At 38.7% G+C, this 288,358-nt stretch overlaps 3 protein-coding genes across 5 annotated transcripts; 1 reads left to right on the top strand and 2 right to left on the bottom strand.

The window, feature by feature from the left end:
• Nucleotides 1-17,305: 17,305 nt before the first annotated feature.
• Nucleotides 17,306-153,326, bottom strand: LOC137264876 (vitamin D3 receptor-like). 2 transcript variants are annotated; one of them, XM_067800223.1, is made up of 6 exons: nt 153,245-153,326; nt 123,646-123,757; nt 24,968-25,141; nt 23,696-23,813; nt 22,385-22,866; nt 17,306-18,956 (listed from the first exon to the last, which is right to left on the bottom strand). In XM_067800223.1, exons 2-6 carry the CDS (start codon nt 123,715-123,717, stop codon nt 18,474-18,476), a joined length of 1,329 nt encoding a protein of 442 aa, XP_067656324.1. In that variant the 5' UTR covers nt 123,718-123,757; nt 153,245-153,326; the 3' UTR covers nt 17,306-18,473. The 2 variants fall into 2 exon arrangements, with proteins under 2 accessions (XP_067656324.1, XP_067656325.1); XM_067800224.1 differs by lacking the exons at nt 123,646-123,757; nt 153,245-153,326 and adding an exon at nt 52,602-52,670.
• Nucleotides 153,327-196,957: 43,631 nt separating this feature from the next.
• LOC137264943 (post-GPI attachment to proteins factor 4-like) lies at nt 196,958-199,871 on the top strand. Its single transcript, XM_067800293.1, has 2 exons — nt 196,958-197,016; nt 198,662-199,871. The coding sequence occupies exons 1-2, from the start codon at nt 196,958-196,960 to the stop codon at nt 199,869-199,871; spliced, it is 1,269 nt and encodes a 422-aa protein (XP_067656394.1).
• An 11,947-nt stretch (nt 199,872-211,818) lies between these two features.
• LOC137264877 (post-GPI attachment to proteins factor 4-like) lies at nt 211,819-233,126 on the bottom strand. Of its 2 annotated transcripts, none has more exons than XM_067800226.1 (2): nt 232,862-233,126; nt 211,819-213,070 (listed from the first exon to the last, which is right to left on the bottom strand). In XM_067800226.1, exon 2 carries the CDS (start codon nt 213,055-213,057, stop codon nt 211,825-211,827), a length of 1,233 nt encoding a protein of 410 aa, XP_067656327.1. In that variant the 5' UTR covers nt 213,058-213,070; nt 232,862-233,126; the 3' UTR covers nt 211,819-211,824. The 2 variants fall into 2 exon arrangements, with proteins under 2 accessions (XP_067656327.1, XP_067656326.1); XM_067800225.1 differs by lacking the exon at nt 232,862-233,126 and adding an exon at nt 224,065-224,090.
• Nucleotides 233,127-288,358: the final 55,232 nt, after the last annotated feature.

Raw genomic sequence — 288,358 nt, forward strand, 5'->3', positions numbered from 1 at the left:
ATGTCCGACAAGGGGCTAGAGTGGGACCCCATGCACACCTCTGGGGCTAGGTAATTATGATCATCAACATGAGGTCGAGAACACTCGAACTGAAGCCCTTGTCTGTAGGTAGCCATTCCCACGTCAATGTATCTGACTTCAGGCAGTCCAGACGCTAAGTCCACAAGTACGTTGTCACTCTTGATGTCGTTAAGGAGGACATGTTTTGCATGGATTACCTGGAGTCCTTCTGCAAGCTGGCAACAGATGCTGATCCAGGTCTCCTTGCTCACCTCATCCTGGCTTTGTAACAGTTTCAGGATGGTCAAACCATTGCCAAAGTACTCCTGTACCAGTGAGTGTCCACCTTCAGATGCAGAGGACGTTATCAATCCAACAAACTCAGGGACAAAGTTGGTGTCTGTGAGGTACTTCAGGAGCCTGGCCTCGTGTTGGATCACTTCCCATGTGACACCTTCATTGATATAGTCCTTCACCACAAGCTTTCCCTCTCGTCCAGACATCTCCGCAAGGTATACACAGCCGTATGCACCTTGACCAACACACACAAACATGCCATCGTCTTTCCTAGCAAACCGCACATCCCGCTTCTCGAGAAGTGGCAGGTCAATGTGGTCTAGATCCTCCCTCATGGAAGGTAAAAGTGGGTAGCCGTTGACTGTGAAAGGTGAGACTCTTGGATCAAAGCCGAAGACTCGGAGCATGACATCATCAGTGACTTTGCTTGACGATTCCTTGGCAACGTTAATTTCACTGACTACGTTGACAGCTGACAGAGTGTTCGAAATCTGCTTCTCACTGCTTGCAGATAGTAGTTTACCTACAACAGCTTTGTGGGACAAAAGTTTCGCTGTTCCAAAGTACATCACCTGCCTACTCATCAGCTCCTGTTGTTCCTGGGAGGAAAGATCAGAGCTTGTATGTCGAGACACTTTGAGAGATGGGATGGATTTCCTTGGTGAAATCTCCTTTGCCTGGGCTAGTTCCATTGCAAGACTCATTGTATTCCTTGTATATTCATGCTGGGTTTGCAGGTTTGTGATCTGTAGTTCATTAGCAAATGACATCATGTTTCTGGGAGACGATTCTTCATCACAGAAGGACCTGCTGATGAGGTTTTCAATAAAATGAGGATCTGTGTACTCAATAGGGAAGTCCTCGACTAGACTGACGAGGTTCGTTGTGTTGGTAATCATATCATTCACGACATCATTTCTGTGAGAAATCTCATGTCTCATTTCTTGGGTTATATGCCGACCCTGTTGAGCGAGTTCATCAGCCAGGCTAAGCTCATTTCTGTCCTCAGAAGATTTGGTAAGTTCCTGGGCAGTGGCTTTAAACCGGGTTGTCTCCCCGGCAGCAAAAACATCATACCCATGCACATCATCATCAACGTCACCAGTAATAGATAATTCCTTCAAAGCTGACTTTGGCTCTCTCACGGCATTCAGTTCTCTCTGATGGGAGCCTCCAATGCATTGGTTCACTGGAGATCCTTCAGTGTGCCTGCCATTTGTACAATCACTGTTGTCCACAAACAGCTCAGCAACTGCAGATTTATGTTTTGGAAACACATGGGATGATTGTCTGTGAACAAATACATCAAATGATTTGATCGCCCTTTGTTCATAGAAGCATGGTGGAATGAGTTCATACTTCTTCGTCACAGTTGGTTCAAGGACGCCCTTCTGTGCTGTGGATGGTGACTTGGTGAAGAAGTCTGGAGTCAGCAGTAGAGGTGCTGTATCAGCTGAGGCTTTACCAAAGCGGTCTAGGTTACAGGTATCAGTTCCTGTGTTCACAGACTCCAGTGAGCCACCGACCTGGACATCACGACTTGGAGTTGCATCTGTCTGACAGGCGACGTCCACGTGTGCAGATGAAGCTTGGATCTCTACGTGGCGGGTACAGGGAGAGACGTGAATCCCGCTTGATAAGGTGGCAACAGAGGCTTGCGTAGCACACGAGGTAGTACTGGTGGATGTCTGACTACCACAGGAGGTGGTACTGGTGGATGTCTGACTACCACAGGAGGTGGTACTGGTGGATGTCTGACTACCACAGGAGGTGGCACTGGTGGATGTCTGACTGCCACAAGAAGTGCTGGGGGTTGCCTTGCTACAAAAGGTAGCGTCAGAGGTAGTTTTCTGCCCATGGACCCGTGTGAAAATCTGGAGACACGTGTCCTTGGTTTCAAGGTGCTTCAGGATGATCTCCTTCAGTTCATCTGCACTCACTACATGTCCTGAGGTGCCTCGGAACAGGTTACCTGTGCACATTTTGTTGGAAGACAGTGGCACGAAGACAACAGTGGATCGGCTTCCATCTTCCCTCACAGCGGAGAAGGTGGTTCCTTTGGGGGTCCTCAGCCAGGCTTCATCGCCACAGCCGCTTTGGTCAGAACGAGGTTGGTAGCCATTTGGGTAGACGTATGAGTAAGGAATAGCGTCCCAGCTTCGACAGGTGACGGTCATGTAAGTAGTCCCAAGCCTGACCTGCATCCTGGAAGTAAAAATCAGAAGAAGTCACTCCATGATACAGTCGGACAGCAATAAATCACTTCCAAGATCTCATTTAAGATTAATGGTTTTGGTAACATCATCCGGCCCTCGCATGTGTGTAAGCGTGCATGCGTGTGTGTCTGTGTGCCTCTATATACGAGAGAGTTCGTGCATATGTTAGTTTATTGTGTTACCATGCGTGTATGTTGGCAGTTGAATGTGGCAAATTTGAGCGTGTTCTTTTTAATGCAAATTTTCACAAGTGTGTTGATATGTGACATAATCTTCCAGTGAGCAAATCCAAAGAAATTTACACATGTAAATGGTACATGAACACTACATTATACGAGGTGTAACATGGAAAGGAGAAGGCGCTTGTTACCAAAAAGTGAACAACACTTAACACCGTACATAATGTATTCCAACAGTGAAATATCCACTAGAATCTTACCTTTCGCTCAGTGAGCGGGTGTCCTTTCTCGTCCAAAGTTTCTTGGTATTTGTTGCCATTTCAGAGCAAATGTGAATTTCTCTTTGCGTCACCTTTCAAGAAATTAAGAGTTCAACAGTCAAATGTACAGTTAATTCTTTGGAAATATGTTTGGTTTAGGCAATATATAGCATTATTTAATTCAGCTTCATTTCTATATATGTAAATTCGCATTTGCCATCCAGATATAAGACAAAGACACCAAACACTTGTCTTCAGAATCTCCCTTCAGAAACGAAAGTAAACTTGGAGAACAATAAACTGATTTCTAAATCGGTAAATTCTTTGAGTTAAGAATGGGTTACATGTTTGTTTTTAACTTGTTCAGGGTGTCAAAATGTTGGAAATCCAGGAATCGTACATTTATTCCATGAATAATCATACTAGAATCATATTAATTCCTTGATGTGTTCAGATAAGAAAAGAGGCCGAGGATTCTGTAGCAATAGGATTTCTACATTTCTGATGCTATTTACCTTGTAGACGGCGTTGATAGTTTTCAGTATCACAGACTGTTGTCTCCAAGGGGCGTCTCCTCCCGTCGCTGTACACGGGGGATACCTTCCACCCAAACCTTGTACTTGAAAAGCTTTCATTTTGAAGAGCTGGTGAATTGCATGTGATGTCGCAAAGACCAACACTGTTGCTAATGACCCTTCTGTCTGACTGGCCTCAGTAACCTCCTATGACGTCACTGCTCTGTGACGTCACGTTCGTCTGTGACGTCACATGTTTTAGAGGGAGCATGCAATAGCTCCCTACAGCGGGTCAACTTTGTATGGAGTTTGTACAGCCTTGTTTGATGTGGCTTTTGCATGGGAATTGTTGTCTGTACATTTAAACTTGTACAAGTTTATAATATGTCCGAATTCTGTATTTTTAGAAGTTGGGCTGTTCTATGAAATGTTTGACAAAGCCAGGTATAGTTAACTCACGGTGCTTGTCGTTGGAGGCGAATGGGGGTGTTTGAAAGGCTGGGTCTACTTGTGATTACGTGTGATTGTAGCTTTCCTCACATTATCGATCTCTGGGTTGTTTTGTCCAGGCACAATTATCTATGTACCATACAAAATCAAACGTTAATACTGAGATGTACCAAAGCATAACAGTCGATAATGTATCTGTTAGACTCGGCTGTTGCCAGTGTTGGTAGATCATCAGTTTGAAATATTGTACCCAACAATTGACTTTAGAGCCATTAGGACTTACATCCTAACACACAACGTCTTCCTGCATTGGCAAAGGTCGCTAGCCATCTACAGAGTCGCAATTCCACTTGACAGCGTTCAAATACCAGCCCCACCGACCGATGCTTTCCTTATGTTGTTCATCACTGGATTGTTTGGTCCACACTCGATATCTAGAGATCGCCTCCATATAGTTGGAATATTGATGTGTGCTAAGCAAATAAGCCATATTTCTACCATGCCTTGTTAGAATCACACAACTGTCACTTGATGTAATCCATATGGATGACATGAGATCCTCCATTTCATGTATTACATGTTGCATGGGAGCTGTGTTAACATAATCGGCAATACTTGTTGTCCAATCCCAATTCACTTTCATGAATACAGATATGTTTTTACCAAACAAACAAAACATGTTGTATTATGTCATCTCAAGAGTCACTTGGTTGACACATGTCATTGGTTCCCAACTGCGCAGATTGATGCTCATGTTGTTGATCACTGGGTTGTCTGGTCCAGACTTGATTATTTACGGGTATATAACTGTAATATTGCTAAAAAAACTAAAACTAATATAAAACTAACTCACTCCGACACTCCCAAAAGAGTGTCTGCTTTATGGATGAAAGGTGCTGCAAAACAAAACGGTGGATTGCATCTTGTTTTTCCGTTCTTATTAACTATCATCACTTGAAAGTACCCAAATGGATCATGTTATACATATCTGAAATAACAACCTTAACTGGAAAATCCAAACAATGATGCTAACCATTTCTTGTTAAATGACTGTATGTTGGTAATGAAGCAGTAATCAATTGAGAGAGATTTCATCTAATTCCTTACACTGGTTCCTTCTCTCTATCTCTCCCTTTCTTTTTTTCTCTCTCTCTATCTCACTTGCATATATATGTAGTCACTGTTATCTGTAAAATATATTCCAAAAAGTGATCCACCATCATTTGGTTTCAGTTGTGGTTCCTAAGTCAGGAATCTACCTCAATGCTCAGTATTGTCAATCATGCTCGTGTATATTCCTATCAGTGTCAATCATGTACGTCAGTATTGGATATATGACCATCGGTGTCAATTATGCCCATCAGTACTAAGTGCATACTCAGTAGAGTAAATGCCAATCTGTGTTAAGCATATATCCATGAGTGTCAATCATATGCCCATCAGGACCCGTGAAGGTCCCTTTCCATAAAAGGCGCCTCAACTTGTCGTAAGAGGCGACTAACGGGATCGGGTGGTCAGACTCGCTGGCTTGGTTGACACATGTCATCGGTTCCCAATTGCGCAGATCGATGCTCATGTTGTTGATCACTGGATTGTCTGGTCCAGACTTGATTATTTACAGACCGCCGCCATATAGCTGTAATATTGCTGAGTGCGGCGTAAAACTAAACTTACTCACTCACTCACTCACTATGCCCATCAGTATTATGTATATGCTCATCAGTGTCAATCATATTCCAAATCAGTATTGCATACATGCCCGTCAGTGTTACTCCATTCCATTCAGTGTCAATCTTATTCCTATCAGTATTGTGTATATGCCTATCAGTGTCAATCATATGCCCCTCGGTATCACATATATGCCTACCCGTGAAGGTCCCGGGGTAGAATAGGCCTTCACATCCCATGCTTATGCCCATCCATATCAGTGTAAATCACGAGCCCACCAGTACTGTATATATGCCCACCAGTGTCAATCATATGCCCACCAGTATCGCATATATGCTCATCAGAGCTAAGAATATACTAGTGAAGGATATCTGAATCAGTGTTAAGTGTATGCCCATTAGTGTCACAAACAAACAAACAAACAAACAAACAAACAAACAAACAAACAAACAAACAAACAAACTGTTTAGATGATGACTGCTTTTATTCTCCCATAAATTTATACACCATGACTTTTTACAAGAGCTAACAGAATAAATATCAGGATAAAGACATAGTAACAAGTCGATAAACAGAAACATATGGCACGAGTGAAAAACCAAATATATACCAAAACAATCTGCAGGAACAGTTAGCACTAATCAGCATGTCAACAAACGGAATGAGAGAAGCGGAACAGGGAGGTAACCAGTTATCTAAGACAGGAATGATGGATTGAGAAAGTTTTTGCTTTTACACAAAAACTTCTGTGACATATAAATTCCAATTTCATCATCAACCCAATCCTATGCATGACCTGAATGTATTCATATAACAAATCTGCTTTCATAAAATCTGTAAAACTCTTTGACTCTTAAGCAAGCATTTAATAAGTTCAATTACAAAGCATTTATAACATAAATTGTTTACTAGAAATATTGTCCTGTCTGAAGGAATCTGTGGACTGTCTCAAGCGAACACTTTAAGCACTTGGCTACCCTACCCTCTTGACTCTGTAAGGAAAAACATCATACTTCTGTATTTGAATAATTAGGTCAAACATCCAAGAGGGCTAAGTAGATCTGAAAAGCATGTTTTGTCTATAAGTAAACTATATAGTACAGGCAAAACCCAGAAACTGGTGTATAGTCAACTATATTCACTTGTTGTCATCTGACATGCAAGGGAGCTGACAGAATTAGTTTTTCTATAATTTATCCTTTAAGAGCACAGAACAAAATAACCGCTCTTGTAGAGCTGCAACGATTCAGCTGGACCTCTATTCATTTCCATTTTCGATATTGGACCCTCAATTCTATCATTTTTTTTTCAATTCTTCATACAAGAAAAAACATTAGATTTCCCAAATTCAGCCTTTTCAGCATAAAATCCTCTGTCAACTTAGCGATGTCTACTAGCAACAATTCTCAATGGATAATTAGCCCTGCATCAACCAATCTCGTTTCACCTTATTTCAGCTCTAGAAACAGCTCAACTTGGAGTCATATAAATATATGGAAATAAATTAAATAGGTATTCAAATATCAGATTGAAATAGTGATAATGTTTATCAGAAGTCAAAACTAAGATGTCAGATTCAATTTTCGATGAATTGAACCGAATTGTTGCAGCCCCATCTTCTTGATAGATACATAATTCTGATTAAGATTTTAGAGAATTGAGTAAAACATACAAAAATGAAAATAGATATATGTATCCTTTGATAAGATGTTTCAATAAAAAGGGACATGTTAAATTTTTTCTCCATGACTGCAAATATTGAAGAAGGCATGAATGTGAAACATCTTTATAGTATGACAGTAATTTGTGATCAGCATACAGTGTCTAGCTTTTCATTCTCAATTTGTTCGGAGAGCGCTTCTGATCAGTACTTTAGGACTGGAACTGGCGCTATATAAATGTGTTGATGATGATGATGATGATGATGATGATGATGATGATGATGACGATGATATGAAATTTGACATACAAAATAACAGGCAACCAAGTGTTACATATATAACGGTTGGGTTCCAGCTCTCAATGCTCAGTCATAACTGATGCTGTGACATACAAGACAGGTATAAATAAAACTCCTCTATGTTAAGTAATTATCAGCAGATCTTGCACTGCAGCTAGCATCACCTAAATAAGTGGGCCACTCATAGCTGCAGCAAAAGATTTCACACGTGTTATGTGCAACTTGTAGCTGGACTTTACATTTACAAGTAATTATGTAAATTAAATATGATTTAAATAGTTTGTGCTATGGCCATAAGGACAAATAGAACAATAAACACTCTCTCCAGATGTAAATAGATCTTACGAATTAAACAGTTCAACAGTAACACATCTCTATGGGAGACAGATGACAAAGACAAGCAGACAATGGTAGATACATGTATGAAAGTCGATATGACTTTCTGTATGACAAACTGTATGAGGTTGTATGACAGTCTGCATGAGGTCACTCTTGGTGAGAATATACACTCAAGGTAAGGCAGTGAAAATGCCATGCACTTAGTTTTCTGTGAAGTGAATAAAATAACTGATTAGAAATAATATGAACTAAGTTAAAAAATAACGAAATATATGCATCAGGATTTAAAATGTTTCAGATAAGACATATAACAAATTAGAGGTATTGAAAGATTGAATTACAAAACTCACTGACACATAGCTTTAAGGTCACAACATAACAACCACCATAACATTCCTTATAAATTTCCAAAAGTGGGGCAAAGAAGATAATCTTATATTGATCATAAATATTCATCTATTAAATGACAAGATGCTGAAATTCTGATTTTGATTTTTAAAATGTTGATAAAAAAAGCTTTTCACCATATGACAGAAAATGAAAAGCACTCAAGTATAAAAATTAATTCCTTACAATAGAAAAAACAGAAAGAAAAGAAACATTAAATCTCTTCTTACAAATGTCAAGTGGATACAAGATAAGTCTTACATGATGACAAAATGAGTGTTAGGAGTATTGGTGCCACTTTGATAATTTTCCCTGGCATATCACTTTCTGCTGCTTCTTATTACAGGAGGAAAACCAGAGGTGATGTTAGTCACAGATATTTACCACTTTTGTGAAACCCCTAAGGAACAGATAAGGTGCAGAAAGAACCAGAATCATAATCAAGGTGAACCTGGATTGGAACCCATGATCTTTGGGTTCTGGTGCACCCAAGGGAAGCAACTCCAAACAGCAAAATAAAATTTGATGACAGACCACTGTAGGAAACAACATTCCTAACAAACAAACCTTTGTTTACTGACACAAATGAGTTAACAAATTTCATAAATCTGCAGAAATATTTAATTTGTTAAGGCCTTCTAAATCATTTTAAAACAATCATTATTCACAAGAAGGTCTAAATAGACAACAGTCTGTAAACAAGACTTGCTATCAGAGCTAATAACAACAGCATCTCTAGAAGTATTTCAACAACAACTATAAAACTAACATGATTCACACCAAGTCTTCAAACGTAACAAGTACCAAGTCTTTCCCTAAGTGAACATGTCTGTTTTCAGGTGCGATTTGAGCAAATATTGATAGTATCACAGTTACGAATGTCTTACAGTCAACTGATATCAACATGTAGCAATGATACAAAGGCCAACAGTGCCAACAGCTCCAACACAAAATTGTTTGAGGTAATATCAACAAAAATCTACGCAAATGTGTCATAAAATGGATGACAGTTTCTTGGAGGGTAGACTTTTAACCATTTTTAACCATCTGTGCAATAACTGTCCAATCAAACGCACACTAATAAGAAGCACAGTATGAAAGATCACATTTGTTTGATGATATTTGCCTGAATACTACTATTGTTTAACGCACTTGTCTAACCTGCTTAATTATTACTGTAAACTACCACAATAATAAACTCAAAGGAAATACTAATTTTAGTTTGTATTTTCTTACATATATTTCGGCTGTTATATACAGCAAGTGTCTGAAACAGGTAAAATGCTACAGTTTGGTACATTTGTCAGAATGTTACAAGCATGTTTGTTGAAACGTTTAATGTTATTTTTGCATAGAGACAAAAAATGCATTTATCTCAAAACTGACTATATTCAAGGAGTGTGTCTTTAGTTTTATATTCAAGCAATCTCATGGTGGGAAACACTAGAAATTGGCTTCACACATTGTACCCATTTGAAGATTTGAACCCTGGACTTCAGCATGACAAGTGAACTCTATAACCACTAGGCTGCCCCATCGCCCCCCTCCATTCAAGGAACATTCACACAAGAGGCATTAATGTACCTTCAATATTAGTTCTGCTTAATATCTCACTGGGCAATCCATAGCCAGATAAAGGCTTCATTTGACAAAAAAAAATGATGTAATGTGTTTCTTTAAACTTTGTCACAAGTTCATACAAAAACATAAACCTTGTGGTGGTGCTCACGAAAGTAAGTAACAGACAGGTGAAAGATCAAGAAGCAATTTCCTGTAGATTCTTTAACCTTTACAAAATGTAAGGAAATCCTGTCACATCATGGTCATAAACAAATATGGGAATCATTGAACTATTTGAATGAAAGGCATTTAGAAGTTGGACACACATGAATACATGGCTTCCATGAACCATGTCACATATTCTCATTTATAGAAATGTGCCAACATTTCAAATTTAGTCGACAGGTGAAAAAAGTATATATTCCCAATGTCAGGTTAGAACTATCGAAGTATTGTTGACCCTTAGTAGTGTTTACAAGATGGGGCCAAATTCTGCAAGGCCAAGTGAGTGGATCTAGTTTGACACTGCTTGAAGTGTTTCTATGATAACACTGTAGCTCTGTTTAATGGGGGAGGAGAGCCTGAAGTAACACAGGTCTTATGTTTACCACTGATTTGTACATGTGGTCAAGCCCACTTCAAACAACATCCAATGAGATATGAACCCAGACAACAACACTGTTGGTTCATGCTTTATAAATACACAGAATAACTTCGTTAGATTTGTGTGGCCATGTTGCAAAAACACTACAAAAAAATTTAAAATGAGTGTTCACATTATATATGAGTTAAATATTCTAGACACCTCATCATACAGTTATGTTTAAGTGAATTATATTGATATCAACAAACAATTAAAATGCATCATAGTTACAAAAGAGAAAGGGGAAAGTAATGTCATTAGTCACAAAACCATGGTCTTTCATAAGACAGTGATCTCTGATGGTTTTACAGGGATCATGTGGTTTTACAGGAGTCATGAGGTTTAAAAACATGCTACTAACATGTCCAGATTTTACTAAACATCTATCACAAAACTTATGTTAATAAGCTAGAATAAAATTTCAAGACAACAATACCCTAACATGACTTTCTTACCAAATCACTGATTTTGAGATAAATCTGTAAATATTTCAGAAGTATCTTCCTTTTCACCATCTATGGTAGGATGCCTAACCCAGATCTAAAAGCAATTTAGTTATGTTGTTAAACGTCACACTAGCAATATTACAAGTATATGGTGGCAGTCTGGAAATAATCTAGTCTGGACCAGACAGTCCAGAGATCAAACATGACAGGGGTTAAAAATGTTTTTAAAAGCCACTTGCCACAGGGTAAAAGACTTTGTGACTTGCCCTGACCAATTTTCCACGTGCCCTGATTGTTATGACATAATCATGATGATGTATTTATGAAATATATCAACATAGTATTTGACATTACTGTTAAGTGGACCATATTCTAAGAAGTGATAAACAGCAAAGAAAGATGACTCTACTTTATCATCATTGTGAAATTTAATAGCTACATTTTGAGCAGATATGAAATGAAATCCAAGTTCACTTGTAGTTTGAACTGAATTTAAAACAAAACAAGAAGAACATAACAAATACCTGTGTTAAACCAAATAATATTTTTTTGTTTAATTTACCTGCCATTCACAGATTTAGAGACATATATGCCATATCCATTTCTAATCTCATAACAGTACAGCATAAGTGAGGGTACCTTCAAAAGCATCACCAAGTCACATTTTTGCCAGAATATCGGTATGCACTATTGATGCAGCAATTATCAGAGTTATGAGAGTTATCTCCCTTACACCCAGATAGTCCATGACTGTGAAATCATGCCATTCCTGAGGGACCATTCATAATTTATCACCAGAGGGGGCGATGAGGAATGGGGGTGGTGGTGTCAGCTGTTTTGTACAGATATTTTAGTGGGGTCAGCTATTTTGCTTTTAATTTATTATTTTAAATAGGTGGGGCTGGGGGGTGGTTTGTCATGTGTTTTGTACATAGAATGCGTTGGGGGGCTATTTGTTTTGTCTCAAGTATTGAAGTGGGGCTATCAGATTTGTACAGAAAAAATATAAAAATCCTCATCGCCCCCTCCCCCATAAATTATGAATGCTCCCTTAGGGTAAGGTATTGAATGTTGTTACACAATGCCTTGACATTCAACTATTGCTGACCCTTGCGATATTCACGAATAACATTGTTCTTGTATTTGTTGGTTTATGAATTTATATCACAGATACAAATGCCAAAATTGCATAACATATTTATCAGCTTTTTTTGCTGGTCTATTTTATCGTGATGGATTAGAAAAAATTACACTAAACTATTTGACAAGATGAATGGAAATTTTATCCTTCAAATAATAATGATCTGATGCATTGTCAAAATCTTTAAGAGATTAAAAGGTATGAAAATGTTATTGAATAGTTAACATATGAAAAGGTCTTCATTCTACACAGTATTAGTATTATCTGTTTTCTTGGCATTTAACAGGTAGATGAATAACAAATACTCTTGTCTGACAATGGTTCAAGAATCTATACCAAAACATTTCATCATAACATAATATTGAAGTTGTTATCCATAAAGTATCATACATTATCACTAGATTTTGTTTTCATAGTAACAGAATGGGAACAAGAACTAAATTTAAAAACAAAACAAATTTATCTTCAAGATTATTTTCATTTTTTTTAACCAACACAAACTCGTTAATTAGCTAACCTCAGTACACAATACAATTAAATTCCCTCACTGAAACATATGTTTTTAGAGTAGGGATATTTCAAAGGGCCATCTAAATGTGGTACCACTTCAAACCTTAGAACACATCGTCCCATGGACTCACAATCTTCTAAACATGCTTTCAGAAGTAGGTCTCTGACGTTTTTCCTTTCTTACATTCAAACAAAACTTCACAAAATGAGGTTAGCTATACAAATATCCTGTCAGAGAAAGTTTCAAGGGTGCCAGTATGGCATTTTCTTACACATACTGAAACTATTACATAGCAATGCTTTGAAACAGATTTAGCATGTATTTGAAATATGCATTTGACAAACAGACACAGAATATCCTTTGTACGCAAATCCATGTCTGTTCATTTCTTTTTTTGTGCAAAAATGCCAGTTACTTTTGAGTTGTTTTTGATGCAGAATGACAGAAAATTACTTAACACAAAATAAAATGACTTTCGTCCCCAACACATTGAAGATGGCACTGATTTACATTTAATAGTACAGACAAAAAAACCCATTGAAATATTTCAGCAGTTCAGTGAGTGAACCTAGGTATATGCTGATTATCAATATTGATAAGCTCAGAAATGGGCTTTACACATTGTACCCATGTGGGAATTTAACCCAGGACTTCAATGTGACTAGCTAATGCTTTACCACAAGGCTACCCCTCCATTCCATAAGAAATACAATGAATAAATCATTATTCCAAAAATAAATACTATTATCTTTCGGTATCATTGTACAATCTCACAATCATGATGTGCTGATTGAAAGTGGTTCATTCAGCAGCACTACCATTAGTTAAAACTTTCTTTTTGTTGTTTTCTAAGGAATATCTACACTGAATAATGGGCCAACAATGTAAATCAACTACAAATTAGGTCATATCTCCACATATACAATGCTTGAAATTTAGCAAGACCCTTAAGTGCTTTGATGCAGAAACTGCCTGAAGTTATAACATCTGAGAGGATTTCTGTGTTTCATTTCAACCACTGATGCAGTATACTCATTCAAAATGTTATTTTTAAGCCATAATTATTAACATTTTCACATGTGTGTTATTCATTTGATAGACATATCATGTTTTTTTGACAGAATCCTACAGACCAATATCAATTAAAAAAGAGCTTTGACCTCAGACACTTGGAGTATGTAGGACATGAGAAGTTCTGTGGAAAATACAATCAATTCCCTCTTCACTAATAAGGGAAAAAGGTTTGTGAGCATATTGTAAACATAAAAATATCATGAACTGATTCATCACCGGGTAGTTCAAAGGATTATTTTTTCTTAAGAACACAGCAAAAAAATTTGACAAAAACATTATGTCTGGGTGTGGTGTCATTACACAAATGCGACTACTCTTCAGGAAAACAGAATATCTTTCTAATATCCCGTTATGATATTTTTCATCTTAACAATGATGTGAGCACATTAAGTTATAGGACCATATTTGTTTGGTACCTGAAAACAGTATACACAAGAACAGAGCATTTGACAAGTTGTGAAAATAGTACAAGGCTATGTCAAACTAAAAACACAAAAACACATTTTTCACATTTACAAGAAAGAGTTGGCAAGTATAGAATGTGTGTATGAGCACTGCAATATGCATTTGCAAGAATTTTTTACCTCCATGAAAATATCTCACAGCTTTCAGCATTATAGTGTTTCTATACGAGTGAGTATGGCTCTATGTAGCCTCTAATCAATATTCCAGCAATATCATGGCGTGGGACATAAGAAATGGACTTCACACACTGTACCCTTGAATCGAACCCAGGTCTTCAGCATGACAAGCAAACGCTTTAACCACTAGGCTACCACACTGCCTCATGTTTCCATATCTAGCTATTTGTTTATTCCTGGAATATGTCATCAAGCAGATAGCAACAGAAAAATGCTTTTGAGCAGCATTAATAATACAAGTTCTTAAATCAACTGGAAACTGATTAAACAAAAGAATGTTAACACTGAAAGAAAAGTGCAATAAACATATTATTTACCATCTGCAGTAGTTTTGACTTGGTCAGTAAAAAAAGAAGATAAATACAATATCATTTTTACAAACCCAATAAATATGTTTGAAATGTGTCTTGTCGTTAATGTCTGTGGATACAGCTTTTCGAAAAAAGTGGGGTCCTCAGTTCATTCTCACCCATTTTCACAAGAATTTCAATGGTCACGTAATACACTTTCAAGACAACAAAGGGATGTGCAACCCTGCATACCTTCCCTGGATTTACCTATGTATGCATCTACTCTACTACAAGTAATACAATTACAGTACTTGCTGACAGAAGGCAGACAAATTATATACTACTTTCCACATGGCAATAGTGATAAGGCATGAACTGTATTTGATGAGGATGGATATAGAAGGGTATTAAGATGAAAGATTTCTACCTGATGACATGAAAGGAAACAAATAAAATGATTTCTAATCAAAAGAAACATGTTTCATCAAAGAGGTAGGGAAAAAAAAAAATGAAACTGCTACATGCACCATCAGGTTCCACACCATCATGAGAGATTGAGGTATTAAGGTGAGTGTGAGACTTACAATACTCCTGGCCAATATTGGACTTGTTTCCAGATGAGAAATGTTGGCTGTTAGAAATACAGGCTTGATCTTCAAACAAGATCTGATATTTAATTTAAAATCATGTTATCCTCAACCGTTTGTGAAGAGACAAAAAATGGTTTACGGAAATTGTATTTTTCAATGTTTCTTTGGTTTGAACATTCAAGTGACATAAGATTTATTTTTAACTTAGAACTGTATGTATACTCTGTAATACTTGTGTTGTCATGACTACCCAAAAACAAAACACGAACACATGAGGACATGCACCCTAGAAAACAATATAAGTCGTCTAAAGATGCATATGATCAAACCCTTCAAGACATCAGTAGCTTAAATTGTATCGTTCAATGAGCAATGTTTATCAAATACGCATTGGTGTTTCTTTCATACCAGAAATTGTAATTAGTGCTGGGGAAGACAGTTAGGGAAAGCAACTAGATCATTTAAGTTCAATTAAACTTTTAACAGTTCTCTGCAATGCTACTAATTGCTTTGCATGGCATTTAGACCTGATGTGCATAAATGGGAAAATTACGGATGCAAACTTCTGTATTATGAGAGACCCAATGTTTCAGAGTGAGTGAGTAGAGTTTTACACCGCTTTTAGCAATATTCCAACAATATCACGACAGGGGACACCAGAAATGGGATTCACACACTGGACCTGGCTCTTGTAGGGAACAGAACCCAGGTCTTTGGAGTGACGATTGAATGCTTTAACCACTAGGCTACCTTAATGCTTCAAGATGTTTTGAAGTATATTCATCAAGTCATGAAGGAGTAAGAACATACTCTGAAATGCTGTGTCCTTATATTACAGTGGTTGATACCCATAGATTTGACTCATGATGTTGTTAAGGAATGAATCACTGAGTGAGTGAGTGAGTTTGGTATAATGCTACTTCGAACAGTACGTCATTCACAATGGTGTCTCAACTTCATGTGGATAAAAACCAAACGATAACTTTAGTGAAACCAAAAAGCATATTATAGTGCAGACAAAGCTATAAGCATAATTATAGCACATCAGGGATTTCAAACCACATTCACAGTTTCCTGACACATCTAAGGGAGGCAACTCTGGACAGCAAATTGTGGTGCCTTTCACTACATGGACACATAACACCAACATTGTATTGACCTACAATGCAGTGAGATGAAAGCGGTTCCTGGTTGGGCTGTCGTGGCAACATAATCAGAATATTGGTCATTCCAGAAGCACAGGCAAGATGGGTCGTTTCATTTTCCTTCATCCCAGCTTTCTAGATGATATATGTCTACATTTTTAGTCAAAATAATTTATATCAGATCTTTAACTTCATCATGGTACCTCTCTGCATGAAAATCTCTAATCTCTATAGTAGGCTGCGACTTCTAGACTCCTCAATCAGTGACTCACTGTTAAGGCTTCTACATTCTCCAAAGTTATTGTACTAAGACAGTAGGTACATGTATTTTAAATGCTGTCACTTCTTTAAACTTGGCACCTACTCCCAAAAGGGTGAGTTTGGTTTTACCAATATATATAGTTTTCCTCGTGGATTTATAGTGAAATATATATTTCTGAACTAAGTGCTAAAAGAAATAACGCAAAAATGTGTTAGCAAACAGTCTGGTTAGCTCAAGACCTAGTTCAGAGTTCAGATAAAGGATGTCATACAGAGGTTCATCCAGGTAATGAGTCTCCTTCATGCAAAGAGGTATATTATCAAACTGAAACATCTGATTTCACTGCTACTGTCTCTCACTCAACATGAAATAAGTTACTGGTCCTAGATTTTCAAAGCCCTCTTAGCTCTAAGATAGTTGTAAGTTAATGTTAATGTATGGCACTTATTACTACCTTAACGCTAAGAGAGCTTTGAAAATCTAGGCCCAAGTCTATATGCTAAACATCGAGAACAACACTATATCTTCTGCCTTCAGATCAGTTACTGTAGACAGTTTTCATGTAATCAGGCACTGGACAGTGGACAGACAATTGGCCTCATACCAAAAATTGGACAGTATTCCAATTCTTCGTATTCGGAAATATACATAATGTTACCACATGAAATTTTCCAGCAATACACTTTAAGAAATAATTATATTGAGGTGACTCAATTTTGTATTGGGTTAAATAAAACTAGGGGTGAAACGGTATGATCTTGTGATACAAGGCCTTCGGTTCAGGATATTAGTATAAAGCAGAAAATTAACAAGAGTCAAACCTTACATTGTTTAATAACATGGAAATGAAATAACCATGATCCTTGTTATTTTGAATGAACAAAACTGTCAATTTATGACACGATTGAAATAATGGTACGGAAATCAAAAATACCCAATTTTTGGATTGCATTACAGTATACAGAACTGAAGGCCAAATAGGGCGATTCTATTAATACCATGGTATACTGTTTCACCATGAAATACAACCCTTGCAGTGTATCTTCACAATGGTGTATGTGACCTCCAGTTGATGATATGGTATCCCAGTCATAAGATAAACGAACCACATGGAATCATTATTTCAAAATCTGTTTTCATTTTCGTTGTGAAGCATCAGCCATAACAGGATGCCAACTCCATATTGTGCATCCAAAACACTAGTTTTGCTGGTCGCAAATCTAAACATGAAATCCTGGACCCAATATCTAAATGTTTTTGCACTTTCAGCAAACTAATTTTGTAAAAATCACACATTTCATTTAACTTATTGTAGCTTGTTCCATGAATGTTATTTCAAAAGCCACATTCCTTTCTTGGATTAACATTTTTTAGGGATGATCGGTGAGGCAGACATGTTTTGTGGTTCTCAGTCGAAGGCTGTAACGACGAAAACAACACTGTTGGCAAGAATCACAAATGAAATGAACAAACACATAAACATCAGTTTCTATTAGGAATGATTCTACACTGAAGCACGCAAAAACACAACCCAACAGTTGTTGATTTCAACAGTATCGAAATACACATCTTCCTTGGGAAATCAACAAACACAGAATGAAAGAAAGTGAATATGATAAATCCTTCCATTTATGAATTTCATTTCGGCAATTTTCCAAAGGAAATCTGGATTCCTGAAAATAAGACACAGTATGAGTATAAGTATGATGTATCTGGCGTTTAAAATAAACGTTGCCGTCGAAGTTACTGACCCATGAGGGATAACAGCTGTGCAACACAATCACACAAATCAAAATATATCCCTGCTAATAAGTCGTCAATAACAGTCATAACACGTCACTTTCAATCCTGAAAATAATTCTCCATGTACACCGATAAATTTCTTCTAAAATATAGATTTCATGTATTTAGATTAAACACCTCTACAAGCAAAGGTTCAAGCTTTGTCACATCAAGCTGAGATGCAAGCTGTGAGCTTGTTTCACCGAGATTTCGTACATCTAATAGTTTGAGAAGGAGCTTAGGATATAGAGATCGTGCTTCTGTGACTGAGTAAAGCGATTCCAAATACATTTGCAGCCATGTAGAGTATTTTTCCTGGCCCTTGGTGACCAACACTTTGTCTTTCAAGTTTGGACGATCCGAGGAAAAGAGTTCAATGATGAACAAAAGCATCATTACAATGCGATTGCTTCCTGTCAAAATGTGAAATGACTTGACGAACTTGATGTGTTCGGTGTACATTTCCTGTCCGAGGGTGTCCTTGATGACTGAGGGGCTGATCTTTGAAGACACTCCTCCTTGGACTTTGTATTTCCACATTTGTTGTTGTTTGTCGAAGCCCATTGCAGATCTCAGCACAAAGATCTCCATGATTCCACCCTGATTTCAAAGAATACAGAACAACAAATATAAGAAAATGGTGAAAAGACAACAGATCATTGCACATCTTAGTTCGGACATACAGTCTGTTTGCAGTAAAAACATCCTGATGAAATTCTTTTTCAACAAACAAGTATATTAAAAAAAAGTGAAATTAAGACTGTGAATCCTCATAATTTTACCTAGTAGGCTGAACATTTAAACATCAGAATATTATTCAACCTAGGACAAAAATTGCTTAACAAACAATCATAGCTTCCAATCACTATTACTGGTTTGTATTACAAGAGGGAATGCACAATAAATGAAACACGAGGAACAAGAAGGGTTGGTCTAAGTTAATGACCGTCATGTACCACATGTGCATTTGTTTCATCTTTCCAACTACTGCAATTACTCCCTTGTAAAACAAACCAAAAATAGTAAAATTCTGAGATTTAAACATTTAATTGGCAAGGTAAAATCATGACGATTCACAATCTTAATTTCACTCTATTCTTATTCTTTTTTTTTGTTGTACATACAAGGGGAATTGAAACTGGGTCTTTGGCATGATAAGCAAATGCTTTAACCAATACGTTTCCAACCAACCCTTTGACACATTGCACCCATGTGGGGAATCAAATCTAGGTTTAACCACTAGAAGTTGCCATCACCCTGATGTTCAACATGAGTCTGCACTTGTAAACTAAACCATACAGTCATTTTCTGCTTGTTCCTATGGTATCAGTTAGTGCAGAATCGATGACCTCTCCAAATCACAACAACCCAGAGAATTTTGAGTTGCATGCATTCAAATATGACAGGAAACCACTGCTACACAGTCCATATTTAGCCCCTGAAGCTTTTTCTTCTGTCTTCCCTGAGAATAACTTGTCTAATTTCCACTTACTGACCGAATTTTGAAATAGCCCACGCATAAACTCATGGCAGTGAATAATACACAAGTGCTTCCTCTTGCTAATTGCAATCAATGGATTCACCACTGTTGTGGGTTTGTACAGCTTCTGATTGTAAGAACGACACAAAACAGAGGATCAGATTAGTCAAAATTTAGTTCTAAAAGTGTTTTTCATTGGTTAGAAAATAATCAAAAATGGGTCAGGTCAAACGCAAAATGGATGCAAAGGAAAAAATATTGTTTAATACCAAAGGAAAACTAAGAAAACCAGCAAGCAAGTAAGAAAACATGTGTGTAATTACAAAACGGCGAGAAGTATCATCAGAGCAGAACTCTTTTAGGTTTGGTTAGGAATCCCAACAAGCGCAGTCAAAAAACATGCAAGTATTACTGCTGAAGTCGTCCGAGATGCTATGTGAATACAACAAAGAAATCGTGTCCGAATGATGAAGCAACCCTTAAGATTCAAAGCATAAAACGACATCTCCATCCTTTGATGATATCTATGATGTTAGATTCAGCCATAGATTAAGTGATGCATCAATATTGAGTGGTATTTGTGAAGTGTACCTCGGCGGTATTTGCGATGAAGGTCATTATGACCTCTGATTGATGGCATCCGTAAGCCTGTCATGTGCGAGTATTGACTTTGTCATGATACTGACAAATACAACAGTGTCTGTTAAACACTAAGTGTAAAAGCAGCAATTCCTCTTCAAATAAATAAGCCAAAGATTGACGGATTGTTAATCTAATGGAGGATGAATAAATTGGAAAGTGATAAAGGTTGAAGGAACCATGCAAGGAAAGGTTCAAAGAAGAAAGGCCTGAAGTAAAATGAGGTCCCAGAAACTGTCAGAATAATGAATGTTCTCCTTTTTACCCTATTACTACATCTCCAGCATCTCACAGTTCCAGAACTGTATTATTTCCCTTCTAACCAGATCAGTCTGCAAAGCTTAAGTCCCAAATGAAGCAAGTCTACGTTTCCTCTGAATCTCCAAACTCACTATCGTTCCTTTTTAATTGAAATTATTAGCTTCCATCAAAATTTTGCATGTGTGTGTGTGTGTGTGTGTGTGTGTGTGTGTGTGTGTGTGTGTGTGTGTGTGTGTGTGTTTGTGTGTGTGTGTGTGTTCATATGCAGACAGGGTTATATGTATGTATGTATGTATGTATGTGTGTGTGTGTATACATACACATGCACGCGCACACACACACACATGTATGTGTGTATGTGTGTGTAGACTGACAGACAGACAGACAGACAGACAGACAGACAGAGACAGGGTTTTCAAACAATGCTGTGACATCAGGATCAGGATCAGGGAAGATAATTCAGTAATTAATCACTCACACCACTAGGAAGATTTATGACTTAGCGTTTAACACACATGTATGTGTGTATGTGTGTGTAGACAGACAGACAGACACACAGATTGATAGAGACAGGGTTTTCAAACAATGCTGTGACATCAGGATTAGGATCAGGGAAGAAAATTCAGTAATTAATCACTCACACCACTAGGAAGATTTATGACTTAGCGTTTAACACACATGTATGTGTGTATGTGTGAGTAGACAGACAGACAGACAGACACACAGATTGATAGAGACAGGGTTTTCAAACAATGCTGTGACATCAGGATCAGGATCAGGGAAGAAAATTCAGTAATTAATCACTCACACCACTAGGAAGATTTATGACTTAGCGTTTAAAATTTCATTTTCATTTCTCTGAAACCACATGTCTCAAGGCAACCATAATCATTGGAAATGTCTAGCCCACCTAGTGCAGATCGGCTAATGTCCAGCGCTACTGTGGTTTCAACACTCTTACTCACCTTGTGTTGAAATTCACATCAAGTGTCTGATGTCATGACTGTACATATTAATGCTTAGTCTCTAAAGGTATATAATAGTATTATCATGATACAAAATGTAAGCTGAATCTGAAGATATCTAGATCTGATTTAGTTGAGGTTTAGCACCAGAGATGGAGCTGGTAGACAAAGGTTTACAGAATAATTGGGACATATTCACAACAAAGAAGAGGTGGAAGGAAGAGGGAATTGTGAGTTGGAGGGTTAGATTTGAAGTGGACTTGGAGTAGAGTTGGAGTAGAGAGTTTGGAAAAGAGTTGTAAGACCCATGGTTTTACATTAGAACAAGCATTTGCTACTAGTGTGGCAATGTCCCCCACGGCTAAAACAGAATGAAATATTTATAACATATTCACTACTTTCTACTTTTTGCTCACAGTCAAGATGGGTGAAATGACTAGTGTCTGAACCCAACCCTCCCGAAAGAAATATACAATATGACTATCATTACTCTATGTGTAATGGCAGTGACCAGGTCGCATTGTCTGTTTTAAGCCTAAGAGAGACAATACTAAGCTAGCTCTGTACATGTGAGCCTGCTCAAAGTGATAAAAGTCAAACAACCAGAACAATGTGGAAATCATGATAATCTGAGCACTAAGATCACTTTGTTGAAAGATGCACTTGTGTCATCATCATCTTACTTTTAATAGATGAATTTGATCTTCTTGAGCTAAGGCTCGGAACTCTGGGATGAGCTTAGCAAACTTGATCAGTCGCCGAATGAAGATATCAGTCATGTTGAACAGATCATTGGATGTCTGGGGTTGAGTCTCCAACTGTAAGGCCTGGCTCTCCTTATATGGAGCGTCAAAAATGGAGGTATAGAGTTGCTCGATTTCCGCAATACTTTGCCGTACATCCTCAGGGAGAGGCACCGGATATGAGTTGTCCTCTGGTTCTGACTTTGTGGTGACAGAGGTGGTTATAGGATGGGATGGAGGTGGTTGCACTGGGGAGTGTTCGCTGAAGGTGGGGCTGTAGATGCTGTCAGAGTTGTAGCTGGTGCTCACCTCGGCGGAACTCCCTGAAGGAGACTCTGATGATGACAAAGGTTCCTGTTCTGACCGATCAGGGGACTTTGTTTCCTTGAGCCTTCGCCGCCGTTTCGCAAGCTGGTCATCACCTGCAAGAAGCATATACAATGTATACTATCCAAGGTGTAGAGAATGGACTTGGATGAGCCACTGACCAGGGTTAATTATGATATAACTATTGTCATAATTTGGTGAAAATCTGAAAATGTGAGACAATTCTCGAACTGTTTGATGTTCTTTAGCTATGATGGTTACAAACAGACTTATCTGTAGGCCAAATTTACACACTTATTACAATAAGAATTAGAGCATCAAGATTTCACTTCAAATGAATAAATGAATTCTACAGTTCATACACCATGCAGGTCATGACTGACACCAACGCACTTTAGGTTAAATACAGATAATAACGGCAATTGCTTTACAATTTTTTAACAATATACTAGAACAGAGAAACTGCAATGCATACTGTTGAAAGAAATAATGCATACCAGACTGTTATGGATATGGATAATTCATACTCATTGATCCTAAAGTAAGGACTGATAAGACTGATAACTGGAAATATCATAGATGGGAGGAATTCTTAATGATGCCTATATACATCGAAACTGTACCATTGATTGTACCAATACACATGTAAATAAGGTTTTGCTATACCAAAACAGTCTTCAGTGGAAAATGAAAAAATACAATCAGACAACCATATTTCAGCTAGAAATTCATGCATACATGTGTTTCCACTCACCAGTGATGTGAATTTGTGAATTTCTGTTGTACAATTTGTAATTTATTTACTTCTCCAATACAATATCTATTCATAGTCAATCGATATTTATTGATTATTGATGTTTATAACGTACATTGATATCTTCCCATTAAACAGTTCATTTACAAAACTAAGATGGCTGCACTTACTGAGTATCCAATCCTTCTTCATCCCTATACTGAAACATTTCTTGAGACGACACCCTGAGCAGAATTTTCTGGTGTGAGGGTCGAGCTTACAGTTGCCATCGAAACTACAGGAGAATGTCTACAATACAAGGCACAAGATTACACAAATTGAAGACATTAGCCGTAAACATTTTGAGAGAGTGAGTTTAGTTTGACACTGCTTTCAGCAATATTACAACAATACCAAGGCAGGGGACACCAGAAATGGACTTCACACATTGTACCCATATAGGAAATCGAGCCTGTGTCGTTTAACAGCAAGGTCAGTCATGGAATCAGGCCTACCCTAAAGAAACCCTTCCCACAACACAGAAAAACACAGGTGAAGGTCTGGGGTAGAACAGGCCTTCAGCAACCCATTCTTGGCATAAAAGGCAACTTTGCTTGTTGTGAGTGGTGACTAATGGAATCCAGTGGTCTGGTTTACTGACATATAGCTGGAATATTGCTGAGTTCGGGGTAAAACTCAACTCACTCTCTCAGAAAAACACAGAACAGCAGTGTTCACGAATAGCGTCTGACCCTCTGACAAACATGGCAGATTCATCCAGTGGTCAGATAGAAATCACTTTCCTGCCAGCCCCAGTGTTTCGACTGAGTATTTCACAATGCCTTTGAGTGAAGTTGTTAATTGCGGCAAGTGACACGTGTTTGCTGTTTAGAAATCTTATGTTTGCTGTCATATAACGTTAATCCTAATTATAAGAAATGTCAAATCTGAAATGTTTGTTCAACTTTATTCTGTTGGTCCTGTAAATTTTCAGGGGGTCAGACAGACATCTGAAACTTACAGGATTGGGTCCTGTTACTTTGAAAAAACATTGTAAACACTGGAACAGCCTTCAGTAATTGAGAAGAAGCAAACATAAACATAACGCCTCATATTTGAAACATTTTGACAGCAACAAGCAACTCTAAATCGCTAAAACTGGATAAAAGGCCAAAACGGTTGCTCGGAAATCTTAAAGAAGCACAGATCAAAATGCACCTGCGCAGTAGAGTTTATAGCTAACTGACATAAAAATGTTACAGTTTCATAGTCTTTCATTGCCATTTTAACCGTTTCAGTAGCGAGGTAATGTGGTTATGTTGCTATTTCAATGATATCGTGGACTTTTCTGCATATTTCTGCAAAGTGAGAAAGCTTTCTTTGCAAGGACTAGGAATTAAATCATGTGGTTATCATGGAAAATATGACTTCCTTAATTAACAAAATATCCTCATCACCCTAACCTTGGCTTTTAGTGCATTTCTCCTGAAGAAAGCCTTGCATGACTCGCATGTGACTGCGTCAAAGTTGTAGCCGAGGGCCTTATCGCCACACACTCCGCACACCATCTGTGTCCCATCTTTCGGTTTGGGACGTCGCTTTTGTTCCTTCTTGATCTTTGGACGGGATTGGCCATACTGAAAAATGAAGAGGAAAAATTAGTTTTATTGTATAATACACATCTAATTCTTATGAAAAAGATACAATATGGGTGTTAACAAAGAAAGCTGTTCATTATTCAGTTCAATCGCAACCATCACATTTCTCCTGATTGTTAAAAACCCATAACTCATAAATCCCTAGTTCACTTTTCAGGATCAATCATCACTATTATCACCTACCATCAATGTCATCATGTAAGATCATTACCATCTATCATCAATATCACCATCTATTATCAATATCATCATCTTCAGTGATCATCAATACAATCATCTATCATCAATACCATCATCTAACATTAGTGCAATCATCTATCATCCGTACCTTGATCAATACCATCATCTATCATCAATACCATCATCTAACATCAGTGCAATCATCTATCATCCGTACCTTGATCAATACCATCATCTATCATCAATACCATCATCTAACATCAGTGAAATCATCTATCATCCGTACCTTGATCAATACCATCATCTATCATCCGTACCTTGATCAATACCATCATCTATCATCCGTACCTTGATCAATACCATCATCTATCATCAATACCATCATCTAACATCAGTGCAATCATCTATCATCCGTACCTTGATCAATACCATCATCTATCATCAATACCATCATCTAACATCAGTGCAATCATCTATCATCCGTACCTTGATCAATACCATCATCTATCATCAATACCATCATCTAACATCAGTGAAATCATCTATCATCCGTACCTTGATCAATACCATCATCTATCATCCGTACCTTGATCAATACCATCATCTATCATCAATACCATCATCTAACATCAGTGAAATCATCTATCATCCGTACCTTGATCAATACCATCATCTATCATCCGTACCTTGATCAATACCATCATCTATCATCAGTACCATCATCTATTATCAATACCAACATCTATCAACTGTACCTTGATCAATACCATCATCTATCATCAATACCATTATCATCATCAATACCATCATCTATCATCAATACCATCATCTATCATCAATACCATCATCAATAAGATCAATACTAACACAAATACTATTGTCTATCATCAATACCATCATCTATCATCAATACCATCATCTGTCATCAATACCATCATCTGTCATCAATACCATCATCTATCATCAATACCATCATCTATCATCAATACCATTATCATCATCAATACCATCATCTATCATCAATACCATCATCTATCATCAATACCATCATCAATAAGATCAATACTAACACAAATACTATTGGCTATCATCAATACCATCATCTATCATCAATACCATCATCTGTCATCAATACCATCATCTGTCATCAATACCATCATCTATCATCAATACCATCATCTATCATCAATACCATCATCAATAAGATCAATACTAACACAAATACTATTGTCTATCATCAATACCATCATCTGTCATCAATACCATCATCTATCATCAATATCATCATCATCAATACCATCATCTATCATCAATACCATCATCTATCATCAATACCATCATCATCATCAATACCATCATCTATCATCAATACCATCATCTATCATCAATACCATCATCAATAAGATCAATACTAACACAAATACTATATTGTCTATCATCAATACCATCATCTATCATCAATACCATCATCTATCATCAATACCATCATCTATCATCAATACCATCATCTGTCATCAATACCATCATCTATCATCAATATCATCATCATCATCAATACCATCATCTATCATCAATACCATCATCTATCATCAATACCATCATCAATAAGATCAATACTAACACAAATACTATATTGTCTATCATCAATACCATCATCTATCATCAATACCATCATCTATCATCAATACCATCATCTATCATCAATATCATCATCAATAAGATCAATACTAACACAAATACTATTGTCTATCATCAATACCATCATCTATCATCAATACCATCATCTATCATCAATACCATCATCTGTCATCAATACCATCATCTATCATCAATATCATCATCAATAAGATCAATACTAACACAAATACTATTGTCTATCATCAATACCACTATCTATCATCAGTACCATCATCTAAAATCAATACTATATTCTACCATCATCAATACCATCATCTAACGTCTTATTTAATAAAACCATCAACCAACAATTATCTCAACCCAACCCTGATGACACCAGCACCAGAAACAATTACATACAGCCTCCTTCTTGAAATGCTAAAGGTGATATACATCCGGGGACCCTCAGATGACATCCATCAGTAAGTAAACATAGTTTCTACGACTTCCGCCTATAGACGCTAAATGCTCACCCTCCAAAACCCATATCTTGTCTTAGAATAAACTGTGACAACTGCGACACAAGTCCTAAACAACGGATTTGTTCTCTGTGTGTGGGAAGAACTTGACAGATGCTACTGCATGCAATGCATTTATCTGTGTCAAGAATGAGACTGAAACGAGTAGCTCATTCAAACTATAACAGCACAATGAATCAAACTGAGCAGAAGAAAACAAACTCAAACGTCGGATAAACAGAAAACACTGCTAGTATAGGTTTGTCAGGAATACTGATAGACAGCTTCAATTATTTGTCATTTTAATCAGCTTCTTAAAATGCCAGTGTCCAGGAATAGTTCAAATGTCTATGAAATTAATACATATTTGCTATTGTTCAATAACAAAATGTCTTCTTTCCTGCTATTTTTTACCTCTATGCGGGCCTTTAGTGGCTATTCCTAATCTATGGCTAGGGGTAAGATGGTGATTTTTCTGGAGAATCCCACCCTGTACTGGACAAAGTAAGTGACCATCCCTGTACATCATGTACAAAGTTGCTGATAAAATCTCTTGTACACATGTACAAATTGATGACTCCCCCATCACCCTCAAACCCTACTTAAAATCATCATCACCCCCAGCCATAAATAAATAATGCATGGTCCCTTATTGGCCTTAAAGCTGGACAGGAGATGCATAACAAGGACAAATCCAGATCTAGCAGATTAAATCAGAAATTGGTCGAGGGTGCTTATAAGTGTAGAACACATATTAATTCAAGATACAGCAATTTGTCTCTTTAAGGAATATGATCTAGCCTGTCAGTCAAATGATTTTGGGATCCTAATTTTTTCCTTCCTCCCGAACCTTAATGTAATGCACAGTCTGAAAAGCAGCATGTGTAGACTTTCCCCAGGTTCTGAATCTCTTATCTCAAAGTGGCCGCATTTCAGTTTACCTAAGTGGAATTAACTGTTTTCATGGAATTACAATGTTTTCAGAAACTAAGCTTTGGTCCAGACAGGATTTTGGAGAGGTGGTAGAACATAACGATTCCTTAAATACTAGTCATCTGTTTGAATAATACAGAATTTTCCTTTCTGAATAAGTTCTGAGCTAATGGTTGCCATGAAATTCTTGTATTTCTAGTGTTTTAAAACATTTTACAAAACATTATACACTGGCATGTCAAGTCTTGAGGAAAATGAATGTGCTTGATCCAAACATAGCATACAACTTTCAGATTTTCTTTTCCAGAAAATGTTTCTCAGAAAGTTCCTTGGGAAAATGGAAGATGAGCATATATGCTGCTTTCCTCACACAAATATGGTAGAATTATCGCAGTTAAGCATTGCTTGTGATCTCAACACAAATTGCCCAATTTTTGAGATTACTGACGTTGCATCAGAAAGATGTGAAAAACAGCGCTATGCAGTTTTTAAATTACTAAGAAAGAACTATTTCATATGAAAGTCTGAAAATAGTGTTCGAACCTACACTGAAACATTGCTCTTTGTAATAATAAAGAAACTGTTATACCTAAAGTTGTGTGCTTGATCACTTTATTCATTCACAAACTCCAAAAAATGCTTTTAAACAATTAGATGTAAGAGAGTGAGTTTGGTTTTACGCCACTTTTAGTAATGTTCCAGCAATATCATGGCTTTAACCAGTAGCAGAGATGTCAACACTCATTTTGGACCAGGTGTAATAACTGGGGGTCAAAAAGTGTAATTTGGACCAAAAAAGAGTAATACTTGTCTGCCGGTCACTTCGACTTGGTGCATGTTTTCACAAAAAGAAGATTCTGGACAGAAATACACATGACCAATCGCTATGAAGCTCCACACGTCGAAAATTGTTGGTTATGTGACAAAATACTGTAATTCCTTACAAGTTTATTGGAATGAGCGTGATACTAAGAGTAAGCGATTCCTATCAGTGCAAGGCCATTTCTGAACCCCTGCTCCGGTGTTACAAAACACTTCCCTGTAAAATTGTATCCACTTTATTGATTTTTCGTAAACTGAGTAGACAAGAGTAACTTTAAGAGACTAAATGTAGTGGCATAATCTAATGGTCAAAATCATAACAATTAGGCCCAAAGCATGAAGGTTGGCATCTAGCCCTAAAAGAAGCATGACTAGCCTTTTTTTCAGGTTCAGGAATCTCGCTCTTACATCTTCAAGACCTGTACCAGTCTAGCCTATTCCTGGCAGTACCATTAGATGGTTCCTACTGTCTGTGTACTGAGTGAGGCCTCAAGTGCAGGAAGTGCATGGTTAAGTGCATCGTATTAACATCGGTCAACAGTTTCCCAACCCATCGTACTAAGCCATGGACAAATCCTTGAATGGAGGCAGGGAGGAAACAAGATTTCAGATGACACAGACAGTGATCCGAAATGAAATATTTCATCATTAATGCTTCGTCCTCTTATCAGAATAAAATCATCTTTCAAAAAATTTATAAAGCTAACTTTATTATGTTCCAATGTGCTTGTTACTACGGTAACGATCAATTCAGCGCTGTCAAAATAAAGCAATCATCCACTGATAAACATTTCAATGACATTTAATCATAGGCAGTTTGTTTTTCTAGCCCATCTGTGAATACATCGGTTTGTCACAAAATGTTAGCCAGGATATTTAGTAGGAAAACCTTTTGAACCATCTCCTATAATCTGTTCTTTCAATTTAAAAAAAACATTTCATCAGGATATTGTTTGTCAATGCTCTCATCACTGACTGACCGATTGGCATCCTGATGCAGATTTAATGAAAGCTATCTGTTTTAACAATATTAAAACAGTTTTGTTATAAAATAAAATCTCATTCTTATGAAAAGGTTACCTACTGTTACTGAAGAAAGTCATACCACCTTCAACAACCACACGTATCATCACACCTGACCTGATTGTTAAACACTCATAACTCATGTAATTCTAGTAATGCCATGACGACATATTGCAAATATTTCATCCTTACCATTTCAGTATTAACTGGCCTTAGAATGCAAATGAGTATGTGAGCTGAGTTTTAAGGCCAGCTATTCCAGTTATATCGCAGCCGTCTGTAAATACTTGTGTTTGGACCAGACAATCCAGAGAGCGTGAGCATCAATCTATGCAACTGGGATACGATGACATGTGCCAACAAAATTAGTGAGTCTGACCATCCCATCCCATTAGTTGACTCTTACAATAAGCATGGGTTGTAGATCAATTCTAACTTGGCTCTTCATGGGTCAGGATGTAAATGAAACACTCCACCTTGCCATTCATGGTTGGTGTATTGTTGTCAAGGCATCACCCATTTCACAGTCTTACATAATCATATTATATTGCATGTGCACCAAGGGCGATGGGTAGCCTGTTGGTTAAAGTATTCACTCGTCAAACACCCAGGTTTGACTCCCCACCTGGGTACAGCGTGTGAAGCCTGTCCTTTGCAGTGATATTGCTGGAATATTGTGAAAAGCAGAGTAAAACTAAACTCACTCATTCACACGCATCCTGGGATGTATAACATCACATTTCCGTTCCGATTTTAGTACCTACAAGGGCAAACATGTCGGGGTTCATATTTTTCATACGATGTCCTCGGGCAAAATATCCCTTTGTCATGTTGATGTGATGCCATTAACAATGCTATGACAAAACGTTCTACATGTGGTGATGGGGGTTAGCCAGACAATGTGTGAAAGCAGATTTGGGTTTATTTAAGTCAATCGGAAGGCTTTGATGATATTTGTGCCCATATCAAACTATGTTTACCACACACATGCCTGAATATATCGGTATATTCCTCACTCTTGCTCAGGAAATACCAACATTTTGGTACTCATGTCGTAAACATAGTATGGTATGGGCACTCATATAATATCAGTTTAATACTCTTCATTTATACACTGACCAGTGGAACACCGTTTTAAGTCTTTGACAATAAGCTATAAATATCATATCATTGCCCTAGTTGTTTGTTTAAACGTACTCTAGTAAATGTATAATGGCACGCACAGCACATACAAATATAAAACATACATGTTTTTCACCTTCTGCCCATTTACAGTGCGAGCAGAGAGATCACTTGTCACCAAATTACATTTTTTACCTTTACATATGTTTTGAACACTAACTGTGTCATATTCAAAATTATTATTGTATTAAATTCTAAATTTCAACCATGCCTTTCTGTAATTCAGCACATCATTAAATTGGATGCACAATTCAAAGTTAAGTTCTGAATTCATGTCTCAATGAAGTACAAGTGAATTTTCATCCAAGAGAGATGAATGCCCAATATGTTCAGCACAGTCATGAACAGGTTGCATTAACCACAGCTGCTTTGTCATCACCAGTGATGTACAGAAATGCCTGAAGTTGAAGCTAATCATCAAGTTATTAACTTTATACTATTACTTATCCATGGAAGATACTGCAGTGTAATGTTACACTAGTGTAATGTTACTAGACATATGACGTCATACTGGGCTACAGTTAAGATGTCACTAATACCTCTGTCACAATGGTCACAAATAGACCTTGCGTGACTCGCGGAAAGCTAAGAGTCATCACACTGTAGGCAGTTGTTATCAAATTATGTTGGAGTGAGATAAACAATATAGAAAACTCACTTCTGTGAAATACCATTGTTATTGAACTTGTGAAAGATTTAGCATTAAAGCTGCTATCAGTTGTTTGATACCAAATCATTAACTTCTTAATGAAAATGGTATTACATGGAAGGGCATTTTGTATCCTCTATGTATTGCACAGGGCTGGATAAAAACATTAATTGGAATAGCTTCCGAGTGAGTGAGTGTGTGAGTGAGTGAGTGAGTGAGTGAGAGAGGTTTTACGCTACTCTTAGCAATATCCTGGGGGCACACCAGGAAATGGGCTTTGTACACTGTACCCATGTGGGGAATTGAACCCAGGTCTTCCACATGACGAGTGAACTCTTCATCAACTAGGCTACAACACTGTCCCAATTCCAATTAGAAACATTATTAATGATTACAGATTTGAAAATTGGGTCATCGCTTAAGGCTTAATATATTCATGCACTGCTTTCAAATTATACTCAAAAGGTGTTCAGTTAATATCACTTGATTTGAAAATATACATTTTCAGCTGTCCTTCTGTTGGGAGTAACTTTAGAAGCTGTGAAGATGAACGAAAATCAAGTCCTATGTATAGTCAACTTACTTACTGCAATGAGTGTGACATTTTCTGCTAGGTACTAACACCGTGATACCAAGGTTGAAACAAGGAGAATATATAGATAGCTGCACACTAGGTGTATACAAATGACAAGGTTGATGTACATTCTGTTGAGCAACAGACTGCTCTAGTCACGATGAGACTGAGATTACTGTCACTGTTTTGTGAAATAAGCTTGAAATAGCTTTCCGGTCTGAGAACTAACCGACCTCTCATATGTTCACACCATACATCTGTTAAGTATATACCAAATATCATGACTGTGCTGTATCTGAAACCTAGATTTTTTATGACTTGCTGTTTCAGTCATGGAAAAAATATGTTGATACAGAACTTCTGTAAACAATATGCTGATACAAAATAATCAAACAACAAACAAGATGTTTTGCCAATGAATATTCACTGATGCAACTATACTCCCTAAAGTTACTGATTGTTCATGCTGAGACTGTCCATGGATGTAGAGTAATTCTGTCCTTTAAGAACCAAGTCTAGATAAGCAGACAGTACACTTAGTATAATGACATCTCAAAGCAGTGTGCAAAATAGCCAGTGGCCTGTTAGCCTGTGGGTAGTAAATAATCAGCTGGGCCAGTAAATTGCCTAAGTCACTGGCCCAGCTGGCATTAGTGAATTTTCACTAGGTCATTTAGTAAAGATATCACTCGCAGACTTGTTAAGTTATACTGCACTTTTGCACATACAAGATTATGGCCTGAGAATATTAATACCATTATGATGAAATCTGTATCAGTACAAGAACATATTATTCTCATGTATTTCCGTAATCTTTCGCATAGTTTCTACCTAAAAAAGTTTCAGCTTTTGAATTATTTTGTTGGTTAGAAACTTTCAGGCAAAACTAGCATGACTGTCTGATAAAAATTAGAAATTATTTCACACGCTGCCTCTAACTGCCAGCTGTTTACAGGGATGACTTGCTCTTTTCATTTACATAATCTAGAAATTATCATGTAAAGAAATCAGACACTTGTGCATTTCAAAGGATTGCTCTGTAAGTAACATTATTTTCAATACAAGTTTGAGTCATAAATCTACACAGACCTCCTTTGGTAAGAACTCTAATACAGACACTGCAACAGTCCGAAAGGCTTGACTTTAGGATCTAAGAATGTCTTAAATGACGTCTATTCACTGTGCCCTATTGAAATGTCTGACAAAGACGAATGTTCTTGATGAGTCCTTTCAGTGCCAGACGTGTTCAAGCAGGACTTACAATAGAGAAGTTACTAGGATCACAAGTTGACCCACAACATTACTTTACTTGCGCTTTCCATTGCTGGGTGCCAGTGGCAATGAGTCCAGTGAATGTTTTCAAAATCTAAGTGTGAGTGTGTCATCTCACTGGATACTGGTTAGTATCAACAAATCCAACAGGTAGCTGATCTCAACCAGTAACATTCCCATGTTGATAATTCACACCAACTCTCCAGTAGTTTTATATGTGAAAACTTTTACCACAGGGCTCATCCATCTCCCCAAAATGAATTATCCTTACCTTGTGTCACAGCCATCAAAAACATGAGCCCTATTTTGAACTTTGAACCACAGGCTTTGTGACCGAGGGTATATGACCATCAACAGCTAGTAGGGGTCAGTATAACCACACATGCCTTGCAGAGCACCAATGACACATGGATGAAGTACAAATCAAAACTTTTTACCATGGAAACGCAATAATAACTTTCAATTTTTATTCTTACTAAACACCTTAAAGTTCAGACTAAAAGGAGCTAATTCTTATTAACATGAGTTTACTTTTATGTTCCTTTCAATAATACTCCAGCAACATCAGAGTGGGGGATACCAGAAATGGGCTTCACACATTTTGCCCATGTGGAGAATCAAACCTGGGTCTCCAGCTTGATGAACATACTCGTTGACACAGAGACCCCATCATCTACTTGTGTATGTAACAAGAAAGCTAATTTCAATTCTTGAATTATCGGCAGTATGTGTATAGTTGTTTCAGTGTTTGTCCTTGTTCCAAACCAAAACCCTCAACCTTCTGGCGCCAGCATATAGATCTAGAAAATTAGTGAGATATTAGGAATACTATAAAGGACTGAAGTCCTCAATACAAGACTTCCTTAAGATACAAGGCATCAATAAACACCTTATTGCACAGAAAGTTGGTAGATATATCTATCTAGACATGTACATAACTTCATCCAAGAGTTCTGATCCATCTGATTATCTTTGCAGAGTCCCCAAGGTAAAGTCGATAAGCTCAAGCTAATTCTCCATAATTATAAAATGCCTGCAAGATAATCAATGGATACCATATTCCTCACTACAAGAAAAACTTCAAAGACTAGTGTGCTGAAGGCTGTCGTTTTGACGCCTTGAATACTGAACTGTGCTTCAGTTACTGATTGAAATCAGCTTAAAGATGCTGCTAGTCTGTATAAGGAATTCTACACTTAATTTTCAAAAGATATTTAAAGGTATTTAGAAAAATTATTGCAGTAATCTATAGTGATGACAAACTTAAAGGGAAGAGTAATTTCAGTCCTTTCATTTCAAACAAAACGTGGCACAAATGTTTTCTGTATTTAATACACTGTACACCGTATTTAAAAAATCACTTTTTTTCACTTCAAATCATGCAGGTATATTATTAATAGAACACAAACAAGAAAAGAGCATAATTTGTTTGGGACAGTTTTCAAGCCTCATTCCTAATAAAATCAGCAACAACTGTAGACAGAAGACATTGCTGATGGAGGTCAGACAATTCAGTGACAACTTTGGCTTTCCCATGATCGGCTAATGGTCTATTAGCAATATCAATACTTCCATCTAAATTGTAATATCAAACTGCAGTAATCTTAAGGTACTTATTTATGTCAAATGCAATAATGGGCTTCTGCAAAGGAATTTAAGTCAAATAAATGAGTGATCCCAAAGTGGTTAGTATCTATGGGAACAGAACTTCATGGCAATGTTCTTTCATTTATTCTGAGATTTCCTCCCAAGGAGCTATTCAAAGCTGGTGATGAAAACTGGAAAACATTGACTGAACGCTAATGAATTTTCCCATGTTCCTTTATTTAAGAAATAAGTTCATTCTACCACTATGTATAGTGTAATAAAGCACAGTTTCACCCTGAACTATTATAGATAAAGCATGAGGACGCTTTAACTATAATAGTTCATAAACGTAATGTTTCCACCAGTGATGTTAGCTGTGTGATGCAACTGCATACCAAGAAACGGGATGCGACTAAGCAGTTTACTGTGGAAGGCTGTACGAGGTGATGGCAACTGACATTCATCATGACGTCGGTTACACTGTGACGTAATGCAAAAATAGTTCGATTACAAGTGGGCAGACTGGAATGGCGCAGTGACATCAACACATTGTGACGTAATGCAAAAAGAGCACATTATCGTCTGATAAAGTATAGTCGGCGCCTTTGATCTTTCACCGAAGCATCTTAGAACTGTTCTTCTCAGCATATATTAAGCAGTGACACAATGCTATTGGTAATAAACAAAAGAATCAACTGAAGGGAACTACAGCCTATACAAATTTCCAACTGGCATAAATCCAAGAACTGTCAAATTCTGGGGATTTTTCCTACATAAATTTCCAAAAAGCATATGTAAAAGAATTGCGAACTCACCTCACTACTTCCTACATAAATGTTCCCATAGGTCATGAATACAGCATGACACTTTTAACACGCCAGACATTATGACTGTCTGTTGACGTAGAGAACGATTAAACACAGATGACTGTACCTTTGGTATATTTTTACTTACAAGATGCATGTTAACCAACAAATTTTCGTGAAGGATCCTGAAGTTATGCTCAATGTGACAGGTTTTGTTCATATTTCCCCACAGCTGTTATCGATAGGGGATGAATTTTCTATGGACATGGAAAATGGCGAGTGGAGGCAAATGGACGCCCAGAGACAAATGAATATTACCTTGTGTCACAGAATGGAGACTTCTTAAGTGAGTGAGTGAGTGAATGAGTATGGTTTTATGCTACTTCTGGCAATATTCCAGCACTATTCCAGTACTATTCCAGCAATATTACGATGGTAGACACCAGAAATGGGTTTCATACATTATGCCAGTGTGGGAAAAAGAACTCGGTTCTTCGGCGTGACAGGCAAACACTTTCCCCACCATGCTACCACATCACCCGAGTGAGTGAGTGAGTGAGTGAGTGAGTGAGTGAGTGAGTGAGTGAGCGAGTGAAATTTTTCCATACTGCTGCATCCAATCTTAGCAACACTGACGCGCTATCCCAACAAGTGACACCAACAGTTTACCCAGGATTCAGTATGACATGAACAAATCCTCAGACAAGCTACCACCTCGCTCTGCTGAGAATTAGGACTCCTAATTGAATAACCAAGAGGTTCCCAGTTCCTTGAACTGCCATAATTACACTGCTACATAATTGAAGACGCCAACCTTTGAAAGCTTGGTGTTTCTATAGAAAGGGCCATCAGTAGTTACGGGCCCACTGGTAATTTCAGAGTGCATGTAGGTTATATGTTCCATAATTGATTACCTTACTGCTACAGAGTCAGGCTTCAAGGGGCATGGAATGCCTGATGAAGGAGCGTTAGCAACTAATGTAATCATGCCCTGTCCAATACAGATGATTTTATTCTTTTTCTTGTTTAATGCTACACTCTGCATTAACAGCAGTCTCTATAATAATTCCAGTGTGGACCGGACAAGCGTGATTAATTTGGGATACAATGATATGTGTCTTCAAATAACTGAGTCTAGACTAGACAATCCAGTGATCAACAGTATGAGCACCAATCTACTGAACTGGGATACAATGACATGTGTCAATCAAGTCAACAACAGTAACCTCTTACACGATAAACATGGGTTGCAGAAGGTCAATTCTAAACAGTGGATCTTAGTGTGTCTGCAACCATCAAGAATATCTAACACTCATATCATACAAATCTAAAAGCACATCTGTTATGGGTGTTTTTTCAGGTGTATAAACCCATGAAGATCCAGGACAGAATTGGCCTTCAGCAACTCATGCTTGTTATAAGAGGCGACTAACAGGATCCGTAGTCTGACTCCTCACTTGCACTGTAGAATGATATATGTTTTTATGGACAGTGTGAACACTAGCCATTATACCCAAATAGTAGGGTTCTCCAGAACAGAAATCATTAAGTCATCTACCACTGTCTCATGAAATGTCAATAGCATCAAACCTGTATGTCAGACAAACTACAAGAGACTATTGTTTCAGTTACTCCTGTAAGTGAACAAATGAGTTATCTTCCTTGGTTATATATAGTCCTTGACCTAAGATGAGTTCATCTATACCCAGTCCATTCTTGAGCATGAAGCCATTTGGATCTCCAGTCAATCTGACAGTACTTATAAAGGTGATGGATTTTGAAAAGGTGCCACAATATTTAGTGACAAGCCACCAAGTGAAGAGGGAACACAATAAAGATGAAGCGTTGACATATCAAATGCCCAGAAAGATGAGGCACTATGCTTTCATGAATATGATCATCCAACTTGATACTGCTGACATTTGAAACTATACACCTTATATCGCCAAACACAAAGCAATTCCATGTAAGGTGACCCTTGTACAAACTTTACAAATCAATATTAGTTTATATACCTTATCAATAACACAACCCTAAACTAAGCATATCAGAAGATACATGATCCCTTATTCTTATTAATAAAATCGTGTGTGTGCCCCAGTATCTTTGATATGATGGACATGTAGAACTCAATCGCAAGTCACCATTTTGATTCCTTGTAGAATCAGTATGTTATGATAGAACTCAGATACAAATCTAAAAATAGCACATCAGCAGTTTGGCCTTCTGCAATTCTAGCCTGTACTAAATTTTGACTGAGGGAATAAGGTCGACTTTGTCTATGTGTCATCATGTTCCAGTTTCATAAATCGATGCTCATGATGTCAATCACTGGATAGTCTAGATTATTTACGGAGCTTGAATATTTCTGAGTCTGTGATCAAACAAACAAATCCCATTGTGTATTATCTCCACAGAGTATCACTGAAACTGACAACAATGGAAGTGATATAAATGATTTTTTTTCACTCATTCCTTGCTCAAATGAACACAGGAGAATGCTCTATATTAATCCATTATGGACCTTAACAAATGGTATTTCACCAACTTACAGATGTGGCCTTTTTCAATTTCAGTATGTGTTCCGTACCGGAATCAACACAGCTAAACTATCACAACTCAGATAATGATCACTGGACACCTCCATGATGACTGCGATTAGAAAGCTGGTTTGTTTGTATGTACGCATGTGTTTAATACAAAGTCCCTGTTAGATACAATTCTACCTCGACCTGTGGTCAAACATTGAGCAATTATATGATTATGTACTATTAAATTGCCTGTTACATGCAAGTCTATCTAGACCTACTAAAGGATGATGTGCTAGCATTAATCAGATATCATTAGTGTGATAATGGTCACTGCACATTTCCAATACAAAGTCCCTGTTAGATACAATTCTACCTCGACCTGTGGTCAAACATTGAGCAATTATATGATTATGTACTATTAAATTGCCTGTTACATGCAAGTCTATCTAGACCTATTAAAGGATGATGTGCTAGCATTAATCAGATATCATTAGTGTGATAATGGTCACTGCACATTTCCATGATGACAACGACGTGAAGTGTGTTAGTATATATACAGGCATTCAATACAAATGTAACTATGCCTGTGTTAGTATATCTACAGGCATTCAATACAAATGTAACTATGCCTGTGTTAGTATATCTACAGGCATTCAATACAAATGTAACTAAGCCTGTGTTAGTATATCTACAGGCACTCAATACAAATGTAACTATGCCTGTGTTAGTATATATACAGGCATTCAATACAAATGTAACTGTGCCTGTGTTAGTATACCTACAGGCATTCAATACAAATGTAACTATGCCTGTGTTAGTATATCTACAGGCATTCAATACAAATGTAACTATGCCTGTGTTAGTATATCTACAGGCATTCAATACAAATGTAACTATGCCTGTGTTAGTATATATACAGGCATTCAATACAAATGTAACTATGCCTGTGTTAGTATATCTACAGGCATTCAATACAAATGTAACTATGCCTGTGTTAGTATATCTACAGGCACTCAATACAAATGTAACTAAGCCTGTGTTAGTATATCTACAGGCACTCAATACAAATGTAACTATGCCTGTGTTAGTATATATACAGGCATTCAATACAAATGTAACTATGCCTGTGTTAGTATACCTACAGGCATTCAATACAAATGTAACTATGCCTGTGTTAGTATATCTACAGGCATTCAATACAAATGTAACTATGCCTGTGTTAGTATATCTACAGGCATTCAATACAAATGTAACTATGCCTGTGTTAGTATACCTACAGGCATTCAATACAAATGTAGCTATGCCTGTGTTAGTATATCTACAGGCATTCAATACAAATGTAACTATGCCGAGACCTAATATGCTCCCGCATGGAATAATTATAAGAAGATTATGAATCACATATTCTGACTACTGACACCTTCATTATGACAGCAACTAAAGAGTATGTATGTATGTATGTATGTATGTATGTATGTATGTATGTATGTATGTATGTATGTATGTATGTATGTATGTATGTATGTATGTATGTATGTATGTATGTATGTATGTATGTATGTATGTATGTATGTAAGTTTCAATTCATGTCTGTTTCGTATGTATGTAACATTAATCTCTTGGAAATAAACTTAAAATAAAATGAAAGACCAAATAAAAAAAATTAACCAAATAAAACAACTGTCTTACAACTGATAATTGTTGAAAAAAGGCCTGTAAACACTAATAGCATACTAAAGTGCTAAAAAGCCTCAAAATTATTGCTTTTTAGTAAGAGAAAACTAAAAGTCTTACACCTAAAAGTGAACAATCATTGTGTATTGTATTCCCTCATCTGAAATACTCTTAACTGTGTATTACATGAGCACTCATACCCATCTCTGGGTGTATTAAAGTGGCAAGACCTGAGTGTGTGGCACTGGGTGTGTTTGGGAAAGGAGTTTTAATGAAACAGAAAATAAAACCCCAACTGGTCAGGTATATTCTTGATACCGTTTGTGAATGGAGCTCTAATGAAACAGAAAAAAACCAACCAATTGGTCAGGTATATTTGTGAAACCGTTCATACCTTCCTTTCACTGATATTGAATTTCAAAACCTATAAACATTTCTTTTAAAAATTTATGTCTAAGTAAGCCCTGCAAAGTTCTGGGATTTACTTCAACCATGCTGTTTTGATTCTAACAGTGCCCCTGGCTCTCCATTGTTCTTTCTAAAATTATGGTGATTGATACAATACTTAGACAAAGCTCTAGGACCAGCTGATGTCAGGAGGACATATACAGGTGTATTAATTCTAGAGAATACCACTAGAGTAATGTTCCATAGAGAGATGAAGAACCAGAGCAAAGGCTGCTGAGGACATTGAAGACAACATGATTGTGTATGGCCTGTTGAGCTTTTTCTGGTACAGATATACCGGTAATTACTTTTACACATTTCTGCTGGTAGAAGCCATGAATCACTACGATTTACGTAGGCTAGTTATTTGTGAGATGGTGCAGACAACACTGCTACAAAATGTTGCATGAAAGAGTTGACTTTGATGTGTTGATGTACAAAACAGACAGGGTTAACAGAACAGAATGGTGTAGGGTCACAGGGGGAAAGCCAGTAGTTAAGCTGAGTTGAAGTTTTAAGTCATCTTGACACTGTTTCAGTCGTATAGCAATGGGATCAAGTTTGTACACATACGGTATTGAACAAAGTTTATGGATAGCAACTTTTGTTATTACGTGACTGATTGACTGATTGATTAAGAATAGGATGAGAAACAAGGAACAGAAACGGAAGCATAAAATTCTAATCACAGTCTACAAATTCTATGCACAGCCAAGGAGCACAACTCCACACAAACAGGAACAAGTCATCACATAGATAAATCTCTGAATGTGTGTTATAACAAAATCTAAAGTATGTTGTGCCTTCCGTCTATTTATTCTATTCTTTCATATGCAGGTCATGACAATTTATAAATAGAATCTAGGTCATATGCAGCATAGAGTGCTATGCTTGAGTTCCATCATGATATATATGTTTACTCATTCAGCTGGTATACATTACCAACACCTCAGAAGCAAAACACAGCCACAGTGACAAGTCTTGAACCACTTTCCGCTTGAGTGACTCCCGAACAGCGGAGCACCAACATGACATCCAGTGCATAGCATCTTAGAGCCCAAGAGTGAAAGGTCCTTTATATTATTAATATGTGCTCGATATAGAGCTGTGTGACATCAATGGGGTCGAAAATGTGTGATCTATATAAGTGGTAACTTCAAGCCAGTGCTTTCAATATGCCTCTACACAACGGTAGATTCATTGCATATGTGGCATGAGGAGGGGTGGGTGTATTGGTGTGTGTATATGTGAGAGAGACACAAAGAGAGACATAGAGAGAGAAAGAGAGAGTAACAAAATGAAGAGGGAACAAGAAAAAGGGGGAGGAAAGAAAGAAAAAAGACCAAGAAAGAGAGAAAAAGAAAGACAAGAAAAAAGATAGCAAGAGAACAAAAGAGAGAGAGAAAAAGAGACAGACACACACAGAGAGTGAATGTGAGCATGAGGGATATGAAGTTGCTGGGTGTGTGAGTTTGTATATAATCCAGCCTGGACCAGATTATCCAGTGATCAACATCATGACAGTCGATCTTTGCAATTAGGATACAATGACACAAAGTCAGCAAGTCTAACAACCAAATCCTGATAGTCACATTTCTTAACAAGAAGAATGGGTTGCTGAAGGCTAACTGAGTCTAGCTCGGATCTTCATGGGTTACTAGTGCATATGAGGGCAAGTATGTAACAGATTGGCAACAGGTGTTTGATATGCATATGACTACATGCCATTATTGTATTTTACTAATTCTAACCAGGATCTTCATGGGTAGTGCATAGGTGGGCAAGTAAAGGACAAATTGGCAACAGGTGTTCGATATGCATATGACTACATGCCATTACTGTATTTTACTAATTCTAACCAGGATCTTCATGGATAGTGCATAGATGGGCAAGTAAAGGACAAATTGGCAACAGGTGTTTGATATGCATATGACTACATGCCATTACTGTATTTTACCAATTCTAACCAGGATCTTCATGGGTAGTGCATAGGTGGGCAAGTAAAGGACAAATTGGCAACAGGTGTTCGATATGCATATGACTACATGCCATTACTGTATTTTACCAATTCTAACCAGGATCTTCATGGGTAGTGCATAGATGGGCAAGTAAAGGACAAATTGGCAACAGGTGTTTGATATGCATATGACTACATGCCATTACTGTATTTTACTAATTCTAACCAGGATCTTCATGGGTAGTGCATAGGTGGGCAAGTAAAGGACAAATTGGCAACAGGTGTTCGATATGCATATGACTACATGCCATTACTGTATTTTACCAATTCTAACCAGGATCTTCATGGGTAGTGCATAGGTGGGCAAGTAAAGGACAAATTGGCAACAGGTGTTCGATATGCATATGACTACATGCCATTACTGTATTTTACTAATTCTAACCAGGATCTTCATGGATAGTGCATAGATGGGCAAGTAAAGGACAAATTGGCAACAGGTATTCGATATGCATATGACTACATGCCATTACTGTATTTTACCAATTCTAACCAGGATCTTCATGGGTAGTGCATAGATGGGCAAGTAAAGGACAAATTGGCAACAGGTGTTTGATATGCATATGACTACATGCCATTACTGTATTTTACCAATTCTAACCAGGATCTTCATGGGTAGTGCATAGATGGGCAAGTAAAGGACAAATTGGCAACAGGTGTTTGATATGCATATGACTACATGCCATTACTGTATTTTACCAATTCTAACCAGGATCTTCATGGGTAGTGCATAGATGGGCAAGTAAAGGACAAATTGGCAACAGGTGTTTGATATGCATATGACTACATGCCATTACTGTATTTTACCAATTCTAACCAGGATCTTCATGGGTAGTGCATAGATGGGCAAGTAAAGGACAAATTGGCAACAGGTGTTTGATATGCATATGACTACATGCCATTATTGTATTTTACTAATTCTAACTAAGATCTTCATGAGTAGCATGTAGTTGGGTGAGGGACAGACTGCGAGGTGGTGTTTAATATGATTATATGTATTTCATATGGCAGATGGGTGAGTGAGTGGGTTGATACTAGATGGATTACTGACCATGTAAGGTGATGTGTAATAAACTGAGGGAATTACGTAAGTGGGTCTGTGAACGAGACAGTTGATAATCATTAGGTGAGTGAGTGAGTGAGTGAGTGAGTGAGTGTATGGGTGGATGAGTGAATGAGTGGTTGGGTGGGTGGATGAGTGAGTGAATGAGTGGGTGGGTGGACAAGTGAGTGGGTGGGTGGATGAGTGGGTGAGTGGATGAGTGAGTGAGTGGGTAGATGAGTGAGTGGGTGGGTGGATGAGTGAGTGGGTGGATGGGTGAGTGAGTGAGTGAGTTAGTCAGTCAGTGGGCGGGTGAGTATCAGTGAGTTTGATGAAATGTACTCGGCATGGATGCTAAATGTACAAGAACAGTACATGAAAGCTTGAGAAAGAGTAAGACATTTACCCAAAAGAGATATACTGTGATATATTGAAAAAAAAACCAGATTCAGTTTTTGTGTGACATTTGCAAAAATGTTAAAAAGAAAAACAAATGGAGAAGTTGTGGGTATTTAGCATGATGCTAACACAAAATGTAATCTGAAACTAAAGTGTCACGTTCAGAGATGAACATAAGCATGAATAATTTCTTCTCTGATTTTCCAGCGAGGTATATCATACATTTTCATCGAATTTCAATGTAAAACACATATATTCACCATTCAGAGTTTGACGAGATCGTGAGGCTGTATTCAAAGAAATTTAGAGAAATAAAAGACTACAGAATTAATGGTACTCATAAAAGAGGTTGAATGGAGTCGATGAACATAAAAGTTTCTATTTATCATGATATATCCTGAAATCCTTTATCTCAAATGATAGAGGAATATATATATTTTTAGAAATTATGATTTAAACCATGATTACTACCTTAGAGACTTGTGCCAGTCTCCCATCTTGCTGGGGTTAGTTTTGAGCTTAAATGGGTTTATTTGAAACAGCAAACGGACAGCTTCTAATGGTTGCTTCTCTCTTGGGCACTTGTGGGCAGTTCTGTTTGTTTGCTTGTTTAACAATATACTCAGTGATACTCAAGCTTTACAATGGTGGTCTGTGATTAATCAAGTCTGAACAAAGGTCCTGATTCACAAAGTATGCATAGCACTATGACATTTATTAGCTTGTGATAAACAATACAATTACAATAGGTTGTAATGTTACGAACACTTCGTGGATTGAGACCCACATTATCAAACATGCATCTACCATGTCATTGAGATCATCAAACACATACCTACCATGTCATCACATGTGACATCCTCATCCTCCCTAACGATGCGAGTCTGACTTACAGGAGCTCAGTTCCAGCTCCGCTATAAAAAGTGAGTGAGTGAGTGAGTTTTAGTTTTATGCCGCACTCAGCAATATTCCAGCTATATGGCGGCGGTCTGTAAATAATCGAGTCACCACCAGACAATCCAGTGATCAACAATATGAGCATCGATCTGCGTAACTGGGAACCGATGACATGTGTCAACCAAGTCAGCGAGTCTGACCACCCGATCCCATTAGTCGCCTCTTACGACAAGCTGAGTCGCCTTTTATGGCAAGCATATGGTTCCTGAAGGCCTTTTCTACCCCGGGACCTTCACGGGTCCTGCTATGAAAAGGTACATGAGGACTGTACCATGCAGTAGCATAAGAACTCTTTATCCTTCCAAGCAGAGCTACAGTAAACTTTCTGGGTCATTGCGAATATACTCGCTTGTGTTTGGCTTAATCGGGTATCCTAACTTTCCTTTGAGTAACCAAACAAATTGTACCCATCTCACTAAATATCAATTGGGTATTTTGCTATGGTCCATTGATTGCAAAAATATAATAAAGTTTAAAGGTTGGTTTATGTGCTTGTTAATTACATTTGATTTATAAAATGAGAAGTGATCAGAAAAACTGCATGTTGCAAAGTTTATGTGCTCAAATAAAAACTCTCAGTATACCTCAGTTGTTTAATCTATCTTATGTGAGCATGTGAGAACAAATTTATTGAGTATTTACCAAAAAAATCATGCTTACTTGTACGCAACAGACATTATAAGGATTTAGTTTTCACAAAAATATTTGTGTGATTTACACAGATGTGACCCAGCTTATCTGTGCCTCTGTTCCAAGTCACTTGGATTTTTGTGTGCAGGATAAATGACATGCTGGCATAAAACCCATCAATCAGCAACAACAGCAACTATTGTATGTAGTGTATGTAGTATGTAGTGTATGTAGTTTGTAGTGTATGTAGTTTGTCTCATAGTACTCAATCCATACTATTTCAAGGCACACTATCACGCCTCACCTCTCTAAAAATCAACATTGCATTTCTCTCTTTAACACTATCAACCCCAAGCGATGGAAATTATTCTGAAAAAATATGCATATTAAAATTAAAATATGAAATAAAAAAGTTCAAACTGAATGCAACATTGCTTTAAACTGACTATCGCTCCCTCTACTGACCGATCTTTATTTCAAGCGAACCCCATAGAGTTATTTCTCTTGAAACACTCTTTACAAATATTCTACAACCCAACTTGTAATTGAGGTCGGTTTGGCAAACACTGACAACACCATGTGGGATAGGTTTCGAAATGGACGTCACACATTTTACCCATGTGGGAATTGAACCCAGTCATCAACATGATGAGACATTAACCACTAGGCTACCCGACCACTTCACTGAAAGCAAGCAGACATAACTACTACAGATTTTAATACATAACAGATGCATATTTCTGGGGGGCACACTTTCTAGTCAGACCAGACATTTCGGTGCAGGCACTTGGCTCCAAGTGCATCACGTCAACAGCCATGAACAAACATGTCCCTTTCAAAATCACTTTTTAATCACCAATATCACAGTAAATATGATTAAGATTTTTAAATGCAGAGCAAACAAAATTAACAGAGAGCCATGTTGACCCAGCTTCTCAAATACAAGGTTCAAGTGTCCACAAACTTTCATGACATGAAAATGTGCTCAACATTGGTAAGATGTGTTGACGATCCACATAAAAAAAGCATATTCCTATTTCCTATACATACAAATGCATTTTTAATGTATGTATAGGAAATGTGGTGAATGTAAAAAGCAGCATTAAATACATGCATTTTACATTCACCACATTTGCAAATTTGTGAACAGTAGCGAATATAATTGCACTGAATCCTCAACAAAGATATATTTAAATTACTGAATAGCTCGTGTCAACCTTGAGCACAGTTTTTTTCCTCACAACAAACTCTTCAAACATCACATTGATCAAGCTTGAAGTCAATAATCTTGCTACATTCTGGCTAACAAAGCCATTCTCCAAAAGTAATTTTTTAAGTCTATCTATTGTTGCATCAGTTGGGAAAAAACAGTCATCGATCAAGCTTTAATGGCTCGGAATGCATACATGGGTCCAACAAGTGCAAGTGTAAATTCTCCAACAGTAATGTCAGGCAAATGGAATATTGATTAAGTGATCATGCATTCATCATGCATTTAACCAGTTATTATGCAGGCACACCTATGAAGGCTGGGTGCATTACTCATTTAAATCATGATCATGAACACTAATAGGACACCTTACATCCATTCAGGTCTTTAATGGGAGGAACAGTTCCTCCCCCCTGCAGGAGTTGGACTAGCCAAGGATCATGTGGCTGAGGGATCTGTCAGCACCCACTGCCAAGTGTTATGTGGGCGGAGGTTGTAACTAGCTGGCTGTGGTCATACAGACCTTGCTAACAGGGGTAGGGTGGCTTTCTGGGAAAGGTACTAGGGTGGGGTGGGAGGGGAAGGGAGGGAGGGTAGAGGTGGGAGTTGGGGGAGGATGATAGAATTGGTAACTGGGGGAATGCAGAATTGGTGGAAACAGCAGGTGAGGATTGATGCTGACTAGGTGGGGTGGTGGTGGTAGTGAGTGGGGATTATTGAGAACTCAGTGGGGCAGTGGTGACAGTGAGTAGGGATTAAAGGTAACACAGTGGGGCAGTGGTGACAATGAGTGGGGATTAATGGTGACACGGTGGGGCAGTGGTGACAGTGAGTGGGGATTATTGGTGACATGGTGGGGCAGTGGTGACAGTGAGTGGGGATTATTGGTGACATGGTGGGGCAGTGGTGACAGTGAGTGGGGATTATTGGTGACATGGTGGGGCAGTGGTGACAGTGAATGGGGATTAATGGTGACACAGTGGGGCAGCGAGTGGGGATCAATGGTGACACGGTGGGGTGGTGATGACAGTGAGTGGGGATCAATGGTGACACAGTGGGGTGGTTGTGACAGTGGGTGGGGATTAATGGTGACAAGGTGGCGTAGTGACAGTGGGTGGGGATTATTGGTGACACGGTGGTGACAGTGAGTGGGGACTAATGGTGACACCATGGGGTGGTGGTGACAGTGAGTGGGGATTAATGGTGACATGGTGGTGACAGTGAGTGGGGATTGATGCTGACTGGGTGGGGCAATGGTTACAGCAAGTGCTCAATGCAGTGTAAAACCAAACTCACTCACTCACGACAAGGGACCCATCCAGAAGACCGTGTTTTCTCAGGAAACATCCAGGAGACTTTGCTTCCCCAAGTGCCATTGTACATTGGTTGCAGTTCACACTGTATTTTAGTTTCAAAATTCAAGTGCCCTTAAGGCTTTCTCAATGCATCTTCATACAATATGAAAACTTTTAACTTTTCAAACTTCTTTTACAGATTCCGGTATTCTTGAGACCATTGGAAACAGATGACAAATGAAACAGTCATAACACAATGGTAATCACTTACAACATTCAAGCACTTAACAGACAGCTTGCGTAGTATACACCCAGAATATGCACTCATGCAGAGATTAGACAGGTCGAAGTATATTTGAACATTTTGTAAATTAGGCAGGTTCCATACAACTTCATGATATTTAGGTTTGACATGTTACATAAAACTAATTATTTGACTAATTATTTTATGTAATCTGTCCAACATATTTCAAATGACTTCTCTCAAGACTATAAATGCAATGATAACAGAATCAACTTGTAAACCTATACATGCCATAACCTTTTGCCATTCTGAATGTTAAATAATGCTTCAAGATACAGGCCAATTATCAATAAATCACACAGTGACATTATACTATCTATGAACAGAATAAAAGATACATTAGGGCTCTCCATACCATTTCTTTCTTGTACAATCTGAAAGCAACACAATTAGGTCGCACTGACCTACATTTAAATAGGACAGCAAGTACAAATATCCATAGCTGTGACCATTTATTGATTAACCCTGTTTTGATCTGTCTGTCTGCATATCAACATCGAGCAATGAGGAGTTCAATGTTTCATGAAAACCACAGTATGGGTAACCGATAAGAACGCAAAAACATAATCAGGCTAATCTAACATTTCAGTTCATAGACAAAGCTTATATGAAACACGTTACAAAAATAGATGAGAATAACGTATTGTCGGCATGGCATAGGTTTCATTATTAAGGTATGATGAATATTTTTATCAGGCCATAATCTTGCATCTGTGTTATAACATAACATGTGATATATTTACATAACTCCATGAAAATTCACTAGCCAGTTGGGCCAGTGACACTAAAGATTTACTGGCCCTACTGGATTTTTACAAGCCATTGGCTAGCAGACTAGTGGTTATTTTCCACACTGCCTGACTCTAATATTTGGTTTATTTGAGAATTGCGCCATCAGGAAGTAAAATGTGCCATGCAAACTGTGTTAGTGGGGCTTATGATGTAAATTTTAAAAATAAAAATAGGTAAAAATGAAATATCGTCCATCAAACATTCTAGTTATGTTTTATTTCAGCAAAATCACAATGACCAAAAGCCCTCATAACAAGAAATTCCACTGATCTGGTATAAATCTAAATTTGGAAGACTGAAAGAAATAGGAATTCAAACATACCTCTTAAAAACTTCGCTAACGCAATTCTGTTTCTAAATCAGATTACTTAGCAGCGAACAAAAACAAATTCCCAGAGACAGCCAAATGAAAACAATGAAAGAAACAATGAAAGCACTGAAATTTATCTGAGAAGATTCCTCACTGTGACAAGACATTTCACTCTCATTCAATAAAAATATTTTCAAAAACTTGGTGTTCAGTATGAATTCAATAGTTTATGTGTCAGAAAAACAACTACCTAAAGTAATTAAAATTCAGATCTAGTCAGAGACAAAAGCAGTAAATCTCTGGCTGCTGGATATGACCTCTGGTAAAAGAAAATGTTGTTTTGTATCTAGACTGATCTAAGCTGCTGTCTTGACAAACGAAATGGAGCCCATCTTCTGAACAGCAGGGCTTACTGTGTTATTGTCTATGACTTATATTCATTTGGTAATGTACACAATATACAAAAAACATGGCTGAGTTAACCGCAGCCCTACTTGTGAATGACAGTCAGTGTGCTACATTTCTTTTATATGACCCCTCGACTCAAGTTAATCCCTTTAAGGACAGTCACTGGTAAATGAAGCATAAATCAATTTCAGGCGGTTTGAACAAATTTCACCACCTGTCTCCACAGCACTGGGTTGTGAAACTTGCCACTGATGACATACACATGCCACCGCATCCCAGTTGCATAGACTGATGCTCATGCTGTTGATCACAGGATTGTCTGGTCCAGACTTGATTACACACAGAATACCATCATAAAGCTGGACTATAGCTGAGTGTGGAATAAAACTCACTCACTCACTCACTAAGGACATGATGGGTTAAAGGATTTATATCATATAGAATAATTTAAGAGTCAAGCAAAAATGTTTAGAAATTGATAAGAGAGATTGTATTATGTTCATATGAACGTAAACCAGTATTTGTACTTAACCAGCATTTTGTGACTTATGACAACACATAATATATATATATACATACATACATACATACATACATACATACATACATACATACATACATACATACATACATACATACATACATACATACATATATATATATATATAAAAAGATGTAGCATGGAACAAATTTGAATTTTTAGAGGTTTTGTAATATTTGAACATCAATTAATCTTTCACAAAATCAAATTTCCTGCAAGTTGAGGAACACCTGGAAAAATATCAATGTAAATTATACACCTGCTCACGCGAAGATTTTCAAATTCAGTCTAAAAATAGCTGCTTTTCATACATTTTAAATATTATTCAAACATCTAACAATGTCAGATGAGTGTGAAAGTAAAAGAGGAAATGACAACCATTTTTTTCAAATAGCTAATAAGTTTTCACAACTATACTTCAATGCTTTCCACAACATTAATATTCGACAGTAGACTCTACTGAGCAATTGTCCAACCTCCTCCGTCTTTGTACAAATACACTAGTTGCGCCTTTTGTGCAGGCTCCTACACCCATGTCACAGCCAGTTATACCAAGCCACCCCAAACAACACCTATCCTTTTCCATAAAAGACACATACAATTAGGAAGCAGACGTCAATGAGACCAACCAAAAATCTTCAGTAAGGTGTAAGTGTATTGATTTAATTACAGGGTAGAGGGTCTCCTACATGCTGAAGAAAGCATAAAAGTTGTTAGTCTTTCAAAATAAACATGAACATTATTTATACTCTACTACCTCACTGAAAAACAAAATATCAGCTTATAACCAGCCTTCTACACAACAAATTCAGTAAGTGAGATGGGTTTCTTGCCACTTGTAACAATATTCGAGCAATATCACGGCGAGGGACACTAGAAATGGGCTTCACACATTGTACCCATGTAAGGATTCTATCCCCGTCTTTGGCATAAGGAGAAGACACTTTAGCCAGTGGGCTATCCTACCGCCCCTATCTCTTGCAATGAAACAGAGCGACCATAACTATCACACTATGTACTACACTTATATGTAACTATCACAGAGAACTATTTAGGCATCCTCATGGATGTTTATTCTACCCAATTTTGGAGGCAATGTCTGTGGAAATTCTTCAACATTTATTACCAATATCCCAGTCAATGTAACAGAAAAATGATTCCCCCACTGACACTATTACCAATGGAAGTCAGCTGAATGCCTAAGTGAACCCTGTACTGGTTCATAAAAGACAGCTGACACTCATGTAAATATAATAAATACACATAAACAAATCCTTACACTCAATATCCCAAACATATCACTTTTTAAACAGCAACATTGCTATGGACGTCACCTAGAACATGTTGAAATTCTGTCTTTGGGCCGGAAGCCATATTACCAGTTGAAAACTCTGTAAACAATATTTACAACGTGAAAACCACTCATGCATGGCAATTCAGCTATGACAGGAATTTTTGTACATAAAATAAACCCTTGAAGACTTTGTAACTGATTATAACCCACATTCGTCCTAAAAAACATGTCACACTCAACATCAATCTACACAACAACTCGAGCAAGTCTTCCGTGGCACGTTTGAGTATGAGAAACAGGTCATTCCAGTGCAAACAGCTTGTTTGGCCTCCTGACAGTTCATTACAACACTTTCTGAGACACTGACTTACTGTAAGTATCAACAAAAGCAAATAGGTGACAAATTTGTCATTTTTCATTCATCTTACCATCTTGTCCGTGAGAGCAAACCTCTACCTGGCTAGATCGTCATAGCATAGCTGCCATCTTGGGTAAACTATACACCTAACAGGAGTTGTCTCCCTTTGAGTTTAGTGACAGCTGCATTGTGAGACAAGCTTCTATATATTGCAGAGGCGGAATCAGGATTTTGAAAACAGGGAGTGGGGCTTGGGTGTGTAGAGAGTTCAATGTTCAGTTGAAAAATAAAGTCAAGAGATCCTTGTGATTTACACTTGAGCTCAAATAATAATTAATGGTTAATAATAGTCACTGATTATAAGTGGATAGTGACTGTTGATAATTTATGGATAGGGGGTGAAGATGACTTTTATAGAGAAGCATGTACAATGTGAATGACCCCTTTAAAAGCTATGTACAAAGTAAGTGACTCCCCTGCATGTCATGAACAAATTGACAGGAGACGCCAGAAATGGTCGTCACACGGAATAATACCCAGATCTTCGGTATGACAAGGCAGTGATTCAAGCACAAGGCTATCCCATCGCTCCAGAAAGGTAACACAAGGACAGTCATCAATATCCCACGAATGACAAAATACTCTTCATGAATATGCCTATGCGTTGTGATTATGTCAAATGTTTTTGCTTCTATATAGCAAAGTGGAAGGAAAGTTTTGAAAGCTTTAAAGTTCAGTTCCAGAAAAGAAGTCCACACATATGATTTGCAGGGGATAAAAGAACAAATTCGGTATCAAAAACACTACACAAACAGACATAAGAAAAATTTATCATCTCACCTTATGATAAAAGGAACATTTTTTATTACAATTGTAAAATAAATCTTTGAAATCTCTGCTATCTTCAGTTCCATCATAAAAATACAAATCAATATAAATAAATTATGGTGTCTATTCTTTATGCACTGTCAGTGTATACTTCCATCTAGTGGGTGGTCACTGTTTTAGTCAGGTGGAGTACAATGTTAGATGTTGATAAGGTAATGTGAACAGATTTAGGCATGAAACCCACATACTTTCTGATATACATACATTTGAACATAAGTGAGTGAGTGAGTTTAGTTTAAGCTGTACTCAGCAATTTTCCAGCTATATGATGGCAGTCTGATACTCTAGACTGGACCAGTCAATCCAGGGACATGACAACCCCTAAAGATGAAACAACTGACAAGAGACACACATAATCAGACATTCATTAAAAGGAAAAGTTAAGAGTCATCAAAAGATGACAATTATCCCCCTGACTCACACATATTTGAAACAACAAACATATATCTACCAAGTTTTGCAGAAAAATATTTGATGGTTTTTGAGTTATGCTCCGGAAACAAAGCTCACCCCTCCCTTTAAGACTAAGTCCAAAACGTTTCCATGGAAATCAAGAAAAATATAAATGACAATGATCTGTAAATAGCATAAAGCACCACCATACCTTCTGTTTCTTATACCAACAAATTTTGGTTGACAAATATTGAATGTTTTTTGAGTTAAGCTCCGGAGGCAAAATGATTTCGGAGCTGTGCCATCAGTGCAATGGTGCGAATAATTTTGATCCCAGTATAGGAATATGATACTGGCTGTTGCCTGGAGTGAAAAAACATTTCGTTACTGATCTGTCCTTTCATTCCATTCATATGGCAATATTAAATTAACAGTTTGAATGCTAATGAAAGTGCATTAACATTACCCTGCTAATGACTAAGCACACATTCAAAATTCATTATTAGCTCCCTGATGATACATTATGAATAATGCCTAGATTTACTATCTCTTCCTACCAGGTACCCTTTTACTGCTTGGTGAAGAAAACATACATTGAAAAAGAAATCTTTTTCGAATTAGCAATACTCCAGCAGGGCACACCAGAAATCGGCTACACACATTGTACCCATGTGGGGAATCAAACCCGGGTTCCCAGGAACGTTTTAATCACTTTAGACTACCCAGCTACCTCTCTTGCCGAAGAAAACACAGACAACATAGACAATTATATGTGCATCATCATATGCATATATGTAGAATTCCCTAAACATAAGAAATGCAAGATTTATGGACATCAGCTTCTTCACTGCGAATAAGTGGACGTTTCGGAGCGTACGTTTGCTCCTTCATCAGATGAATGGTAGTAAGTTTCAAGGGGTATATAAACATACAAAGAGAAATTTCTTAAATTGAGTAATTACCTCACAGTTACAATGAACTTGGCATCTTGGCATTAGCTCATCAAGTTGTAGTTTTTAATCCTAAAAGTATGTTCTGTGGCATTACTACCACTACATCCTTGTTTCTCGAAAGCTTAATGGAGAGGTGACAATACGTTATCATGAATATCGCTCATCTCGCAAGCCATGCCATAATTGTTAAACAGTGTGGGTCATGCTCCTGTTGAAGACGCAAGAATTAAGATGGTAGAGGGACTAAGACTCATCTCCCTGTAATCCCAGCACTCAACAGACGAAAAATACTTTCATTTTGTGAAGCCAGTGAGTCTCATGTTTGTTGTTAGGATTGATGGTGTGATCAAGTTGCCAGTTGGTCCATCTGTTTTATGTTGATTACACTGAGGCAAAATGTTTGAGGTTTCTTGTCGGGTTTTCCTGATAGAATTACATTACGTTGGATTGATCATTTGTTGGTTTCTTATGTGGAATCAGAAACAGGTGTTCATATAAGGCTACATGTAGAAATATACAGCACAGGCAGAAAGAGTAAGTATGTGGGTGGGTGAGTGAGTGAGGGGGTGGGTGAACGAGAGTGGGTGGGTGGATGAGTGAGTGGGTGGGTGGATGAGTGAGTGGGTGGGTGAGTTGATGAGTGAGTGGGTGAGTGAGTGGGTGAGTGGGTGAGTGAGCGGGTGAGTGGATGAGTGAGCGGGTGAGTGGATGAGTGAATGGGTGGGTGAGTGGGTGAGTGAGTGGGCGATGAGTGAGCGGGTGATGAGTGAGTGGGTGAGTGAGGGGGTGAGTAAGTGGGTGAGTGGATAAGTGAGTGGGTGAGTGAGTGGGTGATGAGTGAGTGGGTGGGTGCGCGGGTAATGAGTGAGTGAACATGTCTTATACATGTGCATGTATGTGTGTATATTGTATATGTATGCATGTGTGTGGATTTATGTGGACTTGTGGGTGTGATCATGTGACTGCATGTATGGGCTCTTGTGTGATCATGTGGCTGCATGCATGTGGATATATGCATGTGTGAACATGTGGGCATATGCATGTGTGGGAGCTTGCGTGAACATGTGGGTGCATGCATATGTGTGATTGTCTATGCATGTCCATGTATGTGAGTAGATTGTGTATGAATTCATGTGTGTGGATTCGAGTGAACATGTGGGCACATGCATGAGACGGTGTTTCTGTGAACATGCTAGTGCATGCAAGTGTGAGTATCTGTGAAAAAAAGAGGTGAATATGGACCATAACAAAAAATATAAGACAAAAGGCTGCACATATATAATACAATCTGGACCAGTCAAAACAGTGGTTGATACCATGAGCAACAATTTGGATGAGAACAAGAAAGCTACAAATTTCCTCTTTGAAAGGAAGTGCCAAAGACATTTGGACAACCGAGAAAAACATGTTACTATGTGCATGCAAATGCAGGCTTGAAAATCCTTCTGTTTTCACATTTTCACAACGAAAAAAAAAAGACTGACACGACCATTGTTGAAAATACTACTGAAAATCCCTCACAAAGGTTGAAGCAAAATTAATCCACTCATGACCAGGAACACATAATTCTCCAAACAATTGCATCTCACAGAAAACTGAATCATTGAAACACCTGAAATAGACTGAGTTGAAACAATCCATGAAATTGTCAATAATGAAGGGTCACAAACACTTGCTGACATCATATTATGAGGCTCGACTAATGATTTATAGATTTTCAATATTCCAAGATGCAGTAGGCCAATAGGATTTCCTTGAGAAAAAAATTAAAATAAAAAATCTTGAAATGAAAGTTGAAGCAAGCATAAAATCCATGAAAATATTTTCAAACAAATACAGTGTTCAACATATTCCTCATTTTAGTTCAACTTAGGACATGCTCTCAAGCCATTTCATTGAGTAAAAAGTTCATGCTAATTATGAATCAATATAAAAAGACATAATATAATAAGGAACATATATTGCGTTTTCCTGAATACACACAATACTTAATCCCTTTAGACTGAAAATATTGCTTAGAAATTAAATTTTAATTTAAAAAATAGGATATTTATGATAAGGAAGGAGAGAACGTTTATAATCTGTTTTTGTAATTTCCAAGGCTATTATTAAAAACTTGTCACAAGGTGGTCTGATAATGGATTCCTGACAACTGTTGGGAGTGTTTAATGAACATTGTAACTTTTTATGAATTACCTCCATCTTCATCAACCACACTGAAAATTTTCACTATGTAAATATTTGGCAAATAATCCCTAATGAAAAAGACCCACATCAGCACCACAGCAATGCACATATATTTGCAGTTGATAAATGACGTAAAAGCATATAGGCAGTTGATGGGTAATACCACAATCAGATTGAGGAACATCCTTAATCCTATTTTGAACCATACAAGTACACATTACCCTTTTAAATATTCTGAATAATAATATGATTATATCAGTACAAAATATGGAGTCTCAGTCCAAACTTACATTTAATGCATCAGTTTCTCATTGTATCACATGAGTAGGCAAAGATAAGTACAAAGTACAAAAAGAAAGAGTCAACATAGTCCAAAACTCCTTATGTCATTTTTCGGTGTGATCCAATGTTTTGGTAACTGATTAATAGCTAAGATCTCAGTGCTTATCCGTCAAATGCAATTTACTACTCTGAAATAAAACATTCGCCGGATCGGTACATGACCATGGTGTTTGCTGAATTGGTCTTAATCATAAGTTGTGAAATTTGTAAATTTGTAAAGAGCGTTCAAGGGACATTGATGTCTCAAGGGACGTGGAGTTCGCTTGAAATAAAGTTTGGTCTGTAGCGGGTACGAAAGTCAATGTAATACAACCGGGTATTAATTCAGCATCATACTAGTATTGCGATTTATAAATAGTGGTTAAAGCGTTTGCTCATTACTCGGAAGGCCCAGGTTTGATTCTCCACATGGGTACAATGTGTTAAGCCCATTTCTGGAGTCCCTCACCAGGATATTACAGGAATATTGTATACAACTGTACTCACTCACTCTCTTTATGATTTATATTTGCATACTGAACACAAAGTCTTTGAGGGGCATCTTAGCAATTGGTAAGTACAATACTGACAAACTTTATGGAATGACAGCTTCTGTTATTACTTGAGTGACATTTGATAGAGATCTTGGATTCTTACATGAATTTTTGTTCGAAACATCTTATTCCTGAAATAAAAGACTTTCTTGTCCACGTGTTTTATCAACACTGTAACTACTGATGGTGATACTGGTAGGTTACTTACCTGCCATCAGATTTTAGTTCGTACTTTTACACTTGGCAACGTCTGCGTCCCTTCACATGTGAAGATCCAGTTATGTTTTTGTCTTCAGTAAACTATGCTCATAATAAAGGCAACTAAAGTGATTGGGTGCTCTAGCATGCTGACTTGGTTGACACATATTACTGGATCCCAATTGTGTAGATCGATGCTCATGCTGTTGATCACTGAATTGTCTGGTCCAGTCTGGATTACTTACAGACAGTGTTTAGCAACCAACTAACGAACCAACCAACCAACCAACCCTAACAGATGACCCCTTTACTGTGGGTATTATCTAGTAACTTTGCTTTGAGCCAGAGCACATGTCACAAATAAACATGACCTTTATAGAACACTGATTTGCTATTTTGGGAAAATGCTTGATTCTAATTCTAGAAACAGTATCCAACTTATCAGGTACATCTTGAAATACATCAGAAATACAAGAATAGGTGTTTCAAATCTCTTTAATTGGGTACAGGTGATCAACACATCTTGACAATGTGCTTGTTGTTTAACCAGTGGCTACACAAACCTAAAGTAAATCCAATCACATGTTAAAAGTTGTCGCTAATCTTGAACTGAGCTCACTGGAGTACTTCTGTGTGTACTCCAGTGATGTTTTCCTAAAAACAACACATTAGCTGCATAGACTGGAAAAGCTTAAAGCTTGAAAGACAATGACATCACCAAAGCTGTTGTTCTCCAGATAAGTGTGATGAAGCCTATCCATGCTCGATGAATGGTACCTGTGAAGATCCGGGGTAGAATAGGTCTTCAGCAACCCATGCTTGAAATAAAGGCTACTATGCTTGTCGCAAGATGTGACTCATGGGATCAGGTGGTAAAACTAGCTGATTTGGTTGACACTGTGTCATAGGTTCCCAATTGCACAGATTGATGCTCATGCTGTAGATCACTTGGTTGACTTAATTACTTAAAGACTGCTGCCACATAGCTGGAATATTGCTGTTTGCTGTCTAAAACTAAACTCACTCACTCGTTGAATGGTGTCAGCCTATCAAATGGTCTCTAAAGACCAGATGTACTGATTGAGTAACTTTTGCTCAAGTATCCCTTGTGTGTTAAGTGACTAGAAATCCCAGCAATTAGTCTTCCTCCAAGTTCTTGTCATTGCTTAGTTAAAGTATTATTTACATAGTTGTTGATCATATGAATTTGTGAACAATAAAGAGATAACACCTTTTTATTGTGTTTAACCAGCAATTTGTGTAATGTTTTTGCAAACTCAAATCATTCCCAATTTTTGCAAACATTTTGTGATTTATAGACTATGATAGCTGATACAATACTGACCCTAAGTAGGTCACAACACTTTGGGAGACCTTTTCTTGTTTAGTACTTGTGGTAGCGAACAACATTTTACACCTTTGCGAATTTTCTCAAGGTTGTCAGGTGACAGTAAAACACCCAAGAATCTTTGCAGGAATACCAACTTCCTGACCTAATCATCACCAAATTAGTCACCTATTTTGAGTATCAGCAGCTGCAATAGCCCAGTATGGTCATTGTAACACTTGGTCAGTCTAGTAAAGTCATAACTTGGTGGTCGGACAATTTGGAATTAGAACTGGTTCCTGAGTATAAGCCTGTCATCAGAATCTGGTATCATAAGAAGTGTCTCGAAAGACTTGCGAGCCATATGATTGTATGTACCATTGGATACCTGACATATCATTTTCAGAATTATGTCATCATTTCTCAACAAGCATCCTTGCCTGAGCTGAATATTGTGAAATATTGCTTCGGACACTTCAAATCAGAACAGCAACTAAAAAACCTTTCAGAATGTTTAAACAGTTTTCACACTTTCAGCATGTTTGTTCATAGCCAAGCGAAATCCATACTGCTCAGCATCTCCATATTGATGTCTACTGTATCATGTTTGACAGTGTGCTACATCTTATCCAGATAGCAGAGTATTTGTAGCAGCCATGTTTATATAAATGAGACGAGATGCATTCAATGTATTGTATTGATCTCTTGAACATTGTCATTCTACGCTTACAACTACGTCAGCAAAATAAGAAAAGGATCTGTCACATGAAATATACATTTAAACAAGATCTATTATAGGTAGATCAAAATATTGTAATCCAGACCTGCACCCTAACTTAGAGTTAACCTTAAGGAATTAAGTAGACTTTCAGACAAATCTGTGTAATGTAACAGACTGGATTCCTTTACCATCTGGTTGTCTGGACTTGCCTCTTTACTATACAACCATTAGGTTCGACTTCAGTACAGCCTTGGATCAAGGCTAGGAATTCAGATTCGTAAGATACATTGTGAGTGAGTGAGTGAGTGAGTGAGTGAGTGAGTGAGTGAGTGAGTGAGTGAGTGAGTGAGTGAGTGAGTGAGTATCAGCATTTTTCTCCACCTTGGCTCACCTGTATAGACTTTCTGTCCTTTATCTTACATCAGCTTTTGGCTTGTCAATACATGTAACAGATTGTGCATAAAAACATAAATGTGATTTCTGCTAGTAACCTTTATGTGATGAAGCTTTTATGGCTAAAATGGCGGGTTGATTTAATTTCTGAACACAGCTTCAATAGGGTGTGGGTTGTACAGTCATTTCGGGCAGAGATGTTGCTATGCAGAGTTTCAACCCTTGGATCATATGTTATGGATCACAGGTTCAAATTACATACGTGTCCTGATTATGATCCTTGGCTTGTGGATATGTACCACACCCATCCTTGTTGGTTTAACACAGGTGCTTGTTGTTTTCCTATGCATGTTTGTTGGTGTCATTCAGGTGCTTATTGTTTTAATATGCATGCTTGCTGGTGTCATTGAGGTGCTTGTTATCATATGCATGCTTCTTGGTGTCATACAAGTGCTTGTTGCTTTCCTATGCATGTTTGATGGTGTCATACATGTGCTTGTTGTTTTCCTATTCATCATTGCTGGTGTCATAATGGTGCATATTTTACTATGCATGTTTGATGCTGTCATACATGTGCTTGTTGTTTTCCTATTCATCATTGTTGGTGTCATAATGGTGCATATTTTACTATGCATGTTTGATGCTGTCATACATGTGCTTGTTGTTTTCCTATTCATCATTGTTGGTGTCATAATGGTGCATATTTTACTATGCATGTTTGATGCTGTCATACATGTGCTTGTTGTTTTCCTATTCATCATTGTTGGTGTCATAATGGTGCATATTTTACTATGCATGTTTGATGGTGTCATACATGTGCTTGTTGTTTTCCTATTCATCATTGTTGGTGTCATAATGGTGCATATTTTACTATGCATGTTTGATGGTGTCATACATGTGCTTGTTGTTTTCCTATTCATCATTGTTGGTGTCATAATGGTGCATATTTTACTATGCATGTTTGATGGTGTCATACATGTGCTTGTTGTTTTCCTATTCATCATTGTTGGTGTCATAATGGTGCATATTTTACTATGCATGTTTGATGGTGTCATACATGTGCTTGTTGTTTTCCTATTCATCATTGCTGGTGTCATAATGGTGCATATTTTACTATGCATGTTTGATGCTGTCATACATGTGCTTGTTGTTTTCCTATTCATCATTGTTGGTGTCATAATGGTGCATATTTTACTATGCATGTTTGATGCTGTCATACATGTGCTTGTTGTTTTCCTATTCATCATTGTTGGTGTCATAATGGTGCATATTTTACTATGCATGTTTGATGCTGTCATACATGTGCTTGTTGTTTTCCTATTCATCATTGTTGGTGTCATAATGGTGCATATTTTACTATGCATGTTTGATGGTGTCATACATGTGCTTGTTGTTTTCCTATTCATCATTGTTGGTGTCATAATGGTGCATATTTTACTATGCATGTTTGATGGTGTCATACATGTGCTTGTTGTTTTCCTATTCATCATTGTTGGTGTCATAATGGTGCATATTTTACTATGCATGTTTGATGGTGTCATACATGTGCTTGTTGTTTTCCTATTCATCATTGTTGGTGTCATAATGGTGCATATTTTACTATGCATGTTTGATGGTGTCATACATGTGCTTGTTGTTTTCCTATTCATCATTGCTGGTGTCATAATGGTGCATATTTTACTATGCATGTTTGATGGTGTCATACATGTGCTTGTTGTTTTCCTATGCACGTTTGTTGGTGTCATAAAGGTACTTATTTTATTACGCATGTTTGTAGGTGTCATACAGGTGTTTATTGCTTCATTATGCATGCTTGCTGGCATCATACAGGTGCTTGTTGGTTTCCTATGTATGTTTGTTGGTTTCATTCAGCGGCTTGTTATCCTATGCATGCTTGTTGGTATCATGCAGGTGCTTATTGTTTTATTATGAATGCTTGTTGGTGTCATAAAGGTGCTTTTTATCCTATGCATGATTGCTGGTCACTGTCATACAGGTGCCTGTGTTTTTCCTATGCATGCTTGTTGGTGTGATACAAGTGCTTGTTGTTTCCTGTGTACGCCTGTTGGTTTCATACAGGTGCTGGTTGGTTTCCTATGCATGCTTTTTGGTTTTGATACAGGTGCTTGTTGGTTTCATATCTGTGAAAGCTGGTTTCCTATCCATGTTTGTTTATTTATGTTCCAGCAGTTTATAAAAAATTGAGACCCCACAACACAGTGATTGACATCATGAACATCATCTATGCAAGTGAGATATGCCATCAACCAAGACAGTGAGTCTGACCATCTCATCCAACTTTAACGACAAGTATATGTTGGGGACAAATTCCAACTCTGAATCTCCATCAATAACTGCAGTTCTGTTGCCACCTACAGAGTCTCAAAGTATCATATGTTCAATAATTGTTAAAAATTCTAAAAAAAGTACTTCTTATACATCACTGCCCCAAATTCTCTTTTTTGTCCACTACCAATGACTAGTTGTCAAGATAATGGTGCCATCTAGTAAAGAAGTATCTAATTAAGAAGTTGACATCCATAAATTCTCACCTTTGCGTGTATCAAAGACTTCATGAACTCTTGAGACAACAAACCCTACCAGAAACCATTGTCCATTTCATCCCCAGTTTAAAATCATTCTTATAACTCTTATGAGACTAGGGGGTTTGGTTTTGTTAAATCAGACATTTAACAGGGTACATTTTCATGGCTAAACATGTATGTATTATTTTGTCTGCATCATCAGTTAATGAGGACATGCAGAGATGCCAGCCCCAATGTGTTGCAAATAGTATTTTCAACATTCAAAATTAGTAGGTTGACCATGAAATTAGTAGTCAACTAAATAAACAAAATCATGGTGGATTGAGAAAAAAATAATGATATTATGGCCGCATGGTTAAATTATTCCTGCCAGAACTAAATGTGTCAATTTGCGAAGGTATTCAAATCAGCTTCGCTAATATTACATTTGGTACTTGCAATCATTCCAGTTCAAATGTGTCATCTAATTTCATGAATGAAAGGTACGTGAAGTCTGAAAATGTATTTCATCATTGAAAATGTATGTTTTTGTCTATATATCCTAATTTTAATGCATTTTATTCAAATTTCGTAGGATTTGTAGTGGAATCATATTGGCAAAATTCGTAGCGACTACGATAAAATCGTAGAGGTTGGCATCTCTGGACATGTAATCATGGGGAAGTTGTCCATGCAATCCATTAATACACCATTCATCTTCATTCTGGGCCGCGCTAACCTCAAAAATACCCACAGGGTCCAAATTGAGTTTAAAATGACTTAGCCAGCCTTGAGGAAATGAACTAATGTTGATATTTTGACTTCATGTTTTTTTTAAATTTTGGCGAGGCGAGGCGAGGCGAGGCGAGGCGAGGTGAGGTGAGGCGAGGTGATTGTGTTTTCTTTTACTCCTCTTGTACCAATATGTCAGTTCCAATGAAGAAATGAACAAAATAACGAGTGCTTTGGAAAGACTTCCGACCATATCCCCCCTTAGGAAAGGAAACGTTCCTAGAGTGTCATTTTTAAAAGTTGGATATCTGTTTCAGCATGTTAAGATAAATTTAAAGAAACATGTTAAAAACTCATTATTATCAGATGAGGGATTGTATTCAGGTGATATGATTTGATTAGAATGAAATTGAAGGGGAGATACGGGTGGAAGTCTTACCAATGCATTAACCACTAGGCTGTATCCACTGCCACATATGTTATTAAACAAGATAACTGACACAAGATTTCTGGAACTAAATATTTATTAGTCTATCCAGAAACATGTTGCTGGTGATCTATATCAGACTTCTTCACTTCCATAAATCAGAGACCCATCAAAACCTTCTTTGTGTCATGTTTGGTTCCATGTCTGTCAGCAAGTCTGTAAAATGGTCCAAACTACATCTATGGATTAGCAGAGGTGTCAAAAGGATCAGTAAACCTATAGAGACTTTAATCCTCTGTTCTTCACCACTGTTTGAATAAAGTGATAAAATGCCAATACCTACATCAACTACTTATTTTCAAATTACCCTGATTTGCCTGCTGTGCGCAGTCATTTGGGATTACCTTTTACAAAACCCTGTAGACAGGAACAGTTTACAGCAAGTACGGAATGACTGCCTTCTGTGAATACAAACCCTGAACAGAAGAATCCAGCATTAGCAGGCCAAATTTAAATGTGTCACTTTAAATGTAACAGATTTCGACTTCAGCTCATGATTAGAAAACAAACATGAAAAAAAAAATATCATAGACATTTTCCCCTCATCCATGTTCCACTTGCCTTCGATCCTTGAAATATTTTTTTTAGTTCCTTTTTCTTGTCACATTTAGTTGTTTGTTTTCATTTTTCCAACCATGTGACACATGCATACTTTCATAACAGCAATAAGCTGTAGATACAATACTTTAAACAGAAAAATATATCTAATTAACTTGAATAAAGTGCCGATATGAATACATATATTAGAATTTATTGATTGTTCCAGGAATAACATATTCTATTATCTTTTGTTTTAGTTATTTTAGTTCTGTATTAATCTATTTGGATATAAATGGTTTACTTTTTTGTATTACTAACCCTGATAAGTGTCACATTTGGTAAATCAACCTGCATTCCTTCATGAATTCCATTCAGTCTTTGTGGTCACTACAGTCACTTGTATGTAGTCTCTATTTGGATGTAATGTGTTGTTTACTACAGTTAGACATAAAAAAGGGAATATATCCGTCATCTAGTTAGCATAACTTGTGTTATTTTGCCCAAACCCATTATGTCCCTGTTCACAATGTATTGTTCTGTTTTCACTGTAAATTCTATTCACGTTTTTTTTATTTTTTTCAAATTAAACATGAAGTATTCATGAGTAAACATTCATATTCATGACTATATATTTGTAAAACATATCACATTCGACTCTTAGCGCATTCATTATTATAATAGTAGCCTTAACATTAACAGTCATTCATGCATATAGATCACGCCGACGACTTATCATTTGGCAGACCAACCGATTCATGATTGTGAAATAAAGCATTTGAGTTGTTTTGTGAAATTGATAATGAAATCAATAAATTGACATTCATTGTCAAAGATGGGATTATATGTGTACTTGAATGACATTTGTGATAAATGCATGGAATATCAGCTAAATTCAGTTAATTACACTCACTGGAGTATGATCATGGTTGCTGCAAATGCTGGCTGGTTTGGTGGAATATACTGGTCAGTTCACACAAAGTATCGGAAATTTGATGTAAAAATATTAAATGTGGTCTCGAGGATAATTACTGAACTAGAAAACAGACATGATAATAACACTTTTATTTACCAAATGGTGTAAACACAGGACTAACTTGCTCACCTCTGCATGAATAAAGAGGCCGTGGAGTAGCCTAGTTATCTGTCGTCATGCTGAAGACTCGAGTTCGAATCCCCACATGGTACAATGTGTGAAGCCCATTTTTGGATGCTCTCTAGCGTTACATTATTATTTACCTGACGGTATTGTTACTAAGTGCTAAGCATCACCATATAAGTTAACTAATCTGCTTCTCAGGTAGCCATTTTAAACAGCCAGGTGGACTGAGTGCAATGTGCACGAAGCGTCTTGTCCAGCGACACAACACAGTATGAGACCAGGTCACAAATCATGTTTCCACTGGGATTCAAACCTGGGTTCTTTGACATGAGAGGTCAGCAAGTCAACCACTACACCACTGCGCAGCGTTCCCTTAAATCAAATTATTACGGCACCAGATTTGGGCCTCACCTATGTCAGAAATCGAACCTGGGTCTTTGGTGTGACAAGCGGACGCTTCAACCATTAGGCTATACATGACTCCACAAGAAAATATGGTACTGGAGAACTTGTATTTGTTACAGGATTATAATAAAAAAATTATTATGACTGAATATACTGAGTGAGTGAGTGAGTGAGTTCAGTTTTATGCCCCACTCAGCAATATTCCAGCTATATGGCGGCGGTCTGTAAATAATCCAGTCTGGACCAGACAATCCAGTGATAAAGAACATGAGCATCGATCTGCGCAATTGGGATCCGACGACATGTGTCAACCAAATCAGCGAGTCTGACCACCCGATCCTGTTAGTTGCCGCTTACGACAAGCATGGTCGCTTTTTATGGCAAAGCATGACAGAAAATATGGTATTTGTGAATGCTCAAATTCAATACCTCATATTCGTGACATGGATCATATTTGCCACGCTGCATTCTTTCTGCATCTGTGACAGCCGCAGTATTCATATACTCAGTGCCAGAGTGTGTTAGGATATTGATCTGGTGTAGATGTACAAAGAAGTTGAGATTAGTATCTCAATCTCATTGAATATCATCACACTGAATATCAAGACACATGACTCTGTCCAAACAACATATAACTCTCTTCAACCTTGTACATATCTGATTCCTGTGATCAACATACTGTTTCAAAGCAAAATAAAAGTGTTTATATAATATGCAACAAGCATGTGTAGTAAAATTTCAAGCTTCCTCTCCTGGCTGTTCTACCACCAAGTGGTTCCACCTCGTTAAAAAGAGCAAAGAGTGACAACTAAGTAATGATTGTTTGTTAAACAACTCTTTTATTCTGGGGTAAAAACTTATGAGACAAATCATCAGAGTTGGTCAGCTGATTTCAGCTCGGGTGGTGTGTACCTCGTGGTTGAAGAGTTTGCTCGTGATGCCAAAGACCTGGGTTGGATTCCCACATGGGCAGAATGTGTGAAGCCCATTTGTGGTGTCCCTGCCATGATCTTGCTGGAATACTGCTAACAGCAGCAAGATCATAGAGTGAGGCACCCAACTGCCAGTACAAAAACACAGTGACCTAACCAACATAGCTACCACAGCTTCCATAAAACAACACTGTGAACTGAGCAGATTTGATACCTGTGAACTTGAAGAACAAGGTCACCACCTGAAGCAATGAACTTCACCTTATTTGAAACCTGAACATACACATGGTGACAATCGATATGCAAGCGAGAGGCTTCATGTACTTTGGTGAAAGTATAATATGTATTTAATACAGGCTATCAAATATACAGACAAGAGCGCTATATTTCATGCTTTGGATGCGTTGCCATGCCTATCATGCTGACTCTAACACAGTGCTGCTGCATCACATGAAGATCCCGCTTAGAACTGATCGTTAATAACACCTGGTTGTTTAAGTGGCGACTAATAGGATCCGGGGCAGGGGGATCAAACTCACTGACGTGGTTGACACATGTCATTATATGACAACTGCATAAATTGATGCTCATGTTGTTTGTCACTGGATTGTCTGTTCCTGGCTTTACATTTGATCACTTTCTGAAAAGGATTGCTTGTGTGAACCTTGTTTGCCATGAGACAATATACAGAATAAATTGAAAGCTCTCCTATTCAAGTCTAAAAAGACTCGGACAATTTCGACTTCAAAGCTCTAAGGAATATTCCATCTAGGGGACCATCTAGATTTCTTTGATAGTAAATATTTATTTTTGTATCTTTAGATACAACGACTCTATTTCTGGGACCAATATTTCAGACAAGAAACCCTACAACAATGTTGTCAGGCATGGGTAGGTTTGAAAGACATGGTGGTGCTTTCATGGATAGTGCGAGTCTGTCTCCGGATTCCTTGGGAAAAAAGGAAAGAAGTCCAACTCAAGTCTCCAATGATCTGTCAAATACAGATAGTCCTTAACTGACATGAAACAAGAAAGCCAGTAAAAACAAAAATAATACAAGTCAAGATGGCCTCAGTTTTCTCCCTGAAACTAAAATGTTAGGCTCCAACTGAATTTTTTATTTTGTATGCATTCAAAATTGTTCTTTATTGTTAGATTTATGTCAGTAGAGAACAGGGTAGTCCCTGACAGTTACATCAAGAGGTCAATGGCGCTTACATAACCGCCGTATTAACTCTAATATGTGCAGGGATTCTAACAGTTTATGAAATAAGCACAGTGCCTCTAAAAAGCACAGGCTGGGTCCCTCCAAGCATGGGCTACCATTTTTTTTATTCCATTTTTTTTTTCATTCTATTTTATTTATTTCTTTTTGTATTCTCTCTGGATCCAAAAATAGATTTGTTAATGGATGGTCCCTTCTGTCATAAGTTGTTGTCCTCCTCATAGCACAAGTTGATGGATATTATGTAACAATCGAAGCTGCAAGCATGGGGTTTCATGCATATATATGCATAGGATCCAGTGCTAGATGAACGTTTGATTAAGTGCCTGGTCTGTAATAAGCCCTGGACCTCTAACAAGAGCTGGGTGTAGAAGTCCATGGAAAAAAATAAGCACCGAAAAACAGATATCTCGCAGGATATAAATTTGTCAATCAGACTACCTTCCTTCAACTAGTATTAATTCTTTTCATATTACTGAGATGAACACTGACATTTTAATCAGTGTGATGCATCCATGTCGTTACTAGGATTCATGAACAGGGAGATCACTTTGTGGAAAAAGGAAAGAATGATTTCAGAAACACAAAATACTGGACAATGGCTATATTCTTCTTTGACCTTTCATGACATTACGTAATAAAAGCGTTTACATGCATCTATGCACCAATACTGACAGTAATTTACTGCTAATTTCACTTCTTTGAAGGTATGAGATTTAATAAATTACACACATTTATATACTTACAAAAAGTGAGATATGCATCAACTTTGTCACTTCGATTTACCTTAAGGTATAAGAATTCAAAAGTTATACATGTTTACAAATTCAAAGCATGTCAACATGTCATGTGTCAACTCTATTTTACAGTTGACTGAGATTTTTTAAAAGGTACAAGAATGAAAAAGTTAGACAGATTTGTGTATTCAAAACATGCCCCCATGTATCAACTCAATTTTGCAGTTGGATAAAGTTTCCATAAAAGTTTAAGATCTTACATACTCAATATATGCATGCATGCTTAACACACATGCACATGCAATCTACAGCTGATATCCTTTTCCTTCAAGATATAAAATCTCAAAACCTTCAAATTGTTGGGAAAAAGGCAATTTTAACTGACTAGAAACTTCATAATCTACATAAAATATCAAACTGATCACAAACTGACAAACTGAAACAGTATATTTTAGATAACTGATCACGAAATCTCAATCAATATTTAGTGAAGTCATAAATGTCACTGCTTTAAAAACAAAACGGCTAATAGATGTCAGAAGAGATCTATATACATTATGACCTCAATATATATCAATTAAAAGCTAGTTAAATCTTTGACAAAAGCAGACAAAATAAATTACCTGTAATGAAAATAATACAACCATACATTTCTCTTCTTTGAGGGGCATTTTAGAACAAACTTATGAAACAACTTCTTTCACACTGAGTGAGTTAAAATTTATCATCACATCAGCAATTTTTCGGCCATATCGTGACAAGTACCACCAATATTGTACATAATAGTGAATGGTAAATGGCAAAAAACTGTAAATGAAAGACAGTAAAATAACTAGATTATTACAGATAGACATTTAAAACTAGTAATTAAATCAAAAACAGTTTAAATGTAGAGGATGATACAATATGAAAACAAGCCACAGCTCACCAACAACTGAAGGTAGATCACCATACCAGGGTCCATGGGGACTTAAGTACCTTTGCTACCAGCATGGACCTTAGATGGATTTACACCAGCCCCTCAGTTCCTGGAGTTTGTTGGAAAATTTAGCCACAAATAAAATAACATACACTATGATAAAGAATAATAGGCAGTTTAAACTGACCTTGAATGCTTTGGGACTCATGAGGACAATAAGTTTACAGTACTTCAACCCCCTTTGAGGGAATCTACCCATCACTAACATATATCTATCTATAAAACATATCAATCAGAATTAATATCAATTTCTTTTAAAAAACAATAATTAAATGATAATTAACAGTAGTAAAAAGATCCTTAACTGTAGTAAACAGATCCTTAACTGTTTTCATATTAAAGTATCCTTGTGATGGAGAATTCAACAATCAAGCAGTATATTCTTTCATGTTGTACATGGATGCGATATTTTGATACAGATTCTTGTACAGGTGTCAATTTAAATCGTTAGTTTTGTTTCCGATTTAACCATATGATACCCTATCTTACCTTCGAAATTATTGTTTCCAATTTACACATAAAATACCTAATTTCACCTTCCCAATACTTGTTTCTGATTTATACATAAAATACCCAATCTCACCTATCCAGTCAACATACAAAATAATTGGTAAATAATCAATCACCAATAATTTCTCAAACTAGAACCATAAATCATCAAAAGAAAATAATAATTACAACGAAAGACCTGTACCTTCTCATCAGATTTCTCCATTGGTTTCTGGAATTTGTATCCATAAAAGTCCGAATCAGTTTGAAAGAACATGATCCCTTGCTGCAAACAAAAGTGGGTCAGATCCTCCACATGTCCTGGCTGAACATGAGCATCACCTGATCTAACTCCAGGCTCCCAAGCATCTCCTTCTGTCACTGAATGACAAGCTGAATCAGGGCTTGACCATCCACAGTCAACCCATCCAAAGCCTGACGATCTACAGAGTGACCACCTACACTGGGCACTTCCACTCCTGCATCTGCAGTGGGTCAGCCAGAGAACTCTTGGTCAGTGGGAGTATGGATGCTATTAATGGTCACCGGAAGGAAAGACCATCCGGGAAAATCAATACATGGCTTCGAGATAATCCTCTCAGTTCGATTCTCACTCATTGTACCTGACAAGGTCGAGGAAAACAAGGCCAGAAGTATATACTTCATTTGTCTATCAGTTTCATATATTTGCTGTTTGTAAACTAACATTACGTCTCTGAAATGAAACAGATCATTTGAGAGTTTCAAGATGTACAACTTTGATGCCAAAGAATCTCTTCATTAACACCATTAAATGAAAACAGATAATTTGAGTCTATCAGGATATAAAAACTGGATGCCAAAGAATCTCTTCATTTAAATTTCATTAAATGAAACAGATAATTTGAGTGTCTCAAAACATAAAAACTGGATGTGAAAGAATCTCTTCATTAATTTCATTAAATGAAAATGAATCATTTGAGCATTTCAAGATATAAAATTGGATGCCAAAGAATCTCTTCATTTGGAAACTGAGGTATCAAAAATCCATTTACAATGAGTTTGTATGAGAATCATTGTGACTTACAGACTATGATATGAATAGGTGTTAATTGACAAGGACAAACTGATGTTACTTTTAGATGTAATTATATTAGATTTGTTAATGTAATCACACAGTGACAGTAACAAGAACTGACAAAGAGGAGAAAGAACATCAATGCTGCTGAATAGTCATAGATTCTAAGTCCAGATGACAGTCAAAAAAATACTTCACAAACAAGATTAACAATACAATATAAGCCATTGGATTAGCATCAGTGCACAAAATAGTTTTCACAGTTTCCTAACTGTTTGGGCTATCTATGCCTGAAAGTTACTAGCCCACAAAATTATTCAATAGCCATCAGTTCTAATGTATACACGAAGCCAAAGATTAAAAAAAAAAAGATGAGAATAACACAATGTTGGCATGACATCGGTTCCATTATTGGGCTGCTAATGTGATAAACATTGTTTTCAGGCCATAATCTTTCATGATTTGAAAGCTGCATTAATCTAACAAGTCAGAGAGAGTGATATATATACTGAGGGAAAAAAATATATGGGATCACATGAAAGCAGAAGGGTTCCTTTAGGGTTTTTTCTAGGTTTCTTCACAAGCAATGCGATACACAAGCTTTTTAAGACCTTTGACAAAAACTAAACGAACAAAATTGCTTTCATGTGATCCATATTTTTTTCCCCTGAGAATATTTACAAAATGAATCTATGAAACTTCAGGTTGGTGACTCTGGAAATTTACTGACCTGACTGGATATTTACTAACCACAAGCTAACAGGCCAGTAGCTATTTCAGACACTGCTTAACATTCAGCTTTGGAGAAAGGCTTAGCAGAGAGGTGTCATATGGAAGAGAAATATCTCAATTTATTTAAACAGTGACTAAGCACTTTGCTTCTTGTCATGTTGACAAATACTACTGGAAGGAAGTTAAAGGATACCCAATGTTTTCATATTACTATATCTAATCTGTAAGAATCGATGTTCATAAGGAGCGATGGGGTAGCCTAGTGGTTAAAGAGTTCGCTCATCACATCGAAGACCTGGGTTTGATACCTTACATGGGTACAATGTGTGAAGCCTATTTCTGGTGTCCCTCTGCTATGATATTGCTGGAATATTGCTAGAAGCAGTGTAAAACCACACTCACTCAATCACTCTCTGTTTCAGAGAATGAAATTTCTGGACAAATTTTCAGTCAAAATACGTAATGGTTGATAGGAACACTACTGAAACTTAATGAATACCCGATTTTTCTTCTTGACTGTATGTAATCTGTCATTCGCTGCAAACAGCTGGAACAATGTTGATACAGCCAAAAGCAATATTCATTGATTCATTCCTTAAATTACATAATATTAATGATTGCATGTTTAATAATAACATTTCTGCGATGCAATTTGGCCCAAAATTGAAAATTAAACAAACTAGCAAATACAGTGTGGTTATTTTTATTTTTTGATAATAAATATTTTAAGGCAAATTATATAAAAAGTAAAAGGCATGCCTTACAGATCACCACAGACACCATTGTTCTGTTCACTGTGTTCAAAGAGACTTTTCTGCACTAACATTTACTACAGGCTGGGCTTGTTTCTTTGATAGTTTAATGACATGATAGATCACGACCCCAAGTTCAGTCATTTGATTAGCAAGCCATTGCAACATCAAGATCTCAATCTACAGCGATGACTTTTACAAACGTCGCTTTTAGCGACATCACCAATGGATATATTGTCTCTCTTTGTAACTGGTTTTATCGCCATGAAGGCTATTCTTCATTTTTTAATGCAAAACATGATATATACATAACCACAGTGACAAGCATGGCCTTCAGTGACATTCATAATCTCAAACAACACCTAGCTTACCATCTGGATTACTTATAACTGTGACAAATTTCTTCCATATCTGTAACAGTCAAGGCAAAGTTCTTCAGTATTTCTAGGAGCTTAAATTATGTATGCCATTTATTCCCAACAAATCACGTTCTACTATATTCCTAATAACTAAGAAACATACCATACACTAGGGTTGTGTATTGGCAAATAAACTGTATTGCGATACTGTTAATTGCGATTCTCAGCTACCTGTATTGTGATAAGCATTGCGATAAATTGGGACCTTAAGTGTCTGACAGTGAGTGACATTAACTGTGCATGTCAGTCCATATTTTCTATATTTTAAGTCCCTAAACATATATGTTATGGATCTGATAACAGCAATCTCAAAATTAGTTTGTATAGTCAAGAATTTTATTATCTCCTGTGTACAACTTACAACATTCCACTAATGAAGTATATCATTTTGTCGTGGAATAACGAAGGACAACATAGATGTGAATGAAAGTCCTTGCAGATTTTAATTTTAACCATAAAGAAAATTGTCAAAACTTCATACATGTTCTTTACCCAATATACCCATTCTCAGAAGAAATATTACAATGTATATCATTTGAAAAGGATATTGGGATATACTGGTATATCGGTAATAACATTCAGCCTTACTCTATACCTTTAGAATATTATCAACTGTAAGAATATTCTTAATATTCAAAACAAACATCACAAATGCTGCTAGATTCTGAATCTTGACAAAACTTCTATATTCTGAACCTTGACAAAACATCTGTATTCTATACATTGACAAAACACCTATATTCAGAACTTTGACAAAACGTCTCTATTCTTAACCTTAACAAAACATCCATATTCAGAACCTTGACAAAATGCTTCTGTATTCTACAATTTGACCATATGATCCTATACTCTGAACCTTGACAAACCACTGATATTCAGAAATGCTTCTATATTCTACAAATGGACAAACTGTTTGTATTTTGAACTTGGACAAAATGCTTCTATATTCTACACCTTGACAATATGCTTCTATATTCTGAACCTTGACAAAACATCTATGTTCTGAATCTTGACAAAACATCTATATTCTGAACCTTGACAAACAACAAGGAAGTCGTAATGCTGTCTTCCTCACAACTATTTTCTCCCAGAAACAAGCAGTCAGCATTTCAGTTTCATTACCTGTAATAACAAAAATGTTTACTGCAGTGTGGATCCACATATATAACAGCTGCTTGTCTTTGAAAGACGTGGGCAGTATTTTTCTTTCAGTTCGCACACATGAACTTGGCTACAGATCCGTTTACTATTTCATGTTTATGACAACAGCTGTAACTCCTCTGCACATCAGGATACATTGACATCTACTTTAATATTGGAATATTCATTACTGATTTTCCAAGAATCTGCCATGCTGAACGCTACATGTTGGAAATTATAGAAGTTAGATGTAATTATTTCGCTCTTGAACACTAAACTAGTATTCATAATCACTTAGAAGCATCACTGTACCATTGCCATAACTTTTCATAACTATTATCGGGATGATTCCCAACAAATTGTGTGTTTGGTCGTAATGTGGTAATATCGTCACCTATTTTCGTGACATGCAATTTCTATTTTTGCTTCGGCATGTTAGATTACAAACTGACATGTTTTCCCTAAGGTTGTACAATGTTGTTGAAGTTAAAAGGATCATTACTATGGATGTGTTTTACCTTTTAAGTCCAGTGCTCTTCGGGAATTGTCCCAAACTGTCCATTGCAAATTCAAGAGTTTGTGGTGTTGTCGCTCCATCGTGATACGTTGCCAATTCACGCACTCGATCACTACTCATGTTTACCTTCTATATTTAACCACTATTTTGGGGAAAAAGTGTTCAGAAACATGTCTTTTCGACATGACAAGCATAACTGTGTTATTCATGTGCATGAATAATTGTTATTTAGCTTTATGGCTATGCTACCACAATGGAACTAGTTTCTTGCTCCTTGTCCATTGCAATTCTGTTGTGATTACGGTAAGTTTGTTAAAATCAAACCGAACTTAATATTTGGTCTTAATTTGGTATAAATTATCCTAGCAAACATTTTATTGCAACAGGACACAGTAAAAGTGTTTTCCTGATATTTTTTAATGCATGGTATTGTACGATCAGACCACTCGACTGTGTAGAGTGACGTTTTGACTTGTTACCATGACCTGTCACTAGCGTAATGGTGTAGGTAGCTTTGACGTTAGTGTCTTGTCCGTTTCTTTTGTATTTACAATTAGATCCTAGTTATGATAAATTCATTCCTTAAAACCATTTCGGACACTAAATCCATTTCATGGAAACTCTGTGATTGAGTTTTCTACAAAATAACGGCTACAGAAGTGTAACATCAAAGAAAGCCACCATTACGGTAATATCATAACTTAGACACCAAAACTTCTTGTCCGTTTTCGTAATGTTTGTCTTATGAAATACTTAGCTCCATAATTATTTTCTGCCATAAAAACGGACTTATACAAATTAATACGGACAACTTAAGATCATCCGGTTAAATATATTTTCATGTATTTACCTTACCTATGCGAGGTCATCATTACCGTCATGTCACGGCATCGGCTCAGTAAACTTTTTGCTTGTCCGTTTTGTAATGTTACTGTCTATCATAAAACAAATCATACCATAATTTTCCTTGTAAAATTCGGACAAAACGGACATGGAAAGGACAACCTCATGTGCATTTGTATCGTTGTAATTTTTACTTGTTTATTTCCAGTGTAAACAAGCCAGTCATCTACGTGGATTCTGACTGGCTAATATCTAGTCACATGACATGTCAGGAATCTATATAAGCTTGATGCGAATTTCGAACAGGGACTTGATCAGACCTCCTCAGAGGCACTACTTGTGTAATAGCTGATCTTGTCGATACCTTTAGGCCCAAACACAAATTCATAGAATATTGAAAGGACTAAACAGGAATAATTTATATAGGTGAATACACTATTATATATATTGTTCTCCTTGGGAAATTCAATTGTTAATATAGGAGATTACTTTATTTGCATTATTGGTCCATTGAAGTAAGTCGTTATGCTGATCACTGAGTCTTATTAGGAATCCTGACATGTCACACCTCTGATATCAAGTGCAAACATACTGTAAGAAAGGACCACTTCTGAATATTTATTAAAAGTTTACATTTGTTGTTAAATCCTGACTTGGTCTCTCATTTACTGACGCCCCAGGCCTGGGGGTGTTACAATATTAGTACCTATCATGTAGCTAACAAATGGAGGAAGGTGGTCAGCGGTCAGCGGTCAGCATGAATTAATTACCCTAAGTGCGATCCATTTCAGACCTTTGATGTCTTCTCCAGGGTCAGAATACAGGCCGCCTCAAGATGGCTGCTGAGGTCATTGAAATCTGAGGATACAGGCGCAAAGGTCCCACACAGTCATACAGCACAGACTAACACTTAGTCCCTCAATATACATAATTTTAACTTTGACAAACAGACCTATTTAAATTGAAAAGGAGTCCATGCGAGACTAGAGATTCAGAACCTGGAGAAATCTAACATGCTTAATTTAGGGCTTTAGTATGTCAGGGAGGGCTTGGCATTTAGGGAAATAATGTGGTTCATGGACAGCAAGACAGACCATCACTGAGTGAGTGAGTGAGTGAGTGAGTGAGAGAGTGAGTGAGTGGGTGAGTGAGTGAGTGAGTGAGTGAGTGAGTTTAGTTTCATGCTGCCTTTACCAATATTCCAGCAACATCATTGCAGTGAACACCAGAAATGGGCTTCACACATTGTAACCATGTGCGGAATCAAACCCATGACTTTGGCATGTGATGAGTGAACAGTTTAACCACTATGCTATCCCACTGCCCCTCACACACTACAGACTGGAAACACATCTACTGTATTTGCAGCTGGGATGCTTAGTTAGTTCAACAATTTCATGCATGCTTGCGTGCATGAGTATGTTGATCTGCATACATGAGTGCTGGAGCACTTGCTATGTGTGTATGCAAATGGGCATGTATGTATGCATGCCCGAGGGTTTGTGCTTGTTTTTAAAAATATTAAATAACCACTTAATTCAACTATTCACTTTACAGACACTGTCTCAGATTCATTGCACATTTTATTATTAAATCATCCTTTGTTCATCTGTCAGACAAAATTATGACAATTGTTTTCTGTGACATAAAGCACATCATTTTGTTCCAAAAGAGTGTTCCGACAGCATGTCTTGGTCATCAGGGTGCCTATTCTCGAAAGTGTCCCAGCTAAGACAGATCCTAACTAGTTTGTACAGGAGTTATGACATCCTGCTGTTAAGATAAGACCCATTCTCTAAACGATCTTATCCTTGTCCTAAGTTGAGGAACAGATCCTAGCTAGGACAGCGATAGGATTGGGGCGATAGGGTAACCTAGTAGTTAAAGTGTTCGCTCATCACACCGAAGGCCTGGGTTTGATTCCCCACGTAGATACAATGTGTTAAGTCCATTTCCTAATGTCCTCCGCCGTGATATTGCTGGAGGCTAGGTAAAAGCAGCGCAAACCTAAACTCCCTAACTCACTGAATCAAAATATAATTCATAAGGGTATAAATGCATTAGAAAGAAGAAATAACTGAACAAACTTTTTAGAAACATATACACATTGCCTTGACAACCAAAACTGAGGTGAATGTAAATATGGGAATAGCAAACGTCTTTTCCTATGTCCAGACCTACCTACTCCACTTGCCTTCAAAGTGTATTCATAGAGGCTAAAAAAGTGTCTTTTAAGGTATAAAAGTGTACAATCTTATAAGGAATATGATCTGGCTACTCCCAGCATGTCTCCTGGCTGAGCAATATTAATGTCTGCACAGCAGTATGTGAAATACACGTAATTGGCTCCTTTAGTTGACCTGCTTAATCTGGGGATAGAAGTGTATTTCTCAACAAACTTCTGATCGAAGGATAATTTTTAGACTTTCAGATCAGGGGATTTGTTAGTGGCTTGGTCAGCCATGCTGTTTCCTATTGTAAGCAATCGGAATATATCAGTAGGACTTGGGTATGCGTGTTGGCATTGATGAACAACACTGGAAGAACAGACACAGAGGACATTCCCTATAATGGTTAATACTAAAAGTTGAACTACAGTGAGGAATGAAACTATTTTTTTATGAATATAACCTGAATGGCGTACAATCTGCTATGTGGGTGCAAAATTCTATTTAATGATAAACAAAATCATTCAAAATATGCCAAAATATGCCAGGTAGGGTGTGAGTCTGTATGCGTAATAAGTATGACTGTATGTAATGGGGTGTTGGGGTGTTATGCGTCCTGTGTTATTTTTTATCCACCAAGCCTGAGGTGAAACACGGTGGACAAAACCTAACGAGGGATGCATAAAACCCTGTATACACCGAATCATAAAACTACATCAAATTTATCTGAATGTTCAAATCTCTCATTATGTAAATATAACATTAAAAGGAACTGAAATTGAACAATCATATGCTTTACTTTATGACTGAACAGTCAATCTGAACAATCAAGTCACAGTTCAGAGTATGAATGATGTATTCTCCCTTTTAAAGATTAATACCCTGCTTGGGTGGTGTAGTCATGATACTTTGTTTAAGATCACATGAACCAATCAGAGATGAACATTTCTCCATGAGTTAGGGCAATCGCAAATATCATCAAGGGGAAGATTATTATCAAAGATATACCGATGTGAAACTTCTACTAACAATAATGTTTAACAAGAACAGTTGAGATTTAGTTATAAATTCAGGCACAATACACAAAGTGAGTGTTTATTCATGTCGCAGATCTAAATTATGTTCAGAATGCTCTTTCTGTTAGTAATCCATACATAAATGTGTAACTACTGAAACGAGTTGATTTCTTTCAGATTCTTAAATTAATTTGAGCTCAAAAGTTAGCTTGCCGAAGTTTATCAATATTTAATTAATATTACACCTGCAAGTTCACTAATTTCAATTCTTTTGATCTGTATTGGTTGTGTTTTTACAGAGTCTTCCTAAGTTCACTGAAATACTCACTCAGTCATTTGACCACAGGGTCAATGAGTGAGTGAATTTAGCTTTACACCACTTTAAGCAATATTCCAGCAATATCCAGGCAGGGGACACCAGAAATGGGCTTCACACATTGTACCTATGTGAGAAATCAATCCCGAGTCTTCGTCTGTGACAAGCGAACACCATAACCTATAGGCTACCTTGGTCCAACGAACAAAGTCATTAATGAGCATCGCATGATGTGGATTCCCTATTTGTGATCCAGATCTAGGTTATTGACCAGTGTCCATTTGGCTGCGCAATGTAGGTCAAGGAATAAGCAAGAAATTAAGCCAGTAATGAAATATATTCAGCTCATGAGAGCAGCCATGCAAATATATTCAGGGTTAATTGAATAGGCCTGACAGAGGCAGAGCTATGTATAATGAGGTGGTAGAGTAGCAACAACTAGTACATGCTGTCTTACATCGAACAGTGAAGTGTAAGTGTACAACAGCATACACAGTCTGTCTCACAGTTCCTGAACCATATCATTTTGCCTACTGCCAAGCCTTCTCTTTAGTGCTGAAGCCATAAATGAAGCAAGTCTAGATTCCCTCAGGTTCTGAATCCCAGACAGGTCTCCCCAGGGCTCTGGTTCAGCTAAAATGGGTTTGTTTGTTACTATCAAAAAATTATACATATTCAGAGACTAACCCTTAGTCTACAGCATTATAAACCTGTCAATGCATCCAGCGTGAGACATGTATTCCACCTGTATGTCATGCACTCATGCATTGTCTCTTAAGACGCAAGCATTTTTTAATTTTTTTAATGAACAGGCACCAAATGACATAAAAATCATCTCGAAATAAGCTATGAACCAATTTGTTTTTTGACCACTGCTCTGGACCAGAACAGGGTTAGCTTGGGCCCTGAACGGGGCCTGGACTAAAGTTCTCTAAATCTCACTGATTGGAACTCTCAGTACCATTACTAAACAAAACCTGTGATGATGATGATGGGGTCTTCAGCATGACAAGTGGATCACTTCCTATCGCCATCAATATGAACTCTTTCAACAATTGCCACCAACAAGTTTCCAGAGGGTTCTGTAGGACTCACAGCCTTTACATCAAACCTGCAGGTTTCAACATCTACCCCTAACACCATAATAAAGACGTTCCATCAATATCCAAGACAGTATCTGTCCTCAAATAGTGCAAACCTAGAACAAGTGAACTTTCATTATGACAGACCAGTAAATCACTTGAAAACAGCCTCCATTAAAAGCTCTCTTAAATGTTCCAATTAAAATTGTCTAAAAGCATGAAAACATCCACTGAGACACCAACTGAAAAATTTATGAGAAACTTTAAAATATTTAGAAAACAAATTTCCTTTCCTGACAACATAAAGGCTAGAAAGGTACAAGGCTATTTTACTGCCTACCAGTGTATTTCGGACAAGAATTACCGGATTACATTCAATCAATGAACTGACGTGTGATAATTTCCGCGCTAATCTTTGCTCTAAGCATGCGGACATTTCTGTGAGGGTAATAGCTTAATAAGGAAACTCTAGGTATAGCTCGGCTCCAAGAGAGCAGTCATACAGTGGACACTCAGTCTTCAGATTCTTGGTCGATTAAAGGGCCTCTAGGAATGTATAGCCTTATAATTCTTCTGACTGAGGAGGTAAGAATTGACTGAAGAGGTTAAGAAACCGTGGGCAGTTGACATAAAGATTACTCTTGTTAGTGCTGAAGGAAATTGAAACATCATTTGTCCACTTAAGGAAATAGAAATTCAAGTTCCTTCCTTAATCCTCAGATGCACCACCATCATTGCCTACACTGCCATCATTACACCGTTGTTTTCTTCTTCATCCTCCTCCTCCTCTTCCTCCTCCTCAACACCACCACCACCACCACAATATCATCATCATCATCAGCAGCAGCAGCAGCAGCAGCAGCAGCAGCAGCAGCAGCAGCAGCAGCAGCAGCCACTGTCCCATTGTATTTGTAACAGAATGTAAATATTGTGTGTCTTAAGTATGCATTTTGAACTAAGGTAAATAACTTAGGTATGGTAACAAATCATAAAACCCAAGACATCTCTACTAATCCCTAGGGAAGTTGTTATATATTGTTTTATGGATATTGATCCTCAGAAAACCTAAAGGGAGGAGGAAAAAACAAAACAAATCACCACTCAAAGTACTGCCACTTCTAAATATTAAAGGCATTTTACTTCTGGCAAGTTATGAAGTGTATATGGGGCATAAAACAATTCAAAAGGATTATCTTGTCAATTCACATTTTTGGCCAATAATTGAGCAGGCATAATTAATTTTGATTTTTTTTTTCTTATTCTTGAAAAAAAACCCCCAAACCAGCATATCCACAAAACAAGAAAATAAAATTGGTCTCGCTTTAGATGTCTTTTGTATATTATAATTTATTAAGAGGTTAGGGTGTGCTGTTTTAGTCCAACTTATTATTTCTTGAAATATTATGAGAATATTTATACTGTGCCTTTTCCAGGCTTACATAAATCCTGCTCAAAGAGCACAACATCCTGCTCAAAGAGCACAACATACTAGTACTACAATTCAATATTTCACCAGGTACCTATTTCTGCTGGGTGAACTAACAACAGACGACATTTTCAACAAACTCACTAGCCACGTATCACAGTATTTCGTTGTAGAGCAGGACTGGAGTCCCAGGAGTCAAGATTCCAGGACTTTTGAACCCGACATTGCATATGGGTTACGCTAAATAAACTTCACCCGTTTTTTGACCTGAGGTCCACATACCATCACATTTATCATTTGAACTGGATGTTTGTAAAACAGAACATTTTGAAATATCCTCCCCATAATATGCAAAGTATGATACTCTTAATGTCATCATACACATGTATGCATTGTGATTAACAACGGGAAAAATTCCATCCGCAACCCCTGTAAATTTTACATGCCTATGAATATAGGCCTATGGTTTGTATAAAAAGCTTAAATCTAAGTATTTCAGCATGCTTAGTCTTGTATGAGTTGGTGAATTATTATGTACATAGTTCTATGGCATGTGTTAATGCATACTCTCACTTAGGCAATGTATCAGTAACAGCTATTGGTATCTGTTTGTATGGTAGTAATGTCTAATATATACTTAGATAGATAGTTAGATATATAGTTAGATGTGTACTTAGATACAGAACACTCATGGCATACAGAAAATGACGTAATAGTTCCTCCTGTTCCCCCAACCAAAATCATATGCATAAAGTAAGACAGTGGAAGCTGTCTAATCCGGCACTCACTGGGACTGAGAAATCATCTGTTTTAGACAATGTGCTGGATTGTAAAGCTGATGATAAATGTACAAGTCATGGAAAGGACTAAAATTTTATGCAGGTGTTGACAACTTGCTGGATTAGACAGAGGTTGGTTTTGAGAGCTTCCACTGTATATACAAAAATCATGAACAAATCCTAATAAAACATTTACGAGAGAACACACAAAAAAGCTCCAAAAATAATTACAATATATCACCTTTTTATTTTACTATGTACAAAACTGACTGGTGACATTTGTATTAAAGCAATGGTGATTATGTAAAGTATGATGATCATCACTTCTACCGTCACTCATCACCATTGTCTTCATCACAAGGTCCAATATGGCTGACCACCATGTCCACCACCAACGCCATCACTGTCTCCAATACCATCAGATTCACTGCCATCAGCATCAAGATAAATCTCCTTCAGTGGCAAATCCAACAAGTGAGGCAGTAAATGGCTGCAACGTATCAATGGTTATTCAAACAGCTTAACAGAACCTGTCTCCAAGCCAAGAGTCAGATGCTGCTGTGACCTACACAAAAACACCATCATGTTACAGACCCATCCTAGGCCTACACAAAAACACCATCATGTTACAGACCCATCCTAGGCCTACACAAAAACACCATCATGTTACAGACCCATCCTAGGCCTACACAAAAACACCATCATTATAATAGACCCATCCTATGAATACACAAAAACACCCTCATGTTACAGACCCATCCTAGGCCTACACAAAAACACCATCATTATAATAGACCCATCCTATGAATACACAAAAACACCCTCATGTTACAGACCCATCCAAAGCCTACACAAAAACACCATCATATTATAAACCCATCCTATGCATACACAAAAACACCATCATATTATAAACCCATCCTATGCTTACACAAAAACACTATCATGTTATATGGACCCATCCTGTGCCTAAACAAAAACACCATCACGTATGTAGACCCATCCCAAAATCAGACCAATATACAAAGTCCTGCTTTCCATTTCCGTCCACACCATGATTTTGTTACCTATAAAACCTTAACAACATGACTGATACTTTCAGAGTGAATTTAGTTTTATGCTGCTTTTAGCAATATAACAGCAATATCACCTCGGGGGAAAACCAGAAATGGCCTTCACACATTGTACCCAAGCGAGTAATCAAGAGGACTCAGTTTGTATCTTGAAGGACTTTCTTGGTTGTACAAATATGCACTGACTGACTCCTCAGGACATTCATGTCTTCATGTGTTACTGTGTGTCTGGACAAGGAGATGGTTTCTTTGCTCCACTGTCATCTGCAATGCATCCATTACACTAGCCTGTTGAGATTGCAAGTCAGATTATGTATAGCTCCAAGTAGAGATGATCACCAGGTTAGGGACCCTGCACATAATCCTATTCAAACTGGACTACAAGTGAGAGTGCCTTAATACACCACAGAAATAGCTTTTCAGTAAGCCAGGGCCTTGTTTCAGAAGGTGTTCTTTCAGTGAGTGAGTGAGTGAGTGAGTGAGTGAGTGGGTGGGTGGGATGGTACAGTACATCAATATGACAATTTTCAGAATGTGATCTTTCCTCAGGTGAGAGAGTAGAACAGAACAGTATGGTTACTAAGTACATCAATATGACACGGCAATTTATCAGAAAGTGACCTTTCCTCAAGTTATTGAGTGAATTCAAGTACAATATAGTATATCATATCAATGTGACAAGGCCTTTTTTCATGAAGTAGTATTTCCTCCACCATTGACAAACATACCACGGTACCAATGAAAGCATGTTTATAAACCATGGTCACTTCTGACAATAACAATATCCTGCCAGAGTCATAAAACATCATGCAAGTATTATAGTACTATGTATATCACAACCACAAGTGAAAGCATGAAATATTTAAGCATTTGACACAGACCGTAAAGCAGATTTCATTTTCAATTTACTAAGTAAACATAACTAAAAACACTGGTCCACCATTTTGTTGTCATGGATACTGATGGAAGAATATACAAATGAAACATACATGTGAATGAAAGGTTTAATGTAGAGCTCTGTGTTGAAAGAAGACTAACCTAGATATAGAATTAGGGAACTGTTACACTGTTCACATCCAGTATATTGAATTACAATGTACATGATGACATTTAGAAATGACATATGCTACAGTATATTGAAAATTTCAAATGCAAAATGGACGTTTTGCAGCAAGTATTTTTAAAACTGAATTGTAGTATAGTGGTCATGTTGTACATTCAGTATAATAAGGTTAATTATTTTCATGAGATCACACAACAAATCCATTCTAATCTCACTATGTGAGTCCATAAATCTTTATGATTCCACTTCCTTCTCTTACAGATTTGCTTCCGGACATAGGACATATTCAAAGGTAAAAGGAGGAAGATATTTGTTATCATCAGCTTCTGTAATTTGAGGAACAAAGACAGCTTTGGATATCTACTCCAGGCCCTGGTATCACTATGATCAGTAATGTCTTCAATATACCAATCTAAAGTTATAAAAATTCATCTCACACATATGAAAAAGGCAATCAATCAATCAATCAATTTATTGCATGAAGGCCAGTGGCCCATATAAAAATATATATGTATAGTATGTACAACATATACAACATATGACACACATTACAGTAAATCTCTTCTCAATATGAGCATGTGGTGAATAAATAGAGCTGTCTCATGTTGTAATAGGGATGCTTTACTTGAAAGTATTGAATAAAGTTTTGTAGCATTCTTGTGTGATCGTAGCCATGGTGGGAAATACATCTGCCTTAAATCATTACATACAGGACAGATAAATAAAAAGTGAAATTCATTCTCAACAGTGTTACAGAATGGGCAGAGCCTCTGTGATTTTATAATAGATGTGCATCTTCCTTGATTGATATATAACTCATTTAGATCAAGTCTCCCGCGTATGAAAGCATTACGAAGGTTTGTATTACGTAGGTTGTATAGATACGACTCAGGTTCAAGTAGAGATTTAAACTCACAATAACAGTTATATCTTGAACTTTCATATAGTGATGAATGCCAGTTCTGTCTAAAGACATCGATCGATAGCCCTGGTATGAAAATGTTTGATAAATATATTAACATCGCCCACAGTTTGGGATAACCAGATGAATCCAAAGCTGTATCTAAACAAAAGACTGCGAATATGGGTTGCCCAAGTGTTCTTACCAATATTATCAAGATGAACAATCATAAATTACACCTACTTAGTTTAAATAACAGCCTAAGGTGACAAGATTCATCCCTTAGACACACTTTCCAATGAGACAAACATCATGTCTGTATTGTTTTAGACATTTCCATAATCTATGTTATACACACAAACTTGTCATCTCCTGAATCTAAATAACATTAAACTAATACTCTAAGTTAATCTCATTTAGATTTATAGTCTGTTAAAACGTCACAATCTCTTACAAATGTCCAGTAAATGTGTCAACCAATCTGCCAGGAGTTCAGTTAGGACTAGAAGGATTAAGATGGGTTAGTTTGTTGTTTTATGCCACGTTCGGGAATATTCCAACTTTATAGCGCTGGGGCTAGATTTTCAAAGCTCTCTTAGTGCTACGAGTCTTTAGTGCCATACATTAACATTACCTTACGAATATCTTAGCACTAAGACAGCTTCGAAAATCAAGGCCCTGGTCGGTAAATAATCAGGTTTAGACCAGATAATCTAGTGATCAACAGCATGAGCATCAATCTACATAACTGGGATATGATGGCATGTGTCTACCAATTCAGTGAGCTTGACCACCTTATCCCATTAGTCATGATTACAACAAGCAAGGATTATTAAAGATCAAGTCAAAGCCAAATCTTCACAGTTTAAGAAGGATCAAAGACTTCCTTTTTGATGGTCATTTATTTAAAGTAGGCCACACCCTTTCAAATAGCAATAGCCAATCATATTCTTTGTATTTAAGTTGGCGATAAATAGAAAATGGAAATGTTAGGCAGGATGTAAACATGAACAACTCTCGAAGATAATAATTAGTAGAGTAAATGATAATTTCTCCAAAGTGTTAATATTTTTCTCATAGTCCATACTGTTTGCTAATCTATACTTGCTCCTTCAAAGGATACAATTACTATACATCCATTAACTTAGCATTCAGTACTTGGAGCAAGGCTAGGCAAGAGGGTGTAGGCTCCACAAGTCAGATTTTGTAACAATTCTCTGTAACCTGCTCAGCGGTTTGGAGGACATTACCCAAAACCACCATGTCATTTAGCAGTTTTACCATTGAGTGAGTGAGTTTAGTTTAGTTTAGTTTAGTTTAGTTTTACTCCACACTGTTCCAGCTATATGGCAGCAGTCTGTAAATAATCAAGTCTGGACCAGAAAATCCATTGATCAACCGCATGGGCAGCCATCGACATAATTGGGGTATGATGACGAGTCAACGAAATCAGCAAGTCTGACTACACAATCCCGTTAGTCACACTTACGACAGGCATGAGTTTCTGAAGATCAGTTCTAACACGGATCTTCACAGGTGGTTAGGTTTTGTGAAGCTCTTACCTAATATTCCAGCAATATCATGGCGGAATATGGGGAAATAAACTAGAGTCTTCGGCCTGATGAGTGAAAGCTTTAACCACAGGGCTATCAGACAGCCGTTTCAGTTTAGATTTTAGATTTTAGATTTTAGATTTTAGATTTTAGATTTTAGACTGATACCATACACAGCAACATGATGCATCCATTATCTATCACAGCTTAATTAATGTACCATTACACATCTAGCTATCTGTTTCCAGGCTTTCATTCACCTACTGAAGGATATTTTACAATGCCCTGAAAAGTCATGTTCTCATGTTACACAAGATAGCATCTGTAAATTTCCCTTCTTTGAGTATATCGCTTTTAAAAGCCACTCAGACGGTTTCAATATCATCAACATCATCAAAATTCTGCAACACTTCGTCATGGTATACCCTTATCCATCTGCTGGCACACCTGCTTACGTGCCTGCACACCTGCTTACCTGTCTGCTACCTACTCACCTACCCACCACATATGGGGTAGCGTAGTTACTGAAGATTTCATTCTTTACACAGGAACAACATTCAGCTGTTAGGCTTCACTGAGACCTACCATTAGTAGTCAAAGCAAATCAAAGTTGTTTAAATTTTAATCTTGATGGAAATGTATTGTAATAACGAGGTAAATACAGTTTTCTGTGTTCAGAATAGATTGGACACACAAGTAAAAAATTAAATTCGCCCTGTGTAACTTTAAAATCACATTTGTCACATATCAGTACATTGGGATATATATTGTCACTACAACACTGTTGTTGAACATTTAACTTATTGTTTAAACAGCGGAATATGCATAAAATGCGTATAAGATCCTTATTATTACAAAATTCCAATATATATTTTTCAGGTTTCAAGGCAGATTTGATTGTTCCATAGTCTTTTAGAAAGGATGATGACGTTATCCTAGAATGTCAATTTTGATGTCCATATCTCGACTTCTTTGTCTAAATTCACTCATAAATATTTCTATATTCCCACATTCCTGCGTAGTCCAAACATCCAAAATCCAGTTCGGAATTAAAGTAGCCATATATGCATAACCCAGTGGCAGCTGCCACTATTATCTTGCAGCTTTAGCTTTTCATAACATGATCTGGGATGTCGATTTTTCGTCCATACGTAACATTCTGCAATAATATTTGATACATCTGCCACAATAATTAACGCATAATTGGGTTCTGCCAATTTCACCAAGTATAGCATAGGAAGAAACAGTTTTATCAACACACAGAAACTGTTTGAAAAAGAAACACTGGATTTTCTCAATGTGAGGACAATATGAATGCCCCTAGATTTCACTACCATACATTCATATTGGGGATATTTTACTATCAAATAGTGCTGAAGCAACTTTCAAAGATATGGTTGGAAAATCCTTAAACATTTTAAATAAAGGGTACAAGGCTTTTTTGGCTTGAAGACTTTGGCTAGTGTGATACAAGATTCATTTGGTTTCCATTATACAACCATTTCTTTGATTTCTTAAGATGTCCATCACTTCTAAATACTACCATTCAAAGTTTGTCGAGATTGACTTCTAAACCCCATTTTGAGCCCAAACTATACAATGTATCCAGTTTTCTCTGTAAACCAATAACCGTGTCATCAAGCAAGGTAACATTGCCTGCAAAAAGCAGTATATATATATTTTATTTTAAGGTCAGACCAGAGAAAAAATACCACTTAAAGCTAAAACCCTCATGAGTTTTTCAAAGGCATTAGTTTTCAAGTTCGTCCTCGTTGAGGGGCTCGAAGTTCTGATTGCTAACACAAAAATTGATTGATCATTAAGTTAAAAGTTTTTAAGAACAAATAGAGTCCAACAAACTGCCTTGCTTAGTTAAAGTCTCACTTTCATATATCTTCAACATTAGGATTTTAATTTTCGAGGGGAGAAAATCTATTTTCAGTTTTTTCTTATTCTTTAAAAAAATATGACTGGCAGATCTGTAAAACAGCAACATTCCAGCAATATGGTGGCAGTCTGTAAATAATCAAAAATTTGGACCAGACAATCAAGTGATCAACAGCATGAGCAATGACATGCAACCAAATCGCCTTTTGCGTCAAGCATGGGTTCCTGACTACCTATTCTACACCGGATCTTCACGGTCCCGTAAAACAAGAAATAAACTTGTTCCAGCCCTAGAGAAGATCTGTTATCAAACAATAGTATATATATTCGTTTTTCAGGAATCTCCATTCATGATCTTAAATCAAAGCAATTTCACAACAATGCCACATGGTTTCCAGAAGTTCCATCTAAAAAACCTTGAATTTGTAGATTTTAGCTCTTTCTACAGACTGAAAAGAAACCTCAATTTCCATCATTTACACATTAAGCCCCACTTTCTCAAACAATGATTCCGACAACACTGAAGCAAATGGCAGATCCTATCAAAATAACCAATCTGACCCAAAATATCATATTTCATAATAATGTACTCCACCTCTAATTTAATAATACATCAATGGCTTCTGTGATGTAATAGATACAACATATGTCTACAGAATAAAGGTGATCTTAGATTAACGCTTTATCTCTGACAAATAACTGTCCTTGCAATACCATGGCTATGTAGAAAGGGCCTAGACAAGCAGCTTGCATGCACATGTGCTATGTTTATAAACAGTGAACTATGTTCAAAACAAACATGGTTATGATGAAATGACGGATATAACAAACTGCTAGGATTTAGTGGAAATGCGTACATCAGACTATGGTTGTAACAAAAATAAAATACGAGATCCTTTCAGTCTGTTGCACTCACAGCAAAAATTGTATTGAACAATCTTGAATGCGGAAGTGCACCTAGTTTCACATCAGCTCAGGCTGATAATGTATATTTAGCATACTTTCATCAATGGGGATTGACAATTTTCTTTGACATGCAATTCTTATTTCTATCAGAGTAAAAGCTCATGTACAATAACGTGACATCAGCCAGATATTCTTACAAATCAAATAAAGCATGTCAAAGGCCATCTTCTTCAAACCATGTTCATTCCTTGGATATACAAGCATGACCCCAGACTGAAATACATATCCTGATTATGAGACGGTCCCTAGATAATATATAGACTGATCATAAGATGGTCTTTGGAAAATACAGCGACTGGTTATGAGATGGTCACTGGAAAATCTTTACACAGATTATGAGACGGCCCCTGAATTTTCCCATCAAATTTCGTCTTGTCACACTTCAAGTTCAAAGATAGCCACTTCTGTAATCACACCAGAAAACAATCAGTAATACTCTGACAAGATATTTACGATATTGACAGATTAATCTTAATAACTGTAGTTTGGGTATTTATTGTCATCAATCACGTTACAATATATACCTTTCATGTTGTAAAACTGCCTAGGACATTTTCTGGAAATTGACATTACAGTATTTATCAAAGAGAATCATTATGAATTACTGAGGGCATGGATATAAATGACACATATCTTTGCAAATTTAAAAGGAATCAGAAAAACGGTTCTGCTGGTCGCATCTACAGTAAGATATTAAACATGAAATTCATTACTGGAAACATGGCGCAGACAGTGGGTCATACATGAAGTTGCTATATCTATAATTAGGTTTGGTTTGGTTGTTCTTTAAGGATACACTCTGCAATATTCCACTTATCTGGTGACCGTCTAGAAATAACTAAGACAGTATCAGACAATCCAGTGATCAACAGCAGAAGCATTGATCTACGTAACTGAGATACAATGACATGTGTCAACCAAGTCAGTGAGTCTGACCACCTGACCCTATAAGTCACCCTGTAATCATGGGTTGCTGAAGACCAATTCTAATCTTGATCTTCACATGATGGTACATGATGATAAAAAAGTTCATCTGGAACTGTCAGTATCTAATTAACTGTAGCCTCTGAAGTTAACTACTTTGTATACCTAACATCCAGGTAAGGTTACTACGTCAACTTTATTACAGTTGTATCGCTTTAATTTCGGACAAAGGAATCCTTTGCCCAATCTCTGTCTCCAAGTATCATGCTACAAGATGACCTAATTTGTTAGCATGGGAAAGTAGGCATATGATGCTATGGGTAGCCTAGCTGTTAAAGCATTCCTTCATCACACCGAAGACTGGTTCAGTTTCTGTACAATGTGTGACGCTGATTTCTATTGTCCCCACGGTGACATTGCTGGAATGTTGCTATTCATAGTGGAAAACTCTGTCACTAGTGATGGGAACTGGTTGAAACCTCACAACTAATGAATGGCTTATTTCCAAAGAGCAATCAAAGAACATTATACCATCATTTTTCAGGTTCTTATTGCAGGTAAGTTTAAAGAAGAAAACTTTTGGTTCTCTACTGTTATTTTTGCCTTAATTAGAAATTGCATAAAATGCTTTGATCAGAACATAAAGTTTCCATTGATTCCAGACATGGTTACATGTTCCTTTCATTGACATTAAAACAGTACTACAAGACACTATTATGGATGACAACTTCTTCTCAGGTGGACGAAGAAGGATCAGCCTTGAAACGTGTTAAAAGAATTAAAGAAGTTGTCATCCATAATAGTGTCTTGTATTACCTCACCAACTTCTAAATGCCGTTGAAGAATTTCATTAAAACAGTAGTTCCAAAGCCATTTGTGTTCGATTTTGAGAAAATGTGATCGCTTGGCTGTTTGGTCACTGAAACCTCTCTTTCATTATTTCAACTAATTGGAACACCACAATTTCTGACACCCGAATAAACAAGATTGGTAAAAATTGTAAGTGTGCTGCATGCATCAATGTGAGATGGGAATAGATGGGAATAAACAGGGAATAATTCCTTGTGTGCTTAACATATCAACTTTCCATGTGTGATGACTGGATAATAATTCCAGGTGAAATTAAAGGTAACAGGTAATTCCAAGTGTGCTAAATAGGTCAACTTTCTAATTTTGATAAATAGGCCAAATGATATACAAACTACCTAGTAATAACTCAAGTTGTGCTAATTAGGTCAATCTTATAGATATGTAAATAGGCCATCGTTTCACCGTGTGCTCAGTATCTTCATAAAAAGAAAGTATTTGTGACAAGTCAATGACCAGATAAATAGGTAATAGCTCCAGGTATAATAATTAGGTCAATCTTACAGGTATGTAAATCGTTTCAGTCGTTTCAGGTCTGCTAAGCATCTTCATAACAAGTAAGTATTTGTGACAAGCCAATGACCGAAAAATCCCTGTGTTATAAAACCATCTGAGGATAAATGGCGACATTTATTTAATCACGACTACGGTGCTGACGTAACATGAAACAACACATTTTATATTCAGTCTGCACTGAATGATTTAATTTCACGATACTGCTCAATCAGGACACTCTGTCTTCCATATTGTGACCCAATCGTTATTCTCTTCTTAGAACTATATACAACAAAAGATCAGAGTGGAAATTAAGATGAAAAATGAGCTAAACAATATCCACTGAACTAGACAGAAAGGTGGGCGTACAAGGATGTCAGGTGTCGTATAGGCAGCCCATCATGTATGATCAATATCACAACAACAGATCATGCTGAAATGTATATGTTGCATTGACATGTTGAAAATCTAAGTTTTGGTTACGAGTTACAAGCGAGATACTGTTTATGACTTTTGCTGACGCCAGACCAATTATATTATCTAACAATATTTGTGTTAGATTATCAGTGCTTCAATCAGGTCAGCGATTGTGAACTTGAAAAAAAAAATGCATTTGAAAACTTTTGTGGATTTTTGCACTGACAGGTGATTTTTTTTCCAACCTTCTACTTTTAGGTTTTCTGAGGACAAAAATCTGTAAAACAAGAAATTAAAGTGAGCTGCTCTTCTTGGGTGTAATTTTATCTTTTTCCTCTCCATGGGGTGTGTCGAGAAGAGCATGATGATCAGCATGCAGAGCTGTGTTCTAAGGGCGACGCAGAGCTGTGTTCTAAGGGCGACACAGAGGAGTAAGTGAATGTTGTTTTCAACAATGTTCTTCAGATAGGAGAGCTGGGGGCATCAGAGGTTGGCTTATCATGTATTCTTGAGAGTTTTTAGGACTTCAGTCCTAGTGCGCAATGAACCATGTGTGATACATGTAGTCTCACCTCAGGCAAGTGAGTTTGTTCAAAAATTGCCCCAGTTCACCATGCAGGAAATGGGTACCAGGTGGGATTAGTCATGTGACTATAATCTTCAGCTGGTTATCCAACGGAATAATTCCTCCTAGACTTTGTGATGGAGCTTCAAGTTGGGAGTTCTGCAGCCACAGACACCCTTTCCGAAGTTCCAAGTTTGCACTACATGAATTGAAGAAATTCAATCTGTATCAAGGATCTTAAGATTTTTGTCTTTTGCGTGGGTATGTGTAGTTTTAATTATTGGAAGACTTGTGGTGTATGATTATTGATTATTATCAAAACATATACATTTTTTATGCTATCACCAATTTTAGGATTTTCCCCATTTTTTTTCTAATGTCAATGTAATTCTTCTGTTATTAATATAACAAACATTTATCAGTACTTCTCATCATGTTCACAATAAATGTGAAATTTACTCATAGAAAGGTTACAGTAATATATACTGTAGTGATGAACACAAAACCATGAATACAATGCAGATAGTTTTACACTATACCTAACATCCAGGTAAGGTTACTACGCCAACTTTATTACAGTTGTATCGCTTTAATTTCGGACAAAGGAATCCTTTGCCCAATCTCTGTCTCCAAGTATCATGCTACAAGATGACCTAATTTGTTAGCATGGGAAAGTAGGCATATGATGCTATGGGTAGCCTAGCTGTTAAAGCATTCCTTCATCACACCGAAGACTGGTTCAGTTTCTGTACAATGTGTGACGCTGATTTCTATTGTCCCCACGGTGACATTGCTGGAATGTTGCTATTCATAGTGGAAAACTCTGTCACTAGTGATGGGAACTGGTTGAAACCTCACAACTAATGAATGGCTTATTTCCAAAGAGCAATCAAAGAACATTATACCATCATTTTTCAGGTTCTTATTGCAGGTAAGTTTAAAGAAGAAAACTTTTGGTTCTCTACTGTTATTTTTGCCTTAATTAGAAATTGCATAAAATGCTTTGATCAGAACATAAAGTTTCCATTGATTCCAGACATGGTTACATGTTCCTTTCATTGACATTAAAACAGTACTACAAGACACTATTATGGATGACAACTTCTTCTCAGGTGGACGAAGAAGGATCAGCCTTGAAACGTGTTAAAAGAATTAAAGAAGTTGTCATCCATAATAGTGTCTTGTATTACCTCACCAACTTCTAAATGCCGTTGAAGAATTTCATTAAAACAGTAGTTCCAAAGCCATTTGTGTTCGATTTTGAGAAAATGTGATCGCTTGGCTGTTTGGTCACTGAAACCTCTCTTTCATTATTTCAACTAATTGGAACACCACAATTTCTGACACCCGAATAAACAAGATTGGTAAAAATTGTAAGTGTGCTGCATGCATCAATGTGAGATGGGAATAGATGGGAATAAACAGGGAATAATTCCTTGTGTGCTTAACATATCAACTTTCCATGTGTGATGACTGGATAATAATTCCAGGTGAAATTAAAGGTAACAGGTAATTCCAAGTGTGCTAAATAGGTCAACTTTCTAATTTTGATAAATAGGCCAAATGATATACAAACTACCTAGTAATAACTCAAGTTGTGCTAATTAGGTCAATCTTATAGATATGTAAATAGGCCATCGTTTCACCGTGTGCTCAGTATCTTCATAAAAAGAAAGTATTTGTGACAAGTCAATGACCAGATAAATAGGTAATAGCTCCAGGTATAATAATTAGGTCAATCTTACAGGTATGTAAATCGTTTCAGTCGTTTCAGGTCTGCTAAGCATCTTCATAACAAGTAAGTATTTGTGACAAGCCAATGACCGAAAAATCCCTGTGTTATAAAACCATCTGAGGATAAATGGCGACATTTATTTAATCACGACTACGGTGCTGACGTAACATGAAACAACACATTTTATATTCAGTCTGCACTGAATGATTTAATTTCACGATACTGCTCAATCAGGACACTCTGTCTTCCATATTGTGACCCAATCGTTATTCTCTTCTTAGAACTATATACAACAAAAGATCAGAGTGGAAATTAAGATGAAAAATGAGCTAAACAATATCCACTGAACTAGACAGAAAGGTGGGCGTACAAGGATGTCAGGTGTCGTATAGGCAGCCCATCATGTATGATCAATATCACAACAACAGATCATGCTGAAATGTATATGTTGCATTGACATGTTGAAAATCTAAGTTTTGGTTACGAGTTACAAGCGAGATACTGTTTATGACTTTTGCTGACGCCAGACCAATTATATTATCTAACAATATTTGTGTTAGATTATCAGTGCTTCAATCAGGTCAGCGATTGTGAACTTGAAAAAAAAAATGCATTTGAAAACTTTTGTGGATTTTTGCACTGACAGGTGATTTTTTTTCCAACCTTCTACTTTTAGGTTTTCTGAGGACAAAAATCTGTAAAACAAGAAATTAAAGTGAGCTGCTCTTCTTGGGTGTAATTTTATCTTTTTCCTCTCCATGGGGTGTGTCGAGAAGAGCATGATGATCAGCATGCAGAGCTGTGTTCTAAGGGCGACGCAGAGCTGTGTTCTAAGGGCGACACAGAGGAGTAAGTGAATGTTGTTTTCAACAATGTTCTTCAGATAGGAGAGCTGGGGGCATCAGAGGTTGGCTTATCATGTATTCTTGAGAGTTTTTAGGACTTCAGTCCTAGTGCGCAATGAACCATGTGTGATACATGTAGTCTCACCTCAGGCAAGTGAGTTTGTTCAAAAATTGCCCCAGTTCACCATGCAGGAAATGGGTACCAGGTGGGATTAGTCATGTGACTATAATCTTCAGCTGGTTATCCAACGGAATAATTCCTCCTAGACTTTGTGATGGAGCTTCAAGTTGGGAGTTCTGCAGCCACAGACACCCTTTCCGAAGTTCCAAGTTTGCACTACATGAATTGAAGAAATTCAATCTGTATCAAGGATCTTAAGATTTTTGTCTTTTGCGTGGGTATGTGTAGTTTTAATTATTGGAAGACTTGTGGTGTATGATTATTGATTATTATCAAAACATATACATTTTTTATGCTATCACCAATTTTAGGATTTTCCCCATTTTTTTTCTAATGTCAATGTAATTCTTCTGTTATTAATATAACAAACATTTATCAGTACTTCTCATCATGTTCACAATAAATGTGAAATTTACTCATAGAAAGGTTACAGTAATATATACTGTAGTGATGAACACAAAACCATGAATACAATGCAGATAGTTTTACACTATACCTAACATCCAGGTAAGGTTACTACGCCAACTTTATTACAGTTGTATCGCTTTAATTTCGGACAAAGGAATCCTTTGCCCAATCTCTGTCTCCAAGTATCATGCTACAAGATGACCTAATTTGTTAGCATGGGAAAGTAGGCATATGATGCTATGGGTAGCCTAGCTGTTAAAGCATTCCTTCATCACACCGAAGACTGGTTCAGTTTCTGTACAATGTGTGACGCTGATTTCTATTGTCCCCACGGTGACATTGCTGGAATGTTGCTATTCATAGTGGAAAACTCTGTCACTAGTGATGGGAACTGGTTGAAACCTCACAACTAATGAATGGCTTATTTCCAAAGAGCAATCAAAGAACATTATACCATCATTTTTCAGGTTCTTATTGCAGGTAAGTTTAAAGAAGAAAACTTTTGGTTCTCTACTGTTATTTTTGCCTTAATTAGAAATTGCATAAAATGCTTTGATCAGAACATAAAGTTTCCATTGATTCCAGACATGGTTACATGTTCCTTTCATTGACATTAAAACAGTACTACAAGACACTATTATGGATGACAACTTCTTCTCAGGTGGACGAAGAAGGATCAGCCTTGAAACGTGTTAAAAGAATTAAAGAAGTTGTCATCCATAATAGTGTCTTGTATTACCTCACCAACTTCTAAATGCCGTTGAAGAATTTCATTAAAACAGTAGTTCCAAAGCCATTTGTGTTCGATTTTGAGAAAATGTGATCGCTTGGCTGTTTGGTCACTGAAACCTCTCTTTCATTATTTCAACTAATTGGAACACCACAATTTCTGACACCCGAATAAACAAGATTGGTAAAAATTGTAAGTGTGCTGCATGCATCAATGTGAGATGGGAATAGATGGGAATAAACAGGGAATAATTCCTTGTGTGCTTAACATGTCAACTTTCCATGTGTGATGACTGGATAATAATTCCAGGTGAAATTAAAGGTAACAGGTAATTCCAAGTGTGCTAAATAGGTCAACTTTCTAATTTTGATAAATAGGCCAAATGATATACAAACTACCTAGTAATAACTCAAGTTGTGCTAATTAGGTCAATCTTATAGATATGTAAATAGGCCATCGTTTCACCGTGTGCTCAGTATCTTCATAAAAAGAAAGTATTTGTGACAAGTCAATGACCAGATAAATAGGTAATAGCTCCAGGTATAATAATTAGGTCAATCTTACAGGTATGTAAATCGTTTCAGTCGTTTCAGGTCTGCTAAGCATCTTCATAACAAGTAAGTATTTGTGACAAGCCAATGACCGAAAAATCCCTGTGTTATAAAACCATCTGAGGATAAATGGCGACATTTATTTAATCACGACTACGGTGCTGACGTAACATGAAACAACACATTTTATATTCAGTCTGCACTGAATGATTTAATTTCACGATACTGCTCAATCAGGACACTCTGTCTTCCATATTGTGACCCAATCGTTATTCTCTTCTTAGAACTATATACAACAAAAGATCAGAGTGGAAATTAAGATGAAAAATGAGCTAAACAATATCCACTGAACTAGACAGAAAGGTGGGCGTACAAGGATGTCAGGTGTCGTATAGGCAGCCCATCATGTATGATCAATATCACAACAACAGATCATGCTGAAATGTATATGTTGCATTGACATGTTGAAAATCTAAGTTTTGGTTACGAGTTACAAGCGAGATACTGTTTATGACTTTTGCTGACGCCAGACCAATTATATTATCTAACAATATTTGTGTTAGATTATCAGTGCTTCAATCAGGTCAGCGATTGTGAACTTGAAAAAAAAAATGCATTTGAAAACTTTTGTGGATTTTTGCACTGACAGGTGATTTTTTTTCCAACCTTCTACTTTTAGGTTTTCTGAGGACAAAAATCTGTAAAACAAGAAATTAAAGTGAGCTGCTCTTCTTGGGTGTAATTTTATCTTTTTCCTCTCCATGGGGTGTGTCGAGAAGAGCATGATGATCAGCATGCAGAGCTGTGTTCTAAGGGCGACGCAGAGCTGTGTTCTAAGGGCGACACAGAGGAGTAAGTGAATGTTGTTTTCAACAATGTTCTTCAGATAGGAGAGCTGGGGGCATCAGAGGTTGGCTTATCATGTATTCTTGAGAGTTTTTAGGACTTCAGTCCTAGTGCGCAATGAACCATGTGTGATACATGTAGTCTCACCTCAGGCAAGTGAGTTTGTTCAAAAATTGCCCCAGTTCACCATGCAGGAAATGGGTACCAGGTGGGATTAGTCATGTGACTATAATCTTCAGCTGGTTATCCAACGGAATAATTCCTCCTAGACTTTGTGATGGAGCTTCAAGTTGGGAGTTCTGCAGCCACAGACACCCTTTCCGAAGTTCCAAGTTTGCACTACATGAATTGAAGAAATTCAATCTGTATCAAGGATCTTAAGATTTTTGTCTTTTGCGTGGGTATGTGTAGTTTTAATTATTGGAAGACTTGTGGTGTATGATTATTGATTATTATCAAAACATATACATTTTTTATGCTATCACCAATTTTAGGATTTTCCCCATTTTTTTTCTAATGTCAATGTAATTCTTCTGTTATTAATATAACAAACATTTATCAGTACTTCTCATCATGTTCACAATAAATGTGAAATTTACTCATAGAAAGGTTACAGTAATATATACTGTAGTGATGAACACAAAACCATGAATACAATGCAGATAGTTTTACACTGTTGAGTACATGTTTGTTTGTGAATCTCCGATTAATCAAAAATATACTTTTTACAATCCATAATTATTTTTAATACTTTTTTCGATCGATTTTCGATACACACAGCAACACCATGTGATGTCAGTCAGACCAAATCTTTGGAGTGAAGCTACTTTGACTCATCAGAAGTAATCCTGGTTTAAAGTGCCAACCCACCAAGGACACTCCAGTCAGACACATTATACTGATGAAGGATATGATATACATTCACAAATTTACTTGTTTGATTAACAAGGGGTCAATATTTTTAAAAAAGGCCACTTGCTAGTGACCTTGAGAAAGTAACTTCTCCTGACTAATTTTCCACTTGTCCTCAGTCTATGACACAATGTTTGGTGTTAACGTTTACTGGACTATTTATCAAAAAAAAGACATACAGTGACTCTAGGTCAACCAGTCCAAATTCTTTGCAACACATTTAGAATCTCACTTTCACAATCTTGGAAGCAATGTTCTGATTGGTCAGATAAAAGATCTTTCTTAGAAGACCTGGAACGGAATGTCGTCAGATCTGTAGGTGACAATAGTGACTGCCAACATCTGATTTTCATGAGAATAGCACCTTACTTTGAAGGATATGGTAAATCTACAGTGGAGACTAAACAATTTTTATTTCAACGCCATCACCTTTCTGACAGCAACTTGCACTGGTCTTCAGTCTTGATCTCCAAGGTTGCTTATGACCTATTCTCACTGGAAATGAACACTCCTCCTGGACATTGCTTGAGGAAATTACCATATCAGATGGTTGAATGCCTTCTTCTGCTTCATCAGACTTCATCTCCACCACTTCAGCATCAAAGTGGCAGCTACCTACATTCAGCAGTCTGAGTCTGGAATCCACAATCATTGTTCTTATTGTTTTGGGGCATGAGTGGCCCAGTCGTCTGAGGCACTGCAATTTTCTGTGCAGAATTACCTCCCTTGAGTCCATCAGGAATCTGTTACCATGGGTTCAAATCCAAGTTCAACCCAATTAGATGTTTCTAGGTATGTCAGAAAGAAACCAATGATTGTATGAGGTGCTTCAAACAGGATCAGGTGGTCAGGTTTGCTGAATTGACACGTCATCATGTCATCATACTCCACAGATCATGATGTCAATCACTAGATTGTCTGATCCAGACTTGAATATTTACAAGTCATAGAGCTGGAAATTGAGTGAACTGTCAAAAAAACCAAACCAACAAAATTGCAACACAGTTTCATAATGAATAAAACATAGCTGCATATCCTTCTATGAAAGCCAATATTCCACCAATGGATCAACAGACCCTGGCTGTCCTTATCTTCTGTTGCATAGTTACAAGCAAGTTTACATGGGAATCAGTCAATTTGTGGTGCATCTAAAAGCAAACCAAATTAATCAAGCAAAAGTTGGTCATCCTATGGAGTCACTGAAGTTCCCCAGTGTACACAGACAAAACCTTATTGCAAATTTACTCTGGCTGCCAGGTTAAATCTGCAAAGGATCTCAAGATCTCAAAAAGATCTCAACAACGGTGAATAGTTATATAAGTCTGGAATAGCTTCATACTCACACAGCAAGTAACCATAATTCTTGTAACCATGGCATTGTGTGTTTGGAACCATGAAACATGTACCTGGAAACCTATTACAAGGACAGAAAGTAACAAAAGTCTACAGGTTACAGAAAGTAAATTTCAAGGACTAGTAGAATTACTGAGGTGGGTCACACTTGCAGTTTGGTAGATGATTTTTTGTGATATCCTCCAAATGATGTTTTAACATTCTCAAATATATTTTAACAATTGAATCTGGATGTTAGTGCACAAACAAAGACTAAGGTTGTTTGCAACTGTTGCTACAAATTATGTTCCAATATTCTCCAAGAAATGTGAAACAGTAAATCTAGGTGGCTTTGTGCAAATCACTCTTACTGCCAACGTGATTGACAGTAGTCTTAATCCTTAAGATTGTTTTGTATAACCATGCTCAGATAATTAGCAGCAAAGATTACTGTGTTTAGATTTTATAAATCCTGTTCCCCTCTGTAATCTTCCACTGATGTTTATGACGATGCTTCTCAACTCTATCATCCATGATGACAGGTTTAAGTATTAAGATTTCACAGAATGTTTGGTAAGGTAATTGGGGGAATTGAAATAGCAGACAGATCAACATAATTTACCGTTAGGAAGCTAATATGCCATTATGTTTTATGTGGGGATTGGTTTTGCTTCAGCAGAAAATTCATATCAGCACAAGCTTGATATCTCAGCTATCATGTGAAGAGTAATGTACTTCTAGTGTCGTTTAGTTTGAGATATTTTGCTGTTCTTTGGAGACGTGGAAGTGAAAGTAATAATTTTCACATAACATTCAAACCCATTTACTGTTGACATTTGTTGAAAGGATTATTAAAGTTTCAAACTAATTAACTATGGTAAGAATATGAGTGGTCCTTCATGTTTTCATGAAAGAATTGGTCAGTGCTATATGTTTTCTTGAAGATATTTGGTAGTAGGAATGACAAGTCTTCATGGATGATTATATTTTGGTAAAGATACTTACACCATTTTCATGCTTGAGTATAAGAATCTACATCAAAATGGCACTATTGCATTATAAAGATTATCCATCTAGACTTGTCATTCCTAATTTACAACTTCATGAATGCCTTTCAAAAAGTGTATTGGGTAATCTTTCGCACTTTGTGAGTTTTTTTTGTTTTTTCCTTCTTTTTTTCTTCACAATATTGAATCATTAGATTAGTGAATAAAATCCATTGGCATATTGTTCAGGGGTTTCAAAAACCCCTCTAAAAATTTCAGGATCTGCCTATGTATGTCATGTGTTATACAGTTGGAGTCAGTTCCAAATTGCTCATCTATCACCTTTAATTTACCCAATAGAAATTACTCTAACTGGTGACAAATAGGTTACATGAAAACACCATTTGAACATTTATCAATGAGAAACCTGTCATTTTTGACAAACTAGCCTGCCAGACAACTGGCAAGCCTAGGTTGATGAAGCCACAGAAAAGGCTGAATAAATGTTGGCCACTGTCTATTTCGGTTGTGATAATGTTGAAAATGTCTTCATAGCTGTGAAGACATCTGTATGGGTTTATTTCACAGTTACCAGTACGTCCATCCTAATCGTCTGGCTTCAGATAAATGTGACTAGAGGGAGGATAATATGCCCTTGCAGGGCTTGTTAGCCTTTGATGGGTCAGTAAGCACTGTTGCACCTTGATTCTTAAGATGGAAATTAGGATTCAGTGAGTGAGTGAGTTTAGTTTTACGCCGAACTCAGCAATATTCCAGCTATATGGCGGCGGTCTGTAAATAATCAAGTCTGGACCAGACAATCCAGTGATCAACAACGTGAGCATCGATCTGCGCAATGGGGAACCGATGACATGTGTCAACCAAGTTAGCACGTCTGACCACCTGATCCCGTTAGTTGCCTCTTACGACAAGCATAGTCGCCTTTTATGGCAAGCATGGGTTGCTGAAGTTGCTCTAAGACATTTGAGAGCCATGCAGATGATCTGCAGCAAAGGGACACAACTCAGTCCCAAAATGTCAGAGTGTTTCATATTGTTATTCTTTACCACTGCACGGAGCAATATTCCAGCTATATGGCAGCTGTAGATATTAAATCAAGTCTGGCTAATCCAGCGATCAACAGCATGAGCATCAATCTATACAACTGGGATACAATGACGTGTCAAGCAAGTCTGACCACATATGACAAGCATGGGTTACTGAAGATCAACTCTCTCCCGGATCTTCACAGGTCGATGACGACAGTACACTGGTATACATACTATGTGGGTCTATAACTGGTGTTCAGTAATCAAGCAATAATTGACCGTAACAGCACACCCTATCACAAAACGTGCTCAGTAATGGATCCAAATGAAACCGATTAATACTATAAGCAAAATTATCAAGATTCAGATCCATGACGAAGAACCTTCATATTGTGGGTTTGGGATGCTGAAGAATCGTCGCATGAACAACCATACAACTGATAATGTGAACTTACATCCTAAAGTTTAATTCAATGTTTCATTTTTTAACAATAGCGATTAACCTATTCTTTGAAACCAGTTCAGCAAACATCAACAACGCTGTGTATGACAGTTTTCAATGAACTGATCAATTGTTTACATTCTACAATATGGCAGGATTTCTCTGTTTGGAAGCTGTTTGCCTCGAACTTTCAGTTATCGATTTCAGGCAAGTCGTAAGGGATAATAAGACTTTTATAGCATCAGGAAGAGGCTAAAGTAAGAGCATACACCCCATGTATATAATATTGGCTTCTTAGGCCCTTTCACTTTTGATGCAGCCTTTTTGACTTTCTTGTAGTCGTTTTGACCTTTCCGTTTTGGGTCCCTTTTGTTGTGTGTCCCTTTTTACCTGTTCCCTTTAAGGCCAAAAATATTGTTGAAAATATCTGACTTTGTGAGTGAGTGAGTGAGTGAGTGAGTGAGTGAGTGAGTGAGTGAGTGAGTGAGTGAGTGAGTGAGTGAGTGAGTGAGTGAGTGAGTGAGTGAGTGAGTGAGTGAGTGAGTGAGTGAGTAAATTTAGTTTAGTTTTATGCTACACTCAGCAATGATGTGTGTCTACCAAGTCAGCAAGCCTGACCACCCGATCCCGTTAGTCGTCTCTTAGAACAAGCATAGTTGCCTTTTATGGCAAGCATGGGTTGCTGAAGGCCTGTTCTACCCCAGGACCTTCACGGGCCACTTTGTGCCTGTAACTATTGTGACATGATAGTTTCATGTGATCATGAACTTTCTTCAGCAGGATATCTGTACAAACCCCCAAGGTGTACACATAATAATACTACCCTGATTTTCTCTCTTGAATTACTGTTGACATTTAAATCAATACATCAACATCACCACAGTAGCAGATCCTCTGGACCCACCTCGTCCCTACAAGGACCTTTGGGATTGGCGGTGAATATTCCTGTGGGTTCTTTCATGCATTATAGCCACTTCTACTGTTGCATGTTATTGATGTAGCTTGTGATACATTACCACCAGACATGATCCTTTGCCATTTAAATTGTATTTTCTGAATATTTGTTGTTCTATATGCAGGAATTATGGCTGGACAAAAAAGTTAGGAGGAAGCAATTGCATCATACACATTTTCTACGTATTTACCAGTGATTCATTTGGATCAGTTATCACAAGCGTTTTACCTGAAACCACTAGTGTATAAAAAATGTTATACACTCATGTTTCTTGATTCGTGTGCATGAGGGAAGAGCAGCGATATTCAAATTTTACAACCATGATCTCATGTTGTATAGGCACTGATAATTTATTAGGCGTATCGATGGCAGCAGATTAAGAATAATAGCCACTATTCCAGATTGCACTTTGAAAACTATCAAATAAAAATATGTAACTGAACATATGCCAAATCTGTTATGTCTTAAGTGTAATTGTGTCTTTGAAGTGACAGACAAACAAGATCTGGGACAGACCTTTTCAAGTTTGCATGATTAATATAAACTACCTGACTGTCACTTTTCCCATCACCCAAGGGCCTGGCTCAGAATGGTCAAATGAAAGGTCACGGTGACATGACCTGAAAGGTCATGGTGACATGACCAGTCAAGACATATCTTCACATCTTTGAGAAATTATTTCAGTCAAGTTTGTCTCTAGTTCATGGGATTCTGGAATAACATCATAAAACTCTGACACCTACATTATCTTGATATTATCATAATTCATGATAATTATAAATTCTAGATGAATTTTTGTCCTGGTTTGTGTTACAACAAGAAGTACATATCAGTTTTATTTCTGCTCAGTATTAGGGATAGGTATTTTATTACAGTGGTGCGGGTCCTGAGGTTTAAATACATGGGTTGGGTGGGTCTAGTTTTATGGTTTATGCGTTTTTTTAGGTGTCGGGGTTTAAAGGGTTTACAGATGTCAGGTGGGTTAAATGTTTGGCAGGTTAGGGTTAGGGTTTTACAGATTATGGGTTTTCTCAGAGGTGGGGTTAGAGGTTCTATGGGTAATAGATTTTACAGAGGTTGGGGTTTAGAGGTTTTACTGGTTATGTTTTTTTACAGGAGTTTGGGTTTAGAGGTTTTACAGATGATGGGGTTCAGAGGTTTCACAGAGGTTGGGGTTTAGAGGTTTCACAGAGGTTGGGTTTAGAGGTTTTACAGGCTATGTATTTTGACAGGAGTTGGGGTTTAGAGGTTTCACAGGAGTTGGGATTAGAGGTTTTACAGAGGTTGGGGTTTAGAGGTTTTACAGGTTGTTTTCTTACAGGAGTTGGGGTTTAGAGGTTTTACAGAGGTTGGGGTTAGAGGTTTTACAGATTATGTTTGTTTACAGGAGTTGGGGTTTAGAGGTTTTACAGGTTATGGTGTTTTTCAGGAATTGGGGTTTAGAGGTTTTATAAGTTATGGTTTTCACAGAAGTTGGGTTTTAGAGGTTTCACAGAGGTTGGGGTTAGAGGCTTTATAGGAGTTGGGGTTTAGAGGTTTTACAGATTAAGGTTTACAGGAATTGGGGTTTAGAGGTTTTATGGAGACTGGCAGTTAGAGTGTATGAGTGGATGGTGGGTATATGAGTAGATGTAGGAGTGGGTGATGAGTGGATCAAAATGGGTAAATGTGGGTGGATAAATGGGTGGGTGGTTGAGTGGACAAGTGGATGTATGAATAAGTGGATGAGTGGACAAGTGTGGGGGTGGATGAGTAAGTGGTCAGTCACCAAGCTTACATCTGTTGCACTAAAACCCCACATACATTGCCCTAAAACATCCATTCTTCTTGTGAATCACATCTCACAACAGTAATGCACACAGATTGCTTTCACAGATTACATAAAACAGAACACATATCAAAACCCTCCTTACATTCTAGAAGTTACAGATTAAAAACAAAAACTTATTAGAACTATATTTTTTCAACAAAAAACATGAAAGTCTAATCACAAAAAATCCTTTCTTTTCGATCAGTTTCCCAACATGTCCATAGAACAACCTTGATCTGTGTCAGACAAACAGAACCAGCATCAATAATAAGCCACAAGACCTTCATAATTATCCCTGACTCCTGTGGTCTTGGAATAAGGGAAATCAAACAAGTCGATGTTGGAATGAAGCTCCTTCAATGAACAGGCTGCAAACTAAATTAGATTGGTTTTCTGTTTCTTTTTTTATCGAAAACCAAGTAATAACCAGCTGGGATTCTGGATTTAGGACAGCTGAGGATTTCGGTCAAGTTGTCATGCTACATTGTTAAAGACTTCCAGGAATCAAAGTCAAGCTGTTCCCCATCCTTATTAAATATCATTTCTCAAGGCAGTTTAATTAACCATGTTAGCTAACAATTTTTCAGATGAGTTGAAAAAGCAACACAGCTAACGAGAATGTTTAATTTTGAAAATATAATGTACATTTCTGGAGCCCCTTGCTGTGATATTGCTAAAAGTGAGTGAGTGAGTGAGTGAGTGAGTGAGTGAGTGAGTGAGTGAGTGGTGAGTGAGTGAGTGATTTTAGTTTTATGCCACACTCAGAAATATTCCATAGGGTGGAAGTCTGTAAATATATCGAATCAGGACCAAACAATCCAGTGATCAAAGGCATGAGCATCAATCTTGGCAACTGGGGACCGATGACATGTGTCAAACAAGTCAGTGAGCCAGATCACCCGATCTTGTTAGTCGCCTCTTATGGCAAGCGTAGTTGCCTTGTATGGCAAGCATGGCATGCTGAAAACCTATTCTACCCAGGATCTACCCAAGGGTTGAGAAATGCCTGCTGAATGCCTGTCAAATGCCCGCAAAGTGACCTCAATCTGCTTGCAAAGAGCATGCATACAGTCTAGGTGGAAACCAAGGCTATTGAAATAGATCATGACCATAAAATAAATATGAAAATATGAAACAAATATGAAACATAAAACTGCATTCTGAATTAAAATTTGATATCATATAGTACTTTCCTGAGCAGAGATTATAGACTCTTACTACAAACATTGAACAAGCTTTCACCTTTCAGCACCTCATAATGCAGCTTAGATTGAATGATCCCAGGGTGTTGAAAAAAATGTGACGAAATGTGATCAAATGACAATTGAGAAAATAGCAAAATAATAGTACTGTGAATAGAACAGCATTTATTTAAAAGACCTGTCTACTGGAATTAAAATATTATTGCAACATATTGCGATATTGACAATCAAGTTCAATATGGCCAAACGCTGCAATGATGCTAAAGTCACTCTCGCATTTCAGCTATTTTGTCAATCAATTACATTATTTCAAAAAGTGTAGACAGTAACATGAGGAAAAAGAATAAAGCTTGTTTTATTTTCTAATCCCAAATACCATCCACAGAAAAAATATTGCAATGTACGATTTAAAATATGAACTGGCTGTCATTATTATTGGCACAGCAAGGGCATGTGAAAATAAACCTGCTTCAGTTCCAGAATGAAATCAAAGAAGTACCCTGTGCTCTTTAGAATTCCCTGATCGTTTTCGCTTCTTCTGAACATTCAAGCATTATCCCAATTCTACATGGAAACAGTAGTGACTATAAACAGTGCTAAGTCTGAACTCCTTGTACTGAAGATAATGACATGCCATTAGTCTGTGGGGATTCCACGATTCCACCGTGGCAGCTGGACTGGTAACAGTCATTAATCCTTCACGTGTTTCACAAAGCGATTTTTTATGCACAATGACAACAACAGAATTGCGAAATGAATCACAGTAATGGAACACACTAGTGAAACTGATATCACCCACTTGGACATTTAAAAGAACAAAAATGTCAAAAGTAAATCTGTAATTTAATCTTTACAGTGTTCTCAAATTCAAATGTTTTGTTTGGTTGTTGTTTAACGCCGCACTCAGCAATATTCCAGCTATATGGCAGCAGTCTGTAGATAATCAATTTGGACCATACAATCTAGTGATCAAAAGCATGAGCATCGATCAAAGCATTTGGAATATGATGACGTGTCAACCAAGTCAGTGAGTCTGACCAGCTGATCCCATTAGTCATTTCTTATGAGAAACAAGGGTTGCTGAAGATCAGTTCTAACCGAGATCTTCACAGGTTTCAAATGATGACATCGCCAATATGAAAATGGCAACAACCTTAAAAATAATTCATGCTCTGTTTAGAATGATTAATCAAATAAAGGCTCACACATACAGGCCCCCTTTGCTGCGTGAGTTTCCGCTCGCGACCGAAAAATCTCCGAAGATGGCCGAGCGTGTTTCCAGTATTACCGACATTGCTTCCGATAGGGCCGATGTGTTTCTGTTATTACCGCTAAACTACCGATATCGCTGCAATTGTTTCGCGAGTGGGCTGCGTTTGTTTACATTTGAGATGCAATTCCTTCAAATTTGCTGTAATTCCTTCAATTACTTAGGGGGGCCTGACATAAAATGTAGCTAATGGCTAATCCCACCAAAAGTTTAGTAGACAACTTCAATATTATAAACTTGCAACATAATTAGTTATCTGAGGTTAATGTTTGACTTGAAGCAGAAATAGATTCTAGTTTGAGGTAGTGTCTCCTGCTCGACATAATCCCCATGCTGTTGATCATTTGCTTGTCTGGTCCAGATTTACTGTATACAGACTGATGACATGTTGCTGGAACATTGCTGAATGCAGTGTTCAGCAGAAAAAAATAACAATAAGTGAAATGACCAAATGTCACCCAGATTGAAATACATATTTTATTAATGTCCATTTCTGTACCACTTGAAATTAAACAATTGTTTATATACACTCTTACTCTTTTGATTTGGTCACATATTTTCTTTACAAATTTACCTTGTAACCACACTTATAACATCAGCGGTAATTTTAATGTTTACCAAGAACCCCACAAACATTCTTGTGTTTGTATGACAGCATATATTCAAATAAAGAAAGAGTTCTAAATGATGAAGATCATTTCTCCCACAGACGTTTGTTGTTGATAAAGTAAATTTAATCATACTAAATTATAATTCTTCCAGACTTACACTCAGCAACAGCTTGATGGTATAGAAATTATCAATTTTGCTATGTAATATACACTGTTAACAAAATTGATTTGTTTTAAATGTTTAAACCAACAGATTGTCCAAACAAAAGAAAAACTTAATAAAGAGCACAGACAACCAGATCAGACTGACTGACGTCCGTGTCAAACTGTAATCTTTCTTTCACTAACAAATTAATTAAAGATTCTGATCAAAAACATTTTGTATTTTTCACTGTGGACAAATATTCTTATGTTGTCATTGGAGAGCAGATAAACTGCCTGTAGATTTAATTAAGTCATATTTGGATAAGAACCAAACACACAGTGGGAGGTTTCAAATGTTACGTTAAACATCCTTAAATCTGCAGGAAACCTTGCTTCATTGAAAGCATAGAATTTTTATCTCCATTCTACCATGATAAAACTAATAACAAATGTTCGCATATATACTGAATGAAGCTGGCGAAGTTCCATGTATATGCAATGAGCTGAATAAATGAGTGAGTGAGTGAGTTTAGTTTTACACCACACCAGACAATCCAGTGACCAACAACATGAGCATCGATCTGTGCAATTGGGAACCGATGACATGTGTCAACCAAGTCAGCAAGCCTGACCACCCGATCCCATTAGTTGCTTCTTAAGGCAAGAATAGTCGCCTTTTATGGCAAGCATGGGTTGCGTGGTGGGTTACCGTTGTTGCTGAAGTGTTTATTCACCACGCCGATGACCTGGGTTCAATTCCCCACAACTATGTGTGTAGTAATATGCTACCACACAAACTCGTTGACTCAGTTTTCTACTGGTCATTCATTTGACTGCATTAGGTCATCTAGTTCCATGTAAGTTTTTATGTTAAGGCACATATTGTTGTCAACAAATCTTAGCTTACATTTGAAAGATACAGCAAACTTGTATGGAACATCAGAAACCTTTGATTAACCTTTTGAAAAACAAATACACTTTTATGTTTATGAACACTTTGTTCCAGAATTCCTGTGCCGTCTGCTCGGTAACACTGAGAGTCCACAAGCTTCGTAATTCATTCAATGTATCATTACAAGACATGAATTTGCATGGATCAAAGCACTGACAGTACCATAAACATAGCTGTCAATCCGGGCCCTATCTCTGATAAATGGGCGTGACACTGTGAAACTAGTCCTGAAAATTTGCACATGACCTCTCTAATTTGCACTGACATCAATATATAGCCCCAAAGGATACCAAAAATATCTGAAGGTGTTATCCTGGTGAGAACATTATCCATTGTCTGTTAAACAAACACATTAATTTATAACAGCAACAATACCTTATGCCTGCTAAACTAATTTGGGTGTTGTAAAGAGGGTGGATGATTTCAAATGCTTCGTAAGTCATTAAATTAAACTTTCGTTAAAATCGAATTTCATTAAAACTCACAGCTGTCAGTCAACAGGTTGACGTGAGGCAAATCAATGACATATAAAAGTATAGAATTGAACTATAAATAGTTCAAACTGGTCTTTTGGTCTAATTGAAAGACCAGTTGTCACCATATTATTTCATCCCAGTGAGACATCGAACAAATTACCTGTGCCATATTGCATAATATAGTCTTTGTTGCCATCAATTTCTGGATATAGGTTTACTGTTTATGCTATTGATATGTGTATTCTATCTCTGATGATCATCCAGCTTCAGCCATATAAGGCTGGATATGAAATCATAAACCTTTGATTAAATAATCTGGGCATGGTGGGCGAGATGTCTAAGGCACCAGGCTAGTAATCCAGCGAGCTTGGAGGTGATGGGATTGAGCCCATCTGTGATAACTGGGTGTTAAAAAACTGTTGAAGTCAACTTTGTGTGCAGACACTTTCAGTGTTGTCGCAACCTCTAGTGTACAGTACACAACCCTCTTCACTTAAAAGAACCCATGAATCTTTTGGCAAATGACCAGATGGTGGCGACATAAATATGAGCAAGCTATAGTCTCTTTGCCATGAAAACTTACCAATGAATTTCACTTTAGACCAAAAAGTAAATCAAATAAAGGGATCATGATTGCGAATTTTGCCAATTGCACATTTAAATTTATTCAACTTACAAAATCATAACAAACAATTATAACTTCAAATCACTACTACTGTTTTGCATTACATAGGTATACGTACATTAAATGAAACACTGAGGAAGAGTTGCATTGGTTAACGCTCATCACGTACTGCACATGCATTTGGTTCACTGTTCCAACTACTGTGCTTACCCCCTTGTAATATAAGCCAGAAATAGCGATTTGAAACTATGATTGCTTGTTAAGCAACTTTTATCCTAAGTTGAATAAAATTCAGAGATTTTAATGTGCAGTTGGCAAGGTGGAATTGTGAGTGTGCACAATCTTAATTTCACTCTATTTGATTTACTTTCTGGTCCAAAGTGAAATTCATCGGTACATTTTCAGGGGAAACAGACTATAGCTGCAGGTACAGCCGCTTACAGTAAAAGATTAAGTACTGTGACAATGTGTTCCAGTCCAGTAACGATAATATCTCAGCCTAGATTTCTCCTAGATTACAGTCTGTTTGCTTTCATTTGAGACTGACGAATGCAACAAAACCAAATTTTGCACGGTCAAATGAAACTGACAGACCAATGATTATTTCTCATAATTTTGGATACCCAAATAAAAAAAGTTGTTTTCCAAACGGTCATTGTTTTCTTCTGACTTTTCACTATTTCTTACGAGACGGGACACTTGCTGGTAGAACAGCCAGGTTTGTGAGTTGCACATGTGGACTTGATATTTCACTTCACATGCTCGTTGATTACGTGGCTGTTCTAGCAGCAAGCTGCCACCCTCTTGACAACAAGATTGTGTTTGTGCACAATTCATCTGTCTCAAATGCAATGAAATGTACTGTAACTATCAACAATCATGGAAAAACAGAGTGCAATATTATTGTGCCCAGGATAGCATCATCTTCACAATGACATCGGGGCAGTGGGAAGCCCAGTTGGATTCCACACTTCAGTGCAATATGTGAAGCCCATTTCTGGTATCCCCTGCCATGGTATTGCTGGAATATTGATAAAGGTGGCATAAAACTAAACTCATTCACTTTCCAAGATTGGTACTAGACTTTTTTCTATCAGATCTGCAATAAGATTCTAATCTTCATTCAGCCATTAATAATTTGAAAATTTAATACGAGTAAGATAATTTCAGTTTACAGAAAACCTATAAGACTTTTTTCTATAAGATTTACTACAAGGTTTTTATTTTCTTTGAGCCGTTAATACCTTCAAACCTAACGACCAGAAATGTGTGATTGGTTACCAGAACAACAGATGTATAAATCTGACCTAACAGTCACCCAGACATAAAATAAATATTTCGCTGAAAAAAAAATCTGAAACAGCAGCTGTCCAAATTATCTCAAACTTTAGCTTGACAAGACATTCAGTGGATCACAAGATCATGTAACAATGCTGATTGAATAGCTAATCATGTAGTATTAACCAATATTGCTTTGATTTATTCATTTAGAGAAAATTTGGTTGATTTCTGCTCTTAACAGAGTGGAGGATTATTGTGTCATTATTGCTTTTTGCGTAGGAAGAAACTCTGGAATTAACAAAGGACATGAAACTCACGGAAAAAAGTTGCATAACATTAACACACTGACAATCTACTGAAATCAAACAGAGTGAATGAGTGAGTTGGGTTTTACTGAGTGTGTGAGTGTGAGTGTGAGTGAGTGAGTTTAGTTTTACGCCTCACTCAGCAATATTCCAGCTATATGGCGGAGGTCTGTAAATAATCAAGTCTGGACCAGACAATCCAGTGACCAACAACCTGAGCATCGACTTGCGCAATTGGGAACTTGAATGACAGGTGTCAACCAAGTCAGCAAGCCTGACCACCCGATCGAGTTAGTCGCCTCTTACGACAAACATAGTCGCCTTTCATGGCAAGCATGGGTTGCTGAAGGCATATACTACCCTGGGACCTTCACGGGTCGAGTTGGGTTTTAATCACTATTAGCAATATGCCAGCAATTTCACAACAGGGTACACAAGAAATGTGCTTCACACACTGCACCATTGTGTGGAATCGAATCCAGGCGTTTGGTATGACATGCAAACACTTAAACCACTTGGCCACCACACTGCACCTTAATCTCACGGAGACTTTTTGTGTGAGTTACGTTTACTGCACTGAATAATTTATTTCTGCCAATTTAACCTATCTAGCAGATTTTTGGGGTCAGTTTCTGAAATCTGAAAATGGAGAATAATATTATTCAAATATTAATGACAATAAATCTGTTTCCAGCCAATACTTCATGACATAGACGTAGCTACCTTAAATGAGACCCACAATGCTGTCTATTTGAAAATATGTTAATTTTGAACAGTGTGTTGATTACATTAGTGATATAATGTCAGACAAATACTGGTCAAAACTAGCATACATTTGATCAATCAACATTTTTTCTTCTTATCTCTGGTAGGTAGAACAGTTAATGTGCATCTAAAGAATAAATTTGGTCACGCCCAAAACCATCAAACAGTATAACACAATCCAGCTGTTTCTATAATCCCTGAGATGAAAAAGAATTAATCCACTGTGTAACTGTCATCAATCCAGATTTTCTTCCACCTGATCTAACATATGCTGTGCTATCAGAAAATCGATAAGTCATTGTGAATAACACATAATGTCTGAAGGTCCTGAGAATAATTTGTCATCATCTGTGTCTGATGACACATCTTTGATGACAAATCAATATTTCCGAAGTGATACCAGCTTTGTTGGTGGATATATATACTTAGGGAAACAAATAAGGGAACACCACTTCATAGCTGTGTGCTTTTACTTATTCTCAGACTTCTAGTTCCACAGTGCCATTCAAAGGTGGTGATGAAAGCTGGAATAAACTAAAGGAACACTAAAGGACACATGAATTATTCCATGCTCCCTTATTTGTTTCTCTCAGTATATGAAAACACAGAAAGTAACATGAAAACAAAATCTGGTGTTTGCTTTGTTTTTTTCCCTCGGTGCAATTCTTCAGGTGGAGATTACATTTTCTGTTGTAAATATACTCAGTTTCAGACAATCAAGTGATTGATGTTATGAATAGCAATAGTACACAATCAAACAATCACCAAGACTGAAACAGTGTAGGCTGCTTAACATTGGAGGAAAACCTTTTCAAATATTTACCATTTTTTATGTTCTTATGTAACAATTTTCTTTGTGAATTTTTTTACAAAAACCTACTCGTCCATCAACTGTTTCATCAACTGTTCCATCAAACTTCCCGTCACTTGTAAAACTACACATATCCATGACTTCGTCCATCCACTGATCCATCAACTCCTCACACAAGTCCATCTCTTCATCCATCCATCAATTCATCCATCTACTTGTTATCTTCTCAACCATTAAGTCATACATCTGTTCATTCATCAACTTGTCCATCAACTCCTTGCACAAGTCTATCAACCATCAATACTTCCATCAAGTGTTCCATCTGTTCATCCATCAATTCCTCCATCAACTCTTCCCTCAAATTATCCATCAACTCGCCATGATCAGTGAAGCTTGACATGTGTACTGATTTGGGACTCTGGACCAAGTGCAAGACAATAAACCCATGCTAAACATTACAACATCAAACAAATTTGGTTCAAACAGGTCACATGATCTACAATCTTACAAAACAAATAAAATTATGATCAATGATTGATTGCTTGGAACAAACCAAATATAACCATCAATCAAAATTGAACTTTCCACCTATTCTAACAAGGTTATTCATTACTTTACACTCAGTAAGAAGATAACATATTTGACATTTCAAATACATACCATTACTATTAGGAAAAAATACCACAGGGCCATGAGGTCAGAATTTGTTAAAAAAGAAAAAAAACTTCTTAAAAATACTATAATCTTCAAAAATAAGTAGGGGAACTTCATTTTTGTATTTACAGTTAAAAATATTTAGGAGATTTATCGGAGTCAATCGATGTTGATAAGTTAATATGGAATGATTTGAGAGTGCGTTACCATTTGCACTTCCCTACAATCATGGGTATTTGGAATGTAGTTGCTTTTGAAAGATGATTGGTGTATGGCGTGTAATTTGCATGTGTACGATTTTCATTTTAAAACAAATGACTAGAAACAAACAATAACACGTGTGATGAGTGTCAAAACTTATATTCAAAGTAACTTCTCAACCTTGAAAACCATCAAAATCAAGAATGGGACCCTATGCATGTGTATAGGGCTACTGCACCTGCTTATCACAGTGTTTAGGGGTGGCAATAGAGGGAATTGGTGGTGTGTTCATAAGGTGTCTGTCCTTGAAACATTTGTCAACATTTTCACTTCCTATCCAAATTGAAAGTTCAGTTTCCAAACCTTTTTAAAAGAGTATATTATACACCACAAGAAATTAAGAAAGAAATATTCATCCAGATTCCTGTAGTAATCAGCCATGCCTTGAATCATATGACTTAACCTACCGGGTACCCAGTCACAGCTGGTTGAACAGAGGCAACCCATGAACAAGCTAACTTCCCTCAAGTGGGACCACATGTATCACATCTGCTTTTTGTTGGCAAGACTGAAGTCCTAGAAACTCTCAGAAGTCAAGCTGCCAAACACGGTTGCCCATCCTAGGACTGTCCGCAACCAATGTTGCTTCACTTAAATTGAATTTTTACCTGGGCTATATGCACAAGACCATGCATCACCAACTGAAAATATCTCTCATTTCGTGATAAATGGAAAGAAAAGGCTGATTTACATAACCAACTGGGCACATTAACATAGAAAAAAATCAATCTTTCAAAATTAAAGGGAAAACTACATATTTTGTAGTATTCATATACTACCTGACCTAAAAAATCACATTCAATAACAAGCACCTTCAGATTTCTGATATGGTTCACAATTCATGTCAAACCAGTCAGATGTGACTTAATCAAAATTGAGAACTATGGCAGATTTTCTGATTTCTTCAGTCTAATTGGACTACAAAGAAAAATGCTAGTTTTCCAGCTTCAGGGGAACTGTCTAATATATTTCCTGATTTTGTCATTCAGAAAAACAAATGGTATGTACATTTTGCAGGAAATGACTACAAATCCAGTGACACTATTTTCTAACTTGAGAAAACTTACCTGAGTTTTCATAAAAAATAACTGATATCACAAGATATAGAAAAAACAACTGAAATCCCCCTCCTACCCCCACCCCACCTCCCTCCCCCTAAAACACACACACACACACAACCTCAAAATAACACTAAGAATTTGCTAAGTTACCCTCAAAGATAAGACAAAGATACGATTCAGATAACACACATAAAACAGTGAGATAACTAATAACAGTGCCAACTAATAACAATAACATAAAAATTCAAAACTTAAAAAGCAATTTGTTTTATTTACATAACAGTCAAACAAGACCATTTTATTCAATACTGATATTGATCTGTAGTGTCTGTGACCCTGAAATGAAAGTTACTTTCAGTAGACTGCTTTCGATCACAGACCAGCTGTTGTCGTCAATTTCATGTGGTCTATGTAACATGGGCTGCTGAACAGGCATTCACTGACACATATTTCACTGACAAACAAAGGTATTAGAGGAGGCATATAAATCCCCAACCACATTACACAACAGTTATATCATACGTCTAGGGCAGTGAGGCACTGCAGCAATATTTATTACCTATTAGATACATTTAGAGGATGTTCGACAGGTTATTAGCCAATGCAGATGAAAGTATTCTCACAGGTAGTATGAATCCATCTAAATGTGAGTAGATGAGTGAGTGAATGAGTGAGTAGATGAGTGATTGAGTAAGTGAGTCAATAGATGAGTGAGTATATGAGTGAGTAGGTGAGTGAGTGAGTGAGTAGATGAGTGAGTAGATGAGTGAGTAGATGAGTGAGTGAATGAGTAGATGAGTGAATAGACGAGTGAGTGAGTGAGTGAGTAAGTGAGTGAGTGAGTGAGTGAGTGAGTGAGTGAGTGAGTGAGAAAAAAATTATGGTTCTACGCTGCTTAACATTCCAGAATAAACTTCTTCACATGTTTCAGCAATGTTCGAGAATCAAACCTGTGTTTTCGGTACGATAAGCAAACACAACCAGGCTACACACCCCCCTCCCCCCCTCCACACTCAATCTCATCTACAAGCATGTCCTTGTGATGCAGCAAAATTGTGATGTACTATCAAAACACTACATTTTCCTTCCTTTGCTATTTCTATCCGCTATATCAAAAATAGATTTGCTAGTTTCATATGAACTTACTCCGTCGTTGAGCTAAGACAGTTTAAAAACTATGAATTATTAAGACTGGGACACCTGTAGCCCGAAGGCAAGAGAAAAATCTCTGTCATCTGTGAATGGCAGACATTTATCAGGAACAAAGAAGTATTTAAATTCCCCCTTGGTTGTGTTAATACTTTGCAGATGTGTTTGCAACCTAAAGCACATCGTGGTGCTTTTACTGGTTTCTTTAAGTGTCAGTCTCTTGATTTGTGAAGTTTATTAAAGAAATTAGTTATTGTTTCCTTGCTAGTTGGCTGGACTAGTCCAATCACTGGAGCTTGATGTATCTCCTTTCTCAACATGTGTTACTTGTTGCAATCTGTCATGTACTACATCTGTCATGTGTCATGGATTACCTTGGGACCATAAGTTCATTCCAATTTATACAGCACTCCGAAAAGGACAGAGAGTTGGAGAGTGCATTGAATATTCGTTTCTTTTCATCCTCATCAATCATAGGTGATGATGGGGTAGAATAGCAGTTCAAATTAAACGTTAAATTAACGGGTTACATTCCCCACATGGGTACAAAATGTAATTTAGTCCATTTCTGGTGTCTCCCTGGTGATATTGCTGGAATATTGCAATCATAGAACCATCTAATTATCTGGATCTCGATCCACAAAGCATTCTTAATGTTACGAGTGATCATAATTATATAGTTTATCATATAAGAACAAATTACTTAGCAGTACAAACGCTTTGTGGATCAGGCCCCAGATCATGATGGCATTTAGGAAATTAAAAACCCTGGTCAGCCTGACCATCATAACTATGCAGCATTCATTCTACTCCTCCCACCAAAAACTGAAGAAATAAAGTACTTTGTACAGGCCTTTGTGGTTTATTCTAATGGGCATTGTCAGGTATTGAGTAACGTAGAATAGAAGTTAGTAATCGACCCTGTCTATTGTGACAGTTACTAGTCGCTGATCACTGACATTGAGTCAGTGCAGATCACATACTGCCACAGAAACATACTGGCACTTATTGTGTGCAAGCCCCTTCTGCTCAAACAATGTCACAGCATTTGTGACATGTCTAATGATAAAGATAGCAACAGCACACTGACCTTGAAGTGTAATTACATCACTGTTCTATATAATGCCCTTCAATGTTTAACAAATAGAACATGCAGGTGAGCATGTCACACGGCTGCAGAGTGTTCTGATCTTCCTGTCCAATCAAAGACATTATAATGACCATGAATGCTACTTATACACCTCTAGAGATGGCACTCTATTGTCTCGCCAAGTTCTCCTCTACAAGCAGCTTCACGGCAATTCTCTTAGAAATCTTGGGATTTTCTACAGAACTGCCCATGGATTTTCTGAGGACTAGACCTTGATTTTGAGTTATTTTACTTGTACAAACCTTGAAGATTGATAATGATAAAAGTTTGTCATGCTATCACTGAAACCGATTGTAAAATTTCACAAATTTGAAATCTTCCAATATATTGTGGTGATGTCTGGTTTTGAACCAGGACTGCAGCCCTTCGCTTACTAGCTTTGGGATTTTATCCACTAGGCTAGCAAGGATCACTGTGAAGAATATGATTGCTTTTCAGTATGAACCATGAGTTCCTCACAGGAATGTGCAGGACATGGGTAGCGCATTCAGAGCATGTGTATGCAAAGGCAAGATAGCGGCTGCCAGTCACATCCCAGCTGATTTCAACAGTAAATACCAAATATTACAAATGTACCTACAGTATTCCACTGGAGATATTGCTTGTTTGTGAGCAAACGATATCAACAGTGACGTCACTGACAGTAGATTTTGTTCAATGCCCTAACAATGCTATGACGTCATGAACTTTACAATGCTATGACATTGCTGCAGTACTAATGGCAGTATTGTGTTCAAAGGTGTACATTTCTCATTGAAAACTATGATAAATAAAATCTCACCATCGTGTCTTCTGATATCAAATATATTAACACTTGCTGATAAAAGTTAACATATCCTCGGCATGCATGAGATATTTGCAGCTTTATGAACAAGGGTTGATGTAATGGACATCAGTAGATACTCAGGTGAGGTTTTCTGTATTTTTGGTCAATTCATAAATTGGATAAAAAATCCTCTTCGGTTTTGACTGAAAAAGTAAGCCTGCATCAGAAGGAAATTGGGGCAGGTCTCAGAGTTGGTTTTGATCTTTCACAAACAGCTTGTCACCAAAACTATCCCGTCATTCAATCATACGATTATGATAAGTGTATATTTGGACTTTGTAATCTCTTGTGTGAAGTTTATTAAAACTTTTATTCAATACCATTGGCATGCATCTGGGTGAAATTGAGTGACTGTTTTAATGGTTTGCACCAGACTATGAATTGTGTGCACCAACTTACCCCTTATTTACATGCAACCATGTTTAGACTACGTTTAGAGACACTTTGAAACGAACATGACTTATTTGACAGAGAAAACATATCTATCATAAATGTCAGAATTATATTCCAAATGGTTACCATGGCAACATGTATATATTAGACTGGGGAAAACAAATAAGGAAACAAGAGTATAATGTATCGTTTCCGTATTTTCAGATTTTCACACATGAACACATAGTGAAATACCACACCCCTGTGGAGAACCTGTAGGTAAGAACTGGTCTTCAGCAGCTCATGTTTCTTACAAGAGGCAGCTAATGCTCTTGGGTTGTCAGGCTTGCTTACTTGTTGACACATGTCTTTGTATCCCGTTTGCATAGATTGATACTCATGACGTTGATCACTGGATTATCTGGGTCTGGATGCGATTATTTACAGACTGTCACTATATAGCTGGCATACTGTTGAGTACAGTGTTAAACACATTGAGAAAAGAATATCATACTTTCATGTGTTCCCTTATTTATTTCTGTCAGTATATATGTACATATACTATATTCAACTTGATTATACTGTGGAATCTAATCAGCTGATTTATATGCACATTGTAGTAAACTGATATGATGTGAGGGCATTGAGTGATGTCATGTCAACAGCTGTTTATGCACACAGGGAATGTGTGGGTCAAGGAAACTTGCTGATGACCTTTAGAACTTTGTGTCTAAAACACTGACAATATTATCATGATCGCATTGTATAATGATAGCAGATATGTCTTAACGCCTGAATAATTACTCTCAAACACCTGCAAATATTGACACAGCAAAGAAAGAACTTGTAAGAGTCTATTTTATTTTCTTTGTCAGTTTTAACAACAGAATCACTCATGACACCAAAGGAACTTTCATTTTTACGACCCCAAGTTACAAAAAAAAGTCAATTATCTTTCTAACCTTTTAGAACAGACAATCATTGATGGACATATTCATTATGTACATAACCATATTTTCCCATGTTTTACCAAACACCTATTATTACATCTTGTGGTGGAATTCAGTTAAAATTTCATTCCAATATCCTTGAGGGTTGCAATAACGTATAGCTTTTTGATACAACTAGAATTTATCAAAATTTCACAATGCACTTTACATACACCTGACATTAATCTATTCTGGTAACCTCTTTGAGTGGCATTTTAGAAGTTGGGGAGTCCAAGACAGACAAACTTAAATTAAGGATAGCAACTTCTTTATTATGATAGTGCGATGTTTTGGTACAGATTCTTGCACCTGCTTGACAACGTTGCAAGTATCTGTACCGAAACGTCGCACCATAATAATGAAGTTGTTCTCCATAAAGTTTGTCTATCTCCTATTCTGGTAAGAAAATGGCTAACATTTCAGAGTGCCAGAGGGACATTTGGCAGCATTGAAATTCTTGTCTATTTAGAGTGGTTTTGGGTTGATTTTCGTAAAACAGTTTGATCCTTGTATGTTACATGTCACATATTGCATTTTGATATGACGGTCTCAGCATGTACCTCAATGAACTTGTGGTTCCCATCGTTTATTTTACAAACAATTTTACTGTCACATTCTGACATTCTTTTTTTTCCTTCTTTCAGAGGCATTTTAGAAGTTATAAAGGTGAAAGAAAACAAAGCGCTAACGATAATCAACTTTTTTATTGCAATCAATCTGTCGTTTCTGTATTTCATGCTGGTGTTAGTATCTGCACTGAAACGTCACACTCATTGCAGTAAAGAAGTTGACCAGACATTGAACTTGGTTTGCCAAGTTCCTTGATTCAGTTCAACATGGTCCTATACATGCACCTGTCCTGTTATGTTTTTGTAGTTGTTCGCCATTTTGTTGGATGTTGCTATGGTTACAACATATGCATACCATGCTAATGATATATAAGCTTGTCACCATGGTCACATACAGGGTTCCCACAGGAATCAGATACTAATTTCTTTACAACCTGTCACTGACAAAATACAAATTCATAGTGTGCTGTTTACATGCTATCCAAGTAAACAGTGCATACTCCTACCATTTTTTATTGCCTCAAAGCTTTTGAGTGATTATTTATGGTTCTACATCACTGTAAGCAACATTCCAGCAATATCATGGTAGGGGACACCTGATATGGGCTTCAATCCTTGTACCCATGTGTAGAATTGAACCTGAATCTTTGGCATGACAAGTGAGTGCCTTAACAGCTTGGCCACCCCAAAAGCCCTTACAGCTTTTGAGGATGAAGATCAATTAAAAAGAGGTTTAGACAAAAAAGGACATAAATATGTTGACAGACTGGGACAGAAATGTTTATGATCACACAAAAATATTCTCTTGGAGTTAAAAATTCCATAGATTTAATAATATTTATCCAGTACATTTGACCAAGTTCATGAACGATTAACTGGGGTCCTTCCTTCAAAGACCATGTAAAATCTAATGCTTGGAGTACATGGTATAGTGAGACAATGTCTCTCCGACTTCATGTGATGTGCTGTCTAGCCCTCAGTTACCAAAACTGGACTTGGAAATGGGAATAACGGACAAAAAAATTAGCAGCTATACCTCAACCAAACCAGAAAGGACTCTCCATATATTTCCAGCAACAGCAAGGTCGAACTGATCTGAACCAACTTGAGAATGAAATTTTCACAAAAACAGATGCCAAGATACAACTTACTAAACAGGCCATTTTAACTGAATTCTCACAGAAATGCATTGATCCTTAAACATGATATTGGCTCTTTTGAAACCAATATTCAAACAGAGAATCACAAAAAGAATTCTAGGTCTCCAGATGCCCTCAAGGAATTCTTTGACCATGACATCATTACAAAATGTAATGAATGTTTCACTAATCCCAGTTTATATTTATCTTCACAAATACTGGTCGTTGTTGTCTTTTGTTTAGGTAATTCACCTGGCCATTTTACAAGCTGTGCTTCTACACCAACAGGAAATGTATATATGAAATGTGACAAAATATGAATAAATACAAACCAGATTCAAAAGCAAAACAAACATCAAGGACATTGTAGATTCTTCAGGTTTTGTTTGTTCTTAGTTGGTTATCCAATTAAAAGGTTGGTTTGCTTGCTTGTTGTTCAACAAAGCACTCAGCAATATTGCCCTTGAGATAATGATGACATGTGTCAACCAAGTCAGCAAGTCTGACCCGTGATCCCGCCTTTTAGGGCAAGCATGGGTAACTGATGACTCTGGATCGTCACAAGTTTTTAATGGGATGTAACTGTGTAATGATTTATCCCAAACAGCTGCTGGTGCTGTAAACTCAAAGGAGATCATTTGTTATAAACACAAGAACAACCACCAAATATCACCTACCTCATCTCGTTTTCTCAGGTCCACTGATTCATCTTCAAACACCCAGTTACCTTCCTCGCCCGACGATGCCATGAAGGTAAGATTATCCAAGGTATCCAAAAGACAGAATTGACTAAAATGAGGAAAACAGACACAAAATTAATATTTAGTTCCGTACATATTCACCATTACATGTGATCTTGACCTCAAAGATGATTGTCATTATGTATGAGCGAGTGAGGTAAAAGCCTGCTCACTGTTTCAGTCACGCTATAAAGAGACACTTGATTAAAATATTAATTATTTAGACACAAGATTCTAAACTTAGAGACTACAGATATGACACATGAGTTATATTATTATATCCCAAAGCAAGCTGAATTCGACGTTCTTGTGATTTCGACGATTTCATTGCTAGCGCTATATTGAGGAAGTACGTGCGGAATCGGAGTGCACAAACAGTTTCATTGGTAGGACGGATGCCCAGTTCCTGTTGTGAGACATTTTATTGACAACTGAAATCAATAAATCAAGTTATGTAAAGAGCAAATAAACATCAATATTATTTACCCTCGATCGTTAATACCACTTCATATGCAAAATCAATTGCCTGTATAACAAAAAATAGCGACCAAAATTCAACACAATCAGTCGTCTGCTAGTGACAGGTTATGTATGAAAAAGGAAGCCACGTGATCAAAACACTCTCTTGCAGTGCGGAGGGAAAAGTATGGCTCATCGTCGAAAACACATACAAAAATACCCAGATTTGACAAGCGGTTACAGTTTCGCTGATACGATGTCATCAACGCTATTTTTGTTGGAAACATGTGATATTTTTTGTGAAATAAATGAATAAACCTTTATCACTCAAGGTTAGCAAAATCAAAACTTAAAATGATATTACAGATAAAAATTACGTTTTTGTCTTATATCATCGAAAACCCCTCACACTGGGATATTTCACTCCACCTAATGTGATGATCAAGCATAAATGCACAAAAAACATTTCATTGTGAAACAAAGAAGGCCTGTTGACATATATGGCTAATTATTCAGATAAAACTAAATCCCCCAACCCCCCAAATATAAATGTCCCTACTTCAAGTGACTGATTTCAACTACATCCCACTGACTAGAAAATTTACCCCAAAATTAGTAGCCTTCCAAAAATCTACATAAAAGTACATAAAAATGGGGAACATTCTCATGATATACCTAATATATAAAAAGAATGTCTGTCAAAGTCACAATATAATATGAGGTGTCTTCAAAATCATGTCATATATAATGGCCTACCTTTAGAATACAGCACCACAAACTTTAAACACACGCCATAATACTATTTTACGTAATTGCAGGTGATTTTGTTCAAAAGCACATTCTTGAAACAATGTCTTATGACCCCAGCATAGCAACAAGGTCGTCAAGCTCAGCAAGTGCACATAAGCTCCGTTCACTGATGTTTCATCCCTACCAGCCATGTCATTGCAGTAACCCAATGATGTTGCGAGTTTCCAGTAGTACTTCACTGGCGGATGCCCATTTTTTCGCAAGCACCAGTTTTAAACATATTTTCTTTTTTTGACTAATATGCTTATATTTCTTTGTCTTAAGAGGTGCTGAGGTGTAATATTTTGTGTATTTAAATATTTTGTATTTTTAAAATTTAGTAAGAATGCCTTACTTTGGATCAAATGAATTTCAAATGTAAACTAATATACATATGTATCTTTGTCATCCAGTAATTTGCACCATTACACTGAAACAGAGTTTATTTGTATGCATTTTTCGGAGCGGTAAGAATGCATTACACTTGACGCGTGAGCCATTTTCGTGCTGGTTCGGTCAACTTATTCTATATATTAGAATTATTTCAAGGGTTTAGGTTTAGGTTTAGGTTTAGGTTTAGGTTTAGGGTTAGGGTTAGGGTTAGGGTTTAGGGTTTAGGGTTTAGGGTTAGGGACCACATGAATAGCATTTGTTTTCCTTTTGCATTTTTAACACTTAGTTCACACAAAAAAATGGGAGACCAAAAGCATCCAAAGTAAAATAAGATAAAATGTTTTAATGTAGAAATTTTGGGCTAATGGAAATCGGCCTCGAACTTGCACTCCAACCACTTTCACCTCTAGATCTACATATTTTCAGTAATGATTCAAAGTCTAACTCAAACCCGTGCTGTCACTAGACATGCCCATGTCTCACTCATTCCTTAGCGCGATCCACATTATCCTTACTGTGTTCCCTACAAAACTTTTATGTCACGAAAGCACCCAATGACTTTTATACAAGCACCTCATTCATGCGTGAACCGCGATACCGTTGTCTGACACCTGACGTCAACAACCGTTTTCAATTCGAACCATATCGGCTCATTCCACACAACATGGTATCTTGTAGATTATGGAATAGGACGGTTGTGCCAAATGGAATCGGGGCCATTCGGCAACCGTCAGTAGATTCAAAGCATGAGACACCAAGTCTACCTGTAACATTCATAACCGTCCATAACCTATTCGACTCTTTCCGTTCATTACTGTGACGTCACAGGAATGACTAGCTAAATTTGCACATTGTGCAACAATGTGGACTGAGCTTGTCGGGCTAACAATCTGAAGGTCGCGGGTTTGCCTACAACGGGTTCTCACAAACTGGTTGCCTGTCTCAGTGACATGTGACCTGTGGCTGAGAATGTCCTCACATGCTGAATTCTAGAGGCGCTGCCCTGTTTATAGCGGTTCTGATATTTCTATAGCCCTTCTCATAAGGTGATTCACCAATGCAACAATTATCTGATATTCCTCACAATTAAAGACTGCTTATACTATAACAAAATATTATGAATGTCAACTTCTGTATTGCATACGAGATGTTTCAGGGTTATTCATTGGCCTTTGACAGGCGTCCATTTGTAAGTGATATTGCTTGCAAATTGAGAAAGATGCAATTACTTTGTTGAAAACTTTTAACGTTTCTTATTTTCATGAATTCTGATGTCTCTTGATTCAGAACAAACGTAAGCCTGTGAAACAGTTTCGATAAATCTGCGTCGTCAAAAGACTGACAGTTCTGTCAATAAAACAATTTATTACTAGTACTTAAAACCCGACATCTGCGTTTTCTGTCCAATATTATAAACATGTATGTCAATCAGCTCTTAGAAAAATGTCCCATTAGTCAAAATAAATATTCTTTAATGTCTAACAGCAAGCATATGAAAATAAATCCACACAAACAACAGTTCGACATAAACTATTTCTGCAAGTGTCAATTGCCATTGAAATGATTCACCCCAATAGCACACCAAGAGTTGTCTACCTTGGTAGCTTTGACCTATTTCCATGATTGACCTATCACAAAGCTAATGTGACATTTTGTCATGAAGCAGTGCTAGGTTGATGCCCTACTTCGCTCATAGACACATAAACCAACATATAAAATAGGTCAAGCATGGCAAGCTACACCTGATATAGTCATAACAAACAACCACGAGACTAGGGGTCTCTTTCAAACAGGTACGTAGGTCAGTATTGACTTACACTACAAAAAAAATTGAAAACCAAAATCACAATTTCTTTGCTGCAACATGTTTAGATGCATGACTGAAGAATCAAACTACACTGTTAATAAGTTAATATGATGCTGATTTAAACATCATATCAGAAAACAAGTTATTAGAACTCCCACAAAAAGATTTATGTTTTCACATTATCCGTGTAAAGTAAAACCCAAACACTTCTGTATGTATTTTTATGTAAATCTGATTAAAATATAACCCAGAAAAAAAAAACTAAAGCATTTGTCATAATTGCCCTTTTGATTTAGGAGGTGGGGAAGAATTAGCATCGCTATGTCAGAACCTCTCCATTTTGATATAAGAACAATGGTGGGAAGATGTAGCCTAGTTTAGTTTTACACCCCTTTTAGCAATGTTCCATCAATCTCATGGCAGGGAATAACAGAAACGGGTTTCACACATTGTGCCCAAGTGGTGAATCAAACCCTGGTCTTCAGTTTGACAAACAAACGCTTCAACCACTTGGCTGCTCCATACACCCTTCAGGAAACAGAAAATGGACAACTACTTGTCCAAGGCACCATTGTAAAACTTCTCAAAATGCTAAGGTGATTTTAACATATACGTTTACCATGACTATAGCGTGAGGATTACTTAGTTATATTGTTGCTTAACGTCACACTAATCAATATTTTAAATTTATTATTAGTATTACACAGTATTACCACTGTACAAGTATACTGCAATAGAACTTTCAAACAATACATAGTGCAATATTATTTCGAAGAACTGGTATAGAACAAATATGTAAAGAACAAATATGAAGTTGTTGTGATTCACAAGGTTATTTCACACTGTGTAATAACATCTCGTGACGTATGACGTCAACATGATTTACAGTTATGACGTCATAATGGTAATACCTCTGTCAAAACAGTTTTAGACCCAGTGCTTGACCCTCAGGAAAGCTATAAGTCATCAAACTCCTTGAATTCTTAGGGAAAGAATTACTTTGCTCGATATTAATTTGCTAATGTTGGGTTAGTAATAAATAAAACACTAAACTATGTCCAATGTAATATGATATTTATGAAACTCGCTTTCGTTCGTTAAATACCGAACCATTCAATCGTTTACTAAATATGTTATTATATGTGACATAGTTTAGTATTCTCGATATCCATATCCACTACCATTCACAATAAATGTTTTCCTTCATTATTCAATGACAAAATGCCATCCTGTAAAACTATAAATTGTATAAAAGAGAAAATAGAATCGCTGAGCATGCAACCTACTTTTGAGACTGCTGTTATCAGAACCATATCATGTAAGTTTAGGAAATTATAACGCAGAAAGTGATTGACATACACAATTAGTGTCACTCACTGTCAAATACTCAGTTCGAAACATGTTCCAATACGCATTGCAATATAGGTACCTCAATCACAAAATATTTCAATAAAAGATACTTGCTGATACACAACCGTAATCCTTATGACATAGTTTCAGGACAACTACAACACATCTCAGGTACTGAAAAAAAACAAATCTCCAACGAAACCAAATCGGTTACCAGGGATCTCAAGAAAGCCAAGTTGTTAACATGAGCTTTGGTGTTACGTAATGATACGGGGCAAAATTACTGCACAAGATGAAAGAGAACTGTTAGCATGGTAAGACATGAAACAGACAGAATCTTACCCGACATCTGAAGGATAATCATGACACTAGTGGCTGTATTGAATGACAGAGGCTTCATCAAAAACATTTCATCTCAAGGCTTCGAACATAAACCCTTCTACCTGGCTTGATAAACAAGAGCTGGTTAATGTTTGTGACCAAAATATCTCCAAATAGGAAAATGACCACTCACAGGAATTATTACTTCCAACACATGACAGGAGATTAGTTTCCGAAAATATGTCTTTGGATTTCACCTTGCTCAGCCGCATCAAATGTGATCAGTACAGATTATAATTAAGTTAAGCAGGGTAAACATTATATGGCTTTAATCTCTGTCGTTGCCAACCAAAAACATTGGTGTTAATACAGATTACTACATCATTTTTAAAATCAAATTGAGTATACTGACATGGTAACCCTTTGTAAGAACTTTTCGATTGTGAAGTGTTCAGAGCTCCAGAAAGGTTTGTATTTGTGTCCTTTATACAATAAAAATAACATTCACCCAATTAATAACAAAGAGTGGGGGAGAAGGGGGTGGGGGTGAGAGGGAGGGGATGTTTTTAAAAGCTGGTTTTTACCTAATAAGAGCTTCTGAAGGTTGTTGTGAGGACCATACTCAGTGGATTTATTCCTACTTGAAAAGTGTGACTAGTATATCAGCTTGGAAACATCAAACTTTTGACAGCATCTGGTACGATTCTGGATACAAGAATTGAAGTTAACCTGTTTCTAGCACTTCGAACATTCACAGACACTAATTACTTGACCCATTACTTTTTACTCCGGCTACTTTTGTCCCCATTGGTTTACGGTTTGTACTCAAATCTAAAAATGTGTGTTTCAATATAATTTACTGACTATTCATTCAGACTGTGTCCATTCACTTACCGGTATTTCCTAATTGTCTGATTTTTGCATTTCAAGTTTGAGGTCACCTTGAAATGGGCATACTGGATTATTCATGTTTTCAATTCCCCCAATCTTACAAAAAAACTTCTGCCCTCACTTTCCTACAGATATATGAAGACAATCACACTGTGTATGTCCTTTCCGTCCATGACGAAATATACCCTATACTTTCTGTAGTTTTTAGTTGAAAAGATGAACTAACTGTCCCTTTGAGTTTGTTATAAACATGGTTTATAAAGTTCTAATAAACATTATGTCTTCATTCACAGGAAAAAGACAGACATGCTGTGAACATAAATCTGTCTTTTCATATCTAAAAAAATTGTATATACCATGTGTTTTAGTTAGTGGAAAATGCAGCATATGTTCGAACTTGTAATCCAAAATATAACACAAGTTATAAAATATCATTAAATTGCACTTTTGTTCAAGTTGCTAAACCAAACAGCAAAGCCGTTACAGACTTTGTACTTCACTGTATTTTGTCTCCGACAAAACAGGTTAAGACTCAGCAGGTTGAAGACTGACTCTTTAGCAGACCTTTAGGACCTAAAATAGTCTTCTAGTTCCAGTGTAGCTTAGTTGCATGATCTGTCTGGACTTGTAAGTCAGGTCATCAAACTGTTACATGATGGATGGCCAACTGTCTCTGTGATCAATGACTACTGTCAGTAGTCAGCTCAGGACAAGGTCAGACAGAAAATCAGAGAAATATCATTAGTTTGCAAAACAAACATTGAAATATACCCACACTTTCATCAGAGCCATCTGGGTTTACAATTTAGCCTTAAATAGTATTTGCTTTCATTTTGTACATGTTTTCTCCACTGTCTCACTTTCCAACTAAATAATGTCTTGTTTCTCATGGGTTCCCATACATTATACAGGATCAAAGGAAGATAACTCTAAACATGCAAAGAGAAGAGGGGAGGTAATGCACTGCCACTAACTGAATGACTGAAACAAATAAAGAAGATTAAGAACAGTCACGAACAGTTGTGATGATTATATCACTGATTGACAGACTGATTTTATGGCAATTAACCCAGTGGGCTACTCCACTGCCCCTCCTTGAAGAAGGAAAATGGCAAAAGAAACACATGAATGTTTGGCAAAACTTCCAACCGAGTGCTTTTAGAATGTAACCGATATTCAGCAGATCCTGACACAGCTAAGGAAGGTAACTCTACACAGATGATTGATAAAACCACAAGGCAGCTACTACAGCTGGTAAGTTTTAACATTCATCATACTGTGAATACAGACACAAAGACCAGCCTCCCGATTTTTGTCTACAGAGACAAAATAGAAAGACACCCCAGCCTTTGACCAACATCACCGTATTCATCAAGCTAACGATTAGTCTGGAGACTATTAAGATCAATCAATAAGTATTTCTAATGATCAATCAGGCTAAGTCTATATGAACTGTGTCACAAAGGATCATGCTATTGATGTATACCACTCAAAAAAAGTAGGGGATATTGGATTTACAAGAAAGATTGATAACATACAAATGATGAAGCTAAGGAGGAAAGGGATGATGAAGAGAAATTAAAGGAAAATGTGGCCAGTTTATTCCATTCCTTTGGAAACGTTTCATCGGTATGGATATATATATTAGTTTTCCCTCACATCCACTGGCACTGGCTGGTGGTATGCTTGCAAAACGGAATATCCCCTAGTCTTTGAATGTCATTTAGAAGTGTAAATACATAAGAATGAAGATTTTATGGATATCAACTTCTTTATGAGAGAACACAACGTTTCGGAGTTAATGCTTACTCCTTCATCAGGTGATTGAGAAAGGGATACAGAGGTGTATTTATATGTACAGGTAAAACAATAACAAAGTAACAAGTGGAATGAGTTAACGAAAGCTAGTATAAACAAGCACTGATAGGAAGCCGATAGTTAAGATAACAATGATGGAAGCCAACGGTAATGCATTACAGTTGATTGGATATGTTTACATAACATGATTGGGGATAAGGATGGAAGCCAATGGTGATACATACGCATGATAGGATGATGTACATAACACACGATAGGGGGTGAGCATGTTTACATGAGGGTTGGTGATGTACAAACATCAGTATGTTCCATACATGGTGAATACAACATCACAAAGGCTATTAAAACCTGACATTAGTCATATTGATTATGGATAACTGAAACAGAAATCAAAATATATAAAATACATAAATATATAAATCACACAAAAAGTTACTTTATTTTCATTCCATTCCTTTCATTTCTGACCATATCCAATTAAAACATACCACAGTGACCTTTAGACAGTTGTTTTTTTATTTCATTTATTCATGGTTTTAGACTACGAAAACAACACCATGGCAACTAAAAGCACTGAAGTACCATTCAGTTAGTGAGAGAATGTTTTTTGTTATTGTTTTGTTGTTGTTCAAGGCCAGACTAATTTTATTTCTTGTCAAAACATTATTTCCTGCTCAAAAAACAAAATCAGTCTGAAACCTAAACTCATTCAACTTGCCAAATTATAAATCTTTTCAAATTTCCATCACGCCTTTAGCCTTCCTGAGGACAAAATCTGTAAAACAAGAAATAAAACTGCTTTGGCCTTAATTGCAGTTCGTAAAAATTCTCATCTGAACCAGACAATCCAGTGAATGACATCATTAGCATGGAGCACAGAAAATGCAGACTTACAATACACTTATAACAGTCTATGAAATACACATTGGTCGTATAGTTCAAGACTGCCAGACTGTGCTACAGGCAAGTAAATATACATAAACAATAATTTCCAAAAACAATAACACCTAAGGAGTTGATGAGAAATCAGTACACCAGCAGCAGTAACATTCTCTGAAGAAAAGGTCTCTGGTCTAGTTTAATAACATAATAAAAACTACTCCAAAGACCAACATACTCTGAGACAGATTAAATTGTGAAATGCTCAGTTAAATTCATCCTCAATATCTCCAGGGTATACATTCAGAAAAGTCTCCACTATACCCTGGATGCATCTACGGCTCAGCCAGCCCGATAAATTAATTACCTCCCTTACAAATCTATCTCAGCATTATGATGATCATAGTTATAAAGCTGTCTTAGCGCTAAGGTGATCATAGTTATAAAGCTGTCTTAGCGCTAAGGTGATCATAGTTATAAAGCTGTCTTAGCGCTAAGGTGATCATAGTTACCAAAATTCAACATAGAGTTACGACAGTTGCAGTGCTATTATCACTTTGTGGAGGGCAACAAGTAAGATTAGTTTTATGCCACTTTTAGCAATATTTCAGCAGTATCACTGTGAGGGACACCAGAAATGGGCTTCACACATTGTGCCCATGAGGGGAATAAATCTGGGCTTTCAGTGTGAAAAGCTAATACTGTAACCACTAGGCTACCTGTATGCCCCCTTTGAGGAATAGAACCTGGGAGACACATTCTGCCCAAGAATCATTGTGCTGCAACTGTTGAGTTATGACATGTCGTAACGCAGTGAATTCTTTGTGGATTGGGACCCTCCTTTGGCAAAGAAAAATGGAAGACAGAGAAATGGACGGACAAACATGCTAATCCTATATGCCCGATTGTTTCTAACTACTGGAATAAATATACAAGAAACAAAAGGCAGAATTCTCTAACATGTCATCATGACTGTAACCAACAGCGAATCAAATATATACATGCACAAAACAGTTTGGTTACATCATTTCTTCACGCTTCAATAATCATAAGCAAATTCAGACATGAAAGCATAAGCATCTAAACAGACATCTCACCACACAAGATCAGATACAACATAACAGATTTTGACAGAACTTTACAAAAGTATATCAAGGTCCTAACACCACCCACAAAAAATCACTTGCATGAGGTCAATCCACAAAGACGTAATAGCTTCAGAAGCAATAAAGATAAAAAAGCGCACACAAAAAATCTCACCGCGGTCAGTTGTTAGGTCAAGTGAAATATTCTCCCAGTATCCTGCTCATTCAAGGTAACCGAGTTTCAACATTTGGTGATGACAATGCCTCACGTTGATTATGCAAAGACTAATCACTCCGGAGAACACACGTAGGCAATCAAGCTCAAACACTTGGTGTGAAATAAACAAAGACGTAGGGCAGTCGGTAACAAGGGCCTGTTTGCCTGCCGGCAGAGTGATATATAAACAAGAACATACAAACAATACCTAGTGCTCCCCATCGAAAAAAAAGAATCAGTTATATTCTGTATGAACTGTGGGTGTATGTCATATTCAAGTGCCTGATGTTCTTGCATTATTGTGTTCTAAAACTCTGAGTGAAGTGTCTTGACATTTTCAAAGGATGATTATCATTATAGTCATTAGATGTTTATTGGATCAGCATTTCTCATTATTTATTCATTTTTAGAATATTGTAGTTTCAAGGCTGAATGCTTCATGTAAAAACAATGTACAAAGTCATCATCATCATCATCATCATCATCATCATCATCATCATCATCAGCAGCAGCAGCAGCAGCAGCAGCAGCAGCAGCATCAACATCATCAATAATCTCCACTTTCATCATTTAATATGCATTATCATCGTCATGGAATGTGTATAATCATCATTATTATCAACATCATCTGTACTATCATCATCTTATGTATATGTACTTTCTTTATCTGTCTGCACAATCATCATGGTGTCATATGTATCATCATCATCATCATCATCAATCTGTACTATCATGTTATCATCATCATCAATCTGTATTATCATCATGCTACCATCATCATCATCATCATCATCATCATCATCATCATCATCAACAACAACATTCTGTACTCTCACGTTATCATCATCAACCTGTACTATCATGTTATCGTCACCATCAGTCTGTACTATCATCACGATGTAACCTGTACAATCATCATCATCACCATTGCTGTCATCTTCATCCACTACAAGATCACCCAGTAGGTTTCACCACATACCACAATCCGCATGTGACTGCAGCATGGACAGACAGTGTCTAATTTCACTACTGCTGTAAGCATGGGCAAAACAACAATTATCTTACCTCACACATGAATGTCACTTTCTGATTGGTTAGTCTATTATTTTCAATGTACCCTTCTTACAGGCGTTGTATTATTTTCAATGCACACCGCTGGGAAGTCCGAACTCTTCTGGTGGTTCATGGTAGTACTTCTTTGCCTTGAATAACACTGAATCACGCATCAGGTACAGAAATTACTGATGTTTTGCGATTGAAAATCGATGGAAGGGAGATCACTCTACATCTGTTTACCTTGTGTCGTCTGCAAATGGCGGTTCGCCTCGCATTCAACAGAAGTGCTTCAAACAGTTCAAAATTAAAATTCACGTGTTCGGTAAGATAAGTACGGTGTTCTCTGGTCCCATGGGCTCACGTACCCTCGTGACCAGTGAACAACTCCAATTGATCAATCACTGATAATGTCATACTAGAGCTCAAATAGCACTGGCTTTGGTTTCAGAGAGCAGAAGATTCAACATGGCAAGTGGTCCATGTTTGCATGACACCATAGATAAAATGTCTATATCAGGTCCTCTTCCATGAACATGACGGAGACATTAACACACTCTACAACAGCTGTTATGCTATTGATATTTGGTGACAACTATTAAGACAGTGTAAGTAAATTATTCGTTTAACACTCCTACGCTGAGTCTAACAAACCCTAAAAGGAGGTTGCATCAGGTAATCTTTGCAGCAACTCATGACCGTCCAGTAAAATGTGAGATGGACGAACAGATTCAACCAATCACACAAAAGCTTAGCTGTTAAGGGTTCAGTGGGACTTGATCCCATCCAGTGATGTGACATTGCTGAAATGTTATGGTGATTTTAACATCAGTCTAAGTAAACTTTGCTGCACTACACCAACAAGTCTAACAAACCCTAGTAGGAAGTCATGTCAGGTAGTCTTTGAGCGACCTATGACCGTCCAATCAAATGCAAGATGTCCAAATGGATTTACCCAATCACACAACAGCTTAGCTGTTACAGGTTTCGGCGGGACTTGATCCCATCCCCTGATGTGACATTGCTGAAATATTGGTGAAGGCAGCATAAAACTAAACTCACTCACTCACTCTTGCCAGAATGATTATTCTGGCACTAAAAACTCCACAGCAGCCCTCCATCAGTTTATTGAAATCTTGGTTCCTTATTCTGAGCTTTGTATACATGGGAACTGTTTTGTGTCATGCACCAAAGATCCAATACCTGTCAGACTGATTCTGTGGCAAGTTGTACAGCAAATCAAATGTAAGAAAATTGCTAGGCTAATTTGAAAAGAGTCAAGGACAGAACAGCACCTTGGATGTGTAAGGTATTGGTAAAACAGTTGACAGTAACGACTCAAAGAAAAATTAAACGTCTCATCACGATGGCAGTACATGGAATACAATGACCGGGGACATCAAGGCCGAACATGAAGCTGCTGGACAAGAGACTGGCTTCAACATGAAATGTCTCATTATTTTCTCTCTTGTCTTGGTCACATTTCATGCATTTGTATATGAGATTCTTTGTTGTTTCAGAGCGTTGAGGTAGCCAAGTGATTGAAGTGTTCATTCAGTCTGAAGACCAAGGTTTGATTCCTCAGATGAGTACAATGTGTAAGTCCATTTCTGCTGTCCTCCACCATGATGTTGCTGGAATACTGCTCGAAGTGTCATAAAACTACACTCACTCACTCGCTCACTCTTTGTTGTTTCAGGATGAAGGGGTCAATAATAGTGGTAATATTCAAAAAGCCATATTTTTTATGATAGTGTGCATGTAAGCACAAACCCAGAATACAGGAAAATTTATACACATTTTGAGACTTTCAGTGTGAAATCATGTCTGCACCAGTCTAGCAAGTTGTTCTTATTATGATCAATGTCCCATGTCAAACTTTAATCTCTCCTACTGAAAGCATTCAGATGATCAGAACCTATACTGACCCACTTCTTTGCAGGTACCATAAATACAAATTTGAAACTGAAGAGTTGAATTGTTTCAGTGTCAAAACCTTTGTGGAAACTAAACTATGTAAGTTTGGACAATCTTGCCTCTGGAAGATGCATCCAAGGAAAAAAGACAGGTTTTGAAACAAATCTTCTTCCCTCATGTAAATCTGGGTTAAAATTGGTTCTCAGCAACTCATGCTTATCATAAGACTCGACTAATGCGATTGGATGGTCAGACTCACTGACTTGGTTGACACAGGTCCTTGTATCCCATTTGTGTAGATCGATGAAGTGCCAGGTTAAAATTAGTCTTTAACAACTCATGCTTGTCGTAAGAGTTAAGATGCGACTAAGGGATTTGGCTGACACATGTCATTGCATAGATGTAGGTCAATGCTCATACTATTGATCATGATATTTTGTTTGTCAACATTGTTTCACTTTTTCAAGAATGTTTGGTTTCAAACCACTCTTCTTACCAAACAGAATGAAACAACTTTATACTTGAGACACTTAAAAACTAAATTTAGACTGGTAGCCATTGTCTGACATGTTAACATCACCACGAATACAACAAAACAAGGGTTCAGGAACATATTTAAAAATTGTCTGAAAATCTGAGAAAAAATATTTTCATCTAATTCTGAACTCTTGTGATGGTTGCTTTCTTATCTAATGCAAGAATCAGCAATATTTACAAATATCCAAATATATTATATGTTTCAAACACCACAATTCATCGTGGAAAAGGTTACTCATGGGGAGAATAAACCATGTTCTGCCCTGAACAAAGAAAAATCATGTGAAAAGACTTAGAATCAGAAGCTAGACACTTTCTCTTTTCAAATAAGCCTTCCATACACAAAGGGATTTTTTTACAAAAGAAAGAGAAATTGAAAGCTGCAGGATGACCTGTTTTCTATTAATTGTCTCAAATGATACTTAAATAGTTCCTCCCAGAAAGTATAAGCCATAAGGATGGTCATGTTATGCCAACCTTTAATGATGATCTGGATGGATTAAAATGACTTAAAGAAAATCTCTTAGTAGCTGATGAATGTGACAGCAGCATAGTTTCGTAATAAGCACAGGCCCAGTTCCTGCCACTGCTAGGCTGATTTAGTCTATTCCACACCCAGAGTTGAAGAAAGCGACCAATGTCAAGGTCAGTACCAGGAGTAGGTCTCATGGATCTCATCAATACGATTAAATGTTGCTTCCTGATTTTGAATGATGGATCACAAACTGTAATCAGAACAAACTCGTCTAGGGATGTCAAAATACATCTCTGCCTTGCAACACTCGTTAGAAATAGAAAAAAATTGGGTCAAGGCTTCAGGGAAAACTGCTCCAAGTTTGTGAATGATTCATTCATGAGACAGCTTACCAGTAAGACTCAGGTCTTAGCAGTTGTATCTCTTTAAAAGTAAAAAGAAACTACCAAACATGCTTATTTACAATACTGTCATACTCTGATGATCAGACATGTGATTAAATTATGATGTTGTGGAATTTTTTTAACACTGTTGCAATTAGTATTTCAGTATATCAGTGCTGAGTCATCTCCACATATGTCAGGCTGGCTGTTTCTCCTGTATCTTGGACAAGGTGATTTAATGTAAGGTATCTTGTAGAATTTCATTTTAATGAATGCAATGACAAACTGAAGTGAAATACTGAATGATAGTATTGTTTGACTGATTCATTGATTGATAGATTCTGAACCAGGTAAGTCAGCAATCATATCACATCTTCACATGGCATATGATATATCAACGTTCTAGCTGCTGCATGTGTTTACAATATCTGAGCTTATTCAGAGGCAGGTGAAACAGTAAGTAATGCATTCAGAGTTTTTCTGTAAGTACCATCAATGGAAATCATAGCATAAAAAAAGAAGTTCCCTCATAAATATTCATGAAGTGTATATGAAGCACCATACACGTCCACAAAAAGTCATATCCACATATCCATGCTTCTGTGTCTGCACACGGACCTAGCTGCAATATCAGACCTGTTTTGAAACTGAGTGAGGTTAGTTTAATGCCACACTCAGCAATATTACAGCTATATGGCAGCAGCCTGTAAACAATCAAATCTGGACCAGACAATCCAGTGATCAACATCCTGAGAACCAATCTACACAACTGAGATATGATGACATGTTTCAACCAAGTCAGCGACAACCAATGGATCTTGTTAGTTGCCTCTTATGACAAGTCTGGAATACTGAAGATCAAATCTAATCTGGATCTTGATGGGTACTGTTTTAAGAGGTTGGTGTAACAATAATCAGAGCATTCACAACCGGTCACCAGCATAGCAGAAATACCAATTGTCGAAATTGGCACGGGTCCTTGAAGCTTTGCTATCAGAAATCAATTCTTAACTTGAACATCAGTATGTTTTTGAATGACTACTGCCAATATTGTGCATCCGAAAATTCTGTACTCCTATTACTGCAGAGGGTCTGTTCTTTGCCTATCTTCATTTATCACCCACCAACGAGGACATGTGGAGGGTGGGGTATGGTTTGGAAGGGTGTGTTGTGTTGTGTTGTGTTGTGTTGTGTTGTGGTAAGGTCCGGGGTAGAATAGGCCTTCAGGAACCAATGCTTGCCATAACAGGCGACCATGCTTGTTGTAAGAGGAAACTAATTGGATCGGGTGGTCAAGCTCGCTGACTTGGTTGACATGTCATCGGTTCCCAATTGTACAGATTGATGCTCATGTTGTTGGTCACTGGATTGTGTGGTCCAGAATCAATTATTTACAGACCGCCGCCATATGGCTTGAATATTGCTGAGTGCGGCATAAAACTAAACTCACTCACTCACTCACTTGTGGTAGAGTGTTGTGAGATCTGGGTGCGTATGAATAGCTACATATCTAACCCAACACCCAAATCATACTTGAGTCCTCATTACAATCATACAATCCTGCAAACAACAGTCTGTCTTCCAGAACCAGGTAAGAACTAATCTTCAGCAACCCACATTTGTTGTAAGAGGCAACTAACGAGATCAGGTGGTCAGTTTTGCTGACTTGGTTGCCAATTGTGTCATTGTATCCCATCTGCATAGGTCAATGCTCTTGACATAAATTCAATATTGTTTGATCCAGACATGATTATTTATAGACCACCATGATATAACTGGAATATTCCTGCATACAGTATAAAACAAACAAACAAACAAACAAACCTAGTTTTTAACACCCATGTCACACATGCCATTCCAACCCTACACAGGAAGTATCAAAATCTGTATTGACAACACACTTGAAATAGAATTCCACAGTAGCCAAGCCTGGTTGTACTTTAACAGGTGATTCAGACACAGACCAAAAGGTTGCATGTACTCTTAGAGGTTGTTGTTGTGCAACACCTCTTTGCCTGTACCATGCAGAAGACCCTTACAATGATCAATAGAACTGTTTTTCTTGGAAAGATTAACAGTTACATATTTTATGGGAAGCTTACTGACCTGGTGAACAGGTCACTTTGACCGGTGATATAAACATAGCTCTTTATCATGTTAGCACGTGATCACTTGTGTTGGTGGCATGTGTGCAGGGTTGCTGCCCTTAGGTGACCCAGAAACCAATGCATCTGGATCAAGTCTAATTTTCAGCTTGATTCTGGTTCCAGGTCTGTCAACAACACATCCTTGAGCTACAGATGTCTGAGATATGAGGGCTTAAAACAGCAAAACTGGAATACTGTTTGGCATTGTACCATACTCTTGCTCCACATCCATCTTCCTATTTATCAAAATCTTGCAATGGTCCGGTTTATTTTGTAATCTATGAACTTCTCATGCGCTTGATGTAAATTGGCAACTCCAATGACTAGATCAGATTCTAATTAATGTTACCATATGTATAACAGACAGAATGACTTACCACAAAACAGGATTACAAGCTGACGATAGTTTCAGAAACATATCGAAAATGTAGAACTGTAGCAATAACATTGTCAATCACTTATGTGATTTTGATTTTGGTGAAAATGATAAAAGTAAAGCTTAGCAATGTTGTTATATCTGAGAATTTCATTGAGAAAATTTGAAATAATAAAAAAAAAATAATGAATGCTACTTCTGTACAAATTCAATGTTTGAAGATACTTGTAATTTTGGTGTGCAGTACTGTACATCATGATACAAGTAGTACAGACAGAAAAAAGACTCACTACAGGCATCATGGTTAGACCTGGTGTGTCATACCAGACTGGACTAGACTCAGATATAACAATCTGTAATGTTATAGCAGGAATATTAGGTTTCAGTTTGGTTTGTTCGTCGTTTGATGCCACACCCAGCAATATTGCAGTTATTATGGTATGGCAGTCACTGAAAATCAACAGCATTAAGAACTTCGAATTGTGATATGATGACATGCGATAACCAAGTCACTGAGTCTGACATCCGGTCCAGTTAGTCAACTCCTGGGACAAGCAAGCTTTCCTGAAGACTACTTCTCCCCTGGGTGAGTGAGTGAGTTAGTTTTCATGCTTATTTTACCATTATTCTGGGAATCCTTTTAGATTATATTTATTTGTTGTAGATATATATTTAGATTAACCTCACTTAAGAGATTAATGCCATTTTTCATAACAGCAGAAACTTATGGATGCAAACTTTATGGAGCGTGAAATTTTGGAGTACGTTCTTACTCCTTCATAAAATGAAGGTCAGTCTAGTGTTTTAACAAACCCCTTTGCAAACTTTAACACCAGCACTCCATATTATCATCATTATTAACATGATGGTGCTTATTTAGAATATGCTTATATAGTACACAATGTTCAGTTGGGGTGTGTGTATATGCTTATTTAGAATATGCTTATATAGTACACAATGTTCAGTTGGGGTGAGTGTATATGCTTATTTAGAATATGCTTCAATAGTACACAATGTTCAGTTGGGGTGAGTGTATATGGTATTACGCTGCTGTTAGCAATATTCCAGCTATATCATGGCAGGAAACAAAAGACATGGGCTTCACGTATTGTACCCATGAAGGGATTCAAGCCAGGGTCTTTGGCACTACAAGCAAAAACCATAACACATGGCTACCCTGTTGTCCCAACAACAGTTACAGACATCTGTCAAAAAGAATGAACAACTGCCAAGTGAAGACAGCATCTATTTTTTATACCAAGTTTGTTTTCTACAGCATGACAGTTCACAACAAAAGAAAATGTTTTGCATGGTCTTACGGTCGGTGGGGTAGCCGAGTGGTTAAAGCATTTACTCGTCACACTGAGTCCCAGTTCATTTCCCCAAATGGGAGCAATGTGTGAATATTTTTGGTGTTCCCCATCACAATATTGTTGGAATATTGCTAAACTCAGTAATAAACTAAACGATCTCACTCACTTACTTGGAAAAGGAAAGGGGAAAAGTGTTGTGTGTTTTCCAGAAAAGTGGATACTGCAGTGAATGACTTGAGCTCAAAATCTGGTTTGCCAATCCAAACATGATTCATTTACAAAATGCCAAGGGGTATTACACTGTAAAGAAATATCATCAACAAAGAAAAAAACAATTTGCTTACTCTGGGAGGCCAGCACCAAAAGAACATGGAGGTCATCATGTTACAGTCATTGCACTAACTGTTTTCCCAAACAACAAAAATAATGTTTGCAAAGGAAATGTCAACAAGTTCATTGGACATTGGACATTGGCCAAATGTGAAGGAGCACAAGCACTCAGTTAAAAATCAAAATTTGCCAAAGAAAATAATTTCTCAAAAGTTTTTCCAGCAGCTATCATTATTTTCAAGAGCTGGAAGCAATATGGTTCATTGGGGAGAAAAAACGTCTACTCTGTACATGTGATATTGTCTTGTGTATATTTGATGAATGAGTACAGAACATAGCATATGTACACTTTGTAATTTATTTGTAACTGAAGGCAAATATTACTTTCTTCTCATCTGTCCATTGTACGATTCAATATGTTGTAAATATATTAGAAGGTATTACAGTGTCCATCCAAATATCATAAAATCTCTCATAAGCAGTAAAAATCAAAATAATTAACAAAATATTGCTATGATCATTCAAAATGAAATGTATAACTCAACTGTAATGTAAATATACTGAACACCAAAACAAATGCAACTCTGGCTTTTTGTCAAGTTTTTAAACAGAAGACATAAACATAAATGCTTTCTTTTATGAGACTTCATTTTCGTCCAAATTTGACTTTCTTTTCTGTGCAGTATATATTTATTACGTAATTCCTCATCATATGTGTATATTTATAATAGGCCTGCGGCCTCTTCAGTATGGAATAAAAATTGGTTGATTGAATATTCTGAATGTTTAAACTTATGACAAACACAGCCACTGCCTTCAGGCAGAGAAAGCCCTTCTTAAACACTGCCTTCAGGCAGACAGAGCCCGTCTTGCAGACTGGGTGGCAACATTTCTTCTGCTGCATCACCATTATCAGTTTGAAATCAGTGTGTTTCCTGGAACCCTCCAGCTTGTTGTAACCATTTGTCGTATCTTTAACTTTCAATCAAAAGGAGCCACTTAACATTCATGATTATCTCAGAGTGAGTGAGTGAGTTTAGTTTTACATCACACTCAGCAATATTCTAGCTACAGGGTGGCAGTCTGTAAATACCAAGTCCAGACCAGACAGTCCATTGATTAACAGCATCGATTTGCGCAATATCTAACTTGTATCAACCAAGTCAGCAAGTACAACCACCCGATCCCACTTGTCACTCAACAAGCTTATAGTTGCCTTTTGTGGCAAGCATGGGTTGCTGAAGACCTATTCTATCCCGGAACTTCATGTTTTGAGTTATTCCTGTAATACCATGCTTGTGAAGCAACAAGTTAAATCATCAAAAACGTGATATCCCAACCAGTTTAAGAACAGAATTACCTTCCTTGGTCATGGTGAATATCTGAGGCCAATTTCTGGGTGTTATTGAGTATCTGAAGCACAGGAATACATTTGGAACCGACGGCGACAGCCACATCGGGTGGTCAGGTTCACTGAGCTGGTTGACACATGTCTTTGTATCCTAACTGTGGAGATCGATGCTCACGCTGTTGATCACTGGATTATCTGGTCGAGATTTGATTATATAAATTTACAGACTGCCACTATGTAGCCTGAATATGGCTGATTAGTAACCCATAAGGGGAATCAAACACTAGTTTTCGGCAGACACTTCAACCACTCGGCTAACCCTAAGCCCTATCTAACAAGAACTCACATAATATTCTAACTCCACAGTGAGCAAACCATCATATACTTACACTCTAATTATAAATGGTCACACATTCATCTATAAAGGCTGTCAGTCAAAAATGAGTAAACCAGTTTTATGCCACACTCAGCAATATTCCAGCTATATGGCAGCGGTCTGTGAATTGGAACAGACAATCCAGTAAGCAACAGCATGAGCACTGATCTGTGCAAATGGGAACTGATGACATCTATCAATCATGCCAATGAGCTTGAGCATGGAAATATTGACAGCTCACTCACTATAACCCCACATAAATCATCGAAATTCCCCCACATAAATGATATAAAGTCCTAAGGTTGGGGTATATGCTCCTCAGTGATAATTTTTTCAGGGCAGAGGGGTGCTCCAGTCATCTGGATTTGCCCCTGCTTGTGATGATAATATCCCTTGAACTTCTTGGCAAAAACAACCATTACGTAAATGATTTCACACATGTACCCAAATATTCCTGTGGTCAGAATATCTCACTGACTCTTTCACAGATATGAACTGTTATCTTAAAATAATGTATTCAGACAACCAGTTGTCAGATTTCCTTTTTAATTTATCATAGTGAAGACTGCACATCTCACTTAATACAGACTGCAAATTAACACTTCCTCCTTCATGAAATCCTTGACTTACATCTGCTTACACTCCACTTATCTCAAAATTATTGCTTCATCAACATTTGTCCTGAACATTATCTATAAAATCAGTCTGCGTAATTGAGACATGATGACGAATGACGGTGTCAAACAAGCCTTACCATACGATCTTGTTAGTCACCTCTCATGGCAAGCATAGATTACTGAAGATCAACACGAGCCCAGATCTTCATGGTTACAGTGATGGATAGTAAAGCTGGTGCAGGGTCTTTGGAATTTGTTCCTTTGGGGTTCGAGTCTAAGGACCCAGTAAACCATTATCTGTTAACATTAGGGCCTGGATTTTTTTTTAGTCATTGATGTTCATGTCTCAGAGTTCACTTTCAAACCCTCATTATGATCCTCCTTATTATTCCTTTGTGGCTTAACTCACCTTCCTTAAACTTTGATCAATTACGTCAATAGGCAGGATGACGGGCTACTGTATATAATTAGCTCACACCTTTTCTGTTTTCTGAATATTGATCTGTTCCTGTTTCAAGATGTAACTGTTTTCCATTGGGGAATTCAATGAATAGCTGAGCATTGATCAATACACAATTAAACACCTGTGACTCACTGTTTAGGTTTGAGGTTTGTCCAAGCTAAATCAGATATTACTTTTTATCATTTAATTCATTATGTGATGGATGCATCAGACAAATCTGTTACACATGAAACATCTGGTATCACAATAAGCTATAAATGCGTGTTTTATGCATTGATTCAATCTTCAATTTTCAAAGTTCAATAATCTCCTATTGAATCTTCCAAATATATTTAAACTGACATGTCTAAGTGTGAGTTCCTGCACAAGCGGACTGCATTTACACACTGTTTTACTATCACACTTAATAATTTAAGCATAACACTACGACAATATTACTCTCATCATTTATACTCATTCCAAATGAAACAAGATAGATGTTATGCTCACCTTGAACTAACGTGAAACAGTTCTGATTCCTGTTAAATAATAACAAATATATTCACTGTAGTTGAAATGGCACACTATAATGATTGACATAAAAACACACACAATATATTTCAAAAGTCATAAACAATTCATTGAATGCTTTAAAATTTGCTGTAATGAGAATAACAATTGATTTCCGAGAAATTTTGAGAGCAAGAGAGATATGTTTACAATCACTTGAAGCCATATAGCTGGAATATTGCTGAGTGCAGCATAAAATTAAACTCACTCACTCACTCAGAATCACTTAGTCTATTGCCAAGATGACTGAAACTCTTTTTCAAAATCCTAAATTATGGCCCAAAAAAGTTGCAAACACTGTTCGGAAAGTTGTGGTTGTCAGCCAATCTGACTCTTTATTAGCATTATTCTGAGAACAAAAAGACAGATGCTGACACCAAATGGGAGCCATTCTCTGCATCAATTATCTTCAAAATGATGAGAAGAGCTTCCTGTTAGCGAGAAGACATCAAGTGGCCAACAAATTGACTCTTTGTGCCAGAATCAGCCACAAGATAGAAATGATTTCGCACATTTAACATGAAAATATGCCAATGTAGATTCAGACAGAAGTCGGCAGTAAGTCTAAATGAGTGAGTGAGTGAGTGAGTGAGTGAGTGAGTGAGTGAGTGAGTGAGTGAGTCATGGCAGAGTATACAAGTAAAACAAGAAGACAAAGTCATCAATATCCCCCGCAATGGCATAATATCATTCATGAATATGTCTCCAAGTCATGAGTACGTCAAATGTTTTGTTGTATATATAGCAAAGTGGAAGGTGAGTACTAAAAGGTTTTTAAGTTCTGCTCCAGAAAGGAGCAATACCACCAACTTCAGTTTAAAGTCTACATTGTTGCCAATAAATATTTTTCACATCAATAAATATTTTAATCAGTATTCAAAAACTACCAAAAGGCACCAGTTCAATACTAGATATACGCATGTAAGAAATCTGGTGAAGAAACAGTGAATGGTTTAAAAGTTCTCCTCCAGGCAAGCGGACAACGACCAATTTCAGTCAATGTCAAACTTGTTGCCAGGGAAATGCCAAAAACATTTTATTCAGATATCCAAAACTAGAAAAAGGCACCAGTATACCACCTGATCTATCTATATGCCAAGTTTGATGAAGATACTGGATGGTTTTAAAGATCTGCCTCATAAAAGACAAATGTGCACGGACAAACACACATATGCATGCACAGATTAGGAGTCCATTTTAATACCCCCAGCAAAATGTATTGTAGGGGACAATAAAGACCACATATACAAGGGAAGGTCTTGAGAACTTGATATACAGGTATCAGTTACAGCAGGTTACAAACTTTTATTTTTCACTATAGTCTATATAACTTTAGTCCAATACACTCTACCTATTTGTGGTGCAAGCTGGCACTGCACTGGAAAAAGAAGTCCTTTGACTGGTCCCTAAACCAGGGTTTTGTTTTTGAGTTCATCATTGGCAAATGGTCTTAAGGGCAAGTGAGACTTCAAAACAGGTTATAATCACTGGGTGCCAAGTGAAGACTGTACTCGTTGATTTGGCTTGCATTGGTGTTCTCTAGTGTGCATGGATTCTGCTTGTGTTCATTCCTTCTGGTTTGCAAGATATGAACTGCATCTCTGTACTCAGAGCTAAAATCCTGCATGATATCAGCTGGGTATCTCCCTTCCAATTATCACAATATTAATACTTTCCCAGACATCTTGAGAATGATCAATGTATACAATACTACTAGTGGCATAGCTGCTTCACAGCTTTAGCTGTTGAGGTTTTTTTACCTCCCCTTGTATATTCCAGTGCAAATTACTGTGGGTGAGTTGACTTAGCATTGCTTTGTACAGTACTCCAGTTATATCACAGTGTGTCAACTTAATATGAGTGAAAAACCTGAAATGATGGCTGTCTCAGACGTCTACCATTTTGAGAATTGGCATGGTACCAAAACCCCTACAGACGTAATGGGCTTGTAACCAGGATTCCAACCTAGAGGTTTCTTGTGTGCTCAAGGCATGCAACTCTGTGCACACTCTCATCCATGTCCAGTCTCTCTGTCACAGAATGAGAATGAGAACATTACTTCTTAAATACTAAACAGCCCAGGTTTAAAAGTCACTACTAACTAAACATTTCCATCATCCAACAACGTTTGAAACAACATGATGAATCAACTGCTTAAAGAATTAATGGACCAATTTTATACAAACAACCTCTAAAGAATCTCCAAGCCTTGTGTCATCATGCAAGCAAATCATAATTCGTCACACCTCTCAAACAGCTTGAGAATCTAGTCAATAACTTGTCTACCATGTGGTAATCCGACTGGTAAAACAAGCAACAGCTTGCTGCTTAAACATCCGACACAAGGTCCTGAACAACGCGGACAGCATGGACGTCAAACACACTCTGGGCGTCTGTGACTACTTTCACCATACACCATGTTTAATCCACTAACGCAACACATTATGCTGAGCTGTGAAAACAGGTCTGTGGCAGGGCTGTTCTCTCTTCCCATGTTAATTTACATACACATGTTAACAAACATCACATGTTCCAAAACACCATTGAATTGTTTTAGACAACATAATAATCTGTATTTTGTGAAATACATTGTCACAATTATCACTACACTGATTGTTTGTTTTATTTATGCTATTTAATATAAAGAAAATAAGTAACCTGTCACAGCAAGCATTATTCTATCTAATGACATTGTTTCCATTTAGCCTCTTTTGGGCCTCATTGACAAGAACAATGAAACAGATAGTAACATATCTCATGAACTTGGCCAGATTAACAAATGTACCAGATTATCAAGGGCATCAAATGTTCAATGGGATCATGTAGGGGAGAGAGATACTTGGCAAATGGGGTACTGACAAATGTTCAGGCTTCACCTCAGTAAAATCAGTAATATGACAGTCAAGCAATATTATAATTTTATCAAAAAGTAGCTCCTTTAGATATTTAAACAACAATATGAAGAGCTACAAACTTGGTCAATTAACAGAAAATGCTGACTAAATTATTTTCAAATATTTTTTTTCATACATGGAGATAACAAAAGCACTGAAATTCTACAGAATTAAAAATAATTTTCAAAGTAGTTTGATTATCTCTCTCAAAAAGAAAATTTGTTTAATGAGAAGGGTTGTTCTGCATATCTTGGGACATCTGGATCCTTGAAATAATGCAAACATCATCAAGGTATTTACTTGAAATTATTCAAAACCTTTTTAAGGAGATTTTTATTAAAACAAAACAGCCAGGCTTTCATCCACTTCAGCAACACTGAATGTCTAAAATCTTCCTTCCAGCTTGAATGCCCTAACAAAATCTAAATAGGTTCTTGTGCACTAGAGCCAGGTACAGATGAACCTGAGGTCAAAAATTAGGTGTTGTGTACATGACAGGGGAGATAACTCAGACAGCTGTCTATTTACCCTTACTGATGCTCCAGACAGAACAAGAGGTCGGTTAATGTCTCGGTGTTAACTCATATGACAACATGTTATTTGGGTGGAATTTTACCACATGTTGCTTTGTTCTTTTACTTGACAATTTTGTTTGGTTCTTGTTTTGTTGTACAATTCTCAAATTTTCCAATAACATGACAGGGTCTGCTAACAAAACGAAACAGTGATGGGACAATAAAGTGATTAACAGCATGAGCACCGATCTACTGAAGAGGGATGACAAATCAAGTCAACCAAGAGCTGACTACCTGATTGCTTTACTTGCCTATTATGACAAGCAAAATTCCATACTCTTTAACAAACATCCTTTCTTCTTTGTCGACATGTTACCTGGTACATCATGCAGACTATCCCAGCTAATAACTGACAAGGTTACAGGTATTTCATTAAACACATAACATAACTGAGTTCAGGATCATTAAGATGACATTTTGAGTTAAGATGTGACCTTGAAACTGAAATCCAAAGATCAAGGGGGAAAATATTAGCACCTTTAGTAAGCACTAATGCATGGATATGTGCGCTATATAAACATTCTATAGTAATAAAAATACTAATTAGGAAGACCTGATTAAATGAATTAATGCAATGTTTTGCATCAAAACAAGACTGCGTGACTGAGTGAAAGAATATTTTCCTAAAGGTTAAAAACTATTTTCCTTGTCATTCCTCATGCAAGGTGAACAAATAAATATTTATAATGGTACATTAACATACATATTGATATTTCACAGATGTACACTCATATATGCCCCAAGGCAAAAAGATGCAAGGAAAAAAGTGGCTCCAAGAACGAACAGTTCTGACATTACAAATCATTTATTGATATTTTAATAGTTTATATTATCATTCAGTCATCCAGTCTGTTTTTGTTTTGTTTATCTTTTGTAGTTTCAGTTTTATAACATACAGTAAAATTTGCTTATTGTGCATAAACATTAAAATAAACCATTTCCATAATTACTAAGTATTGTTTTTGCTATGATGAGGTCTGTCTGACACGAGTAACTTGTCTTGTTGACAAGCAGTTCTACGAAATTGACAGATGACAAAGTTGACACAATTTATGACTGACAACTTCTTCATGATATTGCTATTGTGAAGATTCTGTAAGATCCTTATACCACTGTCAAGAAAGATTAAACAGAAGCGCAGAAAATCAACCAACAAATAAGTATTGGTTTAATATAGACAAACTTTATGGACAACAAATTCTTTATTTAGGGAATTTAACATTTAGACTCTTGTACCTTGTCTAGCAGTATTTGTTTGTTTGTTGTTTAATGCTACATTTAGCAATATTCCAGCTGTTTGCAAGTAACTGTGAATAGACCAGATAATCCAGTGACTGATATTATTAGCATCTATCTATGCAACTAGGAAACAAGTTTGGTTTGACTGTTGTTTAAAGCTGCACTCAACAATATTCTAGGTACAATCGAGTCTGGATCAAGCAATCCAGTGATCAACAGCATAAGCAATGATCTACACAACTGGGGTACTGTAACATGTCTCAACCACGTCAGTGAATCTGATCACCCAGTCCAGTTAGTCGCCTCTTAATCTTATGGTTTCTTTAACGCCACACTCAGCAATATTCCAGCTATATGGCGGCAGTCTGTAAATGATCAAGTCTGGACCAGACAATCCAATGATCAGCAGCAGAGTTCTATGCAACTGGGATACGATGACATGTGTCAGTCAAGTGAGCAGGCCTGAACACCCAATCCTGTTAGTCGCCTCATATGACAAGTATGGGTTACTGAAGATCAATTCTAACTTGAATCTCCGTGGATCACCTTGGATACATCATGTATCAACCAAGTCAGATTAGTAAACATGGTGTATCAGATATCTCAAACCATATCACCAACTACTCCAATGACAACCATTTGGAAAACATCCAAATTCTCTCTGACAACCTGCACAATTTCACGATAATATATAACTTAATATAAGATAAGATACACTTTACTGTCCAGCAAGGGAAATTTGTCTTCCATTCAAAGAGCAAATACAAAGCAAATAACAACAAATAATTTCATATACACAATGTCAAGCTAATCAGAATATAATGATGAATCATAACATAATCAAAGTACATGTTATACTAATCAATCATGTTTCATCATAGATTTCTCTGTTACAAGTTTTCAGGAAGATTTAGAAGTTTTGTGCAGCATGGGACAAATGATTTTTAAGTTCTATTAGTTTTGTAATGAATGATTTTGAAACGGTGATCAGAAGGTCAAACTTCATAACATTCATTTAAAAAGTGTGATGGATCTGACTGAATGGCCAGAGCATTTTTCTTAACTTTTGACTGATACTTAAAAGGCAGAGGTTCAAAATTGAAGCTGCAAAGATTACTGGATGTGTTCACAATTTGTCAAGTTTGTTTGTCTGTGTGAGAAGAAGACTGACATACCAGGCATGGAAGCAGAAAGTTAGAATATTAGTAATGAATATTTGGTAGTACAGTTTTAAGATATTATTGTCTACATTAAATGATCGCAGTTCCACAGAAAGAAAAGCCTCTCTTGTGCTCTCCCATGTAGACAATGTGCATTTGATTTCCATGAAAGTTTATTATCAATGACAGTACCCAGATATTTATACTCTTCTACTGTTTCTACTTAATGTCAGGCTTCAATTTGTTTTTGCTGATTTGGAAGTCAATTATCATTCCTTTGTTTTGTTTATCTTTAATGAGAGAAAATTCACTTTGCACCATGAAGCAAATGCATCTATATTTTTTCCTATACTTTAACTCCGCTTGATGAATAAACCCACCAAAGTGGCATCATCAGCAAATTTGAAATTCAAACAGGTGGATAAATGAGGTATACAGTCATTTGTATAAAATGTGAAGAGGGCAGGGGACAGGACACAGCCTTGAAGAGCACTGGTACACACTAGATTAAAGTCTGAAAGCGTTGTCATAAGCCATTGCTTAGCTGTGACTCAGAGACCAAAGTTCTACAGCAAAGTACACTTATAATGGACATTCTTAACCAACTGATGGAAATTATATACTAGTTTTTTAGTCCAAATCATGCACTTTATATTTTAGCTAAAAATGAGTACACAAAACAAACTAATGATTTCACAACAAATAAAAATTTATGTCCCCTTTAACTTTTCTTCCCATCTGCCTTCTTTGAAGCCATGAAAAAAGTTTTTACAGCCTTCCCTGCTACCTATCCTAATTTCGGTTTACTGACTGCAGCAGGGGGTGGTGTAGCCTAGTGGTTCAAGCATTTGCTTATCACACTGAAGACAAAGGTTCAACTCCATACACGGGTATTATGTGTGAAGTCCATTTCTGATGTTCCCTGCCATTATATTGATGGAAAATTGTTAAAAGAGGCAAAAACAATCCTCAAATGGCTTCTTCATCATGAGATCTGTGTCCATCTGGTAGTAACGATATGGTCACTATGGTTACTATTAACAAATCCACACTTTGTGTTAAATTGTTGCTATTGTCAATATTTCACATATGTTTCACCTTGTACCTTGTTCATTATTCAATCTTGCTTGACAATGACATGATAATATATTCTGGAGCATTACTTTCACTATGTAATAAATACTGTGTTATTTATACATTGTGAGACTTCGTCAATATATCACCCTATTATGTCTGTGTGATGACACAAAATGTAGACGCATTTCATAAATAATTTCATTCATAAATCACATGATATAACACGCTAATAAAAGATTATTCCATTATTGATCGTCCTAATTAACTCCGACTAGAGGTATGCAAGACACGAATTGCAGTCGCATGTCGATAATGCCATATTTTCAGCTTATCAATACCAGTATGTACAATTTAACAAGACGCATCGGCTGTCGTATGTATTTGTGTCAGGCAGCTGTAAACAGACCTAGAAAACATGCAGGTATCGATGTTGTAGGGCACGGTTTTTATTCTAATTTCTACCATTCGAAACATTTTTTCCGACTTTAATGAAACACACCTTCAGACAATTGGATAACTGACGAAACACGCGGAAGGATCGAACTGACGCGAAATAAACACACCTTGTGCGGAATGCAAAGTAGACCCGTCGCTAGATTCTGCTCTCTGACACAAGTGTCACAGAGGGGCGATGTCAAGACATTTGGTGGAAAGACACGCTGCGCTAATGGGAATCGAAACAAAACTGCACTTACCTGAAAATACACAGAGATGATCGTAACTTGGCATACACTCAAGCTAACGTCGCCATATCACAAACGACCTTGACCTGAAAATAGGGTCATGGGGTCAGCGATGTGTAAGGTCACGGGAGTGCTTCGGGGCAAAATGAAGGAAGTACTCGCCGTATGTATTGATTGCGCCTTTCGTTCAGACTGTCTGCAGTTAACTAAGCGAACTATAGGAGTTTCATTTATGTATTCATTTTAATTTGAAGTAAAAGTAGCAAACAAGTATTTGCTTAGTTTCAGCTGTGACATACACTGGCATTCAACGCTTGGTTTTGTAGACTGTTGCTCTAGTTCATATATATAAATTCGTCTTACAGCCAAGACGAGCACACCTTGATTTAGTGCAAAGACGTCTGGTCTAATTGTTGCTAAACCGGATCCCTACAATCTGCATGGCTAATTACAGCTCATTTCAATTAGCACTTGTAATATTGATAAAAACAGCTGTATTTCTCGTGGATACTCTCTGTAACTGAATCCGTTTTACAATCGATCTATTCCGGTGTAAACTAAATGTATTTTAACACCTCTCCATACTTTGGCCCAGTTATGTTTTGTTTAAGTACAGATAGAGTTCAACATAGTTGCCGGTGGGAAATACTTCACCGTTTTATCTGTTCTCAATCTATTCTTCCTTGTTTGATTATTCAATAAAATTTCTAAAACAAAAAAACAAAAACACCCATTATCATGAATTGTTTCTGCCAATAAAAACATTATTTAAAAAATAAATAACAACTTAGTGAAATACTATAATTTAGTATGATTAAAAAGCATAAGACATTACACAGGATGTGCTCACCATGCCAGAATGGTTAGTTTTCTTCGGCTTCCCTGATTTTGTAAACACCCGGTTCGCCCAGTCTCCTAGAGGGGTAGAGAGGTTAAAGCGTTAAATTGTTCGTCACGCCGAAGACCCGGATTTCACTTCCCAGATGGATATGGTGTGTGAAGCCCATTTCTGGTGTCCCTAGCAGTGATATTGCTGGAATATTGTTAAACGCGACTGTAAAATATACTACCTCACTCACTAGTCCACCACAAGTGTGGATTCCAACATGCCGCGAACTGAATCGGATTTGTTCTGATGAAGGTGTGGTCAGGTGATGATGAAAGAAAGACATACGCGATGGAATGTGGTTGAGATATATTTTATCATTGAAGCATCTCTCTGGACAAAAATCGTTTCAACGTTATTTGATATTTTTGTTTTAAGCGTTTCATCCCTTCTAGTGATTTTTTTTATCCAGTAACACTAAATTGTATGAAGTTTCCTTGATTATCATATCCAAGTTTATATCTGGCATCTGTTCATCGCTGGCATTGGCGACCGAGTGGCCTAGCTAGTGGTTAAAGCGTTCGCTCTTCATGCCGAAGACCCAGGTTCCATTTCCTATACATGGGTAGCATACGTGAAGCCAATTTCTGGTGTCCCCCACCCAGATATTACTTACATGGTGTTAAAAGCGGCGTAAAACTAATCTCACTCACACGCATCATCACCACTTAACCCATTTGCAGTCGTAGAAAAATAGCCCTCATATGATAGCCCTTTACCAGTATCAGCGTTAACAAGCCAGCACATGTGAGCAGGGAGCGTGAAGGTCCCGGGTAGAATAGGCCTTCAGCAACCCATGCATGCCATAAAAGGCGACTTTGTTTGTCTTAGCAGGTGACTAACGGGATCGGGTGGTCGCTGACTTGGTTGACACATTTCTTCGGTTCCCAATTGCGCAGATCGATGCTCATGACCGTTGGATTGTCTGGTTCAGACTCGATTATTTAAAGACCACTGTCATATAGCTGGAATATTGCTGAGTGCGGGTTAAAACTAAACTGACTCACTCACATGTGAGCAGAGCTGTACAAGAATTAATAATGATTATTCCAGGCTAGGTAGTATTAGACTTTGCACTGCACCTTTCTCATAAACGAAGAAACCACTGCCCAAATCTTAAAAGAATCAGTTATTGTAAACTGTAGTTATTGCTAGTGGGTAAACACACCTTTATGTAGCACATTAGCAATATTAGATTTGCAGATATGGCGAGTATAGTTTGTGGAACGTGTGCCGTATGACAGTTTGTGGAACAAGTGCCGTATCAAGATAGTTTGTGGAACGTGTGCCGTATGGTGATAGTTTGTGGAACGTGTGCCGTATGGTGATAGTTTGTGGAACGTGTGCCGTATGGTGATAGTTTGTGGAACATGTGCCGTATGGTGATAGTTTGTGGAACGTGTGCCGTATGGTGATAGTTTGTGGAACGTGTGCCGTATGATGATAGTTTGTGGAACGTGTGCCGTATGGTGATAGTTTGTGGAAATTGTGCCGTATGGTGATAGTTTGTGGAACGTGTGCCGTATGGTGATAGTTTGTGGAACATGTGCCGTATGGTGTTAGTTTGTGGAACATGTGCCGTATGATGATAGTTTGTGGAACGTGGGCCGTATGATGATAGTTTGTGGAACGTGGGCCGTATTATGACTGTTTGTGGAAGGTGTGCCGTATGGTGATAGTTTGTGGAACGTGTGCCGTATGGTGATAGTTTGTGGAACGTGGGCCGTATTATGACTGTTTGTGGAAGGTGTGCCGTATGGTGATAGTTTGTGGAACGTGTGCCGTATGGTGATAGTTTGTGGAACGTGGGCCGTATTATAACTGTTTGTGGAAGGTGTGCCGTATGGTGATAGTTTGTGGAACGTGTGCCGTATGGTGATAGTTTGTGGAACGTGGGCCGTATTATGACTGTTTGTGGAAGGTGTGCCGTATGGTGATAGTTTGTGGAACGTGTGCCGTATGGTGATAGTTTGTGGAACGTGTGCCGTATGGTGATAGTTTGTGGAACGTGTGCCGTATGGTGATAGTTTGTGGAACGTGGGCCGTATTATGACTGTTTGTGGAAGGTGTGCCGTATGGTGATAGTCTGTGGAACGTGTGCCGTATGGTGATAGTCTGTGGAACGTGTGCCGTATGGTGATAGTCTGTGGAACGTGTGCCAATACTACATGGGAATATTTACGTACTGTCGTGAAAACAAAGGGCTTCATCCTTTGTTTTAAAAAAATATTATTATTCAGCACATCAGTTGACCCTGTTTAAAACAGTTGTTAGTGAGTATATTATTAATACAATACGCATAATGAAAATGCAGATGTGAAGCTGGTTTGTGCATTAGTTAATACTTATGAGTCATGCGCCGTGCGTTATTCGTTTTGGTTGGAGATGCACATATATATATCAACAGATAAACAAACTTTTAAAAGAAACCTCGTCATCTCTATCTACCACTTTTATAACTGTGTGTATACATACGAGTGAGTAAGTTTAGTTTTACGCCACACTCAGCAATATTCCAGATATATGGCGGCGGTCTGTAAATAATCGAGTCTGGATCAGACAATCCAGTGGTCAACAGCACGAGCATCGATCTGCGCAACTGAGAACCGATGACATGTGTCAACCACCCGATCCCATCAGTCGCCTCTTACGAGAAGAAGCATAGTTGGCTTTAATTGGCAAGCATGGGTTGCTGAAGGTCTATTCTACCCAGACCTTCATGGGTGTCTACATACGAAATACGTACTTCTGCGGAGTGCGTCATTACACAACACCAACAAAAATGAAAATAATAAAAGAATAATAAATATAACAGTAAAATAACCGAAATGAGAGCGAAAGTCACTCTCTGATATGATAACAGTTTGAAAGATTTAAAGAGACTATTAAAATAGTGTACGAGCGTAATTCTATATGTACATACGAATTATATAAACAGTTATCACGGAATTTTTGGAAAGAGTACCTTCCGGTCCCCCATATTCTTTCTTCTTCAGATTAACAGACGTAACTAAGTGGTTCAGCCCTATATATTGTACATGTACTTAATTTTAAGGCTTTTAGTTATTTTTGTCATTCCTCTAGTAATTGTTGTGTTAGGTTCTATTCTAGTATGTATGTAAATACATAAATGTTTCTTGGGATGGGGGAACGGGAATAACTCTTACCGATTATTTTTCGGGGAAACATTCCTTACGGTAAATTATGACTGTGAATGCGGTTGTGTTAGTCGGTCACAGTGATCAGAAGGAGACAGGTTCCGTCATATGTACGCAGACCCAGTTTTCGTCCAATCAGGTGAGAGGAGCTTCCGCCAGTGTCAATAATTGACATGCCACGCTTCAAGAGTAAACATACAGGACCCAGTTTCACAATGCGGTCTTAGTGCTACAGCCCTCTTAAGTCAGTGTTAAGCCGTGAGGGTTACGGTCACCTTACACGAAGATCGCTGTGCAGACGGAACCCCAGTTCTACCATTCGAGGTGTAACTCGCCCTGAGATATATGCTTAATTGTTGCATAAAAATGAGCACTCACATTTTTGCTGATTTCAGTTAAACTGAATAAAATCTGCATAAACCACTGACCAGGTTAATTTTCAAGCAATAACAAGGCAGTGCAACCGTTTCTTGGAAAAAAGGAGTAATTATGAGAAGTGTGGCTAACTTTAGGATGTAGGATATAGGATATGGGATATAGGTTATTTACGTTCTAGTGCATACGCAAGCCGCTGGTATTTTTAACCCTCGTTCACTGGATGTCAGTCTCATCAGCATATCGTGTTTCAATCTCAACTCACTTTACCACTCACTAGATGTGTATATCAACAGCAAACTTTAGATTTACTTTCAAATTTTATATACAGCATCGGGTCCATTGTGTACAGCATTGCAAGGACAAAACGAATTTAACAAATCTATTTCATTTAATTGGCCCCAACTTAATATGTTATTATTCCAATCGAAGACAGAGCAATATTCTTCTAAAATGTCTGCCATGAGCGAGCGAGCGAGTGAGTGGGTGAATTAACGCCTCTCTTAGCAGTTTTCAGGTTTGTGAGCTTGCACAAAACAATGCCTGTCGTAGACGATCACGACTTCGCATGAATTGACTGGAAACATAACAAAGTAAAACCAGGATTCGAACGCCTGATCAAAGCTAATACGCATCAGGACGCAATTCTGCGAAACATATATTGTTGCGGCTTTGACAGCTTGAACGTGCTTTGTCCACAGACCGATGCATGGCATATCGCCCAAAATCTACTGCGAAATGATGGATTTATCGATTAATCTTTATCGATTTTGATATTTGGCATTTGTGATTTCGGGTTTCAATCGTAGGTTTTAATTTGTCTTGTCCGCATATAATCTACATTTACGGATCACAAACATGTATAACTTGACTGTAAGCCAGGGAAACAGTGAATAATTGTTTGCGAACATGGTGGTCGGAAGGGGAGACCTGACAGACTGGGTGGTCATATCCCTGACACAATCGTTCATAATATCAACACTGGGTTCCCGGTTAGTTCTGACTCGATTATATCTGGAGACCCTTAAATATTTGGGTTAGAGTGAGTGAGTTTAGTTTTACGCCGCACACAGCAGTATTGCCGTTATATGACGGCCGTCTGTAAATAATCGAGCCTGGACCAGACAATCCAGTGATCAACAGCATGAACATCGATCCGCGCCTTTGGGAACCGATGACATGTGTCAACCAAGTCAGCGAGTCTGACCACCCGATCCCGTTAGTAGCCTCTTGATCTCAGTTAGACTTGATTCTCAATAACCCATGGTTGTCGTTTGAGGCGAGTAACGGGATCGGGTGGTCAGGCTCGCTGACTTGGTGGAAACATGTCAGCGTGCCCCAACTGCGTAGATAGATACTCATCATGTTAGTCACTGGTCCAAAACACTATCTACAGACGGCCGTCACATAGATGGAAAATTGCCGACTACGGCGTTAAGCAATCAAACAAACAATCATCAAAGTGTTTCGAGGAATTATGACCTTCACCTTCACGTTTCTTTTGTACTGCGTATAATACGTAGGCCGGAATCTCGCTCACACACTACATCCGGGTGCTTTGGGAACGTGAACAACTGCGCATCACCGACTCACCGACTGTACATGCCCGTGATTACAGTAAACAAGGAAGCTGCCTTCTTGCGTCATTGAGGATATGATGATGTTCCAGAGACGCCCGGATGTAACACGTTACATTGATAATCAGGTGTGGTCTGTATTCAAACCAAACAGATGGATGAATTGAAACTAGGCGGACGTTGAGCGGGGTTCAACCTGGTGTGTGTGTGTGTGTGCGTGCGTGCGTGCGTGCGTGTGTGTGCGTGAGTGTACGTATGTGCTTGTGTAGTGACGCTCAGTGTCAGTTCAATCAAGCCACGTCCTGACGTGAGTATTTTAATGAGGTTGAAAGTATTTGTAAGATTGTCAGTCCATTTTTGTCAACACTGTGCCCTAGTAGCATTAGTTTCTTTTCTTTTTAGACGTGCATACGCGTTCGTGTGTGCATGTTTGTGTTAGTGTGCGGAGACATCGTCATTCTATCTCCATGGGTCCAGAATATTGGGTGTTTTTATACATTAGACAGGACTTTTCATTAACAAAGTGTCTGAAGCGGCCGTTAAAGGTCACGGCTAATGTGCTGCCCTAACTGCCTCTCATCTCGCCCAGAACATTTTGATGCGGAACACCACAATCTATCTGTAACTTAACATCACTTTTCGCAGGACAACTGTTTGCAACACAGGGCAAAATCTAAACCACCATTCCATTTGTGACTATAGCCAGTTTGGCTCAAAAGCGGACCAATGAATTGCAATCTAACTCGAAAATCAATAAAAATCAAATGCTCAATGTAACGCCGATCATAATCAAAACGTCATACCAACTCTATGAGGTTTTTCCAGAATTATTGACATGAAAATGAAAAAAAGTTGTTAAACTATCTGTCATTAAAAGTGGCACAGTTCACTATTTGTTACGAGGGAGGAGTGCAAAGAAAGGGACAGCCAGGCGTGCGAGAAAGGATGACGACGGCACAGCACAGGTCAATAATGAATCAATAACTTTGTCGGCACTTGTGCACATGCTTCTCCAACTCCTCCCTCGTAACATATAGTAAACTGTGTCAATATTTTGATGATAGATTGTTAAACAACCTTTTTACTGTTAGGACAAAAATTCTGCAAAAACGTCATGAGTATGGTTTTACGCCGTTTTTAGCAATATTCCAGCAATATAACGGCAGGGGACACCACAAATGGGCTTCACGTATTGTACCCATGCGAGGAATCACCACGTGGCTGCCCCACCACACTCATATTAGTAAAATGTCCATCTAACTGGTTGAACACAAACATCACTATTCATCTTAGTAACTGATCATAAACAACAGAAGACAATACAAATCAATCCCAGAGCGATACCCATGAAAGAGAGCACACGTACGCTTAAACGTGAGGCAGTTTCTCAGCGACTGCAAGAAAACATTCAGTTCGTAGAAAAATTCTTAAATTATTATCATTTGGACACAAACCACAAAACCTTACTTCAGCACTTACATCTGAAACACACATTTCCGAACAGCAAAAGGGAACTTTTTGTGCCAATATTTCAATGGAATTGATATGTTTGTCTTCAAAATTTGAAAACTTGAAAATATATGAAAACCTGGATTAGCCAAAGGAGGGTTTTATTGTTTTAGTTTTAAGCAGTATTTTATATTTGACAACTTTTAAGTTAAGTTCCTGGAATAAATGAGGGAATATAGCCGCTGAATTTGTCCGCATATAATCTACATTTACGGATCACAAACATGTATAACTTGACTGTAAGCCAGGGAAACAGTGAATAATTGTTTGCGAACATGGTGGTCGGAAGGGGAGACCTGACAGACTGGGTGGTCATATCCCTGACACAATCGTTCATAATATCAACACTGGGTTCCCGGTTAGTTCTGACTCGATTATATCTGGAGACCCTTAAATATTTGGGTTAGAGTGAGTGAGTTTAGTTTTACGCCGCACACAGCAGTATTGCCGTTATATGACGGCCGTCTGTAAATAATCGAGCCTGGACCAGACAATCCAGTGATCAACAGCATGAACATCGATCCGCGCCTTTGGGAACCGATGACATGTGTCAACCAAGTCAGCGAGTCTGACCACCCGATCCCGTTAGTAGCCTCTTGATCTCAGTTAGACTTGATTCTCAATAACCCATGGTTGTCGTTTGAGGCGAGTAACGGGATCGGGTGGTCAGGCTCGCTGACTTGGTGGAAACATGTCAGCGTGCCCCAACTGCGTAGATAGATACTCATCATGTTAGTCACTGGTCCAAAACACTATCTACAGACGGCCGTCACATAGATGGAAAATTGCCGACTACGGCGTTAAGCAATCAAACAAACAATCATCAAAGTGTTTCGAGGAATTATGACCTTCACCTTCACGTTTCTTTTGTACTGCGTATAATACGTAGGCCGGAATCTCGCTCACACACTACATCCGGGTGCTTTGGGAACGTGAACAACTGCGCATCACCGACTCACCGACTGTACATGCCCGTGATTACAGTAAACAAGGAAGCTGCCTTCTTGCGTCATTGAGGATATGATGATGTTCCAGAGACGCCCGGATGTAACACGTTACATTGATAATCAGGTGTGGTCTGTATTCAAACCAAACAGATGGATGAATTGAAACTAGGCGGACGTTGAGCGGGGTTCAACCTGGTGTGTGTGTGTGTGTGCGTGCGTGCGTGCGTGCGTGTGTGTGCGTGAGTGTACGTATGTGCTTGTGTAGTGACGCTCAGTGTCAGTTCAATCAAGCCACGTCCTGACGTGAGTATTTTAATGAGGTTGAAAGTATTTGTAAGATTGTCAGTCCATTTTTGTCAACACTGTGCCCTAGTAGCATTAGTTTCTTTTCTTTTTAGACGTGCATACGCGTTCGTGTGTGCATGTTTGTGTTAGTGTGCGGAGACATCGTCATTCTATCTCCATGGGTCCAGAATATTGGGTGTTTTTATACAATAGACAGGACTTTTCATTAACAAAGTGTCTGAAGCGGCCGTTAAAGGTCACGGCTAATGTGCTGCCCTAACTGCCTCTCATCTCGCCCAGAACATTTTGATGCGGAACACCACAATCTATCTGTAACTTAACATCACTTTTCGCAGGACAACTGTTTGCAACACAGGGCAAAATCTAAACCACCATTCCATTTGTGACTATAGCCAGTTTGGCTCAAAAGCGGACCAATGAATTGCAATCTAACTCGAAAATCAATAAAAATCAAATGCTCAATGTAACGCCGATCATAATCAAAACGTCATACCAACTCTATGAGGTTTTTCCAGAATTATTGACATGAAAATGAAAAAAAGTTGTTAAACTATCTGTCATTAAAAGTGGCACAGTTCACTATTTGTTACGAGGGAGGAGTGCAAAGAAAGGGACAGCCAGGCGTGCGAGAAAGGATGACGACGGCACAGCACAGGTCAATAATGAATCAATAACTTTGTCGGCACTTGTGCACATGCTTCTCCAACTCCTCCCTCGTAACATATAGTAAACTGTGTCAATATTTTGATGATAGATTGTTAAACAACCTTTTTACTGTTAGGACAAAAATTCTGCAAAAACGTCATGAGTATGGTTTTACGCCGTTTTTAGCAATATTCCAGCAATATAACGGCAGGGGACACCACAAATGGGCTTCACGTATTGTACCCATGCGAGGAATCACCACGTGGCTGCCCCACCACACTCATATTAGTAAAATGTCCATCTAACTGGTTGAACACAAACATCACTATTCATCTTAGTAACTGATCATAAACAACAGAAGACAATACAAATCAATCCCAGAGCGATACCCATGAAAGAGAGCACACGTACGCTTAAACGTGAGGCAGTTTCTCAGCGACTGCAAGAAAACATTCAGTTCGTAGAAAAATTCTTAAATTATTATCATTTGGACACAAACCACAAAACCTTACTTCAGCACTTACATCTGAAACACACATTTCCGAACAGCAAAAGGGAACTTTTTGTGCCAATATTTCAATGGAATTGATATGTTTGTCTTCAAAATTTGAAAACTTGAAAATATATGAAAACCTGGATTAGCCAAAGGAGGGTTTTATTGTTTTAGTTTTAAGCAGTATTTTATATTTGACAACTTTTAAGTTAAGTTCCTGGAATAAATGAGGGAATATAGCCGCTTTGAGCAATATTCAGCATTTCGGGACACCAGAAAAGGCCTTCACACATTGCATGTGGGGAATCGAACCAGGTTTGTTTGTGTGACGGGCGAACACTTTAACCACTAGGCTGCCTCACAGCCCTTGGCTGGAAATGAACACTTCTCCCGTTTGATTATATGGCGGATGCGTCTCCTTGACTGGCTGGTTAGTTTGTTGTTTAACGCCGCACTCATCAGTATTCCAACCAAGTGGCTGCGATCTGCAAATAATCGAACATGGACCAAGCAATCCATTGATCAACAGCATGAGGATAGTCTGCACAACTGAGATACGATTACATGTAACCATGCCAGCGAGCCTGTTCCCCCGATCCCATCAGTCGCCTTTTACGACAAGCATGGGTTACTGAAGATCATTTCCAATCTTTGATCTTCACGGGTGCGTCTCCTTGGAAATGTGACAAGGAATATTCCTTCTGATCTTGAGTTTTACATTGAAAAGCTTATTATTATATACTTCCATTAACACTGGCTTTCAAGAGATGACCCCCCCCCCCCCCCCTCCAACTTTCCTAACTGCCAGCGGACTTTCAACACTTGTTAAACCCCGAACATGGCCTTTCTCAGTCCCTGAGCCACATTACCTTCCCTAACGCCCAGTCCCAAATGAAGCAAGCAGCTCCCTTTCAATTGAAATGGGTTGCTATCAAAATTACACATATTCAGACACTCAGCGTTAATCTGGCGTCAAAACGAACGATGCATTTTTTTCTTACCGTAAATCTTAGAATGAACGCCAGCTCAGCTGACATAGAGGGGTGACTCAGGAACAGTTACTTATTTTTGCTGCAAATCAACGCCAATAAAAGCTGGTACATATGACAGCAACACACCATGAAAACATGACATTTTGCAGTCGTCCGATATTTGTGACGCCCGGTGACAAAAACACATAAACAATTTCTGTTGCAATTACATTTATGTAGTTCAGGTTAGTCATTTTTCACGTAGATTCACTAGCCTAATAATATATAATGTTCCTGAAAGAATACATCCCATGAACTCTTCAAACGGAAGCGTACGTAAAATGTCTTGTTCAAGCGTCTTCACCGAACACAAAACGTCACTTCAAACCAACTGATTGACACGGCATGCATTTCTCTTTCATTTAAGGAGAATTTCCACAAGCCAAAATTTCCCCCACCAAAGGCTCGCATGTGGCGCCTACCTTGATAATACGTTTGAGATGTAAGTTGCTCCTAAATCGGAATGACCTTGAGTGTAGAAGACAGGCCATACTATAAGCGGGAACTGTCACTTTTGATTACGAACAACCCATAAACACGGTCAGACTGTAAATGTTCTTTGCCTCCAAGGAACCAGTTTTGTTTGTGTGAATGTCTGCAGTGTCTGCCTGTTTTAAATACAATGAAATGGTGTTCTCTTTGTTGTGTTTTTCAATGCGAGTACCTCGGAGTTACAAAGCTTGCGGGCTCAAGAAATAAGAGCTCACTTATCGTGAAGGCGCCAGGACTGAACACTCACCGGAAAATTCGTTCAAGGTTTGAGTGGTGACAGGCTCACTAAGTTCAAGGTGAGTCATTAGGTTCAAGGTTAGGTTGGAGCGGTGACAGGGTCACTGCAATCAAGGTTTGAGAAGTGACAGTCATTAGGTTCAAGGTTTGAGCGCTCAAAGGGTCAACTGGAGCAAGAGTTGAGTTAATCTGTCTCACAGTCCCTGATCACATATTCTCTGCAAGGCTAAAGCCACAAATGCAGCAAGTCTAGATTTCCTCAAGTTCAGGAATCTCAGGTCTCCCTAGGGCGTCTCCTGGAGCAAATACACTGAGGGAAAAAATAAGAGATCAGTAAAACCATTCCGTTATTTCTTTTTACATTTTTTCCCAAAGTTTCTTCACAAGTGTTTCGCACATCTTGTAAAGAAACCTGGGAAAACATAAAGGACCAATTGTACTTTCAAGAAATCCCTTATTTTTTCTCTCACTGTACAGATGACCACAGGACCAAGAGCTTCATGGATTGCTTGCTAATGAAATATTGCTAACAGCGGCGAAAAACAATCCCGACATTTTTATTTATTTGTGCAAACCCGTGAAGGTCCTGGGGTAGAATAGGCCTTCAGCAACCCACGCTTGCCATAAAAGGCGACTATGCTTGTCGTAAGAGGCGACGAACGGGATCGGGTGGTCAGGCTCGCTGACTTGGTTGACACATGTCATCGGTTTCCAGTTGCATAGATCGATGCTCATGTTCTTGATCACTGGATTGTCTGGTCCAGATTCGATTATTTACAGACGGCCGCCATATAGCTTGAAAATTACTGAGTAAGGCGTAAAACTAAACTCACTCAGTCTACTTGTGGAGATTCAGGATAGAATTGGTCTTCATCAAACTCATGCTTGCTTGCATAGGAGACTAACTACATCGGATAGCCACGCTCGGTCGACAGCATGCCATCGTATCCCAACTGCTTAGACCGATGCTCATGATGTCTATCACTGGATTGTCTGGTTGAGACTCGTTTGTTCACAGACCGCTGTCACATGGCTAAAATGATGCTGAGTGCTGCATAAAGAATAAACAAACACAGTTTTTAACGGTTAGGAAGTCCAAGAATCTAGATTTTCACCCTACGGATACACATATCCATGTCTGCATTGTGTAGAACAGATAAGCATGCACATTTTTCAGAGTTAGTGAGTTGAACTTTACGTCACACTCAGCAATACAAATGTATACGTCGGTGGCGTAAATAATCGAGTCTGGATCCAGTGATCAACAGCATGAGCATTGATATACGCAGGGGATACGATGACATGTGTTAACCAAGTCTTGACCACTCCATCCCGTTCGCCTCATACGACAAGCATGACTTACTGAAGATCAATTTAAACCCGGATTTTCACTGATATCAAATGATACAATACGACCGAAAATACATATATAAAGACTTAAACTGCCACAATGTGCGATTTCGTCGACTGGATATGGATGTCTGTGTATGTAAACATTGCGGTAATGTATTTCCGCTGCATGGAGCAAAACGACGATGTCTAGGGTTATGACCTCACAAAAGCATGTGACGTCACAAAGCGATGACGTCATAGAATGTTTCCAAGTCGGACGAGACAGAAGGGCCATTAGCAACTGTGTTGATCCTTGCGACCTCACATGCGATTTATCAGCTCTTCAAAATGAAAGCTTTACAAGTCAAAGATTTGGGTGGAAGGGAAGCCCCGTGTATGGCGACGGGAGGAGACGCACCTTGGAGACAGTCGGGGGTACTGAAGACTATCAATGCCATCTACAAGGTAAATAACATCAGAAATAGTTTCGTTCATTTGTCCTTCATTCAAGTATGGGCATCTTGTATGGAGTAGCCGCGCAACACTATAGTACGGGGCTTGTTTGTAGTTATTCATAACGAATTAAATAGGACATTACTGTTCGGCTTGACAGGGTTTTGTAAAAAAATTTTGTCATAAAGAAGCTATGATTGAAACCCGGCGTGAACTGTAATACTGATATTTTATTACACGATCTCCTTAGGCTAAACCAATCTCTGTTTGAACAATTACATTACTGTAATAGTAATGTCTGACTAAAACAACATACACTCAATGAAATTCTGCATCGTAACCGCTCACTGCTAAAGTTAGGAAATTTCATTTGAACTTTTCAGTAAATGTTTTAATCTATCATGCGGGTATATCTTGATATTGTTTTAGGTTACTCGAAGAGAAATTCAGATATGCTCTGAAATGGCCAGAAATGATAAAAAACTGTGGACCAGAAAGGACGTCCGCTCGTTGAGCGAAAGGTAAGTCCAGATGTTACTGTATACCTCCGATCGGGTTGATGGAGTAGCTACGTTTAGCTTTGGGACATGTGTGCGTGCGTGCGTGTTATATGAATGTATGTGTTAATCTAGAATAATAAATATTTAACTTCAGAGAGAGGAATGACAAGAACGATAGTGTTTAACCTTTAGAAAAATATCGTTTTACTTAGCCACTCAGTCTTGTTTAAATGCAACATTGCATTGATTCATTTAATCAGGTCTTCCCAATTATCCTGAAGGGGCTGTTGGGTAGCCACGTGGTAAAAGCGTTCGCTTGTCACGCCGAAGACTCGGGTTCGATTACCGACATGGGTACAATATGTGAAGCTCTTACCTGGTATCCTCGGCTGTGATATTGCTGGAATACTTCTAATAACGGCGTAAAGTCCAACTCACTCACTAACTCACTCCGTTCGTAAAAGCAACACTTGTGGTGACAGAATGATAGCGCGATAGCAAGCGAGAGAGTTGATCTTACGACGCTCTTAGTGATATTTCAGCAATATCATTAGATATTTACATAGCGTACATATCGGAGGAACTAGTCCATGCTCAAAGGCGTTGGTATTTTTCCCTCGATCACTGGATATCAGTCTTAAGTCCTTGGAGAAGCCTACAATTCTTGTAGCCAGTAGGTGCACCAAACTTGCGACTTTCCCATCCTTACGAGGTACTCATTCCCAGCTGGGTGGACTGGGACACCTGTTCGCAATACTTTATCCAACTTTACTGCACGTTGCCGTACCCGCACCTAGGTGTTTGCACGCCACCATCTGGTCATATACCAACGGAGTTCGTGGGTTCGCTTAAGTGTACAGGGTTGTTTACTGTTCAGTAGAGTTTGTGACAACACTGAAAGTGTCTGCACACAAAATTGACTCCAAAGTTTCTTACTCCTGGTCATTGGTCACAGGTCACAAAAATGGGCTTCACATATTGCATCGAATCGAACTCGGACCCTCGGCGTGACGAGCGAACGTTTTAACCTCTAAGCTACTCTACACACTCACTCAACCACTCACTACTATTTTTTTTTAGCACATTGCTTACGTAAACATTCAAGAATCTTTATCTATAGCAAATGCTAACTGTGAATTATTCCTTTGAGTGGGTACCCGGTACAATGACACTTCTCTTTTTCGTTTTACAGAATGCAAGTCAAACTAGGGGACACCAGCATGGCAGTCACCTGCTGCAGTTGGGACGCCATTCCCGCGCCATACATGTACCCAAATGGCTACAAACCTCGTTCTGACCAAAGCGGCTGTGGCGAGGAAGCCTGGCTGAAGACCCCCAAAGGAACCACCTTCTCCGCTGTGAGGGAAGATGGAAGCCGATCCACTGTTGTCTTCGTGCCACTGTCTTCCAACAAAATGTGCACAGGTAACCTGTTCCGAGGCACATCAGAACACGTTGGTGCAGTGAGTGCAGATGAACTGAAGGAGATCATCCTGACACATCTTGAAACCAAGGACACGTGTCTCCAGATTTTCACACGGGTCCATGGGCAGAAAACTACCTCTGACGCTACCTTTTGTAGCAAGGCAACCCCCAGCACCTCTTGTGGCAGTCAGACATCCACCGGTGCCACCTCCTGTGGTAGTCAGACATCCACCAGTACCACCTCCTGTGGTAGTCAGACATCCACCAGTACCACCTCATGTGCTACGCAAGCCTCTGTTGCCACCTTATCAAGCGGGATTCAAGTCTCTCCCTGTACCCGCCACGTAGAGATCCAAGCTTCATCTGCCTACGTGGACGTCGCCTGTCAGACAGATCCAACTCCAAGTCGTGATGTTCAGGTCGGTGCCTCACTGGAGTCTGTGAACACAGGAACTGAGACCTGTAACCTAGACCGCCTTGGTAAAGCCTCAGCTGATACAGCTCCTCTACTGCTGACTCCAGACTTCTTCACCAAGTCACCATCCACAGCACAGAAGGGCGTCCTTGAACCATCTGTGACGAAGAAGTATGAACTCATTCCACCATGCTTCTATGAACAAAGGGCGATCAAATCATTTGATGTATTTGTTCACAGACAAACATCCCATGTGTTTCCAAAACATAAATCTGCAGTTGCTAAGTTGTTTGTGGACAGCAGTGATTGTACAAATGGCAGGCACACTGAAGGATCTCCAGTGAACCAATGCACTGGAGGCTCCCATCAGAGAGAAGTGAATGCCGAGAGAGAGCCAAAGTCAGCCCAGAAGGAATTATCTATTACTGGTGACGTTGATGATGATGTGCATGAGTATGATGTTTTTGCTGCCGGGGAGACAACCTGGTTTAAAGCAACAGCCCAAGAACTTATCATATCTTCTGAGGACAGAAATGAGCTTAGTCTGGCTGATGAACTCGCTCAACAGAGTCGTCATGTAACCAAAGAAATGAGACATGAGATTTCTCACAGAATTGATGTCGTGGATGATATGATTACCAACACAACGAGCCTCGTCAGTCTGGTCGAGGACTTCCCTATTGAGTACACAGATCCCCATTTTATTGAAAACCTCATTAGCAGGTCTTTCTGTGATGAAGAATCGTCTCCCAGAAACATGATGTCACTTGCTAATGAACTACAGATCACCAACATGGGGCTGCAAACCCAGCATGAATATACAAGGAATACAATGAGTCTTGCAATGGAACTAGCCCAGGCAAAGGAGATCTCACCAAGGAAATCTATCCCATCTCTCAAAGTGTCAGGACATACAAGCTCTGATCTGTCCTCCCAGGAACAACAGGAGCTGATGAGTAGACAGATGATGTCCTTTGAAACAGCGAAACTTATGTCCCACAAAGCTGTTGTAGGTAAACTACTATCTGCAAGCAGTGAGAAGCAGATTTCGAACACTCTGTCAGCTGTCAACGTAGTCAGTGAAATTAACGTTGCGAAGGAATCGTCAAGCAAAGTCACTGATGATGTCATGCTCCGAGTCTTCGGCTTTGATCCAAGAGTCTCACCTTTCACAGTCAACGGCTACCCACTTTTACCTTCCATGAGGGAGGATCTAGACCACATTGACCTGCCTCTTCTCGAGAAACGGGATGTGCGGTTTGCTAGGAAAGACGATGGCATGTTTGTGTGTGTTGGTCAAGGTGCATACGGCTGTGTATACCTTGCGGAGATGTCTGGACGAGAGGGGAAGCTTGTGGTGAAGGACTATATCAATGAAGGTGTCACATGGGAAGTGATCCAACACGAGGCCAGGCTCCTGAAGTACCTCACAGACACCAACTTTGTCCCTGAGTTTGTTGGACTGATAACGTCCTCTGCGTCTGAAGGTGGACACTCACTGGTACAGGAGTACTTCGGCAATGGTTTGACCATCCTGAAACTGTTACAAAGCCAGGATGAGGTGAGCAAGGAGACCTGGATGAGCATCTGTTGCCAACTTGCAGAAGGACTCCAGGTAATCCATGCCAAACATGTCCTCCTTAACGATATCAAGAGTGACAACGTACTTGTGGACTTAGCGTCTGGACGGCCTGAAGTCAGATACATTGATGTGGGAATGGCTACCTATAGACAAGGGCTTCAGTTCGAGTGTACCCGACCTTATGTTGATGATCATAATTACTTGGCCCCAGAGGTGTGCATGGGGTCCCACTCCAGCCCCTTGTCGGACATCTACAGTCTGGGGCATCTCCTGGGACAGATAAGCAGGAAGAGTGAGATCTCGGAGCTGGAGAGTGTGTGCCAGTCCTGCACCCAGCAGCTGCCCATAGACAGGATGTCTCTGACCACTGTCCGGGTTGAGCTGGACGCCATCTTCAGGGCTGTAGGGGGTTAGAGGGGAGAAAGAAAAGCAGAGAAGGAGGAGAAAGGGGAAGGGTGGGTGGGTTGGGTGGAGTGTGGACAGGGAATAGGGGAAGTGGAGGACTTACGGGACCAGTGAGATCCTCAGTAAAAGACTGTTCGCAGTTGTTTCATAGACACTTGCAACTGCAAATACCTCCGCTCCTCCTTCAGATATTTAGAAGCATTTTCCCACTTATCAGTTCAATTCATTATGTATATACGTTAATCGTTATAATGATCGTTGGGGCAGTGGGGTGGGGTGGTTGTTAATTCCTTCGCTCATCACGCAAAAGACCCAAGTTCGATTTTTCACTTGGTTACTATGTGTGAAGCCAAAGTGTTCAGCCAGTGCCAAATGTATAGATGTGTTTTGCTATGTAGAAAAGGTCAATACATATATGCGTATATATGCACAGCCTAGAACTATGCAAAATGTAAAAAACATGTGTTTAATATACAATTGATCGTATATTTTATTGTGTATTTTGGTTTACATAATAAATAATTTATTATGAAACCGTGTTTTGGCATTTTATTGATAGTACTTTATTTCTATGTATCAGTGATTTACACAACGGAACATATCTAAGGATTACTTCCCTTTGGCGAAGCGCCCTCTTCCGTCACTGATTTCAGTTTTCCATCCAACACGGGGGTTGTTGCGTCCCGTTAGTGTATTGCATCCCTCTCCCGCCTAACCCGCACAGCCACCACAGCTGCCACAAAAAAGTACTAGAATGTGTACTTAACTTAAAAAAAGTGTAAACGCCAAATATAACATATGTTATATTTAAATGCCATTGTGTGTACATAGCTGGAACATTATAAGTTGTTCACTGGTCACAAGTGGGTCATGGACTGATGTACCTCCGATGTTTGTTTATGAGCCCGAAACATCGAAGGTGTATCAACCCATGGGTCCCGAGGGACTAGAGAACAACCCATATATCCTACCGAACACCTCAGTGTTAATTTTAAACTGTTAATTTTAAACTATTAATTTTAAACTGTTAATTTTAAACTGTTAATTTGAAACATGGGTATCGGATAGTACACTTCGGCCAACCTGTGTGAATCACACGATTCGTATCTTGCACCTCGCTGTTTTTCCTGCAGGTATTGCCGCGTTGTAATTTCTCTTCTTAATATCAGACTCAGAGGAACAAGATGAAGCTGAAATAAAGTAGAGTCCACAGATACCCTGTCTTGATGGTAATGGCGGACAGACTAAGTAATTACATACTCATCCCATATTCGAACAACGGATTACAATCTACAATCAAAACTTTCAGATTCCTAACAGACGAATGGCTGTTGACCTGGATAAATAGCATTCAACAAAACGCGAATCCTACGGGAAGACCGTTGTTTGGACTGCATCTGCCTATATACGGATTGATTTCTCCAAACTTTCAAATCGCTGACAAAGAGACGAACCATTGTGGACAGGAAAGCGTGAATGTTTCAAGAACACGTTTATCTTGGAGTGCTTTGTATCCCCATGTGACATTATCGTTGTCAGCTGGTCGTATGTCTCATTATCATTGTCAGTGTTTAGCTTGAGGTAACATAACTGACATAAAACTGAGACAGCCTTAAGAAAATATAAATCTGTTTTTCAGTCGGCCTACTAAAGGATGCTTAGTTGAACCTCCAGTATAAACGTAATCAACAATAGAGTTCTATTACAGTTTCACAACTTTCCAGATCCTCTGAGATCTATTGCATTTTCAGTCATTTAACTGACTCTTTAGATGATACTTCTCACACAAAAAACAAAGCATTTCTGAAACAACATTTTTGTGTGTGCAAACACGACTGTTCACACGGACTGAACGATGATGACATTAACGAACCTCTTTCCTTTGACAAGAATGGATTATATCTACATGTTAGGTAGGAGAAAGTGTAGGCGATCGCGTGCAACAAAAAAAAAACACCCAAAAAATAAAACAGAAAAAAACCCCAAACACCTAAACTACATTTGTTGGGGTTTGATAGTTAAAAATAGATAAAATTCTTACAAAACGCACTTTGTGCGACTACTCACGACTGCAGAACGACATGAGGTACATAATATAGAACGGCACTTGGCGGAATGTCTCAGTGCTGGTGACTGCGCATTTCCATTGCCACCGAATCACCGAATTCCACATTGTAGTGATCTGCAAAGCACAATAATGCAGCGACCGCTGCTCAGACCATTCAAGGAGTGCCGCACACCCAACCCCGACAGTCAGTAACCGCGCAAGTCTTTCCGCCGGCCTATCGCAAAGTAACCGTTAACGTCATCAAGGAAAAGGGAACAAATGGTGCCGAAATCATGTCCGTCAACCTCTCTTGAGGTGGAATATTGCTGTTTCTAACTGACTTGATCTCCGACCCGATATTTTGACATTTTGACGTCAATGTCTTGGACATTGAAATTTAATAAGCTGTCTGGTTTCAACCCCCAACTATTAAAGCTTTATTGGGGGCTTTTTGATTGTTGCTATATTTAGAAAGTTAAATAAAACGTTAGCAATGTACGCTTCCTTTTTGTGACTAGAGACAGAAACAGAATACTGAATAAGAATAATTCGAATGTTCTACATGAAATGAAAGGTGCTGTTTAAGCTGCTATTTCATCTGCTATGAAGTCCACCCTAAAACATATAAAACAGTCAATATGTTCCACGAAACAAGTATTATCAAATGTCAGCATGAGTGGTATGAATATCAATGTCGGGGTTAATACTGTGGCGGCCGGGACTCAAACTTTCAATAAACCTTGTCAGTCTTGTTTTCAGGAAGAGTCAAACACTTCTTTTCAATGAATAAATAGCTTTTATAATAAAAGTATGACCTATGGCTTCAGTGGTAGTCACTGTTATGTAGATATAGTGATGGCTTTATTACTTGGTAATCTGAATAACTCGATGGTTAAGATAATAATTCGTGTCTGTGTTCGAAAAGTGCAGTCTATTTATAGCATCAGCTATTATAATTGTAAGGACAAGGGGAACTTTCGGGCTGAATTATCTGCCCTTAGTTTGAGACTGACCTGTAGACTGCCAAAGTCAGAATGACCCAAACTGGATCGCATCATATTTATAGGTGCGAGAAAATGGTCACATGTCAGTTCTAGACCAATCAAATCACGAGATATTACGTCCCGTTACGTCCTTATTCTTTTGAGGGATCTACTTTCACAACATGAAACCACTGAAATAAAAGGGAAGACGCATTACCTCAGAAGGTAATCTGATACGAAAATGACTATTTTTACCCACCAATTAATTACACGTAATTAATTCATTAAATGCCCTCCAATATCATGAGATCAACAATTGCGTCTCTCTACGTCCTGCTACGTCCTTGCTGCCTGCTCAGGGGGACGCAATAACAGCGAGCGACGTCGACTGGGAACTATGATGGACAATTCAAAGACGAAGATTACAGATGTCAGGAGGCAATTGGGGCTTATCTGACACATACGATGCTTAACAACATGACTCAGTCGCTCATACAATTTGACAGTAGCACTGGAAGTCGTATTTATAGAAAACATGTTCATAAATAATAATGCTGAACATCGCGTATGAATACAACAGTGGGAATCACATAGTTCCCGTTGTCAGAATTAACATCGGCTTTGCAACATGACCTGACAAATCATCAAATACAATTCTGGGTTCATCTGTTCGTAATTCACAAGATTACGTAAACTTATAATGCAAAACACTAATCTGAGTCAACAGTAGCGGTAACCCCATTGCGACATAGGCTGGCTGTCACAAAGTTAAAATGGCGGGCGTCACCGAAACACGTAGCTTGGCCCAGATCACAAATTCACCAAAAAATGGTTAATTAACAAGTGTCACAGGGATTATGTCACAGTTTGTCGAAGGACAAGGTAAGATTAATCCATATCTGATAGTCAGTTTTCGAAACTGAATGCTTAGAACAAGGAAATATAAAAAAAGTGTGGTCAATTCAAAAGTGCTTGAAAATGTAAACAAGATCGTTTTGACAGGCGACGTTGTTGACATTGACTCTTACAAAGTACAACTGTGTTCTAAACCAATAGCGTAATGTGATGGCAATAGCTTATGATATTTTACGAATGGCAATACATTATAATGCTTCAAACAACATGCTACGATCTTTGACAGATTTCTTACCAAAAAGAGATTTCAAAACACTGAATTACGTGAAAACGAGGTTGCCAATAATATTAGTATATACTCGCAAAACTAATTACATGATAATTATGGTAATAATTTCTGCACTGCCATTAACTATAAAAATTACAAAAGGAAAATACATAAAAAGATATCTCGTAATGACTAATCATTTACAAGCTTTTGTATCTTATAAATTTTGCAATTTAACTGGAAAAAAAAAAAATTTCTCAATCTTCGTGATGGCCATCACATCACCCCCTTCTTCAAAGGTCAGGTCCCCTGACCTATTAGTCAACCTCCAGACGGAGACCGATCCTCTCTGCCTCAATAGAGCGAACAATCCCGTCCGTGTCGGTGGTCCTGTGACGTTGGGCTGCTTGATACATCAGGATCGTGGCTCTTGCTGTCTGACCACTGATCCTTCCCTGGGAAATGTCCGATAATTGTAGATTCGTGATTTCCTCGATGATGAATGGTCCTCAGAGTGGATAGCTGTCCCGGGGAGTGCAAGCATATTCCACCTGTCATGGAGGAGACTTCTGTCAATCCTTGGGACTCGTCCTTGAAGGCCTTCCTCTAGAGTCATAGCAGCGAATTCCCATTGGAGGAGTCTCTGGTCTGGGCTGAGGGTCTCCCAGTTCCGAGGAGGCCAACTGATGTTTCTTGTGCCAGCTGAGAGATGGATGAGGTGGTTTGTCCAATCTCCGTGCGGGCATGCATCCAACGGACAGAATCTTCCTGGCCTCTCTTGCTGTATCTTCTTCCCTGGGCCTCCTGGGAGAGCTCGGTCGTTGGTGGTCTGTACCCTCAGTTCTTCTGGGAAGCTTGGTGGAAACCTTCCTTGGGGACCTACTGGTATAACGTGATCTTTTCTGATGCCTCTCTGGGGTTCTCGTCATCCGAGGCTTGGGTGACATTGGTGTTGATGGGAATGGAGAGGTCCAGTGGGTGATGTTGGTGATAAGGCTCTTGGGGATTCCAAGAAGTGATGCCAAAGTGGCTCTTCGGGTTTCCAGCTGTCCACCCTCCAGTCGCTTGCCCTGTCCACCAGGTCGTCTCACGTGTTCTGCCCTGCCGAGAGCCCTCATCCGTCTCAGGAGATTATCAAAAGACCTTGCATCTGCGATTGCCTCTTCACTAATAGAAGCCTCATAAACAAATCCACCTCCAGGGGTGAAGAACAATGCTGTGGCGCTGCCGTTCTGAAGAGTGATATTTCTGAGTTCCAGATCAGTTGACGTATCACACTGGCTGCTAAAGGGATCGTATTCCACGGTTTCTGTCTCCTCCTCCTGTGCGATGCTGATGTTGCCTTCAGTGATGATTGACAGGACGTCTGAGACTTCGACTGATTCAGCAGGTACTACCTTGTTCGCCTTCAGGGTCTCCCACCCTTCTTCCCATTCTTCCTCTGTCCTTGGTGCACTTCCTTGGGTGGATGCCCAAAGAAGGACCATTTCCCGCGTGGAACTTGATAGAGGTGAATTCCAAACTGGAGTAGGTACCACCCTCCTGTACACTGCTGGGTTGAGAGCAAACCAGGCAGCATTGCTCTCAGATGCGAAGTCGGGGTCCAAGTCTTGGAGCTGAATCTTGTGCTTGGCATCACAATGTCGTTTCCACTCTGAAACCCTAGCGAAGGACTGAAACGCTGGGCATAAGATGCAGGCAACCTTGAGCTTGCGATGGGGTGCAGCAGCAAGGTGATTCTTGAGCTCTTTCTTTGTCTGGAAAGACTTATCACAGGCGCCAAGTCCACATTCATATTTACTTGCCATCTTGGGTAGTGTATTCTGTAACACAAATATTTTGTTTTAGGATGTTCCACACACCCAGTAAAGCAGCATATAATTCTGTTATAAATGCCATCACATTCCATTACACTATTGTTTATGTTGTAAGGTCAACTCTACCACCCTAACTCTGGTTTGCACAGATCCCTAATAAAAGCTGTAGCATCGCAGGACACAGCACAGCTTCTGTCTCTACATGGGTCACCTTCATCTGTTCTGTGTACTCCGTTCTCATACGATGCCCAGATCAAATGCCACAGAAAGAATGATAAACAACATCAAGCCAGCAGGTTCCAGGGTGATCAAGCCTAGTCTTACTGCCTTACGTGATGGATCCATCGTTGTTCGCTGCAGCACTTCCATCAATATATTTTTTTCTGTTTGCAGATATCTGGCGCTGTATGATGACACAAGTTAAGGTTCCACCCTTAGAAGCTTCAAGTCCTAGTTCAGCTCCCTACGATTTATTAGAGCAATCCATGCAGAAATGACTTCATTGCTTCAGTTCAAGATCCTTTTTCTTCTTCACCTTGTTCTAACGATATATTTACATGTTAATAAAACACCAACATTGTTAACAATAAACATACACTTCTGAAGTTCAACTTTTTTGACATAGTGTCAATCTACTAGTTCCTTAAAATTGACTGCTGACATCTTTTGATCCATGGAGGAAGGTTCCTCCCTCTGTAGAGTAGCAGACGGTCCACATGGAACACCTTGGAAGGTTGCTTGGGGGCCCTTCTCACAAGGTAAGTGACATCGTCTATCCTTTTCTCAATGAGATAGGGTCCTTTCCAACTGGAAGTGAGCTTCTGGCAGACACCACGTTTCCGGACAGGGTTGTGGAGCCATGCAGCTTGTCCCTCTTTAAGACTTCGCCCCTTGGCCTTGAGATCATAGTTCTTCTTCCTATATTCTGCTGTTTGTTTCAGGGATCGTCTGCCAACTTCATGAGCTTGTTTCAGCTTATCTTCTAATGTTAATAGATATGTTTCAACATCAGCCTGATCCCGAAGTTCTTCTGGCCTGCCAATGACTGCTTACATGGGCAGAACTATCTCCCTACCAAAGACCATTTTGTTAGGTGAGCACCCTGTACTGGAATGCACCGAAGCTCTGTAAGCCATCATAACTTGAGGCAAGAACTCATCCCATCGCTTCTGATCCTTCTCACAGTACATTGTCAGCATCTGTGCAAGAGTTTTATTGAACCTTTCCACAGCTCCATTTGATTGTGGCCTGTAGCTTGTGGTCCTGGTCTTTTGAATCTGCAGAAAGTCGCAGATGTCTTTGAAAAGCTTGGATTCGAATGTAGATCCTTGGTCAGTGTGTATCTGCATTGGCACACCAAATCTACTAATAAAAACATCCACAAAAGCTTTAGCAACTGTGACAGCTTCCTGATTTGGAATGGCCACAGCTTCAGCCCACTTAGTGAAACAATCACTTATGACAAGTATGAAACGATGTCCTGATTTTGTCAAGGGGAGAGGTCCAAGGATGTCCATAGCAACTCGCTCCATGGGCTCCCCAACAATGTATTCTCCTAGAGGGGCCTTAAGAGGTCCCTTGAGCTGTTTCTTTGCTGTGCAACGATCACATGTCTGACAGTAATTCTCTACTTCAGCCTTGAGGCCTGGCCAGTAGAAAGAGAACTTTACTTTCTCCAGGGTTTTCTCTCTGCCTAGGTGTGCACTGGATGGAATGTCATGATAGTACTTCAAGACATCATCTTTCAAGCTTTGGGGGACAATTAACTGCAGCCTGGATTCATCATCCTCCAACCATGTGTGATATAGCACTCCAGAGTGAACATTTAGCCGACCCCAGTGTCTCCAAAGAGTCTTGATAGTGGATGACTTATGGGAGATTTCATTCCACTCTGGCTTTTCTCCTGCTTCTTTGGCAGTGAGGAGCATCCCAACGTTTTCATCAGCCAACTGCCTCTGCCTAATTTCTGGAAGTGTCCATCCTTCCAGTGAAATTGATGGTTCAGAAGGTCGATCCGTCTGGCTCCTTGTGACTGCTTGGTTGACGGCAGTAAAACTACTCACTTGTGGTCTACTGGCATCTGTGACCATGTGACTTCCTTCTTCATCCGAAGAGTCTTCTGCATCCTGTTCTTGTTCCTGTCTGAGGCAGGCTTTGCATGGGTTCCTTGACAGAGCATCAGCGTTTAGGTGTTTTCTACCTTGCCTGTGGATAACTGTAAGGTTGTAGTTCCCTAGTTCTTCAAGCCACCTTGCCACTTGTCCTGTTGGCTTCTTCAGGTTGCGCATCCAGCTGACAGCTGCATTATCTGTTCTGAGTAAGACCTCCTGCCCATATAAATATGAATGGAAGTGCTTAAGAGCATTCACCACAGCAAGAAGCTCCTTGCGTGTTACACAGTACTTCCTTTCATGACAAGGAAAGTTCAAGGACTTGCTCATGTAGGCAATGACTCTCTCTCCTCCGTCCTGTTCTTGCGAGAGTACAGCTCCAGTTGCTTTGTCACTTGCATCTGTGTCTAAGACGAACTTGGCTCCTGGAATAGGGTACGACAAAATCGGTGCTGAAGTCAGTGCTTCCTTTAAGCATTGGAAGGCATTTGAACACTCTTCTGTCCAGGAGAATGCTACCTTCTTTTCTACTAGTTGGTACAATGGCTTGGCTATTTGGGCAAACTTTTCCACGAATTTCCTGTAATAGGAACATAACCCGAGGAAGCTTCTCATCTGCTTGGTCGTTTTGGGCACCGGCCAGTTCTGTACAGCAGCTATCTTGTCGGGGTCTGTTTCTATACCCTTTTCTGACACTATGTGGCCAAGGAATCTCACTCGCTTCTGGAAGAAGATACACTTTGATGGCTTCAGCTTCAACCTGGCCAGTTGTAGTCGTTGAAAGACATGTTCCAACCTCAGCAAAGCTTGTGGCACGTCGTTAGCACCAACAATAATATCGTCTATAAAGAGAAGACACTCTTCCCATTGCAGACCTCGAAGCACTTGCTCCATAAGTCTCTCAAAAGTGGATGGTGCATTTGCCAATCCGAATGGCATCACAGTAAAGTGATAGAGTCCAAGTCCAGTTGTGAACGCAGTTTTCTCCTTGTCTTCGTCTGCCACACCAATCTGCCAGAATCCTGAGTTTAAGTCCATCGTGCTGAACCATTTTGAATTTGCCAAGGCATCAAGGCAATCATCGGTCCTTGGTAAAGGGTATGCATCCTTAACCGTGACATCATTCAAACGGCGATAATCTATACAAAAGCGCATACTTCCGTCCTTTTTGCTCACTAGGACCACAGGGGATGCCCAGGCACTGGTTGAAGGTTCAATTACTCCCCGTTCAAGCATCTTCTGGATCTCTTCTTTTTCGATTTCCCGCTTCCCTAAAGGTTGCCTCCGTGGAGGTTGTCTAATGGGACAGGCTGCCCCAGTATTAATGCGGTGTTCCACCTGTGAAGTTCTTCCAAGATCAGCTGATGATGTTGCAAAGACTTCTTGATATTTTGCAAGACGAACTGCCAAATCTTCACTCTGATTAATAGAGAGATGTTGAGAGCTTCTTTGCCAAAGGTCCTTGAGATGCTCAGGCAGGTGTGTAGACTGTGAACTTGAAGCATCAACATTGGCATTGCAGTTGACTGAAGCACATCTGTCTTGTTCTTCTTTCTGAATATACAGTGATTCGGCTAATCCCACAACCATGTTACAGTGGAGTGTACCTTCATCAGAACTGAAGTTGAGGACATTTATTCTCTGGACCTCTTCAGATGTATCTACTATGCAATCAAGTACATGTAATCCTGGTGGAAGGTCCTTTTTCCCTGCTATCACACCAACAGGAACGAGTTTATTTGCTTTTGGTATCTTCATGGTGATCCAAGCTCCAGAATGAGGTGGAATAACTGTGGTCTCACTCACTTTAACACGGCAGCTCATTTCAGCCTCAGAAGCAATCCAGCAGCTTAAGGAAGAATCCCTTGAATTGAGCTTCAGACGTTTGTAGTCAATGGCACTCACATGCTTCAGAAGGAAATCTTGACCCAGTATTGCATCTGGAAAAACTTCACACACAAAGATAGGATGAGTGTACTTGTGTCCATCAAGAATAATGTCCATGACAGCATGCCCCTCAACCTTTAAAGCTGCTCCATTGACTCCTGTAACTTTGATGGCCCCTTGCTCTAGAGATGGAGCATCATCCAACTTAATCTTGTCAAAGATTCTCTTTGATAAAATTGTCATTGTTGACCCACTGTCAATAAGGACATTTGCTTCTACACCATACACAACACCTCGGATATAGAACCCATTATCCCTACCCTCTTGAGTGTTTCCAGTCAGTCCAACTCGGATGCCAGCATCTTTAGGCCTTGAATTCCCTGTCTCCCCATGGCCTACTGAGTCGACAGGAAGGCATTTCCCTGCATCCTAGCAGTGTCAGCGTTAACTGTGGACATCTGTTCTTGGCATCTTTTGTATATAGGGCAGTCCTTCATAAAGTGTTCCCTTGATTTGCAGATGAAACAAGTCCTTTGACTTTGAGGTCGATCGTTTCTCTTTTCATATCTAAAGTTGTTACCCCTTTCCAACTTCTCTAACCTTGCCATGATCTTGTTCATTTCATCATCACCTCGAGGATTTTCTCTTGGCTTGGGTGTGCTTCCATGTTGCATAGTAGCAAGCTCTCCTTGATTTCTGTCACCTACTGCCCTGACCTGTCTCTTCTTTTCTCGGTGGTCACCAACTAATGCTTCAAACCTTTCAATCACTTCCACAGCTTCTGAAAGTGTCCTGCATCCTCTGTCAATGCAATGAAACTTGAGCTCTGGTGAAACAGTCTTGTACAGTTGATTAAGGGCAATAGCCTCCTGTGCCCTGCTATCCAAGTTTACATATGCCCTTTGGGTCATCTGTCTCAGGTCATCAGCAAGTGCTGCAACTGATTCTGCATTCTGCCTCTGTCGGACTTCTAGCCTTGAAAGCCATAAGCTCTGTTGTCTTTCACTCCCAAACCGGTGATTGAGATTCCTGACAAGCATATGTAGTGACCTCTTCTGGTGTGGTGCTAGTCCCATGTAGAACGTCCTAGCAACTCCCTTCAAGCTGGCAGAAAGCACTAAAAGTTGCTGATCCATGGGCCAGTCACCTAGTTCTGCACAATTCTTGAAATGGGACAGGTACTCTTCCCAGTCTGTTGTCCCATCATAGAAATCTGGCCTAATTGTGAAAGGCGCTCTTCTTCTCGGAATGGCCATTGGCCGTCTTGGAGTTACATCATTCCTGTGGTGCACCCTTATATCTCCACTGGAATTGCTTGGCTCTTCATCAGCTGATTCAGCCTCTTCATTAACTTCATCAAGTATCTCCTCCTCAAAAGAGATGTCCCCTTGTCCTTCTTCTGCTGTAGTTTGCTGACATTTGCCAAAAGAAACTTCAGCGTCTGGAGATACTGTAGCCATTTTGTTACTGGTCCTAACTGTGAGTCCTTTGGTTCGTATCAAGGATGTTTAAATATATAAACATCCCACTTCTGACACCAGTTGTGGCGGCCGGGACTCAAACTTTCAATAAACCTTGTCAGTCTTGTTTTCAGGAAGAGTCAAACACTTCTTTTCAATGAATAAATAGCTTTTTATTCATGAGTTTAAATGTAGTTCAGCACAATGCTCTTTTTCACTAAGTAGATCCCTCTCAAGCTTAAGGTTTATGTGCATGGGCCAGTGTTAGGGCAATAAATGTATGACCTATGGCTTCAGTGGTAGTCACTGTTATGTAGATATAGTGATGGCTTTATTACTTGGTAATCTGAATAACTCGATGGTTAAGATAATAATTCGTGTCTGTGTTCGAAAAGTGCAGTCTATTTATAGCATCAGCTATTATAATTGTAAGGACAAGGGGAACTTTCGGGCTGAATTATCTGCCCTTAGTTTGAGACTGACCTGTAGACTGCCAAAGTCAGAATGACCCAAACTGGATCGCATCATATTTATAGGTGCGAGAAAATGGTCACATGTCAGTTCTAGACCAATCAAATCACGAGATATTACGTCCCGTTACGTCCTTATTCTTTTGAGGGATCTACTTTCACAACATGAAACCACTGAAATAAAAGGGAAGACGCATTACCTCAAAAGGTAATCTGATACGAAAATGACTATTTTTACCCACCAATTAATTACACGTAATTAATTCATTAAATGCCCTCCAATATCATGAGATCAACAATTGCGTCTCTCTACGTCCTGCTACGTCCTTGCTGCCTGCTCAGGGGGACGCAATAACAGCGAGCGACGTCGACTGGGAACTATGATGGACAATTCAAAGACGAAGATTACAGATGTCAGGAGGCAATTGGGGCTTATCTGACACATACGATGCTTAACAACATGACTCAGTCGCTCATACAATTTGACAGTAGCACTGGAAGTCGTATTTATAGAAAACATGTTCATAAATAATAATGCTGAACATCGCGTATGAATACAACAGTGGGAATCACATAGTTCCCGTTGTCAGAATTAACATCGGCTTTGCAACATGACCTGACATATCATCAAATACAATTCTGGGTTCATCTGTTCGTTATTCACAAGATTACGTAAACTTATAATGCAAAACACTAATCTGAGTCAACAGTAGCGGTAACCCCATTGCGACATAGGCTGGCTGTCACAAAGTTAAAATGGCGGGCGTCACCGAAACACGTAGCTTGGCCCAGATCACAAATTCACCAAAAAATGGTTAATTAACAAGTGTCACAGGGATTATGTCACAGTTTGTCGAAGGACAAGGTAAGATTAATCCATATCTGATAGTCAGTTTTCGAAACTGAATGCTTAGAACAAGGAAATATAAAAAAAAGTGTGGTCAATTCAAAAGTGCTTGAAAATGTAAACAAGATCGTTTTGACAGGCGACGTTGTTGACATTGACTCTTACAAAGTACAACTGTGTTCTAAACCAATAGCGTAATGTGATGGCAATAGCTTATGATATTTTACGAATGGCAATACATTATAATGCTTCAAACAACATGCTACGATCTTTGACAGATTTCTTACCAAAAAGAGATTTCAAAACACTGAATTACGTGAAAACGAGGTTGCCAATAATATTAGTATATACTCGCAAAACTAATTACACGATAATTATGGTAATAATTTCTGCACTGCCATTAACTATAAAAATTACAAAAGGAAAATACATAAAAAGATATCTCGTAATGACTAATCATTTACAAGCTTTTGTATCTTATAAATTTTGCAATTTAACTGGAAAAAAAATAAATTTCTCAATCTTCGACCTCAAATTCTGTCGATGACTCACGTTAATCTGGCAAACCAAGGGCGACAGCTGAAACAACTGACAATAGGTAGACATACGAAAAGTCGTAATGTTACGAACTCTTTGTGGATCGGGACCCAGGCCCTAACCACAAACCGTTCGTAGCGGTACGCCAGTCGTAAGCATACGATGAAGTGCAGATTTACGACGGGTCGTAACGCTACTATAGCTATTGTGGATTCGTCCGCTGTTCCCCAAAACTATCGTAGCCTACGACAATGTCAATTAACTGCGTTTCAACATAGAGTTACGACGGACGTTCAGTTATTGCTGTCTGTTTTATATTTCATGTGAGTATTTCCAGATGTCATCAGTTTTGTTTACATGGCAGCACGACAACTGCTCTGGGCAGAACAAATCCATATCACCTGCGCGGCATGCAGAGTGTTTCACTTAAAGCGACACGGTCAGAACAGAAGTTTCTACCGTGAAATACATACATACATACTAATATTTGTGCATCACTAATATCTAGCTCGGCTGCCCCAAAGCGCTTTGTTTTCCTCGATCATGGGATGTCAATCTGAAGGGCAGATAGTATTTCCAATCTCAATCTCCTGGGAATAATACACCTCTTGAAGTCATTAATGTGGCTTTCCCATCCTAACGAGGTACCCATTCACAGCTGGGTGGACTGGGACACAGTCACAGTACTTTGTCCAAGAAATGGGCTTCACATATTGTACCGTACCCATGTGGGGAATCGAACCCGGGTTCTCAACGTGACTGGCGAACGCTTTAACCACTAGGCTACCTTACCGTCCCCTATTCCTGCTTGACAACGGTTCAAGAATCTGTACTGAAACGTCTCTCACGAAATAAAAAAGTAGTTATCCCTAATGTTTGTCAATATTGTACTTTCAATTTTTAAAATGCCAAAGAAGTTAAAATGATGTGTACACATCAATAATTTTTTCATGCATTAATTTCATTATCAGAGGACAAAACAAACCCCCGGTTTATTACGGTGTAAAAGTTGATTTACTTCACTCGGCACGGTGAATATATTCGGCATAAAGATTTGAATGTACACAAATTAAGAATTTCTGCCATGACTATACCACTTTAAGGTCAATGACAGGTTTGCTGTATAGTATTTTTTATGAGATTTCTACGTGTTTGAAATATTAATAATTCATCCTGTGTGAATCTGTAAGGCTACTTTTCACATCTGGACTGGACCAAAATTTTGACCGTTGTTTGTCTCTGGCCTCGAGGCGGCCATGCCGTGGTTGAAGAGACTGAGGTAAGCTGTGTGCCTTACATTTAAGTGAGTGAGCGAATATGGTTTAATGCCTCTTTAACAATATTCCAGCTGTAGTGATCGGTGCTTCCGCACTGGTACATCGGGTTTCACTGGATTGACCATCCAGTGTTTCCGGGTGTGATCCAGACACGTGATCAACTTACCCGCCAAATCTGACAGTTGACAACCGACAGATCAAGCCTAGACACGAACGAGACAAGACGTACCTACCACGGAACTGAACCTCTGATCTCCAGATCTTTGGTGACGAACCAAAACTTTAACCACTAGGCTACCGCACCAACCCCTTACATTTAAGGGTGTGGCAGATTCATTGTACTATATCTGGAGGAGGAAATTAATATCCCGTGTCTGACTATGTTCATATGTATTAACTGATGGTCGTACCGACACACTGGAAGAGTATCTTATCGTAGCTCTCAGTATGCATGATTGCAAGATGGTGATGATGATGCTGATAATGATGATAATAATGTTTGTCAGTCACATTTGACATGGTCATACCATTTCAACTCTGTTTTTCTTAGATGTGGCATTCCCGGATGTAACCCATAAATCTAACTTTCAAGGGCTGTAACCCTTAAATGTGACTTTCCCTGACTGTAACCCTTAAATGTGACTTTCCCTGACTGTAACCCTTAAATGTGACTTTCCCTGACTGTAACCCTTAAATGTGGCTTTCCCTGACTGTAACCCTTAAATGTGACTTTCCCTGACTGTAACCCTTAAATGTGACTTTCCCTGACTGTAACCCTTAAATGTGACTTTCCCTGACTGTAACCCTTAAATGTGACTTTCCCTGACTGTAACCCTTAAATGTGGCTTTCCCTGACTGTAACCGGAGGAGATCTTAGAACTGGTGTTCAGTGGTCAATGCTTCTCGTAACAGGCGACTAACGTGATCGGGTGGTAGGCTTGCTGACTTTAAAGGCTGAAAAGAGACACCGAAACAGTCACCAACTTTGAGAATCGTTCAGATTAACAGTTGTTCGGATAAACAGGTGTCCGGGTGAAGAAATCGTGAGTAGTATCCCTTGTGTGCCCGTAAACAGGAGTTTCCTCAATAAGGAGGGTTAACTATAGACATGTACTTCGTTTTTTGGAAAGCTTTACAGTAGCGCATGACGACCTCGGATGGTCATTTACAATTATTTAACAAAAAATTAACACGGTTGTTTGAAAAACACTGAACAGCCCTGACGCCATGCAAGTTTACAGATCAAAGTGGAATGTGAGACTCGAGAAGGACAAAAACGTCAGGATTTCAATTATGTGGGGTGTTTTCTCCAGCATTTTCATTTTTCTATTTTGTAGTTGTAAAGCAATGGCATGTTCAGCGAGAACTGCGCTCACGAAGCAAGTTATCTGTTTGATCGATCTCCTTTGAGGCTTTGTCAGCTTTGTTCTGATCAAACACAGACATTCTGATTAATAATAAAATCAGGTTTTAGTTGCGACATACAAACACCCGGTGACATTCCATAGCGTGACAGGTTATAACGACCCTTCGCCCAATCAAAGTCTGTATCAAGCTCAAGATGGTAATCACATGAGTGAATGAGTGAGAATAGTTTTACGTCGCTCTTAGCAACATTTTAGCAATACCACATCGGGAGGCCCCAGAAAAGGTCTTCACTCATTGCATCCATATGGGGAATCGAATCCGGGTCGTCTGTGTGACGAGCAGACACTTTACCTACTGGGCTACGCAACACTGCCAACATCAAGAACGTAATCAAGAAATGTCTAAGGTATCAAACAATTAACTGTACTGCTACCATGCGCTGGCGATCGTTTCGTTTGGTTGTTTTACGCCGCACCCGGCAATATTCCATTTATTTTGTGGCGGTCTGTAAATTATAGAGTATGGGCCAGACAATCCAGTGATCAACAGCGTGAGCATCGACCTACGTTACAATGTATTACTGTAATGGTTACAATGTGTGATATGGAAAATGAGACAGTTTGTAATACATATACACACTTAACATATGCAGTAGAGACTGGCTATTAAACGATACCGAGGCGATGACTTACAGCATGGACTCTTGAGATTAGAGCATTCGCTCATAATACCTAGATTCCTTTCCTCACATTGGTACAGTGTGTCTCTTGTCTCCCCGCTGGAATATTAAAAAAAACCGGCGAAATGCATTTTCCACTCTCAGCCACTCGCTTATGGGGTGGCCTAGTGGTTAAAGCGTTCACTCGTCACGCCGAAGACTCGGCATCAATTCCCCACGTGGGTACAATGTCTGAAGCGCATTTCTGGTGTCTCCCGCCGTGATGTTGCTGGAATATTGCTAAATGCAATACTCACTGATCCCGTTAGTCGCCTCATTCGGGAGAATATCAATAACTAAATAACAATTGAGGCATAGAATAAGTTTTAAAGTAACAGAAAATTGATTACACATGGTCGCAGTGTACATGTAAGAACGAAAGACATATGTACCAGCGTTTATGACTCGTCATCAATAATCTGCTATTTACAAAGACAATTCACACTAGGAACAAAATTAATGTATGATGATCTTTCAAAGTAACTGTCATGCAAGGCACTTTTCTCTTTTCACCTTGAGGTTATTTTCGCAGTTCTTTGGTAGGTGGGACAACTGCTCCATTTGTCTTATCCCGTATTTGTTCTGGTCGATGGTTTAGCTTGATTATGTATCACCTATATTACAGCTCGTGTACTTGCTTATGTTGCATTGAGGGGTGGGGTGAGCAGGTTAAGGTGTGCTGTGAGTAATAATCAGGTGACCTTTAATGCTAAGATGTTTCGTGTAATAGCTAGTATTATGATAGCAACATTAGCCTCGAGACTGATATAGCCAAATGAGATCAAGGTAAAGTGGAACGGGAGTAATGAACATATGGTTGACGTACTAGTTCCTTGTTGACTATCTTGCGTGTTTCCGATAATCTACCTGGTGTTGATGAACGTATGCATTGTTGATGAACTTAAGCATTGTTAATGAACTTGTGCACTGTTGATGAACTTGTGCATTGTTGATGAACTTATGCATTGTTGATGAACTTGTGTACTGTTGATGCACTTGTGCATTGTTGATGAACGTATGCATTGTTGATGAACTTGTGCACTGTTGATGAACAGTGATCAACAACAGGAGCATCTATCTGCGCAACTGGGAACCGATGAAATGTGTCAACCACGTCAGCGAGCCTGAGCCTGGCGTTAGTCGCCATTCATGGCAAGCGTGGGTAATTATCTATTACTGGTGATTATCTAACATATCGATATACTTGCTATCAATAATGTATACCATTCCGCTAGAGCTCCCCCATGTTGGACCACGTCTCCCGGCGTTGGGTGCTTGGGGTACTGTCTCTGCCCGAGATCACGCCAAGGGTAGTTCAGTTATGACATGTGAGGGGACACGCGCAGGTCCAATGTTCATGTGTTCTTGTCAGAATAATTTACCAAACAATGTGAATTTATCATGACATCATTGTCTCTATTCATTACATATGTCCATTAATCAGACAAACGGTTTTTTAATGAACAGTGAGAGTGACCTTTTCAAATACATATTCTAACATTAAATCATTGGCATGTAATTCTTTAAAAAAAAATGATAAAAAAAAAACGAACTGCAAAGGTGACACCACACCAACTGCTTGTAAACTAGCTGGTCATTAGTTAATTTGGGGATGACCTTGTTTTGAATGAATAATGACAAATTGCGGGTCATCTTATATCCTTTAATGTAGTTCTCAAAGTATATTCTGCGAGAATGAAAAGCAGAAAATAAATTCATATGTCATAATTTTCAATATTTATCTCTGAATATCAGAATAGTACCTAAGGGGCAAATAACTCCTCTTAACCTGTGATTTACATGCATTCACCCACTCAGTAATGGACTCTCAATGATGGACTCTCCCATGTGGAAACAATACACTCAGATTTGATAGATAATATAATTCAGACCAGTTATGACATAAATTATATGAGTATAAAGCATTGTAACTTTAATGTAATGATACATCACTTCAATATGCTGTCCGGGAATGCGGGTACGAAATCTTGCCGCATCCCCCCTACTCTCCAGACCTGGCACCAAGTGATTACCATCTGTTCCCAAATCTCAAGAAACACTTGCGTGGTCGTAGATTTCAGGATGATAATGAGCTTATTGCTGCTACTGAGGCTTGGTTTGAGGACCAAAATGGCACCTTCTACAGAGATGGCATCAGTGCTTGGCAGAAAAGATGGAACAAGTGTCTTGACTCACAAGGGGACTATGTTGAAAAATAAATGTGGTTCATACCAATATTTTGTGTTTTTCTATGCAAGGCTCAAAACTTATTGGCATCCCCCCGTACAGTAATGGAATCTTCCAAAGAGTGCATGTGACACCAAGCTATTTGAAAATAGAAATACTGTACTCCGTAAGGTACAATTAGTAATGAATAGTAGTCATTAAATATATTGTTAACATTCTTTAGGACAATATATAATTTCCAGCCTGAAGAGTGAATTCTCCGAAAAAAAGAAATGTTGGGCAAATATTCCCTGACCGTTGCATACTCGATTGACGTAGCTCTGTGGTCTAATCGCATCGCCAGTTCCCTAAAACACTAGTTAAGAAAGGGAGATAATGTATAATTAATGACGTCTAATGATGAAAACCACTAAGCAAACAGAGGACGTTTACTTTGTTCCAAATTTCAAATTTCAAATTCAAATTTCAATTTCAGAAACCAAACAAATCTGTACTAGATGACACCTCTAGCAAAGATTTATAAACACTGTTGAACCCATGTACCCATTATATACAAACAGCATATACGATTTAATCAGATTAATATTCGGATTTCAGAAACATAAATCATGGGTTTAGGCTAAATTAGAGATATAGATTGTCAACAGTCCTCTGGAAACAGATTCATAAATTTTCAAAACAGACCTCATGTGGTCATAACAAACAAACAAACGCAGTTCCGGATCCCAGAGTGAACTTAACAACTCTAAATACCTATGGTTTCATATTATTCCTCTCTTGTGAGTGAGTGAGTAGTTTACGCCGCTTTAGCAATATTTCAGCCATATAACAGCAGGGGATACTCGACATGGACTTCACACATGGTACCCATCGGACCCGGGCCCTCGGCGTGACGAGCGAACGCTTTAACCACTGTGCTACTCCATCGCCCCTCCTCTCTTGAGGGGCAGTTATGTAGACTGGTGGTTCAAGCGTTCACTCGTCACGTCGTAGACCCAGGTTCGATTACCCATATGGATACAATTTGTAAAACCCATTTCTAGTGTCCCCCTCCGTGATATTGCTGGAATATTGCTACAAGAGGCTTAAAACCATACTCACTCACTCACTATTCATCTCTTGCTGTGTGAAGCACACAGTTTCAGGTACCTGTCTATTTCCAAGGGGTAAACCCACTTTGAACTCGCCCTGCATTGCTGAGGGAACATGGAGGTCACTTTGGTGTTCTTATCTATGCTTTTGACAAATGATAGCCGTAGTCAGTCGTCCGGAACGGTATTCACTGATCCGGACTAACAATAAAGATTCCCCACCCCTTCTCACTCTCTCTGTAATTCAGTGTTAGGGAGCCTACATATTCTCCGGAAAGTTCGAGGAGGGTTCAGCTAGGCAGCCCTTCCTGGGATATATCTCATTCGCTGTCTGGGCTGCATGTAGAAGGGGACAAGGACATTGATGAGTATGATCACTAAAGAGGCGGGTTACCATCACGGACCTCCTCAGCAAAGATCCCCAACACCCCTTACTCATCTCCTCTACATGGATGACATCCAGTTCCTTGTCAAAGGGGATACCACTGACAGAGCGTTTTGATATCTGCGTAATGTTGATCAGTTTGTGTATTGCTGATTGACTTTCATAAAGTCAATATTTCCTTTGAATTACGTAGTTGTTGATTACCGTGCGTACTATTGATTAACCTGCGTATTATCGATTCATTAACATGTCAATATCGAAAAGGTGAGACCACGGCCCACCACACCTATGTAATGTGGGTCAATTAGAAACTATTGTGGGTCATGTCAAATTGCTGTGACTTACAAGCCGTACCGTACCGTACCATGGCCTGTTACTAGTGTTAGTTATTGCACCCAAAGTGGGCCCCATGGCAACTGACGTATGAATCTGCAGCATGCAACGTGATTAGTTAGCATAATGAAACATAATACAACTACATCTGCTAACCGCTCTGTATAGTTTCATTACACCAAATTTAAAGGTTCAGGTACCGTAACCATAGTTCACTATAATTATAAACGCAGTTGGTAGCTCTCAGCTGAGTTCGGCTGTACTGTACAGCTGATTGATCGTACCAGGGATAATCAACAACAATAAATCTCTATATAGGCTCCCTGATTGTACTACAAATATCAATAACTTCAATAACCTCAACGATAGATCTATCCACCAATCTTTTCCCGCTGGTAGTAACGTGACCGACGGTGTGGTAATAGAAGGACATCTATCACTGAATTATGTGGGTTTATTCGAGCGCCGGACGGGCTTACACAACAGGCGTGGCAAGCCAGTGCCCGTGTGCAAATAAGAGTTACTGCAAAGCGCAGTCTTGCAATGATACTGTATTGATAGGGTGGGCATGAAAGAAAGTACCCGAGGCGTCAGGCGAGGTCTCGTGTCAGCGTGGCGATGCACTGCTAGACAAGGGTTGACTTCTACGCTCGTGGTTGTGAGAACACCGGTCATATATTTCCTAAATGCGTGTGACTGCATGAAAACTAACGATCAAGAAGGATCGATACATTGCTGAAATCAGGTAGAACTACAGCCTCGTGTTTGTGACACTAGACGAGACATGTGATGAGTGGACTTAAATATATGGATTTATTCGTTACCTATGTAGGATCTATGAAAGATGTTTAATAAGACAGAGAATCATTGTCAAAGATGTTGTTTAGCGGTAACCGTTTGAAATAGTTATGATAACTGTGATGACTAGCTATTTCAGACAGAGCTTGTTTACAATGCATGCCGTGAATCTTAGCCATGCAGCGGATGGCCTTCTTATATCACAGGTTTCACAACATGAATAGAGACTCCGATAGAAAGGGAGACGGTGTTTTCGTAGACTGAACCAGTTCGTAGACGCGGTGATTTCGTAGCCCAGACTGTTTCGTAGAGGGTGATTTCGTAGACGTGTATAAATAATTGAATAATATTATTCTGCAAGCATATTGATTTTGATAAACCACTAGGGACTAGTGAGTTGTTTTCACTGCGTTTTGTTCATTACTTTGGCGGTGACCCATCCACCTTCTCCAGTGCTACTTCTGGGCTTGTGTCTGTGTCGTTGAATGTTGATCATTTCTGTGGGAATAGGAAGTAGTGAATTGTTTTGATTGTGAAATAGTGTGTGTATATTCAAGTGTGTTGTTAATATTTGTCGGTTTCCAACACGCTCTGTCCTTCTCCACTGCTTCTTCTGGGCTTGTTTCCGTAGCTGAATGTTGATCATATTTACCTATTGTGTAGTTTGGTATTTATTTAAGAAAACTCAGAGATTAATATATTATTTGCACGCTGCTCATCATGTTTGTTTTTTTCTAAACACCGATCATGCTTACCTAACATATTGTTTTTTTTCACCAAACTCAAACACTTTTCGTTTGCACTGATGTCAGAATTAATAATAATACCAAACTAACATTTACTAACGTCTACGAATCCACCGGATTTACACGTCTACGAACCAGTCTGGTCTACGAATTCACTGCAAAATCCATTTGTCTTTACCCATGTAAATCAGAGCTGGACTGCACCAGGTATCTGTTGATTTTGAGTTCTTAGTTATTGTTATACGCACAACTATAATTCATACTTCAAATTATTGCTTAGCACTTGCATGCAATTGGATAAGAGGACCAAAATGTATATGAATTACTGTAATTAACTCAGCACCACAGGTCAACGCTATGTTTGCATGATATTTGCCATCTGGTGATTTATTACCCACAAATTACGTACAATGTCACCCTTGCTAATTTATTTACTTGATGGACCCGCCAACTGTATATGGTTTTAATCATGGACAAAATATGTAAAAGTTTGATTATCATGCCGTTGAAATATTACTCTGCTGATGCCATGTTGCACTAAAAGTCTTTGGTAAAACATGAAAGAATCGCAAGTTGGACCATAAAAACGATCAGTCTTTGTATTGATTATTTGAACAGGTTTTCCGATTTATGCAATACATTGGTCTCCACGACCCGACAGCTCTGAGTCTATTAACAGGCCTGCCACACAAACGGTGTCCAGGTTTCTGCATGCTTTGGTGAAATAAAGATATGTTCAAAACAATGTATGAGAGAGTGAGTGAGTGAATTTTGAGTGTTCCCGCTATATGGCGGCCGTCTGTAAATAATCGAGTCTGGACCAGACAATCCAGTGATCAACAACAGGAGCATCGATCTGCGCCATTGGGATCGATGACAAGTGTCAACCAAGTGAGCGAGTCTAACCACCCGATCCCGTTCGTCGCCTCTTACAACAAGTATAGTCGCCTTTTATGGCATGCATGGGCTGCTGAAGGGCTTATTCTACCCAGGACCTTCATGGGTCGTATGAGAGAGTAGACTCAAGTTATGGATAACACTATAACATGCCATTACATCGATTTTTGCTATAGATGCAGATAATCGACTCTACATCTAGTACACGCTATCCAAATATCCATCAGTACATGATGCTCATACGAGGCAAATATTGGGTGGTCAGAATCCCATGATGATTTATGCTGGCGATGTGGACAATGACTATAGTGGTGGTGAAGAGTGTTACCCGAGACAAAGGACTAGATAAAAGGACTGCGTGTCTGAAACAACCCTCGTGTAAACCAACAACCTGTATCAACCGCTACCTACATAATACAACTCCGAGTACGTGTCTGATACAACCCTTGTCTAAACCAACAACTTATATTAACCGTTACCTACATAACACAACTCCGAGTACGTGTCAGAGACAACCCTGGTCTAAACCAACAACTTGCAATTGTATAAACCGTTACCAACATCCAAATACCCAATCTACCCGTCTAAACCAATAACTTGTATTAACCGTCACTAACATCCAAATACCTAATGGAGCTGTCTAAATCAACAACTTCTATAAACCGTCACCAACATCCTATAACCAAAACCCAGTGAAAAACAGCAACTTGTATAAATAAACCGTTGCCAACAGTGTAATTCTCAGTCAGTTCAATTAATCAAATCAGCATTTAATTTACTTACTTATTATCTTTCATCTACATTATTGTAAAGTCAAAATACCGAGTTCCCTGAATCATGTAGAATAAACAACAGGATTTATTCACACTCTCTAAACGAAAAACGCTTGCGTCCCGATAGCAAATTCCGTTGAAATCATTCAAGTATTGACCAAATGACCCAGAACCTCTTTGCTATGTTTTCGGCATCTATTATATAAATATTCCAAACACCCATTGAACTTTAAACAATGGTCCGAACGCTGGGTTCGATGACCTCAAAAGAAGTGAATGACATTCGCACGGAGAAGTGTTTAAAGGAGCACTGATCTTTGGCTTGTAACACTGCCGTCTAGGTTTCATGAAGTGTGTAAGACCTTTTACAGGAAATGTTTAGACGCTTTTATATGGAATCCTAGGAGGGACATTATCTCGTTGTCGCATTGTCGCCCTCAGCAAAAAACAACAGCAAAAAAAAAAAAAAAAAGCTGAAGAATTATCCAAGGCGCGACAATGCTACAACACCACATTTTTGCCACATGTCGCGTTGTCGCGAAATGCTATGTTTTATTTCTCCAAAGGGTGCGAATGCAACAATGCGACAATGCGACAATACAACACATTCGCGTTGTCGCACATTTTGTGTACTTTTTTACCTTTTAGATGGGGCGACAATGCAACAATGCGACAATGCATCTATAGACCTTGAAAATTGTCGCATTCTTGCCCTTTGGTGAATATAAAAATGATTCAAAGCCCGATGATGCGATATAGCGACATTGCGACATTGCGACATATGGCCAAAATGTAGCGTTGTCGCACTTTGGTTTTTTTTGTGAGTGCGACATGAGGACAATGCCCCTTTTAGGATTCCATACAGTCACGCATACCAGATACATCGTGTCATCAACCTGAACAAACATCAGTTGAACAGTGAATGCCCTTCCGATGCCGCCATCAGGAACTATCAATGATGATTCTAGCCTGAATGAATTACGTATCACACAATTCTCTTAAGTATATATGTACATACAAATGAAAACTTCAACACACAGTTAAGCCATGTACTTGTTACTTACCATTATACACCATTAAAAACAGGCCTCTGATGTTTTTGCCCCATGCTAAATCATCCCAGTTTTGTCATTCTTATGATCAAATATGTATATACAGTTGTTAAATTTATTACACAACAAATACATACATGTTATTTCTGCAGTAATGGGGGCGATGTGATAGACTAGTGATTAAGGCGTTCGCTCGTCACGCCAAAGACGCAGGTTCGATTCTCCACTTCCTGGTGTTCCGTGTCGTGATATTGCTGGAATGTTAAATCTAACTCAAAACGTTTCACTTGGCAACATATAAAATATAAAATGCTAATCTATACGTCATTTCATAAACTTACAGAACCCCACTCCACTCCAAACCCACCCTCCACAAAAACAAACAAACAAACAAACAAACAAACAAACAAACAAAAACAACCAACCAACCAACCAACCAACAAAAACAAGATGGCTTAGTTCCGAAGAAGTTCCTAAGTGCATGAAACAATAATTCGTCGTGCGTGTATATGTTTTCGATACTGAAACTGTGAATCGATTGTGGAATGTTGCATGCATAGAGTCGTTCACACTGTCCCGGATGTGCCGCGTGTCGTGTCACGTGATACGAGACTGATGCTTGTCCCATTGACAAGCTGAACCAAGGACGTCCGAGTTACAATAAGCTCCGAACTCAACCCATGATCTTTGATGAAATGTAAGCATGGGAACGAAGTGAGTATAGCGCGACGAAACTATAATTTGACTGACAGTCAACGCTTGCATTTTCAAAATATAAGGAACTTCAAATGTCCATGCAAGGCTTTCGTGGGTAAGATCCATGGAACAGTGTTTGTTGTGGTACGAGAATTTGTGTTGAAGGAGTCGCTGCCGACACGGATTCCATCGATTTGAAACTTACCTCAGTCAAATCTGAATACAGAAACATATTCTAGGACGAGTCCATTTAGCATTGTGCCGTTTTCCTGTTCGAAACTGTCATAATGTGGTATTGAATACATTTTTCGTGTTGTATAAATAACGAGTATACCCAATAAGGAATGTTTCGCGATGGCCAATACCACTCGCGGTCAGCTGAACATGCAGTTTTCTTTCGGTGTTGAAGAAACGTACTCGTCCGTCGTCTAGGGTACCGGGTACTTTTCTGGATTTATATTTTGTTTAGGGCACGTTTCTATATACAGAAACGTACCTAAGATACACATTTATTAGTACCTGTGCCAAGAATCATGCAAGTATTAAAACCCAGTTTTTCTCATCTGTGACATGCAACAGGTGTGACAGGTATGACGTGATTCTATGTCACGTACGTTCACCAAATTAGATGTTACCGGGTAAAGAAGAGCTTGTTTACTTAACATTTTTGTTTTTGGTTTGCTTTGACAGCATAATGTTCAACCTTTTAAAACATGCCTTGTTTTCTCAGAAAACCTGGCCTGTTTTAAGGACGCACAGCACAATGCCAGGATATGTAATACATTTAGCTTGCGAATGAGAAAATATTATTATCTTTCTAAACCTGATCTTGCAGCCTGAAAAAATATTTGCAATCCGTGATATCGACTCCGTATCCAATTGTAATTTATCCTAAAACCTAATTTTGAAACCTAAAACAATATTTGCAATTCGTTATATCCATTCTAACGGATCGCTTATGTTCTGTTATGTTAACTTAAATTTGCATATTGCTTGATTCCGTTTTAGTTTTGCGTCCCAATGAGTCTATTGATGGAGGGAACTTAGCTGCTTCAGACAACAGAATGTTCATGTTCGGCAAATAAACATGTTGTCCCATTCGTGTCCACTTGTGCTCGGAACTTACCGAACGACCTCGTAGATCGTTGTTGTAGTAGACGTTGTAGTTGCAGCTGTCGTGCCTGTAGTACTCGAGGTAATTGTGGAAGTAGTAGTAGAGGTTGTAGTAGGTGTGCGTGCATTGGTACTGATTGTGATAGTAGCAGTACTCCCACTGTGATTGAGTTTCGATTTACGCCGCACTCAGCAATATTTCAGCTATATGGCGGCGCTCGGTATATAATCTAGTCTGGACCAGGCGATCCAGTGATCAACAACATGAACATCGATCTGCGCAACTAGGAACCGATTACATATGTCAGCCAGGTCAGCGAGTCTGAGCCCCCGATCCCGTTAGCCGCTTGTTACGACAGGCCTGGGTTACTGAAGGCCGATATTCTAAAACGGGGCTCCACGTGTCCCCCTCTGTGATATTAGTTGAATATTGCTAAAAGCGGGATAAATTCACTCTTACAAACCGATTGTCGAAGTCATTTCATGATTTTGAGTAGATCTTCGCAATTCAAGCCATGTTTTGCAAGCGGTGGAAACTGGTCAGCTGCCTCCCTTGTGTAGTGCAGATGGACATCAGATGGCCCACATCTTTTGCAGCATCACACACATGTGCTAATAGCTTCATTCAACAAGATCTATGTACTGTATGAGATTTCCAAATCTTGTTGCCTTCAGCTCTTTTAAGGCGTGATATATTTATCGGCAAAGACAACTTTTTAAGCTGAAATCATATTTTGTTGTCAGTTAAATGTTAAGCGTTATATACATACTTGCTTCTAACAATAGCACAATACCCAGGGGATAGGCACATAGATTTCGTGAAAATATCAGAGTTAATAATGTCGTTTTCTGACAATGGACCAAAACAACATGACATACACCTTCTGGAAACACATCTACGGTTGTGCATGAGTAAGCATTAAACCGAATGTTTTTTCGTTTCAGGTTGTTCAAGAAATGTAGAGCGTTCTTATGCGAGGGGCGGCTTCAAGTAATCCGATTCTACTTCCTCCTGTACGTGATAACATTCTTTCTTGTTTTGCCGCTTCTATGTCGTGATCTTCGCCACTCCGTCTACAACTTCCGGTCGAAGAGCAGCAATCAAGAGGTAAAACGTCTGCGACGCGAGAACGACGAACGATTGGTTAAAAATGGACCAATCGTACAAATGTACGCAGAGGCATCATCCAAAAGCAACACATCAGCGCCTTTGTTGTATTCCGAAAATATAGACGTTGGAATTACCGTGGTGACGGTGTCGAGGAACCGACAACCCAAAGGTGGTTACCGTCCTCGACATCTGACTCAAATACTAGGTCGTTTGGTGGATCTAATAAATATAACCAACACGGAACTGAAATACGGAATATTTTTGTGCAATGTCGACGGTCATCCGGATAGCTACCTGGAAGCAGTGTCATTGAACACAACGTTTACAACTTTTCAAAAATATAAACACAATCAGACAAAGGTTGCTGATATTTTTGAAAAGGAGAAAATGGATTATATTTATTGCATCGAGGAAACACTAAAACGAAATGCGTCCAATGTATTTATGATTGAAGACGATTCATATCCACATAAGGATTTGTTTCCTGTGCTGGAGAAGGTTATTGCGTATTCTGAAGAAACCCAGAACACTAATAATGAGATTTTCATAAAGTTTTATCATCCGGAACGGTTGCTAGGATATTGGAGTTTACAAGTGGAGAGGATTCCTGAAATGCTTGCTGTCGGTGCCCTGTTTGGATCAATGTTAATCGCTCTTGTTAGTTTGTGCCTGTTTACGGAAAGTGACTGTGATATACGATTACTGTGGATACTGAGTGTCATGTATTTTTCCATGGTTGCTTTTGCAATTGGTCGTGTGAATTTGATAGAACTGCGCAGGTTGTCAGTGCATTTGTACCAACTAACCCCGTCGGCATCATGTTGCACTCAAGCTATGTTCTTCCCGCAAACTGGCGCAAAGATTATAGTGAAACACCTTAAAGAGGTTACCTGTGAAAAAGGGTATGGGAAGGATATAGCTCTAGAAGAGATTAGAAGGAGAGGACACTACAAAGCTTTGATGGTGCAGCCAAATTTGTTCATACACACAGGTATATTTTCCACACTTCGGGGAGGAAGGGTGAACCCTTTTCTCCTTAGCTAAAACTTAAAACATTCCAGTTTCAGGCACTGAAAGTAGGTGAAAGTGATATCAGGCCAAGTTCGCGCGCTAAAACCTCGGAGTTATTTTCATGTCCTCACTAGCTCTTGAACGTCACTCTGATGCTGTTTGCAGGACGGCCTACTTTCACGTTAGAAGCATCAGCCTTATCAACAGCTACATCGGCGTGAAAGCAGTTAAGACACTTGTACATGCTTTTGATACATCATGATTGGACTGTTGCGAAAGTACTAGACACATTACAGAGAGTCCAGAACAGTGCTGCTCGCCTCTTTACTGGGACCAGATGCACAGATCATGTGACTGCAATACTTAAGACTCTTCGCTAGCTCTCCATCAGACAGAGAATCATGTTTAAGATTCTCATTTTTGTGTTCAACTCTCTCTCCACCTTCTAGCTCGAGTATACATCAGTGATTTGATCTCACTTTACAATCCCAGACGAGACCCAAGTCCTCGCGAGTGCTGGACATTTCACTGACAAGAAAAAATGAATTTCGGTGAGCCTCTTCTAAAGCACGACAGCGTCTGTGGAATAACTTACCACCAAACATTGAAGACCTTGACCTATTCAAAAGTGTCTTGAAATATCACGTTTTTGACAGTGCCTTCGCCATAGCGCATCTGAAGTTATTGGAAAAGGCTTTATATGAATACTAACTTTATTGTTATTGTTATTAGTATTACATCTCATCGAACCTGGATAGACATGGTATCTACGTATATCATGTAAGGTGTTGACCGTTTTTAGACAGACAGGGGAGCCAACTTCTGCTCTTGCTCAGTAAAGTGTTATTTCTTTTTACCTTTGTATATTTGTCTTAATTTGTAAACTTCTTTAAGTGAATGTTTTGAAGCTGGTATGATGAAGAGGAACATCATATATGGATAAACAATTCTTTGTTGCAATGGGGGCGGTGGGTGATTAAAGCGAATGCCGCTTGCTGGAATATTGCTAAAGAGGCGAAAAAAAACACACTCGCTCACTCTGACACTTTCACAATGAATTTATTCTTGATTCGTTGGATTTGCCTGAAACTGTCAGAAAACATATATATATTTAGGAAGCCAGGATGCAACTGGCCTGCGACAGTGATGGTTTTAGCAACATTCCAGCAACGTCACGGCGGGGGACACCATAAATGGGCTTCACACACTGTACCCATGTGGGGAATCGAACCCGGGTTTTCGGCGTGAAGAGCGAACGCTATAACCACTGGGCTACCCCACCGCCCCTGCAACGCTTAGAACTTCCACTTGCTGCCCAATGACAGAAGTCGGCTTCCAGAGGCCAATACGTGTGATGCTTGGTTTGTTTGACGCCGCACTCAGCAATATCCCAGCTTCATGGCGGTAATCTGTAAATAATGGAGGCTGGACTATACAATCCAGTGATCAACAGCATGAACATCGATCTACGCAGTTGGGATACGATGACATGTGTCAATCACGTAAACGAGCCTGATCACCCGATCCCGCTAGCCGCCCCTTACGACAAACAGGTATTACTGAAGACCAATTCTAACTCGGATCTTCATGGATCGATCTGGGCATAATGGGGAGAAGTGTGGTGTAGTACTCCCGGAAAATCTCCACTAAAAAGCAGGCCTCCTCGAGTGAGTGAGTGAGTGAGTGAGTGAGTGAGTGAGTGAGTGAGTGAGTATGGTTTCATGCCGCTTTTACCAATATTCCTGCAGCATCACAGCGGGGGACACTAGAAATGGGCCGCGACTGAATACATTATGGCGGAATCACGTACGACTAATCCCAAAAAATGAATTTTCTTCGAAAGCGTTTTAGGGCCATTATTATTATTATTATTTTTTTTAAAAAAAAGAAAACAAGAGAAATCCTGAAATGTCAAGATATTAATCTGCCCTAGGTGTTTCGATGGGTATCGTGCGTTGATACAAGCTCATCACTTCCTTCCTGCTCGAGGTTTCATGTTAGTACCAGATTAAGTCCCGTGACGGTGACTTTAGTTGTCCTTGTCAGCTTGCTGACTGGGTTTACCTCCGTGGTCATGTGGACCAAGACGTTCGACTTCGGATCAGAGGGTACGTAGTTCGAATCCCAGCACGGGACTCGGAAATTTTGTGACTGCTACCAAATTATATATAACAGTTTGAGTGAGTGTAATTTTACGTCGCGTGACCCTGTATGTTACACACGGTTGCCTGGCCCATGTTAGTCGACGATGTCAAGTTTGAAGAGTGAGGTCCACCCTGCTCAACCGGAGGGTCGACGTGCTCTGCTCGTGGTTAACTGTATGTCGACTGATACGGTGTCGTGCATGCCGTTGACGTTGCCGCTACAAAACAATTTTTCAGATGAATTGACCGGAAGCGGCGATCATCTTCACTCCTAGGCTGTGTGACATTTCGCCTATTTGTCTGAGTCGTTGCATCAGTCTGCTGGCTGCAGTCGAAGGTTCTGGCAATGAGGGTGTGACTAGCACCTTGTTAGGCCATTCCGACAACCACCTGTTTCAATTTGCCTTAAACGTGGCACATGTTTGGTGTTTTTTTCACTACTGTTTTACTGAAGTTTCGCATATGCTGTTTTATTTCTACCGTCAGTGTGCACGGGCATTTCGTGTTACATCGTTTCGTTTCTTTAGCGACGTGTGCGGTGTATAGTTTCTTTTGAACACTAGTTTTCTTATCAAAAACAAATTGTGTTCGCTGGATTTCATCCAATTGAGTGAGTTAGAATTTATGGTATTATGGGCAATACTTGAACCATATTGTGACAGAAGTTATGAATTAACAATAAACGCAGACCTCACCCGAAGCTGTTACTTTTACTGCGACAGCACCCTGTCAGTCAGTTGGTGAGTGAGTGAGTGAGTTTAGTTTTACGCCGCACTCAGCAATATTCCAGCTGTATGGGCTGTATATAATCGAGTCTGGACCAGACAAGTCAGTGATCGATCGATCTCCGCCTGTGGGATACGTTTAACACCGCACACAACATCGTTCCACCTATATATATATATATATATATATATATATATATATATATATATATATATATATATATATATATATATATATATATATAGTGGCGGTCTGTAGATAATCGAGTCTGGACCAGACAATCCAGTGATCAAGAGCATGAACAGCGATCCACACGATGGGGATACGATGACATGTATCAACCAAGTCAGTAAGTCTGACCACCCAATCCGCCTCTTACGATAAGTATGGGTAACATCAAATTTAACCCGTATCTTCATGCATAATAGAACAGACATCTCGTACAGAGACTCTTAAGGAAGTATTATCTTTTTGCCTAATCGAAGTCAAGCATTCTTCTTAGATTTATATTTAAGTTGATACCAAATATGACATTTGAACTCTCAGTTTGGACAGATATGACAACATACATACGCGATGTGTGTGAAACAAAATACGTTTGATAACGACATGTCAGTTTTTCATGTATTTTAAAGTGATAGTATTACCGTGTTGTTCAAAAGAATTGCAAGTTTCTAAAATGTGAAATCTCATAAAAGTAAGCGGTCATGTTTATGTCTTCTATTTGAAAGCATCACCAGAAACAAGTTGCATTTATTTGCTGTTCAGTATAATACAATTGTACTGCCTTTCCAACCAAAGGATGGGTATCTTTCAGAGTGTACAGGTGGGTGACAACGAAAGAGGCATGCCGAGCCACCTGCACAAAACACGTGTAATGTATTAAGATAATTGTCAGATAATAACCAGTGTTAATGAACAGACACAGACAGAAATAAAGGCCTTTTCTTGCACTATACTTGGAAATGAAAGTTCTGATGACGTGAAGAACACATCTTTGTGCTTTCCGAGGTTATTTTTTTCATTTACATCACCCCATGTATATTTCTTTTAGCTTGTATCAGAGACCATATAATAGATTATTATATGGTCTCTGCTTGTGTTAATCTTTTTCGATTCTTTCTGATCTTCCTGTTTCATAGTGCACTCATGTAACGTAACTATTCATAGTGTGCATGTTGTACCTGTATTGTATTTACCTTATTTCTGTCATTGATGTACCTAGTGCCAACCCTTCATTTGTCCTCAATCATTTATGTACCCTATTCCTACCTTGCACTTATCCTATATCATTTACTCATCGTACCCACGTAGGGAAGCGAACCGGGTCTTCGACGTGACAAGCGAAAGCTTTAATAATTAGGCAGATTAAACTTTTACAAGCTATCCATTTTTCCCGAAAGATGGTCTTTTACATGGTGAAACGTGGCTGCATCTGATCCAGAATTACGTGTGTTTAGGCAGATTAAATTTCTGAAAATATGACTATGCGTTTCTTTTAGGGGGAGTATACTTACGTTGCGTCTGATATCTATTCACCTTGAGTCCGGCTTGTATCTACTCTTTCACACTTCACTCTTTAATGTATCAACATCACGGGATCGGGTGGTCAGACTTGCTGACTTGTTCCACACACGCCATCGTATCCCAAAAAAGAAGATCGATGCTCATGCTGTTGATCACTGGATTCTCTCATCCAGACTCGATTATTTACTGACTGCCTCCATATAGATGGAATATTGCTGAGTAAGGCGTTTATCAACAAACCAACCAATATCACACCCGTGAAGATCCTGGACGCAGCTGGTCATCTGCGTCCCTGACTTGCAAGAGGCGACTAACTAGATCCGGTGTTCAGGCTTGCTGACACATGTTATCATGTCATTTGGGTAGGTCGCTGCTCATGTTGATTACTGGATTGTCTGGCCAAGACACTAGAATTTACACCGTGTCTCTTCTTTACCACTGAGACAGCTTTCTGTTTATACTGTAACTCTCTTGTTTCCAGATTAGGGAGACGCCAGGTAGTGAGCTGCTACACCACTGTCTTCAAACAGCATTCCCAAGGGATGTTACCGTGACTGCGGGTGTTAGGTAGTGACACTTGTCTTGTTCCCGTCACCTACGCAGCTCTCCATCATTTCCCGAAAGGAGACGTTTTGTTGATAGTTTATGTCTTTGCATTTTATCTTTGTATTTTCTTCTTGATCAGCTGATCAATAATAATCCCGAAACATTCACAGTCAGTTTTAACTTAACAGGATTTATAACCGTAGTATTCTTGTTATTTTCACTTTGGCAAACATTTCTTACAATCGCCAGCAGCTGCAGGGGTGGTGTAAATCCAACTAAGGTCCATGTAGATAGGAAAGGTACAGTAACTGCAAGTCCCATGGTCCCTAGGATGGTGATCTACCTTATGATGTTGGCGATCTATAGTCTGTTTTTTTCTATTGTATTGTCCAGCCAGTGTTATTAGTTTTAACTTTCCAGGCGTTTTAAATCTAAGTGTTATATTCTAGCTGACGTACTGTCCTTCGTTTTACAACATATAACATGTAAATGTTTCATTTCAATGTCAAACGTGTTCTCGTCACGATACGGCTGAAATATTACCAATGTGACGTTAAATATTAACTCCCTTACTCACTCACTGGATCAATAAAATCGCTTTATCATACTATAATTCATCAGCAATTATAGGTCTATGTATATTGAACCAAAAACGAAACGCAAGAAGACATAAAAACATGAACAGTTTTGAGTTTAGTTTTGCGCCGCATTAAGCAATATTCCAGCCATACTGGTGTAGTCTAGCGGTAAACGCAGTTGATTGTTACACCCAGCATCCGGCTCCGATTCCCCACAAGGGGGCGCCGTGATATTGTCGGTCTACTGCTAAAAGCGGCGTAAAACCGAACTAGCTCATTGTACAAGTGTCAGCTCTGTCGACAAGTAGACAACTGTGTAAATGTGAGCTAAAGAAATATGGAAACTAGTTCTCCCTTTCTCTCTCTCCCTCTCTAACACACAAATGGGCTTCACGCATCTTTAACTTTTGCTTATGTAGGGAATCGAATCGGGTGTTCGGCATGGCGGGCGAACCCTTTAACCACTAGGCTATCCCACCACCCTGGGTTGACATAGGTAACACTGGGCAAACAACTCTATAGACAAATCCACCAATTAAAAATAAACATTATCTTCTGCCATATTTGTTCATCCGCTCTTCCACAATTTCCAACTTCTTGCATACATTATGCATATACAGTATGGTTCAAAATTATTGAGAATAGCTAAAGCATTTCATATTATTAAACGAGAACAAATCAGATAAAATTGAATGTATTGTGAAAGTGAACTGACCTTTTCATGTTGTGTAGGTAACAATTTAATATTTTATCAAGTCTCCTTGAGCTTCACGGCACAGTCTAAGACGGGTAGGCACACTTCCTATCAAAGAGGTTAGTGTCTCGTGAGTTATGCTGTCCCAGTATCGGACCACTTCTCTCTTCATGTCTTCAATTTTTGTCAACCCCTTTTGATTCACACATTCCTTCATCATCCCCCAAATGTTCTCAGTGGGATTTAAGTCAGGACTATATGCAGGAAATGGTAATGCAGTCACATTTTTCTCCTGAAACCACTGCTTGGCATGTTTTGCGGTGTGTTTAGGATCATTATCTTGCTGCAAAATCCAGTCATTTCCATAAAACACATGTGCACTTGGAAGGAGAAAATTATCTAATATGTTAGTGTAGCGTTGACTTGTCAGATTTCCCTCAAACACACACAGCGGGGTCGTTCCTAATAAGGATATCCCTCCCCATACATGAAACTTTGGGCTGTATTTAGGTCGTCGATACAACGGTGCTGACGTAGACTTTGTCCATATTTTCACATTATTGAGATATACCCATATTGAGCTTTCATCAGTAAAAATCACATTTTCCCAGTCAAAGTTTTCATGTGCCAAACACGACTCAACACGCCTGTCTTTATGTTCTTGTTTCATGAGAGGAGAAGGAATTCCAGTCTTTTTCTCCCATCCAAGATCAATCAAATTTCTTCTAACTGTAGATTTTGATACAACTGTTGATCCCCTTTCTATCATTTCATACCTGATGTTGGAGATGCTTGCCCTTTGCTTTTTAGACGCTAAAATTCCCAGCCGGACGCGATCTGAGAAGTCCAATTTTCTGGGTCTCCCTGCTCCTTTCTGGTGCCCAAAATCTATTCCCTCTTTAAAATTCTTCCTAATCCTATACACAGTAGAAAGAGGAGTTCCTGTTGTCTCTGCCAGTGTATTTACATCATCAATTCCTTGATTACACAACTCAAAAATCAACCTTCTTTTATCTTCAGCAGACATTGTTGACAGTGCTGAGGAAAATGACGTCTGCTACAAATTCAGGGGAGGTAACTCTAATTGTACTATACTCAGTAGGCCAAGATGAGTTACCTCCCTTATACCATTACTTAGTTTTAAGTATCAGTGAATCAGTTGAGGTGTTAGGATAGCTCAAAGTAAGAAGAAAAATTCTCAATAATTATGAACCAGACTATATTACTAAAATGCATAATTATAGTATTAAAATGCATATATCAAATTTAAAAGAATAAAAAAATATAAAAGAACAACCAAACAAATAAAAACGCAATATTGTTCAGACATTTTATTTCAACAAAATAACATATATAATACATCGAAGTATACTTACCAACAAAGGCAAACTGAGAGCTTCGTGTTGGATTTGAAAGTAATACTGCATTTATGCGTCCTTATCATTTGGTGTCTACATCTTTGTTCAACATCATAACATACAATCATACAACCTGATTCAAGAGTTATTTCAGTATATTGTATTCAAATCATATCTGGGTGTCACGTTAGTTTCAGATGAAAGCCAAAACGTCCAAAATACCGCTGTAACAAAGATATGAACACAGGTGCTGACAAACAAGTGATTACAATCGAGCCCTCAATACGAACCTATGACTTGATGAATCTCCCATGACAAACTCAGTGAGTACTATTTTAGCAATATTTCAGCAGAATCACGTCGGTGACACCAGAAATGGGTTTCAAATATTGTACCCAAGTTGGAGATCGAACCGCTCTAAACACCCACCCAATGGCTAAGAGACATAACTCTTCATTTTTAAATTGCCTGAATGCTTGGCCCATCGCGGGACAATGACGCTGTAAAACAACTGAAAACAAACGGTCAAACACATGCATGTCCGCCGCAATCAGCGCAGTATTCTTGAAGACGGCGATAAACCCGCGTGAATCTACATCCCGACTGTATTACATGCTCTGAGTTGACATCTTTTTACGATAAACTACATTTATGGCAAATGATCACGGCAAATTCGGGCAAATGATTACGAACTCAGTGGTAGTATTAATCTGTGAAAGTGAACTGCCACATACATATCTATTAACCAATATGACACATGAACATGACACCTGAATATATAGATTATATAATATGAGTGTCCATGTCATACTATGCTGACGACATGAGTGCCTAAATGTTGGTATTTCCTGAGCACGATTGAGGGATATACTGATACTTCAATACGAGTGTCATCAACATGGCATGTTATGGGCACGATTATAATATTCAGTTATTGCCGAAGTCGTTAGGTTGAACAAAATAAACCCAAATCTACATCTACGCCGCCGCCGTCGCATGTTGAGCCCAACCTCACAGAAGAACCATGACGCCATGGCATTTTTCATGACGTCACGTCACCATGACAAAGTGATGTTTTGCCCTAAGGTATCGTATGAAAAATATGAACCCCGATATGTGGTAATAAATAAATATAGAAGAACAAACATATTTCCGATCGACCCACGGTAACAGAAAAAACCCCAAAAACGTGCATGTCCTTTTCTTCAAAAACAATTGCGACCGAAAATAAACTCCGTAAACCAAATTGAGTTCACAGGGCTATGCAGCATGGTATCCTGCAAACAGGTTTCAACGCTGGAGCAGAGAAACCGGAGGTTGATAGTGTGAACAACAAATAATGATATAAGAGGAGGAGATGCACTATGAGACGCTGACAAGAAGGTAGCAGAACGTTTTCCGTTTCTGATAATCAATCATCTTCGTTTAACACTGCACTCAATATTCAAGCTGAATACAAACAGTCTGTGAAATATGCATAGGCAATCCAGTGATCAACGGCATTAGGATCAATTTACGTAATTGGGATGCGATGACACGTGTAAACTATGCCAGGAAGTCTGACCACTCTGTCCCGCATGGGCTGTCTAAGCCCACATTTTAACCGGATCCACAGTGTTAATCAACTGATATTCGGCCATTGTTACCATCTGGTGGTGAGGCTCGATAATAGTTTGTCAATGTGCCCCAAAGCGTTAATCGTGGTTGAAGACATCAACCATTATATTGTCAAGTTCTGAATTGATCATCTTCTATAGATGGAATATTAATGGGAGCCGTTATACAATACAGAAACAAGCAAGCCAACAACAAACAACAATTATAATATAATAAAACAAGTAAAAAACCCAACACACGCACACACGCACACACACACACACACACACACACACACACACACACACACACACACACACCAAGGGATTTCTTCTCATGTGTACACTCTGTAAGACTTAACAACAGTCTATACTCATACATACACAAGCAAGCACAACCCCTTGCACGCTTTAATGATTTAATGATAGCACCGTAAACTCACACTAGGTTAGCTATTTGGCATTTGGCAATACATTATTTGGCAAGATTAGATGAATTCTGGGCCCAGTTTCTCAAAACTGTCGTAGTACTGTGACTGACGCACCTCACATACAGGTACAGAGCCGAGAATTTCGAAACACTCTTAGTGTTAAGTCGTAAGTCAGTGTTTATGTATGGGACACAGACTTACGGCGGTCGTAGTGCTACGGCAGCTTTCTGAAATAAGACTGATCCCAGTCGTATCGTCCAGATCAGTGGAGAAGGAAGGGCAGAGAACCAGTTTGGCCAGCTGTAACGGAAATCTTGGAAACAAAGCTGCGTAAATTACTGCGACGGTTAAATGTCCCCAAATTTACAACTTTCCTAGTTAAAACTAAAGCATATCTCAAATGAAAACTTCAGCATGAGCACTTCCTTGACCAAGGATATGTATTCTATTATGAATGTGGTGTTTTTATTTGCAACACAAATCAGGAACTGCTCATGTTTAAATTGTCGAATAATACTGCCCAAAGTCCTTAAAACACCCTTTGACACATTTCATTTTGACGCATAAATTGAGCGTCATATATCGGGCAGGTGTTGAGTCTTCCACTAGTTGTCATTCTTATGGACAAATATGATAATCTTCACAACAGCCCGTAACGTTCATCATTAAGCATTAAAATAACAACATTAAGCGGATCCTGTGGTCCCCATGGAGTCATCGTGATAAAACGGCCTTTATGGATAAGAAGTCTTCAGTGGCTACCGCCATGAACCCCCCTGACATTACTAAAGATGGTTTCCACGCTGATATGTTTCACAGTGGTTAGATTTGAACGACAAGGCATGTGATGTCATGATAACAACACCACGCAAACTAGTTTAACTTGTCTATCCCGTAGATACCCGCCATTCACTTTCACACTGAAACACATTGGTAAAAATAAATAACAAACCACTGCATTTATCACCCTGACGGTTGATAATTGAGCGTACGTATTAGTTCGACACATCCGCGTAAAACAGGGTGTTCAAATGCCACTGGTCCTAAAACTGAGATCTATGGACATTATACTGGTTTAAGATGTTTCAATGGAAATCATTCATGAAATTAATTGTGCAGAGAAGTTAATACTGTACTGCATCAAAGCGTTCGCTCGTCACACCAAAGACCAGGGTTCGATTCCCCACATAGGTACAACGTGTGAAACCCGTTCCCGGTGTCCCCCGTTGGGATATTGAGAAACGCGGTGTTTTACTATGCCCACTCGCTATTACTGAACTGCAAGAAAGACTCTTAAAACAACTAGTATTTACATCATCCTCGGTTGTTTAGGGAATCAAATCTGGATATTATGGAACTTTTTGTTTTTGAATGAGAGAGTTTAGTTTTACGCCGTGTTCAACAATATTTCAGCAATACCATGGCATGGGAAATAACGACAGGGCTTCATACATTATATTCATGTAGGGAATAGAACCCTGTCTTCGGCCTAACTAGTAAACGCTTTAACCACTACGCTACCCCGCCACATCACAATATTAATCTCCCGAATGTCTTCTGTTTAATATCCGTCTTATTTAGTGAGTGAGTGACTGAGTTTCGTTTTACGCCGCTTTTTAGCACTATTCCAGCAATATCACCGGGGGACACCAGAAAATGGGCTTCACACGTTGTACCCATGTGGGGAATCGTACCCGGGTCTTCGGCGTGACGAGCGAACGCTTTAACCCCTAGGCTACCTCACCGCCCCCCATCTTCATTAGTCAGGCTGCTTTTGCGAATGGGACCAGTGAGTGTACACACAGACCTACACACGTGGCAATACTCACAGGCATGTAGCGCTGTCTTGAAACACTTGAAAACTCTGGTTGCAGCTTACACTCTACCATGATTTCAATAAATACCGGATTGTGATTGGCTAATCAAAGCCATTCAGAAGCATACAATCACATTATACACCTTTGATTGTCCAACACCATGTGACTTTTTTAAAAAACAATCGCAATAACGCGGATATAGTAGAATGGAGATAAACGTATTGTGTTGGAAAATGACAGGTATATAACGAAATTATAACAGCTCTAAGTTCATTTGTCATTTAAAACCTCACACTACTCGTGAGTGAGTTTAGGTTTACGCTGCGTTTAACAACATCTCACTCAAAGTGACGTTTCAAGAGACGAATGAGCAAGTAAATTTTCGTACGTTTCTGTCTACCCGTAATAATGTTTTTGGAAATATTGTACTTATGGCATTAGTGGTAACTGTCGCTATTATTTTTTATCAACCCATTATGTTTTATCACGATGTACATCATTACTACTCTGCAGCTTATAAAATGACATCGACATTGTGCAAGTAGAAGTTGAAACACGCATGACCATATGTTAGACAATAAAAGGATCTATCACCCCTTTCCGTAGAGAAGAATAGAGACCAATATGCTTAAATAAGTTTGGCTGAACCATCAGGGCCGTGTATCCATGTCTTCTGCGAATATCCTCCAGAGCCATGTCTTTTCCGTACCTTCTTTTACACGTAACCGCACTGAGCCGTTTCACAATTTCAAGACCGCCTTGTCTGGGGTACAACATGGCCGGCGTGCAACAAGATGGCGCCGAGGTGACCTGGTACGTCTGCACAGACATCCTTCGCATCTCCATCAAGTTAACGCGCCCAACGAACAATGCCACAAGGCCACAATAGAGAACACAAATCAACCATAGCACCTTCAAATTGTTCCTAGTCCACTGTTGAATAAAGTGCGCGTATAAAATAACCATCAGAGTTCCGAATACGAAACTAACGGAAAACAACTCAGGAAGTCGTTCCAGTTCAGTGCTTATGTATCCTAGCAACCGTTCCGGGTGGTAGAATTTCACGTACGTCACATTTCGCGGTAATACTTTTGGTGAAAACTCTGCCAAGGCTTTTTGTTCAACGTGACTGTCAATAGTTCGTTCTAAAACTGGGATTAGGTCTTTGTGAGGATATCCGTCATCTTCCACCAAAAATGCATACAAGGCGTTTCGTTTCAGAGTCTCCTCCAAACAGAATATGTAGTCCCGTTTTTCTTTTTCGAAAATGTCAATTTTTGGATCCCGCGACTTTTGATACATTTGAAAAGTTGGTAGGATTACTTTCAAAGGTTTCAGTTCATCATACGTCTCCGGATGGTCGTCGACGTTACACACGAACAACCCGTATTTCCGTTTGGAATGATTCGCTGTGTTGTTTAACAGACCGAGTAACCGGCCGACAACTTGAGTCAGATACTTTGGCTTGTAGCCGCCTTTACGGTGCCGATTTCGCGAAACCGTTATCACAGTAATTCCAACGTCTACATCTTCAGAATGTAACGTGGGCCCTGATTGGCTGTTTTGAATCACAGACTCGTTGTATTTTTTGATGATTTCTTCATTTTCGACCAATCGTAGGTCGTTCTCAGTCACCAGGCGTGTTTCTTCCTCTTCTGCGTCGTGTAAACGCAGGTGGTACAAAGAATGGCGAAGGTTGATGCATATTAGAGGGAGAAAAACGAGAAACGTAAGAGCATACAGAAGAACAATCTGTTTAGGGACAACGTCTCCACATTTTATGCAACTGGAGCACCATAGCATACCGCCACGCCGTCTGGAAAAACAAACAAATAAGAACTATAAGTAAACACCCATCTCACATTTTAGACACAAATTAAAATGTTACACTTCGTCTTTCTGCGCCCTGAATAACTCCATTGCTCGTCAGAACAAAACAGTGTGTTTCAGCCGTTAACATCTACGACACCAGTTAATGATAGAGAGCGATGGGTAGTCTCGTGGTTAATGTGTTCGCTCATCACGCTGAAAACCCGGATTCGTTTCCCTGCACGGGTACAATGAGTGAAACTCATTTCTAGAACATAATTATTGCTAAAACGGGCGTAAAACTAAACTCACTCACTAATTACAGTGGAAGCTGTCTAAATCGGCACTCATTGAGACTGAAGAAATAATCCGGATTGTAGAGCTGATGATAAATGTAAAGATAAAGTCGTGGATGGGACTGAGATTGTGTGCCGGTGATGACAACGTGTCGGATTAGACAGATGCCGGTTTTGACAGCTTCCGCTGTACAATGTGTAAAGCCAAATTATGGTGTCCCCCGCCGTGACATTGCTGGAATAGTGATGTAACCGGCGTAAAACTAAAGTCACTCACTCCTTGCGATATATTTTGTTTCACAATGAAACGAACACGTCGTGACACAAATGCATCACACCTACAGTGTCCTTATATCCACCTCCGTAGTGTAGTGGTTAGAGCGTCCGCGCTGACAGTGGAATGTCTCAGGTTCGATCCCAGACCGCGTTCTTGTTCCCTGCCTGGTGCTCCGCATTAATGGGTACAACAAGCAATGGTCTGCTTTGAGTCAGCATAATGTGTCTGAGTGGTGTATTCATGCTTAACTGTGGCATGGTATCTCTGTCACCTTGCACAAAAAAAACCATCTTAAGTCTGGGCAGGTACAAGCAGCCACACATATACACGCATGCACGTCGCCATATGAGCTAATTTAGAAATGAAACGAGACGTACCTGTAGGTTGAAGTTTGATATAAATTCCACCCACCTAAGGGATAACATGAGGGATAACGGAATAGCTACAAAGTTTGGCACATGGTACAGCTGTTATGCAAAGTAATAATGGTTAAACCTCCTACTCTACAAACAACTGGTTACAGGTCATTGGCTCCCTCCCTCTGCAAGCTGCCAACGTTCTGCTATTTAGTTTGTTGACAGTTACATGGACAGATTCTTTCATACAAATGCATAAAAGCGGTATTTTACAATGTGATTAGGTTGTCTGGCAAAACATCCACTTCCAAAGTTTGGGATCGATTGGATCACTGGATGAATAGTTACTTGCTAAAAAACGGGTCCACGTGCATTTCATGCCAAACTATAGCTCTGTAGTTCTTGAATAATCCCCAAATGTATTGTCTTAGACGGTTTGGGTAACAAGAGACTGTGAGGAATATTGGAGTTACATGGATAGAAATATGCGACCAGTGAGTGGCGGTGGTCTGTAAATAATTGAGTCTGGATCAGACAATCCAGTGATCAACATCGTGAGCATAACTATCTACGCAGTTGGGATACGACGACACGTGTCAGTCAAGTCTTAAGACAAGCATGGCTTCCTGAAGAGCTTGCCGGGATCTTCTCGGGTGAAGGTACAGTAAAACCCCGGCAATTTTTCATGACGTCTGGAGGTCGGTGGTGTAGCCTAATGATTGTCCTCGTCACTCTGCAGAACCAGGTTCGATTCCACACATTGACTTATCATCCTGATCACTGCCATAACGTCTCGTGTATCTATGGTTATCACATCTGAATTCTACAGACATTTTCGTCATCGCGATTCGTTACCATTTCAACAATTATGTAATTATTTGTACCTTATTTTCCGCCCGAGGGCCCTGCATTTAGTACATTCATCAGCAAATATCTGCTGGTGACACTTACCTACCCCATAACTGGCTGTAAGCACTTAGATCCATCCGAAATATTCTATGCACTCTGCTTATAGTTGCCCTTGAGCATGCGCAGCTATCATCGCTTTCTATACTATGCGGACATGCATTCATCAATATAAGGGTATATAGTATGACGTCTAGAAATGCTCCCACATGTCACCATACGCCAGCTGCGTATGTCAGTCAACGTTATGTCCAAACTGTATCGACTATATACAGCCTGATGGGTGCGATGATAAGTGTCAATATCACAATTATTATAATATATGTTGAGCGTTAAATTTGAAGTGCGACAGGTTTGGAGCGAGGACTTGTGAGCAAGGGCGGTGATCTAATCGGTGAGCTATTGTTTCTGTCTGAGCTGTGCAGTATGACAGGCTGCTGTTACGTGGCTAGGTAGTAGACTTAGGTCAGTCAAGTAGCTTGGAGGGGATATAAGGTTTCATTTGAAGATTGTGAGTTGGCAACCAGCTGGAAAGTGTATGTGCGTCAGGTTGGCTGTTTTCCCTATATATTCAGATGTTGTCTTTTAATGAGAATAGGTCAATTAATTGTTTGTATTTGTATTGAGATTTAGTACTCACCTTAAAATTGTAACCTTAACTTAGACGAAAATATGTGTAATATTATTGTTGAGGTCAGGACTATGATAAGATTGTGATTTATAATGAAAGCATTTGGGAATGTCCCTAAGCGTGAGTGAGTTTAGTATTACGCCGCACTCAGCAATATTCCAGCTATATGGCGGAGGTCTGTAAATAATCGAGTCTGGACCAGAAAATCCAGTGATCAACAACATGAGAATCGATCTGCGCAATTTGGAACCGATGCCATGTGTCAACCAAGTCAGCGAGCCTGACCACCCGATGCCGCTAGTCGCCTCTTACGACAAGCACGGAACCCGGAACCAAACACGACAACCTTAGTCTTATTTATGTTAACCTGAAGTTTCCATTTGACGCAATATTTTGCAAATTTATTTAGTGTCTTTTGTTAGTCATGTGTCTCGGCTAGGAGGACTGTATCGTCAGTATGAAGTAGGACTAGCAGTTTGAAATGTAAAATGAAATGATCATCATTTGTTTCTAGTTGAACACGAACACAAGACTGTTTCGTTAGGGGGGATTCTAGGTCATTTAGAAAGACAGAGAATAAGAGAGGGGACATGCTTTCTCCATGTCTAACTCCGGATCGGCAAACAAAGAAATCCGATCGTTGAGAATCTAAGGCATGAGTTAATGTCCTTACACATTTTGAATTAAAGTCAGAATTTTATCCTTAATAACGGGTTTGTCTTAATTTGGTCCACAGCCCAATTCTCCACATCAAATGCTTTAGGAAAATCGACAACATCACAAAAGTGTTTCTTTTTGCATTTTTTCATACGATTTATCAGATTATGAATAACAAATACATTGTCTGTTGTAGAGAAACTTTTTTTCTGAAACCGGACTGGACGTGATATTATGTCATTATGATCCAAAATTACTTAGTCTCTCATTAACGACACTTGTAAAATGTTTACCAAAGCAGCTCAAGATAGAGATCGACCTATATGAACTAGGTTCCATACGATTTCCTGTTTTCTTATAGATAGGTTTAACTGTGCCAGTAAGCCATGTGTCCGGTGAGGTTCCAGTCTGAAGTACAACACTAAAATATTCCACATTAAAAGGTAGCAGTTTTGATGCAGATGACCATAAGTGCTCATTTAATATCTGCTCTAGGCCAGGCGACTTCTGATTCTTTTTGGGGGCAGAAACTATTTCCCAGGAAGTTAATTCAGCATTGCGTTCATCAGCATTATAGTCTGGGGCGTCTATTGTTTCATCTGGATCTATAATGTCATCATAAATGATTTCAGGTACCTCTTTGAAATGATCATAAACTTCAACTAATGTAATAGGACATGTATCTTCTTTCAGTTCACCCTTCAACAGTCTCCAATATCGTTTTGAGGACAAATGATGTGTTTCTCGTAACTTTCTTAATAAACTTATTCATTGTTTTCTTGTAATCTTTACATGCTTAGCGAAAAAGGGTTTCATTCACATCTGTTTTGGTCCTGTGATACGTATGTTTTGCATTAAAAATCACTTGCGTTTCTTTCTTACTCTCTGGTCCAAACCATGGCTTTGAGTGAGTGTTTATTTTACTATGAGTAGTGGTGTTATCCTTATAAGGAACACCCCAAACGTTTTCCGCGCAGAATCAAGAAGCACGTGCGTGACCTCACGAGCTATTTCATTCACAACCTCGACTGGGTTACCTTGACCTTCCCTAAGTGACCTTGTCTTCATGTACCGTGTGTTTCGGATGTTTTCGAGGAATGCATCAACTTTATCTGGAATAAATTTACGTGGTTTATTGTCAGAAATATTTGTGTTGTTATGAGCAGTGATATAATCATGACACAGGTTTGTATTATGACCATCTGATGTATATAGGCTGAAATGGATTGGTTTATGTACATCAGATAACACTGGACAAACTTCTTCAATATGAAAATCATATACTAAATAAGGGCAATGCGTTTGGTGAAGAAATGACATAATCTACTCTACTGACGTCTTTATATGTTGTTTTACCTTGGTGTTTATCCTTACCGAGTCTACCACTACAGATGAATAAACCAAAGCATTTACATAGCTCAACCAATCTAAAACCATAATTATTTGATTGACCAATGTCCTGAGATGTTCTTTGTAGTGGAATACCCAGATCGTCACGGAAAGACCTTGAGTCCACTTCTGACTGCATATCATCAAGATCAAGATCTTCAGATATATGACTATCAAAGGTACAATAGTCAATCACAGAAGTCACCAGTCAGGATGGTGTTGTCTGTATGAGTTGATAATAATGTAAGACTATGTTCAATGGACTCAAACATGTCAACATTTGAGAATCTAGAGCATTCTGGTGGTATATATGCAACACCTAAATATACATGATGTGCTAGATTGAATAAACAACCAGCTAACGTTACCCATAGCACAACTTCATTATCAAGGTCTAACAGAGTAACATATGGAACTAGCAGAGACCATACAATAGATTATGGTCTCTGGAACTAGGTAGTCTTTCACTGCTACACCTATGCCTCCAGATCGTGGAATAACTATTTTCCTATTTTTCAGTAATATATTGTAGCCTTCTAACTCAGGGATGGAGCAGGAGGGTGTTTGCTGATGTGAGAATGAAGTTGTGAAGGCAAGCCTGAATGAACTATTGTAAATAAGATAGATTTAGTTAATAAACTACACTAACTTTTAAATTTGGTGTTTGATTTTTACTTATAGTATGTGACAATAAGCTGCTGAGAAGCAAAATTGCGGTATAGGGAATATTAGTTATCTCCCTTGATCGGTAAGGCATGGTGAATCCATGAGGTCTGTGTTCTGACGCCTGTCTTGAACCGTTTATTCAGATACCCGAGCGATGAATGAAGCCTATCGAACCACAAATACGTTCTCTTCCTTATTTTCAATCGCCAAACAACTCGTGTGTAATGGCAGTCTGACCATTTTTGATACATTTAGATGATACCACGGATCTTACTCGGACCTTCGCGGATGTCGTTCCAAGTAACAAGTCTATGAGACACACCGATTACGCAACACCGATTCTAACCCGACGTTCGTGTACTGGAAGTACAGATTTCTGCACGCAAATGACCCGTTATCGTTATCTGGGAGTCTTATCGTTTACCCATTACCTATTGTTCTAATGGGCAAATCACTCATGTGGAATAATAGGTGTCTCTTAAATTTTGCTCCCCGCGAAATAAGGTTCCCCCACAAAGTAATGTAAGGTGAGACAAATACAAAACAGTTATCAGTTCATTCGCTTGTTCAATGATGTACTACAATGGCAGCTGTCTAAACCGGCATTCATTGAGGCTGAAGAAATAAACCGGTTCTGACAATGTGCCGGATTGTAGAGCTGATGATAAATGTACAAGCCAATGACGGGACTGAGATTTCATGCCAGTGTTGACCACTTGCCGGATTGGACAGATGCCGGTTTTGACAGCTTCCACTGTAACATGTTTCGACAAATATGTACATGGGTAACATATTCTCTGCTACCATTCAAAGTAGACATATTCTCTCAGACGATAACACGTCAGTCAAAATGGGACGTTCTCGCAGATAATACATCATTACTGTCATTCAAATTTACATGCTGGTCTCTGAAGGACGTCATAAAGTTGTCTTTGATGTTAACCGTGGCATGACAGGTTTTCTGGACCCAGTTCCAATGGATGGGTGTACCTCTTCTTTTCTTAGTTGTGAACCTATATTTCTGGAAAATCGTGTAAAGACTGTCCCTACCTTTGGGAATAAACTTGACATTCACTTGTTGGTCAGCCATTGTGACTGGATTCATAATCCACCACATATATCATTATATAATGACGGTGACGATAAAGAGTGTTCACTAAATTCATTAAACAACCTCGAATCGGTCTCTGATCGCCTACGTTTCCAAGCGCCAACAAAATCAAAGCTGAGTAATTAGGATGACAAAATGCACCCCTACTCTTATAGTGAAACCGCTGGACCAGGGTTCTACAGTAGTTATCTTGATTGATTGTCGTTGTAAGAATATTTAGTGGAGTAGGAACATAGATCGAGTACGAATTCCATTATTTATTTAGATGTAGAGTATAAGGAACATTTACCAGTCCCTCCTGGATTCCGCGATTACGCGGTTGCAGAAAAAATCGCGGAATTTACCTTGCCATGGAGAAAAACGTCTGGTCCGCGGAAAACGCTTTTGCGTGCAGAATCCGTGCAGAATTTGCCACTTTTCTGCCGTGGAATTTGCTCATTTTAAAAAGTGAGTGAAAACTGACTGTCAGCCGAAACGAAAAGTAGAGCTAGTGTCAAAAGTAGGGTTGGTTACATAAAAGGACTGACATATTTATTGTGACAACATTTTCAAAATAATCATGACTAAAGATACTTTATCAATAAAGCAAGTTTTAGGCATTTTTCAAATAATACAGTCTAAGTAAACTCATCCTCAGTACTTTTCGTTACACTCCACCACCGAGTCTAACAAAACCTTATGGGAGGTCGCGGCAGGTAACCTTTGAGATTGACCAATCAGAACACAGCTTACCAAACAGCGAAAGTGCACATTCGCACATCCCTTTTGAACTTTTTATCTCGAAAAGGTTCGTACCCGAACGATTCCGAATGCTATTTAGCGTACGATCGCTTCCGGGTGATGCACACGGTGTACGTACAGCCATGACAATGGTGAGTTAACAGTCGCTGAAAATAGTGTTTTTGACAATATTCAAGGATGTTATCTTGCGGAAATATAAGCTAATGGTAACCATGCCAACAGAAACCGCAAAGCGTATATACTGCTGGTCAAATAACTGTGTTATATGCTGATTTGTGTTTGTGGAGAGACCTGTGTCGGTGACCTGAATATTTTAAAAGTCCCTCCGATCCCTAAATAGTAGCCGTTGTGTAATTGGTTAAATCTATTTAAGCATCTCGCATTTGACTGGACTGTCATTGGTTGCTCAAACGTTACTTGACGCGACCTTCTACTAGGTTTTGTTAGACTCTGTGGTAGAGTGAAACGAAAAACACTGAGACTAAGTTTACTTAGACTGTCAAATAATATTAGATGAATTTGACACTGCAATTACATTCTCAAAATCGATCATCTTGAAAATTGAAAATATTTCAGATTTCTTTTAGGTATAATATTGTCTGTATGGAACCGGAAGTTGTTACAATTCAAGGTTACAGTTTCAACGATTGTTTAATTCTCAAACAGAGAAAAAGGTGTGGGTGCTTTGTCACTCATGATGTGATGTGATGTGTACTGTCAACATAACTTTATATCTGCGTTTGAGAATTAAAACATGAAGGTCTGTATAATGTTTTTGTTGTTTTTTCTAACTGTTTTGGTCGCAGAATGTTTTGCAGAATATTGAAAATTGGGGTGAAGAATTTGCTTAAATTTGCCGCGGAATCCAGGAGGGACTGATTTACGTCCAAGAGATACATGTTCGCTTGGTCACTGTGTGCAAAAGCAACACATTTACATGATTTGTAATTTTGCTTTATCTCACTATTGATCTGGTGGAAGGTTTTAGGTATAACTCCTTTTCTGCTCATAGTGTAAGTATTCTTTTTTATAATCAGTTAGATAATGTTATTTTTCATCTTAAAACCAAATAATATATTTTCTAATGTTAATTCAATTTGGCCTTCCGCCAACATCCAGAGCCATGAGGACAGTTCGGTCCACACTCCCTTTACAAAAACTTGCTCTTAAACAGTAGATGCCATACAGACTCTCATGCCCGTTTACAAAATATGCATAATGATGATTCTCTGATTCCATTCTAATGTAAATTAGCTAAAATATTCTGAGTAATCCTGTGTAGGAAACATTTCAAATCTATCCTCTGTGAACATCTATTGGGCATTAAATGTACATAACCCAATCATTCTGGGGAAATCGTCTTCCTAATATTCCTTCTCCTTATGCCATTAAATATCCAGATCCGGATCGCCCACCTCCTCCCCCACTTATGATAACACAAAGTAGATTAGATTGTATTGAGTTATCACAGCGCGATGTCCAAGACATATTGCTTTCTCTAAACACTAGAAAAGCTACTGGCCCAGATGGAATTGGAAATACCTTTCTCAAACTACGTGCTATTAAATTATCATTTTAACAAACCGCTTCACGCAGCAGTTTTTCCTAAGATATGGAAAAAGGTATCAGCAATTCATTTACAAAAGAAGGGTTCAGTAAATGAATGTGGCAACTATAGACCTGTCGTCCTTTCCAGTTGCGTATCTAAAGTTTTCGAAAAGCGTGTTCATAAATACGTATTTAATTATTTTAGAGATAATAACATCATAAGTACAATGCCATCCGGATTTATTCCTGGTGATTCTACAGCTTATCTGTTAATGGATTTGCATAAAGCGCTTTGGATAAGGTAAAGAAGTAAGAGCAGTGCTCTGTGATACAAGTAAAGCATTTGACAAAGTATGGCATAGGGGACTTTTAAATAAATTACAGACATTTGGAATTAGTGGTAAATAGTTATCTAAGTGACAGAGTCCAGAAGCTACATATAAACGGATATAACTCTAAATATTCCTGTGTTGGCAGGCGTTCCGCAGGGTTCAGTTTTAGCGCCTGTATTATTCTTAACATATATTAATGACCTTGTGGATAATATTAATTGCAACATACGTCTTTTTGCTGATGACACATCCTTGTATGTAATGATAGAAGATCCTGTTTTAACAGCAAAGAGTCTAAATGACGACTGACAAAGAATATCAATTTGGCTAATAAATGACAAGCCCGAAAAAACGAAAACAATTCAATTTAGCAGAAAACGGATTGCCAGCCCCAAAGAACCATTATTTATGCAAGGGATTGAAGTTGATGAACATAAATACTTAGGTCTTATATTTCAAAAGGACGCTAATTGGGCTGCTCAAATTAATAGTATTGTAGATAGAGTTACTCCTATGATAAACTGCTTGAGAAGTTTGAAATATCGTTTATCACGTAGATCACTTCAGATTATGTATCAGTCTTTTATCCTGTCGTTATTTGATTATTGCAGTCGCGTTTGGGACAACTGCACCTCTGCTCAGGATACCGCTTTAGAAAAATTACAGCTAAATGCATTAAGGACAGTTTCTGGGGCGACAAGAGGAACAAGCCATAACAAACTATATGGAGAAACTAAGTTCATTCCTCTTACTGAGAGAAGACGTATACAAAAATTAACCATCTTCCATAAAATGATCAACGACAATGCACCAGACTACTTATGTACTCTTGTCCCCGGCAGCGTCGCGACAGTAATTCATATAACTTAAGAACTTATAACTTCATATAACCATACAAACCATTCGTGTAAAAACAATTCTTTATTCAAGATCATTTTCACCAAGTACGGTAGTTCTTTGGAATGCTTTACCAAATGACGTTAAAAGGCTGTAGTGATTTGAACTATCATTAACTTGAAAGACATCTTTCAAACGATCCTTCCTGTTCTTGTGGCGCTCATAGTGAAGATACCCAACACGATCTACTTGTCTGTCCTAACTACACTGTACTAAAAATGATGCAGAATATTACAAATATGGAAACAGCTTAAAGACAATCTTATAATGAATTATATGATCTTGATAATCTAGCCATCTTAAACTCTGTCTACCTCTTCGTCACTGCTTCTTGTAGATTTGATATTAAATATGGTTGAGAATTATTAGCTTTAAGAAATATATCGGTTGCTTTTGAAACATTAACCATCAACTGGCATCATGCGCATTAACCGTGTGGTTTGTCATGTGACTATCTTGTATTAGAACTTTGGTTTGTTTACTTTTGTAAATTGCATTGGAAAGGCATTAACATAAGCTTCTAGCTTGTCTGCCAATCCACTCGTTTTCACGAATAAACATGTTTAAACCGTAAACAAAGTCATTTTATACCTCGGTATACCTCTTTTGCTTCTTTCAAACAGTCCAGTTTCAGAACATAGGGGTGACGCCCCTCTATCATTGCATAATCTGTGGTCAACAGACCATGAAGTGTTGTTTCACGAATGCAGACGAATAGATATGTAGGCGAATAGAAATCAACCCCTCAATTCATGAACAGTAAACACCGTTCACCTGGATGAGACTAATTAGTGTCACGCACCAGGACGAAATTTCATGGTGAGCACTGTAATCACTAACCCGACTGCACTACACCTCTTTAATCTCTTTAAATTTAGGGTGGTGGGTAAGTCAGAATGACCTATTATCTGCTGGCTGCCAGTGAGCAAACCTAGTTCAAAAATACCAGACTGAAACAAAGCCACCCCATATCAACTCCTAAAGTCCACCCGGTATGCACAAAGGTCACTCCATGTAACGTCCAACTATTACAATGTCAGGATCTGATTTGCATAAAATTGATCCCACATTGTTCATACATACAAACATGTACCTACAGCTTCGCGTATCTTGAATATAATACTCCTCTACTTTTCTAAAGGACAGGAGTATCGCTCTATGAAACAAACAAACAAACAAAAAAAACCAACTTACTTGCGCGTCATCGGATAATCCGTTTGTGTCAGTGTTCGGTTTAGCCGAACTTATTTCATAACATTTCTAATATCCAGTGTATTATGAGTGTCTCCTCATGACCGCATGCTTCAAGTGACGACACAAAGTGACAAATGTTTCCTCGACTCGTTATCAAAATGAAACTAGGTCAGCTTCATGAGATACGAGTGTGTTCTAATCAGCTTGGCTTCAACGTGTTGTGTACTATACATGTACGTACATTGTCATTCGACATAGCGTTCGTGCTTGTGTGCTCAATCTTATAGGAATTGATCTAATCTGTTTGCGCCCTTTTAAAAACTGAAACGACAATTAACCGTTTTGAAAGTAACGCTTTTGCTGAAGACCATCGGTACAGAAGCTCACCATCATCTAATTTCCCGCAGACTTGGTCGACACCTCATCGTATCCCATTTGCTTAGATGGAAGCTCATAATGCCGTTCATTTGATTGTGAGTGAGTTAGTTGGGTTTTACGCCGCTCTTAGCAACATTCCAGCAATATCACGACGGGGAAGACCAGAATAGGGGTCACACATTGTACCCACGCAGGGAATCGAACAAGGCCTACGGCGTGACGAACGAACACTTTAACCACTAGGCTATCCAACTGCCACAACTGGATTGTGTGGTTCAGACTCGATAATTCACAGACCGCCGCAATATGGCTATAATATTGCTGAGTGTAAATAACTATTGTTTAAGTCTGTCTCAATAAACCGCATTATATTCCCTTCATGCAATGCTACAGCCAAGACTCCCATCGCACTTGCCGCTTCTGTTTAATTTGTATGGGATAATTTGACACTATCAAATTATATATACTCATCGCCAAAAGAAAAGCAAAATTCATGAATATGTACTGTGACGTACATCCACAGTGTTGAATAGGTTTCTGATATGTAGTTGACTTCGCGGTAAAAGAAGAAAAGTGTTTGCTTTTTTGTTTTTTTTTTAAAAAAACAACAAAAAAAACAACCCCCCCACCCCCCAAAACAAGCAGCATACATGAGGTCACACATCACTAAAATATTAACTCAATGTTTTTCATTTTGCCCGTGCAAAGACAGGTTGTGAAGTTACAACTGCATTTTCTGGATATTACGATGCCACTTAAGGAACTTACACTGCTAAACCTCGGCATTCTCATTTTCATGCAACAGTGAGCAAGCCACGTTTAAGAGCCAACGAACGTCAAAAAGCAATAGAACCGCTTAGAGCATATGGAACACATCAGTCAGTCAATATGGAACACATCGGCCCAACATCTTCAGATTACTTGATCGTTATCAGCAGACAAACACAGTAGCTGACCACCCTCGTGGAGGACGTCCACGTGTAACGTCATACCGGCAACACCGCTACATTAATTTGTGATCTCTCATTTCCGAAACCGCTTCATACCTCCTACTAAAACAGTCCGTAACACCATAGGAAGACACAACAGAACCATCAGTGACAATACTGTACGTCACAGTATTATCTCTACCTTACATTGGTTCACGATATAGACGTGCTCGACTGAACTGGGCAGCAGTCCATCGCAACTGACGCAATGGTCAGTGGCAAACATCGCCATCTTAGTTGAGAGTCGCTTTTGAATCGATACCACTGACGGCAAAGTGAGAATATGACGTCGTCAAGGTGCACGGTTCTCACGGTTGGAGAGAGATCGTTGGGTGAGGGCCTTCCCTTATGTTTTGGGGTGCCAAAAGCTGAGGACGTCATGTTCAACATGTAATCTTTCAGAACAATGGACTAGGTCGTGGTAGAGGTGTTACTGAGAGTGTTACTAGAGTGTTACTGAGAGTGTTACTAGAGTGTTACTGAGAGTGTTACTAGAGTGTTACTAGAGTGTTACTGAGAGTGTTACTGAGAGTGTTACTAGAGTGTTACTGAGAGTGTTACTAGAGTGTTACTAGAGTGTTACTGAGAGTGTTACTAGAGTGTTACTGAGAGTGTTACTAGAGTGTTACTGAGAGTGTTACTAGAGTGTTACTAGAGTGTTACTAGAGTGTTGAGACCAGTAAGTCGTCATTTTTTCTGCTCAAAGAGGTCATCTTGTTTTTTTTAGCAAGATAACGCTGCAGCGCACACAGAAAGACTGACACAGACATTCCTCTAGAACAACAACATCCAGAACATGGGTTGGCCAGCTTTTAAGCCCAAATTTGAATTCCATCGAACACCTCTGTGATGTGATGGAAAGACAAATTCACCAATACTGAGTACGACCAGTCAACTTGCAACACTGCAAATGAGTGTTGTTGACGCTCAGAAAACATTCCCAGGAGGTTTATTTGACGTCTCTTCAACAGCACGGGGAGGAGATGTGCAGCTGTTGCTGATGCCGATGGAGGTCACACTCATCACTGACGTTAACGTTTGTATCCCTATAAAGGACAAATCATTAAGTAATGCGTTGTGTGGTTTCAATATTGATTTATTGAATTTTTATGTCATATGCAGAATCAACACACTAAGAGCTTTATATCGAGTTATCATTGACTTTGTGAAAGAAACGACAATAGAAAGAAACCGCAATGATTTCACTTTCCACGGTCAGTATCACGGTTTTGCACTATTCGCGTTTCTTTTGGCAGTGAGTACATGTTCAGAGGCTAAGCGTTAGTCTAGACAGACCAGGACGGGGTGGAACGATACAAAGCGCACATTGTGTTCGAGTCATTCGCTTGGCAAACAAACGCAGGAAGCACAATAGGAATCTGGACGTTTGAACTGGACCTATATGTTTGACCTTGACCTTTGGTACATAGATGTGACAAGCTGATGGTTTGTCTACACAGCCGTTGCCGTAGTTTTGGATGAAGCCTGTTGCAGAAGTTAACGGTTATATTCTCTCCATTATATTCCATTAATAGACTGAGTATTTAAAGTCAAAGAAATTGAAAAATTGTGCAATGATGTTTTGAGACTGCATTTCTATGAGAGAGGTGAAAGAGCGTGCGAGTATGGTTTTACGCCGCTTTAGCAAAAATTTCAAGCAATATCAAAACAGGAGACTCCAGAAAAGGGTTTCACACGATGTACCGATTGCAAACCTGAATGAATGAGTGAAACAGTATTTCACTCAGCAATCTTCCCACTGTATGGCGGCGGTCTGTACATAATCGAGTTTGGGCCATACAATCCAGTGATCAACAGCATGAACATCGATCTGCGCAAATGGGAACCGATGACGTGTATCAACCAAGTCAGCGAGCCTGACCACCCGATCCCATTTGTCGCCTCTTACGACAAGCACTGTCGCCATTTGTGGCAAGCATGGGTGGCTGAAGACCTATTCTATCCCGGATCTTCATGGGTCTCTTTGCCTGACCACAGTAAACGAAACATCGAGAACAAGTAAGATTGGTCAGAGTTAACGATCATCACGTACCGCACGTACATTTGTTTCACCCTTGTAATACAAACCAATAATAGCGATTTGAATTTATGGTCGTTTGTTAAAGAACTCGTCCCTCAAGATGAAGAAAATTTAATGTTCAATTGGCAAAGTAGAAATTATGACGACTCGCAATTTTAATTTCACTTTATTTAAATTACTACTTTTCTTTAAAGTGAAATTCAGCAGTAAATTTGAATTTGCTTGGAATGTTTCGGGACTTCTCTCGGGACACAGTCACGCTAGAGCAGTCTTCATTCAAGCATTTCAAAAACTAGTGCCCACGTTCAGTTAAGTCAGTCATTTTGAAAATACTGCGGGTCATGTCACATTGCTCTGACTTTTAGCTTTTCACTACCAGCTTCTAGTATGAGTTCACTTTCAATCTAGGTGATGTCAACAAGGAAACCAAAGACGTACTTGAGTTTCGCTTCAGTTGCCAAGTGAAAACAAACTCATTATGCATTTCAGATTCACGTTCATGCATATGTCGCCATGGCCCGCCGGTGTACAATATGGCATGTTAAAGGGGCACTGATGCGGAGCGAATAATGTTTCTCGCCAACGGTCTAATTACGAAACCAAACCGCAATTTGGTCAGCGCCCGCTCCTTCGACCGTGACGGACAAAGGAACTGGGCTCCTGTCCATATTAGCAGATTTTTTTCACCTAAACAGTCAGGAGGCCGGATGCCCATTATAAGCCATTTGTTTAAAAATATCCATGGTATTCCTTGTCCGATCGTAACCAAATATCCCAGCAGTGTAGTACTTTTAGGATGCTTGGATGGTATAGTTACTGATCCAATTTTATCCTATTTCTGCGTTTTTAACCTCGATATTTAATCATGTTACATCAAAATATGATGTCTACGGGCACGTAGCAAGCCTTTTGTTTCAGTACGGAAGATTGCAAAGCTTTATATTTCGGTAGTTTTGAGTGTTGGTTGAGCTGTGATAGCAAATATCATACGTAAATTTTGGTAGCTATGGTAGCTACAATGGTTTCTTATTTATGATAATAAAAACACACAGTTGATTTATTTGAATTCGTAAACAAAAAACGATGGCTTTGCCTTTGGTAGAGAAATCTGAAAATTTTCTTACGTAAAAAAAACCCTTATTTCACCTATTTATCAAAGTATACAGCAAATGCCAGTGTGTATTCCTTATGTAACGAAATTCCGTTGGTATCCTCAAAACAGTTTCGGACATAAGTGTTTTCAGGCTGCATGCGACACAGAGATTACACCTTCCTTGCTGTAACCCGCGCTTGATGGTGTAAATACACGTGTTATTTGTCATCATTCCCTGGATGGTCAATTAATGATTTTTTATCAGGTATAATTAGTAGTAACACCACTTTTACTCAACAAAGATTCCCATTTGGCATTTCTCCTGTCTGGAGTAAATACTCAACATTATAAATTAAGGTCTGTAATGGCAAATGTATTGTATGTTATGTAATGTGGGCATGTAAGTGATGCAAGAGGTTTTATCAGCTGAGTTACAAAAGCAAACATCGATCAAAGGATTAACCGATAACACACTGATTGATTAATTACTTTTATCTTCTAGCGGATTTGTCAAAAGGCAGAGTGTGTAGATGACTACACCCTGTCGTAAAGTGTGAGTGCAAAAACAACATCCTCCCTTCAAAGAATTAACCACCCTTGCGTTGATTGATTGATTGCTCATTATTGGTTAACTAAATTACTTAGAATAGTGGACATCATACAATTAGTTGCCAGGTGTGCTATCTTGGGAGACCAATGAGAGGTTTATCTTGTTTTCACCATCGAAAGACGTGATACGATGTGTTACTTTTTCGCAAATGAGACAGTTGTAAGACACGCGACACAGAGCAGGATGATTTACCAGCTGCAGATGAATGGAATACGATTTCTTTTACGTGAATATTGATGGATACACCCCTGAATAAGGTAGTAGCCTGACACTGTTGCTATAAAATTAGTCTTTTTTACATTCATTATTTGCATTTTGTTTTAATTTATTTATTGTAGCATTCAGCAGAAAATGTATGACAGAAAACACACACTAGATCGCGTATGTGTGTGAAATAGGATCCACATTGGCAATCTATACAATGTATAAATGTTGCTGTTATGTTAGATATTTACTATGAGTATAAGCAGATCGTGTGTTCTTTTGTTAATTTTCAGAATCATACAAATATGACAATAAACTAATTAGGGTTATGAGACAAAATATAGAGACGTACATTGGCTTCGTTATTTTTCCGTCCTAATAGTTTTTTACCATTTCTACCACTGGCTGATGATTAACCTTCAAAGTGTTTCATTTGTTTTCATAATACATTTGTAATGAAGTAAAAAATGGCTTCACCTCAGTTGATCTGTCTATAATTAAACTATCAGTTGCGCCTACGGACTGCGCAGCAGAGGTCACGAACCAGTCACGAATTCTGGGATATCATCCGGGTACTCGCGGGAGAAAAACAATAACAAAAGTTTACACCAGTCCACGGAAATTGCTCCGCATTAGTGCCCCTTTAAAGGCACACATCACGCTACACTTCTCTAAAAATCAATAATGCATATCTCAGCTTAATACTAACCTTTAGCCCCCTGCGAAACTACCGTATCATTTACTCCGAAAACGTATCGAGATTACGATACGAAATCAGGTAGTTCGAATGAATTTATGTAACGTTGCTTGAAATCGACTCTCGCGCCCCCTACCTACCGAACTTTATTTCAAACGAACCCTATAGAGTTATGTCCCTTGGAAGGCGCTTTGAGAACGTCCTGCAACGGATTCTCAACTTGTGAGAGAAGTAATTTGTGTCTCTGAGTCTTGTTACATGGTGCAACACCCGTGGAGATCTGAGTTAGAACTGATCTTCAATGACACATGCTTGTCGTAAGATACAACTAAGTTGATGGGATAGTCAGTCTTGGTTGACACATGCCATCGTATCCCAATAACGCAGATCGATGCTCCTGATGTTGGCACTGGATTGTCTGATCCAGACTCGATTATTCACAGATAGCTGGAATATTGCTAAGCACAAAAATGAAACAGCTTGGCTGTTATTCTGCTGTTGTAATTGTACACCGTATGACCAACACCATAACGGTTTGATTTAATTGCTCATGTACAGATTAATTACATACCATTTCAAATAGTGTTCGAAAAATATTTCTGTGTCCTATGTTCACCTTTTATCTGTGAAATGATGTAAATGTTTATTATTGAATGTGATAATAACTCACTCTGTAGCTGCAGATTCCACCAACGGTTGTAATTTACATTCACTGCACATTATGATAAGAAAACAATAATAATAATTACTAATAATTTTATCATGATAAAAATAGGTCTACCCATCCACTTTGAGCTGCACTTTATATTGATCGATAAAACATAACCAGTGACTAGTCACAGCAGTAATTCTTCAATAATAATAATGTAATGTGTTCGCTGTATAATAAATAGATTGGTTGATGCATTGCAATCTGTCTCCTTACACTAAGGTTCTATCTGAACTTATCACATTTACTCAGGAAGCAAGTTTTATTTACTTGATAAACATAATTGCGGATTTGTCGCGGCTTATACAGGTGTTTGCTTCGTAGATTTATGACTAGGACCCACACCCGGTCTGTAAATAATCAAGTCTGGACCAGACAATCCAGTGATCAACATGAGCATCTATCTGAGCAATTGGGAACCGATGACATGTGTCAACCAAGTCAGCGAGCCTGACCACCTGATCCCGTTAGTCGCCTCTTACGACAAGCATAGTCGCCTTTTATGGCAAGCATGGGTTGCTGAAGGCCTATTCTACCCCGGGAATTTTGTTACTATCCAAATTGGGGCGGTGGGGTAGCGTTCAGTGGTTAAAGCGTTCGCTCGTCACACCGGAGACCCGGGTTCGATTCCCCACATGAGTACAAACTTTCGGAAGCCCATTTTCTGGTGTCACCCGCCGTGATATTGCTGGAATATTGCTAAAAGCGACGTAAAACTAAACTCACTCACTACTATCCAAATTATGTATATTCAGAGACTAAACAGTCTATCACGTTCTCTGTTGTACAATCTCCTTCACTGCTAAGATCGGAATCGGAATCAAGTTACCATTGTCGTCTGTCAGTATTCCTGAGCGAGTGAGTTGAGTTTCACGCCGCTTTTAGCAACATTCCAGCAATATCACGGGGAAGGAAAACCAGAAATAAGCTTCAAACCCTGTACCAATGAAGGGAATCGAACCCGGGCCCCGGGTCTTCGCCGGACGAACGGACGCTTAACCACCGACGCTGCGGACCTGCCGGTATTTTTCGACTAGAAAATCTGACCCGGGGGCCGTTGTACAAAGCATTGTGACTGTAGTATGTCCGTCTTAAGGTATGGAAGTAGCCTTGCTCCAAGTCTTCAAAGAACGCTGAGCCCATTGATGTACTGTAATTCTATCCTTCGAAAGAGGCAAGTCTAGTTATGCGATCAGCGCAGTCTCTAAGGACCTCCAGTTTGTCATTTATCATCTGTACGAAATTATCATCTAAAACTATTAATTCTTATCTTAATCACCTGTGCAAGTCTAGTGTGGAAGCTGCGGTCACCAAAGCGCTACATGGTCGATTTATACAATCGCCCCCCGTCTCTCAGCGAAATATATGCACGGACCGCCAGGTGTAGATAAACACCTAGCCGCATTTAATCGAGGCCCCTCGTCAGGCGGGTTTTAAATCGAGGTCCTGCGTCTGTGACATCGGAGAAATACAGGGTCTAACCAGTATAGCGGAATCATGTGGCACGACATGAAATTTACGACAATGTTATGTAACACTGACGCTTTGTTTCATGCTTCGGAGACGTGGAATTTAAAGGGGACAAAAAGACACAATCGGTCCCCGTTATAACATGGAACGGCATTCAACATGTGTATTCCTTCTGTCTAACTTTATCATTGCGTTTCTTAATCAACTAGACATATTTTGCTTGAACGAACGCAACTACTGCCTCTTCATATGTTTTTTATGCAGCCGTGGTGAGCGTTATAGCGAGGGAGGGCAATGTTTACCCGCTGTTATCTGTCTCGCTGTCTCAGGGCGGATAGAAGCAGATGCTAAGTTTTGTCAGATGTAAGGAGAGGATTGTGACACGCGAGTTATAGCTACAGAGGTGTGATGACAACGAGCTAGAAGTTCATTTGATACCATATGTACATCTTCATCTATTGAGTACTGCATATATGAAGCTCAGGTTTACATGACGGGTTCCAATTCATGTCAAAAGGATGAAAGTGATGCCCCACGAAAATAGGATCCCCTCACCCACGCTGTTAAATCCTTCACTCTGAAAACATGAACTCGATCAAAACTCACGTGTCTGTTGTCTCTCGGCCTCTCGCTCCAATGGAATCCTATTGCACAATGCGAAAGGTCGTGACGACCTGCTCTCGAAGAACGAGAAGGTTACTTTCGTCCTCGGCCTTCGCGATCTCACTGTCTCACGAAAATGGAGACTCTAAGACCCCGGATGAATCGCGTCTGCGGGAAGAAGCGGTTTCCGTGGAAACAGAAACATGAATCAATTGGAACGATTTGTGGAAAACATCACACTGGCTGTGCTGCCAGGCTGTTCCTGGTCTCTTAGCCTGTCTCATAGTCCCTAAACCACATTATTCTCCCGACTGCCCTGCCCTTTCTGCAATGCTAATTTTAAAACTCGAAATGGTTAGAGATTTAGAGTCTTGATTTCCCCGGGTACAGGTTCTGAGTCGCGAGCTCTGGTCTAGGCTTTTCAGTTTAAATGGATATATCTGTTGCAATCAAACTTATTTAGTCAGAGACTAACTGTTAGTCTACTGGTCTCTGTGTGGGAGGGTCCTCCTGACAAGACATGCAGCTGTTGCAGATATACATCGCGTATATAGTTTTAGTGTTATTTACAGCAAGCGCGTTTCTACTATATGTTGCCAGTGAGTGAGTATTGTTTTACGCCGCTTTAAGCACCATGTAATTAAGCAGTATCACGGTATAATAAAGGATCACAGGTCATTGGCTCCCTCCCTCTATAAGCAGGGAGGGTTCTGCTGTTTATTTTGTTGACAGTTACATAAAAAGATTCTTTCATACAAATCGGTGATTTACACTTGCGAAGTTTGAAATCGAGTGGATCACTGGATGAAGAGATATTTTGTTGACAGTAACATAAAAAGATTCTTTCATACAAATGCATAAAATCGGTGATTTACACTTGCGAAGTTTGAAATCCAGTGGATCACTGGATGAAGAGATATTTTGTTGACAGTTACATAAAAAAGATTCTTTCATACAAATGCATAAAATCGGTGATTTACACTTGCGAAGTTTGAAATCGAATGGATCACTGGATGAAGAGATATTTTGTTGACAGTAACATAAAAAGATTCTTTCATACAAATGCATAAAATCGGTGATTTACACTTGCGAAGTTTGAAATCCAGTGGATCACTGGATGAAGAGATATTTTGTTGACAGTTACATAAAGATTCTTTCATACAAATGCATAAAATCGGTGATTTACACTTGCGAAGTTTGAAATCGAGTGGATCACTGGATGAAGAGATATTTTTGCATTTCATGCAACTACAGCTTTGGACTTTGATTCATCAACGAAGTAAATATACTTTACAAAACGACGTATACGATGATCCCGTGAGACGCCTCTCACGAGAAGCATTAATATATTATTTCCAGAAATTATTGGGAAAGTTGCTCCGACAAACATGTAATATATGCTACATATAAACTATGGGAGTTTTATTTAGATAAATATGTAGAGATATGATTCTTCTACAGTCTAAGTGCCTTTTCATTTTTGAGGCCTCTTCTCTCTGAAATTTAGGCCTGAATGCCACCAGGTACGCTACCGATCAAAGTAGGGAGTTGTGTGACAGTGTGTACGATATTCGACCACTTCTTTCTTCATATCCTCAATATTTCTAAGCCATTTGTTTTTTTTTTTTCTGTCATTCATTAGTCCCCACACATTCTCAATAGCGTTAAGATCTGGGCTGTAACTGGCTTTTGTCTAAAACTTGAACGAAACTGTCATCAGACAGTCACTGTTTTGTGTTGCCCGAAGTGTGTTTTGGGTCGTACGTTATCACGCTGTGAAATCCTATTGTCTTTATACAGTGTTCGGGACATTGGAAGTAGGGGACTATTTAAGATGTCAGCATATCGTTCCTTCGTCATATTTCCAGTGCAAAATAAACATAGGTTTCACGGTATCTTTTGTCCAAATTTTCATACGGTACGGAAAATGTCTGACAGAACCTTCATCAGGAAAGACAATGCATGTATTATCACAATTTCGATTTTCGGAAGTCCTACACCAGTTCAAAAGTCTTAGTTTTGTGGATGTTTTATGGTCTCTTAGCCTATCTCATAGTCCCTAAACACATTATTCTCCCGACTGCCCTGCCCTTTCAGCAATGCTAATTTTAAAACTCTAAAATGGTTAGAGATTTAAAGTCTAGATTTCCCCGGGTACAGGTTCTGAGTCGCGAGCTCTGGTCTTGGCTTTTCAGTTTAAATTATAAATTGTAGCTACACACCTCATACTCCTTTTAATATCATCAAGGACCAACTTTCTTTTCTCTTCTGCTGTCAACTCTGCCTTGTTATCAAAGGAAGCCGTCGGCCACACCAAGGGGGGATAACTCTTGACGCATTAAGATTCAGTCTTAACCCCACAAGTGTTGCCTCCCATGCTGAGCACATACCGTAACACCTGCTTTAAAAAGTCTATTAGGAAACAAAGTAATTATGGGAAAGCTGTACATAGGCATGTTTCTGTGTTAACATTTTAGACTCGATGTAAAAAATGGATAAATACAGTAAATTACAGGACTACATTTTTCTGTTAGTGGAATACAAGAACAAGAAAGAAGTAACATTTATCCTCGATATCTGGGTTGTTATGTATTTTACGAAATTATTTTGACTTTAAGAGTTCTCTTTGATATCACCCATTCCTAATGCAGCGATCCTGAAATACGCATCAAAGTCCTGATTTACGTCATATCTTCATAGTCACTGACTGACATATTGACTGACTGTAGTTTCTCGCCGCTGCTAGAAAGTGTCCAGCAATATCACGGTGGTGGATACCAGAAATGGCCTTCACGTATTGTTCCCATGTGGGGAAACGAACCCGGTTTTTCCGGCGAGGCCAGCAAACGCCGTAATCAAGAGAATACCCCAACACGAACCCCCTTTATAGCTACTGATACAGATAGTGATCAGTATATATTAAGTTTTCAGCTTTCTGTATTATGAAAGTTCTTGTTTTATAATGTTAACGAACTCAGACGACAGAATATTAAATATGATGTGTTTACTGGCATCACTGGGGGAGAACGTGTTCTGCTCTGACAACTACATGTAAGTGTCTTTTGTCGGTGGTTGTGATGCGCTATTCCAGCATTGCTTAATGCGATGTAATTACCCATTGCCTACACTCAATGCTAATGTAGTATTTAAAGAATACCCCTGATAACATTTCGCATTTAAGTTTAATTGTTCAATTGTTTAATTGTTGTTTAACACATCCCCTGTTTCCTAGCTATGTTGGGGAGGTGGCATGACATAATGCGTAAAGTGTTAGGATATCATGCCGAAGATCTACACGGGTACAGTTTGTGAGGCGATTCCTTGTACGGGTACAGTGTCTGAGGCGATTCCTTGTACGGGTACAGTGTGTGAGGCGATTCCTTGTACAGGTACAGTGTGTGAGGCGATTCCTTGTACGGGTACAGTGTCTGAGGCGATTCCTTGTACGGGTACAGTGTGTGAGGCGATTCCTTGTACGGGTACAGTGTGTGAGGCGATTCCTTGTACAGGTACAGTTTGTGAGGTGATTCCTTGTACGGGTACAGTGTCTGAGGCGATTCCTTGTACGGGTACAGTGTGTGAGGCGATTCCTTGTACAGGTACAGTGTGTGAGGCGATTCCTTGTACGGGTACAGTGTGTGAGGCGATTCCTTGTACGGGTACAGTGTCTGAGGCGATTCCTTGTACGGGTACTGTGTCTGAGGCGATTCCTTGTACGGGTACAGTGTGTGAGGTGATTCCTTGTACGGGTACAGTGTGTGAGGCGATTCCTTGTACGGGTACAGTGTGTGAGGTGATTCCTTGTACGGGTACAGTGTGTGAGGCGATTCCTTGTACGGGTACAGTGTTTGAGGCGATTCCTTGTACGGGTACTGTGTCTGAGGCCTATTTCTAATGTTCCCGCAGTGACATTTGTTGGGATATTGCGGCGTTAAACTATTCTCACTCACTTCTAAATATGTATAGAGAAAGTCAAGTCTGTATCAGACATTTCAGTGACTGATATCATGAACAACCGTTGTAGGCAAGAGAAAATAATATGCAAATATGAACGCGTTTGTCTTATTTCCCTTATGTATGTATGTATGTATGTATGTATGTATGTATGTATGTATGTATGTATGTATTGTATGTATGTATGTATGTATGTGTGCATGTATGTATGCATGTATGTATGCATGTGTGAGTATATCTATGCATGTATGTGCATGTGTGTGTGTACGTACGTACGTACGTACGTACGTACCTACCTACCTACCTACCTACCTATCTATACTGAAAGCCAGTAAAATCGCAATCTTACATCCATACTTTCTTTACTCACACAAGTGTCAGCATACTAGTATATAGATGTAACTGGCAGATATGTTTTAAATAAATATCTGTGGATAACTTAATCGGAAAATGTCCAATCAACAACAACGTCAGTGACGCAACAACGACATCTAACAAAGGAAGGCTAACTTGCAGTCAATATCGTGTGGGTCCACCATGCACTGCAAGACAGTCTCCGGGGGCATTGGACACATATTTTTCAGAGACTGCTTTGAGATGATCTGCAAGTGACATTGAAAGGTCGGTGTCAATACAACACTTTGCTTATGGCACCACCTCTTCCAAAACGACCATGTCCAAAAGAACAATTTTTCTCGACGTCGATAAATCCATTGACGTCCATCTGCAAAAGGGTACGTAACCTGCTTTAGGGCATATTCGCACCGTTTTGGCACAGACATGACGTTGTCTTATACCACTTGTCCCATTTGCAGTATCAGCAACTGCTTTGAACCGATTTCGTAAGTGTAAGACACGGATATTGCGGTCCAATCGAGCTGTCGTCAAAGGTGGTGCGCCAGGTCGCGGACAAATGCATCACATCCGGTGGCCCGAAAACGTTGTCTGAGTTGACCAACAGTGGATGGATGCACATTTCAGTGCCTAACAATCACCACATCTGAAGAAACGCCGCTAACCATAGCGAGAACCTGATCATTTTCGTCTTGTGTCAAGCGTGACATTTTCTCAACGTGATTCAGTTTCACAATTCCTTGTGCTTTTACAGGGCCTGTGTACAGGTAATGCACTAGCACAATGTGTTTCATGAACGTGGTTGTGTTTACGAGAAATATCAAAGGTTCAGTTTTAAGCATCGACAATCATAAAAGAGGAATGCTCTGTGACTCAAAATGGTCAAGAATATCAGCCTCTTATCCCTACATCCACTGTATCGCAGGTAAAAAATCTTCAATAGACGTTTTGAAAGTTCCAGGAGAGCAAATACCAGTTGCGTTTGCAGTCTATCTATCTATCTATCTATCTATCTATCTATCTATCTATCTATCTATCTATCTATCTATCTATCTATCTATCTATCTATCTATCTATCTATGCAGATTTCATATATGTACGTGTGGAACACCTGAAAAACTAAAACCAGGTGTTATGGAAGCCTTACTGCGGAAGCCTTTTAGGGTCAAAACGCACGGTCCTTAAAGGCTGTCGTTGATATGTGATACAGGACGATACTTTGTTCTTTCTGACGTTATTAGGCAATTGCCACACAATAGCCAATTTGTCTAGGTTCAAATTTATTTTACATATATTTTAATATCATGGAATATACAATGATAATTGATCTGAAATGTTTCTACATTTCCTTTCATATCATTACTCGGTATAGTTGTCCTCATTTAAAAATCATACATTTTCTTAAAAGTTATTGTCCAAAAGTACATCACTTTTATATAACGTATACATTTCTTCACTATTTCATCATGCGTGAGCTTGCATATGGTGTTTACAGAGAAAGGTATTTCACGTGGCAGTTGTTAGTAAACATGCACATATACTATGACTGATTTTGTTGAGTTGCTCAACGTTATTTCAACCTTCGTAATATATAACAGATCAGTTTACCCTTACGCATGTGTGAAATTGGCGCCAGTATACCTTAAGCCACCACGAGTTACTTCCCTTAAATTGTGCTGGGTGTGATGATTTTAAGTGCGGTTCACTTTATGTAGGGATACCATGACATGAGTGTCAATCAAGTCTGCAAGCCTGGCCACCCGGCCACCCGGCCACCCGATACCACAGGCCTGGCCACCCGATCCCTAAGTCGTCTCTCACGACAAGCACGTGAGGCTATACATTTCGGTTTAATGATTACTTGCATCTTGACTGGCAACACAAAGGCACCGAGACAGTGAAAGTAAGGTGGGATTAGTGGAGTGAATGAGTGAGTTTTGATGTTCACCGCACTGAACAATATACTGGGCGCGCTGGTGGGCGAGCTGTCTAAGGCGCCAGGCTAGTAGTGACCCAGTGAGTTTGGAGGTGTCGGGATCAAGCCCACTTGTGACCGTGTGTAACAACATTGGAGTCAGCTCTGCGTTGTCACAACGCCTAGTGTACAGTACACAACCCCTTGCACAACCCACGATTCCATTTGTAAATGACCAGATGGCGGACATATGAATACATGTAAACACCTAGTTGCGGGTACAGCAACGTGCAGTATTGACTATGTGAAGTATTGACTATGTGTTCCAGTCCACCCAGCTGTGAATGGGTATTCGGAAGGACAGAAAGGCCACCTTAACCCGTTGCGCCCTGTGGCGGCACAACTTGTATGATCCCCAGGGAGTTGAGATTGAAAATACGATATGCCGTTGAGATTGGCATCCAACGATAGATGAAAAAAACAAAGCGCTTTGAAAAAAGTAGGTGACATTTCATTTCGTAAGTATACTACAAGCCAAAGCCAATGCACTTATATCCTCTACTTTTTAATGGTATAAATATCCGTATAAGAACAACATTCCAGCTATATTGAGGCGGTCTGGACCAGACAGTCCATGTGATCAGCATCACTCGGAGCATCGATATACGCAACTTAGGTCCGATGATCTGAGTCAGCTACGTCAGCGAACTTTACCACCCGATCCCGTTATTCGCCCCCAACGAGGGATTATTTGATCGCGTATTTTATTCCCATAGAGGTCTCTTCCACGGAGGTGGGTATGACTTGAGTGGGAAGAGAATGGTGATCACGCTGGGAGGGTGTTAGTGATGAAATGTGTTCGAGGTTTGGTAGGTGGGATCTACACTCCCAAGGGAGCTGAGAATCGTATTCTCATGAGAGAGCATAGGGAGCCATGGAGTGTCAAAACTGTGTGGCGCTTTGCTTGAGTTTCTCCTCTTCCTAATACTACTACTATTGAAACAACAACAACAACAACAACAACAACAACAACCACCACTACTACTACTACCACTACTGCTACTACAACTACTACTACCGCTACTGCTGCTGGTGTTGTTGTTACTACTACTACTACTGCTACTGCTACTGCTACTGCTACTGCTACTGCTACCGCTACAGTACGACTACTAATACTACTACTTCTACTACCACCACCACCACCACCACCACCACAACAACCACTACTACTACTACCACTACTGCTACTACAACTACTACTACCGCTACTGCTGCTGGTGTTGTTGTTACTACTACTACTACTACTACTACTGCTACTGCTACTGCTACTGCTACTGCTACTGCTACCGCTACAGTACGACTACTAATACTACTACTTCTACTACCACCACCACTACCACCACCACCACCACCACCACCACCACCACCACCACCACCACTACTACTACTACTACTACTACTACTACTACTACTACTACTACTACTACTACTACTACTACTACTACTACTACTACTACTACTACTACTACTACCGCTACTGCAGCTGGTGTTACTAGTGCTACTACTAGTACTGCTGCTGCTGCTACTACTACTACTACTACTACTACTACTAGAATACTACCGTTACTGCTGCTGTTGGTGCTACAAGTACTACTGGTGTGCTTCCTGCCAGAACATTTGTTGAGTAGATGATGAACTGGGGTACCTTTGTTGTGGTGGTGTGGAGCGGGTTGTTTGTTGTCGCATAGACCAGTGCTGTAAGTGTCATTTGGTCCATTTAGCATGAGACAGGTTGACAAAGTTGTCTGTTGGACAGCCTTGTGATCTTCTTTTGTTCAGACAGAAATCGGAGAAGATATGAAGAAGAAATGGAGGAGAAATGAAATTTCCGACTCCATGACATCCTTCATATATAGCTCACCAAGGGTTCACCTACCACGACCTTCTGCAAGGGTGTCATCAGCTCACTAAGATCACATTTTGATCAGCTTATCTCAGTATACAAATGATCTATAGGAATGAATGTGATACTCCTGAAGTCTAGAATCGCCTCTTCATCTGCTCCCACAAACAGAACATATCAGAACATATCAGAACGACTTATGTCTCATCAAACCACCGGTCGTGGTTTGAAACACGTATACTAAACATCAGAAGAAACGCAACTCTGCTTTTTGTCAAGTTTTCAAACAGAAATAAGAATGCTTACTTTTACGAGATTTCATTGTATGGAAACTTGCGTTTCTTTTGCTGTCCTGTATAAAAAGATCAGATGAATATGTGACAAAATGATAGGCTTACATTCATGAATCATATCATTTTTTTATGTTTGAACAATAATATATCTTAATATTTTCTTTAGTTTAATTTCACTTTGATGAAGGCTGTAGTCAAGCACAGGAACGGTTTGTCCTTCGTGGAGAAAAATCTAATATACTCGAGACGTCTTTGAAAGGTTTCGTGGTAATTTGTTTCTCGTGAAAATAGGTGACAGATTGTAGGGTGAAGGATTCCCGTGATACTTACGAAGTCTGGTGCAGAAATCTTGCAGGTAGTCAGCCTCCGTTCTCAATCAGTCCTCTGTTGTCGCACGAGGTCAAAGACCTGTTCCTCTCACTTCCCTATCTGATGATCTACTGACAATTAAGATATAGCATTTACTACCACTATCTCACCCATTTGAACAATAATAAATCTTAACATTTTTTTAGTTAACGTGACATTTTCTGGAGTTAACGTTCGCACAGTAGTGTAGGTATTGACAGAGGTCACATGTGAATAATGATTGACTGACTTTTTTTTACGCTTTACGCCGCTTTCAGCATCATTCCAGCAAAATCTCACCGGAAGACTCCAGGAATGTGCTTCACATATTGTAACCATATGGGGAATCGAACCAGGGCCTTCAGCGAGCCGACCGAACGCTTTAACCACTTGGCTACCCCCAACGTCCTGCATCTAAGTAAAGGACACAAAACAGATGTAGTCAAATACGGAGAGACATCTCTTTAACACAAGACTCAAAATTAGTTACAAACACAATGGTCACATGACCTCGTAAGATAATCCCCTAAAACCCCCTTCATCAAAGCTTTACATAAACGGGCATCTGTAATCCTGAAATAGCTTCTGAAGATCAAACTCAAGAATGTGACAGGTTAAAAAGTTCCCAGTTTTCAATCTCTAATGTGAAGGAATTATATCTGTAGTGGCATCAATGCGACTGCCAAGGGCTGAGTCAGCTGTTGATGGCCTACTTGTGTATAACTCCCACGTTCACGCCAAGGCCGGAGTATCATCACCATATGTTTTTAAAAGTGCTAATTTGGCGTCTTTATTATTTTTTAAAAGATGAATGTGATATTGATCGTATTCGGCGTTGTGTTGAGGTGCCCCTCCAGCAAAGATAGCATCACATCCGTGTTTAAGTTAAATGCTGAGTTTTTCAGTCAAGCAATATTCCAGGACATCGAGACGATTTCTGAGGAGAGTTAATGTCACAAAGTCGGTGTTGTTTCAGCATTAAATAGAAATAATTCATCCCTATTCTCTATATGATCTCAGCACAGTTCTAGCAATATCTCAACACTGTTCCAACAGTCACATATTTTATATTTCGGATTACACTTTCTTAGTAAAGTACAGATTATTGTACTTTAGTTGGATTGATTCCCATCCGGGATTCGAACCCACACCCTCAGAATCAGGCACCGAATAGCCAGCACAGAAAGTCAGCCGCCTAACCACGACCTCCACTGGCGATTAGGCGCCTGGCTCTGAGGGTGTGGATTCGAATACGTACTAGATTCTACACTTTACTAAGAAAGCGTAATCGCAAATATAACATGAACATTTGATCACTTTCTAAATGGCATTGTGTAATCATATTACAGCAGTATATCTGTCTATTTATTTTATTCATCCATACACTTTTATTTTTAATGACATATTTTAAATAAATTCTTTTATTTAAAACATGAATGCATTAATATTTCCCCCACGTAGACAACTAGTTGTTCTTTTAAGTCGGCGTTTTAGTACACTGTCTCTGTCTGTTTAGCCTTAAATACTACTATGAGATGGAATACTCACAACTGCCGTGGAACCTCGGTCAATCACTTCCCCTGTCACTCCATCACCAATCCCTCACATTCACTCGTTCCTTCAATCGAACAACTACCCCAAACCCTAGTCAGTCACTCTGCCGCGTTCCGCGCTTGAAGATGCAGAGAGGTTTTGAGTTTAATTTCACTTTGATGAAGGCTGTAGTCAAGCACATGAACGTTTTGTCCTTCGTGGGGAAAAATCTAATATACTCGAGACATCTTTGAAAGGTTTCGTGGTAATTTGTTTCTTGTGAAAATAGGTGACAGATTGTAGGGTGAAGGATTCCCGCGATATTGACGAAGTCTGGTGCAGAAATCTCGCAGGAAGTGAACCTCCGTTCTTAATCTGTCTTGTCTCACTCCAACGTCATCTCTTCCAACACGTCTCACCCAAAGGCATTTCTGCCAACCCCCATCTCACCCAACGGCATTTCTGCCAATCCCCATTTCACCCAACGGCATTTCTACTAATCCCCATCTCACCCAACGGCATTTCTACCAATCCCCATTTCACCCAACGGCATTTCTACCAACCCTCATCTCTCCCCAACCATCTCGCTCAACGGCGTTTCTTCCAACACCCATATCACTCAACGGCATTTCTAACAACCCCATTTCCCCCAACCCACCTCATCCAACAGAATTTCTACCAACCCCCATCTCCCCCAATCTCACTCGTCTTTACCAATCTTACCCAAGCTCCGCCTCTTCCAACTCCATCTCTCCCGTCCTTCAATCTCCCTCAGTCTCCAGTCCCCTCATCTGTCATTCTTATATCCTTCTTTGCCATATATCCCCTTACCATTACCTCCCTCATCGCCTCCCTCATCATCTCCCCACTACTCTTATGCACGTAAACTATCCTTCTCACTGGCCCTTCATCGCAATTCGATATCCCTTTTACATCGTCTACACTGCCAATTAGATCACGACCATATAATCAGAATTACGCCCCACATCGATTCCCTGTGGAGAAAAAAACTAGAACGTGTCTGAAGTAAATACGTTTATATCAATGTGTTTGTTATCGTAAGCAAAAATATTCCAGCATCTCGAGGATTTTCGATGGACAAACACGCATAAAAGCCTGTCTTATAGAAACTAGAAACTAATTACTTTAGACGTGCCAAAAACTTAAAGTTGTCCAGTTAAGTTTACTGGACATGAGGGAATATTTGGATAGAAAAGGAGTTTCATAAAAAGTCAGTCATCAGTATTGTACAGAAGGTTATCCGTGATAAAACAAACAGAGAAGCGTGTTCTGTTTACAGTTGAATAAATCTTTCTATTATCTCGGAAGTAACGCTCGATAAAAATGAAACAATTCTGTTATTGAAGTTTTAGCTCCTCCATACGCCTTTATAATTATATAACTGAAGCTATACTGATATAATCACCACATGTAGCCCCAAAAGTCATCAAAGAGTAGCTGAGGCTATAGTTACCCAATGCAAAATGTCCACACAGCAATTGTTGTTGTTTTTATGTTTAAGATTCTGAAAAAGGTAAAGCTGTTCTATGTGATACTTTAGAACAACAAGAAACCCCAAACAAAAAGCAAAACAAAAAACAACAACAAATACCACCACCAATTAGAAACAATTGAAAAGTACCCCTCCAACAAAAAAGCAAACACACACAAAAAACAAGTCCAAAATACAAAAAGAAAACAAAAGGAAACATCTTGACAATTAGCACACATTTCTCAGACTTTATTTAGCTAATTTAACGAGACCTTGGCAATTTGTGACGTATAGAACACATTGCCGATGAGCTGAATTGACGAGATATTTATCTTCGCTGATTCATCGCTGAACACAATGACATACGTATATAGGATTATACCTCTCTGAAGGCCGAATTCTACTCCGATTAATGCGTATCGTGCATTGCTGGTGTTATATGTAGTTGTGTTTCTGCATTATGAAGCCATATGACACATCAGGCGCGCACAGCTTTCAACATGGCGTTCGTAGATGGATGTTGAAGATTCACAGCAACAAATGTTTTCTTTTACTAGTTAATAAGATAATTTATCTCTTGTCATAATGACCATTAGGAGCTCAAGAAATGACTAGAGAACACAATAAATAACCTGAGACTGTTAAATGCTTACAGCCTTATCACAAGTTCTTCCAAGCGCTGTATACTTTCGGAAGTTTTTAGCCTGACGACACAGGCTGGACATGCATATTTTCCTGTTAATATTGCCACAATTTGTTTATTTACTTTTACGCCGCACGCAACAATATTGCAGCCATATGGCGGGGTCTCTAAATATTAGAGTGTGAACCAGACAATCCACTGACCAAAAGCCAGCATGAGCATCGATCTGCGCAATTGGGAACCAATGACATGTGCCAACCAAGTCTCCGAGCATGACCACCAGATCTCCTTTGTCGCCTCTTACGACAAGCATAGTCGGCTTTTATGGTAAGCATGGGTTGCTGAAGGCCTATTCTACCCCGGACCTTCACGGGTCGGAAAGCATTGAGGCGAAAGAATCCAGTTATCCACAGCAAAAGCACTGACCCATTTATATGAGATAATATGACACGCAATTAGCTATCCATCGAGCCTGGCTCGTCGATCCATTATGTCTTTTAAGGATCCTCTTGTCAATGTGAAATATAAGTAGCTGATATTTTACACACCCTACTGGAAGTAATAACTTCCGAGAGTAATGGAATCTCATGTTCGTCTGTTTTTGTCCTGCAAAATATCGGCCACATTAACACATATGGTAAAAGAACACCGCTGCATTCCCTCGGCACAACAGTTATTGGGTTGATAGTTCCCTTACCATCAGCGATATGGGGTTATCGAATTAGTTCATTAGGGAGCTTATTTTGTCTGTAGTGCTTGTATGCTTGAACATGAACCGTTGCCATGTGACGTCGTTTGACGTCTGATTTTAATGGTGGTCAGTTGACGTCAGTTAAGGAGACGTTTGACCTTTCCGTCCCCAGGAGACGAAATTTGAGTCAATGTGAGTTCAACGTTGTTCTTTAAATTTAATTCATTATGAATGATATAAATCACGTTCTGTTTGAAATTGCACTTTCTCAGTTAACTACAGACAGTGTTACTTTTGTTGGGTTGAGTCCTATTAGGGATTCGAACCCACACTCTCAGAGTCAGGCACCTAATAGACAGTAAAGTCGGCAATCAAACCCATTCAGTCACCATTCAACGAATGAATAAGTGGTCTTGAACTGGTGACCTTAGGCTCCGACTTCGACCCCGTTATGTTCCCCTCCTTCCTGATTATCAAAGGCCCGTGCCCTAACTCAAGAGTGAGTGAGTGAGTTTAGTTTTACGCCGCACTCAGCAATATTCCAACAATATGGCGGCGGTCTGTAGATAATCGAATCTGGACCAGACAGTCCAGTAATCAACATCTTGGGCATCGACCTGCGCAACTGGAAACCGATGACAAATGTCAACCAAGTCAGCGAGCCTGACCACCCGATCTCGATAGTCGCCTCTTACGACAAGCAGAGACGCCTAACTCAAGGGAGTAATAAGTGCTGAGTATGATATTCATATGAAATCTGTTTTTGTTGTGAATGACCTCTGTGGCCAACGGATCTGCCACTAATATTCAAGAGTTGAACCTGAATTCAAGAGAGTAATAACAGTTGCATTTCATATTCATATAAATTTGTTTTGTTGTTTGTTATATCGATCACATTTGCATAAAGCCTTAAAGTACACAGATATGCAGCTAACAGTTTCCCTGTTATCGCCATAAAGGTTTATTGAATTAGTTCCATGGCGTAATTGACGGGGACCGGCCGCCATCAAAATCGGACGTGAAGCGAAGGAGGTGACGTCTAACTGTCAAGGTCACACAGCACAGTGTTGGAACCAGGATACCATGTGATCTGGTGAATACTTGCTGCGTAGTGCCCGAATTTCACAAACACCATGACATGGAAACTATATAATCTTCATAAACATAGTGCCCATGGTATGATTTGACTGAACTTCAAGGTGCATCATTCCAAAATTATGAAGTCATTTCAATATTTGAAGACTTAGTGAAATATTTAGAATGTGACAATAGGAAATTTGTTCGTACTTGTAATTTGACGCCTCGTACGCACAATTATGTCTCAGTATGCATGTCATCTTGGGAACTATCGCTGTAAATAAGTACATATCATAATCTTCTCAAATCGGGATTCGAATCATCGAGTATAGGTTTACGCCGATTTCGGTAATGTTCCTGCAATATCAAGGCGGTGGGCACCAGGAATAGTCTTAAGATATTGTATTCTGTTGGGAAAGGAACCAAGCATGATGAATGGATGCTTTATCTTTTAGGCTACCTCATCGCCCCTATTTGTGACGCAATATCATCATCAGTGTACATAATCACTTTTCAGCGAACGTCTCCCAAGGTGGACAATCTCTGTAAATAGGGAAATAAATGCAAACAATTAGATCATCGCGGCACCAGGGTTCCTCCAGTTTACTCACACTAGGCTCAATCGTGGAACTTCAGGCAACTGTACCTCAAGGAAACCCCATCACTTAATCTCCTTTTCAAAGTGCACGTTATTTCGTTTTATGTCAAGGTATGTTTGACGTTACACCCTCCCACCATTTCCATTTCAAAGTGCATGTTATTTCGTTTTATGTCAAGGTATGTTTGACGTTACACCCTCCCACCATTTCCATTTCAAAGTGCATGTTATTTAGGTTTTATGTCAAGGTATGTTTGACGTTACACCCTCCCACCATTTCCATTTCAAAGTGCATGTTATTTCGTTTTATGTCAAGGTATGTTTGACGTTACACCCTCCCACCATTTCCATTTCAAAGTGCATGTTATTTCGTTTTATGTCAAGGTATGTTTGACGTTACACCCTCCCACCATTTCCATTTCAAAGTGCATGTTATTTCGTTTTATGTCAAGGTATGTTTGACGTTACACCCTCCCACCATTTCCATTTCAAAGTGCATGTTATTATGTCAAGGGAGTTTAGAGTCAACATTTATTTAGCCCCGTGTGTGTGTATGTGTCAGTTGTCCAGGGTCTAGCAATGGACTGGTTGAGTCAGGATGCGGTTACATGGACGTGATATGGTATGGACGTTCTAATAATGAAGATATATAGCAAGTTGTACTTAAATAGTCTTGTGTTAAGATTGGAATAAAAAAAACTGAAGTCTCACGTATGGGGCATCTTGATTGTTCTAATTGTGCAAACAATCGAGATTGACTATCGTCACTGAACGTTCATCTACGGACGCCATCTTGGAAACTGTCTTCACTGACGTCCGCGCGGTTAATGTTACATATGGCCTCTTAAACACGTTTACAACCGCTATAAAACCCACGATGCACGATACATATTCTACGGAGCAGACTTCCGGCGTTCAGATGAGAACAAACCGACTATAAACGTCAGTGTTTTCCACGATAGATCAGCGAACAGGACGACGTTGCCAGTACAACTCATTAGTGATGCGTATTTAGAATTTACCAAAGATTCGTGTTCTCGTATAAACACGATAAAACTGAATGTCAGAAATATGCGTTCGTTTTATGTCCCGCTCGATTGTCGAGGTTGTTGTTGAACGAGTAATCGCTTCATTACAATTACTTATGGTTCGGTATGTCTCCTGGGCCAATCACAAACTGTTGTATTGACGTCAAACCAACGTTGTTACAGTACTTCCACGTTAGAAAGTCAGCGTCATGTCTTTTGAGATGCTTTGGGTTTTATAAAGACAATTTGAACAAATTACCAACAGATGGAACCCTCAGTGTTATTGTGTTTGTCTTTTTTTACTTTTCACGAACATATACCAATCGCTATCCTGGTATAGCATTTCAGCAATATTCAGGATTATGACAAGGCGGTCAAACTTAAAATAGCCAGCACTCCTAACCTGACCACACAAAAAGGAATAGAGCTACAAGAACTAACTATATATCATTAGAAATGGCGATATGAGGAATGGAATCAATTTCTTCCAATATGTTTCCATAACGATTTTCCCACAAATGGGGACCGCAAATTTATTTTTGCAGAATTCTTTTTCTGAATTTTCTTTTACTGCAGACACTACTACAAAACATGTTTCTTCAAGAAAGTGTCTGACAGAAATTACTTGGAATCCCTGTGTCTTCCGTAAAAACGCATACCAATCAAAGTGACATGCATAAAACATATACAGTGTTCAGTATTAAAAAGACTTATCCAGGAAAAAAAGTCTTTTGGTAAACATGCCAAAACGCGTATGAAAATATTATCACCAGGAATATTTAATGTGTCAAGAATATTTGACAAGGTAATCTATAATAAACAGAACATCCTTTCGCCTTAGGAAACGTATGATCCGATGTTTGTCCCAAAGTTGTTTGAAACAATACATACCTTTGATCACAGCTATAGTTCGTATAATGTTGTTACCTTAAAGGTCACATGGAACCAAAAAATCAAAGATAATTAAAACACATTTGTCACTTATTCATGACACATAATATACATTGCTCCTTGTAATAAAAATAAACAAAATTATAAGCGTACAATCGCGATTCAAGAGTGCAACATTTTGCTCAGCTACTTCATCAAAATATCAGCAGAATCAAAAGCTTTCGCTTATGACGAAGTTCGTTGCATTCGAGATACATTTATCACGAATTGTGTCTCCAGTATACGCTGTACCTGTAACCGCGTTTGTCTTTGCGTTAAAGAATATGGCAGACATGGCTGTGCTGTCATCGGTTTAAATTCACTGACAATGAACAAACAATCTGCAAATTAAACGTAAAAATACATGTACTACCATCGACTTGAAGTCAGCTGACATAGAACACACAAAAACTCTTGATAAAGTGTGCTACCTTGGGTCTCCTCGTTTTTTGTTCCTTTTGACACTTTCATTGCACGTGAGTGTAGCACTTTGGACATTGCTACGAGAAGACGCTCTTAATGCCATGGATTGCCATAGCACTGCTAGCTTCAAATTTGTAACGGCCCTTGGGATATCGAAAACCGACATTTCCGTGATTCTTCAGCAAGAATGTGGAACTATTCGCATTTAAAGCTCCAAAGTCGTCTTTACGTGAAACGCATCCTTGAATTTGATGACTCTTTTTGAAAAATGTGTATCTAATGTACTTGGAAAAGCACCTTAGTTTTTGGTGGTGGAATGCTCTCTTGAATTAGGGACGCTAGGGTAACCTAATGGCTAAAGTTTCCACTCGTCACGTTAAAGATCTGGGTTCGATTCCACTCATGGACTTAACGTATGAAGCCCATTTTTAGTGTCCCCGCCGTTTTATTGGAATATTACTTAAAACGGCATAAAACAATACTCACTCACTCTTCAAGTTAGTGGCCATTTATAGAACGGAAGAATGATGAAGACAGGTAGAGTTCATGAATAACTTGGTTATCCTTGGCGTAAGGGCTGATTCCTCTCTCCTTGCTGTTTCCTCGTGGGTTAGCTTCCTGAGTCAGCAAGAAGCATTCCCATATATTGAAGAAAATGAGTGAAAGAGTATTTCTGCTATATGGTGGCGGTCAGTAAATACTCAACTGTGGAACAGACAATCCAGTGATCAGGCATGAGCATAAGCATCGATCAGCGCAAATGGGATACGATGACATGAGACAACCAGCCTGACCACCCGATGCCAAGCATGACTTGCCGAAGACCAATTCTAGTTTGGATCTTCAAAAAATTATGTTTGGTGTTAAAATTGTTTCCGTAATGGTTTTTTAGCTGTTTAGCTATTCGAGTGTTTCCTATATGTGTTAGGAAACACATATTTGTCTTTTTGATCCCCAGTGTTACTTGATTTCCCGCTACATATCCCAGCCGAAATTCTTCGCTCCTTAGCTGAGTTAATGAGCTCTTAGGTGTTAACAGCCAAGCTTACTTAAGTGTCTGTCTGCAACTTGTCAACATCATGTTGAAGTGTTGATTTACCTAATCTCCTTGTTACTCTTCAGAAGCGGCTAATGTACAACAGTAATGTAATTATATGGCCCTGGAAAATGGGGTTATGGAAATATGAACATAAGTGAAAGAAAGCATGTACAATTTCTTAAACTATTCCGTGATCGTACAAATTCAACCCCAGATTTATGGATTATAGGGAATTAATTTTGATATCCTTATCGATTTATGTACCTAAACGGGTAGCAGAAATTGTTGCAAATTATCTATGAATTTGCTCATCTGCAATCTCAATCTAATACTGAACACAATGTTTGGACTAGTAGTTAACTAGTGAAGAAATACGTTAACTACTGCGGTCAGCCTTATATGTTTTATGACCCTCAAAGTATTTCAACCCGTGAAGGTCCGGGGTGTAATAGGCCTTCAGCCACCCATGCTTGCCATAAAAGGCGACTCTGCTCGTAAGAGGCGAATAATAAGGATAGGATGGTCAGGCTGGCACATGTCATTGGTTCCCATGCTCATTGCTGAGTGCGGTGTAAAACTAAACTCACTCACTCACTCACTCACTCACAGTGTTTCAATGCAGTGGCTAACGGCTCAGGTAGAAATGACTCTCAAAGATCGGTTCTATTAAAGACTGGAGATCTGACGTCAAGAGAACAAGCCTCAGAAGGTGTTATTATAAATATCCAAAAGATATTACGTCACTTCTCCTGTAGAAACAAATTCTTCATCTTAAAATATGGAACTTGTAAGCGTAATCTTCATGTCAAACTTGACTGTTGGCTTTGTATAGATACTGAATTTAGGACACATGAAATGTGTATATCACCAGCGACAACTTTTGAATTCCGCTACCGGTTTAAACGTGCAGCTTTCTATGAATTCAAATCTAAATCTTATGAAGTAGATGATGTTACTTTGCCGTGACAAAAGGTGGAAGAAATTCCCTCAGAACCAGCAAAATATAACACTGACAAGTCTACAATTTTCAATATTATGTATTGACCAAAGAGCAAGATACAAAGATTCACAATAGTACCATGCAGCTGAGTCAAATCTAAAGTAATGGGTTACAAACATAATATCAACTCCCCAATTTCTTGGTTTGAGAGTGAGAAACAGTTATATTGAATGTAACACGTCGATGTTGGATGTAGGTCAGTGTTGACAATCAGATGCCGAATGATGACAACTCCAGTAAACCCGTGTGTAAGTCCGTGTGTAAGTCCGTGTGTCGTTAGCAAATAGCCAGCCTTATATATAGACAGTCACTGATTCCTGAATATTTGAGCACTTTGCGGCCACATCTCCACCAACTTACTGATAAACACATATAAGATGATCCACGAACTGACAAATGACCCCAATTTGCATACTTAGGAACGCCCCACAGAACGATCCACTTGAAACAAGAGGGAGACAGGTTGTCTGATAAATATCGAGAAGTTCATTTTCCCCGTGCGTTTCACGCATGAATTGTTATAGCAATTCCCAACTCGATTTGGGAACAGGTACAATACCAAGGAATTGAATCAACACAATATACTGAGCAAATATGTTTAGGACCACCGATCCATTTCACGAAGTAAATGACATTTTCCTGGTTTTTAAAACAAAATTGTTGAATATCTAAATTGCTTGTCAATGCCCCAATGATCTATTTGTCTTCGTCTTAACTAAAGGTTAGTTTATCTGGAATATCAGTATCTTATGCCTGAAATTGCAGTCGAAGGAATATGCGGTGTTGATTTCATGTCACGGTTAGCATGTATTGCACGTGCATAATCGTCGAGCTACCTGTAGCAACCAAGTGTACTCGCCCAATTCGTTGTACCGCCTCTCTTGTCACAAATGCGTTTAATGCGCAGGATCATCTTATATGTGCCTAGCAGTAGAACTTTTTCGGGAACTCCCGGAAGTAAACACAACTACTCGAGGGAGGTAACTCTAGAGCACTACCTTAAAGACCTGCCGCTAAAATACTAATGACACTTAACATTTATGATACGAAATGTGACCCATAATAACTATCACTCAAAACTCATTTATCACTGAATCAATACTGACACAAATTACAAAAAATACACTCTCGTAACAATTAAGCGTACTGACACTGCTTACAGTGCTTTTACTGTGATTAAATTATTTCGTGATTATTGTCTGGTAATTTGAGTTGATGGTTCTCTATGTTATTGCTTTTGCATAGAGTTTGCTGAGGGTAACAAAACCTAGTCTTTTAGCATGTTTCCGATATCATTGTATTTCGTGTTTAATGTTAAGCACATTAAGCAATATCCCAGTTACATGGCAGCGGCACTACCATAGTTAAAGTTTCTTAAACCATGTCGCGAACTGAGTGGCTCCGTGGGATGCTTTCCCCGGATTTAAAAAAAACCCCAAAAACAAATTAGATGCTCTCATATGTAATTTTGTCCTTTCTGAAAGCAAAAAGAACCCCTGTATGTAATATCTAATAATATATGCAATATTTCCTTTTCACTGCTACGTTTGACCAATTTTGTGTATGCATTTTCTTTGTTCAAAATTGTATCATCTGTACATAATGTTCTGAAATAAACATCATTAATATATTTAGACCTGTATATATGCAAAAAACAACCATTTTAGTTTAGTTGAAGTATTAATATACAGTATTTGTATAATTATTAAATTCAGTTGATATATACACGATATCTTCCGGTTTGTTCAATGTTTGGAGTCATGTAGATTTTGTTCGTTAATTAGCAATATGCCTTCAGTTAATGGGGTACCTGTTAGTCTATGTCATTGATCTGGGTTTCTCTATTTGTTAAAGCTGTTGTCTTGTAAAGAACCATGAGATTTAGATGCAAACCATGTATCTTTACCAAGATTTAATATAGCTGATGGACAATGTGATTTCGTTATGTCAGTAAATATGGCGGCAATCTGTAAATAATGAAGTCTGGACCACGGGTATCAACAGTTGTAATGTGAGAAACTAAGCGATTGATATCCTTGGTAACGTGGTGCCATGATCACGGGCTCCACAACGTGCAACAGTTATGAGTGTAGTGTTTAATATTTATTACACTATAATTTTAATTCGATCCACACCTGATATCAACACGTCGTAGTTGACGTCATTAGTCCGTCAAGACATTTCCCCTTGACAGTTTGTCAGCTGATTCATAAAAAGACCACCCATGAAGATTCGGGTCACAACTGATCTTCAGGATCCCTTGTCGCAAGAGGTGACTAACGGGTTTGGCTGGTCAGGCTCTCTGACTTAGTTGACACATGTCATCGTATCCCAGTTGCGTAGATCGATGCTCATGCTGTTGGTCATTGAATTGTATGGTTCAAACCGGATTATTCACAGACAGTTGCCATATGGTCGGAATAATGCTGAGTGCGGCGTAAAGCTAAATTCATTCTCACTTACTCTCATAATCTAAATGCTTAGCCTTTTAAGACCTTTTCGGAAATGCCTCCAAATCGCTATTTTCCAGGACGTTAAGTTCTCATATACCGAACCGAATGCATTGTACCGCAATGCGTACCGCACTGTGATAAGAGTGTACCGTTTCACCTCCAATTGACACATGTCATCGTAATATCCAAATTGCGCAGATCGATAGTCATGTCAATCAGTGGATTGTCTGGTACAGGCTACAAGAATATTTCATCTGATTAAACATTTTTTTATTCACCAATGACACAAGTACCACAGGGGTATTCTAAGGGATGCGATTGTTTTAGGCAGTCGCACTTTCACAACGAGCAAACGAACCTGCAACAGTTAACTTGTTTCGCCATCATAAAGTTGATCATGCCGTGACATAACTGCAGTACTGTTAAACAATACTCACATCTCACATACCCGTGCACATTCAGATAACCCTCGATATTCGGAAATCATTAGCGTTGAAATACGGTCACTCCGTAAGCTTAAAGCAATATGGCCTGGGCCTATAGATTTTCCAAGCTCTCTTAGCGCTAAGAGAGCTTCGAAAATCTGGGCCCAGGTAACTAAATGCTACATTTAATTGCAAAGTGAACGTTGCACTGCGAGGTTAGGTTTAGCAGAGATGGTCGGTTTATTGTAATTTGATTGATGCTCTGTGTGGATGGAACGTCCTGGATCCCGTTTCAATTTAAAATATTGGAGATACGATATTCGAAGCGCTACGATTGCTCTGTGGGACGGGACTTTGGAAGCTGAAGGTTAAAAACCCTCCGTGATGTGCTTTGAAAGTGCGTTCCCACGGTGCGACCTGTAGCAACAAGTCATAGCTTGCGACCTGTAGTGACAATACAGATCGTAACTCGTAAGTCTTCAGATTGTCAAGCACACTTCGACAACATGGATCCCTCAGTTGAAGAAGGGAAGCTAGTGTTAATGTATTCACCAAAGAAGGAGAAGAGAATGCCTAAATTCGCAGTTGGACTTTCAGGCGAAAGACGGCTGGCGCCTATATTTCGCTGCTTTGACAGCTAAACAGGACAATCCCAGATCATTGAAGAATTTTCTCCGGATAGACAAGACAAATTGTGACATGTTATTGGCATTCCTAGAACAAACAAAAGCTTATAAGCTTCCCTTGTAGCTTCGACATAAAGGCAATGCAAACAATGGTCATTGCTCTGAGGTGGACTGTCAGCATTGGTATTATGACCGTAACCGCTTCCACACTATACAGGCTAACCAACAATTACCTTGATTATGGTATTCCCAGCTGTGTAGCTCGATGCTCATGCTGTTGAACGCTTTACTGTCAGGTCCAGACTCGCGTATTTACAAACCGCCGCTATATAGCTGCTATGTCGCTCACTCACTTGATCATGGCATAGCGCGATGAAATCAGTTGTATTGGAATCGTGGCCATTTACTGTTAACGTCAAAATGACATTAGGCGAATTATTGGGGTCGACTTTGAAACTTGGCATTCAGATATGCACCAAATGTGGTCGTACGGCATTTGATCAGGGGAACCATTATTTGTAGAATTAATATGAAATCTAGCTGACAGGGTGTTGAACAAATTTCAGTTATTGAGTACAAACTTCCTGACTCATATAAACGTCATAAACAAATGCCATTTGATGTCATCAGTTGTCTGTTGAAACCTAATTTCCTTTAATGTGACAACTGAGTCACAGAATATTAAATGACTAAGAGAACTGAAGAGAGGTGAATGTGTTCGATGGTGATGACAATGTGCAAGGCAAATGATTTAGGTTATTGATAATTGGTTTCTCGTGGCATAACCTGGATATATATTGCTATTAATCATGCTGTTATGTGAGTCAGATTCCAAATAGAAATTAGTTCACATGAGTCGGAGGAAGAGAGAAGCAGGTTGTCGTCTAAATATGGAAAAGTTCAATTTCCTCGCGCGAATCGTGTCGTGATGGTGTTTTGCTGAACTAAATCGCTCTACGAGACTCGTGTTAAACAGTAGAGATATTGACTTCACGCCACGGTCAGCATGTATTACACGAGCTTAATCGCCAATCTACCTGTAGCAACCAAGTGTATTCGTCCAGATTACTTGCCCCGCCTGTTTGTCACAAACGCGTTCACTGCACTGGCTCATCTAATACTGGTCGAGCAGTAGTTCTTGGTTACTCAGACGAGTGTTTTTCTAACACGTGGTGTGGACACATGGACACATATGAGCTGTGTGTTAAGTCGTTTGAGCAGCCTTACTCATTTTCAAATGATACACAAAATGATCAATAAAAAAACCCCCATACTTCTAAGTCGATCTATCACATGACTGACATTCTACTGATAACGTTTTCAATCAGCAGTTTTATCCCCCGAAATACAGCTGTTCTGTCTCTTTGATAACACTCAAGGAATAGTTTTAATTTCACTTGGTTCGATTTTTATTAAATGTCATTAAAGTTTCACTCAACAAGCAGCTGTTTACTCGTATGTTGGAATGTCATCGTTGAAAAGATTTTGCTTTTTGCGACATCATTCGATTTGCAGGGTAGCAGAAACATGTGCCAGAAGAGATTGTTGTTGTTTTTTAGTGATATTCAGTTTCAGCGAACAATTTCAGCGTAAAGTTCTCAAGTCTAGGTATAACAGTAATACTGCTCAAATTAGTGTTAAACTAAACACTAACGTAGAAATTGTTTGGAGATCGTGCTCCTGTTATACCACTTCTTAATTACAATAAACCGCAACGTCTCTGTGTAAATGTCACCAGCGTTATCACGAAGGTGATGTGCAGTACTTTAGGTAAAACATTTATATACACAAGTAAAGTTATGTATATACGCCTAATGTATATACTCGTTGCGTGACTCCTGTTCAAACAATAGATAACGTTTTGTGTACAAAGACATATTTTGGTTGCAAGTCAAAGGCCCCCTGATGTTTGGCCAGTGGTGGAAGGAGGTTAATTACCTTGTTTACGGAGCAGTAACCGACTATCTCTGTTTAGCTGACATGGTCATATGGGATTTTACTCTGGCTACTTGTTGTATAAGAACCACGACCACTGCCTATTGTCCCGGTGACGCCATCGTGTGTATTCTAATAAACAGAAAAAAATATTATCATGCTGTTGTGGCTGCGAACCCTTTGTCTACATACGTGAGAAAGTTCACATTTTTACTACTGACATTGTACAAAGAGTTGCTCTAAACTGACGCAATAAATTGGTCTAAAGTGGCTTATGCGTTTCTTTTTTGAAGAATATATAGGTACTATTTCTCCGTGTAACCACTTTTAGAAAATTAATGAATTTCTGTGCTATCCCCGCAAGTTATGATCGTTTGTTCGAATCCCATTTCGCTCTTTTTTTGTTATGTTTCAGATTATTTGAGCATGCACAAAATGTTGTTTGACGCTGCAGGGGAGAAAGTTACAATGTTGAATCGTTGAATGAGTGAGTGAGTGAGTTTGGTTTTATGCCGCTTGTAGCAATATTCCAGCAAAATCACGACGGGGGACACCAGAAATGGGCTTCACACGTTGTACCCATGTGGGGTACTCCACCGGCCTTCTTTGAAGGAACTGTTGCTCAGCGGAGTCATTGTAATTAACTCATCATGAAAACGTTTTGTCTTGTACCAGGTTTGGTTTTTCGTTGTTTTGTGTGGTTTGTTACTTTATGTTGTAGCGACACGTGACTTGGTTAAGTGCTAGCCCCTCTTGTGAAAATGAGTGAGTGAGTGAGTTATTTTTTAACGTCACATCGGCAGTATTGCAGCCATATCGTGACGCGAACATTCTTGAAAGGAGAAATTGATGTACAAATTGTATATGGTTAAAAACCTGCCAACGAAAGACAGTAAAACAACTAGAATATCACAATAAGAAATAAAACCAGTGTGGAAAGTTAAAACTAATATCACTATTCAGACAAAACAATACAAAAAGAGGCTATAGATCGCCAACAACTGAAGGTAGATCACCATACTAGGGGCCATGGGGACTTACAGTACTTCTGCTACCTGCATGGTCCCTAGCTGGATTTACACCATCCCCTCAGCTGCTGGTGACTGTATGCAAGATTAGCCACAAATTAAAATGACAGAAATACTACGGCTACACAAAAATGGAAGATTAAATTTGACTTCAAAAGTTTTGGGACTTACGTACCCTGCCGGGAGGACAATAATTTTACAGTACTTCAACCCCCCTCGAGGATATAGCCACTAACAATCTCAGTTACTAAATCAACTTCCAATCAATACTTATTTATTTACAAGTTAGACAACAAATCTAATTCTTTCAAAAATAAATGCAATAATTAAATGAGAACTTACGTTACAAAGAAGGTCCTTCATAGTTCTTGATTTGAAATAATTGTCCCTTGTGATGGAATATTCAACACAGTCAAGCAAAACATGCTTGACCGTGATTATTTTATCACAAGGGATACAAAACGGAGTATCATCGCCTTTCAAAAGATATTCATGCGTATACCTGGTGTGGCCAATAAGACACCGCCGTATGATGACCTCTTCATATCTGGACTGACAACCCAAGTAGGTGTAACCAACATATGGTTTTATTGCATGTAATTTATTTATACCTACCTGGGTGTCCCACTTCTTCTGCATCAGATCACAGATGTAAGATCTAATGGTGGCTTTATAATCACTGTAATGAATAAGAAGTGGTGTTTTTAGTGCTGCTTTAGCAGCACGGTCAGCCAGTGTATTCCCAGAAATGCCCACGTGACTGGGTCACCAACAAAAGACGATGTCGTATTGGCCAGAAGCAAGATGATTATACAATTCAATAATTTCTATTACAAGTGGATGTTTACATGATAAGTTGTTAATAGCCCGAAGACAAGAGAGAGAGTCCGAATAGATTATGTATTGTTTATGTTTAGGGTGTTTCTGAATATATTTAAGATCCGTTAATATGGCGTTAGCTTCAGCAGTGAAAACAGAGCTATTATCCGGTAATCTAGAAGATATTGTTTTGGATCCAATGACTGTTGCACAAGCCACTGTGCCACCGTCCTTGAACCCATTTGTGTATATAAATTTATAGTTGCTGTATATAGTTTTTAACTGATGACATTCTTGTTTATATTGTAATTCATTGGTTTGTGATTTTTAAACACGGTTAATGTTAGGTCAACTTGTGGCCTAACCAATTGCCAAGGAGGAGAAGAAAGAAGATAGGAAGGAGCTATATTTTCCAGCTGAATGCCGGCCGAAGAAAAACATGGTTTAATTATATGTCCTAAAGGAGGAACAAGAGCAGACTTCTTCTTGTATAAATTCTCATAAAGGGGACTGAAAACACAGTTATAGGCAGGGTTAGATTCATTAGAGTATAATCCAGTAATGTACTGTAAAGTTAATTTTATACGGCGCTTTTCAAGAGATGGTTCATCAGCCTCAACGTAGAGACTTTCAATAGGTGAAGTTCTAAAAGACCCAAGACAAAGTCTTAAACCTTGGTGATGGACAAAATCAAGAAGTTTAAGTTTGCTTTTGCAGGCTCCACCATATACGATCGAGACATAATCAAGTTTTGAACGGACCAGTGATCGATATAGGTGTAAGAGGGTGGCTTGATCCCCTCCCTATTTTGAGTTGGAAACAACTTTCAACAAATCAAGAGTCTTCAGGCATTTAGTTTCAAGGGGAGGCAGAAACGTTAAGTTTGAGTCCAAGATTAGGTCCAAGAACTTGGCCTCCTTTACAACTTTGATGGGAGTGCCATCTAGAGTCAGCTCAGGGTCCTTACGTAGCTTATATTTTCTGCAAAAATGTATACAATTAGTTTTGGATTTAGAAAATTCAAAGCCGTTTTCAAGACACTATATATTTATTTTGTACAAACACAGCTGCAGTTGCCGTTCAATAGTATGCATATTTTTACCACGACATGAAATATTATCATCCACAAAAAGTGATCCATCAATTGAGTCACTTAAAACCTTCGATAGACTGTTGATCTTGATACTAAAAAGTGTGACAGACAAAATACTGCCTTGTGGGACACCTGATCCAGATTATAATGGTCACACAGGGTTGAACCCACTCGGACTTGAAATTGCGTGTCGTGTAAAAACTGATATGAAAAGAGGCAAACGGCCTCTTAAACCAAAACCACGTAGATCTTTCAAAATGCCATGCTTCCAGGTTGTATGTAAGCTTTCCCGAGATCAAAGAAACTTACTATGTCATTTTAACAAAGGATTCGAAACGTACAAGATGATCAATGGTACTACGATTTTTCCTGAAACCACACTGGATATCAGGTTGTTGGTTTCAAGATACCATGTTAATCTATTATTTACCATTCGTTCGATGGTTTTACAGACACAACTCGTTAACGAGATTGGTCTGTAATTAGACGGATCCTTATGATCCCGGCCAGGTTTGGGAATAGGGACTACACTGGCATTACGCCATGAAGCTGGGAAGCTGGGAAATTCCCGGTAGTCCACATGGTATCAAATATATTTAGCAGAGATTCCAAAGACGATCTGGGCAAATGTTTCAAGAGCAGATAGTAGATATTATCAGACCGTGTTGCTGTATCATGAGCCTGCTGAAGGGCAGTATGGAGCTCATGGAGTGAAAATAATCCATTATAATCTTCACCATTGTCTTAGGTAAAATTGATCTTTCACTTTTCCTGTTTTTTCTGATACTTTTGAAACTCAGGGACATAAATTGATGAAGTTGAATGCTTGGCTAAAGTTTCGCCAAGTTTGTTTGCAATGTCAGCTTTATTAGTTAAAAGATTTTCACCATTCTTCAGATGGTGTACAGTAGATTTGGAACCTTTGCCCTTTCTTCTTTGGATCATGTTTCACACCTTGGAGATAGGTGTGTCTGAATTTATTTTGGAAACATAATTTCGCCAAGACTGATCCTTACTTTGTTGAAAGGAACGTCTAGCCTTAGCATTAGTAATTTTGACGTTGTCTAGATTATGGACAGTTGGATGTCGGCGAAAATATTTTTCGGCTTTCTTCCTACATTTCCTGGCCTGTTCACAGTCATTATTAAACCATGGTTTATGAATATGTGGACACGCAGAGGACTTAAGAATTGTTTTTTGTCAGCAATGTCATTGAGTATATCAGAAAAAGACTGTATGGGATCGTCAATTTTCCTAAAAAGATCATGCTTCAGGTGTTCAACACATAGAGACTCATACAATGACCAGTTGGTCCTGGTGAAGTATCTTCTGGATAAGGGCGGATTATCACAGGGGTTGAATGTTTTGAGAATGGTGGGGAAGTGATCACTCCCACAAAGGTCATCGTGGACCATCCATTCGAATTCTTTATACTTGTGAAAATGAAGCAAATCCACTGTCAAGACGCATAATAGTGGGATTATACACAACGACATTAGAGTGGGTGAGATAGCGGGTTTGTAGCAAAGGCATTTCTTGAAGTTGACTTCACACATTTGACTATTCTCCGGAATGGTTGTCGTCACACATTTGACTTCACTCTGGAATGGTACCTGGCAGAGAATAACATACGCTACAACCAAATTTCATATATATACAATAATAGACTTGGAGGGGTGCTGCCAAACTCCCCAATTCCTGGTATCTTTTAATCCCTGCTTTCCTGAATTCTTTGTACTCAGCGATCAATATAGTTCCTGGATGTACGGGTTTTACCCTTAGAGGCACTGAATACAGCATTACCAGCTGAAGGTCGCCCTTGACTTGTTGATTTCTTCATAACGGTATTAACCGATTTTTCAACAGAACATTCAATTTGCTTTCGTAAAACTGCGTAAAATCTTCGTCCCAAGGTTAGCTTATTATACAGTTAATGATTCTAAATGAGCGTTATTTTTTTTGCCTTTCATCGAGACTGTTAAAAATTAAAGTCTCCAAAGGCATAATACAAGACAAATCTTTGGATAACTAATTCTTGGTTTATATATTTTTCACTACTGTGGGCTAGTTCTTACCGATTCTTCATGGTCAAAAGCCAAAGAAGGGTTAAGAACGTTGTGAAAAATAAATAGAGTAGTTGTTATCCATGCTATTTGTCTTGTATAATTAAAAATTCAACGCCACCAACTCACATCAACATGACTGTTTTGTTGTAATTGCATTGTTCATGCTATTTAAGTTCATTTTTTATTTTCGTCAGTGTGGATAAATATGGTTTTACACCAATTTATGCATACTCCAAGCGGTATCAAAGCATGGGTTATCAGAATGGGATTCAGATATTAAGCTCGAGTGTGGAGTCGAAATAGGGTATTTGGCTTTAGCCACAAAGTCACCCCTGTTCCATTACGTCCTGTGTGTACAACGTTCCTATTCATGCATTACTCTAAACACAGATACAAACAACCTGCTCATTAGGTTCGACTTGTTCCAGAAAGACATAGGTCAGCGATTGACAGAACACTTATCAGAACCACTTTCGTTCATTTGACTATTACTTGACGCATCCTTTCGGCAGTCGTGGATCTTACCCACTACTAAACACCAAAGTGTATACCTAATACATTGTATCTCTTAAATACAAACTGTACATAATCCGTGAAGATATGGGTTAGAATTGATCTTTAGTAACCAGTGCTAGGAGGCGACTAACAGTGTGGTCAGGCTCGCTGACTTGTTTGACACGTCATCGTATTCCAGTTGCACTGACCGATACCCATGCTGTTGGTCACTGTTGGTCACTGTTGGCCGACAAAGCCCCAGAGAAGTTCCGCACGTCCAGCTGAGCCTACACGTATATCTTTCCTGGGTACGCCCTGTCTTGTTGCATTAGAATCTTGAGCAAGCGGATCAGGGTAGAAAATACCTAAATTAGATCAAATGTACAAATTGGAAGAAGCCTCAACTTTCGTTGATAACTGAAAACAAAGAATCTGATATGTCTTTTGATGTCTTCAGGGTGTTTGTCTAAAATATATTATTAGACAACATTAATTTTCTGGGTTTACCAGGGGAACCAGAAACGTGTTTAGTTAAACTTTCAAATTCTAAATAAGTTTTAGTAGTCTATAGATTAAGTGTACAGAGAGTGCCAGAGAGAGAGAGATGTTCTATGTATAACGAGTTGCGGTGCATTATCAATATGCCAATATGTTCATGGAATGGAAGGGATATGAAAAGAAATAGCTTGATTCAGTATGGTTTTAAATAGTGTTGAAACACTCTTATTTTTCTACGAATGAATTATGTTACAAAACCCATATTGCACGAGGCTTACTGCAACATAGCATATCGCGAAATATACCTTAACCCAGCTTTTCAAATCAATGGCCGCCTCTTGTGTACATTATGGCGGACAAAAATGAATAATATTCTTGCCGTTCTATGTGGTAGTTATTACTGATGTGTTTTCTGCAAATAGAATCACCTGAAGGAAAGTATACATTTTGCTAGTGTCCTCCGTTTGATAATGTGTAGCGAAACGAAGATCATGTCCAGTTCGTTTCGGTAAAGTATCGGCGTGAACGCCGGATCTAAATATGACTGTTAATTCTATGTAATTCACCTTTCATCTCATTGCCAAGAAAGTCACCAAAAGAATAATAGCACACTAGCTCTCTTACAGTTACAGTTAGAAGTAATGCACCATACGTTGGTTGTCTATAAAAATGGGTTGTTTTAAATATAATGTCTGATGGAATTGTTATAAACATGAAACATATAGTCCCCTCAACTGAACTGTATTGATGTTATTTATGTGTATATACTATTAAAGAGAAGTAATTTAATATGAATCCGATCCCGCTCCATGATACGCTTTCATAATCCACCCAGTAACTGTAAGGAGTATTACTTTCCACCCTTGAATCCAACTTTTATACCTGATGATATGTGAGCTGTACAACATGATCTCTTGAGTGAGTGTGTATGTGTGTGTGACACCTTGATGCCATATATAAGACACAACACAGCATGTTTATGAAATCAAGATCATTCATGCCATTGGTGAAATATGGTGATGTGGCACCAAAACTGGACATGGCAAAGGTATTCACATTTTGATGAAAAATGTCTTCAACTTGCCAACTCTGTAATGCTATGTGAGACAATGGTACTTCCTGAAATGGCAACCACTGAAATTGACATTTGAAACAATAACTGGGCCATCAATAGTGCTTGTATTCGCCGTGAACCTGAATCACCTCCTGACAGCGTCTCCTTGTCGATAGCACGAGTTTACGAAAAAAAGGCATGGCCTGCCTGGGTTCTCGGATGTTCGCCACGGACTGGTTACTAGTGGAAATACGCCTATCACACTACATTTATTCGATTAGATTACGATCCACAGGTACCACTTGCACATTCTCTCACACGGACCTAAGATAGCCGTAGCACTAAGATCGCTTTGTGCACGTGGGCCCTGGGCTTGCACTTGTCCAATCAAGGACTTCAGTGTTATTCTGTCTCTTAAGGTCGGCAATAATCCCAGCAAGTTGAGGACGTGCATTGTCGTTCTGTTAGTTATGTGGGTTGATAACCTCATGGTGATTCAGGAAACCTTGTTATGTTACAAGACCAAAATAAAAGAATTCGAAGTTCGTTTGCTTTCGGTGATTAAACTGTGGACTCCCACAAGAGACACTATCGCGTGTTCGCATTGTCTTCTTGTCGCATGTGTCATCAAAGTTTGAAAGTGCAACTATGGGGCAACACAACCTTTTACCAAAATATTGCGTGGTCCAATTTGTTTGTTTGGTGTTTAGCACGTTTCCTGGTATATGGTCTTTAAATAATTCAGTCGGAACCAGACAACTAGTGATCAACAGCATGACCATTGATTTACACAAGGTTCCATGTCATCAAACCTGACTACCTGATCCCATGAGTTGCCTCATACGATAAGCATAAACAAGATATGTCAGACCTCAGTGAAAAGCAGTTAATAAGGAATTTAATGTTCATTGATGTTGACTGCCTGCAAGAAGTGTGAGTGAGAGAGTGAGTGAGTGAGTGAGTGAGTGAGTGTAGCATTAAGCACTATTCCAGCAATATCACGACGAGAAAGGGGTTTCACCTTGCCTGTTCAGGTGGAAGATGAAAATCGGATATATTGACATAAATCTCATAAAGCCTGAATATTGATAACACCATAATTAGTCCATGAATGCAGGCAACGCATTAGTGAACAGCCTGACCATCGATCTACGTGATATGGATACGATGACATGTGTCAACTAAGTGAGCAAGCCTGACCACCCGAATTCGTTAGTCGCCTCTTATGACAAGCATGGGTAATTGAAGATCAATTCTACCCCGGATCTTCACGGGTCCAAAAATATTGAGAAATGATATAACGTATTGAATGATATACGAAATCAATCAATTAATGTTATTTATTCAGACGGAAACGTATTGAATTAAAGGGTTTAATATGTCAGTAAACTTCACAACCCATCCATGTTACTACAGATGAGCATCAGCCATATCAAGCCCGTCAGTGGCTCTTGTGATGCCGTTCACGTCATTGCCGTTCCGTTGGAATGGCCATTTGTTAATAAGACACAGTTATGAATAATAACAATACATATTTAAAAACAATACATAGCTACAAGAAGACATATTTTACATCAAAGCACGTGGACTGAAACAATCACGTGCCATTCTCCACGTGACTCGGACGTGAATCATATATGGTGTTACCATGATGGTCGACCTCATCATTATCGGTGCATAGTTAATCCTATTGCCAGCAGCTAAAAAGGTAAATCAGAAATATATTTTAATTCCAATGACTCAGGGCGGTCTGACTGACATATGCTTCTGTGATGAAGTTCGTGGTTACCTTTAATTTGATGATAATGTCAGAGAACACGGTAAACATGAAATAATGAAACAGTGGACTCCCTCCGAAGCGACATTCATCGTAACCGCTGAAAAATGTCGGTTTAGAGGGATGTCAGTTTAAAGAGATTTTTTTAGAAATACAACCCAAAATTAAACCACACACGGACAAACTTAAACAAACACAGTGAAATGTATGCTTACACAGAGGTATTTCTAGAGTTAACTCAGTCCAAGCCTCTAAGGAGGTGGGGTAGCCATTGTGACTTGTACTGTAGTAACTGACTATCACTTCTTTTCAATTTGCGTCTACATGACCACGTGTAGCAAGCGTCACGGCCTCTATGATGTCAAGGATACAGAGAGAGAGAGAGAGAGTGCAGATAGCAAGGTGCTGTTTTCACAGTTTGTTGCTAATGGATCAGATCTTCAAGACTTCCAGGAACCATTTGCATCCGACTCAAGAGGCCCTATGTACACACTTTTGGACCACGTTCGACGTCATGGGAAAACAATGTTACTGTGCTTTATATCACTGTTGTTCCCAGGGGGAACATGCATCACCATTGTTCCAAAGCCCATGGGAAACCATAATAAAAGATAAGGATACAGGTAGGTAACAGGGCAAATATTTGCGACTAGAGAAAGGGGCACACCATTGGGAACAGTGTAAATATAAAAGCCAGTATATGGAAAATGGTACATCACTACTGGAGGCACAGTTTACTGGAAATCAATAACATGCATGGCGCACACCAGTACAATTATGCTGGAACGAAATGTACTTATGATGGTATAAGTCTGGCAAGAGGATTAACCTAACCTAGTCTGAATCAATAAAATCCCAGAAACTATATGTTTTAAGTTCTAAAGCACGTGGAATAATGGCACGTGATTGTTTGGGGACATGTGTTATAATTCGCCTTGGTCAATAATCGCAGTCAAACGTAACAGTCAAACACACATTCCGTGGCATATTAGTACGCGTGTCCTTCAAGCACGGGGTCGTGATGTAAGAGTGTATTTCGTACAACCTCTGACAGTTTTGATGAGAATACATGCAATTCCCAATCCTCCAAACAAAAACTCCACACACCCCCAAAAAAACAAAAACAACATATGAAACAAACCAAAAGCACAAAAACACAAAATACTAACAAAAACAAAGCAAGAAAAAACCCCAAAAAACAAAACAAACAGAAAAAAACAACAAAGAGACAAGAACAAAAATACAAAAAAAACCCAAACCAAAACCAAACAAAACAAAGCAACAACAACAACAACCACAACCAACAATAAAACATCCAAAATAATACGCAGTTCAATCCGCAGAGTAAATAGCCATGTGTCTGACAAGTCAAATGATGTCAAGTTCGTCCTTCATATGTCGGAATTTGTCAAAATGACAAACAGTCCAATTTACTATCATGACAAACAGATGCCGTCGGTGTTCATTCAGTTCTTTGACGATGCCTTGTAATGTGTCAGGTCTTCACCTGACTGGATAGCTTCGACTTGTTAATAAAGTGTCTGTCACCGTTCTTTCAGGCTGAAATAGCCATGCAGTTGTTGACATTTCTGGGGACTGTCTCAATAAACACCGTATCTATTTAGATTAACGTTTTATTCAAATCTCACGTGATTTAGAATAATTCACTCATGTCATTGGTCCAATGTTGGACTTGCATGTGTGAGGCAAAGCGTGCTCTGTAAACACATTTAAGGGGTAAATATATAAAACGTCATACGAGTGCATTTGGAGGTTTCGTATTGAACTTGAAGATGCCATGGAAGCAGAGAAACGACTCGTCCATGGAACTTCAACCAGTCCCTTCAGAACACCCAGATGTATTACTATGACGTTGTATGTCTACTATAAGTCATCTCATCTTGCATTAATATGTTACTGAATAAAACGAACTGTAGCGTGGCGGCAGGGATTCAATACGGACTCTTGGGTGCAATACGGAATTTGACCTCGTCATCCGTATTTAACCTGCGTATTACTAGGCTACGTGTACCTGATGTTACTATGAACTGAACATTTTCCATACTGTGGAAATCAATGTGGATAACTTTGAGTGAGTGAGTGAGTGAGTGAGTGAGTGAAAGTATTTACTTAATTGACGTTACTTGTTGAACAGTATGGCTGTCATGTTGGGTCATCCAAATATGGAAGGTCTTGATTAAGTCTTTAACGGTTAACTCGTGATGCCCCGGGTTAGAACTGACCTTCACTAACCGACGCTTGTCCTAAGATACGGTTAACAGGATCGGGTGGTCAGACTCGCTGACTTCAGCCATCGGTTCCCAACTGTGCAGATTGATGCTCATGCTCTTGATCACTGGATTGTTTTGTCCAGACTAGATTATGAACCATATAGCTTGAATATTACTGAGTTTATAAAAATAAACTCTTTAACTTATGAACAAAAGTGCAATTAAAAGAAAAAAGCTACGAATCTGGGATTAGACAAGTGCTGTCTTAACAAAGGGAAGCAAATCTGTATTGTGAAGATGTGTAAAGACTCACAGTTTAGTACATGGTTTTGAGACAAGCCCCCAAAGAAATCCAATTCCCTTGATTTCATTATCTTTGCCATCAAGTATTCCATAAAAACGAACAGCTCTCAGACGTTAACAAGAATTCATTTAACAGGTATTGATCTCCTGATAAGGGTCAATCTGGAGGTGAAGACCATCCGCCATAAGTTAACGGTAGTCTGCTGACCAGAGAGGAAGTGCAAGGACATTGACGATAGTAATTCCTGACCGGATCACCCAGGGTCAGCGTCGATCACACCTTCGTTCAAGCCAATGGTACTGATGCTTGTTCCGTTATTCACGCAATGTTTATGTCTTGATTTTGGATAAAAAAACCCATCAACATCAGTCGGCCAAGGTACCGAAATTCGTTGCTGTGCGTCATGGAGGAAAACTTTGCAAATCCTAGTTCCCAGTTTTTCTGGAAGGGACACAAGAAGTCTCAGGGTATATGTAACCTGTATAGTATGACCAGAAATTATTGAGAATTTTAGGAATATGTTTAATTGGATTTCTAGTATAAACGGCCTTGACAAGCTATCAAGTGTTCATGGAAGAGAGACAACTCTGTTAGTCCTTTTTCATTAGTTTGTGAAGAGTCATCCCCCATGGTTTACGTGCTAACAGACGACATTTTCAGTGATCATCAGTATGGATAATTTAGAGAAGAGGAGGTTGATATTACAGTATTATAACTAGGCCATCAGGTCAGCTAAAGTGATTTCAAGCAGAGCAGGCATCCCTTTGTCCACTGTTTATAATGTTTTGAAAAATATCGCAAATGGATATGGCATTGAGCACCAGGGAGGCGCAGGTAGACTTAGAAAATTGACTGTCAGTGTCAGGAAGCGGCTTGGTATTCTTGTTTCTAAAATCAAACGAAGGAGTTTAGAACTTGAGGCAGGACATAATTGATAGAGGAACTATGGTTGTGTATAAGGAGACAATTAGAACTGAGCTGCATGCAATGGGTTTGCAGAAAAGTCGAGGAATTCCATCACCGACCATGAAACCTGAGCGGAGGTGGAACTGGTGCTTACAACATCGAAATATTTACTGGAACAATGTGAGTTTCACAAGGTTCTGTGTGGCTGTTTCCTAATACTCTGAAATTTCGTACCAAGCAAATTGAAAAACCTTTGTACCAGAGCCCAAAGTACAGTCCGAAATTTAACGTGTGGGGTAGCGTATCTGCGTTAGAGGCAATTCTCATCTGTGTATTTGAAGGGAATGTGAACAGTGAACGGTACACAGATATTTACACATGGACATTTACTTCCATCTGCTCACGATGTATTTAAATTATGCACCATTGGATGGCGACGGAAATATCTTCCTAGCTTGCTTGCAGTCGTCAATGAACCATGGTTTGCGTATATGAGGAACAGGAGAAGACTTAGGGATACATTCATCAGCTATTATATTTAAGTCTTCAGAAAACATTTTATGGGATCAGGACTACCCATGAAAATTGCAGTTTTTATTTTGGTAAGACACAGAGTTTCATGTAAAAGCCAGTCAGCTTTTTTAAAATTCCATCGTGATGATGGGGGAACATCAGATGGTGACACAGGTTTCAAAATTGTTGGAAAGGGGTCACTTCCACAGAAGTCATCGTAAAGAGACAGGTCTAGGGATGAATATGTACCTGTACCAGGATACAAGTATGTTCTGAATCATCATTAAAGATGCACAGGTCGTTGTCAGATATGAAATCCTCAATCATTCTGCCTTTCTAATTTATATTTGAACTTCCCCATAACGGATTATGTCCATTAAGATCGCCCATGATAATAAAGGGCTTAGAGAGCTGGTCACACAATTTTTGAAGGTGAGGCTTTTGAATATTGGAAGACGGAGAAAGGTACAAGGAACAGAGTGTGAAGGTAATGTGCAGTGTAAGACGAACTGCTACAGCTCGCAAGTTTGTGTTAAGAGGAAGAGGACTGTGATTGACGTCCTGTCGCACAAGAACAGAAGCGCAACTGGTACGTTTATCGCCCGGTGGTAAAAAAGAATGAAAAGGACTATAGCATTTTATGTCACACTTATCTGTATGTTTAAGGTATGTCTCTTGTAAACAAACTGCTGATGGATGTAGATCTTGTGCTAATAACTGGAGTTCATTGAAATTATGCCGAAGTCCTCTGCAGTTCCAGTTATGAACCTCAGTTGGTTTGATGGAAGGTGGAACCTCCAATTGTTGGAGGGACCTGTGTTTCTTCTTTGATTGTTTTTTCCTGTATGCGCAGTGCACAGAACTATATCATTGTCCTTTTAAAAATTGGATGACGAAGCTTGTGACTGATGGACTTCTGTCTGAGAGGCTGATGTTGAGGTTTGTGAGTCACTGTGATTAAGAAGATCTGAGTCCTCAAAGGTAAGATGTCCTTTAACCCATGAAATGTCGGTTTGACATGAGACAGAAACTTTAGCTGAAGTTGGGGACGAAAATGCAGCTGAATATGTTCTGGTTGAAAAGGGAGTATGTGATGACATTAACTGTTTTGGCTTCATTACAGAACACATTGTTAGTGCACTTGTATTTAAGAATTTGGGCTTCATGTACGAAACAGGGACAGGATCTTGAGGAAGCAAGATGTTCACCACTGCACTTCAGAGACTCATTCGTGCACATTGAACTCTCATGAGCTCCACTGCATCGAAAACATGTAATATTTAGTTGACAGTTCTTGGCTCCGTGACCGAACCTTTGGCAGTTATAACATCGGAGTGGGTTTGGGACATATACGTCCACCCCGATATTGAAGTATCCAGCTTCAACACATGTAGGGAATTTGGAAGGAGAAAACGTAAAAAGATAAGTGTGGGTCTTGATGACGTTTCACGGCAGTGACACCTTGATTTTTCATTTCAGTGACAATTTCATCTTCAGTCATGTCGGATAGACAGCGTGCGCGATCACGGACGATTCCACGACATGAATTCAGTGTTTTGTGTGCAGTAACCACCACTTGAACATTGGCAAATTGTTTGATGGATAAAAGGTTCAAAGACTATTGGTTTCTAGAACATTCAACCAGCAAAGATCCAGAACGGAGGCGAGTAACATTTTAACCTCGCCACAACATCCATTAATAGCCTTAGAAGTGGCGAATGGGTTCAATTGTATTAGATTATGGTGCGCAGGTTCAATTACAATGAATCGAGCCCATGAATCTACAGTACAGCTATGATCATCATCTGAGGAACTTGCATCTGAGTGACGTCTCTTGGAACCAGTGAGTATTTGAGACATAGTGAAGAATTGTGGTTCCTCACCCCTGCTCCCCACACGCCATCGAGTGACAGCAGGGTTACAGGGGTGTTATACTCCAGAGAATATGACTTGAATAGCTGTTTCAACTAATATAATGCCAGAATGGTCCGGACCTTGACAAGAAATTGAAGACATTATTCAGAAGTCAACATGACCAGATTGGCCCTTGAGCCACCGCCTTCTGGCATAAGACTCTAGCCAGTATTATAGAAACTGCAATAGATGTCAAAAGTGCCAATACCCAATAACAAATACAATGTGAAAAAATAGTCACCATGCACAGGGCTTGGCGTGGCCAGCCGATTCATAGAACCGGACCAGTTCTACCTCCCGTATAGGTGAAGTCTGGGCCAAAGTGGTGTGTTATTCAATAGGATCACGGTTCCAGGCCCCTATTGCCCTCCTCCACCGACACAGGGCCGCAACCCACGGCAAACGGGTTGGTGACCAAATATTCCCCCGGGTCCACAACGGGGGTCTGGGCGAGCTCTTAGCGTTACCCAGCACCCACCACGAGGAGGTGGCTCGCCACGGGTGCCTTGCTGAAATGAAAGAAGAGGTGGTCCGATATTGGGACAGTATGGATCACGACTTTCTAAGTTCTTTGATTGCTACCCATGGTGACTTGACAAAATACTAACTGTTCACCTGTCATTGAATCTGGAGTTATGTTCTGCTAATATTCACATTTAATACGCGAGTAATGAATGAAAAAATGCAAAGATATACGATCCTTTAATTCTCAATAATTTCTGGTTATACTATAACAGGGACACACAGAAAAAAGAAAAGGCCAGTGACAGGGACGTTCAGTATGTTGACAACAGAAGAATAAAAGTAGAAACTAAACTATTTCTCAAAACATACTATGTATTTACTATTCGTAAGATGGCTTATTTAAATATAACAACCCTTCGCATCGTCAATGATGTATCTAACGACATCGACATCCTGTCGCAATGTATCATGGGATATCCTATTATAACTCTGAAAATTTTGTTGAAAAGTAATTAGATTAAAAATTATTAAAAAACAACTTTTGTTAAAAAAAATGACACCGACTCTTTCTATTCCATGACGCAAACTCCGATTAGGCACGCAATGGCTTCACAATAATTGCAAGTGTGTGGCGTATTACCTCTAACAAAGTAATTTTCCTTTGATAACTTCGTCGCCATGAGATGAAAGACAAATTACGTATAATTAGTAACCTTAATTCAACGTAATTTGATTTAGCGTTTACGTCAGTGACTGTAGTTAAACGAGCTGTTTCCTGTTTCGCTGCTATACGCGAGAACACGACATTATAAATGATACGATCAAATAGTGGAGTTTCCTTGAAGCGATGCTATTTGTAGAAAGCACATCAGGTATTACTAGTCATAAATAACATTCTGGAAAGATCTTCTTTCTGGCAAACAAGGCGGTAATTAAGTTTAAAAGTTAAATCATGGTTCGTGATCTTTTTTTTAAGTTTCAAGCAGCAAGTTTTGTTATTCTCCAATTCTATTCTAGAAACACCGTTTTTTTCAACATGATTTAAAATTGAATCAATGTATTTCCTTTCATAGTCCTATCCGAAACAAATGAATGACACTACTATTAACACATTAACACAAGAATATAATCATTTACAAAAATTATGATCTTTTCCGCCGTCAAGCCATTAAAATCTTATCTGGTAAACACTCACTTTTAACTTAAATCACTAAATTACATAATGAACTTGGCCAACTGGCCAATGCGGCATCGTCATTGGTTTACCTGCTTGGACCGGAAAGGAAAGGTGACTCGCAAAAACACGGCAAGTGATATGTGCAGGATTATCACTGTGTTCGAAGTTGAAGAACAAGAGATCCTTGGCCTGCAGTAATAAAAATACAATGGTCCCAGAATTGCAAACCAAGTTTTCAAGAAAGTGTAGCATTAGAAATACTAATTCCATTGTTAAATGTTGTTCAGCTTGAAAACTGAAATGTTTTAATATATGTCTATGGAAACAAAGCAAAATATGTTGATTGGCCGTCTCAAACAAACATGACTACTGAGTCTTTTTCTTTGATAAGTTCTGGTCTTAGATTACACATGACTGCACACACTTTAACTATCTTATCCAACTCTTGAGCAGAATTAAGAAGTAGAACATGATTCAATATTCTGGAATCAATCTGAGAATCGCCCTTTCTACATGTATTCTTACTAGCAATGCTTCCTGTTTCTGTACACTCTCTAGCACACTGTTGTTTAGGACATTTCATGAAAGCAGGAATAGTCAGTTTCACTCTTCGAGCATAAAGTTCATTGCTTATTGCAAAGCCTCTATCTGCCATTACCTCACCACCAGATAACAAAGGGTTTAGGAAATCGGAGTTCTTGGTGATATACACATCACTTGCACGACCACATAGCCTCTTGAAACATACATAATATACCCATTGGGAGCAATTGCTACAAGCATTTTGGAAGTATTGTGACTTTACATTCAATGAACATGAAAATTTCTGTACAATCAATAATGCAAGTAGTGGGTGGATAGATAGTCTTTACGGACACTGGCATGCAGACCTAATAACCTCTCTTGGGAACCAAACAATGCCCTTCTTTATCTCTATGGCGAAAATGGAGATACAAACTCCAGACATTGTGCTTGCTAATTGCTTGGAAAATGAAAATCTTTTCCCTGGATCATGAAACGAATTCCAAACTCATACGTCCAGCTTATGAGTAGTGTTTGATCTGAGAGAGGCATCTTACTGCAGCACATATGTAAGATAAGTTACTAAAGACAGAAACACCTGTACAGTAAGACCAGCGTAAAACACAGAATCAGTGTCAGTCGTAATACTGTCTGTAGAAAAGGCAGGAAAATTAACCTGAATAGAGACATTCTCTGTTATGGTAATGTAATGTAATGTAATGTTGAAATCAACCTGTGCTCCTACAACTCTGTTGGAAACTTTATTCATAGGTCTGTGAAGACAAAAACAACAATTCTGCTGACAACAGTAACAATCAGTTAGTCTGAGTCACCATTCTCCTTTTCCCCCTCTTCAGCGTGAGATACAAGTCAGGTCAGCTTCAGCATGGCACTCCTCAGTGAGTTGACTGCTCCTTGGGGTCGATAAATATCAGAGACAGGGTGTTGGAAAAATGGCCCAAATTCCTTGTGTCACCTGCAGAGACGAAAGTTAAAGTATAACAGTCTATTATATATTTACAGCAATGAACGGTAGAAACTCAATGCTTCGTAAAGCTACTAACATAATAGTAACAAAAACTATACATGTGATATATCACTAGTAAGACTGCATTGTACATTACATTGTTACGGTTACAAATTTGCCGTGACAAAAGGTTTTCAGAAATCCCCTCAGAACCAATAAAATGTGACGCTGACAAGTCCTGGATTTTCAGTAATTTTGTATTGAGCTAAATCAAAGGCAAGATACAAAAGATTCACAAGAGAGGTTTCATATACAATGCAAATGAGTCGAATCTACAGTGGTAGGTCACAGTTATAATGTCACCTCACCGAAGTCTTAATGTGAGAGTGAGAAACAGTTATGAAGAATGTAACAATGCGAGCGGTCAGGCAGTGGTTATGTAGATCAAGCGTTGACGGAAACTGGCAGATATGTAATATGATATGGTACTCTGTATCCGTGTATTTCCGTGTCGACAATACGACAACCAGCCTTATATATATCTTCAATCATCAATTTCTGACAGTTTGAGGACTTACGACCATCGCCATCAACGTAGAATGCTCTAGAACAGTAGTAGTCTCCCGGAAGTAAACAATTAATCAAGGGAGGCAACTCTAGAGAACTTCCTTAAAGCCTGCTGCCAAAATACGAAAAGTAGTGAACATTTTTTATACGGAATGTGACCCATAATAATTATCATTGAAAACACGAAACGTTGTGACCAAATAATAATTATTACATAATTAATAAAACACTTTACAGACAATACACTCTCATAACAACATTAAACTAAATGTACACTAACTTTCCTAATCCCGAATGTAAGACTGTATCAGGATTTTGTTTTGGGGATGGCAATCGAAAAACGAATTAAACATATCTTAAAAAGGTTATAAAAATAAAATAATTTCATATCGATTTAGCCAATGTCACCCGACTAACTACAATGGTTTGTCATCTTTTCAACAGCTTTTATGTTTCTGTGAAAAAAGAAATAATGACAACAAAGTTATACTTCACATCTGTGTATGGTGACGATACATAAATGGTACAGTAATTAAGTAATTAAGATAAGCTAATCAAATAACGTAAATGCTAAGTTAAGATGTATGCAACTCTTTGTTGCATAGCTTTACCCTACTGTACAGCACTGCACTGACGTTTTATTTCAACATATCTAATTATCAGATGGGATAATCAGATACCACTAATTATCTTGGTAAATACATACCATCCTGTTATCAGATGGGTGAAACACGTTAAACCATATTCACTCACACTGAGCTAAACAGAAAGTGATATTAAACATCATTAATGCCATTATAACAATACTGCAAAATGACATAATCTTTGTGAGTTGACGGCACTTTAATTTTTAATTATGCCGATGAACGGCAGCAAATATATGACTCATTTGAGAGTACAGTGTTGAAGGAGTAAGCATTAACTCCGAAACTTTGTGTTCCCATAATAAAGAAGTTGATATCCATAAAATCTTCATGCTTATAAATATAACGTACATCCAATGATCGAGGGAAACAAATACCAGCGCCCTGAGCAAGCAACAGTTGCATGGATATGTACGCTATATAAATATCCAATGATAGATAATACATCTGAAACCATTTTTGAACATCATCATGTACGCATGCCACGTAGTCACGTCACACAAAAGAACAAAATGGCAATAAGCTCTTTATCCCGAAACCTTTGTCTTCCCTGCATTAGGAATCTCGGTTGAGTGATTTCAACATTAAGCTCATGGCGACATTTAGTTGCTAACACCCACACACTCAACCAGAATTAGTTCGACTGGTTGACATTCGACTGATCGTTGAATGTCAGTAGAAATATGTTGGTCAGTATGTCAGTTTGCTTCCATTTTCTGCTTGGTCAGCATAATCAGAGAGCCCAGTGGTCAGTCATTACCGAGTTTCTTCTCATTGAGACCATGACCTTCAAGATCAGACGGAGATGTCAGCAAACCCAACGTACATCCGGGTCCTGTTTACGCATCACCCGAAATATCCTGAAATTTTGTCCATTGCAAGCCCCGGTGAAATGGAAGTGTGACCCCCCCCCTCCCCCCCCCGTATCCGCCGCTGTCTGGTATCGCGGTATCGATCACGTCCCAACAGTTTTTGAAGTATCTTCTCCATCAAACTTCCATGTATCGCAGAGACAAGTGAAACCAACAAAATTCTAACTATTTCCATTTATAGGCTAAGCAAACGGACAAAGTACTTAAGCAAAGTGCTAAACTTGCCAAATATATCTAAAGACTCACCATATCAAGGTATTAAATAATACTGAATGGGCACACGTATTATAGAGTGATCAAATAAAGCACATGTTTATATTTGGGATGAAGTGTCTCAAATTTGAGGTCAAATTCTGGATAGGACTCCAACCCATCAAACGAATGTTCTCTTATAACAACGAAACGCACAGGTGTATTTTTACGAAGATTAACATTGATCGGTCATAAACAGGCGTCCGTCCCGTTTGGGCGTTGTCTTCAGTATGTTTTGTGGCAGTCCTGGGCCCTCCAAAACTGATTTCGACCGTCTCGACATGGACTGAATAAGTCTTTGAATTCGACCTTGTGGAATTCTGGCCGATCATGAAATATGTTGCATAATAATCCTGCAATGTCTCTGACAACATACAACACTATGTTACATTACTTTTAATATCAACGGAAACGTCCCTCATGTTTGACGTCTCGGTGGAACAAAATCCTCATCACCCTTAAGATGTGTTGCATACATCTTATTCTAGATACCAATCGTGACGCGATTCCGTCTCGTATATAAATATGGCAACATAACACGGTTATATAGACATTGCCTGGTGGAAAATGACAACTCTCCTGGTGATACTGATCACAAAATGATGATCACAAACGTCATTTCGTGTCACTGCAAGGCATGGCGTATTGGGGTACAAGGGTATTGCATCGCACGATCTGTCACTCAAGACTGCGCTCTTTCGAAGCAGCATCCGTCCTTGCTGCTGGCGTTATTTATCGCCCATATAACAATGATCAAAGATAACTGACCGAGTAAGGTATTCTTTGTACGTTTCTCTTTTCTGATGATTGCATGTTTTGAGCACGTTTTGTGAATATTATAAGAGGTTCTGTGTGTACTTTGCTAATAAAGAAGAAGGTTTATCACAAGTAATGGAGGCGTATCATCAATATTGAAAGCCAACAACAGGGGTAGATTCGTTGCTGACAGGCTCGTTAAGAAAATGAAGATTATTGAATGTTAACTGACAGTGGTGATGTCGGGGTCTGGTTAGGTTTACTCCCAAACTGTAATTTTCATTAAATTTCATTCACATTCACAACATATGGCCTGTGCGTGCTAAATTCAGATTTACGAAATCTGACAATGATGCCAGGGGAAAGGTGTAATATGTACTGAACAGCAAAAGAAACGCAAAAATGGAATCCCATAATGTGAGCGTTCATGTTTATGTCTTCTATTTAAAAACTTGAAAACCCCCAGAGTTGTGTTTCTTTTGCTGTTCAGTATACTACGACAAACATATATTATCCCTGAATTATCATCGAAATGTGTCCGGTCTTCACCTGGCTGGACTGTTTTCACCTGTCAATAACTGTGTCGGTCACCGTTCCTTCAGGCTGAAACAGACGCAAGGGGACTGTCTCAAAAGACTCTGTGTTTATTTAGAATAACGTTTTGTCCATGCCTCAAATGAGTTTGCGTTATTATCCAAAGCAATTTAAAAAAAGCTGAGGCTGCTATGCAACCAGGTACAGAGGGTCATGTCAGTGGCATAGATACATTGATATCAATATCGATAATACGATGTCACCAACAATGCAAATTTGCTGGCGATCCTACCAACAAACGTTCAAAGAAACATGGGTCGCGAATTAAAGTATGCCTTGTCGAAAGGGACATAACTCTGCATAGTGAAGATGCGAGGCGTTTATTTGAAATATTTAAAATTATTTACAATCAGATTGACTTCACAGTTTCAATTAGATATGATGCATATATTTTAAAATTATTTTAAACAACTTATTTTAAAATTATCAAAATAGTTTTGAGACGAACCCTAAGACAAATCCAATTCCCGAAGCTTTGATTTCATTATCTTTCCCATCAGGTCTTCCATAAAAGCGCACAGCTCTCAACCGTTAACAAGAATTCATTTAACTGGGATTGATCCCCGATCTCCCGATAAGGGTCAATCTAGGGGTGAAGACCATCCACCTTAAGTTAACGGTAGTCTACTGACCAGTGAGGAAATGCCAGGATAATCAAAGGACATCAATGATAGTAATCCCTGATTGGATGTCCGCAGATCAGAGTAGATCACACCTTCGTTCATGTCAGCCGTAATGATGCTTGTTCGACGATTCACACGCTGTGTTGATTTTGACCATTTAGGCTTGTGGGATAATTGTTGAGCCTTTCGTATCGGCGTCAAGAGATATTTGCTCTGTCTCGCAATTAGATGCTGGACATTGACTCTATGTGTCATACATATGTTCATTTTGCTAAATACGGTCGTGACAGAAATCGGAAAGATTTAATGTAGTCTCGGCTAGAATTGGTGTCCGTGTTAAAATTGGTCTTCAGCAACCCATGCTTGTCGAAAGCGGTGACTGACGAGATCAGACTTGGTTTGCACATATCATCATCTCCAAGTTGCGTAAATGGGTGCTCATGATTCAGATCACTGGATTATGTGGTCCAGACTCGACACCGTATAGCTCCGTATTGCCGAGTACGACGTTAAACAACAAAACAACAAAAAGCTCTCTATCAACACTGATTATTGATCCTATTGAAATGTAATTAAATAAATAAATCATCAAAACACAACTCATTTGTTCCAAAAAGAAAAGGACTCTTTCTTTTCAAGGACACAAATTACGATTCGTCAGTCAACAGCTTCACAGTATTCCAAGCGAGTGGTGTATGACTTCTAACGGTGGTTATGTGAAAGTCAGTAAATTCTCTTTTCTTTGATAACTTCGTCTGCACGAGATGAAGGGCAAATTATGCGTTATTAGCAACGTTAATTTAACGTAATTTGATTTGGCGTTTACGTCAATGCCTGCAGTTAAACATGCTGTTTTGCGTGTCGCTGCTATACAATCTATGACCTTATAGATGATACGATCAAATAGGGGATTTCCTTGAAGCGATGCTATTTGCAGAAAGTAGATCAACAACAATAATCATAAATAACATTTCAAACTTCTTTCTCTCATACATGGTGTGGTCAGTGAAGTGGAAAAGGATTGTGAAAGCTTATTTTCCCATCTACAATGGTCCGATAGGTTTCATACACCGGATTTCATTTTTTCTATTATTTTATTCTTTTTACAAAACTCGACTTTCATCATGACTTCAAACCATGATGGGTCCAGATATTTCTGTCATATTCTAAGAAAATTGTGGGACAGTACTTTTCATTCGTAACTACTCGTGTCATCCCGGCAAGCCTGATGACCCCGCTCGCGGCCATGTTTACGGCTGGGCCCTGTCTAAGCGCAAACGGGCATTGAGATGAAAATAGTCTAGTACTACTAGCAAGGAAAGATAATTCCGATTTTGCTACATTCCATGGGCAAAGCAGAATACGGTCATATTCCCCTTCTAGATAAATTTCAGTGCTGAAAGTTGTTCATCCTTTAGCTAAATGTCTATGTTTAAATTGTGCTTTGCATAGTTTGGCGAAGTTCAAGGGTTCCGCCATTTCCATGTTTCGAAATGCATTTTATACGCGCAGTGTGATTGGTTTTCAACGATTCTTGGCAATAATGGGTACGAGTCTTCTTGTAGGTCACGGAAAGAGGCGAGTATTTCCGAATGAGTAATTTTATGAGTGGCAACTTGTTACACCCAAAACTTGTCACTCAGAGTTGCCTCCCGTATTTGGTACGAATGGTAACTTAGCATAGCGTGATATATTATGGTTTATGCACTGCCAGAGAGCGTTTAGAATCTAGAATCTAAGACGTTCCGTGTCCCACTGGTTAACCATGTGGACGTTTAATGTCTCAACATGTTACTGACTAAATGACAACTTTGCTGGTCTCTCGACCCATGCGGCCATTGTTCGGAAATCAACGCGGAATATGACCACAATACTGTTGAATACAACGCGGAATGACCACAAGTTTTTGGATACAACGCGGAATATGACCACAATAGTGTTGAATACAACGCGGAATATGACCACAATAGTGTGGACAACTACGCGGAATATGACTACATTAGTGTTGAATACATCGTGGAATATGACCACAATAGTGTTGGATACAACGCGAAATATGACCACAATAGTGTGGAAAACAACGCGGAATATGACCACAATAGTGTTGAATACAACGCGGAATATAATATCTTATTTTTCATTTGCACACTTTTTCTGAGTATAGAATATCTTATTTGACTTATTTGAAATCGTCCAATAATCAGCACGTTTTGTATCTTTAAAATCATAAAACACATGTTTGGGGGTTCTGAGCTTTTTAGTTCACACGATCAGTGAAAGGAAGGAAAGGTTATGGAAAGGATATAACCTTTGCTCTACCTTTATTAAACGATACACAAAAAGTAGAATGCTGACAAAACATGGCATGTAAGGATATGTAAGATTCTTTGTCGTCCATCGACAATCCATGATTGCTTAAAGTTGGGTGGTCTTTCAGTTTGTTTAAATAATTTCTAATTCTATTTCTTTTGATGCTGATTCGTTTGAAATGTTTCAACTTTAAAATATGAACCGCTGCTCTCAGGACCTTTGAAGGCCCGGTCCGAGGATCACTGAACAGTGTTCTAAACAACGCTGAAAATATGATCTTATTTGACTCGTATTGACAGGCATGCTTATGTGGTAAGAATCTTTGGCTGCACTCGAACAACAATAATACTGACAGGCCAAAGAGCGGCAGAACGGGTTAACACATTTCTTTGTGTCATATTTCTCAGAGATAAATTTGTATTGGTATAGTTTCTTTTGCCTGTCAGTTTATTTTTATGAAGGAAAGGAACTTTTTCTTTGCACTACATTTATTAAACGATGCACAAAAATATAAATATTCAACAAAGATGGCACCAAAAGACATGTCAGATTCTTTACCTTCAATTGACAATCCATGATTGCTTAAATTTGGGTGGTCTTTCAGTTAGTTTAAATTGTTTCTAATTTTAGTACTTTCGATCCCGATCCGTTTGTTCATGGTCCTGTGGGAACTATTTGGATTACCGGGGACATTATTGACCAGCGGATATTGAAAATAACCAGCACGAATAAGAAGTTGGCAGATGCACCCCGCGGGATCTGCTTACGAATGAGATGAAATCCATTTGAAAGTATCCAAACATTTCCGAGTGGCACTTCCAGCCAGTTGGCATTATTACCATTTGTTGAGCCCGTGATGGTGTGTTCGATTAATTCACTTGTGTCTTGGTTAACCGTCAGAGCTGTCATTGTCGGGCGTGTGTAGTGGATCTTGTGATGCATATGTTGTCAACAGTGAAAACTGCTTGCTTAAAACGATGGACACTATAATTTGTTTACGTGCCCAACCCGAAGGATAAATGACACTTACCATTCGGTTAATGTTAAATTTTATTGATTTTCTCCAAAAAAAACTTCCTGAATTCTGAGTTAAAGAGCTTTAGCAAATATGGTTGTTCTTGTTTTTCATCTGTTGACATTTATTATCGAGAATGAAAAAAAATAACATTATCACATCATATTCTCTTGTCGACATGAACGGATTAATTTTGTTTGATGTGACAGTATGTCATACCTAACGTCTCTGTCTTTTCGGAGGTAAATATATTTCCCAGGAGACTAACGCACTAGTTTACACGACCTTTACCACAACAATACCCTGGACACCAAAGGGATGATGTAGTTCTTCACATAAACAATATGGTGCTGTGTTATTGTGCATATTGTCTCAGGTCATAAGTCAGAGGAAGTTAAGAAACGTTGGTAACGAAGCACACATGACACATGTTGTAGCCCTATTATTATAACTGCAGATATCCATGCAGTGAGTGAGTGAGTGAGGTTAGTTTTACGCCGCACTCAGCAATATCTCGGCTATATAGTGGCGGTCTGTAAATAATCGAGTCTGGACCAGACGATCCAGTGAAAAACATCATGAGCATCGATGTGCGCAATTGACAAATGTCAACCATGTCAGTGAGCCTGACCACCCGACAGTCGCTCTTTATGGCACGTATGAGTTGCAGACAACATATGTATTCTCTAAATGCTTTTTGTTGCCAGCAGATAAAGTTCACGGTTGCCTGCAGGACTGTTCTCTTGATAGTCAAATGCAGGCAGCATATCAATCGAAGGTAAGCAACGTTGGTCACGGGGACCTGCTTTTGTTCCCCCAACAGAAAATGGGTACCCGCTGGGAAAGGTTACATGACAATTTCCTTTCTAGCACCTCACAGACAGCCTGGGTTACCCTAAGTAAAGATAACAGTTCTGATATGGCGAGTGTTGCCTGGGGTTTTATTTGACTGACTCCAGCTGAATGAGCAAGTTGTCTTTGTCTGTGTTTATCACCAAGTACAAACAAAAGCTTGTGTGCTCGTGGTTTAAACCAACTATCCCGACTCGATTCAATATGAGGGCACAATGGGTGAAGCCTTTTCTTATGTCCCCTGGCTTGATATTGCTGAAATGTTTCTAGAAGCTGTTTAAAAGCATATTCACCAATACTGACGAACATAGAAACTGAATTTAGAGAACATGAATATTATCAATATAACGAAACAGCTGATGTAAGCTGGTGGCATTTTAGTTTTAATTATCTGGATGAAAAGCAGTAACGATAAAGCTCATCTTTTATAGTACAAAAACTAAACGCGGGACAAAAACTTCGCAAACTGCGAGGACAATGCACTGTCATAAAATCGGTTAAATCCATTCTGAAGATATCAACATGTCACGGGTGACCTTTAGCTGTGAAAGCTGTAGTCAGTGCCTCTGGGGGCTAAACCTGAAAAGGCTAGGTATCATATTGATTGCTGGGTTAAAGAAACCACAGGAGACTAGGGATTAAAACATACAAGGAGTCAGCTGGCATCCCTTCAAGGCTTATAATGTAGTTAAACACTATATTAATGCGGTTGTAGCGTTTGCTGGTCACGACCAAGTTCATTCCCAAAGTGAGTGAAATATGTGAAGTCAGTTTCTAGAAAAGATTTTTCTGGGTTATTACAAAAACACCTCAAACTTCACTCACTCACCCACAGTAGTGTGGTGGTGTAAAATGATTCTTATTTTGATTCTTTTAAATTGCTGCTTTAATCAAAGAAATAGAAGAGTATACAAATATAATTCAGTGTATTGCTCTTACTCATATCATTCACCAAGGATAAACATCTCATTAAACCCATCAACTGTTGATAACCAACCAATATCTGAAGCAAGACTTGTCTACTGTTTGATCAAAACCCTACTGTCGTCCTGTTTACTAATGCAAGGTTGGGCGCCATGATTAGTAGGGTATATATATTGTCATCAGTTCGATGAAAAGATCATTGAATGTCAACGGAAATGTGTTGGTCAGTGTGCCAGGAAGCTCCAAGTCCTTGCTTCGTCAGCACAGTCACCACTGTCCAGTCATTACCAGCTTTGTTTAGATGGCGCTCGTTGACACCTAGAAACCTGACGTACATCCGGATCGTGTTTAGTCATGTCATCCACCTGCTGATTTCCGTCTGATTACTGTCGGACGGGGATTCTCTAATGTGTTTTAATCCTCTTAAATGTCGTGGTAACTACGAACTGATGTGACGTCTCCCTGTCTTTCTGTTTGTGCATTTCGTATATGTTACTGAACAAATCACTGCTTTCTCCGGGAGAAATCCGAACCGTGTGCCGAGCTCCTGAGAACAGAGTGTCACTAAATCAGCTTAATTTAGAAGAAAACAAAATAGTAGTAACTGAAAACGTGGTGATAATTCAGTTATATTACCATCGGGTAATGCTAACCACAGACTACAATATAAAAATTCAAGAATCCATTTTTGTAACTTTTGCCCAAATCAACGTACGAATGCTAGAGCCCACTGATTGTGTGCCTGGGACTGTGAGTTCGAATTTAAATTTGTAAGATTTGAACACGGTCGTCGTAGTTGTGAGTAATACTTCTAAATGTTTCCTATATCAACGTATGAAATATCACTGGAAAGACAAAATGTTATAACAGGTCAATATAACACATGTCATATAAGAAAGTACGCATTCTTTGTGGACGTGGGGCTATGTGTTCGAATTCCGGATTGCACCTCACCCTATAAGAAACGAAAGGAGGTGAAAAAACCTAATTATGTACACATTACCTACAATTTGTACTTTTCTAAGAAAGCATTACCTCAAATATATTACGTATGATATGGTTGTCATAACCATTGTTAAATGTCACTGACATCAAAAGACATCATGTTACATTACTTTTAGTATCTACGAAAGCGTCCAAACGTGACATCATCTCCAGGGAACATAATCTGTATCACCTTTGAGGTGTGTGGCAGAAATTACAGTCTAGATTCCTATCTCTGAGGAAGAGGTTTCGCCACATATACATCGGTGGTAAAATGAAACGTCTTATACGCACATTCGCTGTTGGCAATTTCTTGTGAAATCGATCGCAACATGATGATCACGAGAGCCATTTCATGTCACTCCAGGACATGACATATGCCTCTTGACTAATATATATTTCATCAGGAATGTATCGGATCACTCAGTGAGTCACTGAACGATGCTGTTGTTGTTTTCAAGTTCTGTCGAAAGTTCCATCCTTCCTTTGAAATACGTGTCAGGAGTTTTCTTACTGCTGGCGTTATTTATCGCCCTTATAGCAATGATCAAAGGCAGCTGGCCGAGTAAGGAAATCATTGTGCGTTTGTTGCACTCGGCTGGCTTTACTGTGTTTCTATTTACGTTTGGTTGTGCGTTTGAAGCATGTTTTGTTCGTAGGTGAATATTGCTGGTGATTTGACTTGAAATGCAGGGAACATGTGTGAATATAACCCCAAAATCTAACAGACTGGGTTTCCTTTATCGAAGACGTCATCATCATTTTTAAAAACACGAATGGCGTTTTTCACCATTTATTATTTATTATTTATTTATTTATTTATGATTTATCCATATTTTTCAAACCATTATATATTTCTTGCAAAGGACGAATTATATTTTTGAGATATTATTAGATCATTCTAGAGATCCTTCTCCATGCACACAGCGTTCTCTTTGATTTTTGTAACTTTTGATAAACTAACTATTGATGGGTTGAATGTTGACAAGGATATACTATTCCGACATAAGGAGGGAGTGCTATGAATTCAGTCAACGTAAGTTGAAAAAACCTCAAAGGGTTTCGCCACGTGGATCCACATACCATGCTTTATGTCGTTGCGCAGTAACAACGTCTATGCATGGTTCATACTGGCATCTCCACAACCGACAAACCAGTCATAGATCATTTCCGGCGCTCACCATGGGTACAAAGGGCTGTCTTTTTTCAAGTTAATCTACCCAGAGATGACCTGCATATCTTTGCTTGATCTTTGAACCCAGACGTTTATATAATATTCCTGCTGCTGAATTCCGTCCTTGATGTTCCTTTACAAGGTTCAATGTACGAGGTTCCTATTGCCAATGAAAAAATCAGTCTACTTCACTTGCCCCAGTTACACGTTTACTGTTTTCGGGATTTGTCATTTTCTGCAGTAATGAACTATCAGTGGAACGTTTATAGAGTCCATATTCGGTACTGATGATTTTCTGCAGCAGAAAAGGCTGCATGTATTGCACAATTTCGATAAATTCGCTCAGGTTATAATAGAACGTTTTATGAGTTAAGGTAGAAGAAAAGTCTCAATGAAAGGTCAAAGATATCAACAACATTCTTACACAAGGACAATGATTACACTCCCCCTCAAAGTCTTCGTCCTTCTGCTTCTCCTGAGTGTTGTATGATGATAATGTGTTAGACCTTACCACCAACCCTGAGTGTTGTATAATGGAAACTGTATTAGACTTTACCACCTGCAGCAAAGACAAATGATGTCACTCTTTGTCAACTTACAATAGCTTTTGTGTTTTCGATAGGAGTGCCAACTGCAGACAGCTTGCATTAATCAATGACATTTGCCACGTTGCTGTTATATCTCACGTCAGATCTGACCATTTTCTTTATGTGTTTGTTAGATGTTTACTGCATTTCGTTTCAGGTGCATGTCTGCAATATATGACTTGACCAGGAACCCTACTTCCTGAAACTACGGTCCAGTTTACACATGCTATTTGAACGGCTGAGTAGGTTAATTATTTCGATGTGCATGCGACAATATTATTGACTCTGTACAAATATGCTGAAGTATTGTGGGCCTTACACGCATTGACTGAATTGCACACTTGTACATTTGTGAAACTTTGTGTATACCTGAAGAAAGCGAAATAAAAAAATAGACTAAATATGTGTCGGTTTTTTTCTCATACGTCACATTTTACGCCGGGTTGGTTTAAAATCGTCTGTATTTGAAATTTGTAGCATCGGTATCAGGCATTTGCCTCGATATTATTTAATTCACTCATCTTTCATAACCTGTTTTGAATGCTATTTTTGTCCTTTAGTGTTTACGTTATACATCACTTACCATAATATTCATTTACCCAACTATGCATGTCATGTACCAATTATCATTACCGATGTAGTTGAATGTAATACTTGTTATGTGTGTCATGTCATTGTCCTCTTGTGTAAATGCTATGTTGTTTTGGTGATTCTCAAACTAATACATGCATATATTCATTGTTCTGTGTATCACAGCCGCTGATGCAAATTCAATTTTGTGCAAATAAAAAGTATCATTTTTGAGAATAACAACGCGGACACTGTAGGCAACGGCCCATTCCACCCGAGTACAGTTA

This window comes from Haliotis asinina, chromosome 15 (assembly GCF_037392515.1).
Source record: "Haliotis asinina isolate JCU_RB_2024 chromosome 15, JCU_Hal_asi_v2, whole genome shotgun sequence".
Classification (NCBI taxonomy): Eukaryota; Metazoa; Mollusca; class Gastropoda; order Lepetellida; family Haliotidae; genus Haliotis; species Haliotis asinina.

Bases quoted from the DNA above. Each gene is read 5' to 3' on its own strand.
- LOC137264876 (XM_067800223.1), bottom strand. From the start codon at position 123,717: ATGGCATCGTCGGGCGAGGAAGGTAACTGGGTGTTTGAAGATGAATCA. The intron at 23,814-24,967 runs GTTAGGGTGATG...CTTGTATTGTAG, and splicing joins GAAATGCACTAAAAGCCAAG to ACATTCTCCTGTAGTTTCGA. The intron at 22,867-23,695 runs GTAAGTGCAGCC...TGCTTCTTGCAG, and splicing joins GAAGAAGGATTGGATACTCA to GTGATGACCAGCTTGCGAAA.
- LOC137264943 (XM_067800293.1), top strand. From the start codon at position 196,958: ATGGCCAATACCACTCGCGGTCAGCTGAACATGCAGTTTTCTTTCGGT. The intron at 197,017-198,661 runs GTACTCGTCCGT...TTTTCGTTTCAG, and splicing joins TCTTTCGGTGTTGAAGAAAC to GTTGTTCAAGAAATGTAGAG.